The 271,607-nt window shown below is 54.3% G+C and overlaps 16 protein-coding genes and 2 long non-coding RNA genes across 22 annotated transcripts in view; 12 read left to right on the top strand and 6 right to left on the bottom strand.

The window, feature by feature from the left end:
• Window positions 1-4,620: 4,620 nt before the first annotated feature.
• Window positions 4,621-6,826, bottom strand: LOC119099696 (uncharacterized). The gene is made up of 2 exons (XR_005094404.1): window positions 6,688-6,826; window positions 4,621-4,699 (listed from the first exon to the last, which is right to left on the bottom strand). It is a non-coding gene; the product is annotated as an uncharacterized LOC119099696 (long non-coding RNA).
• A 24,253-nt stretch (window positions 6,827-31,079) lies between these two features.
• Window positions 31,080-36,601, top strand: LOC119099695 (very-long-chain (3R)-3-hydroxyacyl-CoA dehydratase 2). 2 transcript variants are annotated; one of them, XM_037222760.1, is made up of 6 exons: window positions 31,080-31,150; window positions 34,223-34,340; window positions 34,741-34,864; window positions 35,255-35,360; window positions 35,766-35,944; window positions 36,340-36,601. In XM_037222760.1, exons 2-6 carry the CDS (start codon window positions 34,329-34,331, stop codon window positions 36,417-36,419), a joined length of 501 nt encoding a protein of 166 aa, XP_037078655.1. In that variant the 5' UTR covers window positions 31,080-31,150; window positions 34,223-34,328; the 3' UTR covers window positions 36,420-36,601. The 2 variants fall into 2 exon arrangements, with proteins under 2 accessions (XP_037078655.1, XP_037078654.1); XM_037222759.1 differs by lacking the exon at window positions 31,080-31,150 and adding an exon at window positions 32,012-32,265 and having other exon boundaries at window positions 36,340-36,597.
• A 67-nt stretch (window positions 36,602-36,668) lies between these two features.
• On the bottom strand, window positions 36,669-69,338 carry Khc-73 (Kinesin heavy chain 73). The gene is made up of 38 exons (XM_037223501.1): window positions 68,957-69,338; window positions 65,940-66,027; window positions 61,544-61,716; window positions 59,890-60,044; window positions 58,629-58,742; window positions 58,223-58,333; window positions 57,815-57,951; window positions 57,226-57,343; window positions 56,729-56,817; window positions 56,315-56,429; window positions 55,788-55,920; window positions 55,089-55,237; window positions 54,121-54,367; window positions 53,638-53,787; window positions 53,061-53,229; window positions 52,167-52,329; window positions 51,596-51,739; window positions 51,131-51,283; window positions 50,653-50,772; window positions 50,056-50,145; window positions 49,615-49,738; window positions 48,843-49,022; window positions 48,409-48,589; window positions 47,736-47,869; window positions 46,562-46,750; window positions 45,895-46,089; window positions 45,263-45,468; window positions 44,833-44,923; window positions 44,060-44,217; window positions 43,427-43,568; window positions 42,868-42,927; window positions 41,273-41,391; window positions 40,546-40,664; window positions 40,030-40,198; window positions 39,486-39,933; window positions 38,913-39,050; window positions 38,349-38,522; window positions 36,669-37,577 (listed from the first exon to the last, which is right to left on the bottom strand). Exons 1-38 carry the CDS (start codon window positions 69,009-69,011, stop codon window positions 37,504-37,506), a joined length of 5,574 nt encoding a protein of 1,857 aa, XP_037079396.1. The 5' UTR covers window positions 69,012-69,338; the 3' UTR covers window positions 36,669-37,503.
• A 248-nt stretch (window positions 69,339-69,586) lies between these two features.
• adp (WD and tetratricopeptide repeats 1) lies at window positions 69,587-80,126 on the top strand. The gene is made up of 11 exons (XM_037223500.1): window positions 69,587-69,674; window positions 70,696-70,762; window positions 72,590-72,720; window positions 73,296-73,407; window positions 74,935-75,122; window positions 75,683-75,869; window positions 76,700-76,850; window positions 77,575-77,761; window positions 78,000-78,232; window positions 79,207-79,375; window positions 79,769-80,126. The coding sequence occupies exons 2-11, from the start codon at window positions 70,709-70,711 to the stop codon at window positions 80,124-80,126; spliced, it is 1,770 nt and encodes a 589-aa protein (XP_037079395.1). The 5' UTR covers window positions 69,587-69,674; window positions 70,696-70,708.
• An 874-nt stretch (window positions 80,127-81,000) lies between these two features.
• On the bottom strand, window positions 81,001-90,126 carry LOC119100989 (transmembrane protein 18). Its single transcript, XM_037224222.1, has 5 exons — window positions 89,936-90,126; window positions 85,214-85,331; window positions 84,817-84,871; window positions 83,963-84,056; window positions 81,001-82,141 (listed from the first exon to the last, which is right to left on the bottom strand). The coding sequence occupies exons 1-5, from the start codon at window positions 90,008-90,010 to the stop codon at window positions 82,043-82,045; spliced, it is 441 nt and encodes a 146-aa protein (XP_037080117.1). The 5' UTR covers window positions 90,011-90,126; the 3' UTR covers window positions 81,001-82,042.
• A 494-nt stretch (window positions 90,127-90,620) lies between these two features.
• Window positions 90,621-95,785, top strand: LOC119101385 (coiled-coil domain-containing protein 124-A). Of its 2 annotated transcripts, none has more exons than XM_037224719.1 (4): window positions 90,621-90,694; window positions 93,158-93,333; window positions 93,536-93,837; window positions 95,254-95,785. In XM_037224719.1, exons 2-4 carry the CDS (start codon window positions 93,175-93,177, stop codon window positions 95,468-95,470), a joined length of 678 nt encoding a protein of 225 aa, XP_037080614.1. In that variant the 5' UTR covers window positions 90,621-90,694; window positions 93,158-93,174; the 3' UTR covers window positions 95,471-95,785. The 2 variants fall into 2 exon arrangements, with proteins under 2 accessions (XP_037080614.1, XP_037080613.1); XM_037224718.1 differs by having other exon boundaries at window positions 90,653-90,699.
• Window positions 95,786-96,214: 429 nt separating this feature from the next.
• LOC119101384 (uncharacterized) lies at window positions 96,215-98,189 on the bottom strand. Its single transcript, XR_005094546.1, has 3 exons — window positions 97,975-98,189; window positions 97,064-97,163; window positions 96,215-96,600 (listed from the first exon to the last, which is right to left on the bottom strand). It is a non-coding gene; the product is annotated as an uncharacterized LOC119101384 (long non-coding RNA).
• Window positions 98,190-99,145: 956 nt separating this feature from the next.
• On the top strand, window positions 99,146-105,408 carry LOC119100400 (glutathione S-transferase C-terminal domain-containing protein homolog). Its single transcript, XM_037223499.1, has 7 exons — window positions 99,146-99,352; window positions 100,634-100,812; window positions 101,159-101,252; window positions 102,122-102,283; window positions 102,682-102,696; window positions 102,974-103,096; window positions 103,373-105,408. Exons 1-7 carry the CDS (start codon window positions 99,297-99,299, stop codon window positions 105,246-105,248), a joined length of 2,505 nt encoding a protein of 834 aa, XP_037079394.1. The 5' UTR covers window positions 99,146-99,296; the 3' UTR covers window positions 105,249-105,408.
• A 1,612-nt stretch (window positions 105,409-107,020) lies between these two features.
• LOC119101272 (F-box only protein 9) lies at window positions 107,021-117,401 on the top strand. Its single transcript, XM_037224570.1, has 9 exons — window positions 107,021-107,160; window positions 111,237-111,401; window positions 112,262-112,396; window positions 112,672-112,822; window positions 113,287-113,480; window positions 114,119-114,282; window positions 114,786-115,101; window positions 115,932-116,048; window positions 116,755-117,401. Exons 1-9 carry the CDS (start codon window positions 107,149-107,151, stop codon window positions 116,923-116,925), a joined length of 1,425 nt encoding a protein of 474 aa, XP_037080465.1. The 5' UTR covers window positions 107,021-107,148; the 3' UTR covers window positions 116,926-117,401.
• An 8,824-nt stretch (window positions 117,402-126,225) lies between these two features.
• LOC119099861 (solute carrier family 12 member 3-like) lies at window positions 126,226-160,635 on the top strand. The gene is given in 24 exon segments (XM_037222953.1): window positions 126,226-126,898; window positions 135,458-135,538; window positions 136,041-136,116; window positions 138,956-139,051; window positions 139,739-139,878; window positions 140,881-141,000; window positions 145,991-146,105; window positions 146,527-146,666; window positions 147,029-147,140; window positions 147,756-147,901; window positions 148,311-148,418; window positions 149,679-149,802; window positions 150,832-150,953; window positions 151,162-151,297; window positions 152,206-152,417; window positions 153,014-153,255; window positions 154,940-155,097; window positions 155,871-155,989; window positions 156,393-156,469; window positions 156,471-156,511; window positions 157,401-157,515; window positions 158,049-158,197; window positions 158,887-159,001; window positions 159,918-160,635. Coding segments are annotated over 24 exon segments (3,198 nt in total). The 5' UTR covers window positions 126,226-126,580; the 3' UTR covers window positions 160,054-160,635.
• Window positions 160,636-168,738: 8,103 nt separating this feature from the next.
• On the top strand, window positions 168,739-179,904 carry LOC119101231 (uncharacterized). Of its 2 annotated transcripts, none has more exons than XM_037224529.1 (13): window positions 168,739-168,894; window positions 170,370-170,683; window positions 171,704-171,829; window positions 171,974-172,058; window positions 172,386-172,672; window positions 173,146-173,245; window positions 173,509-173,604; window positions 173,920-174,071; window positions 175,260-175,383; window positions 176,026-176,165; window positions 176,537-176,623; window positions 177,261-177,385; window positions 178,371-179,904. In XM_037224529.1, exons 2-13 carry the CDS (start codon window positions 170,381-170,383, stop codon window positions 178,435-178,437), a joined length of 1,692 nt encoding a protein of 563 aa, XP_037080424.1. In that variant the 5' UTR covers window positions 168,739-168,894; window positions 170,370-170,380; the 3' UTR covers window positions 178,438-179,904. The 2 variants fall into 2 exon arrangements, with proteins under 2 accessions (XP_037080424.1, XP_037080423.1); XM_037224528.1 differs by having other exon boundaries at window positions 170,367-170,683.
• Window positions 179,905-184,160: 4,256 nt separating this feature from the next.
• LOC119100399 (carbohydrate sulfotransferase 13) lies at window positions 184,161-185,324 on the top strand. The gene is made up of 3 exons (XM_037223497.1): window positions 184,161-184,604; window positions 184,665-184,817; window positions 184,890-185,324. The coding sequence occupies exons 1-3, from the start codon at window positions 184,161-184,163 to the stop codon at window positions 185,322-185,324; spliced, it is 1,032 nt and encodes a 343-aa protein (XP_037079392.1).
• A 2,551-nt stretch (window positions 185,325-187,875) lies between these two features.
• On the top strand, window positions 187,876-189,009 carry LOC119100398 (coiled-coil domain-containing protein 42 homolog). Its single transcript, XM_037223496.1, has one exon. The coding sequence runs from the start codon at window positions 188,044-188,046 to the stop codon at window positions 189,007-189,009; it is 966 nt and encodes a 321-aa protein (XP_037079391.1). The 5' UTR covers window positions 187,876-188,043.
• Window positions 189,010-191,736: 2,727 nt separating this feature from the next.
• On the top strand, window positions 191,737-214,799 carry obe (activating signal cointegrator 1 complex subunit obelus). Its single transcript, XM_037223495.1, has 37 exons — window positions 191,737-191,905; window positions 192,352-192,498; window positions 192,864-193,011; window positions 193,311-193,488; window positions 193,815-194,085; window positions 194,367-194,567; window positions 194,927-195,119; window positions 195,525-195,637; window positions 195,987-196,108; window positions 196,499-196,625; window positions 197,552-197,772; window positions 198,189-198,294; window positions 198,645-198,869; window positions 199,393-199,512; window positions 200,084-200,198; window positions 201,456-201,592; window positions 201,937-202,113; window positions 202,422-202,650; window positions 203,018-203,159; window positions 203,790-203,901; window positions 204,504-204,672; window positions 205,239-205,459; window positions 205,938-206,190; window positions 206,499-206,633; window positions 206,917-207,048; window positions 207,638-207,799; window positions 208,140-208,258; window positions 208,719-208,839; window positions 209,175-209,307; window positions 209,843-210,010; window positions 210,389-210,458; window positions 210,753-210,943; window positions 211,611-211,851; window positions 212,127-212,327; window positions 212,489-212,684; window positions 213,016-213,434; window positions 214,782-214,799. The coding sequence occupies exons 1-37, from the start codon at window positions 191,870-191,872 to the stop codon at window positions 214,797-214,799; spliced, it is 6,069 nt and encodes a 2,022-aa protein (XP_037079390.1). The 5' UTR covers window positions 191,737-191,869.
• On the bottom strand, window positions 214,274-217,746 carry LOC119100395 (asparagine synthetase domain-containing protein 1). The gene is given in 6 exon segments (XM_037223494.1): window positions 214,274-215,369; window positions 215,884-216,065; window positions 216,438-216,608; window positions 216,870-217,049; window positions 217,051-217,215; window positions 217,297-217,746. Coding segments are annotated over 6 exon segments (1,482 nt in total). The 3' UTR covers window positions 214,274-215,035.
• A 5,872-nt stretch (window positions 217,747-223,618) lies between these two features.
• LOC119100394 (uncharacterized) lies at window positions 223,619-233,891 on the bottom strand (the record flags this gene model as incomplete). Its single annotated transcript, XM_037223493.1, has 9 exons — window positions 223,619-225,357; window positions 225,460-225,716; window positions 227,101-227,235; window positions 228,598-228,700; window positions 230,341-230,557; window positions 232,341-232,499; window positions 232,916-233,087; window positions 233,384-233,474; window positions 233,782-233,891. Coding segments are annotated over 9 exons (2,145 nt in total), but the record flags the coding sequence as incomplete, so codon positions are not given.
• A 14,159-nt stretch (window positions 233,892-248,050) lies between these two features.
• On the top strand, window positions 248,051-251,526 carry key (NF-kappa-B essential modulator kenny). The gene is made up of 3 exons (XM_037223492.1): window positions 248,051-248,301; window positions 248,706-249,727; window positions 249,842-251,526. Exons 2-3 carry the CDS (start codon window positions 248,737-248,739, stop codon window positions 250,513-250,515), a joined length of 1,665 nt encoding a protein of 554 aa, XP_037079387.1. The 5' UTR covers window positions 248,051-248,301; window positions 248,706-248,736; the 3' UTR covers window positions 250,516-251,526.
• Window positions 251,527-270,581: 19,055 nt separating this feature from the next.
• Window positions 270,582-271,607, top strand: part of LOC119099889 (multiple C2 and transmembrane domain-containing protein) — a 37,066-nt gene continuing 36,040 nt past the window's right edge. The window contains exon 1 of one of the 2 annotated variants that reach the window (XM_037222977.1): window positions 270,582-270,884. In XM_037222977.1, the coding sequence (XP_037078872.1) occupies window positions 270,750-270,884 (135 nt within the window). In that variant the 5' untranslated portion in view covers window positions 270,582-270,749. Of the gene's footprint in view, window positions 270,885-270,953; window positions 271,110-271,607 lie in introns of those variants that run through there. The other variant, XM_037222978.1, reaches the window with a different exon arrangement.

The raw sequence follows: 271,607 nt of genomic DNA, 5'->3' as shown, positions 1-271,607 counted from the left end.
GGACGGGTACAGAAAAGGGCTTTCGTCGTCGTTTCTTTCCATTAAACTGCCAATAATTAATCAGGTATGTGAACTAAAAAGCTTGATGGCAGAATGGCATTGCTTGCCTGTTTGTAAGACAATACGCACCAGCAAAATAGTGTGGGGTTCCCAACGGATGAAGTGACCCTGGAAACAAGAACCTTCCGGCCCTAGTTTGCAGCGTGTGGCAAGAGCCAGATGGACTCTGGAGCCAAAATGTCCAAGGATTTTGTGTTGAAAAAATAGTACTTTGGGTTACACACGTGGGAATGTAGGCCAGCAGCGGCCGGTGAACAAAAAATTTACCACGGAGTCCTCAGGGTAAGAAAAAGAAACCTTCAGAACATGAAGCCTGTGAGCTGTGGTGAGAGTCGTTAGCCCGGGGAGAGCCCAAAAGCCACAGAAAGTTCACAGACCATGAAAGGGGATCTCGCAGGCATTTGGAACACGCCGAGAGGACTGCTGTTCTGAAAATCAAGCTTTGTCTGTCTACACCCCAGTTCAAGCCGCCCTCATGTTTGGAGAGTCGACCCCACCAAACAAGCTTTTTTAATTGTATTTTCCATGAGTCAAGCGGAAGGTTCTAGTTAAAAAAAAACATTTTTCCAGCCAAACAAATTCCAAACAATTGAAATATCAATAATTCTGCACATTTTATTCTGTCGTAACACTATGGATTAAAACATTGGTGTGGCCCTAAACAAGGTAGGCAGCATTTGTTTCACAGTGGCTTTGCAAAAAGCTTGCAGGGCTATTACCAGACGAAGAGCAAACTCTTGACAACAAAAGGTCAATCAGCACCTCCGGACTTATGTGTCACATGAGTCCAAAGATGTCACCAACTTCTACAGTTAGTTAAAAGCGATTTCATATACGTCGTTAATGCCATCTAAGATATTTGAAATGTGAAAATGGATGTGACAGTGGTTTCAAAAAAGGCATTCTCAGTACCTGTACTGCGTAGAAATGCGTACTAACATAATTGCAACGACAGGGATCGTGTGCGGACGAAGGCAAAACGCCTCATCGCCTGAGTTGAAGAATGCCACGTGCTTCCCAACAGAGTCTAAATTGAGTCACTGAAGTCAACTCCGTCCGGTCTCGTGAGCCGATCTCCATGCCGATCTGCCAGCCGTGCACCAGTAGTCTCGTGTCCAGCCAGGCCAGGTCGTGACCCGAACACCATCGGCGCCTCGTGCCGCGTGGCCCGGCCTGGACGCCGTGCCGCCGCGCCGCGCCAGCTGCGCCACTGTTCGTCACGCTCGCCGTCGCATTACGCGGAGACAGACCACGCCCGGGCTGGGACCGCCGCGCGACGGCCGGGTAATCTGTCCAGTCCGGGGTCCGCCGTGCGCCGGCCGCGGATCGGCGCCGCCGGCCGACCTTCGCCCGTTCGGCGGCCAGCTTCTGGGGCATCTCATGGACAGGTCGGCGGTATTTTTGCGCTTTGTTTCTTGCCTCGGCGGCGGTGATTGACGACAACTCGCAGTGCTGGCCAGATCTGAAGACCACGATCCAGGAGAGGGCCGGAAAAGCCGGAGCCGATCTGGGCGCTTACGACCACCGCCAGGCACGAAAGCTTAGACGCGTAATAAATACATTCATTAAATCTGTGTTCTTCAAACGGCCCTGAAGGGCATCCTGAATAGGAAAAACTTTCTTGTTCTACCTACTAAAGCTATGATCATTTTTGGTCCTACAATTACGGTGACAGACCTGAAATTAATTCACTAGCTCCACAAACAGGCAGGCTGGGACATCAACTGCATTGAAAGGAACGAATATCCATGCGTCCTAGCAACGGCGAAGGGAACATGTAACAGGATAATTTAGCATGTGCTGGCTCTGCCTCCACTCGTTTCTCACTCTGTCCCACTCCGAATCTGTTCATACGTTTGCTCAGTCCCATCAAGTTGCCAGAGTTTTTTTGTCCTGCCAAGCTGTCACGGCATGCATCCGCGAGGCGCATTCTAAGGATCGCGCCTGCAGTCGGGCTTGCAATCCCTTATTCATCAGCCTCCTGATCAGCAAGGAAAGGCGAACATGTGGCGAAACCCATCACACCGGATACGTCGTGAGACCCACCACCCCGGATCTGTGGCGAGACCCACCACTCCGGACCTGTGGCGAGGCCCACGACCCCGGATTTGTGGCAAGACCCACGACCCCGGATCTGTGAAGAGACCTTCCACCCCCGAACTGTGGCGAGACCCACGACCCAGGATCTGTGGCGAGACCCGCGAAAACAGAACTGTCTTGAGACCCACGACCCTGGACCTGTGGCGAGACCCCCGACCCCGGATCTGTGACGAGACCCACAACTCCGCAGCTGCTCATAGGCCACGGCAGCGGCCTGCGCGCGCGACCAACAGTCCGTCGCGACAGCCAGACAACGGCAGAACGCCGCTCAGAACACGGTACCGCCCGAGCACGGTCCGCGTGACCTCGGCCGAGGTCGGGGCCGGCGTATCGGGGCCCGGCCGGCGGCCTGCCCGTCGCCGCCGCCGGCGTCGCAGTCGGTCAACACCTCCGACCTGTGCTCGGCCTGGCCGGCCACCGCGCGCCTATTGATCACCGGCCGGGAGAGGAGGCGGCCGGCGCGACGGCCGCCTCCTCAGCAGCCAGCGCCCGTGTGGTCCACCGGTCTGTTTTTTTCTGTACAGCCGACTTGGAGAATTTCAATCTTCTGATTAACATACAGATGGAAACGAAAAGTCCTCGCCGAGTGGCCGGCGCCGGCGGCGGCAGTGGTGTTGGAGGCGGCGAGGGCGGCGGCGGCGGCGGCGGCGGCGGCGGCGGCGGCGGCGGCGGCGAGGGTCGGCGGCCCTCCACGCGCGCGGATCAATCGGTCCCCACCTAGGGCGGCGCCGAGCGGCCAGCCCGGCTCGGCCGCTCCGCTCCGCTCGCTCGCCCGCCCGCTGGCAGCTCTCCCAGGGCCGACGTCGATGGCCCGTGCCGGCACGCTCAGCTCCCCGCTAATTTTATGGACCATGCAAAATGATTTTTAATCCGTCGTTCGCTTCCGATTCCGATTACGACCTTCGGGGCGGACAGAAAGACGGGCGGAATAAAGAGAAACGTAAAATCCTTCTAGGCACTTCCCGACGCCGTAAAAGCTCGGAGCGTTTCATTGCTCGTCGACATTTCAACATTTGATCATTGAAAATGCCGCAGTGCCAGGCGGAAAATAAACACGATAAAGAGGCACATAAAACGGGCCATCGGAGCGGAGGGTCAGAATAAAGCCATCAATCGCGGCCACAGTAAGCCTCACCGAGCCGTCTCCCGTCATAAGCGGATACTGTAGCCGGAGAAGTGATGCCAGCCATCGGGAAAGTCGGGAGGCCGCCGTTTTCGGTCACCCAAGGAGAGTGATTGGGGCCCTGATGACGGCGGCAAACTGTGGATGGTCGGGGCAGTCGGGCCATCTCATGTCATCAGACAAGACAGGGGGCGGAACAGCGCTGTTCGCGATGGCAAGGCCGTTAAGCACCACCACCACCGCGATCCTTGGCGCTCGATCGCTTCATGGAGCAGCATCGCTAGCCTAATCAATGAACATTAAAAATGCGCCAGTGGAGAAAGGCCCGATGGTTGAGTGAGCCGGACTTTGCAGCGCCCGGACAGGCATTTTACACTCGACCAGGCCCATCCGTAAGGCATCCCGTCATCGAAGCCGAGCGGGAGGCGCCCCGCGTCTCCGGCGTGCTCTATCTACTACTGACGCAATGGACGCCCACAATCGCGCCTTATCGGAGTAGCGCAGCCCGGCTGGTTCGAGTGTGTGCTCACCAAATTGCCGCAAAATTAAATTTATTGCCTTTCATACGGGGTAGCTGAGAGCAGCCTTCGAACTTCCTCGCGTGACGAACGCAAGCAATCGACGGACGAGTTAATTTGTATGAAACTCAGGCCACGAGTTGATATGCATCAATTGGGCACGGACAACACCGCATGCTTTTGTCACCGTGAGTTTTAAATGACTAAAAAACGTGTCGGCAGCAAACGTGGACCGCAAACTCAGATCCCGAAACCACATCTCATGCAAAAGCACGCAAATAACTAATCATATTGACTCGGCGTGTAACGCCACTGCCGCATCATGTACACCATGCCCAGATTACCAAATCCATTACGGGCCAGGGTTCTTGTCTAAGGAAAATGTGTTAAGAGTACAGGCATCGCAAATATTGGCACCAAGGGCACCATGGTCATATATCCAGATGGTGATGGTTGGAGTTTTACGGCGCCCACTAGCATGGTAATTTTGCGCTCAATATTGTACCAAGCAATGATACAGATGTTATGTTCTCTGTCATACCTGGGTGTTCCTCCCCCCCCCCCCCCCCCGCTTCGTTGCTTCGCATGTGTGCACATGCAGGGTCGTTATCGGTATAATAACATCATATTGCACCTGTCCTAGCAGAAACACCGCGTGTTTTGCACTCGGTTTGTCAAAATTTCGCGTCGTTTGGCCGCTTACAAATGCGCACACATAGGACGTGTGCTGTCTGCGCGTGCAGGAAAAAGGCTCGATGGGTTAATATGCGCTCAACATCACGGCAGAAAGACGCCCTTGACGTACTTACCTGTTTTTTCCTTAATTTCCATAAGTACGGAGAAGAGGGCGTTTTTCATTCGATGACAGTTCAGCGTATGCTTCCTGGAAAATTCGGTACTGAAATTAAAGAAACGTCGTTATTAAAGCGAAAGGTTGTCACATTAATGCAGAAGAAAACTGATTATTGAGGGCTAGTACAATGTTTTGGGTCCAATCGACCCATCTCTCGGGATGTCCAAAAATGCATCACACACTGACAGCCCATTAATGGTCACAGAACTACTAATAGCTAACAAACAGCACAGCGGTAGCACAATTGTATACAGGCCGGAGAACCGCGGCGCATACCAATCCCCGTAATTTCAACAGATAGCGGTAGCACGTGCGAGTCATATTCTGCTCCAATGCAGTTAACTTTGCAGATGAGAGAATGTGGTATGCTCAGTTCAATAACAACTCAGTCCAACTGCCTGGAAAAATCTCATCTCAGTTAGGCGAGAATGTTGGCTTCAGGAGTGCGCACTAAGCAAAACTCGAACTGTGTCATACTTCTACATTATTTGGCTTGAAATATATGGGTGAAACTACCAGAAAGTGGATTTCTCACATCGTGACTTACGGAAACGTGACCCCCTTCTCAAAGTCATGGCGTAGTCAGAAATCAGTGATTCAACGTTGACAATGAAAAATTTGGGATGGATACACAAAACAAATGGATCAGGGGCAAATAATAACTTCACGCCATCGAAGAAATTTCGCTTGCATGCGGCACTTGTCTTCCTGCGGCAATGTGTTATGTGCCCTCGTTGCGAAATCCTGCACACGCCCATGCTACCACACAGAAGATGAAACTATGCGTTATATTCGACAGTGCGCGCGAGATAATGCGTGCATCGCCCTTACTTTGGTGTCCTCGACGCATACTTGTCACAGACGGCAATGATTTTGAAAAGTTCGGAACCACCGCATGGTCTTGCCCATTTATCACAAATAATAAACGAACAAAAGGGCCCAATGATAGCAATAATGCAACGAATTTCGGTCACAACAACTAGGAAAAGAAACAGAAGAGGCAGCAGATGTTTTTCGATACATTTCACGACTTCGCCTTCAGTGTTTGGATGTAGTAGTGGTCACTTGCCCGACAATCAATGTAGATAAATGCATGCCACGCGCAAACACATCCCGTGCTGAGAGCCATAGTTATACCGTTAACATGTTGGAAAAAACAAGGTGTGCTGGATTGCAGGGATGGACAGCCTCTCCCCAAAAAACAACAAACCATGGTAACACCCTTGCGTCGCTCGCGAGATTGGCGCCACCAGCGACACGATGTAGCGGCCAATACCCGTGCCCGGGTGATCACCGCTGGGCAAGTGCCATTACTAAGATGGCCAGTATTTTTCCAGCATACGGGCCACTACAGACTCAGGTAGCAACATGGCGTCCCGCGTCCCGGCTGGCCTGAGCGACACCAGCCGGCGCCCCTGAGCAGGGCCGGGTCGGGCCGGCGGGCCGTCGGCATTCCCGGCCCTGCTCGGCCGACCCGTCCGGCGGCCGGCGGGCCGCCACCAGCCGCCCGGCGCCCGCCGGCCGGCCCCCGCTTACGCCGCAAGTCACGCCGATTTGGCGACACATGGGTAATGTCCCGAGAAGGGCATAATTGCACCTAACTGGCGGCGCACCGGATGGCACGTGGTGCCGCGTGATGGGACCTCTGGCCTAAGCCGGTTACCGGGTACCGCACTTCGCTTCCCTACAGGATTGGGGCGCTGCCTTGGAATCGTTGACTGGAGGTGTTTATGAAAATTGGTTTGTGGGATACCAATTGTTTAAACACGATAGTAAATATGGTATAAATGACCTGTGGATAGGGAAGCTGTAGAACTCCTTCAAGTTTTCACAATGTATCCAGATGGATTCAAAATTTGACGGAAAAAAAATGTCCAAGACCCGATTCGTGGAGGCACAGGTGATTTCGTGTCGCAACAACAGACGACGTACAATGATTATTTTGTGCGTCCGCCGGTGGGGGGAAGGGGGGGTCGGTTGCTGGACTCGACGGAGTTACAAACAATAGTAGGACATTCCTGCAATGTACTGACCTGGCTTGAGCCTCGTCTAAGCTCTGTTCGGTGATAGTCATGATCTGTTGCAGAATCTCCCCAATGTCTTGCTTCCTCGGCTCACCCTCGGTGTTGGCCTGCCCGTTGGGGTCCATCTGGGGCTGCATACCGTAGCCCATGCCGTACTGTTGCCCCTCCATATCTGAGCACACACACTAGATCCCACGGCACAATCGCGATCACAGCAACACCAACACGCACGACTTTGTTTTATGGCGAAACGTAAGTCACAGATGAAAATAATAACTCATTCCGCCACAAGACGTCAATGGTATGACGACCATAAAATCCTGCGTCCAGCACTCGTTTACGGCCGTCTCACCGGGTCCGCCGACCAATGGCCTTCTTTGTTTAGTCGTCATTCTCGGCCAACGGCCCTGAGGAGGGCCTCGCTGGTTGGCGATGCGCGCGCCACCTGGAGGGCGGGCGGGCTACCGAGCCGACGGTGCCAAGTTATTTAATGGAGATAGAAATTGGAGAAAAGCAAAGGATTGAACATAAAGAAATAAATTTGATAAAAATTATTGGGTAATCTGTAAATATAGCCACAAATGTGGAGGTTCAATGAGGACTACATCTGGTTAGTGCTGGGAGAAATCAGCAAATACAGCACTATTGCAAGGAGTTGGAGATAAGAACGTCCTTATGTTTGCTATACGTAAAAATTTCTAGGTTTTTTCTGCTCTAAATATTTACACTCACCAGCATTTTTTTTTTTGCCGGTTACTGTAGTTAAACGCCCGTACTCGAATTAACTTGAAGGCCACTAACTTTTATTCCCCCCTCCCGTTGCTGGAAGACGTATATAAAGAAAAGTGCAAAATTGATTAAGAATAAATATTTATATAGCACTTAAAGACAAGATTGTTCTTTGAAAAATATTAAAAGTGTTTTTAAAATAAAAAAACATAGTAAAATCATCACAAATTATGTGTTTATTTTAACTTCAGTGGATACGGCACCTGCTGGACGTTTTAAGCAACTCCCATTATTGCCGTGGGGCGGAGCAATCGTGCAATAAATCAGCTGCTCCTCCTCCTCGACGAAGCCCAGCCCCCCTGAAAACTCACTGAATGACCTAAGGAAGGATCGTGTTCACGTCTTGCCCCAGTAACAGACAACACTTTTTTGATAGGCGGTGGGCAACATAGCTGAATAGTGAAAAGTAAAAAGGAGCAATCTATAAACAGGAGGCGTTCGGCCGAGAGCACATCACGCAGGTGCGAAACGTACCATGCCTATCAGTCGCGTGAATGCCAATGTCCGACGAGTTGAAACTCTTAAAAGCGATGGGGATGAGGGAGGAGGCAAAAGAACTGATCCTACCTTATCCCGCCCCGTCGTCGAAGCAGTGGCATGCTTGTAAGCTGTCTTTTGGCTGGTGGATTACATTTTTGAGGGGTCAAACACAACGGCACCAACACCTTACCTAGACCGCGTTAGCATCTAAAGCGTCGTTTCTCCCATGCCTTACACAACTTATGCAACATGATAACATTAACCCGTAGCAAAAAACAACGTCGAGCATTCACTCCGTCTCGACGCGTGGAAAGAATTGACGAAAATCGGAGCGCCCCCCATGCGCTCGTCTGCCGTGCTCCCCATTACATTTGCGCTTTCTACGACCCGACGTGGCGGATTATTCGTTACTCCCTGCGCTCAAAACACCTGTTTGGTTTCAGATATCTGATTTCAGCAAATAATGGGCCCGTACTGGGTGTAGCTCTTACGAAGCCCTATCAGCTTGTTAAGAACCTACTTGTTCAGGGAGGCAGTGGAGCAAGAAGCCACAATGCGCCCGCCTGGCAACAAGCGGGTGTTACTGGTTGGATGATGTTTGGTAATGTGATGGCATGGTGCAGGAGACGAATGCACAGAATTGCTTCTGACCAATAAGGGTGTTGGTACAGCCAAGGAGCCAGCTTGACCTGCCAAAAACCAAAACCAAGCAGCCAGGGGTGTCAATTTTTGTAAAATCATTGAGAGGGGTCGAACCCAAGGCCTGGTAAGCGACTCCCTTTCCCCCCTCATTTATTTGTTACCTGGATTTGGCACCACTTTATTTTCATTAACGGAATATATGTTTTTTTAAGCTCTATATCATTGCTACAGTCTTCGAATTAAGCAGTATAGAAGTATGTAGGGTCGAATCCAGGGAACAGGCACAGGACGCACGCACTCCTACTGTTCGGCACGTGAAGCGGCCCTTTAGAAGCCACCTTAGGGCCCCGATGGCGCTCTTCTATGGCAGTCATGGGAGGCGGCACGCATTTTGGTTGTAGGGACGGGAACGGGATTAGCCATGAAGTACTTAGGTCATCCCCCATGTCCCAGATCTTTCACTTAACCTCACAAACCCATTGCGTGTCTATGGCGCTAGGCATGTGAAGTTTATTGCATCGTTTATTCGCTCAGCTGGTACGATTTGTATCTTGTGGTGAGAGCATCGTGACTTTTGTTATGAGAGTGGTACGAGACGCCACTGTGCAGAAAGATCAAAGAAGAAAGTCTTTGTATTATTATAATACTCTACCCACGTGTTTTTGTAGTATCCCAGCCAAAAACATTGAGGGTCAAACTCAACATTGGGGGGGGGGGGGGCAGGGCCCACACAAAAGAATACAAATCGTCACCCTTGCATGCATGGAGCCCTGACCTTGCGGAAGCTAACGCCGGCAAATCAAAAACGGAACTAGTGAACTAGCCGTTTTGTAGAAATTTGCATAATGTATGGGCTGTTGCGCACAGAAGGGCGTCCCATTTATATACCTGTTAACGATATTCTGCTTGAGATACAGCCGTGGCACGCTTAAAATCACTTATCGTATCTGAAAAAAATATGGCCCTGCCCGGCGGCCAACTTCCAAAGCGGCCACCAAATTTGTTTTCTCTCAGTCATAGTTTTAGTCGATCATTGCATGAAGGGTGCGTGCTATCGGTGTAGAGGAGAGCTACTGTCACTCCTATGCCGAAGAAAACATCGCCGAAGGCGCCGGGAAACCTGCGGTCCCTAAGCCTCGCAATAACTTCTAGCAAGGTTTTGGAGAAAACTATTGTTTCGTTAATTCTGGCGGACATAAAACCTGGCATAGACAAGCCCCAATATGGAGATATGAAAGCTGCCTGAGCCTCACACTACTTATTTAAATTGTCGAATAATTTGCTGATAGAGTCAAATGTACCAGAAAAGTTATTCTCTGTCGTTATGTACAGTTTTGAGAAGGGATTCGACCCCATTAGTCGCACAACGGTTATCCAAAACTTTCTTGCAATGGGAATTCACTCCGGGTAGGTAAAGTGGCTGTAGTCGTTCTTGCATGACCGACATCAGTGGGTCAAGGTGCCAGATAAAGTTATGAGTCAGCAGAGAACAACAACGAGTGGCACTCCAAATGACACCCTAGCTGGCCCGGGTGCTTTCCTGGCTATGGTTAATGGTGTCGCTGCTGACATTGAGAACCGACTGAAGTATGCAGATTAATTTGCCATATACCAGGCGTGTCCAACTGACCGAGTAAATCAGCCCTGCCAGGCGCAAGAGCATATTGACAATACATGTGAATGGGCAAAGCAAACAAGATGGCATGAGGCACCGATAAGTTTCAAGTCACGCAGTTTTTCGCAGTCAAGAAACTGTACGCTACGGGACATCATAATTCAAAAGAAATAGCCAACTGCCACAAAACCAACTGCCACAAAAACTAAGGTATTTGGTGAAGAAATATCAAATGGCATGCCATGGCAAGAATATGCGGATGAGATTTGAACCAAAGGATCGAAAACTCTATGCACGCTCTTCATTACGAAGACGCTCCATCCGCCACAAGGGCATCATGTCCGAGTTAAAGTTAATTACATTCGACCATTGCTAGAATATTGTGCAGTGGTTTTTCATACGGGACTCACCGACAAGCAGGCGCAACATATTGAGAAAGTGTAGGAGGGAGCCTTGAAAATTAGCTTCAGCTGTACGGAAAATTTCTCACACATCATGCAACGCTTGGATATGGAACCTCTGGCTGACAGAAGGGAAACTATGCCCAAGGCTAGGAAAACAAATGCAAAAGTCTCTCATGCACAGAGAAAGCAGCGAGCAACGCTCTCTGGCAAAAATACCCGGAGTGCACGTACACTCAAGACGTTTTGCTGTGGTACGCGACTACGTAAATCAGGGATGTCGCACAACTAACCTCATTAACACATACATTATATCAACTAGGTAGCATCCTCCTCCGGAGGAGCTTGCAGGCACAAGAATATCCATTGCGTCGATCGGTACATACTCACGATGAATTTTTGTCGGAAGATATTGTGTACGCGTGCTATATGAATTGATTCTCGAAGCTTTGCTTTTCTTAATCAACCGTCTCCGTCTGTCTCCTTCTCTCTCACCCGTGGCCGCGCTAATGAAAGGACTATCCAAGAACATTGGGTACCTCAGTGCGCTATGGAACATGGACAGGGGAAGCAGTTGCGCAGACGCAACGCTAATGCCCTGGTGCGCTGAATTTAAGCTAGAGTCCTCAACTATCCCTGACGTGTATGATTCGCCACCTTGGAACCATTGCGCAGCGCTGATGAGATCAGCGAGTTATTTCATGATCAAAGTAGGCTAAAAGGGTGATTTGTTTTGTTCGAATATTGATAAACAGTGTTAACATGTGCGCTGTGCAAGGGTCAGATTTGAACCAATGGTACTGGATCTTTTTCCTTTTATAAGTATTATTTTCGTTTGAAATGTATGGTATTATTCTTCGCATGCACATTACCACTGCTTTTGGCTACGTGTTTATGATAAATGAGAGCATATACATTGTCAACATACTGTAACATGCGTATCCTCAGACCCATGCCGTCCGCTTTTACGACCACGATACTAAACAAGGCAAATGATGATGCCGGAAATGCCGCAAGTCTTTAAATGTCTACATTTACTTCATATTGAAGTCGATCACGAGCGGATAGTCATAAAACCCGTTGGCCCATTATCTACCGCACCCCGAGGTAACTGCTGCAGTAACTCCGCGTTATTACTGTAGTAACCTCGCGTTATTTTCGCTTCTGACACTCGGGCTCTCCTCCAGCCCACTGCTGACTGCTGCAGTGGGCTGTTTTGGCACAAATAGCAGAGGACATTGAAACATCACGAGGAGATTAGTTGCCATTATATCGCCATCTTTTACCGTTCCAACAGTTTGCAACTTCCAGCCGTGATGGTCAACCAGCTGAGACTACGCTTCGCTCACTGGCTGGTCCATGAGTTAAGTATTAATGAGTTATGAGTGATGTTTAGTTGAGTTGAGTTATGAGTTAAGTTATTACAAATTATGAGTTAAGTTACATAAGTGTGCAGATTCTGTTCGCATCATCGCGCATTAAATCGTTGTCTTGTTTTACGCTGTCCTGGCATCGAGAAAACAGAGAAAACAGAGAAGACGATCGCTTGACCATAGGACAATATAATTAGGTAATTCAATGGTATCTAGGGTTGAGCAGGGGAGTGGCCGTCATCATTAACATCATCATCATATATTTCCTTGAAATTTGGCAAGAGCATTGAGGCGCAGCGTGCCCATACCTCCCTTGGATCATCCTAGGACTAGAGGGGAAAATGAGGACTTCATAAAACCGTGACTTTTATTTCATTTATGTCAAACACAGCATCAGCTGTATGCATATGCAACCGGAACAATAGCAAAGGTATGGGTATTGGTCAGGTGTAAGTAAAGTAACTATGCCGTTGATGTGTGTACACGTAACCAAATATATAAAAAACGCAGTATGACATGGCCTTTCGCTGAGGTAATCCTGAAAATACGTTCTTTTAATGTCTAGGGAGTGCAATGATTTGTATCCCAATGCCCAACAAAGGAAAATCTAAATAATTAATCAACGTATAGACATAGCTGGACCAGACCATTTTGGCTCCCATTTCTGGATACACAAGGCATCGTAAATGAGAAATACTAGGTGTCCCAAACACGGATATGACACTCAACTTTGAAAATAGCTGCTTTATCTATTGATTTAAAAACGCCAGATTTCCACGTAACATGTTTAATGCTCTGCATGCCTAGCACACTGCTTTTCGTAACGACGCAGCGTCTCGTGTTGAAGTTTGGGGCTGTTTTATTACATGTCCAAACCAGTGTCATAGAAACACCGACTTTGGGTGTAAAGCAGCACCCTATGAATATAAACTTTTTCCTCCATTTTCCTATATTTTTTGTAAGGTTTTCACTCCTAGCTAATACTGACTAACCACGCCTACTAAGCCCACATTTGCTTTTCAGAGGTTTTGAAGCCCAAACTGTTCGCCTCGACGGTTCAGCCACACATGAATGAAATGAAGTAAAGTTATTCACGCCGTGCATGCACTGAGCGACAGGGAACGATCAAAGATTTTGTCAAGGGAGGGATACGCCACGCTGTGGTGCCCCTGGAACTTGGTGTACCCCCGCCCCTTCACGAAAAAGGCCCGGATGTCGGCCACTTGAGCTCCAAGTTCATATTTCCTTTCTGGTAAGCGGTCTTCTGGCGGAATGGCTCGCCGGAATTAGCCCACTTTGCTTCGAGAGGTTAACTTGTCTCTTTTTTGTTGTCATGTTGAGCTACGTTCAATGAAACAGAAAGGTAAAAGTTATTAGAAGATACAATTCGGCATGCATTGAGAAGTGGATGAAAATTTAATCAAGCAGGAATGAATGCCTGCATCAAATAAACCGTGGGCGCTATGCGTATGCTAATAATTTATTTCACTGTTTCTGTAAGGCGATAGCAGCCACGGACGTTGCCGGATTCTCACAAGGTTTAGCAAAGATATTGAGGGGCTCATGGATTGAACGTCAGTGTAGATCGTGTATCGAAACAGGGTCAAAAACTTGCATTGATGTGTTCATTCTTTGTTCGCGTGGGGGAGTCATCCTGTCCTAAGAATCCATCAGTGAAAAGTCACATAAAATGCTTTTAAGCATGCGCGTTCGCCGCCTGGGAAAAAGAGCACCGACGCTCAGCGTTGGAGTCTCCTTGCGCGGCGCGACGTTGGCCTCGCATTTAATACCCAGCGGCGGTCAACGGGTGGGTGAAAACGACCGCGTGTTTGAAAGTGGTGCTGTCGACCGCTTCGTGAAATCAGTTGGTAAACGTGTGGGAGGTATTCACCACTGCAGGATTTCGCCAATGCAGAGGCGCGGGCATTGCGATGTCCCCTGGAATGTGCTGTCTGCTAAACATGAGGATTTTGGGGCCCTTTATGGTGCCCCTGAAACTGGGTTCATTTGGAAACAAGGTTATGATTCCCACAATGAAGGGTTTTTAGTGCCCCCCTGGTGAATGGACGGAGCTAAAATTTCGTCATGGTAAGAGGCACGGAAATTGTAGTGCCATGATTTTAGCCCCATTTTGAAATGATTGTGTCAGGTCTTTTAGATGGTTCTCTTGGCTTTGGTACCCCTTGAAAATACAGATAATTATGCCCCTTCATGAACGTTTTGGTAGCTCTCGCCGAATGAGTCGACCCTGGATTTCATCCGTGTGGGAGACGTGACAGCGTTACGCCCCTGAAGTTTGGTGTCTGAACGAAGGTTTGGGGCCTTTTGTAGTGTTCTCTGGAATTTGGTTCTCTTGAAAGTGAAGGCTTGAAGGCGCCTCGAATTGCAAATTTTAGTACTCCTTTCCCAAGTGGGTCGATCCAGGATTCCTTCGAGGGAGACGACATGAACATTGCGGTGCCTCTGGAATTTTGTGACCCTTGAAAGTGAGGGTATGTGACCCTTTGTGGTGTCCATGGAGTTGGGTGTCCTTTGAAAATAAAGCTTATGTGGTTCAAAAATGACAGTTTTGACATCCTTCGGATAGGGATGTAGTTTTCTATTCAGTAGTTGGGGGGGGGGGGAGGGCTCAAGCGCTCCCCGGTGGAACTCCTTTTTCCCCGAACTTTGGGAGCAAAGTGGGCCAAGTGCGCCAAATATGGAGAGAAACATGTTACTTGGCATATTTTAGGGTAAGGTTGAGTATTTCTTACCGTTCAGCAACTCTCCTAAAATAAACTACACCGAAGGTTCTGGGGCACCAAAACCTCATGAGAGCCCAAGGGAGGCCATGGCCATGGCGCCATGCCTCTCGCTTTGTATCCGCCCCTGTTGAGAAATGTGGGTCACTCAAATCTTATATTCTACCGCAACTTTGACCTCTGCAATTGTCTGCGGCTATCTTCACAGACATGGTCCAAGGTCCCCCACAGAAAGCAGTCAAGGGTGACGGGTAGGGGGGGTGGGCCGCCGCTTCAAGTCGAGTCCGTGTCGCGTCACGTGACCACCGAAGTGATTCCGCAGCCTCTCTCATGATTCGTGGGCACCTTGACATGTAACCCCTTTTCTGTGGGGGCACGACACGCTACGCTTTTCCAAGACTTGAATAAATTGCTGCGCATTCAGTGAAATTGCGCGGCCGTCACCTACCTCGAACCGGATTGGTCCAATAAAACAATGCATGGATATAGTCCCCCGCGGTGCACTTCACTGAGTGCAGGGCTTGTTTTTTTTTTGGGGGGGGGTACCACACCGGTATGGTGTAGGTATAGCTTGAATCGTTGTCTCAGATCCTTTTTAGACCACTTTCAGTATCTAATCAATTTCAATTTTATTCCATTTTATTAAATGCAATGCCATTACTTTTCCCCTTTTAGACAAGAATCTAGACAATCCCTTACTGGACTGCTCAAGCTCTTGGCAGCGGCGACCAAATATTTTTCGGGCTTCGTGTGATTGATGTCGCAACAGCGACGGTTTTTGCTGGAGTTCTTTGAGATTTTGTTGTCCGGAAATGTGAAACCTTGCCCGGGGGGCTGAAGCGTTCCGATTCTGTACGGTTCCATGTACTCTGAATGTGTGCACCTAACGAAAAAGTGGCCGTTTGTTGTGCATTTCCTCCGTTAATACTGAAGCTGTGTGCAAACTGTAAGCTGGGGTTTTAAAAAAACCGGTTGTGACGCACTTTTCAACACACACGTAAAATGTTTCATCTTGAATGTAGGCCCCATCCTGGCCAAGTCTTAAAGGGAATGTTCAACATTTGAAGATATTAAAGGAAGCATCAGATATGATGAAACAAACTAACTTATAACTAGCTCTATACTTTTAGGTGGAGAAGACTGCTCAAGCAATGCAGTTTCTCTGTTAAGTAAATATGATCTTAAATACGTCGTTTTGTGATTACGTCCTCATACCTTGCAAAACATTGATTGGGAGCCAATTGCTGGCCGTTGTATGTGGAAATCGCGCTCAAGAACCCAGGATATAAATGACTTGACAACTATATCGTTCTTGGACTTGATTTTCATATTGCCAACGGAATGGAAGGATTTGAATGCGTTATTATGGCGTCATGGATGCCTGGGTGATCCTGAAATAATCCCCCCGAAAAAGTCTGCGCATTTTCGCGAGCGGTGTAGCTCAGAAACTGGAGCGGTTTAGTTTTTAACAAGGGCATAGCTGTGGACTGCACTGAATGGTCTTTAAGATGGCTATTTTAGTTCAAAACTCAATACAGACGTGGAACACTTTCTTTATATTCCTCACTAACGAACGTTTTAGAAGAAATTATACGATGGTGCGCGCAATACAAGCAAACTTTTATGCCAAAGATAGCTTACTAATCTTCAGACTTCGTTTGCTATTAAAAAAGTGTTACATTTTGGGGAACAATCGGAGACTTTCAGTACAGCAACAGTAAAAATTTCCACACGCTACAACAAAACTGCGCGTGTCGCCCATGACATTGTTTGGTTTGATGCGAGCCTGACTAAATAAATGCAGATACAAAAATGCGAGATTTAAAAAAAGAAAACAATTTCGCAGCGGCTTTGAAACAGGTTGCAGCAGTCACATATTGGCGTTCATATTCGTCGCAAGTTTTGCATCCCAATGTTTCACATAATTTCATGTACCGGCAGCGCGGTACCTATGATTTCCTCACGTCGAGCTGTGGCACTCACATTGCCTCGGGCTGAGCGACTTAAGTCACCTTCGTAACACAGCTGGAACTTAATGCAAATTTTGTACTCCTGCAACATGGCGAAAACACACAGTACAGTACTTGCTTATTCCTGTCATACGGAACCATTGAGAAGAGGCATTAGGGCTTACATCAGAGGGATTTTTCGAATTATGGTCTTCGCTTAGTGTGTTAGTGTGTGCTCAACGTTGTGTGACGCCATACCCGGCTCGCTCAACAGAAACATTCTCGGCTCAGTATTAGAAGACCCCAGTTGGAATCCTTGAAGCTTCCAGGACAACCTGGTTGTGACGCGTAACTGCGGAAAGTCGAACTCCATTCAAACCTTCTAGGAATCATTACCACGCGAAGACGACCGGGGTATTGACTGGCCAAAATGTTGTGTAAATAAAAGACGAAGATGACAGTGCTTAAGTTATCTAATCGGCAATTTCTTATTACCATCATCATAATAACACAAATAAAACATAACTCTGCATTCGAGGAGCTCGTTCCTACTACATACTGCCAGACAATATATAGCATCAAGCCTACAAACTTAACTGCCTTCTCCCATTTCAACTACTCCCAACACGCAAATAGTCGTGTCATTCAATCTCACTTGAGTCGTTACCATTCTAAATTCTTGTAACGGTCATGGCCTTCGTTTTTAATTATTTACTGCAGACAACCCTAGTAACCTAAAGGTCCGCATTATGTGATGGCTTTGCCGCTCATAGGGATAACTTGCTAGTTGGTCATCAGGATCACTTATGGTGCCTCAGGTAGATGGTGTTTAAAAGCTAGCTTTAACTCATTTCGCTACAAATCCTACGAATTACTTCTCAAAATGGTAGAAATCTCCGGTATATGGCCACAAATTATCGCGTTTCATGTACCTATACGTATCATGCTACGCGTATCTTTCGTAACATATGGATACCATACGTACCTTTACTTACCATATATATACCATACGCACCTATGCGTACAGATACCATGCGTATCTGTACTTACCATACGTAACACACGTATCATGTCTAAAGGTAGTAAAGGTAGTATGCAGATCGATATTCACTTGGCAGCGGGCTTTTTGCTGAGCTGCAAATCTGGAAAAGGATGCAGCGTGGCCTTATGTTCTTAAAAAGTACAAAAACTAAGACAGGCATGCGACTTCCCTTAGATTCTACTCTATTACCGATTGACGGAGTCTCAGCAGAAGCGTGCAAGACCAGCATTTGAAACGGACTGACTCGACTTTTGCAAACGCTTGTGCAAAAGAGAGATATTGAGCTCACCATAAGCACAAACGCTGTGCCGCCAAGGCCTATTACGGAGCCTACAGCAGGTGAAAATCGTGAAAATCGAGTTAAAGATGAATCTGAGTAAGTTGCATAAGCATACATCTATAGGAAAAGTGTGATTTTGGCGAGTACCACAAAGCAGTCGGCTTTTACCAAAAGTGAAATTTTGTCTGCATGCCGCCAAAAATGGCACTCGACTAAATGAAAGTGAAGGAATAAATGTCAGAAAGTCATTCTCATTTTCATGAAGAGAGTTTCCTGATAACTTTCATTGTTCCAAGACTTTCTGCGGTAAATCATCTCGAACTTTGTTTTTGAAAGCTTTAAGATACCCCCTAAAACCGGGGCACCTAGTCTAAAAGTGCGGGAGGAGCAAATGGTCTCCTTCCTGCCCTCCCTCTCCTCCCCCATTCGATCTGTTCCCACGCCCACGTTTGCCCCACCAGTTTGTTGCATATAATGCACGTTTTTTTCCGTTCAGTTCATTGCAAGTTCAAATTTAAATGCCATTTTCAAATGGCATTACCAAGCAACTCAGAATACCATTCTCAGGTCAGACTGCCGTCCACCAATCACCCAGATTCCGGCTTGACTCCTCCAATCCTGATTTGTTCCCCAACCATCTCAGAGACGTGGCTGCATGTGTGCAGCTGGCAGCGTTTCCATGCTCGCTGATGTTTTGGTGTCTGCCCGTTTCCGCGCCGAATCCACCCCAGACGTGGCCTGCTAGCGTCGAACTCGGAATGCTGGCGAAAGGGAGTGCTGTTGTAGGAGTAGTGACGGAAAGAAACACCTGCGGGTGTGAAGACCGATAAATTGATATGTATCAACAATTAGAATGTATTTCTGGTTTACAGCAGTCCGCAAATTGCGTTATTTTGTTTTATTACTGAAGTTTAACTTACGTGTTTCTATTCGATCATGTTCACGTCAGATTGTCTTCCAGATTCCAGTATGACCTCTCCAACTCTGATTTCCGCTTAATCCTGCTGCTGCGGATCGGCCTTATTTGCGCCGGGCACCCCCACCCCTCCTGACCGTCCCCCTCGGGTCGACCTGGTGCCGGAAGCCCCTGTCGTCTGCGCCGTTCAGTCAGCGGGACACCAGCGGCCGGGAGCGCAGCGTCGCCCCTGACGGCGCCCTGGCGAACTGCGGCCTCCGTCGCCGTCCGCCGTCATCGCTAGCTGCGGCGGCGGCCGCGCCGGGGGCCGCCGGTCTCGGACGTTTGTCGGCGCGTCTGCTCGGCCGTCTCGGCGTGTTGCCGTCAACGCCTCGCGACGAGTTGCCCCACACTGCGCCGAGCGCCTCGGTGCCCGGGGACGAGCTAAGTGATGTCGGACCGCCGCTGAGATTCGTCAGCTGGCGCAGCGACTCCGGTGCCTGCGTGCGCGAGGGTGCGGACACCGGGGCCCGCTGCAGCGGACACCGGGGCCCGCTGCGGCGGACGCCGGGACCTGCTGCGGTCGATGTCGCCGCAGTAGGTCGCTGATGTCGCTGCGGTTTTAGCGGGCGGCCGCCGCCCAGGCTCGTTCTGCCGTGTGGCGTCCAGGTATGGGAGCTGGTGCCGGTGACACCGGCTGCGCGTGCGACACGGGCGACGCCTCTGACGCCTCACGCGCTGGTGGAGGTGGTGAGCGCTGGTGTCCTAGTGATCTGCGCCCCCGGGGTCTGCTGGAGACCTACCCCGTGCACGTTTTGCTGACTTTGGTTCAGTTAGAGAAAAGTTTGGTGAAATGGGGACTCAGTATCAGGAGCGTATTTAATTAACTCTGGTTGAGAACAATTTAGTCTTATGTTTAGCTGTTGAAAGCCCAAAATATCCACAGGTCGCGAGGTTTACTCTGATAATCGTCTTCACTAGCTAAAAGATACACACAAACAAGGCCGTATGTAGAACGCAGTTAAAACCGTGTCGTCCACATTGAAGTCTCATTTGTGTTGTTGTTTGTTGTTTGGATAAGAACCCTTTCGACCAGGGATGATCAATTCAGGGTTATTGGATGAATGGAAATGGTTAACAGTGGGGCAGACTTGCATGCGCCTGGGGGCCAACCGCCGAGCTTTAACCCACGTATGTGTGCTGAGTGCCCGGTCGGGGTTCCCTTCCCACGGGCCTCTCGGGCCACTGGTGGTCAACGCATGCAGGCTGCCCCGGACAAGTGGCGTGTCGAGAGGATGTAAGATGAAGCAAGAGATAAGAGGGAAAGGTAAGAGGGACGGATGTAAAAGTCTCCTTTATGACGCCTCTGGAACATAGCACGCAGGAAGTTGGTGCTTTGATGGGACAAACACCGTGCAGGACAAGCGCATTCTTAAAATGACTGCTCACGCAGTCACTACTACAACACTGCGTGCAAATGTTTCGAAAACGTCATATATCGGCACTGAATGATCATGGTAAGCAATGTATGGATGACTGACACCACGTTTGACGAAAAGTGCATGCGCATTGACCACTACCACCACCTTGCGGCGCCCAGAAATACCACAAGTAAGTCAAGCCGTCCGCTACTAGACGACACTGGCACGGCCAGTCTGACAGCGACTCTGGCGCCATAAAAATGTGCTATGACGTAACAAAACAATGGCCCAGCCAACATATCCAACTGGGACTCATGTGGGTCCCAGATAGACAGCCGCATGGGGCCTCCTGGGCTACCTTCTTCGGTCCCATGTAGGCATGCCATGGTCAATCACCTGGAGCCCACATGGGCAGCCCACCTGAGCCCTTATGGGGCCAAGCTGAAACCCGCATGGGGCCGCCCGGGCTGCCCAGCTAGGACCTACACGGGAACGTCCAGCTGGGACCCATGTAACCAACTCACATGGGACCCAGATAACTAAGCCAGATGGGACCCATATAACTACCCCAGGTTGGCCCAAGTTGACTTCATCGATGACCTTTTAAATCCTATCTGATTGATGGGTCGCCGTCATTCCAGGTAGACTGTTTCATACCATCAATAATAGGCCAGGTCAATGCTTATTCCCCATGTAATTGCGCAAAATTGTCTCGGAAACGGCATCGCCACACAAAACGTACACATTTCTGCTGTCATGCCTGATGACACAACCGCTAAACCACTTAGCGCATATCATGCGCTGCCGTTGCTGCCGTTGTTAGCGCGGTGTTCCCTGCCGTTGTCGCAGTCCCTGCCGCCGAAACTATTTCCTGGGCACCTCCTCCGTTTCGTCGCGGGGGACACCGTAGCGCGCTGTGCAACAAGGGATGACCCGTAAAAATGGTGATATCCAGTACCTCAGATCACCGCTCCATGTCCTGAGTGTCTATGATAATGCATATACACCGTTTTTGGTACAGATAGGACTGATTTATGTTAAGTTGCTCAACGAATTTGATAATCATGAGAGCAGCTATGTCGGATAACAGCCCAGAAGTGCGAATAGAAAAATATGCCATCAGCTGCTGGACGCGAAATAATTTGGCGTCACGGCCCGTTCGAGAAACATTTCCGTACCAATCGCTCTTAATTTTGCCAGAGCACATGGCAGTGATCCGGCTTGTCGAGCCGTGACAGAGATGAGCTGTGGGCTATGCAATATCTGCGTGCACGTGCACTCTTTGGGAGTACTTACATGGAACTTTACGTCAGGCTCCTTACATGGAGTACTTCCATGAAAGCCGACTTGAGTTATGTCTTTCCGTGGTCACAATAACAACGACATCAGACAGACAGATTGATGGCACCATTTATGAGGTTAATCCAGCAAAACGTTTATATATCATATAAGAAAGAAATGGACTCTTATATCTCATTTTGGAAGGACGATGCCAACGACCTTATCGCTGTCAATATTAGAAAAAATGGAGCATAGAAGCTGCGAGCTGCATATACGGAAATGCGAAATTGTCTCGATAGATCACTTGTTTAGAGCGGATGCTTTCAGATCCACTCACTCGCGGAAGGGTGGATTTCGATCGCTTTAAGCACCCGCTATTTGCCTAGCATTTGGTGGCTTGCCGCTGATCGCAACAAAAACAATCCTCACTAATTACCAGGTGCATTTTTCAAATGCGTAAAATAGAGAACAAAGCATTGAATCCCGGGTAAACCTGCCAGTCCCAGTTTCAAAGGAATTCAGCCAATGCTTTTTTGCGCACGATTCCAAGGTCTGGTTTGCTAGTGTTTGTCCGTGAAAGTGTTGAGAGAAATGAAACCGGTCAAACAGGCTTGTCTTCGCCGTGTGCATCCCGTGAAATTAACAATAGCCGTGACACGGAAGTGCTCGGTGTAAATTTTGACAGAATTTTACGTCAAGTACGAGCTGAACAGTACGAGCCCAAGTGGTACAACACCCGCTTTCCCAAGCATGATTATTCTGGAGCAGCACCAGTTGTCTTTGTCGGAAGCCTCTTGATTGTTGTGCCAGCTTCAAGGCAGACGTGATGCTCCCGGACGGCCAGAAGCGATCCTTCAGCAGTTATCCAGAGTAGAGCAGCCGCAGTTCTCAGCAGCAGCAGCAGCTCAGCAGTTGAACAGAGAACATTTCTCCAGCTACCCAAGAAGTGGAGTTGATGCCCACCCGTCCCGCATCGAAGTCCGCAACAGCGAACCGCATCCTGCCGAAAAGAACACAAAAAACATGACGTGAACTGAAACACCAATAGCACACCACTCGTATGCTACGAGCACATTAGGAGAAACAGGTGGTGAGATGTCGCAGATGTGTTGCCTGTAATGTGGGAAGCGGTCATGCACGTCCAGGGTCTCATTCAATAAATTTTCATTGAGAGGTGAGCTGGGGGGCGGAGAGGTTTCTTCCCCATGCATGAGTAACCTCCTATTGTGCTTTACACAATGGCAGGAACCGACATCACTCAGTTGAGCTTCAGTTCACGAACGGAGAGTGCTTCACTCCACTGAACGCGGGGGGGGGGAGTACGACGCTGGAGGCCGTGACCCAAAGTAACATGGGTGGAAGTCACTGGGGGCCCTTAGAGTGCATTATTCGTATCAAACACATCAATTCAATGCAATTCAATTAAAAGGAATTCTGCCACACGAAAGTACAACGCACGAAACGGAGATGATATCACACAACGCACACTCGGCGATGCGCCTAGCACGCGAATGTGAGCGCTCCCAGGAGCCGGCTCAGGCGAGTTGGAAACCACAACCCTGTCGGCTCCGGCCTCGGTACGTGAGCTGGGCCGTCCTCCCTGCACGCCAATCCGTCTGGGGAATACAGCCACCCGTCGCGAGCCGCGCACTGGAAGGGGCCAAAAGCCATGGCCGCCCGCTGCCAGCAGCAACTAGGACGTCGGGGCGGGACGATGCAAGGCCCCTCATGTAACCAAGCATGGGCGAGAGAACTATCGCGTTATTGGATGGGGGGCTTTGAGGCTCGAGTTCACCTCCTCCCAACAGCTGAGATAAGTTAGCACTAGACTTGCGGAGGTGCATGAAAACAAACGCCACAAACGCCAATGACCTACCCCCCAGCCCCTCCTGCAATCGTGACGACTTTCCTCGCCCCTGCGACCAGGAAGAGGCGCGGGGTGAGTCAGCGCCGGCCGAAGCGAGGGTCAGGTCTGGCGACGCCAGCCACAGCGGGGCGCAGTGGATAGGAAGGCGGGTCTGGGAGGGTAGACTGCCGACGTCGCCGGTGTGGCGTCTGCGAACGGCCCGTCTGCCGCTTCCATGGTTCGGTACAGGGAACATGCCTTGTCTATGAGGGGATTGCCACTCAGCGGTAGGCTAGGGATGCCGGTAGTGTGGTGGTTAACGCGTCTGCGTTAACCGCTGCGCGTTTGGAAAACCAGAGGTACGGGGTTCGATTCCCCGCGGTGCCCGTCCTTCCCGCCCGGGTGAGAGGCAGGCGACGCCGTATAGCCCCAGCAGCTGAGTGCGTCGTAAAGCCCCAATGACACACACACTCAGCGGTAAGTTGATATCACAGCTTAATTGCAGCCATAATGGTATGAACTAGCAGACACCGAGTGTCTGGCCTCGAACTGCCTTTGGAGGCAACACGAGCGTTGGAAACCTACCATTAATCATCACCAAGATAAAGGCTTAAAGACAAAAGTGAGCATGCAAAAGGACTTGCGCTTGAAGTAAAGATATACACAATTCTTAGTTAGCAAATGTGCGTGACACGTATGATGTTAAGTGCGTACAGTAAAAGAACTTGCGCAAAAACTATTACCAAAGGTCTCGTAAGCAACTGCTTGCACGGTGTAAAGTATGCTTGCAAAATATCTGCTATGGCAAATGGTTGAGGGAGGCAAAAGTTCCTAGATGAACCGTTGGCATGCATCAAGTGAACTATAACATTGTTCTTAAACAATCAGTTAAGCATGTCAAGGCTGGTATCACAAAACTTGCTCGGCAAAAATACGTACGTAAAAGCTCACAAGAATTACTGATGCAGCCTTGCTTGTTCGCATGTATTAGCACCCCTCTGCTCTGAAATGTTGTCATATGAAGACGTTTCAGAGCAAATCGATCACCCGGTGATCAAATTATTAACGCCACCACTCGGTCAATTTCACCCGAATTTTGTATTTGAGGGGTCTTTTAGCCATAGAATGAGTATTAGCTATTTCAAACAATATGGTGTTCCGTTCGAACATTATGATTTGGGGAATAGGTCAGTTTCCAACAAAATTATGATAAAACCCCCTTAAAGCGAAAAATATTTGTGAGGGTATCAGCTAGCTACAAGGATGAACTTGGCAACAACAACGAAGTGTGAATTTCTGGACTTGACAGCTCAAAATGAAAGTGTCCTTATGACCTTTCGTTACCATAGTCATGGTATGCAGTGCTACGTAATGTTGCAAAAGAGCATTGTACATCAATCGTCGTTTTTAAGACGAAACATATCGTGAACAATCGTAAAACAGGTCATGAGGTTAGGTTCGGTCCGGTTCGGTTCGGTTCGGTTTGGTTCGGTTCGGTTCGGTTCGGTTCGGTTCGGTTCGGTTCGGCTTGGTTTGGTTTGGTTTGGTTTGGTTTGGTTTGGTTTGGTTTGGTTTGGTTAGGTTAGGTTAGGTTAGGTTAGGTTAGGTTAGGTTAGGTTAGGTTAGGTTAGGTTAGGTTAGGTTAGGTTAGGTTAGGTTAGGTTAGGTTAGGTTAGGTTAGGCTAGGTTGGGTTAGGCTAGGTTAGGTTAGGTTAGGTTAGGTTAGGTTAGGTTAGGTTAGGTTAGTTTAGTTTAGTTTAGCTTAAGTTCTGGTCTGTTCTCGTCTTTCTGGTCTCTCTGTTTCATAAACATACCTACACGCGATATTGGCGTTGGATAGCGCGAAGAAAGTCTGCCCACAGCCGCGTCTTGTGGCGTTCCTTCCACATGAACTCCTTTTTGGTTAGGATAAACTAATGTGACGATTGTATCCCTTTCAGAAACTAATGTGACATTTGTATCCTCGAAAATAAACGAATGTGACATTTTTATCCCGATTTGCCTTTGCGGTATTGGCTGCTGTGACCTTACTAGGGGGGCTATCGAAAATCGGAGGAGTGCGTTTTGATTAGAATTAACGGCTCTATCTTTTTTGTCTTTTTATTTTTTTCGAAAATCCAAAAATTGTAGAAGTTATTAGATGGCAAAGTTGGCCGATTTTCGTGTTCAAGAAACTTCAACGCCCGATTCCTATCGAAGTTCCAATAAACGAATGCGACAATTATATCCTCGTTTGCACAAATTGTACCGAGTGGGGTACAAAAAATTTTCCGTAGGGAATTTGTGATGTAAGTATATTAGTAAAAGATGCGCATTGTAAAATCAAATCGAATGGTTCAAAAAATTTTGATGTAACTCAAAAATTTAACGATATACTTGGTTTTGAAAAAAAGCACAAATTGTACAATTTGGTCCCGATCCGGAAATAAGGCCGTAACCTAGGATTTTTTTTGCTTGCTTATACATCGTTGCGCAGGGCTTCTTTTGGTTTTGGATTTGTTCCAAAATTATATTTAGTTTTCTTTTTATAAGCAAAAAATTTTTTCATTGTCTAAATTTTTTTTTTTTTTTGAACGCTCCTACATCAAACTTGTTTGTATCATGCCCAGACTACGTTTCCACATTGGATGTGATATTGTTGCTTCTGTCTATGGTCTTTTTTTGTCTCTCTTTAAATATTGTACGCTTCCAAAAGTGGTTATATATTCATATGTATAGGGTTTCATGTCTTTTATCTTTACTGGACACCTTATCATGCTAGTCATGTGCATGAATATGGTATTGGCAGAAAGCTTGTGACGCTGGCCATCTACTGAGAAGAAAAATTTTACCAAAATATGACATATAAAATTTGGGAAATTTTTCCCATGTTAAATCACGTAGTAAAGTGTAAATTTCAAACTTCTGTGGTGATGTCATGTTTCGAAAAAAAGTTTTGAAATTTTGATAACCGCTTTATATGGGTTCTGTAAGCACACCACAGAAATTTGGTTGATGTAGGTTTGACGATGGTTGTTCCAGACGCCATCAAACACATCTATTTATTACCGTCATCTTGACCGGAATTTTTCTAAGTGCCACGCGTAACGCTATGGGGAAAACTACCTCGTTACAATCGTTGATGCTGTCTTTGAAAACTAAGATATCTTAACGCTGAGAACGGTATGTTGTTGGCAAGGAACGTGCGCATCTTTTATGTTCCCAAAAATTTTCCCAGATTTGGTGCAAAATATGTCAAAAATATATTTTTTTTGTTTAAGTCTATATCATCGACGTTGAGTTTTATCTGAGCAAAACCAGTCTACAGCATATTAATTGGAGTTCAATTGTGTGCAGTAAAACATACCTGAATGTTTTTGAATTTTGGCATACATATGCGAAAAATTGTTCCAAAAATTTGTATATATATTTTTTGATTTTTTCACTGAAATATTTTAATTTCTTCTGCCATGATAGAAAAATGAACGGGCTATTACATGGTGCTAAGAATTAGTCTATGGGTTGATTGGTTTTTAAGTTAGAGCATGTCAAACTCTTGACGTGCACCACCAAAAACCGCCTGTTTTCATCGGATTTTTTCTAAGTGCCACGCGTAACGCTATGGGGAAAACTACCTAGTTACAATCATTGATGCTGTCTTTGAAAATCAAGATATCTTAACGCTGAGAACGGTATCTTGTAGACAATGAACTAGCGCATCTTTTATGTTCTCCAAAAATTTTCCAGATTTGGTGCAAAATATGTCAAAAATGTGTTTTTTGAGTTTAAGTCTATATCATTAGAGGTAGGTTGTATCTGAGCAAACTCTGTCTACATCATGACAATTTCAGTTCTATTGTGTGCAGAAAAACATGCCTGAGTTGTTTTTAATTTTTGTATACATATGTCAAAATTTGACCGAAAAATTTCTAAAAAATTTTTCTTAAAATTTTTATTTTTTTGTTTTGATTTCTTCTCACCTCATAGAGTAAGGAACAGGCTATTACATGGTACCAAGGATTAGTCCATGGCTTGATCGGTTTTGAAGTTAGAGCATGTCAAACTCTTGACATGCACCAGGAAAAACCATCTGTTTTCACCGGATTTTTTCTAAGTGCCACGCGTAACGCTATGGGGAAAACTACCTAGACACAATCGTTGATGCTGTCTTTGAAAACCAAGATATCTTAACGCTGTAAACTGCATCTTGTAGACAATGAATTAGCGCATCTTTTATGTTCTCAAAAAATTTTCCAGATTTGGTGCAAAATATGTCAAAAATATATTTTTTGAGTTTAAGTCTATATCATTGGACGTAAATTTCATCTAAGCAAAATCTGTCTACATCATGACAATTTCACTTCTATTGTGTGCAGAGAAACATGGCTGAATTGCTTTTAATTTTTGTATACATATGTCAAATATTGACCCAAAAATTTTCATATAATTTTTTTAAAAAATTTCATTTTATTGTTTTGATTTCTTCTGATCTGATAGAGCAAGAAACGGGCTATTACACGGTGCCAAAGATTTGTCTATGGCTTTGTTGGTTTTGAAGTTAGAGCATGTCAAACACCACCTGTTTTGCGCCGTCGTCGTCCAACGCGTAACGCTATGGGGAAAACTACCTCTATAAAAAACTACCTCCATATAATCGTTGATGGTGTCTTTGAAAATCAAGATATCTTAATACCGAAAACATCATCTTGTAGACAATGAATTAGCGCATCTTTAACGCTTGCAAACTTTTATGTTTGCAAAGTTTTTTCATCGCTATTTAGGGTAACATGTCAAACAATTCAGAATCAGGCTGAATAGGGAGTTTAACACTGGGGATGAATGGGGTAAAACGGTCTTTACTTAATGAGCTGTATCTCCATGATCACGTAACCAAAAGATGTTCTGAAAACGGCGCTAGAAATGGAATGACTGATTCTAGCCTCTGTCAAAGTATTAGCTTCCTGAACACTAAATAAAGTTGACAAAACAGATAAGGAATCTTGCCTATATTTTTGCTGCATTTTACGAATAGTTTAAACGTGTTTTCTCAGAAAACTAAGCGTCGGACGAAAAATAGTCAAGAGACCATTCTGATTTAGAATCACAAGTTGCATCTAGTGCATTGGTCAAATTTTTAAAATTCATGAAATCCAAAAAAAATTGTCGATATGTTTTTTATAGGTTTTTATTGTTTTTCAATAAAAGTTATCAAGTTACATCAAATCTGATTGCAGATTCAAACTCAGCGTGTTACGATGCACTAGAAACAATGTTTTAAAAGTTCCCGCACATTCTAAAAAAATTTCAAATTTTTGGCAATTTTTCGAGTTTTTTCAAAATAACTCAAAAACTTTTTATTTTATCATGTTAAAAGATACATCACCAGATGCGCCATCACATTCCGCGTAAAATGACGTGCGTTACAACAAAATCCAATATTTTTGAAAATCGGCCAATTTTGGTCTATATCAAATTGCAACACGTATATCTCTCTAACCAAATGAGATAAAATTTTGATTTTGATTGCAATCGACGCAGAATTAAATTTGAAAGTTTTTGATGTCATATGTCCTATACCTGGTAATGGAAAATTTTTGAACTACAACTAACTTTTTTCAAAAAATGTCAAAATTTTTCAAAATTTTTTTTGGGTGGGAAATGAAAGCTGTTGGTCCCCCTAGTGCGTGCACCAAGAGGGAGGTTTTTCTGTTACGATTTAGTAGGTTTTATTAGCTGTAGAAGACCCCCTTAAACGAGGATAAAATTGTCACATTAGTTTATTCGGGAACCATGAAAATCCAAATATTTGCCAAAGTTACCAACCGATATTCGATTTGTTTTTTGCAACGTGTTGCTGAGCACAAGAGCTATCTTTTTGCTGTTGAATGTTTTCGCATCAGATGTACAAAAAGTTGAGAAATTTGGAAAAACTTTTTCCCATAGCGTTACATGTGTTTTGGTTTTTTGAGTTTATCTCGGCCAAATGATGACCGATTTCAAAATTTCAAAAAAGAAAAGATGCGTCTTGACGTGGGACATCGTTCTTTTTTTGAATCAAGTAAATCTGTTGAGTAGTATTTTCTATACACTAACATAACCTAACGTCTCGGAAGGTGTTCAAAACATCAGCTCATATGCGGTCAACGGGGAAATGGGGTCGTATAGGCTTGCCGATTTCGGCATTTAAAAAAAACTTTTTTTCTACCTAGGTTACGAAGGTTACGAATTGACATAAGGCCTAACCTAGGACGTTCTTAAACGTGTCAAAAAATCAAAACTCTAGCATATATGGAAAGTTGAAAAAAACTTAAAAAACGATTTTTCGAAAAATGCCTTTGCGCGAACAGGTCCCCCCGAAAAAGTTTTTGAGTTAGGGGTCTGAGTCTAGGGTACATGGTAGAGAATGACCGGGGCTACATTTTACTAATTGGGTTCATGACCCTAGGTCAACCGGAAGTGACCTAAAAAGACCATGTAAGAGAGGGATATAATTGTCACAATTGCCCTCGGCGAGGAGGATACAATCCGCACAAAAAGGGATACAATTGTCACATTCGTTTAAGTCTGCCTGTTTCATAAACTTACCTACACGCGATATTGGCGTTGGACAGCGCGAAGAAAGTCTGCCTGCCGCCGCGTCTTGTGGCGTTCCCTTCGCATGAACTCATCGAGATAACCTGGGATGAAGTCCAGGCTTGCGACATGTCGGAAATGTGTGACTTGCGAAGGAAGCGCTTTACTCCGCCGAAGTAGTCCTCCACGCGGTTGGTGTGTGCGCCGTCCTCCGCTACAAATGTTTGGGAATGATTCACTGTGCGGTGGACATAGCCAAGCCTTTCTAGCGAGCCGTAGCTACGGTGCTCATCACTGTTTACTGTGCTACCTTGCTCTACATGTTTTTTTTTTAATTTTCGGTACCACGTCTGCCATTCGCCTGATTTGAATGAACTCCAGAACTCCGACTTTATTTTCTGGGTCGTAAATGGGCATGATCCAACATGTTTTCCCACAGACCCGTCGGCCACTATTGTATTTTCGCCTTGATGGGGCTGCCTCGTCGACAATTATGGCTTTTCCCGGTCCTCCCAACTTTGACACGTTTGGGCCGCGCATTAGATCCTTTGACATGACGTCGCAGTGGAACTGAAGCCAGTCCACTACAACCTTTTTACTGGGAGTGGTGTCGACCAACTTCGTCATGGCACTTTCATTTACTTCGACCACAACGTACGCGTAGGTCATTTCTAGTACGACCAACGGTCTGAGGTGCTAACCAGCGAAAAACCCGCCTTCTAAAACACGCTTGATTTTTCGGCACCTGGTACAGCGCCAAGCCTTGCAAAACACCATGTGTTTGCCATACGCTCCTTCCACCATACGCCTTCTTGCACAGCAAATTTTTCCTACTTTCCTTATGAGACCGTTTTCGCCGAGGAGTTTTAAAAGGTCACCTGGGCCTTCGGTCTTGAAATCCAGTTTTAATAAGTCCCTAAACGATCCCACTTCGCGCAACTCCACCCTCAGCTCTCGTTCAATATCGCTCGACTGCTTGGATACGGAATAAATATAGTTCATTGCATTATTATTGTTACCTTGGCACCCGTATATTTTTATGGTTCTTGATAAGCAGTTATGTTGTCACCACGCGCCAATAGCGTGACAATCACGCTGAGGGCCGAGGTTGCCGCGTGTATGCGGCGCTCGGGAGCTTGCCGTCGTAATTGTAGAGAAATCGAAGGTAAGAGCATGAATCTACCTGTTTTGTGATTATTTACGATATGTTCTGCCTTAAACACGACGAATGATGTACAATGTTCTTTTCTAACATTAGGGACCAATGTATACCTACACTCTTACCGTGACACAATAACTTTCACGTTACCGGCAGATTCTATTTTTGCGAAATGTGAAGAAGACGTGCGTGTGCTTTAACACGTTATTAAGGCCGCTTTGTGGTTTTTGAGCTGTAGCGCCGCCTTTCACCCTCTATTGTGGCCATGTCAGGGGTTGCATGAAAGCTCCAATAGCGTATATCTTTTGGCGTTAGGATACGCAGCATGTCATATGCAACATTGTCATGCACGCGTGAAGGGATCTGAATTCCAACTTACTCTGCGAACTAGTGTGGAGCTAACTTTGCCCATGACAAACATTTGAGGACAAGCATTCGTCGTCGTCAATACGTCGACGCGTCGAGAAGTACATGTTTTAAGTAGTAAAATTATGTTATCAGAAGATTCTTTTACCCTTGAAAGCTTGACAATAGTGACGAGCGAGTTTTTTCCATCGCGTCTGATGGTTATCCCAATGTCTTCATAAGGGGAGCAGTTTACTTGTTCCAATGTTTTAATGTGTTAAAGACTTAAGCATGTTTTGTGAAGACACCTGAGAAGAACTTAACCCTTTCAGAAATCTCCCCATTCCTCCATTGCTACGTGGTTATTACGATCGCTGAAACACCGTTTGCGCATTATTCTTCATCCGCAACGAATTTTCTAAACGGCTGCATGGTTACGCGGGTTGTTGAGCTCATGACGTCATCATCAGCTGTCATACCTAAGGGATTTCGACATGTGCGCTGTGTAGGCTATTGGCCGCATTCACGATCACCACCGGGCCGTTCCGGTTTGGTTCTTGGGTGTCGGGGCTAGTTGAGGTGAAAGTGCGGGCCATCTGACTGTCGGAATACTGGTTTTTAATTTACAACACGGCTGAGGGGAGTGAAATTCCTTGACTGACTTCGCGTGGTGCCGTTGCACAGCGTGTCTCGCGCGGATTTTCTGTCACTTTGCATTGAAAAGGTATGATTGGTGCCTTATATCTCAGTGTTTACAATACCTTCCAGCTTACTGGGTAAGTACATTCCTAGCGACTTGCTTCGGTTTAAATGTCTGATAGGTCCTTGGGCAGGTGCGCCAGCCTGGAGATGAGTTCAGCTGGTTCTTCTAAATGTCATTTGTACCATTTCGCAGTATGGAATCCCTGCACATCACTTCACTGTTATGTTACAGCAGCCATTAACTTGATGATCCCCAGTCTGCAGACTATTTGCCAGACATCCAAAAGCTGTCACTACACTTTCCCAGACATCTATGGTTTATCAGTATATCAAACATCGTGCTTGTGTGCACCAGACTCAGCCCAGGCTATGGGTGTGACCAGGGCAGCAAGCATGCTCTAAAGCCTGTGTCATCATCATCAGCCCAGGTCAAATTGAATCAAATTTTCATGTGATCTGTGTATGAAAAATATTTTTTCAGATTGTTTGCTTAAGCTTAAATTTGCACAATCATGTTAATTTGAAACAGTGGCTGGTCATGGGCCAATTTGTAGTACCAGCATGTAAAGCCCTAGAGCCTTCATTTTCAGCATTAATGCTTTTAAACTGTTGATACATTGTTGCTACATTACCAGACATATTGGCATAGCATGCATTTTGGTGTGGGTGTACATTGCTACCAAACATTAGAAAAAATTGTACATCATTTGTTGTGTTTGAGGCGGAATGTATTGTAAATAATTTTAAAACAGGTAGATTTATGCTCCTACCTTCAAATTTTAATATTTACAATGGTGAGCGCCGCACGCACAGCACCGCCTAGACTCCCCAGCGCCGTTTTTGCATTGCCGTTGCGTAATTACAATATTTCTGATTATCAAGAACCATAAAAAATGTATGGGACCAAGGTAACAATAATAATGCAATGAAAAACGTTTCTTATCACGTCTAGGTATGTTTATGAAACGGACAGGGCAGAATAGTCCAGAACATAGCCTAAACTAAACTAGCCTAGCCTAGCCTAGCCTAGCCTAGCCTAGCCTAACCTAACCCAGCATAACCTAACCTAACCTAGCCTGGCCTAACAACCTAACCTAACCTAACCTAACCTAACCCCCACCTTATCCCCTTCAACCCAGATTCCCATTGGCATCCATGTTCCACGCCATATATATGTACCGTATTAAGAAGTTTTGTTTAGCCGCCATATTCTCATTTTGCTTTTCATTCCCACGCAAAAACGTCATATTTCCCCACCATGTTGACCAATCTGCAAACAATATGGAAGACTGCTTGGATATGCAAGAAATACATTTTATTGAATTCTTGTTACCTTGGCCTCGTACATTTTTATGGTTCGTGATACGCAGTAGTGTTGTGATCACGCAGTAATGTTGCGATCACGCTTAGAAATGGCGCCGGGATCGTGGTTGCTGCGTGTTTGCGCCCGGATGTTCGCTATCGTAGTTATTTAAGTTTCAAGGTAAGAGCTTAGATGACCTGTTTTACGATTAATTACGATACGTTCTGCCTTAAAAATGACGATTGATGTACAATGCTCTTTCTTAACATGAGGTAGCAATGTATGCCCTGACCTGCATTTTTGCAGTGTGAAATGAAGCTCTTGTATTTCTGTAGCTCCAAATGATGCCCAGGCTGCATATCCCTACATCCATGCCATCTATCTGCCACACCTGGCCTGTTTATCAGCACAGCCATCTATGTGGTGGCAATGTGAAAAATAATCACTTTCTGTAACTTTGTTTCCAGATGATTATTACTGCTGATGATAGCTTCTCACTTTCTTGTGCCATGCTAATACAAAATCAACATATTGAAAATGTGTGTGCCCTCTACACAGCATCCTTGCAGCATGCATCATGCCCATGCCTTGTTTTCATATGTAGCTATATGGCTTTTCCTTCTGGCTGTTTAGTTTCATAGTTTTGAGCCTTTTATTCTGTCAGCAAAGTGGCCACCATCACAGGCAATCTGATGAAACAAATTGTGTCTTTTCTCCTCTCTATCTAGGTGGGCTTACTTATTTTTCCTGACATGGTCCCACATACTAGAAGAACGCTCTCTTGAAGGACTGTGGGAGAGGACTGAATTGCCCCTTAAGCTGTTTCAGACTGCAATGATGATAGAGGTAAGTGATGTTATCAACCAAATTATTGGAGAAGAGGAACAGTAGTAAGATAGCTTCTTTGCTGTTTGGTCAAGAGGATGTTTATAACAATATGCTTTGCCTATTGTTACCAATATAACAGTTGCCTCTTTATCTTATAACCAATTAGTTACTACCTGTTGTAAGTTATGGACAGCATTTTATGTAGACTATGGCAGTCAGAACATGCCCAAGGCTCACACCACATGTAGTGGTCAGGTTCCTCTCTAGGACCTTAAAATGCATAGCTGGGCACCTTTCCATTGAGCCCCTCCACCAGCCTGCCACAGTCACCGCGGCTGCGTTGGTGCAGCAGCGGCGGCACCGCCGCGCGCGCGCAAGGCCACGGCCCGTTGACTGAGGGCGGCACCACCGCCGACAGGTGTGCCACTGCCTGGTGGGCCTGGTCCGCTCCAGCCCCGTGACCACGGCCATGCAGATCGTCTCGCGCGTGTTCATCGTCTGGCTGATGCTGGACCAGGTGCCGGACACGCGCACCGGGCCAGGTCAGTCGGGCCGCGCCGGTCGCCAGCCGGTGCCGCCGCCGGGCCGCTCTCCGCGCCCGGCCGGCCGGCCGAGCGTCACGTGTCCACTTCGATCCGGCTCTCGTCGGGCTCATTGTCGTGATAAAGGGCCCTGTTAGATCTTTCTTTAGGTCTTTTGGCACAAGGCGCTCGTGGTGTGTGAGATCGACTTGAATTCCCGGGTTCGCTGGGTAATAATGGGTCCCCCTCGGTGCCGAAAACAGCGTCAGCGTTACGCTCAGTAAACAACATACCTTGCCCGCCCACCTTTTGCGCCTGTCGTGCGGCGCAAGACTCGCCACATCATTTGACGCTCGTGTCTCCGACCGCTGCTGAGCGGCGACGTCATCTGCGATATCCCGTGCACGCCAGGTATCCTGTTCTGCCTGGCCGCCTGGCCCCTGGCCGAAATGGTTCGCTACCTGTACTACCTGGCCAACGCTGTCGGCTGGGTGCCGTACGTGCTGACGTGGGCGAGGTAAGCGTGCCGGCGCTGTTCAGGCCGCGCACCGGTCAAGGCACCGAAGTCTGCGTGCGACCCACGGCCAGTTGTGTTCCGTAGAAGACGAAGGTGGGGTACCGAGTGCCGACCATCGGGGCATGCCATGAATTCGTATGGTACTGCGCAATTCTCGACATTCCCATCACAGATGCAGATCCGGTACTGATTTTGCTCTCCACCGATGCCACTATGCGTAAATCTTGCGTCCCTTGTAGTGTGTATCACCATCAGCACATGTGATCGCTTCTGGCGGGGCTCCAGCCCACGGTGAGCAGCGCCGCCACCCGACGGCCGAGCGCTCCGTCCGCACCGCGGCCGGGGCGTGGCGGCAGCCGTGCCGTCGGCAGCGGGCCTGATGGCGACCGGCACTCGTGGCGGCAGGTACAGCTTCTTCCTGGTGCTGTACCCGGTCGGCGTCCTGGGCGAGACCCTGAGCTGTTACTACGCGCTGCCCTACTGCCGGGAGAAGCGGCCACTGGACGTGACGCTGCCCAACGTGGTGAACTTCACCTTCAACACGTACTATGTGCTAATCGGCATAATGCTGCTTTATGTTCCAGGTGGGTGTAATGAGCTATGAGCCGGTCGGCAAAAATTGGTCGAACATTGTTTAAAATGCGATTTAAAGATAGTAACAGGTTCTTAAATGAAAACAAAATGCAACCATTATTTGCGTATCGCCTAGAACATGTGCCGCACTATACCACATCAGCAGGCGAGCTCTCGTACGTCGTTTCATGGTTTCCATCCATTGCCTTCGTCTTGTGCACACCACGATTGATGAGCAGTCCGTGGTTTCACGTCCTGCACTCCAAAGTTAGCGGGAACACGGACCCTGATGGACGCATGGAGGGCATGCGAGCGTGCCACCATGCCATGCCCCCCCCCCCCCCGTGGTGCTGCGGCGCGGGCAGGCCGCGCGCTGAGCCTCGCCGACTCTGCTCTCCCTCGCCAGGCCTGCCCGTCATGTACCGCTACATGCTCAGCCAGCGGCGCAAGGTGCTCGGCGCCGCCGCCAAGGCCAAGAGCGAGTAGAGGGCGTGGCCGGCGCCGGCCGGGCTCGGAGAGGCGCCGCCTTCAGCCAGCGGACGCGGAGCTTACTGACGCGTGGTTGTGGGCCGTGCCGCGTGGTGTCTGGTGCTGTAGCGGAATGGTAGGCGGCACGGGGGTGTTCGGGCGGTACGCTGTTGTTTGCGGGAGGCGCTAGCGAAATATACATATCATCGATGGTTGGTAGATAGTTGACGCGTGTCCTTCGGTGGCGTTGGGAAACGTGACGCAGACCATTATCAGACCCCGTCGGAGTTTATAATGCAGAGAAGCTCAACTGAACAAACCGCACGCGCCACTACGGCACTGCAGGCCCGCTGCGCGTCCGTGGGTTTCGCGAAGCTCCTTGCTAGTTTAAAACAATTCAGAATTCTAGTTTCCGTGCAGGGCATCTGTGGCCTGACCACAATTCATCACTCAAATGGTGTTCAGCACGTCACGCTGCTGCCAATAGTAGCTGCTCATCGGACGTAAGACAATAAAACACCGGCGGCACCCGCGCGGCTCGAAGCTCTCGTACTGCGCCGCAGCGCCTCTGGTGGGTGGACATCGCACCAGCGCCTTGCCGCCATCCCGCCAGTCAGCGCGCGCGCGCGCGGAAACTCCGCCCGCCCGCGCTGCCCCCGCGAACCGCACACCAACACACGCGCGACTGGAATGTCGAATGGACGAAATCGTACTGGGCGGAACGAAGGCTGGTGTCGGCACCAGGTGGACGCGCGCGCGCAACACATGGTCACTAGACGGCGGGCGGCACAACGGGCGGCCCGAGCGGCCTCGCACGCGCGCTACCAAGCAGCGAATATAAATTATTAGCTCTAAAGAACGGTCAGACGCGCCGACAGTCTAGAATATCACGGTGGGGGCGCAGGCCGGCGAGGCGATGCCGACGTCCGGCGAGCTGACGGGTCGCGCTGCCCGGGCGCCTACTGCCCCTCCTACACGGGTTCACGGCCACCCTAGTCTAGTCGCCACGTGTCTATCTAGTTGCCAACGGAGCGGTGTTTGGCACACAAATCTAACAAGCTCAATCGGTTACCGCTAGGAGGGAGACAACGCCGGCCGGGCCCTATTTCCTATTGCTAAGGCCTTCGCTTTTGCTCTTCGAGCTGGACAGCCCTGCCGAAAGCGGAGAGGACTCGCCTGAAACGAAGGCCGTCGACTTACAATGACGCCGACCCATTTGCGCATCATAAAACGTGCTGATCGCTGGTCACAAGGGTGCTCATTGATTTCGTCTGTGTTGTATTGTTATTCCAGCACCACCAGTTCCAGGAGCATCTCAGGTGTCCCTCCACAAGTAGCGAGGGCCCCGCCCCGTTCCCCATCCTCAGTAACTTTCAGGATGCACATTGGTGAGTTTGTGTCCAACAGCATTCTGCACACAGATACGCGGCTGCGAACAACGTGTGCTATGTTCCAACGACAGTTTCGTCAACGACATTGCGTTGCCCGCTTAAGCAAAGCATTTGAGGTGTTCTGTACAGGATGATGTTTCCGGACACCCCTGGGAGGTTTTCAGGAACCATGATGCATTTTCTGACACCGTCGGCGTGGCCCGGACGAGGAAGCAAAACTGCCACCTAAATGACACATTCACTCATGCGTGGGCGCGGGAACACGGGACGGGACCTGGAGACCACGCCCCCACACTTTTTGAATTATTTACATCAACCCTAAGATCTACTACGGAACCATCATCCCCCCCCCCCTCCAGAACACACTTTTTGAAACGTTCCTATGCCAATTCAAGCATGCCGTCCGACAACCCGGCGGCACACAGCTTATACACGTCAGCGTCCAGACCCTGCGCTCGCCAACGCTCCGAGATCATCCACAGCCGTGAACACTGCCAACCAGCCCCGCTGTCCGCACTGCGAGGCGAGCGCCCCGGCGCGACCGGCCGGGCCTCACCTCTGGTCGACGCCCGCCGGGAGGAGCCGGCCGCGGCGGCCGCCGGGCTCGGGCGCGCCCGCTGCGCCCGACTGCGCCGATGGTCCCAGATCAGCTTGTCGACGCGCACGAAGATGCCGTGCCTCGGCTGGCAGTGGAAGTACTGCACGTCCTTCACGCTGCCGTCGTTCTTCCCTGCGACCGCGGGCGGGTTACATACCGTCCGGCGGCCTGGGCTCAGGTGAACGTGTTCAACTGTGCTAGCAAACAGGGCTACTACGGCCGTTGGCGCACCATGAAGGTCAGGTGGTTCATTAAAAACCGCAGCACCTTGCAGCTTATGCACCATAAAAGGCTTCGCGGTCCCTTAAAAAATGTGACACCACGTGGGCGCCAAATACAAGCTCCGGGCAAGCCACCAAGCTCGTGTCACTAAATAAATAACAATATTTCATGCTTAACTAAAAAATTATATGCCATGACGAGGTTAAGTGACGGCTGACAGCCAGTCTGTGCGCGGGTGCCGGCTCTACTGGACCACCGGCGCGGCTGCAGCTCCGCGGCTAGGACCCGGGCGGCACGCACCTTGGGGCAGGTCGAGGTCGACGCCCACCCAGCAGCCGGGCGCGAACCGGACGGGGCCGACAAAGCGGATGTGGCCGGAGAGCGACTGGGGCCGCACCAGCACCGCCTCGCCGGGCGTCACCCACTCGGCCAGGCCGGCTGTCGGCGGGCGGCCGGCCGTCAGGCATCGTATCACCTAGGCTCAGTGGGGCGGCCGGCGCGGGGGACACAGCAGCTGGCGGCTCGGCACGGATGTACCGGCGAGTCGCGGACGCACGCATCACTGCCACGACGCCGATGGAACACGAGGTGATGTGGCGGGGTGGAATGTGAAGCTCACCTTCACTAACAAGACGCGCCAGCCCACATGGCCAGCACCGGAATCCCTCACCCCAAGTGGAGGAGACAGACGCACACTAGCGGGTCTTCCCAGCCTCGATCTGGCTGGTCTGAGCTAGGACAGCGCAGTAGGTGGCGTGTAGCTATTAAAATGACGTACGTTATGCAGCACGGACCGGGGAGGAATAGCACGACACGGCCGCGGACACTGCACTCGACGCTTTTCAAGGGGCCAGTGTAGACTGCCTAACTCACCGATACAGTTGTCAGTCTGCGGCTTGCCCGCCTCATGGTCCTCCCAGTCCTGGCCGTTGGAATCCAGCTGCGTGTCATGGTTAGGCTCCTGCTGCAGAGGCTCCCCTTGCTCCTCACTAGGCTCCTGCTGGTGTTCAAGCTGCGGGGGGTTCTGTTCCGGCTCCTGCTGGATTTGCTGCGGCGGATCCTGGAGCCCTTCTAACGATGATCCCTGCTCCGCCTCGAACTCCTGACGCATTTGCCGCTGAATCTCCTGCTCTCGCTCTGGTTGAGTTTTCTCCTGAGGTTGCGGCTGGGACTCCCGTCGAATCTCCTGAGGTTGGAGCTCCAGCTCCTGGTGATTCTCGGGAGCCTGTCCCGCAGGCTCCTGCTGACTCTCCCCGGGCCGCGGCTCCCCCTTATTCTCCTGAGTCTGCCCCTCCTCCCGCTGCCCCTCCGCCGGCTCCGGCTGCGGCTCCGGCTGCGGCTCCGGCTGCGGCTCCGGCTGCGCGCCGGGCGGCGCCGGCTCGGGCCGGCCGGCGCGGCGGCCGTAGGGCTGCGGCTCGGCGGCGGCCGACGCCGGCGGCCGTTCCGACTCCCGCCGGCTGGTGTCGGCCGGCCGGCGCGCCGCCACCACGCTCGCCTCCGAGTCGGGCGTCTCGTCGATGCTCTGCAGCGACACCGAGTCCTCGCTGGACAGGTTCGACGAGCTGACCGCCTGCGAGCCGTAGCCGCTGCAACAGGGGACGTGCGCGCGCGCGCGAGCTCACTCGCCCGTCCGACCGCAGCCAGCGCCAGCGATCGTCGTCACTGCACGCGCAGCCCGCACGCGGGCATGACGTCACGCACTGCGCATTCGCCGCCTTTTCAGCGACCACAAGTCGATCAGAACGAGTATAAAATGGCATGTGTCTGGCTCTTGCAATTTCACATGCGGCTTTTTGATATGGATTTGCTATAAGACCAGATCTTAGCCCCGACACATCGGATTTGAACTATCGGTAGACACACCGCTTTCCTCTCAATAACGTTTTCGCTGGCGCGACATTGCCTGCAACGGAAGAGGTTGGAGATGACTGACCTGGAGGTAACGCTGGGCGAGTTGGTCTTGGCCGGGGCCGGGATCTCCACTAGGGAGTCAAACGTTCGCGAGCTGCGCATGCGCCCGGAGAGCCGCGTCCGAGCAGCCGCGCCGCGTCCCTGAAACATCACACGGACGGCGCGTCACGACATGACCGCTGTTCCCCGCCGCTGACGGCAGCGCGCAGAGGCTGTAAAGGCGGCGTGTAGAGGCATCCGGCGTCATGGTGGCGCCGCTGACAGGACGGGCGGCAGATTCACCGGGACCGGCTGGGCAGGGCCAGCGGCATAACTCACCGGGGCCGGCTGGGCGGAGCCAGCGGCAGCACTCACCGGAGCCGGCTGGGCGGGGCCGGCGGCAGCACTCACCGGGGCCGGTTGGGCGGAGCCGGCGGCAGCACTCACCGGGGCCGGCTGGGTGGAGCCGGCGGCAGCACTCACCGGGGCCGGCTGGGCGGAGCCGGCGGCAGCACTCACCGGAGCCGGTTGGGCGGAGCCGGCGGCAGCACCCACCGGGGCCGGCTGGGCGGAGCCGACGGCAGCACACACCGGGGCCGGCTGGGCGGAGCCGGCGGCAGCACTCACCGGGGCCAGCTGGGCGGAGCCGGCGGCAGCACTCACTGGAGCCGGCTGGGCGGAGCCGGCGGCAGCACCCACCGGCGCCGGCTGAGCGAGCCGGCGGCAGCACTCACCGGAGCCGGCCGGGCGGAGCCGGCAGCAGCACTCACCGGGGCCGGCTGGGCGGAGCCGGCGGCGTCTGCGCGCTCCGGCGATCCCTCGCGGTCGTGGTCCTCGTGCAGCGTGCTCATCCTCGAGGCCAGCTTCAGCGAGCCCGGGCTGGGAGTGGCTGCGAACGGGCGTCGCGTCAGCACGCGGACTGGCCCGGCGTCCAGAGCACGCCAAAGGGGGCAGGAAAGCCTCACCGTCAGCTAACATGTTAGATCAGAATACTAACGAGCGTGATTTATCTGTCAACAGCCACAGAGTTATTTAACACCTTGAGATCATGGCCAATATCAGGTGACGGCATGTGGGGTAGTCTGCCCACGTGACAGCATACACACGTAATCGAAATTTCAATAATAACAACCCACAAATGCAGCTGCAAGGCCAACAAATTAAAAAGAAGTCTGAACGCATTCGCCAAATGAAAACAGCAAGCCAACCTCATCGCGTTCTACTTGCCATGCAAAAACCCCGCCAAACAAGGTGCCAGTGAGGCAACACACTGACCGGAACACACACACACACACAGAACCGAACGGGGCTACGGGATCGCAAGCCCTGCTCCGGGTCACGTGACACCCTGCGGGCATTGGAGAAGGCAGCCCGCCGTGATATGCGGCACCCAGGCGGTCGAGAGGAGCTCTATACCATGCTCACACGGCCCCGTCCTGACCGGAGGCAGGACATTGTCATACCGGACACCTGGCAGCGCTTAGAACGGACTCACCGCGGCGGAGCTGTACAGGCTCTGCCCTGCTGCCAAGGCCTGCTGGTTACTCGCGTAATAATGGATGGAGATGAGATGAGATTGTGAATAGCCATGTCGCTTCATCATTTTAGCCCTTGCAGGAATAATTTGACCGGTTTTGATCATACCTGTCGAGTCAGAGTATGGACTCAACAGTCTTTTTTATGATCGGAGAATTTGCAGCACAATACCGGCGTCGCTCTTAAACCCTTTAGACCCTTCTGGCCACTTGCCAATCAACCGCCAGCACCTAACGATAGAAGCACGGTTTTGAGGTCTCGAACAAACGCGACCGAACACAGCGGTCGCTTCTCTGGAGTTCCACGAGCCGAGAACCATGGCGAAGACCAACATTGCCATGGCCCTGGAAACCATTGGCCAGGGCAATTCACTAGGCTTGCTTCGCGAAAAGCCATTATGAACACTACCTAACAGTTCACTCACGTCATGTCTATCCATGTCTGATCGACAAAGCCATGGGTGATGCTTTGCCTCGTTTTCGTTCCAGCGAACCAACGGAACCGCACATGTTTCTCCACGCTGGATGATTCCACGCACTGTGGCTCATAACGCCCGCTTTCATGCTGAAACCGACACGCCTGCGCTGAGGCATTAGCCTGGTGTTGGCCAGGCCCGCAGTGTGGACGTGGCCCCAGCTCGGCACCCCGCCCCTGACGTCATCACGGACGGGGGTGGCTGAGGCCCGAGCGGCAGCTAGCGTACGTGCAGCATGCGGCGGCAGCAGCGGCGGCAGCGACAGCGGCGGCGGCGGCGGCGGCGGCGGCTCGGCGCCCGCCTCCTCATGCAGCGCCATCAGTGAGCCGCTGAGGCCAGACAGCATCGACCTACACTTGGACATGGCGCCCTGCAGGCGGCCGCCGGCCGTCAGGTTCAGGAACGTGGGCCGATCTGCGGAGCACGCGCACCGGCACGCGGTCAGACAGAGCCGGCGCGCACGCGTGGCGAACGGCACAGGTCGCGCTCATGGAGCGGCCGGTGAGACCAGAGCGGAGGCGGGCCCTCTGGTCGCGCACGAGTTTCGGTCCGCGCGCAAAGGGGAGTGATGGAGAGGGCCGGACTATAGCGAGGTCATGAAACACAGCAACACGGGCCGCAGGTCTCCGCCATCCGCTGCGGTGACCACAAACAGGGCTGTGGCGAACACGCCGCCGACTGAAGCTCGACCACCAGCGGCAGAAGCCGCGCTGAGGACCTCCGGCCATAGCACGGGGAGACGACCGCGGGCCCGCAGCCGGCCATCTGTCGCATTGGGATCAGCATACCTGCTCGCCTAGCCGTTACAGCTACCTCCCCCCCCCCCCCCCCTCTCTCCCGTCAAACCAGTCCCCTCGGCGTCAGCCGGCGCGTGGCCGGGTGGCGAGCGCCGGCCGGCCGACGGCCCACTCACTGGCGGTGCGGCCGGAGCTGTCTGCCTTATGGCCGCCGAGTGAGAGCCGGTGGTGCGGAGGGTCGGCGGAGTCGCCGGCCGCCGGCAGCCCGCTCAACTCCAGGAAACTCTCGGACCGGTTCACGCCGTCCGGCCGGTGGAACTGGCGCACCGGGCGTCAAGTCAGGTCAGGTCAGCAGGGCTAAACGGCCGGCGACGGGTACCGCACGGGCCGAGACACGTCGGCGGGCTGGCAACGCGTGCTACTTCCCGAAGCGGCAGGCGACAGGCTGAACGACACCAGAACACTACACACTGTGGGACTGCCTCATCTAATCTGACGTTTGTTTCAGCTGGGCACTTGCGAAACAACAAGATATTCAGGTAATCACTTTCGGGTAGGCGACCCATTAACATCCCGCAACAGCAGCCAACACCATCGCGCAAATAACTAAGGCTGGCCCGCGGTCACGGGCGCACCGACAACGAAAAACTAGCGGCTCGCATTAACGTGGATGACGCCCGTGCGTTGAGAATGCCGGTGATCCCGTCCAACGTTGACCCGCAGTCCGCCCGAGCCATCAGTGACGCAGGGTGGCCCGCAGCCGCGCGGCCACACGCCCGACTCGTCGTCACGCCCGTCACGGTACTGACGTAGCTGATGTTGGGCACGCTGGCCGTCTTGCGCATGCTGCCGGTGCCGGAGAGGGGGCCGGCGCCGTCCTGGATCAGCTCCTTGACGGCCACGCTCTGGCGCAGCCGGTCCAGTCGCAGGATGCTGTCCACGGCGCTCACGCCCTGCAGGTACTTCTCTGCGGAGCGGGGCCGATAGGCTGCGTCACACGACCGGAAGGAGGCAGCGGCACCGCCCGACTGCAGACGACGCACCGGTCGACACCGGACCGGGTCCCGCCATGCTCCGCAACGCCGGAGTAGGTCCCGCCAGACTCCATAACACACAACACTGGTCCGAGTCGGACTGTGAGCCGGCCTGTGTCGGGCCATACAGACTTACTGGAGCACAAACCGAGCTCAGCCCAACTGCCGACCCAGCACAGCTCTCCCATCATGCCTCAGGCCTAGCCCAGTCCTTGCTTGCAACACTGGCCCCGTCTTAGCTCGCGAGAATAGCCCCGTCCTAGCTCGCGACACTAGCCACGTCCCAGCTCGCGACACTAGCCGTCCTAGCTCGCGACACTAGCCACGTCCTAGCTTGCGACACTAACCACGTCCTAGCTCGCGAAACTAGCCGTCCTAGCTCGCGACACTAGCCGTCCTAGCTCGCGACACTAACCACGTCCAAGCTCGCGACACTAGCCCCGCCACAGCTCAGACGCCCACTACGCCTGCACTCGTCCGGCTGCTGACCGCGCCCCGCCACGCGTCTCAGCAGTCCGCCCGCGCGCCGACACGCGCCGCGCCCTCACCGATGTACGTCTCGCCGTCCGGGTCGCTGGCCTCCTGTCCGGAGGCGGCGATCTGCGCTAGCGACTCGCGGTCCTCCAGCTCCTCGCTCGCCTGGGGGGACGGCGGGGCTGAGCACCACCACTGGGGGGGGGGGGGGGGGGGGGGGGGCTGGTCGACTCAATCCTACCCCGCCCCCTCTCCAAAGCGTACAGGTTCAAAATGGGGGACACTCACTGGAACGGCCGCATCCTGGGTTTGCTTCGGTGGACAGAGTGGTTATATACGGCGTACATCCGCCTCGCATATCTCCATATTCGACCACATTTCAACGTAAAAGATTCTAGAATGCCAAAAGATCATTCGGCAAACTTTGTCACTGACCAAGTATCCACGGAGTTGCGTTTCAAACCACTGCCAAAAGGCGGGATCCCGGGCTCGCCAGCCCCTCACCTTCGGGATGTTGGAGACGACCTCGTAGACGACGCCGGTGGCCTCCACCTGGTCCGTGCGACGAAGCGAGATGCTGCGCATCAGCTTGTTGGTGAAGGTCGGCTTGTAGATGTTGACGGCGAGTCGCTTGCGCAGTACGATGTCCATGGGCAGCGGCTGGCAGAGCCGCACGCGCACCAGCAGCACCAGGTACACCCGCTCGTTGGCTGCAGACCGGGGGAGAGCGGCCGCATGAGGCGGGGCCGGGGGGAGAGCGGCCGTCTGAGGTGGAGCCGGGGGGAGAGCGACCATGCGAGGTGGGGCCGGGGGGAGAGCGAGCATGTGAGGCGGAGCCGAGGGGAGAGCAGCTCCGGAAACGATCTGTTTCTAAAAACAACTTCGCCACGCATGGACATCAGCCGTCCTCCACCGGCCAGTGACGCGACAGTGTCGGAGACTCCAGCCCACCGGCGCTGTCTGCCGGCCAAGACCGCGTCTATGCGCTCGCACTGGGCGCCACAACCGAGTGTGATTCTGTTGAGGTTCACCGGGTGTGATTCTGTTGACGTAAACCGCGACTCACCAGGTGTGATTCTGTTGACGTAGGCCGCGACTCACCAAGTATGAGCCTGTTGAGGTAAACCGAGACTCACCGGGTGTGATTCTGTTGAGGTAGACCGAGTCGTGCACGCTCGAGTCCCACTGGGCCACGGCGGCCACGCACGGCCCGTCGGCGGCGCGCACCGGGTGCAGCGCCACCATGTGCTCGCCGTGCTCCTTGGGCAGGTGGGAGCTGACCCCGGCGCACGCCAGCTCGCCCGCCAGAGAGCCCGAGCTCAGGTCATCCGCTGCAGGACAAAACACCGCCTGGTCGGGGGTCCAGTCGGGGGGTACAGGGGCAGGCTGGTCTCGTCAGAGGGGGGGGGGGGGGGGGGTCGGCCGATGCGGGCGCCGGCCGGCCTCCCCACGGCGCTGGCGAAGCATCGAGGCGCAGCTGATGTTTGGGCGTGCTAGCGGCCTGCGTCAACAGCACGGCGGGAAACACCCCCGCTGATCGGGCACAGCTAAGTCATCGGAGAACCGCTGGGTAGCGAACACACACACACACACACACACACGCACCGTCACAGCACCGCTGACGTCACCCGTCAGCGGTGCTGTGACGAGTGACGGAGCGGTCACAATCAGCGCGTGCCCGCCCCAGGCGCGCGATCTGAGGTCAGGACTAATCCGTGTGCGACGAGGACAGGCCAGGCCGACACGCCCCGTCTCGAGGCGGAGAGGTCGGACCGGGCCGCTTCCGCCCGGCGGGTGCCGTACCGTTCAGGTTGAGGAAGAGCACGGGCACGTGCCGCTCGAGGCCGGCGCGCTGCTGCACGTGCGCCGAGAGCGGCGAGCCAGGGATGCCGCTGCCGGCCGCCGGCACCAGCACGGCGTTACGCTCCTCGTTCAGCTGGATCCACTGGTCCAGCAGCGACTTCTCGCGCTCGTTGTCCGCCTCGGTTTTGTCTGCAGCAGAGCGGCGCCGCGCCCGGCCGTTAGCGGGGAGCGGGACGGCGCGGCAGCGGGGAGCGGGACGGTGCAACAGCAGACGGCAGCCGTCAGCGGGGAGCGAGACGGCGTGGCAGCGGGGAGTGGGACGGCGTGGCAGCGAAGAGCGGGACGGAGTGGTAGTGGAGAGCGGAACAGCCGGGAACAGGACGGCGTGACAGCGGGGAGCGGGATGACTTGGCAGCGGAGAACGGGACAGCGAGGAGCGGGACGGCGAGGAAGCGGGGAGCGGGACGGCGTGGCAGCGGAAAGCGGGACAGCGGGGAGCGGGACGGAGTGGCCGCGGAGAGCGGGACAGCGGGGAGCAGGACGGCGTGGCAGCGGAGAGCGGGACAGCGGGGAGCGGGACGGCGCGACAGCAGAGGGCAGCCGGCAATCGCTGACGCTATGGCGGCCGGCGCCGGAGAGCCTTTTCCCGCGGTAGGCTTGAGACAGACTCTAGCAAAATGCACTGCGATATCTTGTGACGCGTCAGCCAGTAACATATATTTCAGAAAATTGGGCCTACCACCAGAAGCGTTTGAATTTCATCCTGCCAGAACAAGAATAAGACCGCGATCCGAAAACATTAGTTCCCAACAAACACCGATCGGCAAAAAATTGCCGCTTCTGCGTTTTATCTCTGGCCGTAACGCTACATACCAAACAATGCAATGGAAGTAGCACTATCGAAGCATAATAAGAATACGTATTACACTCGTCTCTCATAGCGCCCACACTTAGCCAAATCTTTACCCAACCATTTCGACGTAAAGACAACATCCCTGTCAGAAAACTAACGCCGCGTAAATCGGGCAAGCATGAAGCAACCATGTCTTACCCCGCCAATGCGATGAGCCCGATCCCTGTACCAGAAACCATGCGATTGCTGTTACAGGCGAAGGTTACAATCGCAGCCCTCCAACCCCGACACGTGAACGCCCTCCTCAGGGCCGGACCTGACCTTGTTTCTTGATGATCTTCTGCAGGTGCGAGTCGAGGTACTGGCGGCGGCGGACCAGCGCGCTGGACCAGCGCTCGCGCAGCTGGTTCAGGTCCGCCTCCTGGTACGAGTCGAGCGGCTTCTGCATGCGGTACCTGCGCGCGGAGGGGGCGCCCGCTCAGCCGACAACGGCGCCGCGTTCACCGCGGCTCGGCCGACGCCCGCTCAGAGCCGGGCTTTCAGAAACCGTCCAGAAAACGTAACTTATACCGATCTCATCTACATTGACATTGATCCGGAGGATGGCAATAGACGTCTATTTTCACTCACGGCGGTTAATTGCGCCACGCTAACAATACGGTTTATTTTGTGGCTGAGCGCGTGCCTGTGCGCCGCTTGCTGGAACCGAGCGACTGCACTGCGCACTCAGCACGCTTCGCAACAATGCAAGGAGGCCACCTGATTTGACAGCCATTTAGAACAATATGCATTCGCGCCAAGACAGAAACAATCAAGACAAAGACAAACTGCAAAGGATAACAACCCCCGCGACCGACATGCGCTGCATTCGCTGAAGTGCGCTCGCAGTGACTTAACAGCTCCACTGCTCGGGCACACGAAGACGGTCTGTGTCGGCACCGCGCCAGGTCTGCGAGCCCCGGCCGGCTCGGCGACTCGACCGGCCGCCACTCACCGGCACGTCACGCTGCCGATGCTGATGGCCGAGATGGCGTCACAGACCAGCGGCAGCGTGCCGGAGTTGAGCACGGGCAGCACGCGCACGGCCAGCCGGCGCTGTTGGCCCTGACGCAGTTGATACACGCCGCCCGAGGCCACGTCCGTGCGCGCGCACACCTCCACCGGCTGGTACTCGCCTGCGGGGGAACGCGAGTGGCGGCGCCGGTCAGCGGCACCGCCCGGTGGCGCCACAGGGAGCGGCGACACGCGACGGTGCGCCAACGCCGGGCGCGCCATAAAACACGACGCCGAACATAGGGCTCGAGAACAAAAGAACGTCAGTCGACTCCACGTACTCCGGCAAAGAAACGGCAGCTATCTAGTCAAGCACACCTTGACAAAAGACAGACCGGAGGTCGTTACGACGAATGTCCCAGGGCATCCTCTCACCGTGGTCGTTGAGCTCCTGCAGCTCCACCCAGAGCTCGAGCTTGCGCGTGAGCTCGGCCCAGCGGTCGGCCAGGGAGCGCGCCTTGGCCAGCTGGCTGTCAACCACGTCCAGCGTGGTGGGGACGGACGAACTGAAGCCGGCTGAGCGATGACCCCATACCTCCACCGACAGCGCGCCCTCTGCCGCACGGACGATGGTCAAGCAAGGCGAGAGCCGCACAAGGCGGGCCCCACACCTCCACCGACAGCGCGCCCTCTGCCGCACGGACGATGGTCACGCAAGGCGAGAGCCGCACAAGGCGGGCCCCACACCTCCACCGACAGCGCGCCCTCTGCCGCACGGACGGTGGTCACGCAAGGTGAGGGCCGCACAAGGCGAGGGCCGCACGAGGCGAGGGCGACACAAGAAAGCCTGTCCTTGATGCCAGGGTCACATGAGGGGTGTGTCGCACGAGCCGTGGGTTACACCCGGACATCAAGGACGAAGTGTCACAGGACGCTACACAGTCACAAGAGGTGCGGGTCGCAGGTGAGCGTCACGCGGCCGGCAGGCTCGAGAGGCCACACGGTCGGTGGGCCCCGCCGTCGGTGACAGCGCCCCCACGTGGCACACATCGCTCTAGGGCAGACCCGCAGCCGGGGATCGCGCCCGGTCGCCGGCTTAGGTAGCTAGTTGGTGACGAGTTCGGGCTCAGGGGCGAGTCGACGGCGGCGGTGATGGTGCGCCCCTGTCTCGCATAGTGACGGTATATAGGGGTGTCGTCGGACGTACCGGCGCAGTTCTCGATGAACTCCTCGCAGACGGGGATGACGAAGTCGCGGCAGTGGTCGAACTGCACCACCACCCGGTCGTTGGCGCACGAGGACGCGCTGTTGCTGATGATGGGTGGACAGACCTGCGGAGCCGGTGGACGGCTTCACACGAGCCCAAGATGGCCACGGCCAGCGCGTCGGTGGTTACAGGGCGTGGCAACAGCAGCGAGTCACACGCATCGCCCCGCCCCCTCCCCTCCCCCCCCCCCCCACCATCGATGCGTGCAGAAAAGGCAAACGGAGAGTAGAGGTATGAGACGGCTTGGCCTCATGTCTCTCGCAGAGACATAACTATCGCACTGACGGGCGAGATACAGCGCCTCGTTGTTTGGGCCAGCAGCGACAGAGCGCATGACTCGGAGGTCGGAGGTCGGAGGTCGGAGGACTCCCAGCCACTCACCTGAGTCTGAGAGCAGCCCCAGAAGTTGTATTGGCAGAAGACGAAGTGCGACAGGGACAGCGGCAGTCCGGTGGCTTGCTTGATCGTCACCTGGACCCGACAACAGATGGCGTTACAAGTCGGTCAGATCTCACCCCGCCGGTCGCCGTGCCATATCAGGCCATCATAACGGTCCGGCTCTGCGGTCGCTTTCTAAGGTCATCCTTCTCGCTTCCCGAGTAAAATGCCCTGGCCACGGTATTAGCTAAAGTTTCAGCAGGGTGCGGGCAATATCGCGCGACGGATCAACTTCCGCATTGATCAGATTTTTAAAGGCAATATGATTCAATCTGAGCTTTTGAGAACAAAACCTTCCAGGTCTTCAGCGCTTGAAAGCACCCTAAAGTTTGACCTAGCCGTCCGTTTTTACCGTCGATAACCATGACAAGACAAGAGGCGCCTGGCATGACGACAGAAGGCCAGCACTACCGTGGCGGCTCACATAGGCGGCCACGCTACCCGCACCCGCGCGCGCCTGTCCAGAGCGGCCGGCCGAGCCCGGCCGGGCCGCGGCTCTCGCTACCCCGCTCACGCCCTCCGAGAGAGGTGGGAACTGACCCGGCAGGTGACGGTGTTGGTCAGCAGGTCCTCGTCGCTGCGGCTGCTGTCGCCCGAGTGGTTCGAGGTGGAGTCGGCCATGCGGTCCTGGAAGCAGCCCGCCACGCGCTCCAGCTCCATCTGGCGGCAGCGCGGCTCGGTCAGGTCAGGTCAGGTCAGGTCAAGTCCGGGCTCGGGTCACCACCAGCATACACAACGGGGCGGCGGAAAGCTGCGGAGCACAGGAAACAGCACCATCCGCGCGACGAGTCCGGCGAGTCTACCCCGCCCACGCACCGAACATCACAGCGTGCGCCAATTCGTGAAGCCTCTGCGCTCGTCAATGATATGACGTTTGCACCGATGAACACAGCACAAGCACAAGCGCTCCACAGCGCACATTGAGCCCCGCTATGCTTTCGTCCCGTGCCGCCGGACCAGGGCCCGGGGGCCGCTCCGGAGCCGCGTCCGGACGGCGCCGGGTGGCCCGCCCACTCACGTGCAGCCGGCCGGCCACGTCGCCCTGCTGGCTGATGATGGGGACCTGGTAGGAGAGACACACGTCGTGCAGCACCGCCTCCAGGAAGAGGCTAGCCACGCCGATCAGGTGGTGATTCTCCTGCGTCTCGAAGAACGGGTCTCCGAGCGTGTCCTGCGCGGCGCGGCGCCGGAGAGGTCAGGTCAGGTCAGGTCAGGTCAGGTCAGGTCCGGTCAGGTGAACTGGAGTGTGACTGCTCGTCCTAACCAGCCTGTAGCTGGTACCGATACACGTAACACGGGGGCAATACCCAGTCAGCGGTACTCGTAAGGCGAGACATCGTTCTACGCAGGAATTACGGCGACTGTGATTACGGTGATTTATTGCAAGTGCTCAAAAGTCAGACCGATAACCTGGGCCGAGGCCAACGCACCAGTATCGTGGTGAAACAGAGCAGTCTGGTGTGGGCAGTCTGGAAGCACCAACCTGCGTGAGCGATCCACTCTGGATTTCATTGAAGAGCTCCCTCATGTCCACCAGCTTGTTGTCCAGCTTCTCCAGACTCCAGATCTGGTTGGGATGGCCGCGGCGCTTCACGCAAATCGCCGGCTCGCACACGAACAGGCCCCGCTGCCGAACCGTGAAGCAGAGCTCACTTGGCAGAAGGGTCAGCCAAACAGGCGCCCTCATGAACCACGTGAGCGTCTTTCCAAGGTCAGCACGTTGTTGAAGGTTTCACGCAAGATTGTAGTACTTCGCAACAACGCAAGATTTAATTACTTTCCGACAACGCAAGATTCAATTACTTTCCGACAACGCAAGATTCAATTATTTCCAATAACGCAGGATTCAATTCCTTTCTAGCGATTCCCCGTATCTAAGTACGTATCGTACCTAAGCACATTACGAAGACATGCGTCAAGGCACGAGCGTGCACCAAACCACTGCACTGTTTCCCCACGGACTTATGCCCGGCTTTGAGCCCCTCTGCCACAGCCGCGAGGGCGGCTCTGCCCAGAGCGGCGCCCAGTGCCCGGCGCACCGCCGGCGGTCGTACCCGCCGGTTGGGGCCCAGGTTCTCCGGCGGGATCTGCAGCGTCACCGAGTAGCTGGTGCTGCGGCGCAGCTCGGCTGCCATCGAGCTCGCCTCGCGCGCCAGCGAGTTGGCGCGCACGATCTCTTGACGCAGGGTGGCCACGCTGCGGCGGAACTGCTCCTCCCTGGCGGCGGCGGCGCCCGTCAGAGGCCGTCCGCGCGCGCCGCGGCACGCGGTCCGCTGGCCAGAGGTCGTCAGCGGTATTCTCACGGGGAGTGACGTGAATTTAACATGGGGTGCCACTACGAGCGCAAAGCGACGGCTCGAAATGTCCGTTCTATGACAAGATTGGAGAATGATTGGAGGGCTGTATGCCATTCGCTGGGGAGATTTCAGAGCGATATTCGATATCCCAGAAGTCAAAATGGAAATAACAATATCACCCTCCAATTGTTTTTCCGTCAGCATTATCTTCTTTCACGCGGGTTGAAGTTTTTGAAGACAAGCGCACAAGGCACAAACGAAAGGTCTAGCGTCGAAGACCTGATCCACCACATTTGTGTTTCATACCGCTTCCACGCCAGCACAGATCACGCTTTGAGAAAATTCAAGACGTCTGCGGCTTAGCAGCTGCGGCTATCTGCCGTAAGTACACCAAAATGTCAACGAATCCTCGCCTCCCCTCTCCTCCCTGTCTACCAGACAATGAACTTAACACCCCAGCGTTTCCAACAAACACCCGTTGGCCTCCAATCATCACGAGCGAGCTTAGTTAATTTACATCAGCACCAGTTAATTTACTCCCGGCCAAAGTAAACAAAGTATGCTTATGGGAAGCTAACTTACAGTCCACACGTCGGCCAGGCAAGGCCGGCCTGCGCGCCGCCACCGCCGCCGCCGCCGGGTGCCGCTCACCTGTCGCGCGCCCACTGCTCGAGCCGGGACTGCGCCAGTGGGCTGCAGAGCGTCGCGCCGCGCCGCAGCCCGTCCAGCGGGCCGAACTGGCCCGGCGCCGAGGGCGACATGGCGCTCCGCAGCCGCTCAAACTGGCGCTCGTACTCCAGCCGCTGCTGCTCCAGCGCCACTGGCGGCACGAGCGGACGCGTTCGCGTGACGGGCGGCCGCCAACGCGGGGGAGCACACCGCGGCAGCGCATCCGGAGGACGCTCTCAGGACGTGTGAGATATACCGACCACACAGCGCACAAATATGCCCTGGCGTTAGCAACGGCACCAACATCTCACAAGGATGCCTTGGTACAAGTAACGGCATTAAGCACGCTTAAGGCTTTTGCAGCGACCGTGTGAGTGCTCTGCTAGCCCGGCACGCCAGCCCGGTGGTGTGCGCGCGGCCCCACGCCCTCCACCAGTGTGGCCCACACCCTGCAACGGTGGGGCCCACGCCCTGCACCAGCCGGGCTCACGCCCTACACCAGTCGGGCCCACGCCCCGCACCAGCCGGCCCCATGCCCTGCAGCAGTCGGGCCGCTTACTCTGCTTGTCCTGCTGGTGGTGGTGCTCCAGGCGCTCGATGGCCGCCTGGATGGGGTTGTCGCCCAGTTCCTTCATCACCAGCTCCTCCCGGGCGAAGTTGTAGTCGAAGTTCTGCGCCGGCGTCTGAGCCTCCTGGCCGCCGGCGCCCCCTGACCATCGCAACATGCAGGATTTGCATCAGACACAGCATGCATACATGCACCGAAGGGGCACGTACTGAACTGGTTACAAGGTAACAACCATATCAACCAGCAACCATCGGAAAACAACAAGGTGGTTAGAGACACGTAATTAACTCATCTGAGTGTGAGCTGGTATTCAGCAGGGTCAACTTATGCGAGTGGGACGCGCAAATCGAAGAAAGCCATTTGCCAGTGGAAGCAGCATACGGAATCCGAGCAGGCCACTGCCCAGCCGTGCGGCACGTCGATCTGCCGTTAACAGCACGCTGCACCGACCGCCGCCAGCCCGGCGCCACTGACCGCTGCTCCTGGGGCAGTTGACGCGGAAGAAGTGGTTGTTGCCCCAGAGGAGGCGGTCGCCGTGGCGCAGCTGGGTGCGCTCGGTGACCTGGGAGCCGTTGACGCAGCAGCGCGCGCCCTCGATGGGCAGCATGTGCAGCGCGCCGCCCTCCACCACCAGCCGGCAGTGCTCCGGCTGAATGCCGAGGCCCGACAGCTGGATGTCGGTGCCGCCAGGCGCGTCCGGCAGGCCGACCACCGTGTGCTCCTGGCGCAGGTGGCGGAGGCCGTCAGACCGCGCCCCGGCCCTGCTCCCGCAAGCCGCCGGCGTGGGGGGGGGGGGCGACGCTGGCCCAGAGCCCCCCCCCCCCCCCACACACACACACCACAGAACTACAGCAGGTATGGGGTGCAGAAATAAGACTGACCGACTGATTAACGGAAGCAAAAGAGGTGGGAGAGGAATACTGTGGATGGCAGTCTGCATGAATGACTGACATCATGTCAGTTAGTGTCAGTGTCAGTAAACCATACCCTGATCCTTCACCATCACAGAAGTTGCAACCTGCATCCACCATTTCACCCTAGACTCCATCTCGGCCACCAACGCTATTTGGAGAAGCAGCCGCAAGGTAACGAGTTTCATACCATCGTCGGTAATTGCAAAAAATAAGCAGATAGATAATTACATAAAACATAATTTATCACACGAACGACCCGCCCATTACACGTTGAGAGGTTCCGTGGCCCGCCGGGTACAAGACAGCTACATGGGACTACCCGGTTAATAAAACCTACTTGTGACTGATTACAAACGTGATTTCCTTTTGGCGGCGTTCTAGCGTCACAACGGACGCCAGACGCCTGGTCAACATTTAGACTGAGGTAGGGCAGGGCATCATGGTAACTGCCTTCCTTGCCCCGGCACGTTAGTGCTTCAGTGCCTGATCTCTCCACGCCTTCGGCTCGATGGACAAGACAGCACTTACCTTGAGATAATACACCAGCATCTCATTCAGAGACGGATCGGCATTCAAATTCACTAGGTAAAACTTGTTCTTCTGCACCGATATCCCGACCGATTGCACACTGATGCCCATCTTCTCAAGCGCCTGCTGCCTCTCCTGCTGCACACGACCTGCAACAGCGTCAGCCACGTCAGCGCCAGCCTCTCCTCGCCTGCTGCCTCTCCTGCTGCACACGGCCTGCAGCAGCGTCAGCTACGTCAGCGTCAGCCTCTCCAAGCCTGCTGCCTCTCCTGCTGCACACGGCCTGCAACAGCGTCAGCCATGTCAGCGTCAGCCTCTCCTCGGCTGCTGCCTCTCCTGCTGCACACGGCCTGCAGCAGCGTCAGCTACGTCAGCGTCAGCCACGTCAACGTCAGCCTCTCCTCGGCTGCTGCCTCTCCTGCTGCACACGGCCTGCAGCAGCGTCAGCGACGTCATCGTACGGCCGTCACCGTCGGGAACGCCGTCAGTCACTGACCAGGCCCGGCTCTCCCGGACCACTAACGATCACCTCTCCCCCACAACAGCCAACGCCCCGGCGTTTGTCGCCGGAGAGCTGTATATAATCAGGCGGCTAGGTTGCCGCGGAGCCGTGAGAGTCACCACCGGCCACGGCCGCTACTGGCCGTCAGTGGTGCGGTCGGGATGGCTGGGTGCGGTGCGAGCGGCGCGAGGACGCACCTGTCTTTTGCAGCTTCTCCTCCCAGGTCTCGGACATTTGGCGCATGATCTTCTCGTTTTCACTGAGCTTTTCTCGCAGGTCGAGGTCGCCCGACGCCTCCAAGTCCTCGATGGTTTCTCCAGACTTCAGACGCTGCAAACCACACACGCTCATGTGGCAGATCAATGCTGCTTAGGATTTCACGGATTACATACTGATGCAACATGTCCACAGAGTCTATGTTTCGGTCGCACACGTTTCGGTTCATGTATAACTACCTGGTTTCCTTGAGGTAAGTTCTAGCAAGCTTCCTCTAGCCCATGGCCTCTAAGATCACGTGATCTCGTGGTGTCATCTCGCGGCGGCCGCCAAACTTTCAGCACACGAACCCAACGCAGATCGCTTTACTCGGCTTCCACAAACGCGTTGTTTCACATGAAATCTGACACTCATTGCACCCACTAGCCTGTGATCAGTGCAGCGCCTGCCCGTCTGCACGCGCGCCGGGACCGCCAGGGAGTGGGGGACGCGGGGCCGGCCCACTCACCGTCAGCTGGTCCCGCAGCCGCTCCACCTCGTCGCGCAGCTCGCGGATGATGCGCGCGTTCGGGTCCTCGTTGACGACGGCGTGGTTGACGATGCGCTTGGCCCGGTCGGCGTACCTGTCGGGCGCGGCGCGGTCCGTCACCACACCAGCGCGGCGGCCTCGCGGCGTCAGCGTCCATCAGCCAACGACAGCAGCGCGTCACAGCAGAGCCACCGCGTCGCGGCGTCACGCCGGAGCAACAGCGTCGCACCAGCGGCGGGCCGACGACCGCCGGCAGGGGAACCGCCGCCGCTCGTGCCCCGCCGCGTGACGCGATCGCTGAGGGCCCACGCTTCCGAGCGGGCTCGCACCGCTGTCGGGTGTGTCCACGCTTCGGGCGGTTGGAGGGACGCGCGCGGCGGTGCGGCAGCCTACCTCAGCGTGGACAGCGTCTCCTCGTAGTTGTCGCTGGCCGGAGAAATGGTGGCTACCATGACCGTTTTGCTGTTTCCACCCAGGTTGTCCTGTGAGGCGCGCAGGCGAACACAGGCCGGTTAGAAAGGCGCCGCTCTCCGCTGCCGCTCTGCGCCGGCCAACGGCACGCCGAAGGTGTGAGCTAGATGCGCGAGCATTCAATGGCAAAACGGCCAGTGATGCACGCTTATGCAGGCAACAGAACTCATTGAGTCAACTCTAGACAGGCCAAATATGTTCACGTACAAACACCGTGTGAGCCAATGATTATTTGCCATCGGCACGTGCACCCCAAAATGGGCCAATGTCTGGCGCGTCGAAAACAGCAAATGCATGCGGAAAGCGAGTGGAAGCGAAACATGAAATTCAAATTACTCACACTAGCGGGGCACGAAATAGATAGTTATCACATCACGTAGGCCACAATGTACATGGTGAACGCCGAGGACGGCCCGTACTTTGAGAAGCCAGGTGAGAACCGAGTCCCTGTACGGGACAAAGTTGTCTTTGGTGCGCGTCTTGCCGGCGGAGGCGTCCGCCAGTTTGGAGATGACTAGTCCCAGCGTGGTGAGCGACCTGCGCGGGCGCCACAGGTCAGAGCGGGCACGGTCGCCAGGCCAACGAACGCCCTCAGGTTAGCAACAGGCCCGCAGCCACTGACGATGTGAGGCTGAAATCACTGGGTGGCGAGCCGTCGCTTAACAAAAACAACTGGCAACGTAACCCAGAGCCAATTTTGCAGGTGGTGGTAGTCGCAGTGTCGCAGAAACTGGCGGATTGGTCGCTCCGCGCAATTACGTCATCATGTATCGATCTTCCCTAAGTTACATAAGCACATACTCGCAAAGCGCCTGTGCATTTCGGGTAAGCATATGTGGAAAAGCAACTGACCACATTTTGACACGTAATCCATTCACATCAGGTTTGAGTTAGCAAAACACCATGACTGCCACGCCAGTGCTTGCGTCCTTCCGATTCCGCCCGCAACGACAGCCGACGAGGCGCCACCGGACCGCGGCTGCCTCCTCGGCGTGGGGCTCCACCCACTTGTTGATGTTGCTGCCCTCCTTGAGCCGGTCGCCGGCGGCCCCAGTCTTGACGGCACGCTCCGAGCCGGCCAGGTCCACCAGCGAGATGCGGCTGACCTTCTCCCCGGTCACGCCCGACTGTACGTCCGTCAGGGTCTGCCGAGAGGGGCCAGCCGTCACACAACAGAGACCTTCTCCCCGGTCACCCCCGCCTGTACGTCCGTCAGGGTCTGTCGAGAGGCGCCAGCCGTCACACCACAGGGACCTTCTCCCCGGTCAGATCCAGCTGCACGTCCGTCGGGGTCCGTCGAGAAGCGCCAGCCGTCATACAGAGGGCGACAGGCACGACTGATCGCCCACCGGCCGTCACATACAGCGAAACGCACCACAGCCGGCCGCAAACTAGTCTCGGGGCCCGGAGCCTCACCTGGGTCAGGATGACCGTGAACACGGCGTGCGAACGCGACGACTCGGAGTTCATGTTGGTGGCCGCCACCGTCCGTGACTTATTCCCCTCGACGATCAGCCTCTCGATGTCCTGCCAGCAGTCGGCATGACGATCAGTCGGCATGACGGCGCTGCTCTTCACCTCTCCACCCTCGCACGCGCCGACAGCGCGCAGCGCGAGAGAGAACGGCAGAGCGAGAACGAGAGGAACGGCAGAGCAGCGCCCCGCAGTAGGCGCCCGAATGATACCTGTCACGTGAGAAATAAAGCGGGAGACAGCGGAGCGAGGCCAGCTCGCGATCATCGCGTCCGCTTGAGGATTGATGAGTGACGGGCGGGTGCGCCCCTTCCCCCTCCCCCCCCCATCCCCGTCCACCACAACTGACCTGGCCTCCGGAGACGGCCAGCACAGACAGGCCGTCCACGTACGGCCCCAGCAGGTTGTGCTCGCGGACCTTCAGCGACTGCTTGCCGCCACGCGGGTCCAGCAGGTCGTGCACCTGTCCCCATACAGAAGGTCAGGTCGCCGCCGCACAGTCAGCCATGGTAATCAGCAGACTGAACAGACCCGTAAGCTCGTCCGGAGCACCACACCGGACACAGACAGCATCACGGCCGGAGGCATCACGTCAACCGCGTCATCACGTCAGTGACGTCATCACCAGGCCGGAGGCATCACGTCAGCCGCGTCGGCAGCGTCCGCCCGGCACCGGTGCAGTCGCCATCGGCGGCTGCATACACAACACACGCCCGGCTCATCCCACATTGGCCATGACAGCGGCCCAGCCTCGACTGTCGACCTGATCACGCCGCGATTTGCATGCATGACGCCGCCGAGCATCTGCGGCGCGGCGATCGATGGCCGCGGGAGTGTCGCCGCCGCCGCCGCCGCTGCTCGCGACCCGACGACCCGGCAGCGCGGCCGCCGCCGGGCCCCGCTTGAGCGGCGTCGCCGGCGCCGCGGCCAGCGCTGGTGACGCGGCTCAGCACGAGCCGCGGCCCGCGAGCAGCCGCAGGATGGATGCGCGCGCGTGGTGTGTGGCACACCTCGGGGCTTTGTTATGGGTCATCTGATCCCGCGCCAAACGAAGGATCCGTTTGCACTGTCCTGGACGTTGAGAGGGCTTTGGAGGTGTTGATACAGACACGCGACGGCCTTCCCACGACTGATCATTAGCGCGATCGATCTTCCGCGCCAGAAGGCCTCGGGCGGTAATGAGCTCCCTCGCCCTCCCCTCCCGTCCGGGCGAACAGGGACCCGGAACCTAGCAGCCTTTCCGCCAGTATAATGTCCGCTGAATATGGCTACTCCGATGACTCCCCCCGCCTTCATTCCCCCCATACACACAGGAAGCGCCTTACATCCGAAGACCGACCAAAGCCACGTTAGTGGCAATAAGGCTGTGCTTTTGTAGAGACGTATGTCATGGCGACTGTCGCGCTCTATTCGCCAGGGCATAAGCAGGATCGTCCGCCACGTAAGACAACGGCGTCCAGCGATGGGGAACGGGTCCGGCACTCTCCCTCCATCCGGGTCACCAAGCGAGCGTCACTTGCCACAGCACGCGGTGAAAAACGCATTGATCACATGCGGTTTGACCTTGCCACACAAAGCGCCTGTTTACAACAGGGCGCGGCACCACGCACCTTCTCGTTGTAGATCTCCATGTAGCTGACCTCGACCTTGCAGCTGAGGCCGGGGTCGGTGCAGCCGGCCACGCGGTCGAACAGGGTGTCGCAGAGGCGCGGGATGAGGCCACGCGAGTCGTGACTGCCCATCATGGTGTAGGACTTGCCCGAGCCTGCCGACGCCGGCGGCTGCGGTCACGACGGAGCCGGGGGGGGGGGGGGGGGGGGGGCGACGTCGCCGCGGGCGGCCGCGGAACGCCACAGCGCGAGCTGACGGCTCGCGGTGATCCCACCAGGTGAACGGAAAAGACGCCCAGGAGCGGCAGTGATCGACCGGCCCGGTGGGAGGCGCGCGATCCCCCGCCGGACGCTGAGAAATGCTTTTAATCGACCCAACCGACGCGTGTGACGGCACGCTTGTCTGACGGTGTCAGACAGGTCCGACTTGAAGCAGCTGGACAGCAGGCAAGCAGTCAACCGAGAGGCGGTAACAAAGTCTCGATCAATACAGCTCTGTGGGACGCGGCCGTGCCGCTGGACAGTGAACGCGGGGTCCCAGCGACTGTGACCTGACCTCGGCCGGCCCGGGCACAAATGGTCGCGACGCCGGAAATGTGTTTGACGTGGACCCCAAAAGCGTCAGGTTACGCGTGAAAGCCAAGAGAATACTGTAATCAAGATTTTGTCCGGTGGCAGCCGAGACCCATGATAGGGGTCTGGTACCCGAATGGCCCGTTAAAACACTTTCTGGGAGACGTCGCGGAAGCAACAGCCGCCTGTTCGCACCCAGGTGTGTTCCCAGCCACGGCACGCTCAGCAACGAACTACACAAACCATATGCGTTCAAAACAACTAAACATCACGATCTTAGCTATCCTAGTGTGTTACTGAACGCCGGCCCGGGCACGATAGCTTAGCCCCCGAGACGGCGATGCTGGCCGCTCTTCACGCGCGTGCGAGTCCGCCGGCGTCGAGCGCGGGCGGCGCGCGCGCCCGATCACGGCCGCGATAGCCAACTGGGCCGCGCGCGTCTCGGGTGTAACCGGACCGGACCGCGCCGACCGCAGAGGGAGCGGCGGCCCGGCCGGCGGCGGGACGGGCGGGCCCGCCTGAGACCGCCGCCGCCGGCCACCGGGTGGACGGCGGCGGCGGCGGCGGCCCGCCCAGCCGCCCGCGGCCACAGACGGGCGGGTCCAACCGGTCCACTTCCCGGGGGGCAAGCCTCGGCTAAGCGTTTAAATGAGCCCTGCCCGTGGCGTGCACTGTATTTACGGCTGTTGCTTGCCGCGGATGTGGGGCTGTTTTCGCCCACGCTGACGGGCTGACGAATGTGCTTTCGCTGTGCGCTGCGTCGCCTTACAGCGTATCAACGTTACCCTAATGTGAGCTGCGAAGGATGCATACCCGTTCTAAACTTCACGACAAATGCAAGGAAACTTCCCTGGAAAAATGACGGCGAAGAAGGACACCCTGCACTGCCCACGCTACGGTACAAACATGGAGCAAAGCACGCCATGACGATTATACCGAAAACCTCGCCTTGAAACATTCTGGCGAAGGAGGCGTTTCACAGAACCTTTGGCTCACTGGAGATTGCCGGAACGTCGCAGCATACCCGCCAGGCAGGTCATCACCTGGTAGCCCGCCTGCCACGAGCTATCTCCACACAAACCTGTTTGGCCGTACGCGAAGATGCAGGCGTTGTAGCCGGTGAAGGCGTTGTCCAGAATGTCCTTGCCCAGCGAGCTGAAGACGGTCTCCTGGCTAGCGAAGCGGGCGCTGCCGGGCTCGGACGAGTCAAAGCAGTGATCGAACGCGAACGTCTTCTGGCCGCGCCGGCCCGGGCTGAAACGCGGCCGCCGGTGGTCACGCCACGTGCAACAAGGTAGTAGTGACGGCCACCACTCGACGGTCAGGACGTCTGTGACCAGACGACGATCACGTGATTAGGCACCGGAAGATTGTCCATGGCACTCGCCCCACAAACGTCGGGGGGGGGGGGGGCATCGATCCGACCCAGGACGGTCATACCGCCGCTCGCTCGCCACCTCCCACGCTCACTTTGGCGGGACACGCCCCAGACATCCATCGAGGCAGGTGCGAGAGCACGGTGCGGCGTCACTGCTTGGTCATGGTCATCGCTATTGGGGCTTTACAACCCACTCAGCTGCTGAGGTTATGTGGCGACGCCTGCCTCTCACCCTCGCAGGAAGGATGGGCGCCGCAGAGAATTAAACCCTTGGCCTCTGGTTTCCCAGAATCGCGGACGCGTTAACCACACTATCGACACCCTGCGTCACCGCCTCAGCCCAACATCGAAGGTGAGGGCGGTCGTGGCAGCACGCGCTGAGTATCCATCGTCAGGAGGAAGCCGGCATCGTCCATGTGTGAGCGCTTCAGCCGGAGAGAGTGTGCCCGTGCGACAGCAGCTGCTGCAGGCGTCATGGTCCGATGGTGTTGCCTCCGACAGCTGCGCCAGACCGCCTTCAACTCATCGGAGCCTCACTCCTGCGTGTCATCAGCACGAGGCATGCGAGCCGAGTGCTCCCGACGAAGCAGGAAACTGACCAGCGTCGTGTCTCCTCAGCTCTGGTGACTGAGGTGATAGACGGAAATACAGGCCCACATGACCCCTATCTAATCCGTCTAAAACCACCGAGAAAGTAGTGCCTGGATTTCTTTGAGGTGATAGCAGGAAATACAGGCCGATATGACCCCTATCTAATCCGTCTAAAACCACCGAGAAAATAGTGCCGGGATTTCTGACATAACTCCGTACGTCTTCTGTTTGTCCAAATTTAAACACCAGCACGACAAGCTCGTCCGACCCAAACGCACAGCTGAACGCAGCTCGACGGATTACACAAATACCGACATCCTTGATAGTCTATTCTTCTCAACAATCCCTGTTGCCAGCGCCGATACCGACGCTGAGCCGGAGCAATGTTCGACGGTGTCCAGTGCATCACCCTGGTCCTCGTCACGAAACTACAACGGCCTAGTACAGCACTCGGCCGGGGCAGCAGCTATTTGAAGAGTGGGTCACACGACGTCGTGGGTACGGAGCACTTGATTCTCCCAGTGACGCAAGGACCGTCACAGGGACTGATTGCTGAGCCACGCTAATCGCGGCCAGCCTCAACATCACCGATAGTGTGTCACAGCTGCAACGAACCCCTGCTAACCAAGACCAAATGCTTATAACATGATACGATATGCTACGATATATATATATATATATATATATATATATATATATATATATATATATATAATGGCGCCGGCGACGATGACCTGTCTTCGCTAACGCCTCAGCACGACAACATGCTGCTCGGGTGCTCTAATTCTGGTTCCGTGCCAAATGCGCCAGCCGACGAGCGAACCGTGATGCCGCAAAAACAGCCTTTATCGTGCCGGAATCAAGCCGCTCAGCTCGCCCCCTCAGAGCCCGACCGTTAAGATCTCTGGAGAGCGGGTGCGGCCTTCGAAAACCGACTAATTTGGGGGGTGATTCTTGATGGAGCGTCATCGCCAGCGCGCCGCGCGTCCGCGATGGTGACGAGATGTGACGCCGGTCCCCTGGTCCTCCGTCACTGACACTGACAGTCACAGCAGAAACCCTTCAGCTCCTCCGTTTCGCCACGTTTCTCTCCGCGGCATATCATCGTCGGTGGGGCGGACTTCCCAACACTTCTCTGAAGACCTTCGTCCAACCACGGACATCTTCAGTCATCGCCGGCTTAAACTAGTGGCTCCTAATGATGTTCTAGCTGGCCGAGTACGTGTCGTGGGCAAGCCATGATGAATCTGCTGCTTTCATTCATAGATGTCTGAATCAACCGACGTCCTTAGGACAAAACTACGTACACCGACACCGACACCCAAGACACACAAACACCAACCAGACACACGACACACCATGCCTCGTCAAGATCTATTCCTTCACGGTGTTGCATGAGAACCACAACACACAAGACCTATTCCAGCACAACACACGGAATGACAAACACATGGACATTCAACAATGTGCATGGAATTGAAATGTCAATATGAATAACACGCAATCATAATACACAAAAACACCAAAACGAATAGCACGCCGAGCCGTCCGTGGCAGTGACCCCTAGAGCGCCGTCTGGCGCACTGGCCGCCACCCACCGCGGCCGCCTCTCCGACCGCCCCACATCGCAGACCGGACATCATCGCCGCCCGGCCAGATCGAGCCCGCCGGCGCGCGGCCGCGCCGGAACCGACGCCCGGAAGCGGGTCGACCGGGGGCGGCGCGCTGCGCGCGTGGAGGTCGGCCGTCGGCGGAGGACGCCGCCACGCGCTCCCCTATCTAATCAGAGGCGGCCGGCCGTTTGGCACGCCCGCCTATCGGGCCGCGCGGCGTAAGCGCCGCGCCCTGACGTCCGCCGGCCGACGGTGGACGCCAGCTGCAGGCCTGCTCTATTCGCCAGCTCCCGTGCGACCGCACGACCGTCGAACGGCTAGCGAAACCACAGCGGCAGCGGTGGGCGGCGTCGCAGCAGGTCGGACGGTATTCCGCGGTGCACGGGGTTACATGGGAAACACGGTACACGACGGCGGGCACGATTTCGTGGTCGCACACGTTTGAAATCGAGCTGGTGCTTGAAAGACGGAGGTACGGTAGAAGCAGCGCGCGCTTCGGGAGTATGCGATGCTTTCCCTTTTATCCAGCCTTAACAAAGTTTTCGGGCCTCTGCCACTAATGAAGGCCGTGTGGGTAATCCAATTCCGCCATTCCAGCTTCCCATTATAGGTATAAATTGCGCGGGAGAGCTGGCTAAGCATTACAGCATGCTCTCTAGTGCCCCATTAGTGCCACAACACGAACGTCTGGTGGGAAAGGTCTGCCTCCTTGAAGCACGAACGCTGCTGGTGGAACACGAGCCATGTGCGCCACCAGATCCCGCACGCGACCAGAGCTCTACAACGCCGCCGCCGCCGGGGCTTGTTACAAGACACGCAGGCGCGTGTCCCATCGATTCTCGGAACAAGATCGGTGGCACACGCCTGAGAGCCATCACCGCTCATTATAAAAACGCACGCAAAAGCGGGCGTGGCAAAAAACAACGACCGAGGGCAGTACACAACAAGCAGAGAAGCCGGGCACTGGGAGCAGCACGACTGCGGCTGAGTCATCGCACCTGAAAACACTAATAGCTAGGAGCCGCGCGCCGAGACGCTTTCCAGAGTAAACTCGACCGAGTCCTCGTCGCCAGACGCCCAACTGGGTGGTACCCAGTCACCTTTAGCGGTCCACGCCAGCCACGACACGACCATTCCGTCAACCGGTTCGCCTTTTTCCGTGTGCGCCCATCTGCGCGGAGAAAGCCTATCGCGATACATGAGTCCCACCATATCGCGGCGGTGCGATCCGGCGCAGCCGACACCAAACCGCTTCCACACACGGCGCTGCAGTGGCCTTGGGCGCCCGTTTGAGGTCGCACGGCAGTACAACACCTGCACAGCTGATACGCACAGCTTACGAACGCTTTCGGACGGTACGACGGCCTGCAAATCAATGGTAGCTGCGTGCTTGGCTAGACGGTGGCACTGATGACTGGGGTACGTTGTTGAGGTGGTTTCTACATATTTTGTTTACGCGCGCATAGTGTCACAGCCCCCCCCCCCCCCTCTCACGAGAATATACGGGCGAAACAGCCCGTCAAGAACACATGGGTCCCAGCGTACACATGAAACCAAGCGCTTAAGAGGCTGGTTTTACGCCCCCCCCCCCCCCCCCCCCCCGGAATATACGGGTGAAACAGACCGTCAAGAACACACGGACCCCAGACCACACATGAAACCAAGCGCTCACGAGGCTATGAAACTGACGACTTGCAACCTCTAAGGAAACGTCGTGGAACACACTGCAGGCAGCTGCTCACATATATTAGCATCCAAATCACCCGTACAGAGCAAAGAGCACGGTCACCTTAAGAGCGGAGCGACGAAATTCACCCTCAAGCATGCAGCACGAGACAACGCTGCCCATGATCTGGCAGTGCACAAAGGCCAGCTGAAACCGGAGCCCTACTTACTGTTGGGTTTTATCCAAGCTGGACGGACTCTGCAGGATTGTCTGGTTGTCTGCCATTTCAATGACACTTTGTGTGTCCAGGTCAATCTCTGCAAAACAAAGCACATATCGTTAAGGGTCGTGCCTCAGATCGTAAGCACAATGGCTACCGGTTGCTCTAAGCTGCATAACACATAAAGCGTCGACCCAATATATGGCAGCCAGCTCCTCACATTTGATGAGGAAAACCTGACCGAGTCTTCTAGGACTGGCTTTGAGATACGGGTTTCTACTAAGCATTATTTATCGCAGACATCTTGATCTCACGACTCCAATACAGACATCATTGATCAACGGAAGACTTTTGCGGATGAACTTAAACGCGCCACGAAGTCTGACACTTTCGCGCCGCCGTCGATTTTTGACCTGTCTGGGGTGCAAACCAACACAACTTTTCAGCCCCCCTGTGGTGCGCACCCATACACCTCTTCAGCTCGTGTGGGGCGCAAGCCCACACAGTTGTCACACATGTATGAAATAACGGACGCTCTGCCAGCAGAGGTACAGGAACGGCAGAATCGCAACATAAAAAGCACCGTCTCTCGATTAAGGCATTGCTGGTTCAGAATCAGCTCCCCACACACCAGCAATACTTCTGCGAACCGGTCATCAGATCCCACTGAGACTCCCGAGTCTCCGTTATTCGACGGAACCTGGTGGGCCTTTCCAAGTAGTCCGGGAGCACCACCAAGCATTTCGCTGAACCACCCGTTCACGCGGTTTCGCCGTCGCGTGACGGATCAGGCCCGCTGAGCGCCGAGGTGATCTCCCTTCATACCTACGATGTATGCCATCCAGGCTGACACCCTGCGTGATTCTACTGCCTCCATGTTTGATGTAAGCATATGACACAAACAAATCATGTCTATGGTACATTGTATTACATGCGTAAAAGCATATGAAAAGTCGACGGATGCTGTTTGGACTTTTGGACTCCAAGGCATCTGTGATTGTGACAATGTGTACTTTCTGTTCAAAATATTAAAGAATGAATCAATGACTAGGTAGTTTGAAATTCATTTCTCCAGATTAAATCATTGAATTATGCATTCCAAGCTGGTGGTTAACAATCAAACATGTTTCATGTCACAAATAACAATTTTTTATACCTGGACCTAGTTCCATAAGTGAAACAACAGACCTATACACTTTGAATTCAGTAGCTTCAATGCCCAAATCTGAAAAGGCTTCATCTAATGGACATCCTCCATCCCATTTATCAAAGCCATTTACCTAATAAGATAAAGTGTAATTGGCTAGTTCCTGACTTAAGTGCTGCCTGCCATTCCTCACAGCTCATTTTGTTTTCCAACACTGTAAGAAGCCCTCTGTAACCAGACAGCAAAACTAAACTTCAATTCCATGGAATTACCTGCCACACAGTTTAAGGGTCTGATCTGATGTGCACCATGTTTGTTATGGTCTAGGTGATATAGCAGATAAAGCATTACAATCACAGCACTCAATGCCACTCTGGAAAATTTTAAAAAACTAAGGGTGTGTCTGGAACCTGGGAACCAAGGTACCTCCCACTTTGGTTTGGCTTCATGAGACCAAAGCTTTTCCTTAATTATTTTGGAATCAGCATTGGCCTTGGGCCATTTTTCATGGCCGGCTTCAGCTTCCAACTGGCTTTGAAATATGACACAGGCTTGGGATTCATAGATCTTGAGCTGCTGTGCTTGGCCTTGTCATGTTGATTCTTCAATGATATTGTGGCTAAGCTTTGCAAGAACAGTCTTACCTGTACTGTCACCCTAATATGCCACACAAATTTTCTATATATACATCCATCAAGCCCAGACTAACACAGCTATTCTCATTCTCAGGACCAACTAACACCTAACTATGGACAGAGAACTCCTCACATTTAGGCAGGCCTGTGCAGTTTAAGCAGAACCAAAATGGCTTGTTTTTCTACATCAACATGTTGTTGTGCAGTGTTGTGTTTACCACAACTCATGATTTTGAACTTATGGGTTTGACTTTGGCCTCACGTCTAATAACTTTGAAGCCACTGGCAATGGCTTTGGCACTGAATTAAACGGTTGGCTTCAGAATCAAATTCTGCTTTCAAAGCCATTGGCTTCAGATTTGACTGCATTCTGGACTACAAAGCCACTAGCATTGACTTCAGCTTTGCAGCATATAACTTTGAAATCAAAGGCTTTGGCTTCAGCATTACATCACTCCCTAGCTTCAGAATCAGTAAGTGAAGCCCACTGCATTACTTTGCCCCCATGGCTATCTGCAACATACCTTGGAAGTTGGTACTTATGCTTATAGCCTTTAATATATAGCTCATTTGCCTCTTTTAGTTAAGTTTTTACAGACATTGTAGAGACCACTGAGCAAAAACTGCAAACACTGACTGCTTAGGGGTATGGACAGGGAGGTGATAATAAATACAACATAATCTGATGATTAATGTGGAGCCTTGAATATGCTGATTTGCAGGGTTGCTGTGTGCCAAGTCATGAACTAGAACTACTCTTAGAGAATTATCACAATACAATCAATATTTGACTACTGCCACAAGCCATCAGATTATTTATTGAAACCAACTCTTCAACTCTGGCATACAGGAAAAGCACATTCATATTTGTATAGATAATCAGAGTTGGCTTTCATTCAGCATCCCATATTGGAAATTATGTTGCAGTTCCAAATATATGAATGTTAAAAAGCACGCAAACAAGTTAAAAGACAACTGAAAGGCATTCAACTTACAGCAACATTCATAACTGTCAGATATCACAATTACTAGGCATCTGGCACAACACAGCAGTTTGCAACTTAGCATCATGTAACAGGTCACACCAGTATAAATGTGCAATCCTGGGGAAGGAAGTGGGTACAGTCATGTTTTTCTGAATAAGCTCTGGGTAGAAGTCATGATCCAATTACCATGATGGCTGCTGGTCCACAAAGAATGTTTTTGGATTAGTAAACAGATACACTGGTGAAATGCTGACTCACCTCTTTTGCTGAAAGGTCGCACCCGGACAGCAACCCTAACTTTGTGTGCAGACATTTTACAGTATTTGACTTGATCAAAGTTGAAAAATCGAATTCTTTTCTATCACAGGCTATTGGGCCGATATATGGGGAGCTTGGCTTGCACACCATTTTTATGGTAATCCAACACGAGTGTCCACATATCCGTTTGCATCTGTCAGAAGTTGTCAGCCTAAAACTTGAGCGTATACTATCCTCCCGCAGTCAGGACACACACAGGAGCTGATGGAGCACCTCACACACTTGTAAATCTTTCGCACACTCCTCGCCTTCTCATTAAAAAAAGAATGCGGCTCACATCGATAGATAAAGAGCAGAAAACACACGGTCCAATACGCGCACAAGGGTGCGACTGGCGAACTAATCCGGAGACATTGCGCGGATGAGTCATTTCATGCGCAGACCAGAAACATTACCTTTGTCCGAACACGACTCCTGTACAGTGAACGCCGAGTTTGGGCAGAAAAACATGACGTCATTTTCATATCATTCGTGTAGACATGCATTTTTGGCATCCAAGTTCGAACCAGAATAAAAGGGAAACAGAGACTTGCAAAGCCTTGCATTATGGCGTGCTACAGACATGAGTGACGCAAGGTTAACACTACCACAGTTAGTACTACCAAACAAAGCTTCATCAAAAACTTTCCATCCGCCATTCGTCCAATGTGACCCAAGGGTATAAGTTAACGATTCGTTTAGCTCTCATATAACTTTGTTTAACAGAGCCATTTAGAACTTGTCTTATCCTGGGTAGCTAAAAGTATTATGCTATCAAATGAACCCCAAAAGGTCTCATATAAAGTTTTGACAAATTATGGGACCTTAATGGCTCAAGCCCTTAATATTTGTGCCTGATAGGTTGAGAATGTGAACCATTTTCACCTGCATGCCTTAATGCACAGTTAAAACCTTTGTTACAGTAATTTTGGTGATTTTAAATGTGACTAAGTGAATGGAATATAGGACAGTAGCAAGTTTGTAATTGTGAGTGGTGGGTTGTGGTTCAGCTCATCATTACAACTCACAAATGCACCAATTTTTGCTTGCAGCTTATCAACTGGCATAGACAGCAAAAGGTGGTAGTCAGGGTACTCATATATGCAACCAATAGGATGATGATAAACAACTTTCCATGGCTCTTTGCAGCCTGAACAATCAAGATTGTATAATTGAACAATTCTGCATCAAATCAGTAAATTTTAAGCTCTCTTTTACTAGATGATGTCAGTGAGGATAGTGTCATTTATAAGGATATATTTTATTCACAGCATATTTATTTCTTTGGACCTAAGTGCCAGTTTAATATGCAAAATTTCATGCAATATGCCAGATTTGTATGCTCCTTAAATTGGTATGAGATTTGACTGCAAATTTGTCACTAGTGGCATTCTATGCTGTCAGCATTACCTCATTGATGGCATGGGAAAGATAACAGGTGATAGCATCCATAGTCCACAGGTGGTAGGTGATAAGCATTCACAGCTTCCATTATGAATGTCTAAATATTTGAATATCACAGCTTCCCTTGGCTTATGTATAATGAACAGCCAACAAACCTAAGTGGTTTTATTTCTCTCCACTATTATTATTTACACATTTGGCTCTGGTCTATATGTTTTATCCACTATTTATATACATCTTATCTGAGATGTTGTGTCACACATGTTGTCTGTGATGCATGTTTTCATTATTTGCAGGATTGTGTTGAGCATGAATACCAGGAGCACCAGCATCATTGACATCATCGGCAGGAGAGAATGGGATGTAAGTAGCATGTGAAGGTGGATTGTTCTTGACTTACCATTGGCTGTGTGTGATAATTACATATGAAATCTGTACCAAACATTGCCATTTTGTTTCTTTGTATGCTGCACCATGCAATGTTATATAAACCAGCATAGTTACAAGGAAATAGGGTATCATTGCAATGCTAAAGAAATACAACTTAAGTTCCAAAATGGTTCAAAAAGCCTTTTATGGATTGCAAGGTTATCTCAAATTGGTTTGATGTATAATCCAGCATGTCCATTCATTTCTGCATATTTACAAACCATTTCCATATTTTCATGCTCAATGATGTATGATGTGTTGCATTACTCTTACTCTTTGCTGTTCCCTCTCCAAGTTTATGATGCCCATGTCTGCTTTTTCCTTGCCCCCCTTTTCCTCCCCTCCATGTCCTTCTTTATTGTCTTGTCTGTTTTTTTCTCTTACTCCCATGTCCTTAACTTTTTGGCAATCTATTATCCCCTGGCCCACATGCTCTCTCTCTCTCTCTCTCTCTCTCTCTCTCTCTCTTGTCTGTCGTTTTTTTCGCTATCCAAGGTCCTTAGACTTCCCTCTATAGATCTCGGGGCCAATGCTCTTATTCCCCTGGCCCCTACAGGCTCCTCTTCTCTCCTTTTCTCTCCTTCTCTCTCTCATCTCTCTCCTCTCTCTCTCTCCTCTCTCTCTCTCTCTCTATCTCTCCGCTCTCTCTCCTCTCTCTCTCCTCTCCTCTCTCGATCTCTCCTCTCCTCTCTCTCTCTCTCGCCTCTCTCTCGTCTCTCCTCTCTCTCTCTCTCTCTCTCTATCTCTCTCTCTCTCTCTCTCTCTCTCTCTCTCTCCTCTCTCTTCTTCTTCCTCTCTCTCTCTCTCTCTCTCTCTCTCTCTCTCTCTCTCTCTTCTCTCTCTCTCTCTACTCTCTCTCTCTCTCTCTCTCTTCTCTATCTTATCTCCTTCTCTCTAGCCTCTCTCTCTCTCTCTCTCTCTCTCTCTCTCTCGTCTCTCCTCTCTCTCTCTCTCTCCTCTCTCTCTCTCTCTCCTCTCTTCTCTCTCTCTCTCTTCTCTCTCTCTCTCTCTCTCTCTCTCTATCTCTCTTCTGTCTCTCTCTCTCTCTCTCTCTCTCTCTCTCTCTCTCTCTCTCTCTCTCTCTCTCTCTCTCTCTCTTCTCTCTCTCTCGTCTCTCTTCTCTCTCTCTCTCTACTCTCTCTCTCTCTCTCTCTCTCTCTCTCTCTCTCTCTCTCTCTCTCTCGCTCCCTGCTCTCCTGCTCTCTCGCAGTACTCTCTCTCGCTCCCTTGCTCTCCTGCTCTCTCTCGCTCCCTTGCTCTCCTGCTCTCTCGCAGTACTATTGGAGTTTACCATCTTGCTCCCCTTCCCTCCTGTGGCCTTAAGGGAGTTTTCAACCTAGTTGCATCTACCACATGATAGCAAGCTATCTCCCTAAGTCTTGAGTACTCTTCAAAAGTTCGACCTCAAAATCCAAAGCAGTTGAAAAAAAGAAGCAAGAAAGTCGTGCTCGTATTCACGTGGAAACAAGCGTGATCAATTAGTTAGGATTTCATCCGCGCGGCTATCTGAGTGTTAGCTCAGTCGGCTACGGCGGCTCCGATCGGCCTGAGTCACGGCTCCTGGTCAGTCTGAGTCGCGGCTCCCGGTCAGTCTGAGTCGCGGCACTCGGTCAGTCTGAGTCGCGGCACCCGGTCAGTCTGGGTCGCGGCTCCCGGTCAGTCTGAGTTGCGGCTCCCGGCTGGCCTAAGTCGCGGGCCCCGGCCGACCTGAGTCACGGCTCCCGGCCGGCCAGCTGGCTGATCCGTCCGCTTCGCCGCCAGCTGGGCCACGGCGCCGTGTCGGAGCGGGCTCTGCACGTTACCGAGTCGCTGATCCAGCGGCTCGGCCTGCTGAAGGAGCTGGACGGACACACGGGCTGTGTCAACTGCCTCGAGTGGAACCGCGACGGCTCGTGAGTGCTCCCTCGCGTGGTGGCCGGGCTGAACCAGGCCGAGGTGCGGCCCTGACCTTGGGCAGGTGCACATGATGTGCGACAAGCCCCACAAAATGTCGGCAGTTTTGCGTAGCCCGCATGTGTGATGTAAAAATCAGCACTGTATTGTCCTCGATGTGTCATCACACTTGCCCAATCGTGTCCGCAAGGTGGGTATCTTGGCCGTAGTTGTGAATCTGAATGGAAGCTCTCCACGTAAGACGGAGGATCCGTGGTGATTAATCGATGATGGGCTGGTACTATGCTTGTTTATCATCGACCGTAACCACGGCTTAAAATATAGAATATTGACATTGCAATCATTCTTGACAATTTAATATGCTTATTTTCTTGGGCGGCATTTGGATCACAGTACTCGATGAGCAGAGCCTGTAGGCGGCAGTCAAGCCCAGGTGATAATTGGCCTCGAATCCATTGGGTCTGCCTCTCTTTTCACACGAGTCCGGCACGTCTGTAGCGCTGGGGCACCGAGACAGCCAACTGCGTTGTATGACGTCGTATATGACGCTGATAGCCACTGTATTTGTCGTCAGGCTGCTGGTTTCCGGCTCTGATGACTCCCAGGTGATCCTGTGGGAACCTTATCACCAGAAACTGTTGCAGACAATACCAACTGGTCACAATGGCAACATATTTTCAGTCAAGGTATGGTTATTTGTGTTGTTATGTGTATGCTATTCAAACTATATGCCATGGGTGAATTATTATCATGGTAATCCGAGATGGCGGTATTAGCAAGCTTATTTCAGTTTACGTATAAATGAGATGTCCCACATTTGGAGATATTGAAGCAAGCATCAGATATGATAAAACGAGCTCACTTATAACTATCGGTATACTTTTGAAGTGGAAAAGACTGCTTTAGACATCACGATTCCCTTTTTAGCAAATATGCTCCTCATGGAGTCATGGTTTGATTATGTCATCGTACCTTACACAACATTCATTGAGAGCCAATTGATGGTCGTTATATATGGAAATCGCGCTCACGAACGCCAGATATGAACGCCTCGACAATTATATTCTTCTTGGCCCTGATCACTGCATGACCATTGGATTGACAGGATATGAATGACGTTATTTTGACGTCATGAATGTCAAGGTAACTCTGAAATACTCCCCGTTATGCCTTTTCCCATTTTCGCGGCCGTGGAGCTAGAAAACCGGAGGGGCTTAGGTCTTAAGAAGGGCAGGATTGTGAACAGTACCGGAAGGTCTTCCGATATCGCCGTTTCAGTTCCAGACCTCATATAAATGTGGAACACTCCCTTTAACTGCCGCGAGCAGTTACACGAATGAAAGGAAATACATGATATGGAGCCGAAAAGACGTGGGGGTAAATTAAGGAAGTTGCCATTCTATTTGTGGTGAGAAAAGTTGCACTGTCAACGAAATAAATAGAAAAGGTTGTTCCACGAAAATATTTTTCGTTAAAAAGATTGACATCAGAGGCTTTCTCTCACATTACATGTTTGGGATAAAAAAGCAAACGGAATATGCCGCTTGTGATTGGATCTTACCTGTGAGCGGAACAGAGTCAGAACAAAGGGAACAGAACTGAGATGCCAATTGGAGCAGATGAGCTTGTTAGGGGATGTTCTACTGAACGCTAATTGGGCAAACCTTGAATCGGTCCGGCGTACAAACAGCGGACTGGTGAAATGCTGGCCAAGGTAACACTGCACTTCGCGATAACCCATACAATCGGTGCTAGAAAGGAAATAGGATGAGTGAACAGCCAAGGCGTTTCAGCAGGCGCTGGGGCTAAAAACCAACGATATCAGAAGCAGGAGTGAGACGCTTGACTTGAGTATCGCATGTCTGCTTGTATGAAGTTTGAAGTGCGATACCTTGTGGCAGTCGAGTATTCCAGCTTTGCAGTACACCAGGGGCTGTAACAGCAGCGTCGTGGCAGTCGCGGTACGCTGGTGTTGGCTGTGATGAACAGCCGTGAGTTCGTAGTTTTGACACCGTGCCGGGAGAGCGGGTTCCGCGGCTGCGGCCATAGTGCTGCAGTGACGGCTGTGGTGCTGTGCTGCTAGTCTTCATGTGGTGGAGGCCGTGCTGTCCGGCGGCTTTGTACCCACACCTGTTTCCACGGGTTTGAACCCACGCCCGGTGACGCCGCCCCGCCGGCACGCGCGCGTGACGTGCCGCCGCCCCGTCCGCCAGCTGCTGCCGGCCTCCGAGGATCGCGTGCTGGCCACGTGCGCCGCCGACTGTCAGATCAAGGTGCTGGACGTGCCGTTCGGCGAGGTGACGCACCAGTGCAGCTGCCACCAGGGCCGCGTCAAGCGGCTGGCCGTCTCATCCCACCTGCCCTACCTCGTCTGGTCGGCCGGCGAGGACGGACTAGTCATGTGAGAGCCGCGCCGCGCGCGCGCGCGCCACCGGCCGCCCGGCGCGACGCCAGCCCCGCAACCCGATGGTCCCACCGTGTAGTGTAGCCGTCGTTTGTGGGGTCTCACGGCGCGTCCGTCCGTCCTGAGCATGTGGTGTGTCCTGGATGTTGACGACATTCCAGCTCTCATTCTGGTTTCCTTGAACGACATGATGGCTGAATAACCTGCATTCTCAGGCTCAAAAGTGTAGGCTATGATGTGCTGTGCGAATTAAGTATGGCATGTCTGCATGTCATACTCATAATGTGAGTTCATAGTTCACCGAGTTCACTGTGACTTCACTCATAATGTGAGTATGGCACGCTTGATCACTTTTCGGTGTAATGTGGACATGCCAATCGATCTTTGTCCGCCGCGTTCACGATATTGCATTTCCAGTGTGCACTGTCCTTCGTACTCGGCCGGCGCGCGGCCAATATGCACATAAACTGCTTTCATCCGGGGATGTTTCAGCCCCTCTTGACACCTCCCCCCCCCCCCCCCCCGCGAGCGTCTAACGCCGCGCTGCTGGGCCACAGGCAGCTGGACCTGCGCGTGAAGCACCAGTGCCGGCCGGCCGGCGGCGGCGGCAGCGTGCTGGTGAACCTGCAGGCGACGGCCGGGCCGGCCAGCGAGGCCAAGTGTGTGGCCGTCAGCCCGGCGCGGCCCGACCTGCTGGCCGTCGGCGCCAACGACCCGTTCGTGCGCGTCTACGACCGGCGCATGGTGCGCCTGAGCGGCGTGCCCGGGCAGCGGCCGGCCGGCGGCGCCGACCAGAGCCCGCCGGCCGGCGCCGTCCAGTACTTCTGCCCCGGTCAGTCAGGGTCAGGAGCTCGGTCGCGGTCAGTCAGGGTCCGTTACTAGTTCCCGATTAGTCTGGGTACGACACTTGACACTAGTTAGTGCACATTCAGCGTTCATTCTTCAGTGAAACTTCAAAACGCATGACCGGTACATTTCGTTCGGGACATAGATGATAAACAAGCGAATTCTTTCTTTTTTGTTCGATCAAGAGCGACATGCTTTTCAGCCTCCCTTGTAATTCTGTTTCCCACGAACAGTAATAATTTTGTCGGCTTGCTCCCTGGAATCAGGTACCCTTGGGACGACGTGCTGATCAAGCCAACTTACCGATTTCCTGTGGAGGCCATTTCTATGAACCCCACACAAGACCCAGATGTGCGAACTGTGATTCCCAATTCAGTCATTTCGATAGAATAAAGGCGGCGCTACGACGTGCCTTGGCCATGTGCACCTGATGAAATCCATAAAATGAAACCCGATCGATCTCTGTCTGGAAAAAAGGTGACTTATCCATCGATTACGCTGCCCACAAAAATGGTCTGCAGCAGCTTGACTGCATGGGGCGCTGTCTCCTTATGTGAAGGCGGAAGGGCACGCCCCGCCGGACCGTACCTCCGCAAGGGGCGCCGCCGTCTGACCCCCTCCTTGCCGGGTCTCCCCATGGGCGCAGCCGTCTGACCCCCGCCTCGCTGCCGGCAGGGCACCTGGCGCGGCCGGGCTCGGAGGGCGCCGCCCGCCGCCGCCGCCACCGCTCACTGGCCGTCACGTATGTGGCGTACAGCGCCGACGGCTCGCAGCTGCTGGCCAACCTGGGCGGCGAGCAGGTCTACCTGTTCGACGCCAGCCACCCGCGCGCCGAGAACGTGCTGGACCCGGCCGTGCTCAGCAGGCCGGCCGCGACAGGTGCGTACCGCCCCCCACCCTCCCCACGTGGGGCCGCTCCCTCCCCGGCGGGACCGCCCCCTCTCCGGCAGTGGGACCGCTCCCTCCCGCCGGGGCCGCTCCCTCTCCGGCGGTGGGACCGCTCCCCCCGCCGGGACCGCCCGCTCTCCGGCGGGACCGCTCCCTCCCGCCGGGACCGTTCTCTCTCCGGCGGTGGGACCGCTCCCCCCGCCGGGACCGCCCGCTCTCCGGCAGGACCGCTCCCAGGCTCAGCCGACCGCGCGCCGCTCAGCTGTGACCCGATCTCTGGCGGATAGTATGGTGCCCGTTTGGTTTCCGCTGTAGCCTTTGCGACTTGTAACTTGTATGTGGCGTATTTGGCGCTAATCCTCGTAACTTTTGTAATTTGCTCGCGAAAAACTAAACGGCATGGATTAGTGGTTACACTGCATCGCGTTATATTACAGTGTCTTAAAGGGAATGTGTTTTAACAATGGCCTACCTTGGTCTGCACTCATTCATGTCTATCGGTGACTTTAAATCCTAAGATCACCTGGACGTATGCGACGGGCTGGACCGTCTGGGCTGTACCCCTACACCAGACTGTCCGGGCTGTCTCCCAACATTAGACCCCGATTCAGGACATCCCCTGTGCCACCGGAGCTCCATCCGTGTGATGCCGGCGGCTGGCGGAGCGCGCGCGCGCGGGCGCCACTCCCGCCGTGTGACGCGCCTGCCCCCACAGAGGAGCCGCGGCCGGCCACGCCCGCGCTGCCGGCGCGGCTGGACGAGCTGCGCCAGGAGGCGAACCGATGTCACCAGCAGCAGCACTTCTCCCAGGCCATCCAGCTCAACAGTCGCGCCATCCGCCTACGCGACAACGTGCCCAACTTCTACTCCAACCGGGCGGCGGCCTTCATGAAGCGCGCCTGGTGAGCCAGGCAAAGCCAGCGCGACGTCGCGGGCCAGCCAGGCATTGAGCAAAGCATTTATGCTTAGCAAGGTGTCGTGCGATGCGAACTGTATAGTGCTAGGCTATGAATAAGGAGTCTGTATGCTATGTGCGCCCCCACCCAGTCGTGGCCAGTGTCGGCATCTGAGAGCCGGATTGGAGAGACGGAGGCGGAAGCCGCCGACCGCCCCTCAGCCCTTACGTCCGCGTGCCGACAGGAACGGCGACATCTACGCGGCGCTGCGCGACTGCCAGCGCACGCTGGCGCTGCAGCCGGGCCACATGAAGGCCGGCTTCCGACTCTGCTGGTGCCTGCTGGAGCTGGGCCACCTGCGCGAGGCGGCGCAGGCGGTGACCGCCTTCCGGCGCCGCCACCCGCAGCAGGCGGCCAGCCACGCCGTGCGCATACTGGAGCGCGACCTCAAGGAGGCGCAGTTTCACCACGCCATCGGTGGGTGCGGCTGCCAGCCCGGGGGCAGCCCCAGCGGGCTGTGCCCCCCCCCCCCCCCCGCAGAATGGCCCGGCGGGGCAGCGGCGGAGACGAGTATGCTGGCGGAGACGAGTCGCGGCGCGCGGCGCGTGGATGATAGTACCAGTCTGTCTGCCTGAGACTGGCCTGACGATAAGTGCCTTTGCCGAAACCAGCGCACCTGTTGCTACAGTTTACTGTTGTGCATCCCCGGGAACTAATCGATATGTGTAAACGCGCGTCACAACGGTGCCGCAAACTACATTAGCAGCGGCGTGGTTTCGCAAAATGAGTTGCGGGAGGTTGGGGTTTGGAGACCCCTGAACAGTGTAGGAAACGACAGCCTGGCATTGAGGTACATTCACGCCAACCCGGTGGTTTATGGGTTAACACGCAGGTGCTACTTTGGTCGGAAATCAAAACGGCGGCTCGAATTCCACTTGGGTTGTCCTATTCCCCGACAATGGGAATATTGCAGGGACGTCTGTCGCATGATGTTGCATGGAAGTCAACACCTCGTCACCATTTGGCTTAAAAGCTGGAGCAGAATTATCCAATAGTTTGCGCCGCTTGCGCGACTGCGTCCACGCGGCCATCAAAGCGGACGAGGATTGATTGCAACGCCGCACAAGCAGAGTAAATGTGAATGCATGCTTCTTTAAAGGAAGGGTCTCAATGCAAGCGGCATCGTTTGCGTTATCAATTACACAGCTGCGTTCGGATAAGTTTGCCATCTGATCATCGTCCGAGTGGTGCCCCTGTTGCGTCAGCGTGGGGGGGGGGGGGGGGCGGTCGCTGGAGCGTCGCAGTCCGGCTGACGCGGTCCTGGCTGACGCGGTCCCGGCTGACGCGGTCCCGGCTGACGTGGTCCTGGCTGACGCGGTCCCGGCTGACGCGGTCCCGGCTGACGTGGTCCTGGCTGACGCGGTCCCGGCTGACGCGGTCCCGTCCGCCAGACGTCGGCCCGACGGCCGAGCCGCTGCTGAAGCTGGAGTCGGCGCTGGACTCGCCGGCGCTGTCCGAGCAGGAGCGCTGCTGGCGCCGGCTGTCGGCCGACTACCAGTCCCGCTACTGCGGCCACTGCAACACCACCACCGACATCAAGGAGGCCAACTTCTTCGGCAGGTGGGGCGGCCGGCGGCCGGCTCGCCGCCAGGCGGGGCCCCGGCGGACACCTTGTCGCTGGACGCCGCGCGGGCCCCCATCCTGCGGATCACGCGTTGTTGGGTGTCGGTGCATTGGGTGGCCGCACCCTTTCATCTGGGATTTCCGATGTATCCGTGGGTGTTTCGTTGCGATTTGAAGCTGTTCTTATTGGCGTCACCCCGATGGCTCTTGTCGGGGTGTGATGATGTGATGCATTTTAACCACCAAATTATAGTCATCGTTGAACTATCGAGGAAGTTCTGGAAGCGTTGATGCGAGAGGGGTTTTCGTAAGCTTCGTGGTTACTTTTACGTCACATCAGAACGGACCACACAGAACACATGGCAGACAGGTGTGCTCGCCGCCGCGCAGGGACGGCCAGTTCATCCTGGCCGGCTCCGACGACGGCACCTTCTTCATCTGGGAGCGGCAGACGGCGGCCATCGTGCGCGTGCTGCGCGGCGACGCCACTATCGTCAACTGCGTGCAGCCGCACCCGCGCCTCTGCCTACTCGCCTCCAGCGGCATCGACAGCTGCGTGCGGCTCTGGGGCCCGCTGCCGGAGGGCGCGCCGCAGGAGCGGTGCGTGGCCGACGCCGAGCACGCGGCGCAGGCCAACCAGCAGCGCATGAACGCCGACCCGATGGACATGATGCTGCTCAACTTCGGCAGCCGCGTGGCCGGGGGGGACGAGGCGCCCGGCCAGGGCATCCCGTGCCGGACCAGCTAGGCGCGGCTGGCGGCCGGCGTCCGCGCGCCGCGGTCTTTCAGCGCCGGCGCCGCCGCAGCCCGGGCCGACGCTGAGCGCCGCGGGACCGCCGCGGGCGGAGGCGCCGCCGGGCTGCGGCCGCCAGTCGCGCGCGGCGTGGGGCGGACGGCCGGGCGGGTCAGGCGTCCCCCGCGCGGTAGACGGCCGAGGTGCGGGCCGACGCCTCGCGGGATGAACACTGGATGCGCGAGTCCGCGCGTCGCCGCCGGCCATGAGGCTGCATGCTGTGATGAGCCGTTGTGCTGCATAGATCTATAATCAACTTATTGTTTTGTTCCGGAATTGTTAGATGGCATAGTTTGACTGAAACCACGAGGGAGCAGTTCGTTGCGGGCAGCACATTATGCGTTCACTTGCCATATATGCTTCCACCAGTCAGTCGTGCATAGAAGTGATGGATTTGTAGTCATGCATGACTACCTACCTACACGACAAAATGCGGAATCTGAGAACGATTTGGTAAAACTGGCGTCAAGCAGGCTGGAGGGCCGACCCTCAGCAACAAGGCGTTACTCCAAATACAGCTTCCTTTGTCATATGCATGCGTGTTGGTTATTTTGTCCCACCAGACGCCGTCTGGTCTAGGAAATCCCCCGACACAACGGACCACTGGCGCTGGCACGTGCAGTACCAAACATTGCAGAACATCGCAAACATTGCCTGTCCTCCCAAAACAAGGAACGATGTATCAGCACGCATCAGAGATTCACTCGGTCTCCAACGGTCTCAGCTACCCGCGTGACCTGCTGTCTCAGCCGGATACACACCCATGAAGCTGGGTCGGACCGTGACCCGCGTGTGCTGGGCTTGTGAGACCGCCACGGGCACGCTGTGCTGTGCCTCGCCGTTGTGCACGCTGTGCTGTGGTGACCAGGACGGCTCAGCCGAGCGGCGGCCGACCGTGTCACGGAATAGCACGTCACTCCAAAATGTTTTGAAAATCGTCCGTTTAGCAGAAATTTCTCTACTGGGTTGGTAAATCCGGGTCGATTCGGAATGGGTTTTTCTCACGGAGATTCTGAACGATGATATAAAAAACGAAAAGAGCCGACGGATTTCTGAAGAAGTAGCAACAAGTCGATCTGCTGGGGTCTGTTGTGTGTGTCGCAAACCACCGAGTGACCATTTTAGAATGCATCGTGCTATCTCAACAACATTGGCTTCTAAACGGTCCGGCCGGGGACGTCCTGACCGATTATAATAAAAGAATATTCCTGCAAGTCAGGCATAAACTCCCATGGTTCATTACAACGGCAGGATATAACATGCTGTATCAACAACGCTAATGCGCGCGCACTCGCTCCGTCTGAGCGTAAAAGTTTTCAGCCGTCACCTCGCAAAACAATGTTTGTAAATAGCCCCGTTACAGCATAAAATCATCTTCACGTTTGTGTTAACCTTTCTGCAGCATACGTTTATCCCCCGAACTGCACTCAAAAACACGCAAACCCGTTACAGCACAAATGGTCAACATGGCACTGGGCCTGTTTTCAGCACACAGTTATGTACATATCGGCGGAAATATTGTCGATGTTCGGAGCGCCATAGCACTATTCGTTATGCCGGGGAAATATCACAACATCCCGTGCACGACGTCTAGATGAAGGCGGCAAACGGATACCGATGAGTAACATTTACACGGCCAGCTTCAGTCATCAACACAACACACATCGTCACAAGCTGGGGATGGCCAGCTTACAATTTCTACCTGAACCTCACAGCAATCCAGCTGATTTAGCCACGAGCACGTCCCATCCAGGATGCCGGCACAGTGCCAGCAGCTTGGCGCCCACCCTTCCCGTCCCCGCCCCGCGTCGGCAGTGTGATCCTTGCAAAGGCCGCGGGCGTCGGCAAGCCGCGACGCGACCCTCCCCGGCTCACTCGTCCTTCTTGGCGCTGCCCTCCCGCCGCTTGTTGGTGAGATCCTGGCGCATCACCTGGCTGAGCGCGCCGTTCGTGCGCCACAGCCAGTTACACTGCGGACAGGGCGGCCCGGGTCAGGCCGGGCGGGTCCAGGGTGCTTGCTGCACCAGGAGTACACAGCGAACTAGCCGTGGGGGCGAACACACATTCTGCTACGACTTTTCGGCGCAAGTTCCGTCGCTCGCTGCAATCAGCATGATTTCAAGGCGACATTCCAAGCGGAAGAAAACGTGTAATTAATTGTGTTATGTTTATTACGTTTATAGTTGTTATAATGTTCATTATGCTTATGTGATCATGCTTCTGCTATTTTGTGTGTGTCATGGGGACTTTCCGACACACCCAGCTGCTGAGGCTTTATGGCGTCGCCCGCCTCACACCCTGGCAGGAGGGGCGGGCGCCGCGGGGAATCGAACCCCGTACTTCTGGTTTCCCAGGCGCGCAATGATTAACGCAGATGCGCTAACCACCACACTACCGGCACCGCTACTTTTGTTATGTTCATGTTAGGTATGTTCACGTGCGTCCACCTCACCACAGCCATGCAGAGTACACGAGTCATCAATTTGGACGCTTGTCATGGTGTGAAGATGTAAGCTGCTGTGATGACTGTTTCCCCACGCACCAGTCTGCCTGGTGTTTGATGTGCGCTTGTGTAGTGCAATATCACTACGATGTTTCTCGTACAGCCTCCGTCATCACAGCAAAATGTGCAATGTATCTCAGTTATTCAACGTGGAAACGGGCCACATCCTCACGTTTCCAAACATCGCCCATGTACAAAGTTGGGTCGGAAAACCTGGGCAGTGGTGACAAGGAAACACAACTTCACTGACGATAGACCCGATCATGACATTTCTGCAGGTCCCATTGTTGGCGTGCGATAGGCCGCCCACGCTACAATGCAAACCGTAGATTTACAGATGTGAGGCCTTGCTAATAATTGGTGTCAGATTTCGGTAGCTAGATCAGGCACGGCTATGAAGTCAGCTGCGTACTGAAGCAGTCTGATTCGAAAATGAATCATGTGGGAAAATGAATTAAAAATGACAAGGTGGGGAGAACTCTGTCCTACAGCAGGACGAGGAGGTTGCTTATTGTCAAGCACAAAACGGTCCTAATGTGCCCACTTTTCCAATGACGCCGAACGCGGAGCGACGGACGGCCGATAACAAAGTGATTCGAGTGGCCTGCCCATCGCCCGGACACAAAAAAAATGCCGCCAGCATGTTGATAACATCTTCGGTCTGAACAACACGCGCAGCGCAGAAATTTACTGCACAGTGTGGAATGAGTGCTTCCAGGGTATGACACCCGGCATTAATTTTCAGGCGCAATAATAAATCATTGGCTCCGTTGCATGCGTGCCCAGATGAACTGGATAACAACGTCCGGTCATCCACAGTATATGAGCTGGTACCCAATGCACTTTCGCCCGGTTTTCGTTATCGCTGCCATCCTGGCCAAAGAAGGAAACGATATTCGATAATGGAAACCCTTTCAAATGCGGCAAGCAGTGGCATGTGTCGAAACGAAATCGCTTTCATTTCTGTAAACAGAGCAGGCGAGCAACCGCATCGTAGAGAAACCAGTAGCGGCGCTATTAGGCGTCGGCGTGAGGCAAATTTGGTCCAAAACGACAACCAAGTAGAAGACTGAGTTTGACTGGAGTGGGAAACAGCCACTTTTGCACACAACGCACGTAAGTACTGAGCAAAATATCATCAGCAACAAAACAATTTTCGCGTCGCGCAAATATCGCTTTTAATATTCTTTAAAAGGTGTCAGTTAAAAAACGGAAGCCACCGCGCAGTAAGCGGCCGAAGCTTTGTAAAGCCGACCACGATTTGAAACGTCTGAAATCTCAAACTTACCACGATAAGCAGGCAGTTGAGAAGTATGGGCATAGAAAATACGATAGATACAAACATTCCCTGGCTGTCAAAATACTGCTGATTTGAGAACGCCCTGGAACGAAACGAGAACAACAGTCACCACGAATCCTTGTTAGGCTGGTAGCGCAAATATGCACAGATCGAATGACATAAACCACTTGACTTTAGTAGTCAGACGGCCACTGACATGGTGCGCAGACACTCAATAACACCCGCGCCGTAGCGGACAGCTGTCGGCACCGTCGCCTTGTCATTCCGCCGGCAACATAGAGCATACAGCTGGCATGAACAGCATCACTGGACACGCTGAATTGCCGTCAAATGAAGCCTGGCCCCAGAGAGCGAAATCCCATCGTATTTTGCGCATTGCACGCTGTGGAGCTGTCGACTCAGACATTTCTGAGAAAGCGGTCACAAACTATGCTGTCAGAAGATATGTTGCCAACCGCTTTTTGGAATGCTAAAACCAAGGTACGCACAGGGGCTCGGGACACACAACAGAACGTTCCACACAACGCAAATTAAGATGGCTTTGCTACATGGTTGGACAGTGAGCCGCATGCGGTGCCGAACGTTAGCCTAGTCAGACTTGTGCCTGGTCAGCACTTACAACATTCAATCCTTTCCTATTTTAATCTGGTGTGCTGAACATTTGTCAAACATCAACAAACTTTGTGTCACGTACTTTTATGTACGTCCCAACACGACATTGTTTAGAATAAAACTGAAACTAAATTTGAGGTATATATCAGTTACGCAAATGCCTATTCAAGACTTCATAAGAATTCGCCCTCATTGTGCCGCTCAACAACCCCTCGTTCCTCATTTCTCACCTCCAATTTTGGGCAGCAAAAGTGTTGATATCTTCTGAGAAGTACACCAAGGACACTGGAAACAAAATTTTAAAGTGACGACAAATGTAAAGAGATCTAAGGACAATACACTATCTAACCAACAATACACTCCCGAGCTTCCATCAACGATATGTGCCATAGAACACAATAGATCCAAGTCAAACTGCCATGGTGCCATACCATCCTGATCACGAGCCAACTTAATGACAATAAATGACCAGTTTGAGGACAAGGAGCATATTAATGACTGAAGCGCCCCATAATGCATGACTAGCTTGCATACATGAACAGAAGAAATAATGCAGAGCCACCTGAATGTGAGCACGCGGTAATGAACGGGATACAGTTCTCCCTAGCTCAGAAGTCCACCACTCACATAGGATTACGAAGATGGCAAACTGCATGTTCAGCCTCCGCCTTGCCAGTACTGCGACCGCGAACATGGTCACATGGAATACTAACAGGGCCACGATCCACCGCTCCGTCCAGTCGACCTGCAGACAAACCGAGGCACCTCTTCACCGAGCTCCAGGGTCATGCGATGTAGCCCCTGTCAGACCCATGGCGGTGGTCTGCTGTCAGCAGCCTGCCAGACCGCCAAACCAAACCCATTGTCAGCCGCTGCTTCGGAAACTTCAGCAATGTGTTCCACGCCAAAGGCTCTCTCAGGGGCAACCAGAAAATAAGCTAACACACCAGTGGCGAATCAATGACATTGTCACTGTGGTCAGAAGGCTAAAGTGTCCAATTGATCACTGGTGAATATGGCACAGATATCCTGAGTTCAACCATGCATGATCCTATCTCCCCCACAAGCAGATTGGTCTTTGAAATCCTAGCCCCAGTGGACGGCGTATTTAACGACACGTCACGTCATATCAAGAGGGCTGCCAAGTCCACCTGGTCCAGTAGATTGCAGACTCACAAAGGAATCAGTTTCTTTGAACACCTGCTGTGCTGCAATCAAAGCTGCTGCGCATCCAAATCCCCAATAAGGGATTTCAGATGGAATTACAGAAAACATAATATATTCATTGAGTGTCTCGGTGATGCCCGGAGATGCCAGCGACCCGCCATCCCGGATCACGGCGGGCCGCTGCGCACCCCGGCCAGTCACGTGGACACCGCCGCCAGTTGAGATGGCCCATGGCTGGCTGGCCGAGACTGGTGCTTAACACGCTGCTGTGCGCGCGCGCCCACACCCACTGACAAGGCTTTGTAGTTTTTAGTTTTGACCAATGCTCATGTTAAATATATATCTCAGATATGCATAGAATGTTGTAAGACCAGGCAGTCACAGGCTGCAGCACAACAACAAATGAGCACCAAATGACAACACCAATATGCATTAATCCTGTTTTGTTTCTAACCATGCATCCTATGTGCACTTGGGTAAAACCATGCAGGATCTGGCAAAATATTTGATTCCAGCCATGCATTACCAATAATATTCACCTCAGTGCCTTCTTACCCCTTGAGCACAGAACTGAGATGGTGCTGCTCCTGGGTGCATGTCCCAACCAGAAGTAGGACCAAGAACTCACTCCAGGTCAAACTCTGCCTCCAGGGAAACATTGTTCAGCAGTGCATATCCATGAAAGTATAGCTTGAAACCAATGGTGAAACAATTTTGGGATTCACAAAGCAGCTGTTGGTGTGATGCATGCTTGCAGTCCCAGTGAGTCTGCTGGGCTGGAGGGAGTGTCTGTCACCAGTGTTAATGTTGAGCATGTATGGACAAAATTCTGGACTGAAGATGGCACTACATCTTCAGTGAAGTCAGGCAGACTTAAAAAAAGCTCTATCAGCAAGGGTTAAACCAAGAAGAATACAAGATGACAAAATCAGTTGACATACCAGGATTGGACCATTCTCAGGATGGTTGGACTACTCAGCCCCAAACCAGCCAGATTGATATAAAGTTTAAATTTGGCAAGCAGATAGTGTTGCTGGCAACTAATCCAGTTCAGGTCACAGGGGTGTCTGGCAACCAGACCACAAAAAAACACATGTCACACTGGCGAAGACCACCCAGTGTAGCACCCATATCACAACAAAAATTATCCTATTTACACTGTAAATACAAGTACTCAGGGTTTGGCATACTCGACATCAAATCCAGTGCACAAAAGAACAATATTTCAGGGAATTGTTGTGCTGTTGAGTTAGTCTGAGGCAAAAAGACTAAGCACATTTTAGTTCACATAAAATAATTTGAAAATTGACCTATGCTGCCAGTAGAAACTGTTTGTCAGACACTCAAATAAATGACAGCGAAAGAGGTAGCATGACAAACAAGAGGTCCAAATAGGTTTGGGACCAAATAGGACCAACTGACTTTCAAAGTTTCAGCAAATGCTACTTTGATGCCACGTGAATCTGAATTCTGACTGAGAGTGCTTTGAAAACCCTTGAGGACCCTGTAAAAGCAAGCAAGCATTGCAATCCAGTGGGGTTTACCTAGCAATGTCAATGAAATGATCCTCATGTTGTAATTATAATCAAAACATGTACCCAACAAAAATATTATAAGCTAGTTTTCCATCACCTGCATTATAACCAAAGCTGAAAATGTTGGAAATGAATAAATTGGTAGAGCAGCAACTTATACTACACATAAAATACTTTTGTATAGATGTGCATATATGGTCAGGGTGTACTTTCCTACCTAACGTTAGAAAAAATCATTGTACACCATTCGTCGTGTTTAAGGCAGGACATATCGTAAATAATCTCAAAACAGGTAGAATCATGCTCCTACCTTCGAATTTCAATAACTTCGATGGCGGGCTCCCGAGCGCCGCGCGCACCGCACCGCCTGGGCTCCCTAGCGCCGTTTCTGCGTTGCCGTTGCGTAAATACAATATTTCTGCTTACCAAGGACTCTACAAAATGTACGGGACCAAGGTAAACCATTCGTCGTGTTTAAGGCAGGACATATCGTAAATAATCACAAAACAGGTAGATTCATGATCTTACCTTCAATTTTTTATAATTACGATGGCGAGCTCCCGAGCGCCGCACACACACAGCACCCGCGACACCGGCGCCATTACTGTGCGGGTCACAACATTACTGCGCATCAAGCAGCATCAAGAACCATAAAAATGTACCGGGCCAAGGCAACAAGAATCCATGAAATTTGATCCTCGACGCCAACGAGACCATGGGTTGCAGGGGGATTGGGTGGGGAATATAAAGCAAAATGAGAACATGGCAGCTAAATAAAAGCTCACTACATGACACCTATATATGGCATGGAACATGGACGCCAATGGGATGCTGGGTTGAAGGGGATATAGGGTGGGGAGGTTAGGTTAGGTTAGGTTAGGTTAGGTTAGGTTAGGTTAGGTTAGGTTAGGTCAGGTTAGCTTAGCTTAGCTTAGGTTCTGGTCTATTCTCTATTAGGTTAGGTTAGGTTAGGTTAGGTTAGGTTAGGTTAGGTTAGGTTAGGTTAGGTTAGGTTAGGTTAGTTAGGTTAGGTTAGGGTAGGTTAGCTTAGCTAAGCTTAGGTTCTGGTCTATTCTCAGGTTAGGTTAGGTTAGGTTAGCTAAGCTTAGGTTCTGGTCTATTCTCAGGTTAGGTTAGGTTAGGTTAGGTTAGGTTAGGTTAGGTTAGTTTAGGTTAGGTTAGCTTAGGTTAGGTTAGGCTAGCTCAGGATATGTTCTGGACTATTCTGGCCTGTGTGTTTCATAAATGTACCTGAACTCAATAAGAAACGATTTAAAAGCTCACTACATGGCACCTATATATGACATGGAACATGGACGCCAATGGGATGCTGGGTTGAAGGGGATATAGGGTGGGGAGGTTAGGTTAGGTTAGGTTAGGTTAGGTTAGGTTAGGTTAGGTTAGGTTAGGTTAGGTTAGGTTAGGTTAGGTCAGGTCAGGTTAGCTTAGCTTAGCTTAGGTTCTGGTCTGTTCTCTATTAGGTTAGGTTAGGTTAGGTTAGGTTAGGTTAGGTTAGGTTAGTTAAGTTAGGTTAGGTTAGGGTAGGTTAGCTTAGCTAAGCTTAGGTTCTGGTCTATTCTCAGGTTAGGTTAGGTTAGGTTAGCTAACCTTAGGTTCTGGTCTATTCTCAGGTTAGGTTGTTAGGTTAGCTTAGCTTAGGTTAGGTTAGGCTAGCTTAGGATATGTTCTGCACTATTCTGGCCTGCGTGTTTCATAAATGTACCTAAACTCGATAAGAAACGATGTTGGTTGCTTTATTATTGTTACCTTGGTCCCATACATGTTTTATGGTTCTTGATAAGCAGAAATATTGTGCTTTCGCAACAGTGCAGAAACGGCGCTTGGGAGTCGAGTCAAGGCGGTGCGGTGCGGTGCGGTGCGTGCGGCGCTCGGGAGCTCGCTATCGTATTTATTAAAATTCGAGGGTAGGAGCATGATTCTATCTGTTTTGAAATTATTTACGATATGTTCCGCCTTAAACACGACAAACGGTTTACCTTGGTCCCGTACATTTTGTAGAGTTCTTGGTAAGCAGAAATATTGTATTTACGCAACGGCAATGCAGAAACGGCGCTGGGGAGTCCAGGCGGTGCGGTGCGCGGCGCTCGGGGGCCCACCATCGAAGTTATTGAAATTCGAAGGTAGGAGCATGATTCTACCTGTATTGAGATTATTTACGATATGTCCTGCCTTAAACATGACGAATGGTGTGCAATGATTTTTTCTAATGTTAGGTAGGAAAGTACACCTACACCACATATATTATATCATACCACATATATTATAACTAGAGATAATTGTTTCTGATTTTTTCATGACAAGAGTCAAAAACCTCCTTGATGAAAGAGGGAAGAATACAAAGCAAGCAGTGAGGGTCATGGAATCTCAATTGGAACCTAGATGGGGCTGGCAGCACCAGAGGGGCAAAAATGTTGCAGAGCCCTGATCAAATCAATCAATTTCCAAAATGTAGCAAGTTGCTGACAGCCTTGGCAGGTATCCTAGGCTAGTACACTCATGCATCATGCAAAGGTGCAACAAAATGTACATGTCACAACTGATAACAGCTTTCTATCAAGACAAAATCTGATATAGACCCATGCCATGTTAATCGCGTACGCTGACACTGTATTACGGCCCTTCCTACCTCCGAAACGAAGCTCCATAGTCGTAGAGCTTCTCTCTCATTGTACACACGTTTAGATGCATCATCTGAAGTCATCCTGACAAACCGCTAGTGTGCTTGGACACTATTTTATACCACAACCATACTAGGACATGGTCTGCTGATACCGCGCCACATCCGCGGAAAGCTTACGCTGCAATGCCCGTGAGACGGCCAATGGAGCCCGCGAAGAGCCTTGTGCTTCGAAACAAAATAGCACGGTTCTTCTTGCTGCACAGATTGCGACAATGCTCACGCACGTGTTACAAAAGAAGTACCTAAAGTAGTGCCATTCCATATGCAAGTTTTGCTCTCAACCCTTTTGTGATGCTACTTTTCTGGTGCTTTTTCACATGAAAAATTCAATGTATGAAAAATGGTCATAAATTTAATGTGTCTTTGATAATGGTTGATGGCGCCCACGTATTTTTACGATTAAGTCGAAGTACACGAAAGTCCATCAGCAAACTCTACCGCCAGTTGTGGTAAAACAAAGATGCAAAAATCCCCAAATACCACGAATAAATCGGTGGCATAAAGCATGCTGAACTATCATCCTAATAGGCATTTCAGTATATTTGTCTTACTGAGCTCCAAATGCACTAAAAATGCTGTTAATGATCTATCGCAACTTAAAGACAGAGTTTTAGTGCCGTCATAACCTCCGACCTCGAACGTTCCGTGCAAAAAGCAATCCCCAGCAAAAGCATAACATCCGGGCAGTCAGCGTGACTGTCGGAGGTGTGGTGGGTTACATTTCTGCCTGGTGGAACCCAGCGTGCGAATTGTGGCGGGGCTGTTGACAGGTTGCTTGGGAAAGCCAGAATCTTCCCTTCAATGAGGCGACAAGCTACCCATTGAGGCCAACCACTGCCAACATATCATACCCCACGATATGCTTTCGCACCAGATTTAGGGGTTTTAGGATGTATCCATAGTTGCCCAAGGGTGTGCCCATAGGTAACATGAGGTGTCCCGCTGTAGGGGTGTTTGCCTAATGTTCCTAACAGCCGCTCCAAATGTCATGTCTTGCACCAACCTGGCTCCATGAAAGTATGTGGATCTGGTGTTGTGCATTCTGGGACAAGGGTTGAGATTGATTGATGCTTATTTGTTGGTTTTTTTCTGAGTGACACTAATCATAGGCTTAAGTTCACACAAATGCAAGATTTTGTTCCACTGCACAAGCTGTTAACAAACAGTCAATAGTAAGCGAGCTGTTGAAAACACTACATAGTGTGATATGTTGCCCTCTCCTTAATCGTCATCCTCCCAGTGGTATAATTTCTTTTGTTACCAAAGCTTGCACAAATGCAAGCCTTTCAATTTTTAATTGTTGCAACTACTGGAATGGAGAGGTGGAGAGCATGTCAACTGTAGTTGTACAGGAACAATTTGTATCCATAATTTTGGGTGTAAATTACATTCTGTATTTTCCCTAAAGACATGATCATAGTTTTCCATCTATATTCTGATTGGATCCTACAATCTGTGAAGCAAAGTTATGTCATCGCTTATACCCATAATCAACATTGACTTCACTTGTTATGGAGGAAATTGGTGGTGTAACTTCCAAGGAAGTAGTTAATTTCAGCACATTTTCTCAAATGGTGGCAAACAATTGTTTTTAGTCAAAGCTGACAGGAGTATAGGCAGGGGCACAGGGTTCACCAGTCACCAGTAAACATGCAAGGTGGCACCAGTTAGCTAGTATCCCCTCCTGTATTTCCTGATGGGACTATAACCAATGATTGGGGTCTGATCAGAGGACCAAATGGCTGGTCAGGGGTTACATAAAAGGGCTCCAGACCCTAGCAGCAGGCCTTGAAGTGTCAGATAGAAGGTCTCTTGCACAAATCAGGGGCTCCCCAGAAAAAGGTGGGTCTCTATGTTGGCCAGAGACCACCAACAATACAGTGCTGGCTTGATGCCAATCCTGACTCTGGAGGCCTTGTTGGTCAGGGACAAGGCTCAGGCCAGCAATTTACAGTGGTTAGGGCCCCTGAAACATTGAGGGGCCCCAGCATCAGCCAGGGGCTTGCACTCAACAGGTGTCTCTGCTCTGTGCCAGTTATTGGACCTCTTGCGTCAATAAGATATATTTTTGTGTCAATGAGGGTTCCTGTATCCATCTGGGGCAAACTGCTGTGGTCAGAGGGCCTGCCACATCAGGCTAAGTAGCCCCAGCTTCTGTGTGGTCAGAATGACAGCCAGTATTTATGTGGGCTGGTCTGAAAGTGGAATTAATGAGCTAAAGACTATATAAAATAGATCCTAGCATGTGCTCTTCCAGTCCTGAAAAGCAAGAACACCAACATCTGGCATTCCAGTTTGCATCAAATTTACTATTTGAATCATGAGAAGCGATACATAAAGCATTCAGAGGTACTTTGTTCTCATGCCCAATTGTGTCCGCTCATTGGATATCACTATGTTAGCGGTGGGGCCGATGCCTTATGGTCCATGGAGACTGCAACGCCATGCGTCGGTGCTTTTGCTTCTACCCTGAACAGTTACAGGGGCATGCTGAAAGTGACTTTTGGCTAATTTTCTGCTAATGAATTCTGAAGATATGTGGAACATCCTGAAGTAGATATGGTTTGACAATATCAATGAAAATGTAGGCGGATTTTGATGTGATCTATGTTCAATCCAGCGGGCCCCTCAATATCTGCAGGGATGTGGAAAATGGATGACTCTCCTGGCTTTTATCAGTTTTAAAAGAGTTTACTGGAATGTTATAAAATGAGTCACACTGGCAGTTATGTGATGCAGTCATTTTTCTGATTTCTAGACTCAGCCAAAGCACATGTTATGGTAGTTCTGGATACTGGTTCAGTAAAGTGAGAAAACGAAAAGAAAGCAAAGTGAATAGACTTTCTAAAATCAAGTGTGCCAAATCCAGCATCAGCCTTCCTCAAATCAAATGAGCCAAAATGTCTTCCATCAGCAGGGGGTGTTTGTGATCATGGTGCCCCCCCCCCCCCCCCCCACCCCAGCTCTGCTTACCAAGGTTCTGGCTGTGCTCCTGAAAGCTCACCAGGAAATTAATGGACTTCAAGGAAGGGAATAATGTGCATAGGTGTCAATGGCATTTGTTGTGAAATCTAGCATTTGCATGTTTGATTATACAGACTGATTGAATGGTGATTGTTAGTACACAGGTTAGTGACCATCTGCTCACAAACATGTGTTGGTTCCCAGATTTACAGGCCCAAAAAATGCCCAAAAAATTTGTGGGAGAGAATGCTAAATCTGCTGCTGCACGTGCCAAAAAAGCATCAGCCAAAGCAGAAGCTGAGGAGAGGAAGCAGAAGGCTGCAGATGATGAGTACTGGAAGGATGATGCTAAACATGTTGTAAAAAAGCAAACTAAAAAGGTGAGTATGAATGCATTGATCTTTTAATATTACTTGGTCATGGATTGTTAATATCCTGATGTGTTGCAAAATTTAAGAGAACTAATTTTAATCATTCAGTACTTCCCAATCTCTACCTCTCATTGCGTGACGCATCATCACACAAGTCAGCTCAATGGTGTCATCAGCACCGCAATCTGTCAACCCCACGTGTCCGCCCCAGGAGGACGCAGAGCGCAAGAAGGCAGAGCAGCAGCAGAAGAAGCAGGAGGCGGCGCTGCTGCTGCAGCAGGAGGAGGCAGCGCTGCAGCAGCAGGTGGCGGCGAAGCGGCCGGCCGTCAAGGTGACGCGTAGCCAGGTGCAGGCGGAGCAGGAGCGGCGTGCGGCCGCCTCGCGCCCCGCCGCCCAGAAGGACGCAGCCACGCCCGTCCTCCAGACGCCCGCCGCGCTCGAGGAGAACGTCAACCGGCTGGTGACCGAGGGCGTGGAGGCCCGCACAGTCGAGGAGGCGATCGCCGCTCTCAGGTGGGTGGTGCCCCGGCCGTCGGCTCTCCCACCCAGCACGCACGCCGTCTGCAGGCGAACGTGCTCGCCGGAGCCGGTGCGGTTGAGCTGCTTTCTCCCGAACTTTGTGTCAAATATCTCGTGAATGGCGAGATGCGGACGTGCTAAATGTCATATAATCAATAATGTAAGATGCCAAGTAGAATCAAATCCTGAAAGCCGGGGCGTAGTTTTGCAAAGGGGTTGAGGGGGACGACTGAGCCCAAAAAATGACGGAATCTGCCCTTAAAAGGCGCCAACAAGCGGGTTTCTCCCCAGATTTTGCCCATATTTTTCTCAAAGTTGTGGGTTAGGACGAGGGGCTTGACCCCTCGCCTTCCCAACTGAATAGAAATCGATGTCTTAATTTGATAAATGTTCTCTTTCATGGTTTTGCCGTCTCCTGCTGAGCACCCGATTTTCGAAAGATCACGCTTAGGCCTTTGTGCCTCTGGACGACAGAATTACGTCCCGTCTAAGTTCAGCCCATCATTTCACACTACGTGGCTTCACATTAACGCCCATGGTGTTCAAGCGCGCAGACGGCTTCGCCAGTACACGTGGCACCTATCATTGAGTTAGTTATTTCTCGCCCCTGTTATCGTTGCTGATGAAACTCCGAACGAACTGTGCCACAAAATGTCTTAAGAGTTCGGGACTGAGATGTCTAATCAGTTCTTGGGACGCGGCCTAGAATGTATCATAATTAGACTTTGAAACTTTGTAAGGTAAAATGATTTGAAGTGTACATATAATGTCTCTACTCAATATAATAATCCACAAATGCAAGGATAGCATCTTATCGATCAACAGTACACCAATCCCGGTCTAAGATTACGAGTTCCACCATAAAGGCCGAATTTTCCCTCCAACACTCGGTGTACGGACGTGCTATCTCCGTTGGTAGCGGGAAAGGGCTGCCACTAGGCTTTGACGCCGGAGAGGTCAGTAATAAAACTTAGTAAACAATGCACTTTAGCCCCTTAGAATGTATATTCTTCAAAGCGGGCGTGATCTAGCGACTGTACGCATATCCCGACTAATAAAATGTCGACAAAAAGACGAGACTCCTCGTTCGCCAAATCGCATTGCCCTGCAGTTTGTGCGCAAAATGTATTAAAAAGCTATTGTTACTACTTAATTGCGGCATAATGCCTAAGACGTTTGGGCGTGCCCCACATGCCCTCAGGCCCCGCTCCTCCGGCGAGTCATAAATGCGGCCGCATGGGTGTCGTGCAAAATATAAAAATATAAAAACGTAAAATCATCATGTCTCATATTGATTACTCGCCACTTTGTGTAAATTATGGTTAATCGGAGATTGACATACCCCGATTGAAATGTGTCGTTGGGGTCTAATGATTGATCCCACCATCCCCACTGTGTCCGTGTGTTCAGTGTTGGCGGTGGGGACGACGCCGACCGACACCCGGAGCGGCGAATGAAGGCGGCGTTCAAGGCGTACGAGGAGGAGGCGCTGCCTCGACTCAAGCAAGAAAACCCGGGCATGCGGCTATCGCAGCTGAAGCACCTCCTGTCCAAGGAATGGAATAAGTCTCCCCAAAACCCGCTGAACCAAGCGCACCAGGCATACAACACCCGATCGGGCAGCTGATGCACGTACGGCCCGACACGTGACTCCGTTCTAGGTGTTTGTTTCACGGCAAACGAAATACATGAGATGGCTTGGCATTATGGTTAAGATACTAATACTTGTGTGAGCTACGCGCTGCAGCTGCGCTCACTGACGTCTTCAAACGACGCAGGGTGATATGCTCTTGATCTGCGAGGCTGGCATCGGGAGTCGCCGCAGCCTGTTTTATCCCCTTCGTCCGTTTCGTTGCTGAGCAAGTGAGTTGTCATTTGGGGTGTCGCACGATCGTTTGGTTAAGCTCTTTGGTAAGCAATACATTATCTTTTGAGCGTGGGATATTTGTGGTGTTGAATGGGCCACGCCGTCTCGCTGCATCCATCTGTCAGTTGAGGCGGGATGGGAAGAAAACCCGGATGGATCATTCGGCAATCGACATGAATGCAAAGCGAGTTCAGATCCCGGACCCTTGAGCTTAATTCTGAAAGGCATCTTGCATCCCAAGATTGAATCAATCTTGGGTACAGAAAACCGTATGTTGGATATAAGATTGGGATTTTGACATTTAGTGCGGATTCCGCGTAAGTCTGAAACGAAGTGTGCTATCGATGGGTGCTATTTGTCTTTGAGATGACCGTAAGATGTTCTGTGCTGTCGTTCGAGGTTTCCCGCATTGGTTTGCTTGTAATGAATTCTATGGCAGCAGTCATGAGGTGCTTTATCGCACGTAGCTCGTAGATGTTTGAATTCCAGATGTTTGCACGCGAGTTAAAAATGCAAGAGCTCGTATTCTTGCAAACTGCAATTCACATTTTAATACATACAGACACAAGTGCACTGGTCTTCACAATGGCTTAGCCATAACCTGGATCAGAAGAATCTCCTCATCTGATCTTCTGATCATTCTGCTCGTACTTATCCTGCGCCTGGGTCCTAACACACATCAATCGTCCGGTTTTCATTACTGATGGTACAGTTGTCTAAGCTCGTAATGAAGCCTTCCATGACTCCAGCGCTTTGGAGAGAGTACGCAGGTCACCCCGGTGTTTCATAAGAAAAGCGCCATTGAAATGAAACACCGGTATATCGTAGCGGTAAAGCTTGTGCCATTGTTTGTTCTCTGGGAGTGTGATGTCCACCTTGCGAAGAGATACCTAGCAGGAGGAGAGAACGACATGAGTTGGTAATCAGCACCGTCAACCAGTGATGCTTTCAATGGTGATCACGATCGCTAAAACTCAGTCGCTAGTGGGAAGAGTTCGAGGGGATCGGATAGTCGTGATCGGTGATGAGTTACACTCCACGCAAACAAGACAAAACATTTCCCAGTGAATATCCTGTTCCGATGCCGGAGCAGTTACACAGACAGTATAACTCTGGCTTCTCGCAGGGCCACGAGCGACGCATTTCAGCACATACCTTGGTTTATGGAGGTTGCAGTGCAAACCACGTCATTTCTGCACTCGTCTAACCCATGTGGCAGCATCAAAGGCATTGCCTCTCAAAGCTTAGACTCATGACCACTAAACATATGGAGCAGTTGAGCCCAATATATCTGCACACACTGGCAAGGAGCCACCATTGCACCTGACAAGAACAATGTCATTACAAACAAACCTCATTGAGGGCTGGAGCCAGAGCCTGCAGGGCCTCATCACAAAGAGGACATGGCGTCTTAGTGAACAAGGTCAGCTCGGGCAGAGCTGCGAAACTTGATCTGGGAAAACATGAGCACATGTAACCAGTTGCAGGTAATGGGTGCCTTGAACCTTGTGCAACCAAATTGTAATATACATTGTTTTAAAGTTGTGCTGTGTAAGAAGGGTGACTGTGAATGATGTGAATGAAAGACCAAGTTTCTGATGGTATCTAGGTTATGGTCCTCTTATATCCAGACATGACATACCTAATGCTACAGTCACCATACTCACCATTCAACTACATTGTCAATATGAGGGTCAAAGTGAAAGATATTGATTACTGCCAGAGCCACTGAAAATTATGAGCACCTCCCAATTTTCAACTAAAAGCAACTTGTTTTTGTTTAAATACACATATTATGCATGATTTATCAGCTACAAGCTTGATGTGTGGTCAAAACTGAGTAAAGATCAGGCAGCATGGTTGTATGTGTGTGATTGCAATTACGGTTTGAGGGTACACTCAGCTAATGACCTACTGAGGCTGCATGGCATTGCCCACACCTTACTCTGGCAGGGAGGTGGACATTATAGGCAATTAAGGTGTTGGATACATGTGCCTGAATCTATCAGGAGTACATGCAAATTTAACATTTGCATTTTGACTGCAAGAGGTTTCTTGTCATGGTCTTATTACCATTTCAGGTGATTTATTTCTATTAAAATGCCTTCAACAGCTAACATACTGACTATATTCATGCTGAAGTAAATCATGTTGAAATTGTCCTGCCTTAAGCATACAGCACAGTTTCTTTGAGGGCAAAACAGCAAGAAACAAAGACTTAAGAGACCTACAGCCACACAGACAATTCACATAAGATAACATACTTAGTTTTCAATTGTCCACCGAAGCCACCATCTCTACAAATGGACTCCATACCCCACGGCCTCCTCCATGGATGCAAGAAGATAAGTTTTCCTGTCCTGCTGATCATTTCCTTAACCCACACACTGAAAACAAGGGGAATCGTTTGCCATGAATCCCTAAAACCACAGTGCAGGCCAAAAGTGAAGCATATATCTAGTTAATCATTGTAACAACTCGAAAGCTAGACACCTCTTACGCGAAGCTAACCATCCATTATGAGTTTTAAAGTGAATGCCCAGAGCCAAAACATGTCTCTACTGCGCCGTTAACGTATGCATAGATATCGTAAAATACAGCCTCCAGTACTTGGCTAAAGAAGCTTAACCCTAAGGTTTGCCAAAAATCGTAATTTTGGGTATAGCGCCCACTTTGTGTCAACAAGGTATCTTGATGCCGTTTTGTTAGAAGGGAGCATCATTCTTGTAAATTTCATCACAGTCTATCGTTGTCATGAGCCGTGACCCGCGTCTTTCTCAGCTTGGGCAGGAAGGGTAAGAGGTCAACTGTCATGCCCTGTAGGCTTCCGAGCAATTGCAGTTTGACACCTGAGCATTATTTAAGAGAAAAATGGTTTGAAATGTTTGGGAAAAGGTGGGTTTTGCGCCCCATGGTTTTGGAGAGAATTCACTTCATATCAAAGCTTTCCTCAGAGGTTGTCAGCCACGCCTCAGAGGAAGTGCCTAGCAAAGTCGACTCAAATACAGGCAGGGGTGCATGATCGGCCGGACACTTAGGTACACACACATTACATAAGGGCTGTTTCCATACACGCAACCGAAAGAGTAATTGTGGATTGCTTTATATATATATATATATATATATATAATTTTTATATATATTAAATAATATATATATATATATATATATATACATATCTGTATTTGCTTCGTTTTAGGGATGCCTCGCGCAAGCTGTCAAGCAAGCAGGCAAGCAAGGAGAAATTATGCATGCAGGGTGGCTGGCTTGCGCGATGTGCCGTATTTTTGGCCAATAATAAGCCAGGCTTTTAAGTTTTGACCAATCATATCCTAACAGCCAAGACGTTGCCTTGAAATTATCAGTGAGTTCGAACACTACGTTAATCAAGGTCGTGGCTAATCATTTTGGTGACGATGCGGCAATGATGCGGAAGCTTCGGAGCGGAGTGTGCTCTGTTTCGGGTTCTATACTTCCCTTGTTCATGAAATAAATTGGGGGACGCAGCGTATGGTGTGGCTTGAGAGATAGTTTTGACCGTTTGAATATGAAGATCCTGTTCGCCTGACTTTTGTGAATTTGAGACATGATTGAATTGTGCTCTAGAAGGCGCATGCTTGCTGTGGTCGTTCTGCTCGTGTGGTGAGTGCCCTCTCGCCTACCTTGCATGGAGATTTGGTCACAATGCATGCGTCAGCAGTGGATTCCTTGAAGGGTTATATGTTCCCTTTATTCAACTCCATGTACCTGGAATACTTTCGTGGTTAAGATTTTCCGTTCTGTTTTCACCAGCATCAAATGCAGGCCAGTCTGCAAAACAAATCCATTAAGTGTGATGGATGCCTACTCCTCACTGATATGGTGAACCCCAGACTTGTGGTCTGAACTCAGACCAGACCAAAGGTGTTAAATTGAACCTTTGCACCATGCTGTGAGCATTTTGCATAGCATTATGCTGGCCACTGTAATTCCCAGACAAATTAGTTCTTTGGGCACAGCACTTGAGTGTGGTTATGTGCCAGAATTTGAGCAAAGCAAAATTATACTTAGTGCACACACACTTAAGTGTTATCAGTTGTGTTATTTTGTTGTTAGACAGATAAGAGCAATGTGTGAACAAGTCTGGTAATAGGACTGCAGGTGACACTGAATGAGTTTTTAATTAGTTGTCCTATAAACATCCTCAGGGTATGGATATGTCATGCCATGGCTTCCACACACCACATGAGCTTTCTCACCATTATTTCTTTTGGTTGGTTGTAAGCAAACCAGAACATAACTTTACCCACTTTGGCATGTGGTCAGAAAACATGTCATAAAAGCACTCCTCATTAAACATTTTGTCAATGCTCACTGGTGAAAAACTCAGGCTGAAAATCTGTTTTACCACACAGAAATGCTTTTGGGATTATTCAAGCTCACTAGCCATAGAATTACCATGAATGAAACTGGCAGGGAAATGAACTCTGCATGTGGGAAGGCCTTCTCATGTCTGAATATTGAGTTTGTACTGGTTTTGTAATTTGGTGCTTTGATTAGTGGTAAGATATAATAATCCTCATTTTTATATTGGATCTTCTGGGCATTGGGTTATATTTTGTTGCTATCTGTCCCTAGGCTCACACATGTGCCCTGGTAAGAAGGGCCAATGAGGATGCCTAGAGACTTCTACCTTATATGTTGTTTCAATGTCTGGCACAGTTAGATGGAGGGTTTTTATTATAGAAAACAATGAAACCAACTAATTGGAATTGTTTTGTGATCAGGAGATGCCCTCCTGGTTGCCTGCTCATGGTTGACAGAAAGACAAAGACAGAAAATACATAGCTGTTCTGCCCATGTGACACAAATTTGTAATTACTGTGGCCTCTTTAAGCCTGAAATAAGAAGTTTAACACCATGTTTTCTCCCCCATATCCACAGTGTGAGTATCGTCATTGTGCTACTGGAGAACATCTTGACACCAAGCATTGGGAGGAGCAGAAGGTTGCCAGCTGTTTCTGCTGCACCCCTCTTGACAAGCAACAGTTCATCGCCACCTCCAGCACCCTGCTGGCAGCGGGAGACATTCTCTATCACTGAACAGTGTCGCCTTTGCTCAGGTTCGACCCTCATCTCAATGTGGACCTATTCTCATGTTTGCCTGTCACTTAGTGTTTCTGACAGGGATGAATGTGCACTGCTGCTGCTGGGGGCATGGTAGCTGGGACAAGGGTACCAAACAGTGTGGTCAAAACTGACATCCCTCTGCATGACTGACTGACTGACTGACTCCCACGGACATCTCTGTTGTGAAACCAGCTTGACATTGCCTTGGTTATCCAAAGCATAACAGGGTTGCAACTTGATCATAAATGCATTAGTGGATAATGGTGGCCGCAACCATGATAATTAATGAAGCGCATCATATGACCAGCCCATGGTTTCTATCTCAACCTCTTTTCACAGATTTTGAAAAAGCCAGTGCAATCATACCAGAGTGTGCAAATAACTTGCACATAGAAGTTCTCAAGTGTGAGAGGTCTGGGAAAGCTGTCCGCGGGTAAGTGCGAAACCTGCAGACTTGTTTCATCAGTCATTGTTAGAACACAGTCATTCCATTGTTTGATGTGGTGAGCAGTGTGGGTTGCTGGCACCCAGACACCGAAGACATCGCTCCTGTGCGTCAGTACTGTTCTGGCTGTGCATTCCTGGTTCTAGCCATTCGTCACCCTGTCTGCTCACTGGGACCCATCAGTTGCCTGTGGAGCGGCGTCTGTCGTCACCCTGTCCGCTCACAGGCTCACAGGGACCCGTCAGTCGCCTGTGGAGCGGCATCTGTTGCCACGCTGTCCACTCACACGGACCCGTCAGTCGCCTGTGGAGTGGTGTCCGTCGTCATCCTGTCCGCTCACATGGACCCGTCAATCGCCTGTGGAGCGGCGTCCGTCGTCACCCTGTCCGCTCACATGGACCCGTCAGTTGCCTGTGGAGCGGCGTCCCGTCGTCACCCTGTCCACTCATATGGACCCGTCAGTTGCCTGTGGAGCGGCGTCCGTCGTCATCCTGTCCGCTCACATGGACCCGTCAGTCGCCTGTGGAGCGGCGTCCGTCGTCACCCTGTCCGCTCACATGCACCCGTCAGTTGCCTGTGGAGCGGCGTCCGTCGTCACCCTGTCCGCTCACATGGACCCGTCAGTCGCCTGTGGAGCGGCGTCCGTCGTCACCCGGTCCTCTCACAGGGACCCGTCAGTCGCCTGTGTAGCGGCGTCCGTCGTCACCCGGTCCTCTCACAGGGACCCGTCAGTCGCCTGTGTAGCGGCGTCCGTCGTCACCCTGTTCGTGCTCAGGCCGGCATCGCCCGGGCGTCACGTCGGTCCGTCCCTCACCCGCTCCGTGCCCCGGGCCTGTAACGTGCGGTCCTGCCGCCAGGTGTGCTGAGATCGGGCGGCTCGGGGAACGCCAGTTCTGGCTGCTGGAGGCGGCCGCGCTCGGCTCGGCGCTGCTCTCTGGCGCGGTGGTGATCGTGCGCCAGCACCAGCTGGAGCGCGGCGCGCTCAGCAAGATACAGCGCCAGCTCGCCTCACAAGTATAGCGCGACATGACGACCAGGTAGGCTAAACTTTGCTGATAGTAAACAGCTGGCCTGTTGACCTAACAGTGTGTGAAATGGTGCTTTCGTTACTTGCGGATCCTGAATCAGGCTTTCCACCTTGCACCCTCGGAGCATGGCAGTATTGAGAGCAAAAAGGTCGCAATTGTACCGGAATTTGTATGTTATAGTAATGAACAGGCGTGATATAAGTATGCGAGAGAAGAATAAAGACTCATTTCAGATATTGTGCATATTCTGGCACCATTTTCTCCATGTGACGCGCAAGTATTTTATATTGAATAGACGTTTAATTGATGCACCAGGGAAGGATGCATGGCTCGATGAAATCGGTGCCACGGAATCGTTGGACGCAGATATGCTGCGAGTGGCTCGACAGTGGCTATGTTGACGGGTCTCCAATCTCGCGTGTAGGAGGGTGTGTCACTAAGGTTTTAGTATTTTCACACATTCTAGATGTTCTGGTGTGGAAATATGCTTAAGGTTTTGAAAGATAGTGTCTGACATTGGATGCAGCCATTTGTCTAGAAAGCCGCGTCGTAACTTTGATCAGACTTTTTCTGGCGACGGCCCGACAACTTCCATCTGTTCCCACGACGGCGAATCGGGTTTCTGCCCCGCCTACCTGCGGTCTGCGCTCCTGACCCGCACGCCTGTGACGCCGCTGACAGGCTGGGGCCGCTGGAGGAGGACGGCGAGGTGCTGTCGGCGTACGACGGGCTACAGATCTACCTGCCGTGTCTGGACGATAGCGGCCTGGTGCCGGTGGAGACGGCCGCCGGACTCTTCACACTGCTGGCCGCTGGTGTACCGGCCGGCTGGCTACGGCCGGTGGTGTGGCGCCAGCCGCCGGACGGCGCCGGCCCGGCCGTGCGCGTGCGCCTGCCGGGCCCGGCTGTGACCGAGGCTCGGCTGCCGGCCGCCGTGGCCGCCTGCCGCCTGCCGGCCGCCCATGTGCCGGCCGAGCGGCTGTGCGTGGCCGGCCTGTGCGCCGTGGTGCGGCGCGCCGTGCGCACCGTCGACCGGCTGCGACGGCCCGGCGACACGCACTACTGCCGCCGCGACGACAGCCTGCTTGGCTTCCGGCGCGGCACGCTGGCGCCGCCCGCCGACGCCTCGCTGTGGACGAGGTTCTGCGAGCGCGACGTGCCGGCCGCCGTGCGCCGCGTGCTGGTGGCCGTCGCTCCGGAGGCGGGCGTCGCAGGTCCGGTCGGAGACGGTCCTGAGAGCGACGCCGACCGTGTTGACTCGGAAGAAGTCGTTCCTCCGGCTGCCATCGGTCCCCAGACGGCCCTCGTCCATGCTGACCCGATCTCAGCCAATGCTGAGCCGGCCTCAGCCAAAAGTGAATTGGTATTAGCCAATGCTGACCCAGCCTCAGTCAGTACTGCCCCAGCACCAGCTAATACTGACTCGGCCTTACCCAGTATCAAATCAGCTTCAGCCAGTACTGACACAGCCTCAGCCAATACTGCCCCAGCGTCAGCCAATACTCACTCGGCCTTAGCCAATACCGACCCAGCTTCAGCCAATACTGGCCCCGCTTCAGCCAATACTGACCCAACCTCAGTCATTGCTGACCTGGCCTCACTCGGCACCGATCCGAGCGGCGCCCAGCCGTTTACGGTGCCGCCCGAGCTGCTGCAGTTCGAGCACCACATGCAGCAGCCGCTGCGCGTGCACAACGTCTGGAAGCAGGAGCAGGCGTTCGGAGGCCGGGCACGGAATTGGAAGAGCGGCGACCACCGCACGTCGTTACAGTGCGTGCGGCACACGTACGCGGAGGGCCACGTGCTGACCATCAGCGACCTGCTGCTGTACCCGTGCGTGCGCGTCGTGCAGGAGGCGCTGGAGCCGCACGGTCTGCGTCTGGAGGAGGCGGCGCCGGCCACGCTCGGCTGGCTGCGGGCGGTGGCGGCCGTGGCCGGCCTGCCGGACGTCTGGGACGCGACGTTCCCGGCGGGGAGCGCGCGGCCGCCCGGCCCGCCACTCCGGCTGCTGCTGCCGCGCGTGCCGCCGCAGAGCCTGTACAAGAAGGATCCGGCGCGCTACAAGCCCAAGAGCCGCCTGTTCACCGTGCAGTCTGACGTGTCGGCGGCGCTGGACCGGCTGGAAGCGGCGCAGTTCGGCAGCCGCGTGGCGGCGCACCCGGGCCACGGCCGGCTCCGGCTCGACTGGGACGCGCTGCCGGCGGCCGCCAGCCCGGCCGAGGGCGGCCTTCCTGCCACCCGCCTCCACCGCAAGCAGCACCAGCTGGAGAACCTGGCCTGGCTGGCAGTGCGCGCCGCGCGGCCCGGCGACACGCTCGTGGACTTCTGCTGCGGCGGCGGCCATCTGGGCCTGCTGCTGGCCGTCCTGCTGCCCGCCTGCAGCGTTGTGCTGGTCGAAAACAAGGAGGAGTCGCTGCAGCGGGCCCAGCACCGCATCGCCGCGCTCGGTCTCACCAATGTCAGCCTGTACCAGTGCAACATGGAGTTCTACCGCGGCGCCTTCCAGCTGGGCGTGGCGCTGCACGCGTGCGGGGTGGCCACCGACCTGGTGGTGGAGCACTGCCTGGCGGCCGGCGCGGCGCTGCTCTGCTGCCCCTGCTGCTACGGCGCCGTGCACGACTTCGGCCCGGTGCGCTACCCGCGCAGCGCGGCCGGCCGGCGCACGGGCGCCGCGCCACGCGACTGGCTCGTGCTAGGCCACGCCGCCGACCAGACGCACGCCGACGACTCGGCCAAGTCGCAGCAGGGCCGCGTCTGCATGGCGCTGGTCGACTCGGACCGCGCCGCGCACCTGGCCGAGGCCGGCTACCGCGTGCTGCTCACCGTCGCCGAGCCGGCCGACTGCAGCAACAAGAACCATCTGCTGGTGGCCGTGCCGCCCGGCTGGGACGGCGACGCCAGCTTCCTGGCCGGCGCGGCGCCGCCCGTTGGCTGCCAATTAGGCGGCGACAACTGAGACGCGCCGCGACGGGCGGCGCTGGTGACGATGGCGACGCTGGCGCGTGTTGTTTTTGTGTTCAGCGGATGTGTAGGATGAAGAGGCCGTGGGATAAGCGGGCGTTGATTTATCATGAACGTGTAACTATTGGTTTTAAAATATACATGCCAAAAGCTTGTGTTCTTAAGTAATCTTCGTTTCAAACACGGTCTCAACTGACAGCACTTATAAATTGTCGGCTGCTGGCACTTCGATGTACTATTTTGCGTTAGCGAATGGTAACCCGCCGCCTTTATCCGTGCATCCTCAGCTCAGATTGTATCAAATGCATACGGACTTAGGATCACTATGCGTGTTCCGCTTTTTTTTTTACTGTTTCACGCTCTGGTAGGGGCTTCATTGCTGCACCGAAGTTCAAAAGCTGGGGGGGGGAGGGGTCATTGGACATTCCAGACGTTTCTTTCCACGCAACGCCTATCTGCCGATACAGCTGGCGACGGACGATGCAGGCTGCTGGATGTCTAGCTTGCAGTCGACAATAATTTCCGAATGCAAAAAAGTGTGTGAATCCTGCGCACGCGGTTAAAGTTTGCTTTGAGGGCCGTCAAGACAGCTGATGACGTCACTTTCAGACCACATGAATAATAATGCGAGCCTTGCTTCAGATCATGTCGTTGGAAACACCATACAGCAGAATTTAGGCCGGAGTACGTTTTGCCCACTGCTTATGATGACCCCCCCCCCCCCCGCCCCCTCCATGAGGCACCACTTTCCGTGGTGGGAGATTGAGCGCTCCATTGATCCGACAATTTATTGGGAAGGCTTCACAAGCATTCCCAATCGCGCCTTCCGGGCAAAGGCAGGGGGCCACGCTAAGCGTGTTTCTCGTAAGATACCTGACTGTGACCATGGTAGGGATAAATAACCCCTCAGACACAGTTTAGAGTTATATCACGGCTGTCGTGCCCCGCTACACCTCACAGGAGTGATGAAAGGATCTGGGTGTTGAAGTGGCTGCGGTGTCCGCCTGGTGTTTCAGCTGAGGGGCCGCACCTAGACTCACATCAAGGAAATACTTCTCAGTTTTGCGTGCGTTTCGGGCCCAGGCTCCCGCCGACTCGTATCCGGCGTCTCTTCAGCGGCACTTTTTGGCCGCTGCAGAGGCGTGGCCAAAACCTTCCGGCTTGCGTAGAGCGCGTCTGTAGCCCTGGCAGCACGGCAGCCGCCTATTGTGCCGTCCCCTTGTTGGGCTCGTTGGGTGGGGAGCGAGCGCACTGAAGCCTCTATACCCCGCCGAACCCTGATTTGACCACCACGGGTCCCACCTGGGGGGATAGGGGGGGCATATCTCCGCACGATGGGCATGGAAACAGCTAGGACACATTTGCGAACGACGATGAGCAGAGCACAGACATGTCACTGCCTGAGTACTGATGGTGCAGTGCAAGAAGTAGACTCTTGACATATACGCAATATGACACTAATGGGATGGGCTTAGGTACCCACTGCCTAGCATGCCCGCAAACGTATAATAATTGTCCTGTCAAATTTAATTTGGCCAGTACGCCCGCTTTGCTCATATCCATTCGGGGGGGGGGGACTCAATGGGGCCGGGGAGCTCAGGCCGTCATTGGGAGGGGCCCCGAACCGTCACTGAGATAGGGCTCAGGTCTCCCGACAGCCTCCCCCGAGCTTCCTGAGATCAGACTAATAGGAAATCCAGTGATGACGTGCCTCTGGTGCCAACGTTGTGAAACAGGCACCAAAACAGCCTTGACGATTGACCTTGAGAGTCAGCAGTCTCCACTACTATCATGGGGAAGAGGGCTAGCGCCACTAACTGGCAAAGCTGCCCAGTGGTTTACGCTGATCGTGAACTAGTGCATTCTTCTGACACCAAGGCGGGATAGGAGCATCCATGGATCGTATGGTAATTTCATTTTTATTAACCGCGTATGGAGGAAGAATGGTATTCTAACTGCGCCATAATCGTCTTGTGCGCAGTATGTCTGATAAGTGTAGGGTTATCAGTTGTGCGTGTCATTTTATTTGGACGCATTGGCCTGGTTTTGGATTATTTCAATGCATTTCTGCTAGAATAATATAATTTGTTCTTGTTGAAGTAATACATTGGGAATATTATTTGGTATTCATGAGATGGTGCACTTTCAGCTTAGCCTGAAGTAGATGTGTGGCCAATGTTATGGCATTGCCGTCATGGGGTTTACTTCCTGAAACTGACTAAGTGAACAAACTTAACTTTGGCTTCATTCAGTTCCAACTTGTCATCCTGTCCTATCCTGTTCCATATGGTTCCATGTGGAACCATAACAGTATTCTTCAAGTGCTTCACCTTTTTTAGAAGAAGAAAAATATCCACCACGAGCATTTTATGCGCAGTACGACAAGGGCACAGCCAGCTCACGTTAGCAGAATTGGCCAACTTGGAAATCATACAACCCAAACAACATCTTTAGCACCAAAATGATGAGCAGGCAATTAGCATTATTCATTCTGTTGTTTCGACCATTGCTACCCACAGTGCTCGCATGAGCGCCTATCATCTTCAAGAAATTGCCATCTGACAATATTATAATTTTGGCAACAAACCAGTAATGTGATTTTTAACACGCAGACAGCAGAGCAGGCAGCAGACGATTTATAACACATACTAAAAGATCAACCTAAGCACAAATCACGCACATACAAGAAACCAAGAATAGTGCTGAGCCTTCATACATAACATAATTCTGATCATTATTTTCAAATATTTGATAACTTACGGCACATCGCGTGCAGACCAGAAAGGCGCCTACACTCTTACCTTATCATTGCACTTCTTTCGACTTCTTACTTTATTATTGCACTCCCAATTTATTTCCAGTTGTGAAGCTTAAATTGATATTTCCAAACAGACAATACAGAGCAAGACCCAACAATATCGGCTGAACTGAAGCATTTCCAGCAACCTTAAAAAACAACCAAGCCACGGGAACCCAACACCGAAGCCAAGCCAACGTTTTCGGTGCGCACATTAACGTCTATTAGTGCACCTCATACACGAGTCTGGATAATGCGATTCGCACTTATTGGAACCAAACGCATCGTGACGACAATGTCGCTTAAGCTACAACACTTGGGTTCAATTAATATGAATACTTCATTGCCATGAGATCCTGCCATCATGTCGTGCGGAGGGACTGTCGTAGCACCCTCTTAAAGAAGTGCACCTCTTGTACAATTCCTACGAGCGAGGCTTGAAATCGCTCTGACATCCAGAGACATACTCTGCCGAGATAATTGCCAACAGCAATCCAAAGGAAACGGACCAAGCCCCGGAAAATAAGACTGAAGCAAGACCAGCGTTTTCGGTACGGTACATATACGTCTATCAGCGTAGTGCACCTCACACACGAGTCCGGTTAATGCGATTCACACTTATTAGAACTTAACACATCGTGCTGACAATGTCGGTGGAACTGCAAGACTTCGGTCCGATAAATAAGACTCATGCATTGCGTGAGATGTTGCCATCATGTGCGGGCGGACTGCAGTAGCACCCTCTTCAAGTAGTACACCTCTTGTATAATTCCAATGGGCGAGACCTAAAAACCGCTCTGACATCCAAAGACATCCTCTACCACCGAGATAATATGCAAATATCAATCCTAAGGAAACGGACCAAGCCCCGGAAATCGGAAGATAGAAGTGAATCTGACGTTTGCAGTACGGTACATATGCTTTAACTGGCGCAGAACACCTCATACATGGGCCGGATAATGCAATTCACACTTGCTAAAATAAATACTTCGTTCGGACGATGTCCGTTCAGTTACAACACTTCGGTTCAATGAATAAGACCCATGCATTGTCGTGAGATGTTGCCATCATGTGCGGACGGACGGCAGTAGCACCCTCTTAAAGTAGTGCACCTCTTGTATAATTCCGATTGGCGAGACCTAAAAACCACTCTGATGTGCAAAGACATACCCTGCGGAGATAATATGCCGACATGAACCCCAAGGAAAGAAGCCAAGCCTCGGAAACCGAGGACCGAAGCAAAGGCAACGCTTTCGGTACGGTACATATACGTTTATTTGTACGGGGCACCTGAAACTAGAGTCCTTATAATGCGATTCACACCAAGTAGAAATAAACGCATTGTGCCGACAACGTCAGTTGAGCTTTAATACTTTGGTTCAAGGAATAAGACTCGTGCGCTGTCGTGAAATGTGACCAGTATGTGCGGATGGACTGTGGTAGCGTGTTCTTAAAGTAGTGCACCTCTTGTATAATTCCAATGGGAGACCTAAAAACCGCTTTGACATCCAAAGGCATCCTCTACCGAGATAATGTGCCAACAGCAACTCTAAGGGGGCCGACCAAGCCCCGGAAACCGAAGACCGAAGCGAGGCCAACGCTTTCGGTACGGTGCATACATGTTTATAAGCGCAGCGCACCTTATACACGACAGTACTATCTCGGTAGAGAATGTTCTTGGATGCCAGAGGCGTTTTCAGGTCTCGCTAACTGGAATAATGCAAGAGGTGCACTACTTTAAAGGGGTTGCTTGTACGGTCAGTCCCGCAACATGATGGTGATATCTCACGGCAATGCACGAGTCTTGTTCATTGAACCGAAGTACGACATTGTCGTTACGACGTGTTTACCTCTAGTAAGTGTGAATCGAACTATAAGGACTGGTGTTTCAAGTGCCCCGCGCCAATAAACCTATATGTGCCGTGCCGAAAACGTTGGCTTTGCTTCGGTCTTCGGTTTGCGGGGCTTGGCCTATTTCCTTGGGGCTGCTGTCGGCATATTATCTCGGTAGAGCATGTATCTGGATGTCAGAGCGGTTTTTAGGTCTCGCCAATCGGAATTATACAAGAGGTGCACTACTTTAAGAGGGTGCTACTGCAGTCCGTCCGCACATGATGGCAACATCTCACGACAATGCATGGGTCTTATTCATTGAACCGAAGTGTTGTAACTGAACCGACAATGTCCGCACGACATATTCATTTCTAGCAAGTGTGAATTGCGTTATCCGGACCCGTGTATGAGGTGCAACGCGCCAATTAAAGCATATGTACCGTACTGAAAACGTGGGATTTACTTCGGTCTTCGGTTTCCGGGGCTTGGCTTATTACGTTGGCATTGTTGTTAGCATATTCTCTCGGTAGAGCATGTCTTTGAATGTCAGTTTGGTACGGTTTGGATGTTCCGGTACGGCATATATACGGTAATAGACGTATATGTACCGTACCCGGCTTTGCTTCATTTCTTCGATTTCCGGGGCTAGGTCCGTTTCCTTCGAGTTGCTGTTGGCACATTATCTCGTTAGAGGATGTCTTTGGATGTCAGAGCGATTTCAGGCCTCGCTCGTTGGAATTGTACAAGAGGTGCACTACTTTAAGAGGGTACTACGACAGTCCCTCCGCACGACATGATGGCAGGATCTCACGGCAACGGAGTAGCCATATTAATTGAACCCAAGTGTTGTAGCTTGAGCGACATTGTCGTCACGATGTGCTTCGTTCTAATAAGTGTGAGTTTGTTGGCTCAGCGCACCAACAGATAATTCGAGACACGAATGTGCAGAACTGTGTGAGTAGTTTGGCTGTAATGTCTGCTACTCGAATCACCTGAAAGCGGCAGCCCTGACTCACTTCTGTAGCTGTGGCATTTCTAAAACGCTCGCGGTGGAGATTTTTCTTCTAAAAAAGGTGAAGTACTTGAAGAATCCCACCATAACCAGGTTGGGTGTGAGTTTTTGGCTTTGTGGTATCAATATGATCACCTGAAAGATTGTGAGCAGGTACCTGAGCATAAACTTTTGTTAGTGTCATTTCTTCACCAGTTGGCATCAGCGTGTGTGGCACATAATAAATTAATGGTGTTTAGAAACAGGGTGTTATGTGAAATAAACCAATTAAAACAATTGTGTAAATGTATTGTATTGTATTGTATATACAGTATTGACCAGCCATGCCATTGATCCACCAGGGAAGCAGTGGCAACTGCCGAGCCGCAAGCTCAGGTGGAGCTGGCTCTGGCCAAGGACTTGCCTCAGACCGGTCTGGGGGTGCTGGTGATGACAGCGGTGGCGAGGAGCCGGACTCCTCCTCCTTGAGCCCCCTGTCACCTGAGCAACCACAGTCACAACAGCAGGTAGCTACAGTCGGTAGCAAGGTCTGGGTGGAGTCAATAGCAGGCTGGCCAATCTGCATGAATTGCTATGTATGTAGGATAGAGCACAGTTTTTGTTGCTTAACCAGCACACAATGTGTGGCATATTTTGTCATACTGCAACTTGTTAAATGTCATATTTGCATTCCTTCACCAGTGTAAAGAAGGGCCGGGTGATTGTGTTGCTCAAGGGTGGACAACAAAATTTATCTATCTAGTAAACATGCTCCATAATATGTCATAGTTTGGCTGTGTCATGGAACATTCATAGGATATCAGATTGTGTGCCAAACTGTTTGTGCCATTTTTTGCTATGTCTTGTGGTGTTCTTGCTTATTTGTTTGCGATTTTATACTATTGGCTTATGTTCACATTCTGGGTTATGGTACTATTCTTAGGTCATTTGATCCCCAGTGTACATCCTTCATAATTGGCGCCATTGGCTGACTTTCTATATCATGTAACACAAAAGAAGGTTCTTATTTTCACCTTGCACTGAAAGCAGAATGTTTATTGGACACCAGTTGGAGTCTGTTGATGCCAGAAATTGTATTGACAAATGCTAGAGATGAATAACTCAGTGACAATATTTTGCATGGCCTTGGGCACCACCCAGCCAAGGAGGTGACAGCATTAGTGTGACATTTCTATGGTGTCATGGAGCAGCCTGCATGAAGGATGTTAGGCTCACAAACAAGGGGATTGTAAGTCTCGAAGCAATAGCTATGAACTGCAATGAATGATCTTAAAAACAGCTATGTCAGTTCAAACCCTATGCAAATGTGCAGTGCTCCTTTACAACCAACCAGTCCATTGATAATGCCATGCTTGTCCATGTGCAGGCTCTCGAGGGCGACCTGGAGCAGTTCCGCCAGGAATGGCGGCAAGACCTGTGCCGGTCTTCTACCAACCCAGCACAGACCACCCCTGGGGAACAGAAGACAACCACCACTGAGGTCACTTCCAAAACAGACAAGGTATAGTGGCGCATTCGTCAGCGTGACATGTCTTGCCCTTCTGTGGATCCAGCTCACTGGTGGTGCGGTAATACCAAGTATGAAACGCGATCTCTGCTCACATGATAAACGCAAAATAGTGCATGGCCGGGCCTTCACCGGAGTACCTGGTAGTCGGCGGCCGCTCCCTCGCTCCCTCCCCGTCGCTCGGCTGGCCGCACGGCAGCCGCCGCCGCTGCTGACCCGGCTGCCGCCGCCGCTGCTGACGTGGCCGCCGGCGCCGGCCGCGCCCGCAGGCGGTGGAGCTGTACGTAGCCGCCATGAAGCTGGAACAGCGGGGCCAGCTGTACGAGGCGACCCAGAAGTACCGGCGCGCCGTGCAGCTGGAGCCGACCGTCGACGAGGCCGTTCGGCGGCTGCTGGTCAGCCGACAGCGCCAGTTGGCCGGTGAGTGCGCCGCGCCGCCGGTAGGGCCGCCGGCGTGGCGTGGCCCTAAGGCCACCGATTAGCCTGTGACGGTGACCCGCTGCCGTTGGCGTTCACACAGGGCGCGGGGACGTTGCCTGTGGTGGCGGCCCGCTGCCGTTGGCGCTCACACAGGGCGCGGGGACGTCGTCTGATGGTGGCCTGCTACCGCTGGCGTTACACAGGTCGTGGGGTTTGTGATGGTGGCCTGCTACTGCTGGCGTTACACAGGTCGTGGGGTCTGTGATGGTGACCCGCTGCCGCTGGCGTTCACACAGGGCTCGGGGGACGTGGTCTGTGATGGTGACCCGCTGCCGCTGGCGTTACACAGGTAGTGGGGTCGGTGGTGGTGGCCCGCTGCCGCTGGCGTTCACGCAGAGCGTGGGGTCGGTGGTGGTGGCCGCTGGTGACCGGCGCCGCTGACCCTAGCCCCTCGACTCCCACAGTGCAACCGGACGGGAACGGTAACCTGGACCAGGCGCCGCCACAGGAGGGGGAGAAGGAAGAGCCGGACGCGGCGGACGGGGCGGACGTGGCGGCCGACGAGGGGGAAGATGAGGAGCCGGAAGCCGTGCTGGCCCGGCTTCAGCAGATGACGCTGGAGGACGGCCGCTGTTGTCAGCCGGCGGTGCCGCAGACGGTCAGTGATCCGGCGGACCAGCGCCAGGGCGGCGGCGCCGGTGTCGTGTGTCGTGAGCTGTTCTGTGGCTCTGGACCGGCCTGCTGGTCACACGGCAGGTGTTCAGACATTTTGGCGCCTGGTCTGGCGCCGAACTGACGAGCCTGCTGCCGATGCACAGCGGCATTTACGCGGGAGAAAGTTCTGCAATATTCGGCCACGTCGGTGGTGGGGATGCCCCAGCTCGTCCCGAGCTTGAAATTCGTTGTCTGCTGCTCCTCCCCGCTTAAGATGGGCCGATGAGTAGCGAGCCGAACGGAGATTAGCCCAGCATTTAGGCTCTTCCAGCATGACAAATGGGTTGGTTAGGTGTCAGCGTCGAGAGTGAAAGGGCAACGGATTAGCAGCCACCGAAACATGCGTGCGGAGGCCGCCGGGAAGCCGTAAGTTTGATAGCTTGCATTAAGTTGTTTTTTTTTTCATTCAGGCACGTCCCCTAGCCGAAGAATGGTGGAAGGCTCCCAACGAACGTAACATGCCAACGGAGTGCGAAGTGACTGTGTACTTCCTTCTCACGCACACGCCGTGTGCAACGGCATGTGGTGTCAGCGCCGACGGCACGCGCCGTGTAACCTGAGCTGTCGGCCGATTGTTGGCAGGACGTCCACATCTCGTGCCTGCCCACCGAGGTCATCCAGCTGATCCTGCGCTGGGTGGTGTCGGCCGACCTGGACATGCGATCGCTGGACAGGCTGTCACTCGTGTGCCGCGGCCTCTATCGGCTCTGCCGGGACCCAGCCCTCTGGAAGCGCATCTGCCGCAGGTACAGACGGACGACTCGCCCCTTCCCGCCCCCCTTTACGGGGTAGTGACCGCCCGGGTGCTGGTGGTCGACCATCAGGAGTGTGTACGCTGTGATGCTCTGTCTTCGCTCACGTGCGGTTCACGTCCATGCTCTGCTTGTCGTGCAGCAACCGGCCCGCGGCCTCCGCTCTCTCCAATCCGCGCTTGTTTGGAGCACCTTCTCGCGTTGAAAGTTCGGTGGCTTACGTCATTGCACGAGCGACGTGGATGCTGGTATTGCTTCTCTCATCACACGATCGTGTCGCGGCTGGTGTCCCGCCAGAAGCGACGAGCGCCAGTCCTGCCGTCCCCCGCAGCCTATCCCATTGGCTGCTCGTTCCGCCTCTCAGTTCCTCCCAAAGCAGTCTGGGTGTGCCTGACCAGCCTTTCCGCCGGAAGGTTCAGCATGCGGGCCAGGTGTTCCGTGTCCCTCGGCGGCCGGTGCAACCGGGCACTGACAACCTCCCGGCGCGCCGCCGGCAGGGTGCTGGGCGCCGGCTGCGCCGAGGCCGGCCTGCAGACACCGTGGCGCGAGCTGTACTTGTCGCGGCCGCACCTGCACTTCCCCGGCTGCTACGTCGGGCGCGCCTCCTACATCCGCAGCGGCGAGAACAACGGCTACCAGGACTCGAGCTACCGGCCCTGGCACATCGTGCACTACCAGCGCTACCTGCGCTTCTTCCCGGACGGCGTGGTGCTGATGCTGACGTCTGCTGACGAGCCGGTGCTGTCCATGCCGCAGCTGATCAGGCGGCCGCCGCGCTCCGGGCCGACCATCAGCGGAAACTTCTGGATCAAGGTGGGCGCTCGGCCGGCGCGGCAGCGGGCGCGCTGTCTGGTCGCGCGCGGGCGCTGTCTGCTCCACAACGGCGCCCCGCGGGAACATGGGCTCGGAGGGGCCGAACGGTTTGGAGCGGCAACTACGCTCCCGGTCCGTGTCCGAATTGTGCCGTCAGTGTCCGCACCATCCGTCATGAGCGGACACTATCGGCTTGCTATGTCCGTACTGTCCCCCACCCACTTCGGGTCATCATCATTACTGGCGGCCGTTCATATCGGTCAGAGGCTTTTTCTTTGCTGCGCCGTATTGTGAACGTACACTGCTGGCTCAAAGTCGGTTCGGACATTTCCGGTTCGGGGAAGGGAGGGGCACTAGGACACGTGCCCCCCCCCCCCCCTCCAGTTGTCTCCAAGTTTAGCGTTGCGCTTATGTCACTGCATGGAATAAACGAACGTGAACCGTCATTTGCTCATCCTTTATGGGTGTCATCATTGCCAGTGACCATATGTTGTGCTGTCACGCCTGTGGATAGCATGACTGGTCAAAGGTCCCTGACGTTGTGAATGTGTCATTAGCAGCGAACTTCTGTAAGGGTTAGCGACCTTACTGCCCCACTTTTGGTATTCAGTGTAGTGTCAAAGCAGCAGACATGAGCCAAGATGTGAGAAAGTTGATTACTGCTGAACGCAGGGGGCCCAAATCACTGGTGTAAAGCGTTCTGCATGTTAAGACAAAGTACAGAGGACCCGCTCGTTCTTGACGGTACCATGCGTGTGGGTACAAGCAGCCAGTACGCGGCTGCTGCCCAGTCGCCGCGAGCAGACGGTAACGGCGCGGGCGTTCGGCAGGGCGACCTGCTGGTGGCGGTGCTGATGTTGCCGCGCGACAACGGCCGGCGCAAGGCGACGCGCGCCAGGCGACGCGAGAACCTGCAGTACGACCCCGGCGAGTCGATGATGCACATGGTGGGTGGCCGGCGGCGCTTGGCGACGCGCGACCGACGCACGCGCCTCGGCCGGTCACGCGGACCCGGCCAGCACGTGGCGGCCGCGCCGCGTGCTGCCCGCGTGACGCCGGCGTGCGGTGCGTCACACCGCGACCGGATGTTAGACCCTCCGCATGGGCAGGATGTCGAACCGGATGTTAGACCCTCCGCATGCGGGATCGAGCAGAGCAGAGCAGAGCTTGTAAAACTGGAACAGCATTGGTGAATCTGTGGAGCGGTTTTGGAGGGAGGTGTCATCGCTGTTGTTGAACGCGTTTGCAGATGTTTGCTGGGATTAAGACCCATGTTTCCAGTGTTTTTTTTTTGGCCAAAGCATGTGCTTTGGCATCATGCACTCGGCATTTTGCCACAAACGGCTCACATTTTCAACGACGCTATTACTGCAGAATGCATGTGTGAGCCTTTGACAGCTGTCTTGCATTTGGGCTGGGTTCAGTCGGTTCTGTGAAATGGCAGGCACGACGACGAACAGAGACGCTGGCAGGCAGTCGCGCTATGCGAGGACAAACGCCTTGCATACATAGTGACCATTGGTGGTGATACGTGACACGGAACGGAATGTGCCGTCGCTAGTGGCCCGTCCGCCCCCCCCCCCCCCTTCCCTCGCTTCGGCGAGAGCCTGGCATGAGGTGCGCCGCGTCTGACCTGGCCTTCACCTCCGGCAGGAGCTGAAGATGCTACCCTTCCGGCTGAAGTGGCAGTCGTACCGGATCATCACGCGCTACACCAACGGCCGGGAGACGATCAACACCATGGACCTGGGTGACCAGTTCCCGCCGCTGGTGTTCTGTCCGGTGCGCAGTTACGCGGCCGTCAGCGAGGCGCCGCTCTGCTAGAGCAGCGCGCCGGCCAGCGAGGCGGGACCGACCCGCGGCAGCGAGGCGACGGGGACAGCCCCGCCAGGGGACCTGGTGGTGGGCGAGCGCTCGGCGGCGCGTTCCCCGGCGTGGAGCTCGCGGAGCGCGGCGCGCTGCTCCGTCTCTGAAGCGCTACGTCGGTGGTTGTCAGCTGTGGACATGGCCCGACTCCGGCCGGGTAATAAGCCGGTTCAGATTCAGGATTAAGGTCGGATGATCTGTGGCAGTGCGCAGCGAACCGACGGAGGGGCGGAAGGCTGTGGTTTTCGAAATTTGATTTACTAGGTTGATCTTGGTTCAGGGAATGCATCTGACGTCTTAGTGCGGTTGTTGGAGTGCGTAGTTACTTGGGTGTTAGTAGCTTTATTTCTGTTAAGTCGATATGAATGCAATGAATGTTTGCCACGACTTTCGCGTGCTGTAGCGAGCGGACACAAATACAACCTCTAACTGTTTCTTGGTGTTCGGTTGGCAGTTTCGTGCGTGGACTTCACCTCGTATGCACAAGCAATAGATATTATCAGGCCACATCGTGTTCAAACGTACATTTGCTGGTACTTTCTGTGTGGCTCTTGTGTGCGTGCCTTTCCAAACATAGGCAGAGCAGCCCGCGGGTGTGCGTCCTCACGGCGCGGTTGTGGCGTTGGATGGCGCCGAAACGGCATCGAGGACCACAGCATCTACTTGGCTTCCACTAAAAATCTGAGAAAAAAGAAGAATTGGTTGCCCAACTGCTGCAATTTCCCTGCGTTTTACAGTGAAGGCGCTTTGGTTTCCGCGAACTATCGTGATGGGTCAGCACGCGCCCGGGTGGCCGGGTGAATACCCTTTGCTTGGGTGGGGGTCAGTTTGACTCCCCCGTGATCTCTAAAACTAAGATAACTAGACGCCGAGTTCACGCGATGGGTTGGCCTGTACACAAACTTGTCTAAATTTGAGGTTGCTAGGTCATTATCCTGGTGTCAAAGGCGACACACAAGGACAAACTTGGGAGTTGTGTTTTAAATGCTCCCAAACCTCATGCAACCGCTGTAGAGATATGCACCTGTTCTAGGCAAAATTTGAATGAGGTCAGTGACCTTTCTTGGTCTGTACAAGGTCGGGGTGACCAAATAACTAGGAGATTGCTTCTATTTTGCAATTCGAATAAGCGGCAGGGGTTAGGCTTGGCGGTGTGTCTATAAACAGGATGTTGACATGGGTGATTTTTGGTCGGTGACGTACTCTGACCTTACTTAGGCCCATGGAATATATATATATATATATATATATATATATATATATATATATATATATATATATATATGTGTGTGTGTGTGTGTGTGTGTGTGTGTGTGTGTGTGTGTTACGGTCCCTATAATTAATAAAATCGACATAAGAACCAGAAACTACCATACAAAACCAAGCTCTGGTACGAAAAAAGGTTGGTTTTGACCTCGGTCTGACCTTGATAGTTCATACATGACCTTAGGTCAATGGAACTCATTGAAGTTTTAATTGAATCGGTTGATTGCTTAAGGAACTATCTCCGATAGGTATAGCTTCGTCTAACACTTCGTTGATCAGGTACCGATATCACAATCTTCTTATGGGTGCCGGTAGGGTAGTGGTTAACGCGTTTGCGTTAGCCGCTGCGCGTCTGGGAAATCAGAGGTACGGGGTTCGATTCCCCGCGGTGCCCGCCCTTCCTGCCATGGTAAGAAGCAGTCGACGCCATTTAGCCTCAGCAGCTGAGTATGTCGTAAAGCCCCAATGACACCACACGCAATCTGCTTATGGTTATGGTGGATGATCGAATGTGCTCCTGGGTCTTATAATTATCATACGATGGAAAAAGCAGAGGTAAAGGGCATGCATACTAGACCCATTTACATGTCACGAACGCTACACCATGTCACAAGCCACAGGTCAGACCTTTCACGCACGCACACACGTGCGTATATATATATATATATATATATATATATATATATATATATATATATATTAGAATTGGGATTCGAACTATTTCAGAACCGAAACGAATTGTTCACCTCCATTCGGCGAATCTTTGATCGTTTTCAATGAAATAATCTTTTACGCCCTCATACGCATTGAAGAATGGCACATTATTGAAACGCACCATCCTCAGCTCCAATGTAGAAGACAGCCGTATGCAGGAAAAATTCAGCGCCATGACTGAACAGCTCGCGGGACGAGCTTTCTGCTTGATTCAGAGGCGAGTACCGCATTGTCACGCCCACACATTAAGACAATAATGTATAGTATCAGGGCTATTAGAGCTGACACATTTACGGACATGGCGAGACTTGCTGCCCGTTATTGCTGTCTCTGTACCACCCATTGGCCGCGGGACCCGCGGGTTCGCAGAATCGACCACCAGCATTATGTCACTACGTATCTTCAAAGTAATTCCTGCGGCAGGCCACTTGGATTTTACCTGGGGGCTGATACATAATTCCCCAACCTGTGTATTCAAAATTCAGTTAAGAGGTGCTGAACCTATTTCCAGCGATGCCAGAGTCCACCAGCCACATCCCGCAGTATGTTCGTAGTCTAGGTGCTGGACAAGTCCGAGAGGAAGCCTGTTGGTGAGAACGTTGGCTTGCCGTTGGCTTCGGATGAGACGGGTTTGATTGATCAGGCGTTGAGCAGCGCCTCAGCTCTGCAGAACACCGTCGAGAACGCAGAACGCTGATCTGCGCTCCTTCCATATCACTAGGCGCACGATTCTCAGCGCTGCATCATGCGCCCCCTACCACGCCCGGGGCACTTCGGGTCTGATTAGAGTCGGAGCTTTATCGATCGTGTCCCAAATGATACCACCGGAACGCGTTGAGCTCGTCGGCGAGGTCAACGTGCACCAATGTTCTCTTCGGTTCCCTTTTGGCACGCTTCATCATTGCTCCACGTGGACCGTTGGAGTGGGATGGGGGGGGGGGGGGGGTCTCCTTGTGGAGTAAAGCACCACTTGATGTAACGTTCTGTCGACTTCTTTCTGATCATGCTTGCGTTGTAGTCTCCTGGCAAGCTTCTTGATTTCCTGGGCTCTGATGACGTTGAGACCGTTATCTGACCGGATCTCAGACGGTCTCCCTTTTCGGAACATAAATCTCATAACGATCCGAACGGAGCTGTTTGCCTCACAGCCATGGGCAGACCCGAAATGAAAAGCTCTCGTCTGCAGACAGCTGAACAGACACACAGATGTTCATCTTATGCATTTACCCGCCCCTGTCGCGTTTCAAACGGTCCTACATAAATAACAGCCCGTTTGTCAACTACGCGAACCAATGAGAATGCCTTACCGCTAATCTAAGCGGTCATAACACGTGTCTCTGGTTTCTTATTGCTTTTTGACAAACCACGCAGTTTCGTATGCGTGAATTGATGATTTCGCAGGCACCAGTTATTCAGAATCGCCTTCTGATCTCTGCCAGAGTGTGCCCGGTTCGAATTTCATGGTCGGTGCTCTGTGATGCTGCCGAATGAGCAGTGCTTTTACACAATTTAGGCTTTTAATATGCTTTAATTATGGCTCTTTACGTAAGTGATGACAATTTTCGACCATCGACATGTAGCATGCTGACGCATTTGTGAGGTTGCACCTACATTCACTCTCTTTAAGGCTCGTCACTAGGCTAGTTACCTTGTCAGAGAACTTCTCCAAATGTCCGGACTCATCCGGTTGAATTGACCACGCGCATCGTATCGAATCCAGCTCGTTTCGGATTTTTCGTACACCGCCACCAGCCATCCTCTCAGATTCTTCCCTTTCCTTCGTATGCCCTATTTTGGTCAGATGTAACCCTCAGCGACTCACAGTGGTTCTCTGGCCAGGTAGTACGTTGTCCTAGACTTCCACCCCCATCCCTTGTTATGCTTCTGTTGCGCTCCATCGCATCCCTCTCCTATCAACCTCCATGCATAACGTATTGTAGGAATATGGACGGCCCTCACGCTCCCGTCCTTGCTTGTTGAGAGCGACGCTAACCATGTGGTGGTGCATGGAAAGAATTGTTTCGAATTTGGCGTTAATCCACCGGCCCTCATGCCCCCTAGGCACCCCACACTTCCCAATGCGTTTCTACGCCTATATACGATCATCAAAGGCATCGGGTTGAATGGCACGGGCATTATAACACATCTGCTATCCAACTCAGTGCTTCTGGCTAGGGGTTTGAATAAACTGAGACATTGAGCTTAGATAAGCTTAACTTGAGAAATGCACACGTGAGATCACTTGTGTCAACCTCTTATTGACCTGGTGACAGTTAGAGCTATGACACTTCAAGAGCCGTTGTTGCTTAGTTGTAATACCCCAGCGGCGCCTGTAATCATTGACCACCGGGTCTCCTGCTAAGAGATCTGCCGTGGACCTTACTCTGGGCTGGGCTTCTCACATGCCTCGGTCGATTACCTTTCGACAACGGACATTCGTGGCAGATACCCCAGCAGCGCCTGTATTCATTGACCACCGGGTCTCCTGCTAAGAGATCTGCCGTGGACCTTACTCTGGGCTGGGCTTCTCACATGCCTCGGTTGATTACCTTTCGTCAACGGACTCTCGTGGCAGATCACGTATCTCAGTCAGCGTATCGCTCGACTGTTGATATTAGCCCGGATCGAGGCACCTGTGTGTGGCCTGGTAAGCCGCCAGGCAGGTGAAGGAGGTGTACTAGGGGTCAAGAAGCGCTATCGGCCACTACGCTTGTGGTTGTCATCTGCGATGTAGTAGATGGAACTTTACAAAGTACTTTGGCGGACTGGACTCTAACTCAGCTGATTTTGTGGGTCCAGGTTTCCGTGCCCGCAGACTTTTGACGTGAGGCCTATGATGAGGCATGACAAGAACGGTCTTTACCGCGGTCCAGAATTAATGTTGGAGCACCCACCCCAAATATTTTTAGATGGTTTCACCCCACGTTGAGCTTATTTCAACGAGGGTCCATCTTTGCAACAGCCATTCGAAATATCTCGTCCCAAAGAAGAGCCCGCCAGAAGTAAGCATGTTGCGAAGGGCGCCGTCAGCAGACAAGCGTCACTGACCGACGTCATTCAGAGCAGCTCTCTACAGTCTTCGCATCTTTCACAGTTTGCCTGAACCCTTTAAATAAACACAGCTGTGATTAGGCATCTGCGCAAAGTCGTCGTTGCGGCCCTAAGACGCACTCAGCTGTGCTGAAGTGAACATATTTCGCCTGCCTCCTCTCCTGACAGGAAGGGGGGGGGGAGGCATCGAGGGGAATCGGGCCCCGCACCTCAGGCTTAACCACAAGCCTGTGTAAGCAGCCGTACACCGCAGAGGAGGGGAGGACCTTACAATGACTTCTGTGTTCCCGATTCTCGCAAGATGTCACATAGTCGACAGTCGTCGGTAACTGACCCTAGGTCACGGTCACGGAGAACATGTGACATCGTCGAGGTTTGACCGGGGAAGGGATGGGTGGGGTGGGTGGGGGCAATGCGCGCGCAGAGCTAGCGGTTAGAAATGGAAAGAACCAATCCCCGCCAGTTCCGGGAATTCGCTACCGCATGTTTGGTTGCATGCTCCAGTGAAGCTTGTTTCTATTTGGATGGATTTATCCACCGCATCCACACCTCCAATGGTATTCATCGAGCTCCGGGTACTACTATATTATTACAATGGTATTATATATACGCCAGGTACTAATAAAGAGCTCGGTAGGCAGGTACCGTCTGGTACAGCAGTGTACGTATTCTCCATTTGTTTTTTTCGAGAATGATGCACAAAATGTCGGCTAGATAGGTGTCGCAAAGGAGGCCCGGGCGAAACACCACACAGCGTCGAGGTAGGATCTATCGGTGTTGTCAGTGTTACATGTACTGTTTGTTAGCGTGTCCTATTTCCTCAAAATCGCTCGAACAAAAACCTCAACTGCAGGATCAACTAGCCACTGGATCCGGAAACGCGACAGACTCCTCAGACGGGGCGGTTAGACCTCGGGTTCCTCGATTAGGCGTGAGAGAACGCATTCGCTGTGAGAAATTCGCAACACTGAGAAAATCGCCTTGAGCCAGTACGTCAGTCCCAGGTTCCTTTCAAAGCGTCAAGGTCCCTTCATGCATTCCTCCCTGGGTACTCAGCGGCGTGAGGATGCCCTCCATCCACGGCGACGCCCGGCCCCCCCCCCCCCCCCCTCCGTGCTGCGTGGCCCCTGACGGTCTGCATGGAATTACCACGAATTGCTGCACCGGCTGCGGGAGAGGCAATCTCAGCGGTCCGGCGCCGCCGACGTCTGATAAGCCACCTCCAATCACGGCGAACTAGCACGGTGCTATCTCGTCAGAACCAATCGTCGGTCAATATTTGCCAATCGATCGATGACGGCTGGTGCTGTCCTCTCAGACGGACCGACTGACACACTTCACCGTCTCACGCTCCCACTGCAGCCGCCGCCACATCAGTGACGGCTGGCGCTGCCCTCTCAGACGGACCAGCTGACACACTTAACCGTCTCACGCTCCCACCGCAGCCGCCACCGCATCAGTGACGGCTGGTGCTGTCCTCTCAGACGGACCAGCTGACACACTTAACCGTCTCACGCTCCCACCGCAGCCGCCGCCACATCGGTGACGGCTGGTGCTGTCCTCTCAGACAGACTGACTGCCACACTTAACCGTCTCACGCTCCCACCGCAGCCGCCACCACATCAGTGACGGCTGGTGCTGTCCTCCCAGACAGACCAGCTGACACACTTAACCGTCTCACGCTCCCACCGCAGCCGCCGCCACATCGGTGACGGCTGGTGCTGTCCTCTCAGACGGACTGACTGCCACACTTAACCGTCTCACGCTCCCACCGCAGCCGCCACCACATCAGTGACGGCTGGTGCTGTCCTCCCAGACAGACCAGCTGACACCCTTCGCTGCCACACGCTCCCACCGCGGCTGCCGCCACATACAAGTCATCGTAACCGGAGGTGAGGAGCAGGGCACGGGTGCACCGTGTCACTCCTCCTCCAACGTTTACGTGGTTATGGTAACCCCCGTTGCGTCGAACGAAAAGGGAGGCATACAACTCGATACTTTCCCAGTTCCTGGTCTGCGACGGAGCCACTAGATGCGTCCATCACGCTGTCCGAGATTGATACCACACACAGATTATACAAGGTATACATATTCCACAAATGGCTACAGAGCGGAGCTGCAACAATAATTGTGGATTGCCTTGTGCATAGCACCAAGTTCAGAGGATGCTGGAGGATCAGACCGGCACAAGTGTAAAGCCCCTGTCTGTCCGTCCGTCTCACGTACATCCGGAAGAGAGGACGAATTCTTCCCAAAGGTATGTGATGCTATGAACTCATACCGTTTGGGATTGGAGAGGTTTACGCTAGCGATATGGTAATACGCGCAGATAATCGGATAAAGCACGAATTCGGCAAGGGGCGGCCCTGTACTTCGGTTTGAGGGGGAGAGTCAAACCGTTCTTGCAGAATGAAATTTAAGACACCTAGTTGCCCTCATACCCACACCTAGCCATATATATATATATATATATATATATATATATATATATATATATATATATATATATATATATACAGGACAGGTCCACAGGGTGGTAGGTTGGACGCACGTCCCAATGTCGCTCGTGGAACGACTGTGTGCGGGGAGCAGGACAACCTGTGACCGATAGGCTGGATATGATGATCAAGTCAACGGGTCACTGGGTTACCCAGTCAACAGAACACCGGTTTAAGTCATTTCTCGAGCGAGTCTACCTTTCTGGAGGTGTAGCGGCTTGCCACGGAATATCGCGGGCGTGAAATGGCAAGCGAGACACATTGACCACGCTGCCATAGCAACCTGCGCCTCCGCAAGGCAGACTGCGCCCTCACGGCACGGTGGATTGAACTCTTTTTAGCGAATCATCTACAACGGTAAAGAGAAGTGACGAAACCCGCCTCCGCAAATAGCCGACAAACGTTGGGGGGCTGGAGCCCGACTTGAGCGGTCTGGAGCTCCTCCGACATCAGCTGAAAAGGAAACTACATCCCTGTTTCCAACTATCAACGGAAAACCAATTTGGCATGCCTGCAAAAGGGCGTGTAGGCAAATTGCCGTTCAACTCCTAACATCTTACTGTATTGACATGGCGGTAAAAGCAGACATGATGAAATTCAGCAAAAAGGCATTCGCCTACATGCTTTTCGGTTATTTTCCCAAACGCCTTAGCCCACAATCCCTCGGTTTCCCCGTCGGTTCCCATAAGCACACCAACGTTTTTGAAAATCGCTGTTTATCACGTTTTAAGAGAAGACCTCACAGTTTTCCCGGCAAACGGACAAATTCATGTTTGACGGATGCTCGCAGGCAAGTACACGTACGCAGATGTTCGTTGACGCAAATGTCCGTAAGTGCAAATGTTCGCGTCGCTATCGTTCGTCCATGCTAATGTACGTTTAACGATAACTCGAACCACAAATGTTAATATGGCAAATGTTCGTAGACGCAATGTGTTCACACGTACAGACAGTCAGGTATATGCACGCTCTTCATTTGGCGGTTAAAATTCGCCTTTGCCAACGCTGTTGACATACCGAGTGCAGCACATGCGAACGATTGCGATTTGGTCGAACATGTGCACTTACCAAACATCTGTTATTTTACGAACATTCGCGATCGTGAACATCTGTGATACGGACATTTGTAATGCAAACATTTGCAATACGCGCAGCAGCGCTTGCGAGCACATGCGTTAGAAATACTTGCAATGAGAAATATTCACAAATGCGAACATCGCTTGCCAATATTTGTGCATGAACATCTTCGTACGTATGTATGCGATGCGTTCATTTTCCTTACATACATTGTCATGTAACTGTTTTACTCACAAGTGCCGCCCCTCCCCCTGCCTGGGCCCGTCCGCCTTGTACGTCCCTGTACGCCAACAGACTGCCTGCAATAAAACGAAATAAATACTTGGCCCACCATGGCCATGACCCACGCCCACTGATCTTGTTTACGAAATTTTGTTTTTGAAAAGGATATTGCCATCAAGATGGGCCTTAGCCGACCCAATCTAAGCGGGTCTCATCGTCCTTGCCTTTGCCCATCAATATTTTCATTGGGCAATCGATCTTAGTCAGGTGAGCCACATGAATAAATCGGTGTGAATGCTGCAGCTAAAACGATAATACACTCCGAGAAGGACTCATACGCGTCATAACTGTCTCCAGTTCTCACGCAAGCCGGCGCCTGGGGCGCCGCGCGCTGCAGATGTTTACTGAGCGCATTCGAGTGCGCGTGCAGTCTCGTGCTGGACGGGGAGGTGGAGGGGCGTGCTGAGCGCGATCGTGGCCCGTAAGAGCTGTGTAAGTGGAAAGACTGCAGGCGAAGAGCTGCTGTGGGCCGTGGTATATTGGACGGAGATAACTGAGGTTTTCGACGGGAGAGATATACGCAGTATCGGTGCTGAGTGCTTTGACAAGCTATCGTTGTGCTGTGATTCCGCAATCTCAGCCTATGAACTTACATCTTCATATCTTATCGTTTCAAGCGTTTTTTCACGCTGACCTGGCTTAAAATCGTGGCAAAGCTGAGAAACACTTCAGTGGCTGGTAGTTGTCAGTGGAAGGCTCTTGAGTAGGGTCCCCAAGCATCGAAGATGCCCAAAGGTGTGGAAATGAATCAGTTAGATCCAGATGTTGGAGCGAGCAGATTTCAAGTTGCCAGAGCAAGTGTTGATTTCCGGGAGCCTCCCACGGAAGGCGGCCTCTCACCAGACTACCAGCCAGGCAGCAACTCCAACTCTCAGGGACGTCCCTCAGTAGCAAATTATGAAACCAAGTATTTGCGAAGTTTGCGACACTACTTGACCCGAGATGCCCTACCTCGGGAGACCCATTACAGGAACCTTGGGTCAATAGCTGAAGGTCAACTGAGACCTACCATCGATGAACTACGGGACCAGAACTATGTCAAGGTAAGCATCCAGACCTAGCATGAAAATGCATTAGTGTCTAGTGTGATGTCTGTGTGGCTCATGCTGTTCCACTTTGAAATTTATGTAGTTTTGTGTGGTGTTATCCCCATATTCAATTTAAACCATGGTTATTAAGGCTGAGGAAATGTAATTATTTATCTGCTTGCACTGATTTCATGAAATGCAGAAAAAAGAGTTCAGTTCAAAGGTTGATGTTGCAGCCTTGCAGGGACCAACAGGGACAACAGAAAGCCATCCTAAGTTTGAGTTGATGGTTATTTTTTCATTATTTTTCCATACAACATCCATAGGACAAGATTAAATTGATGCAGCCCCCCTGGTCCTTGCTAGTTCCTGCGGCCTGGTCATCAACATGTTGTTTTTGCATGTAATTAGAACAGATACATTATAAGTTACTTAGCTTTTTAAATGGACATTTACTGGTATATTCATCTTATGTTTAAATGAAACTGGATTAGGTATGTTGGTACACATGCATACTAAGTGTGTTTCTATGCTTTGTTTATCTAGAAAACATGTTATTTTAGCATATTTTGATGCCATTATTATCAGCCATGATGGTCTGCTCCTGATTTCATTGGCACTCATATGTTGTAACAGGTAGAGATGCATTCCATGCAGAAGCAGCAACCATGCTTCATCCTCACTCTACCACCATTTTTCATTGTTGCCCTTGCCGTGACAGGCCAGATCAGTTTATGGATGTCAAATTAACACTTTATGGGTCTTACTCATTGTCTCAAGAACTAAGCATGTTACCACAAAGAGTAAAATGTTGTCTTCAACCCTGGGCAAACTACGAGATGGCACTTGTAGAGACTGCAGGTCACAGGAGGTTAAAGGAGTAGTGACTGCTGCATTGGACCATCCAGCTATATCAAGAACTTCAGAAAGCCATGTGAATGAGGAAAACAGCATGGCAAGTGTCATAGAACAGTTAGGTATGTGCCAATCAGGTTTAAATTGCATGACTTTCAAAAGGTCAGTTGTGCTCGTACATGTTGGAGCTTGACCTCGCCTGACCTGGGATAGCCTGGCCTTCCAAAATACCACCAGCAAGATAGCAATGCACTTCAAAGTGATGACACTAAGAGCATCTGTCCAGAAAACTTGGTTGAGCTGCTTTCCCTGCGGAGAATGAATGGTAAACGTCCCTTTTCGGAAAAATGTCAGTGGCACGATGTGAAGAAAAAGGTTGTAGATCATCAATTGTCTAGTTCGGAAAGTTCAAATCTGGGTTGTTTTGTAAGTTTTTTTTTGTAAAACTTTGAACTTCCACGCCATAAAGTTAACTCAGGTAGCCAAAATTGCAGCACCGTGCTCTAAACTGGCCGAAAGATTTTCCCGGAAAATAACCCGAACAAGGGTCACTAAGTCGCGCTTTCTTTTACGGCGGTGATTAACATGTATTCTTTGTGTATTCATAGCACTATGTTAGGTGTAAAGATGAAATACAGCCATTTTCTTTATGCAAACCCCACGAGCTCTGTGGTCTGATTGATGTAAGCAGTTCTTAAGCTGCCCCCATATCGTAACGTCTGGTGTGCAGAAAGCAAGCTGTGCATTTCATTGGCGTCACCTCAAATGACCCGTAGGTTTGGTTTAATGAGTACAAACCCAAGACACATGGAGCTGTTGAAGACCGTCCATCAGCAACGTTGCACATTTTTGCTTTCCCCTATTATGTACTGGCTACGCTGGACGAGACCCCTCCTTTGCTTACACACTGGCCATGCTCGGTGAGGCTGCCCTCCCCTGGTTATGATGTTGAGACATTGAAAAACACGTTATCATCTGCACCTGCGCGTGACGTTGCGTTGTACCAGGCCCCTCCTCTTGTTATGGTTTGGTTCAGTTAGTATGGCCTGTGCACTCTATCGGTGCACAGAGCTTGGCTCCATCAAAGATCCACCTACGTGCGTCCCGTGGGCTGTGGACGGCACCGTACCAGGTGGGTACCGCCCAAACTGCCCAGCATCAACGTGAAACGCATGCAGCTTGTCATCAGGTCACATCATTTCGACGTGACCTGGGAACCTGTGTTCTGGCACGTGATGAGCTCGTAGCTAAGTATCCTTTATCATCAGCTAATTTGTTTGTGTCACCAGCTCGCTATTCATTAACTCACTCATAAGCCAGGTACGATCAAACATAGCCTCCACAACAAAAAATAGAACTAATTTTTGTGAGAGGTCATTGTGGGATGCGATGCCATTCGGACGTGACCTTCGCTGACCTGGTCATTGCAATACACCATCGTGACTCATTGGCACGTGCGAGCATTAGTCAGCTCCGGTTCCAGCCCTGAAGCCATACCCGCAGGTCGGCATATATATATATATATATATATATATATATATATATATATATATATCAAACGCTGGTCAAGTATATGACGTCATTTAAACATGATCATCATTAACCAAACACGTATTTTTCAAGCTGAAGGGGTGGGGGTGGGGGGTGGGGATATTAACGGCCGTTAACCCGTCAGTGGTGGATGAAGGACCCTAGCGAGACATTAATTCCAATGCTATAATCGCATTGCGCCGACACGACAACCTGGGATAATTCTTCAAGAATGTGACCATTATATGCCGCAACCACATAACCTAGCTAATCAGGAGGCTCTAAATGTGATTGGTAAACCGAATCATTGTTCATTGTTTACCGTGTCATCATCCCAGCCCCGTCGCTCGCGATAAAAAGGCTGTTATTCGTCAGATATTGGTGTTGGCTAATTGGTGATGGCGTTGCTTCAGTTGCACCATCGAAACGATTGGTAGCGTCGTTGGCTGGGCGGTATTCCTCCGTTAGCTCGCCGTGGGCAATATTCCTTCGTCATCGCGCACCGTAAAGGACATCTCCACCATTACGGGTGGCGCCGTGCTCCGAGACACTCGAGGCGTGTAGGTTTGCCGTGATTCGTGCGGCCCGCACCGCCCGGCGGGGGTGCCGCGAGCGTACCGTCTGCCGGCGGTGCTGCCAACGACACTAACGAACGGGGGTCGCTGCCAACATCGTCGGCGGCCAGTAACCGGGTCAGATGACGGGAGCCAACACAGGGTCCAGCCGGCTCCGGCTGGGCCGGCTGACTCTTGATCCAGCCGGCACTGGCGAATGTGGTGCCGGCTGGGCTGGCTGGTGTTGGGGACTGCTGCATTCAGCCATCCCCTGCCTAAGCCCCACTGGTCCCTGACGATTCGGATCAGGACCGGATCCAGCTGGATTCAGTCAACTGTGGTTAAAGATGATTCTCCACATTTGTAGATCGTGAGGCAAGCAGCACAAATCATAGGAAAGGCCCACTTGTAACTATTGGTGTGCTCTTCAGCTGGGAAACTTCCCGAAATAACCGAATTTCACTAATCAGTGAATATGCTCCACCTTACGTCATTGTCTGATTACGTCATCCTATCTTGCACGACATTGATTGAGAGCCAGTTGGCGGCCGTTATATCTGGAAACCGTGCTCACGAAGGCTAGCTATGAACGACTCAACAGTTTTGTTTTTCTTGGCCTTAATCGCCGCATGGCCGATGGAATGACGGGATTTGAATGACGTTATAGTGGCGTCATGGTCGCTTGGGTTACCTTGAAATATCTCCCGGGGAATAATCACATCTTCGCGGGCGTGTAGCTTAGAAATTCGAGGGACTTTGATCTTAAGAAGGGCACAACGGTGAACTGCACGGAATGATCTTCAAGTGACCATTTCAGTTCAAAACCCCATGAAGATGTGGAGTGCTCCCTTGTCAGTGACCGACGCTGGGTACAGCCGGCTCTAGATGAACTGAGCGCGAGAGATCTGGCCGGCTGTAGACTGAATCACGTGGGAACCAGGCTACTCTCATCATACCGGCGCACGATGCAGCCATTGGCGGCTGCTTGGTTGGTTTCCTTTTGATGCAGTATATCTGGTTAGACGTGATCAGCCGGTTTGGGTCAGTGCAGAATCCAGCCAGTTTGGTCGGCGGCGCATTCAGCCATCTTTTCGCAGCATTAGCGTGGGTCGACATTAATCAGCACTAGATCCTGCACAGTCCGGTCTCACCGGATTGAACCGGATCTGGCGAACACTAGATCCAGTCAGATCCCACATTGCTCAACGCGGGATGCAGGCCACGCCGGCCATCCTCGCCAACATTAGCTCGACCCGGCTGGTGAAATTGCTGGTACTGTGTCTAGCTTAAGGTTCCATAACTGTTGAAAAGCAATGTACTTCCACACTGAGTAATACCGGATCCACATGGCTATGAGCGTCACGAAATAAAATGGCCCACGTGACTCATCGTCTTAACATTCGCCGAATCGGGTGTCAGTAACAGCATTAAATAACCGGTCCCCGTGACGTCACAGGCGCCACTAAATCAATCCCGTCCTTTATGTCGTCGCTCTGACGTCCGAGTTTCTCCGAAGTGAATTGTCTGCCTGATGCCGCTTATCTGGTTTGCGTGGGTGATTTGACGCGTTGATGTGAAGTGGGCCGTTCACGGCACTCCCAACAACGCCAGGAATGCCGCCCGTCAAGAGAACTTGTCGGCGGCCGTCACCAGTGCTTCGGGGTACGTGGAGCAGGTCCTGTTGGATCAAAGAATTCGACGGGCTAGACCTATTTGAAATTCTGAGAGGGTTGCGTCGGGCGCCCACGCTCAGACGTCGTTTTGCGTCATAGTTGTAACGGTTTGTGCCGCTCCGGCTCAACACAACGAAAATCCCAAAACGCATCCCGACTGATGTTGACTTACTGATATTGACCGACGGATATGGACCGACTGGTACTGACCGACTTATTGACTATTGGCCATACCGGCCAAGATGTCATCGAATAGTGGTCCTGCCTGCGTTCACAAACACCCCGAAATAATCCTTTGTCTGAAACCTGGGCGAGGTTATTTCTTGTTGTTTGGCTCCCTGGCTAAACGTACCTGATCCGTGACGTATATGAGAAAGAACATGTTTCCACCTAGCATCCGGTGCTCCATCCGCGTCACATCGTCATTGAGAACCTGGTGTTTGTTTCCCATTTTTAGAACATCATTGACGTCACGCAATCTGGCAGTAGCGTGTGCGGGTGCCTGCCGTGCGCGGCGGCGGGCGGCGACCGCACGCGCCGCGCGCGCGCGCCGGCCATCACCAGGTCAATAGCTTCGGCGTATTAAGTACCGGCTCACCTTCCCCGACGGGGCTGAGCTCGCCTTGGCGGCGCCATCCGGCGCGGCCCTTCCGCAATTACCCGGGCGCCGGGGCCGGGCGGCGGCGGCGGCGGCGGCGGCGGCGGCGCCGGCGGGCTGGCGCGCCAGACGTGAGGCTGCCGCCGGACGGAGCGGCGCTGGCCGGCCGCGCCGCCGCGTCCGCCAGACGGGCGGGGGTCGCTCCAGTGAAGGAGGAGGGGGTTGCCAAGGCTGGTTATAAGCGGTCTCAATTTTGTTTCTGTGCTGCTCAATGGCGTAATTATACGATACCGTGGGATCGAGATACCGGAGTAGCGTGCAGCGGAAAACGGTGCGAGATATTTGCAGAAAGGCTAAGCCTTACATGATTTTGGCGCATTTTATAAAAAAAATGCGCGTAATCGCAGAGTCGCAAAGAAGCGAGAGCAATCAACTTGCATAGTCCAGGCCAGCTCAGAAAACCTCGTGGATCAAGGAAAGCTTCAGAATATGGTAGCATTAGGCGCCTCCAGCTTGCTTTTTCCGCTTGCGCTGCCTCTTCAGCTGCTTTCTGTTAACGATTTGCAACCGTCTAGCTATAAGAAACGAAAATTGTCAGTTTTGTGCACGTGCGTATGAAATGTTCAGTGCAGTAGTTCGTTTGTAAAACAAATGGGTGCTTCCTAATTTGCGAGATATTTTAACAAATTAAATTGCATTACCTGGTAATATACTTGGTGACTCGTCAGCCTGACTCGTCGCGTGTTGAGTCGAGTAGCCAAGGAAGCGGCCTGACGTGCGTCACGAGGATGACAAAATTGCAGGCTGGCGGAGAGTTCAAGGCCCGGCGTCGTCGTTTTTGCGAATTTTTGGCAACATTTCTACACCGGCGCTCGTACAGATGGCTTTCAAGCCAGCCAAGACCAACTCGAGCCGCCTGGGGGGGGGGGGGGGGGGAGGAAGGGGGAGCTCGTGCCAAGCCCTTTATTAGAAAATGGCGTGATTTTGCCTGCTCTGTTTCCTTGCGTGTTTTGCTGTGAGTTGTCTCGAAAGACAAGTGGAAAGGAACTGACGAGTGAAGTGACGTAGCGCGGAGATCAACATATCACGTCATGTTTTCACCAGGATGCAGTCAAGGGGCGTGCCCTTGTGATCATAGCGTGACATTATCCCGTGTTGATGTGAAGCGTCTGGGCGTCCTGGGTGGTTGCCGCATTCTGTGGGCACCAGGCTTTCTTCCGTTCGAAAAACACATGGTGTATGAAGCGAGTTGACGGACTTACTCGGTAATTTTGACAGTCAATCGACAGCCATCCGTCATTCGTCATTCGTCATTCGTCATTCGTCATTCGTCATTCGTCGTGACTAATCGGAGGTGTTAGGATGTTTCGTGGAACAGCTGAAATCTAATATGTGAAGCACCATCTATTAGCATGCTGATTGAACAGCCTTCAGCGTCGCTTATTGCACTGCTGCAAACACGCTTAACACTTATTTCTGGTTAGGTAATGGTTGGCGAACGCTGTTGATGTAATGTTTTCGTGCGATAGCGCACTAACTCATTCTCTGGCGTGTGCGATAGCCTGCTAAGGAAGACCGGTTGCCCAATGGCCTATTCGAAGGGGAGGACACGACTGGCACTTGTCCTCCACTTCTTCATCAGGTTAACGCATGGATTGGTATGCGCATGCATGTGGGCACTAAGGAAGCGAGACAGGTGCGTAAAACAAGTAGTTTAGAACATACGCCATGTAAGTCGTTTTGCACACCGACGGCGCGCTAAAAAATCAGCGAAAAGTTAAGAGTTGCCTGGCCCGTAACTGCGAAATCCCGCATACGCCTTGAGAAGGGCAACCTACGTCTGGAGACCCCAGTTCGAGCCACCGGCGCCAGAATCCACCGTTCGGTGCCTGATAGCCTGTGGCTCCGTCATCGCTTATCTTCCGCGCGTGACGAGGGTTGCAGCGTCCTCGTCACGGCGGAGCGCGCCGTGACGGCGTCGCGTGACGCCCCGGTCCGCCGGCGCCCGCGATCTCGGACCGGACGGCGGGCTACCGTCCGCATTCCGTGCCTGGCGGCTCCGTCCGGCCCTGGAAACGAGCCGGCCCTGCATACCAGCCGGCTCGCGCGCACGCTCCCGGCACGCCGTCGCCGGTTTTTACGCGGTGTCTGACCGGCCTCTAGCGCGGACCTTTCGACGAACGGCCCGGCTTTTCTCTAAATTAGGGCCGGGGCGAACGGAGATTCCGAGGGCGCTTGGGAAGGCGGCGGGCGTGGCTTCGAGGCCGCGCGCTGAGTTACTGGATCTGCATGACTTCCAGCTCTCCTTGGATGGATTGTCTGTCATGCGCGAGGGTCGATTTTGGTTATGAGAACCTGCGATTCCGTATGAAGCGCTGTCGGCTGTCAGTACCGTAACGCTCTCATAGCATCGTAATGCCAGACACCGAGACCCTGGGAGTACACGGAAAGTAACGTTCCTGATGTGCTAGGCACGCAGCGGGTAATGCGCAAAACGCCTTGACGTAGCAGCGACTTGAATGCATTCCCTTCCACGTCATGAAAAATGGTTTCACGTGCTAGTTGCCGCGCCCGCCGAAATCACATGGCGTAATCAGGCGGCGTTATAAGTTGTATGAGCGGCCACAAAAATGTCGTTTGTTTACTGCGTCAGAAGCAAGGTACCGCGAGCGTGATGGTGGTCGTATCATGTAACGCTTTGCCACCAGCTGGAACGTTCAGCTATTTTCTTTAGTAGCTAATCTGCAGTTGCAGAAATGACGGTCACCATCCGTTTGCTTGCGGCCTCATTGTGCTGCAAAGTTATTTGCGACCTTTTCATTCGACAAAGCAGTTGTGACAAACAGTAGGCGAAGTCATTTGTTACGGTTTTTGGAGCCACAAAGTGACTGTCCTCAAGATGGATCACACATGTGACCCTTACCTTGCTGATAAAAGACCATGCGTCATATTCTCTCTTTTGGCCGACGCAACACACTGCATTCGTCGATTTGATACGGGTGTGGAGAAAGGGCGACAGGGCAAGGATATATGATAGGATGTGAGGCTGCAAACCTGCTAACAGAGTTGAAAATGAGATGCACGTCGCAGTGAACATCTTCCCAACATCCGATGAAATATCTTCCTCGGGAGGAATGTTTGTGTACCAAGTAGCGACGTCTGCCTCAGGAGGTCGCCTGCCAATCCGGGACAAAACACTTTAAACACATCTCCCTCCGACCCGCCGCTGACTGGAAGCTGCAACTGCATGTTACACTACTCGTTGTCCTCGTTACGTGGTAGCGACTTGCACACAATCTTTGGTTCAGACGGGCGCAACAGATGTGAAATGTTGTATGGCGTGCTCACTTTGCCTCGTTTGCAGGACATCGGCGATGTGGAAGCCAAGCCGGAGTCGGCTCAAAAGGGAAAAGCCATCAAATTCGGCTGGATCGAGGGCGTATATGTAAGTACTAACGGGCGGTAGCAGTTGCGTTTTCATTACGGCGCAATTACGTTAAAACCGTGCATAACTGTTACTAAACCAAAGTGATTCAGTGTCAGTTCCATAAGACTTTATTGCGTTTGTTCTTTTCTTCATAAGGCCTCCTGATGTTTGTTATCATCGAAGCCCTTCAACTGTTCATATTTGACCATCCGCTTACGGAATAATCTGATCGCTGTGAGGGGAGATCGCTTATTCGCGTCCGCCACCGCCGACTGCTGGCAGTGAAGGGCTTCCAGCCGGTCAGCCGGCTTGCGGCAACAGCTACTCCTGCCCCTGATGCCGAGCGTCAGCTCCCCACGTCCCATTTGTGGCAGGGCAAACCATCGTCGTGGTCACATTTCCAGATAGTTAACACAACGCGGATCTCGTGCTCAACCGTTGATTTTTCTGCCTGACTCATGTTATCTACAGCGCATTCCGTTTTGCTGTCTGGCTGACCGGCGGCGGCTCCCGTCCCCAGATGCGATGTCTGCTGAATATTTGGGGCGTGATGCTGTTCCTGCGCCTGACCTGGGTGGTGGGTCAGGCCGGCCTGGGTGAGTACCGCCGGTCGGACCGGACCGCGGCCGGCTCCCGGCCACCGGACTGTGTCCCAGGATTTCGTCGAAATGAAACCGGCTGGGGCTGCCTGCCGGGAACTCTCCTGAATCACATTGAGTCATGCCAACATGACGGGCTGCAACGCCGACGGGCTTGGCTGAGGTCATTTCTCGCCCTCCCCTGCTGGATCTTTCTCGTACATGTGCTCTGCAAGCGATCAAACAAAAAGGGCCCTGCGCGACCTATTTCGTACATGTGTTCTGAAGGCGATAAAAAACGATCTCGGCAGTCTGAAAGCAGTTCTGGGCCCGAGCATCTCGTTATATAGCGTCACATGACTCATGCACACAACACTGCGGCGTCGCGCCCTCCGTAGCAGCGCGACACGCCAAGTAAGGTGGTGATCCCGCTGGGCAGACCCATTCCTTGCGTGGCCTGCGTGGTGACGCATCGCCGCAGGCCGTGACACACGACCTCAGTACACCCGCCGGACGTGCCGCTCTCCCCTGTCCGGCTCCCGCCCGCCACTCCCGCCCGGCCCCTCTGCCCGTTCCCCGCCTCCCCCTGTCTGACTGCGGTGCTGCTGGCGGGAGGCGAGCCGCTCAGTCGCGCCCAGATGCGGCCCAGGTGGTCGGGAGGCGGGGCCCAGGAGCGGCAGGGCTCGGCGGCGTCCCTCACCCAGGGTGCTGACAGGGCGCAGGCGGACATCCGCCACGTGCCGCGGGCTCGCACGGCGGCTGTGTTGACCGCGAGACCCAACTGGAACGGACAGGGCATCATTCAGCGATAGGGTAGCGCCGAGTTAATACCTCACTTAGCCTCCTCCGCGCCCGTCCGTTTAGCGATTCCGAACTTGGCCACACCGTTGCGGTATGGCTATGCATGCAATGGCCGTGTGCGGGGTTGATAGCCGAGTTGATACCCCCTGGGAGTTTTAGCATTTCGCCCCGCCGGCTCGGTATGTAATCACTTCGTTGCACTTTGACCGTCTCCCGTCCGAGGCCTCGAATGCTACGGCTCCCGCCCCGCCCTCCTCCCCCTCAGCACTTGTCGGATTAATTCGAGCTTAAGTGGTGCATCCTCTTCCTCGCGCCGCGTGAGCGATTATGAGGAGCCAGGGCGTAAGGGGTCGTGGGGATGCCAACTTCCTCACATCGATGGACGGGTGTGAACTTGGAGCTAACCATTGCGTCGCACGGCTTCTGATGGCCGGCTTTGGTTCGCGTGAATTCTGAAATTGAAGGCATTATCAACTGGATTGGCTGAGGCACCCAGACACACCGTTCCTGGGCGTGGAGGAAGGTGGTGAGGAATTTGATCACTTTTGCTCGCTCTGGGACCAATTTGTATTTCACGTCAGAAAAACGCCCTTGCTGATGACGTCAGGGCCACTGATGACGTCGCAGGTCAAGTCAAGCTGCACGCGTCCTCAACGGTCTTACAGAAAAGCCAAACCTGGAGGGGGAGGGGGTGTTGTAGGCTGCCTCCCCTCCGGCCAGCTTTTCTCCCTGTAGTACTAGAACCAGACCATTTTCTGATAATAATGTCCGAGTGACGATCCTGGAACGCCAGGTCATGATAGACATGGGTTAAGTACTTAAAGGTCAAACGAGGTCACCTATGGAGTATGTATATCGGTGGGTAATTGCGGTCGAAACTGTTTTAGACATGGGTTAAGTGCTTAAGGGTCAAACGAGGTCACCTATGGAGGATGTGTATCGGTGGGTAATTGCGGTCGAAACTGTTTTAGACATGAGTTAAGTACTTAAGGGTCAAACGAGGTCACCTATGGAGTATGTATATCGGTGGGTAATTGCGGTCGAAGCTGTTTTAGACATGGGTTAAGTACTTAATGGTCAAACGAGGTCACCTTTGGAGTACGTATATCGGTGGGCAATTACGGTCGAAATTGTGTTACATCAAAAACATCGGTCTATTTGCGCGGGCGAACAAGTCATGGTGATCTAAGCGGCGCATGCAATATGGGAACAGAAGTCCTTGCATCCAAATCAGCATTTTTAGTGATCAACAGCGAATAATTCTTCAATAGTTTTCTCCCTTGCCCACTGTTATTGACATTTGGATTTTCCGATGGGATGGATTTTCCGGCCTGCTCTTGTTGACAGCCGTTGGACCAATTACTTAAAAGGTTCGGTGCGTCTACGGAGTATCATTAAATGGGCCGCCGTTAAATTCCAGCTGACCGGGTTAGCCGCTCGGCCGCTGTGGTGTCGAACGCTTGGAACAGAGGAACGCGACGACTGTGTTACGGTGTTCCTTGACGCGCTGAAATCGTTTGGCAGATGCCCTCCGTTGCGCTCGAATTCCTCACTGGGCTGGTGCAGTCAGGCATTTCGCAACAAGCTGTGCTTGGCAACGACCGTGATCCCTAATTTATCCCTTCAAAACATCCTAGCATGTATCTGTAAAATATCGGAAACAGTTGACTGCTGCGTGACCGTGTTACGTTGTTTCGGTCGCGGGGTCGGCTGTGAATGGGTTCGTTCATTCCCGGGCGGCTGGTTGACACCACCTGGCTGACGGCCACGGCAGCCGGGCCGCTCAGCACTGCTGACGGCCACTGCAGCTGACCCGCTCAGCGCTGCTGGCGGCCACTGCAGCTGACCCGCTCAGCGCTGCTGGCGGCCACGGCAGCTGACCCGCTCAGCGCTGCTGGCGGCCACGTGAGCCGGGCCACTCAGCGCTGGTGGGGGTTGGCACCGCTGTCCAACACCGCCGGAGCATAGCGAGGCTATGTGCTGCCTCCAGCACCGCCCAGTCCCCTGCACGCCTGTGTGGGCTGACTCGCGTTTGAAGTGTTTCATTTTCTTTCAGTGGAAGCCCTGCTGCTGATCACAGCTGCCAATTTGGTCACCGTCATCACAACGATATCCATGTCGGCTGTGGCCACGAATGGGCAGATCAAAGGAGGTAAGGCACGCTCGTTGCAACCCACGCCCCGGTAAGCTCGCTGCAACGGAGATGACATCTGCTGCGTAACGAAGTGGGGTCCAGCTGTCCTGACGACGCGAGACGTCATGTTTTTTTAGCACCTGGGGCGTGGCGAAATGGCTTCCGTGGAAAGAGTCTCACATTTCAGTGTGCTTATTTGATCATCTCGTTGTCAACCTTCGGCGAAAAGATGACAGACCGGTGCGGTTGGCGGCACTTCGTTCGGCCGCTCTGAACTATGTCCAGGGTGTCCACCATATTTCCCGATGTTGTTGCCTCCGATCTGTGTCGAGACCAGGTCGCGTAGAGCCGAAATTAGCTCTTATATTCTTGGTTATTTCTTAATACTTTTGACATGCTTAGTCACTGCTTCGTCGAGCCACATATTACATTCCAGGTTAAGCCTTGCGTTCATGTTCAAACTGCGCGTGCTGTTGAGGACGCGATGTCCGTTGTCACCGTGTACGGGTGTTCTGGTCATTGACGCCCGTCATCGCTATGATGGCGATCTCTACCGTCACTGCTGGTGGGGACGGAGAAACACCAGTCCGGTATGGAGGGGCGGACCCGCCACAGCCAGGCACGCGGCCATGGTCGCCCGCACCGCCCGCTAAGAGGTGGTCACGCCGCTCATGAGCGTCGACTAACCCTGCCCGCCGCCGGCAGGTGGCATTTACTACATGATATCACGGTCGCTGGGCCCCGAGTTCGGCGCCTCCATCGGCCTCCTGTTCACCGTCTCCAACTCGGTGGCCGTGGCCATGTACGTGGTCGGCTTCTGCTCCTCCTTCAGTGACATGCTCAAGGTCAGTCGCGGAACCGTCCGAGGTCAGTCGCGGGACCGCCCGAGGTCAGGCGCGGAACCCTCTAATGAAAGAGTTTTCAGGTGGCATCTTTCCTGGTTCGAGAAGAAATTTATTATTTTAGTACCCGCTTCGTGGTCGGAGTAGTGCCCGTTTGCATCGGAAGTTATTGTTCCGAGATGGCGTGCGCCGTTTCGTAATTACCACGTCATCGCCTCCAGCATCTCAAGTTGCAGGTGTTAGGCCAGAACTAGTTGCGAACTGCCGATTCATTGAGTAATTAAAGAGAAACGCTGCAGGCTTTCGGTTATGGGGCAGCTACTTTGCATCTGGCTCAGTTGCTGCCCTCGTGATGTGGGTAACAACTAGGCCCTCATTGTATAATGCGCGCCTTGTATAGGCCGTTAACTGCGCTCGGGTGTGAGTGCCGCGCCGCCAACGGTAGCCGCGTATGGGAGCCGCGTTTCGGGAGTGCCACTGAACGCCGCGCGACCCTGGCGGATATGCGGCCACCGGAGCCGGGCGTCGGGCGGGACCAGTGGCACGCGCCGGCCGGCCGCGACCCCCACCACCCGTCGGTTGGGCACGGTCGGGTTCTGAGCCGCCGCCGTCTGCCGGCGCGGCGCCCGGACATCTGTCGGAGATCGGATACACGGCGCAGGGGGCCGCCCCCGTAACGGCACGCTGGCTCCGGCGGTGGGCAGCGCTCCAGCACCGCCGCCGAGCGCAAACAATGCGCCACCGGAGACGAGCTGTGTACTCGCGCAGTTGTTCGGCCCGCGGTGTGTGGTGGCAACTCTTCGCAGAACGGCGACAGTAGGGTAAGGTCGATATTGTTATGGACGCCGTGCTCGAAGCAGCGCAGTCAGCATGCTCACAGCGCCGTTAAAACGCGCGTCGGTGACGTCATGACTGGTTTGGTTTCGACGATAACCATGGCCGCCACCGGCGTGGCGGCGGCTCCGTGACACCCGTGACACTGACACCGGGCGCTCTTGCCTGCAGGAGTACGCGGACGGGTACGTGATCGTCGACGGCGGCGTGAACGACGCTCGCATCATCGGCTCCGCCGCCATGGTCCTGATCCTGCTGTTGGCCATCGTCGGCATGGACTGGGTCACGCGGGTAAGGAAGGCCGACAGCGGGTCACACGGGTCACCCGGCTAAGGAGAGCCCACAGCGGGTCACACGGGTCACCCGGGTAAGGAGAGGTGACAACGGGTCACACAGGGTCACCTGAGTAAGGAGAGCTGACAACGGGTCACCCAGGTCACCCGGGTAAGGAGAGCCGACATTGGGTCACTACGGGTCACCCGGGTAAGGAGAACCGACAGCGGGTCACACGGGCTCAGGCAATCGTGTATTCTTGTAGCCTCCACTATGAGGCTATTCTGTCCATGCACCAAGCTTTACAGGCGTAATCACACGGACGCACACTCGCAAATGCTCATACGGCTCATGGCAATAAAAAGCCATGATGTACTGTCACATGTCAATATGTTGGAGCGATCACCGAACTCGCCGAGTAAAGGCACGCGAGCCCGCCTGTTCCCGGGCCGCCGTAGAAAACCTGTCCCATGTGGAAGCAGCCCAGAAGGGCAAAGCGCCGGCGGGCTTTCTCCGTGCGCACCCTCAGCAGCTCTGAAAGGTGATCGGTTACCCGGGTGAGGAGAACCACCAGCGGGCCACACGTGTCCGGCCGGGGTCGGGCCGCCCGCCGCGTCTACGCCAGGCCGGCCGCCGCCCGCAGCCGCACCTGTGCCGGTTTTAGCCGGCTCTGAACGGCCGTGAGCCACGGCCGCTGTCGTAAGCTACCTGCCCCCGGACCGGCATTAAAGCGAGCGTGGGGCCTGGTGGGGCCGCCCCGGGCCGTGTTTCCTCGAACGAGCGGCACAGTCTGACCACGCCCAATCGGGACCCACTCGCGGGACTCGCGCTGAGGGTCACGACCAGCGGCGTGCGGAAGTCTTCTGGCCGTTTGAAGTCCTCTGACCACCGGAACGCGGTGCGGTGTTGCCGAAATCGGCGCGCGAGACCGCCCTCGCCGCGTGCCTCGCAGGGGCTCGGGGCCCGGGTGGCAACCGTCGTCACCGTGCCCGGCACGCCGCTGCGGCCGGCCCGCGGCCGACGACAGCCCGTGCGGGGCGGCATGTGTTGTTCGATCGCGCCCGGCAGCGGCGGCGGCGGCGGCGGCGGCGGCCCCACGCCTCGCCCCGTTCGTCAGGCCGAGCCTGCGTGACGCGGCGGCGACAGGCGCGGCGCGTGACGCCGCCGCGTGCCTATCACCGTCATTAGGCGCTTCCTGGGAGGCGGCGGGTAGGGTGCGGACGCCTATCTAATCAGCAGCGGGACACTTCCCAGCGGCGGCCAGCGCTGGGTGTCCACCGAGTAAACACCCCCCGCCGCTGTGTGGCCGCCCTCCGCGTGGCGCGGGCGAGATAGGAGCGCGGACGCGGCCGCCTCACCGGGCGCCCTATCACCGGCGGCGCCGGCACCGCGCCCGACGCCTGCCAGCTGGCTCAAACCGGCCGGGACCGGCGACTGGCGGACGCGCAGTGCCGTCGGCGGCGGCGGCGGCGGGCTTCCCCGGAGGCGGCGACCGGGCCGGCCGGCGGAGCGGGGTTCGCTGACCGTGAAATGATCCGGGTCAGACATGGACTGTCGCGAGGCTTGCGGGCGCGAGTGTGCGCGTGTGACTGGTTGTAAATGACTATGGTCACGTGTTTAACGCGGCTTAGTTATGAGCCGACGCAAGGCGGAGGCGTGCAACAGTTGAAAAGGGCGTGCACGGAAATTCGGCTTGCCGCATAGCGACTTACATGCTTGGAGGCGCTCAAGCCAGTAGCTTTGTCACCTGTCGCCTTGCGTATGTGGAAAACAAGGAGACGGATGCTGCTTTTGGTTTGTTTCCGTCACCCGATGAGCTTGAAAATTCCAAGTCAGACCCTGACATCCACATCAAGGGTGGTCCTTTTATGGTCATGCAGTCCTCCCCAGGACAGACAAAACACTCATGCATTTTCGGTGCAACATATCCAGCAGATACAGAAACGGGCGCCGGGGTCCCGTCGTCGGGCGAAATCCTCGCGGAGCCAGGTGTCAAAACATTACGTCGACCGTCTGTCGGCGTCGCTCTGTTGCCTCGGTCAATATCGGCAGTTTCAATCGCTTGCGACGAATCGATACACGAAGCTGGCCGTGAACGGGCCGGGCCGAGTGCAACCGGCGGTTCGGCGCGAATGGACTCGGCCCGACGCACGGTATGCAAGACGAGGAGTTGGAGACGCCGATAATCGATACCGCGTCGTCGGCATCAGGTGCAGCCGAGGCGACTGCTGTCAAGCGGAAGGGGAAGGGGGGAGGGGGAAGGACCGGGTTAACGGGCGCCACACGACTGCCGACGTCAGCACGGACGTGGAATTATCGCTGTACTAGGTGCGCAGTATGATGTACGACGCGGAACGCGGCTGGTCAAATGCAGGCACTGAATGGGTAACAGGCTTTAGCGTAAGGATCAGGTGAAGTCAGCCATCCTGTGCGGCATCGGGAACAGAGCTGTATCCTACCAGCCCGTAACAGGCTTTAGCGTGACGACCAGGTGAAGTCGGCCATCCTGTGCGGCATCGGCAATAGGGCTGTGTCCTACCAGCCCGTATCCTGCTGGCCAGAGCTAAATCGAGTTGTCCGCTTTTGTGTATCGATTCGCCGCAGTCGATCAGTAGATTTCGTAATGCCGGTCACGGAAGCGGGCGGACGCTGGCAGACGCCAGAAGCAGCTACTCTAGCGCACAGTCGTCCGTTTGTCTTGAGATAATATAGAGTAATCACGTGATGCAGCGTCCGTCTTTTTGGAAACAATGCACGTGGTAAATGCCGATAACAAGCATGCCATTTCGCCTAGCTGCTCATGTCTGCTAGCATCACTATGCAGCGTCACAGTGATGACCGGATCATGACGAGCGTCCGTGGGGCGGGCGGGAGGTACGCTCGTACCACCGCGGTGGCGTGTTGATCGAGACGAGCACGTGGGCTCCGAGTGGACCGTGCCCCGTCTGGCGCGAGCTGGTGGTCCGGGCTCGACCGGCGTGAGGTCGCCCCGGGCGAGCGCTGTGCTAAGCTCGCGGGTCGGTCAAGAGACCACTTGACGGCGCGGCGGCGTGCTTGACCGATATTGGGCAGCCTGGCGGACCGGTGTTGGAGGACGGCCGGCCGGCGGCTCAGCACGGGCGTGCGGCGTGTCGCCGGGCCCGTAACGTAGGTGTTGCCACCTACAGCCGTGTGAAAACAAAGCGTGCAGCTTGCGTTCCTGACGCGAAAACTGTAGGCGATTTTTCCCTTTGCTGCATTTTATCGTTCATTTTGTCAGTACAGTTTGTTTCTCGGTACGCAAATCTGAGTTGTTTTTAGGTCGAGTGGATAGAAGCAAGCGGGACTCAGGGAAAAATGCGCGCAAACACTCGAAATGCGTACTTACGCAGAAATGCGATTTCCAGGGCACGTGGTTTGAATCATCGGCACCACACTAAATGACGTCAAGGTAGGGACGTATCAAAGGGGTGGCCACGGGCGATGCGCTCCCCCTCCCTGAGCCGAGAGCTTTGCACGATAAACTGGTCAATGACGCAGGAATTCGGAGAAAATTGATTTTCATTGAACAACATTCGGGCTACGCTTCTGCACCGAGCTGCTGTTGAATCGCCGTTTAAAAGCCGATCAGCAGACGCTGTCTCTGGTGGTCTAAAGTCCGCCGCTGCTGCCGTGAAACGGGCGTCAATTTATCCTTATCCGCGCTTGAGGAGTACTACCCTTTGGGTAGGTGAACATGCCGCTGGTTTGCGTTAACATGCTGTGACGTGGTTTTAGAACTGCGTTAACTACAAGGACAGCCTTTCCTTTTTTATGAATGGACATGTCCGCATGCCGCGTAACCATGGTGATGCCCCGCGACGGCTGAAGAGCGAACGCTTTTCAACCGCGCCCTGTATGCACCACTGTGTGCGCACCTCAAGGGATGTACACATCACTGAGACACGTGCACGGCTGAGTCAGAGGCGGCCCGCTACGTGACCGATGGCCCGCGGCCGGGTGACGAGCAGAGTCCCGCACGTGTTGGCTCGCGCGCTCGAGCGGGCTGCCGGCCGGCCGGCGGGGTCACGGGCGCGGCGGCGAGAGTGGGGTGAGCGCCCGGCACCTGGTAGGCGTGCAGCTGCTAATCAGGTCAGCCGATAGGGCGCCGCGATCGTCTGATCTGTGCGGAGTGTGCCCCCCCCCCCCCCCCCTCCCACTGATCGTCAGATAGCCGGCTCGAGCACGGCAGCGTCCCTCAAGTGTGCACACAGAAGAGCCGTCCGGGGTGTGCCGCTGCACCTGAAAGAAAGGTGCCCTGTGTGGCTATCGGTGTTTGGTGTCTTGATACGCGCGCCGATGATCGTGTTTGCCGTTTAATTCGTTGCGTAAATGGATGGTGCACTCGGGCTGTTGCATGAAGAGCTCTCATGATGAGTGCGTTCACATAGGTACGACGCAATTTCTTTATCAAATATTGATGGAGCCATTGTCAGTCACGCACTGTTTGCTTAGTCAAGACTACAGATCATGCCTGAAGTGTTCCCTCAGGGATTTCGTTCCAACGGTTTATTTACGGTGCCGGTGCCATATCATCACGTCATACACTGCACTGGTCGCCCAACCTGGCCAGGTCCCTTGACACCGGCACGTTCGTCATGCCGTCATGCTGGGTACTGGGGAGGGGGCCAAGTCCCGCCGTGCCCGTCCGTCTGACACAGAGTCTCGCCGCGCCTGACACGGTCTCGCCGCACCTGATACAGAGTCTCGCCGCGCCTGACACGCAATCTCTCTGAGCTTGACACGGAGTCTCGCCGCGCCTGACACGCAATCTCTCTGAGCTTGACACGGAGTCTCGCCGCGCCTGACACGCAATCTCTCTGAGCTTGATACAGATTCTCGCCGCGCCTGACGCGGAATCTCTCTGAGTCTGACACAGAGTTTCGCCGGACCTGATACGGAGTCTCTCTGAGCTCTCTGTCTCTCTGAGCCTGTCACATAATCCGGCCGCGCCTTGCACCGCTGCTGACGCCGTGCCCGATTGGTGCAGGTCCAGCTGCTGCTGCTGTTCCTGCTGATCGCCTCGCAGGTGGACTTCGTGGTGGGCTGCTTCATGGGGCCGCAGTCGGACACGGAGCGCGCGCAGGGCTTCGTCGGACTGAGCAGTGAGTGCCGGCGGTGTCGGCCGCTGACGGGCGCGGCGACGGCAATGCCGCACCTCGAGCCCACGCCTCGTGTCGGCGTCGGTGACGGGTTAGCGTCGTGCCGACCCCGCCCAGATCGTGGAGGCACGCGCGGCTGTGGAGGCCGAGGTTAACGCAGCTGAGGTTCGGGTTGTAGAGGGAATCAGAAGCGGGAGTATCACCAAGTCGTGTGGACTTCCTCTTGGAAGCCCGTTGGGTTAGCTGTGCGATCATTCGCGGCTTTGCCGGAACCTTGTCTGGTTACGGCAGCAGGTACTCGGCATTGGCACAGCATTGCGTTGCCTCGGCGCGTGCCACGCTTTGCCCTCTCGCCCCTGCGTCGGCTGCACTCTCCGTCCTTCGCTTACGCACGGTCTCCAGCAGCTACGTGGTTGCGTTGCAGTGGATCTCCTGAAGGAGAATTCTTGGAACGACTACCGGCCGTTCGGCGGCCAAGACTACGACTTCTTCGGCGTGTTCGGCGTGTTCTTCCCGGCCGTGACCGGCATTGTGGCCGGTGCCAACCTCTCCGGAGATCTCAAGGTGAATGCAAGGATACCCTCGATGCGCGGCCCGTTCCGTAAGCTTCGGATATCCTTTGTGTATGAATCTATATCAAACCACTCAAAGCGTAAATCAAGTTATTGCTTACATGAAATCAATTTTTTCGTTACCGCTATCCAAGGACAGATAACCAGGAGTGCCTCTCCCTCTTCTCCAAAAATGAAGTTATTTTTTAAGAAACGTATCGTCATGAATGGTTTGCTCGAATGGCCTCGGGATTAACATCCTAGCTGACCATGGATTGCCACGCGAGCTCCGTGAACCAAGCGACTCGACCTCCTACCGACCGGCGGCGGCGCCGCCAGCCGGGTCGGCGCCTGTGACGCTGTCTCTGGCCGCAGGACCCGGCCGACGCCATACCCAAGGGTACGCTGCTGGCCATCTTCACCACCTTCATCACGTACGTGGCTTACCCGATCATGATCGCAGCCAGCGCTCACCGCTACGCGTCAGGTGAGTGGGGGCCGACGTCGGCCGGTGGGCGGAGGCGCCGCCGATCGCACCGCACGCGCGCCGCCGGGGCCCACTTGTAGGTGAGCCGCCCCGGAAAGCTACCGTGATAGGGCGTCGCGTGTTGCGATCGTCCTTATCTAAACAAATGTTGACGGAGCGCGGAAAAGAATCGGGTCAGCCGCATCTGGAGAGGCACGTCTGAGAGTGGGGGTCGGGCTGGGCGTGGCGAGCGTGGGCGGTGTATCAGCTGGGCACTGGTGCCCATCGGAAGGGGACGGGGCCGTCGTCGGGAGGGGAGAGGCTTCCTGCAGTGATATTGACGGCCGTCATCCTGACTCTGTGAGACTCGAGATGTTGTCGACTGTTGCCTGGGTCCCGTGGCGGGTGTTGTTCTCCGGCCCGGGTCACTTCGGCGGACCTATTGCGCCGAGGCGGTGGCCCATCACGAGCCCCCGGAGTGAGAGATAAGCCCGCCGGAAATCCTGCCGCCGTGCTGCGGCCGGCAGCGGAGCGCCCCCTGACTTCCGTCACGGACCGGCGGAGGAGCTGACGGTGCATCACCACGCGTGCCGTGCGCTCGACCGTCATGTGACGCGCCCCCTCCCCCATCGGCAGGCAACGTGCTCGAGCTGAACATCACCAACCCGAACGGCACCGTTGACCCCAACACCAACGCCACGCTCTACCCGGTGTTCGACTGCAGCATGCGGATGGGCGATGGCGCCGACGACTGCAAATACGGCACGCAGATTAGCAGCCAGGTGGGGGCCGGGGCGCGGCGCGCGTCGCAGCGCCGGGTTTGTCGGCCGTGCCGCCGCCGGCGTCGGCCGACGGCCGGGGAAAACCAGCCGGCGGTCCGGATCCGCGTACTGTTTTTAGATGTGACCGGCTAGCTTGCCTCAGGTTCCGTTTTTATAGCAAATGGCTAAGAATGCACGCGTGTTTTGCTGGCGCGTTCGAAGCCGGCACATTTATGACGGCTCCGTTGTGCAATATAAGTTGCTGTAATCCTGTTGTATCTTTTGTTTATGCACCGAGGGAGATAATTGACGTTAGTTATGGTCTGTGATCGCCCATCGTAATAGCCGTGCGTGCCGGTGGAATGTGTGTTGCTGCCAAGATGGCGGCGGCCGAGGGGTGCTCACGTGAGTGCGTGCGTGCGGCCGCCAGGTGATGGCGCTGGTGTCGGCCTGGGCGCCGCTCATCTACGCCGGATGTTTCGCCGCCACCCTGTCGTCGGCCATCGCGTCGCTGGTCGGAGCACCGCGCGTGCTGCAGGTACGGTTGGCGGCGCGTGCGGCCCGGTCTGGGAGGCGGTCGTGATCGCGGCGGATGTCGGCCGGCGGACTGACGAGGCGAGGCACGGCGGCGAGGTATCCCCGCTCGTCAGCAGACGGCGGCGGTGCACGGAGTTGGCTGCGGTGGGGGATAGACGGGGGAGTCTGGCACGTTCCGACGATCGGCCGGAGAAAAAGTATTCCGGTAGCTGGAACAACTTAATGACATTGGTTCATCCTTGCAAAATCGCGGGACGATTTTTGTGTGGTTTACGGCGGTGGTCCGTGACTGAAATGGCGAAATGTCATCTGTCAGCCCTCTCGTTTTCGCAATGGCTTATGTGAACGCCGTGCGTTAATCCCTCAATTCCCGGGGAAGGTTTTATAGACAGGATTTAGGTCCTGCTCCTGTCATTCTTTTGCGGTCAATTAACATCAGTACTAAGTTGGAGTTTATTGGTACCGAAGCATTCCGAACAGCAGAGGCGTGTGACCACTCCCTTGCATTCACTTCTGCGAAGTGGTCGGCGACGTGGGGACCGCACCCCCGCTGACAGTAAGCCCCGGGACGGTGTCCTGCGGGGTAACAGGAGCCGAGGGTGCGGCACGTCTGGCCCGCCTGACACCGGTGCACTGCGGCACAGCCTACTGAGTACTCTGGCCGTGAGGCCGGCCGCGCGGCGGAATACCGGAGCTCACGCGCTATAGCCCGCCTGCGCCGATCTAGCATGGGAACTGGCTCTTGATCTTTTACTTTCTTTGTTCTATTTCATTTTTTTTCGTTTTCGTTGCGAGAAATGTTTTGCCTTGATAATTTTTACGATGTCACTAGCATGATGCCATTGTTTTGGCCGGCATTTGAAACGATTTCGAACGCTACAATCAATGCACTGGAAAGGCAGCAACCTTTCCAGGCTGGCCAAAGTATAATCTGCGCTGCCATTGCAACCCAGGTATAGTGTAGAGGTCACAGTTCAGTTTTTGTGATTGGTTCCGTGGTCATGATCCAATTTGACCTTCTGACTGTCACAGGCGGTGTTTGATTTACTGTAGATTTTTGAACGGTTCAATGTCAAGACCGGTTTCTGTGGAAAGTTGGAGGCTATCGACCTTGGTTGGCTCATTACTGGGGACATAGATTATCTGCAAAACAAGTTTCGCTGCCCCCCCCCCCCCCCCCGACACTGGGCAGCCTCGCTGTGTAATGCTCGCTACCTCTAACGGTTCTCCGATGTCCGCGCTAATGGCCTGCGTGTTTCAGGCTCTGGCCAAGGACAAGCTGTACCCGTACATCTACTACTTCGCCAAGGGCTACGGCGGCAACAATGACCCGTTCCGGGGCTATGTGATTGTGTTCATCGTGGCGGAGGCTTGCGTGCTTATTGGTGAGTGCCGCTTCAGCAGCATCTGATGCCTCTTCTGTGATGTCTCGTGCTCCTTCATTGGCGTTTGATGACACTGGCCTGGCGCGGGATGCTGCCAAGAAATGTTTGATGCCGGTTCAGCGCGTTCTGTACCATTACAGTAATATTTTGTAAAATGTGAGTGGCATTTGACGTCTACTTCAAAAGTTCCCACACTGCCGTCGTGATTGGTACCTCTTTTTTGTGTCCGATGCAAAATGCGTAGCATCGGACTCCAGTAAAGTAACGTATGGCGTATGTTAATAGTAGCTGAAGCTACTTCACCAGAATCAGATGCTCTGTGTAGGGGTACGACGCGTTCTCTGTGTGCTGTCACTGACATCATCACCTTTCATTAAGGTGGTGTCACGTCTCACTGCACATTTTTCCTCGGCCAATCTGCTAATTACTCCCATTTCCTCTTGTTGATTTGTTTTTGTCATCACATCCTCTTGGAAATTTCACCGTGACGTCATTCCTGGAGTGTTGCCTTATTGCTGGTGGACGCTGTCGTCAGCGGCTGTGCTGACGGACATGGCTGTCGGGGGCTGTGCTAACAGACGTGGCTGTCGGCGGCTGTGCTAACAGACGTGGCTGTCGGCGGCTGTGCTAACGGACGTGGTTGTCGGGGGCTGTGCTAATGGACGTGGCTGTCGGCGGCTGTGCTAACAGACGTGGCTGTCGGCGGCTGTGCTAACAGACGTGGCTGTCGGCGGCTGTGCTTACAGACGTGGCTGTCGGCGGCTGTGCTAACGGACGTGGTTGTCGGGGGCTGTGCTGACGGACATGGCTGTCGGACGCTGCCGTCGACAGCTGTGCTGGCGGACCCTGATGTCAGTTGCTGTGCCCACGGGCGCTGTTGTCGACAGCTGTGCTGACGGATGCTGTTGCCGGCTGCTGTGCCAATAGACGCTGTTGTCGGAGTCTGTGCTGACAGACGCTGTTGTCAGCTGCTGCGCTGACGGGCACTGTTGTTGGCTGCTGTGCTGACGGACGCTCTCTGACCGGCAGGCGAGCTGAACCCCATCGCCAACCTCAGCTCGGAGGTGTTCCTGGCCGCCTACGCGCTCATCAACCTCTCCTGCTTCCACGCGTCGCTGCTCAAAAGTCCCGGCTGGCGGCCGGTGTTCAAGGTGACACAAATGGCGTCGTTATCGGCCAGATTGGCTCTAATGATCAAGCTCAGTATCACACGGCAGGGTCCGTGACACTCGATGCATGTCTCATCGGTGTATGTCGGGTGTATGTGTCGAGTTGGTAACGCGCTCCGCCGGCGGCTGCCGGTGAGGTGCTGCACGGCCGGCCTCCCCTCCGGCTGTTGATGCCAGCGTCTCTCCACAGTTCTACAACGCCTGGGTCAGCCTGCTTGGCGCCATCACCTGCATGGTGGTGATGTTCCTCTGCGACACCGTCGTCGGCACCATCGTGCTCGTCATCACCCTGCTGCTGTATATCTTCGTGTCGTACCGCAAACTCGGCAAGTCACATCCGCCCCTCTGATCTGTCGCACAGGACTGTTGCCGCTTTACTCTGCGGTGCATTTGTCCCGAGTAGTCGATTTTCGTGCGGTTTTTGTGTTGACTCTCTCTCTCTCTCTCTCTCTCTCTCTCTCTCTCTCTCTCTCTCTCTCTCTCTCTCTCTCTCTCTCTCTCTCTCTCTCTCTCTCTCTCTCTCTCTCTCTCTCTCTCTCTCTCTCTCTCTCTCTCCTCTCTCTCTCCTCTCTCTCTCTCTCTCTCTCTCTCTCTCTCTCTCTCTTCTCTCTTCTCTCTCTTCTCTCTCTTCTCTCTCGTCTCTCTCTCTCTCTCTCTTCTCCTCTCTCTCCTCTCTCTCTCTCTTCTCTCTTCTCTCTCTCTCTCTCTCTCTCTCTCTCTCTCTCTCTCTCTCTCTCTCTCTCTCTCTCTCTCTCTCTCTCTCTCTCTCTCTCTCTCTCTCTCTCTCTCTCTCGCTCTCGCCATCCGGTGCCCTGGTCATGATTTTGTTTGAGCCGGCATTGGGCTGGGCTTGATGCATTTTGCGATGTGCATGCGTGGAGATTGCCCTGTCCCTGTTTGTACCCGTTTTAGATGCCCTGCAGCACGCGAACGGCCCTCGGCCCTGTAAACCCTTACTGGCGGTAACTCACACCACCCTCGCTGGTGGTGGTCCTAAGCCATGGCTCTAAGCTCCCACAAGCCCCCTTACCATGGCTTGTATTTCCCTTCTATAACGATTTGAAATATGCTACGCCCAGTCCCGGCATGCTGAACCCATCCCGCAAAAGCTAGTGGTTGGCATGCAAGGAGTCAGGCGAGGGGCGCCGCCAACACGCAGGTGACGCGCCAGTTTCGGGTCGACGGAGGCCCTCCCATGAGGGCGGCCCGCTGACGGCGTACGCCCCCGCCGCAGACGTCAACTGGGGCTCGACCACGCAGGCGCAGACGTACGTGACGGCGCTCGGCTTCATGCAGCGGCTCAACCAGGTGCGCGACCACGTGAAGAACTACCGGCCGCAGGTGCTGGTGCTGACGGGCATGCCCAGCAGCCGGCCGCCGCTGGTCGACTTCGCCAACGCGCTCACCAAGAACCTGTCGCTGCTCATCTGCGGTCACGTCATCAAGGTAAGCGGCCGGCGCGGCGCCGCCGCACGTGCCGGCCAGGGGAGCTCACGGGCTGGGGAAACTCAGGGGTATCCGTGCAGGGTGGGGACGGGTTGGAGTGGTGCAGGTCTAGGGGAAATTTGCGGGCATGGGCAAAATGTTTAAATATGCCGAGGAGATACTTCAAGAAGACCATATAATGTTGTCATAATGGTCTTCATTCAAACTGCTTCTGCAAGAGTCAACACAAGAGGAAGTTTGGGTATAAACGTTCCGTAAGACTTCCCCGTAGTTTTTAAATAAAATGTTGGAAAAACGCAAAGGGGTGGGTAGCGGGTGGATATGGCCAGAACCTCGTGCCTAGCGGGCGGCGGGCTGAGTTTCTGAACTCTGACCGGTGCGGGGCCTCTGGCGCCGGCCGCCCGCGGCGCGGGATGGCGACAGACCCGCTCGTCCCATCCGGGTCCGCCAGCGGCACGGCTGCGGTCGTGCGGAGATCCGCCGGTGACCACCGGTGGCCGGGCTGCGGTGGCGGCGGCGGCCGGACGCCACCCGTCCCCGGGCCGGCGCGGAGGCCGGCTGCACGAGCGCTACAGCGGGGGCGGTCCGTGCCGTAGGGTCCGACGTCGCCGCGCACCAAGAGCGCCATTCAGATGCAGGCGAACGCGTGGCTGATGCGGCACAAGGTGCGCGCCTTCTACAGCCTGGTGGAGGACGGCACGTTCGAGCACGGCGCCGTGGCGCTGATGCAGCTGGCCGGCCTGGGCAACCTCAAGCCCAACATGACCCTCATGGGCTACAAGAACGACTGGCGCAAGTGCGACCGCGAGGAACTGCATCAGTACTTCCTCTGCATCAAGTGAGTATCGCGCCCAGCCCTGGTGGATGAGCACCTGCTGCTGCCCGTGTTTGGGCGGGCTGGGCTCTCCCTCACGTGCTCGGCACCGGTGTGCTGCCCGCTGTGTTTGCGGGGGCCGTGACGTATGCACGTCTCCGGGTCTAATCGTGGGAGCGTCTCTCGTGGCCGGGGAGCCGCGCCATTCCCTGCAACATCATGGCTTTGAAATGCGGCAATTCTCGGGCGGCGGTCTAAATGCGGGACTGTTGGTGTGACGTAAAGGAGCCATTCCAGCTCGGAATCGGCCGCTGCCATATCCGTGTTGGGACGACGGCGTCGTGAATCTATCTAGCCTTTAGCTTGCGTCTCAGAATGTGCGCCACGTTTAGGCTTAGGGACGGGAGGGAGGGCCGTGGGTGCCATTCCACACCCACTTTCTGGGAATCCTGAGTATTAAGCGTACGACAGCGCATGGAGAGAATCGATTCATTGATCCGAGCACTCTGACTTTCCGAGACGCTTCCTTCGTTTATAGACGAATAAATGGGCCACACATGTACAGATGTGCATATAATCCTGCGGAACTATGTAAATATCCGCTGGAATCCGCTGAAGAGGGCTCACTGGACGCTGCATTGCCGCTACGGCTTTTCCGCATTAGCTTCACAGTTTACAACATGCAACAGACACCGTGCGTGATCCGTGAGACGATGCGGGCAGGATTAGGAGCATTAACTGCAAAACCGGAATTATGTGGGGTGGCTCTTGGGTTCAGGTAGCACGCCCGAGGGCTTCGTGTTTGATCTGGGCCACACCATCCGGGGATCATGCGGATCATGTTAATTTTACTAAGTGCCGCAGGTTTTTCATGTCGGTTTAGATGTATATGGCTGTTTGCTGATATAATGCGCAGGACCGTGCAGTTACGTTTTCAACAGCGCTGGAGTTTTGTCCTGAAATGCCCGACTGCGCTTCGCTAAACAGTTAGCAGCATATCTCACATGATGTTCGCTTTTTCATTTCATCTTTAAAGATGTAGTTGCCAAATACGGTCACTCATGACTTCCCTGTTCCGTTCCGAGGGATGCAGCGACCGTAAAATGATTTCTTTCCCCCGAATAGAGGTGCTCATCTTCTTTAACGCAACTGATTTGCAAAGGAGCCTGCCACGCCCACCATGGTCACAGTGTCCGGTAGAAAAGAACCCACTTCACTTTTATATACTTAGAAACATGAGTACGGAGAGGAGTCAGTGCGCTGCACATTCTATATAGCTTCTTTATCGCTGATATTTTAGATTCATATTATTTTCGATTTACATTATTGGGAGGCAGGAGAACAAGCTGCCACGACGCCGCGAAGCTTGGGACTCTGACGTGGCATGCGTATCAGAGATACGGTGCGCACGAATAGCGGTTATGTCAACGACAGACGCGTGTTTTCCTGGGCTATCCGATAGGTCGCTGGGATCAATGACCGCGTCTGTGGTCCACGCGTTTTCACCGGATAAAAACCACGTGGCTCGCCGCCAGTCATGCTTTCGCGAAATGCACCGCATGCCGGCTGCGGTTGGGTATTAAGTCGACGGTGGTGGCGAGATTTCGGCCCGGCTTTCGTGCGCCGCCGCTGGTGTTGACAGCACAGTTGGCTGGTTCCTTCCGCTGCCCGCTGCAGAACGCTGGGTCACACCTGCCGTGTCCCACAGCGAGGCGCTCGATAACTACCTGTCGGTGGCGATACTGCGTGTGAAGAACGGCATGGACTACAGCGCCCTGACTGACGAGGACTCGTTCTCGACGATGCACAAATCGGCCACGAGCGAGTCGCTGAAGAGGAACCAGTCGGCGGGGCAACTGAGCCAAGGTACCGCCGCCGCCGCCGCCGCCGCCGCCGCCGCCGCCGTCGCAGCCGTGCTGCAGCGGCCAACACTCGCGAGCGCACCCAGTCCCTCGTTCGAACGTGCGGTTGCTGGTGTTCAATGATGCATACGTGTGGCGATTGCACGTCAGATAAGAGACGGGAGCTTGTCACGCATGGCTTCCAAGTGGGGTTTTAAGCACTCGGGGCCGTTTTAACGCGTGTGACACCTTGGTGTGCTGTGGTATATATTATTATATTTATGTTCTCGGACTTTTCTGGTAACCGGGCCTCGTTGCTGGGTGTCTACTTTGATGAATGAAGGGAAGGGCATGAGTCGTGCGCGGTAGCTGTTCATCACGCAGTCAGTGCGTGATATCGCTGACGTCGACGGTCGACGCTGTGCGTTGGTGAACTAGGACATTGTGGTCATTTTTGCCTACTGGGTCTGTTTTTATTACTCCAAACTCCAAAGTAGGTGAAATGGATCAGTTCGAACAGTGCGATCCGAGGCACGGGTCTATGATGGTGTTACCGCGCAAAGTCTATCTACTAAATGCGTTGCGAAAAACCGTCGCGGCATCTCGTAAACCGCGGCCATTGATAATGGATGAAGAATTTTTGCTTAAGATAGATAGACGGATAGATCCTTGCTAGGTAGGTTTTTCCAAGGATCTTTGCTAGGAAGATTCCAGTTTGCATGGCATTGAACGCTTGCGTCGCACGTTCATGGAGTGTCAGTAGCTGTCCATAACCCGCTGGCGGTCGGTGTCGGGCAGACGGCAACGGCAGCGAGGAGAGCTCGCCCAACACGCCGCAGCTGGGCCGCTCGGCCGTCTCCGACGAGCCGCGGCCCGACGCGGCCGTCACCGGTAACGGCAAGAAGAAGAACAAGGAGGTGAGCCTCGCCCAGCAGGCACCCGCCGACCGAGCCGGGGTCGCCGCCAGCGCCATCGGCGGGGGTCCGCTGGACGGTCGGAGCCCGACCATCAGGCGGCGTCGTTAGATCTGAAATGGCCGTGCAGTCGGGTGATTGGGGGCTTCCTATTTTCGGATGATGATAAATAGGCCGACAGCTGACGCCCAGGGAATGGCTCCCGAAGCAGCGGTGTCGTCCAGCGACTACAAATCACATTCACGAGTTGGCCTGTCTGTAGCTTCGCGCGGCAGACCGCTCGCCGCGTGTCTGCCGCGCCTCCGTGACGCCGCGTGGCTGGGTGGTGGCGCTCCTCCCCTCCCCCCCCCCCCCTCCGCCGCCGGCGGGCGGGCGTGCGACCTCTGACGGCTGGACACGGCCGCAGGAGCCCTACCTGAGCCCGTCCGGCGAGCCGCTGCCGCCCCACGTGGTCGACGGCCTCACCCAGTTCCGGCGCAAGCAGAAAGGCTTTCATCGACGTCTGGTGGCTGTACGACGACGGCGGTACGTGCACCGGTGGCGCAGCTGCGGCTGCCGTGCGACGGCTGCTACTTAACGATGGTGGTCGTGGACTACTTTCGTTCTCAGCGATTGCACGCGATAGGTCGTCTGCATTGGAATACTTAACGCGGCGTCATCAATATTCATGAGCATGAATCATGTGTATGAGTTTCCCTAGGGCAGACGGCACATTTGAGAATTGGCTAGTGTGGCGTATGTACTTTAATCGTAGCTGCACGCGCCGGTATATTCTTGCGATCGTATTCATTCACAGTTGGGTGCGAATAACACGAAGTCATTGACGCCTCTGATAAGCTGCGGACATCGCGTCCGAGTTCGCAACGACTGTTACGTAACCGAGAGTGCATGCGGACGACTTCTGTGGAGTGCACCTCGATGCGGTCGGATGCCATGACCTAAACACGGGCGTATTGGGGCCGGTCTGGCCGTTGCTCCCTGCCGTGCCGTGCTGTGCCGTGCCGTGCCGCGCCATGCCGTGGTGATGACGTGCCGTGTCGTGCCGTGCCATGCCGTGCCGTCCCGTGCCGTGTCGTGTCGTGATGTGACGATGTGCCGTGCCGTGCCGTGCCGTGCCGTGCCGTGCCGTGCCATGTCGTGGTCATGACGTGCCATGCCGTGCCGTGCCATGCCGTGATGTGACGTGACATGCCGTGCCATGTCGTGATGTGACGTGCCGCGCCGTGCCGTGCGGCGCCATGACGTGCCGTGCCGTGTCGTGCCGTGCCGTGTCGTGCCGTGCGTGTCGTGCCGTGCCGTGTCGTGTCGTGATGTGACGACGTGCCGTGCCGTGCCGTGTCGTGCCGTGTCGTGTCGTGTCGTGTCGTGTCGGTCGTGTCGTGATGTGACGTGACGTGCCGTGACGTGGCGGCAGGCCTGACGCTGCTGCTGCCGTACATCCTGACGTCGCGCTCGCAGTGGTCCGAGTGCAAGCTGCGCGTATTCGCGCTGGCCAACAAGCGCGAGGAGCTGGATATGGAGAAGAGGAGGTAAGAGGGCGCCGTCTGGCCGGGTCCGCTCGCTATCGGCCGCGCCGGTATCGGCCCCGCTGACCGAGACGCCGTTTTTCTGATGGTAGTTTGATACGCTCACGGAGTATCGGCCATCGGGAGGTTCCCGTGTGATAATGTGGGCGTGTACGTCCGTTTGGAACTGCTGACGCTGAGAAGTGCGGACTTCCCAGTCACGTTTCCTTCCAATTTCTACCGTCAGTCTCGGAAAGCCCCCGGCAAACGCTAGGGCTGTCTGCACTCGTAGTGGCGCTGCAGGCTACCAGCTCGCTTGCGGAGTGCGGCTCACATGTTGTCATCATGCATGGCAAACTAACATTGATTATATGTTAATGCAGGTTCATGCAGTTGGACAGCGTTTACGAATTCCTTTATGACCTCAACCGCCTTCAGTTTATGAGAATGGGCGTTGCACGCAAAAAGCGTTCGCGCTCAGTTTTGCCCCGCGGTTGAGCTCGAAGTGTCATTGTAATAGTGGCCGGGCGTCCTGTCTTCACCGCGTCTTTTCACAGCATGGCCGCGCTCCTGTCCAAGTTCCGAATCGACTACAGCGACGTCATCGTCATAGACGACGTGACCAAGAAGGCGCAGGATAGCACGAGGACCGCCTTCGATGAAATGTTGGCCGATTTCAAGAAGGATGACGAAGACGGCATTCCAGGTATGCTGTCAAGACAGGTGGTTGGCACTTGTACTAGATTTGGTCTCTGCTTTCCTATGAGTGACATTTGTAATTTTCTCGCAAGTTTTATCTCCACGTATGATTGGCACGTAGTCTGCTTAGAGTAACCTCGCAATAGATGGTTTTTCCTCTTGCACTTTTCAATACCCAATGCAAAGTGTTTAAGGCCTTCGATGTACTTTTCCCTCATGATTGTGGAGGGGGCTGAAGCCCCCTCACTTCACAACTGAATAGGAGACTATCCTCCTGGGCTGAAAAAAGGTTGTTCAGAAATGTCATTGTACTGGTGCCTGCCTGACATATCGCGTGAGCGCGGACGAGCTCATCCGCAGTGTAAGGTGACCTTAATGTCGCATTCGCCGTCGGTGGTGTTGGCTCTGATGAGATGTGACATGTACGCCATTGGCGTGAACTGGAAGCAGGCAGTCATTTGCCTTCAGTCTGACCAGCAGCAGTGGTGAACAATGCTGCCCGACCCGCTTATTTCGGTGACTCCTGATAAGTAAAACTGTAGCAATTATGTTTAATGTTGCTAGTCTCGGTACACCGAATGACCGTCGGAAATTGGTGCCGCCTCTTGACGGGCCCGACAACGATTCCGTGCGGCTGCTGGGCGCCTCGCTGAAGGCGATAACGCCTGCGTAACATGGTTGTTGCCGACCCCGCAGAGGAGTACAGCGTCACGTCCAGCGAGCTGCTGGCCAACAAAGACAAGACGAACCGGCACTTGCGCCTGCACGAGCTGGTGCAGGAGCACAGCAAGGAGTCGTCCCTGGTCGTCATGTGAGTGACGCGGCGCCGCGCCGCCTGATCCGGGTGTCACCCGTGTGAGCGATTGGCGGGGGGGGGGGGGGGGGGGGGGGCTGCTGTGGACATTGCTGCGCTGGCCGTGGTGCCTGTCTCGCTTTCCGATTTTCGCTGCTCCTCTGGTTTGCCCCTGCGATGATGAATATGTTTGTACACCTTTTGCCCAGAACGAGTTGGAGGTGTTATAAACAAAGGCATGTCGGCCCGGGATGGAGGCAATATGGTGGAAATATTATAGCCTTTGCGTTGCTTTTTATCGCTGTAACGGTTTAAGGTTGCATCGCAACTTTTAAATTTTCGTCGCATGTGGGCCAACGTCGCAGTCGCCAGCGACCAGCGGTACGCCTCCCTAAGTGTAGTCGTTTCTCATTGAGCATTTTTGGCGATATCATTGTGTATGCGTCTCTCCTCATCTTGTTGTTCCCTGAAGCTGTTGACAGCCTTAGGATGCGTCAAAGTTTTTTCTTAAACACGTGTTTGCTTGTGCACACAGAATGTGAGCATGCATGGATCAATGGCCTTTGGTTATCCCTGCGCATTGTCACGCGGTATGAGGCAGTAACGCCTTGCCGAGAACTTGGTTTTTGGCACACTATCATATATGTGATGCACTTATGAGGACGGCATGCGGTGTCTAAATTTGCTGCCTGCTTTAAGACATCTAAGAAAATAGGCATGATACGACTGAGAGATTTGTGAGAGGCTGAGAATAAGACATCGGAAGGTTAATCAGACTGACCATTTGCCTTTGTCACGTATCGATTACGACACGGTCATATAGCGTCCGTCGTAACTGGTGCACCCCTCGGCCAAGTGAAGATGCTGGTCTGGCTGGCGGCCTGTGCTGATCGGACGCCTGGTATACGGCTGACGCCTCGCCACCGTGCCGCAGGACCCTGCCAATGACCAGGAAAGGCACCGTCCACGCCCCGCTCTACATGGCGTGGTTGGAGATGATGACGAAAGACATGCCGCCCTTCCTGATGATCCGGGGGAACCAGACGTCGGTGCTGACCTTCTACTCGTAGGCGCGACGCCGGCCGCGCGGCGCGCCCGGTGGCGGGCCCGCGGCGTCCAGGGACCAGCGGACTGCGTGTGGAGCGTGTGCGGCCCGGCGGTGGCTGGGTGGGTGAAGGCGCGGCGACGCGGCGGCGGCGGCGCTCCGTGGCGGCCGACGGTGGCCGCGCCGAGGACCTCAGGAGCACACCCGGCCCCGGAGCGGCCGTGGGGGTCATTTCTTTGCTCAAATTGGACACCGTGTGCCTTCGGAGTGCGCGAGTATTTCACCATGACATCGAACTGCCCGGTACTTGTGAGCTGTATCATGATTTATGCGAGGTTTCCTATGATCTATTTAGAAGTATTGTCAAGAATATCTTGTAAATGGTTTTCACTCGTGTGTGTGCCAGTGATGGAATCTTGTCATATTTGCGTGAACTCTAAGTTTATTTTTCGTGTGTCGCATTTTGTGCCATATTTTAACAAGTATTGGGTTAAATTATTTGGAAGTGATCATGGGTTGATTGCTGGTGTCCGTTGTCTTCCAATCGCCCCCCAAAATGAGTACCTGTAGCAGCGAAATGCCGGACACAATACAAAAGTTTTACCAAGGCTGCGTTCGCTTAAGTGACATTTCGAACAATCACGGACGAAGTCGTCTGAATGCATTTCTTATGGGAAGGAAATGGCATCAACGACGTTGTCGTCGGTCGTCATTACGTGAACGATCATATGGGTACTGCTAAGCGCTGACCCGATGGCACGCACCCATTCATTCAAATCTACATCAAACCGAACCCAGTTAGACCCAACCGAGCCCGACCCCCCCCCCCCCCTTCAGAAAAAGGATTCAGATAAACCCATCGGTCGCACCCTGACCTCAGCACTTGGAAAGTAAAATTATTCAGGTATGTCTTTTGGGTTTCCTACAGGATCACTAACTAGTGTGCGGTATTAGTGCAGGATTCCTGTAGGGCTGTTCTACAGACTCGAGGATTTATGTAAGATCCTTGTAGGACTCAAAGCAATTTTTAGGCCTCCTGTAGAAAATTAATGTCTCTATTCCTTTTCCTATAGGACTGAACTAAATAAATGCCTGTAGGATTCTTATAGGGCTCAAAGAAATCCTTAATACTAAAGGGAACTTGTGGGAAAGGACACCTTACCCATGAACGCCCGGACCATAGAAATACCCATTTCTCACCAGTGATTTTTTGTATCCTGCGTTCTAGGTACATGAATAAGTGATCCTGAAAAACTAGGTCAAAATACCAGTAACTTTTTGAGATACGACACCGTCCAAAAATGACCCACCGTGCGCACACTCAGAGGTGCCTCGCCGTCTCTGCCGCCTGCTGCGCCGGCCGGCCCGCCGCTCCGCCGCGCTGGTCGGTTTCACCTCTCTCTCCCCTGCCCCTCCCCCTCTATCCCGTCTAGCCGGCGCAGTAAAACAATAATTATGACATCGATTTTAGGGTTATATTGTTTCAAATGTGCTGAACCATGCTATCACCATTATAGACAAAGTACAGAACATGTAAAAGCATACAAGATATCTGCAAGGTCATTCAAGACAAAGTAGGTGCGTAACAACACGTTACGCTAAAATAGAAACAGAAACACGGTAATAACGTCTAGGGATCAACTCTGTTGGTATAGGTATGTGCCAAACCAGTCACGTCCTAACACTGTGCATCAGTATTTTACATTCAGCCAAAGCAATACGCTGTATGAAGTACTGTAATGTTTCGCCAGTCAAAACATCTGGGTAAGCAACGGTTGGATCGAAACCACCCGCCATTCCTAGCCTCCTCGCATCTTGTACATGGTACATTTACTTACACTGACCGCTGGTGGTACTTAGCGAAGCACTTGAAGCAGATAGCGACGTCACACTTGGCGCAGCGTTTGGTGGAGCGCAGCGTGCAGCTCTCCAGCTGGCAGCGGCGGCGGGAGTTCAGCGGTGCCATCATGTGGCCGACTTCGCCATACCGCAGGCTGACGGGTATGTGAGGTGGCAGCGGCCGGGCTGTGTCTCAGCCACAGGCTGCCAGTCTCAGGTGCGTCGTGGCGATGTCACGGCGGAAGTTGATGAGTGACAGATGTTCGCCACCGGCTGCCGTCTTGTGCAAGAAATGACTGTTCACGACGACCATTCCTAGCATCCTTGTGATGAGTCACCAGTGCCATTTTTTGCTCCTAATCGCCACTTCATACGCTCCCAGTAGCTGGTCATGCAGGTCGACTCCGCCCATGCCCATGTTGTAGCTTTTCAGAACCTTGGGCTGCGGTATTGGGAGACGTTTTCTGGCCGAACGATCGTAGCGGGTCGTTGAAGTGGGCGGGTCGGCTGAGTCGTAGTTTGTCATGGCGTTGACCACCTTGTTGTCATGCCATCTGACCAGCAGCACTTCCCATGCCCGATCGAACTTTTGTTCGTAGCTGCCACGCGTTGACTTAGCCATGTCCTTCTTCGGGGTCACGGGGCTTTTATCGAGCCTATTGTCTCGAACGGTGCCTGTCACACGGATGCCGCGGTCTTTGGGCTGCGCGAGGAGACTTCTTGAGGTGAAAAAATTATCGAAAAACACCTCATGACCGCTGAGGTCCGACAACGCGCTCAACATGTCCATCACCACCCTTGTGCCCAGCGACTGGTCGCGTAGTTCAGGACGCTCCTCTTTGCCACAGTAGAGGTCAAATGTGTGACAGTATCCGCCACTGCCACAAATCGCCCAGAGCTTGTAGCCGAACGTATCGGCTTTTCACGAATGAATTGTTTTAAGCTGTTGTGACCGTAGTACCTTACGATCATCTCGTCTATGGCTAGTTTGGACTGAAAGATGCCGAACTGCTGAAAGGACTCGATAATTTCCATGAGTGAACGGACCTTAAAGCCGCGATCTTTGGTATGGTTCTGCTTGTTGTTGTCTTTGACGTGCAGGCATGCCTTTATTTTCAGATATTCAGGTCTCGTCATCGCTTGACGGACGATGGGACGTGGGAGGTCATCATCCTTCGACCAGTACATCCGTTCAGATGGTAGGGGATTGTACCCAGGGTAGAGTAGTATACCGATGAACGCTTTCAGTTCGAGGCCAGACAGAGAGAATAGCTGGCCGTTATTCACATCTCTCTCTGCAGTGTTTCCAGCTGAATTAGGTGAAACACTTCAGGTATGAACACTTTCTCAAAAATATCCACAGCTGTACTACCACCCAGCTCATTGGCTATTATTTACCGCGCCTCTTGTGGTGTGTCTGATGTTCCTTGCCAACCAGTGTACTGCGGTTGCGTGTCACGCCACGTCGGTGCGGTTTTTTCCGAGCGTCGTTTTTTGGCCGGCTGCGACAGGGTGTCCTCAGTTACCGGCTCCTGGTAATGTACCTCCACCACGCCTGGACATGTGCTGTACCCAGGTGTTCATCGTCACCTTCATCCTCGTCGCTGCCGTCGGGCGGAATATTTACGATATCGTTATCACCATCAACCGAATCGAGATCGTTCATCACCGTGACCACTGCTTCCTCCACTGTTAAATATCGCACCCGCGGCACAGCGATTGAGCTAAGTCTATGCAGTTGGACGTATAAATTACCGGCTCACTTATCACACAATCGCACTCTGAGACCTGCCAAGAAACTAACCGGCACCAATCCGTCTGGAGTCGCCGCCGGGCGCCGGGTCTCCCCCTCGGCCGGCCGCCCGCAGCTGGCGGGGGCGCGTAGGAGCTGACCACACTTCCGGCGAGTCAAAATTGGTCGATCAAAATTTCACGCCGGCTGCACGCTACCGATGTCGAATAAGAGTAATTTTTCAACGGGGTTAGTGAAAATGTACATTTGACTACTCTGAATTGTGATTCCTATCTCGGTATGTTGACACATAGCAAAAATAATGTTCCTTCATTGTACGCAAGACATGCCATCAAAAACTCGCCAAATTTAAAGCCCAGACGACTAATGAGACGACACCGTTAGCCGCCCACACCCATCTGCTTATATTTACCCAACCCTTCTCATCCATCGGGAGGGGTAACAGACCCTCTCGGGTGAAACTAGCCAACCGTGGAGCCCTCCAAAGCCATCGTCCATTGTTGACTCGCCGGGCGGTAATGGGTTAATCCCATGTCAGTATTATGGGATGGGCTTACGGAGCTTCCATGCAAAGATCCTATGGGTTTTATACGATTTCTAAATTTTGCACAATAGGATTTGCCGACGCCACCCCCTGCTGTTTCCAAACTAAGAAAGATGTTTCCAGCAGAAAAACAACCACTGGATTGGTCCCAACGAGATCTCGAGATTGGTAATAGGTTTGTGGTTGTGCGTCAATACGTGACCCCAATCTGCCGGGACAATGGTAAAATTTTCCCCAAAATCGGGCTTTTTCAGTTTTACATGCTCACGTGTACGATACCATGCCTTGTAGCCAATGCAACCTAACCAGGCGTGTTCCTTGTTAAGAAGTTCCGGGTACAATGGTGTAAAATAGTTAATATATTTTAAGCATATATCTATAATGCATGGTTCTGCCCGCCGAGCCATACATCCATGTTGGCCCACCGCGAGCGTTCCGGGGCATCGTCGGTTGCCGTCCGCCGCCCCGCACAGGCCATAAATCGCCGTGCGGTGTTCCTCGAAAGCTCCCGCTCCTCCGAAACCAGAAATGCTGACGGTTTTTTGTGTGAAACATATTCGATGGCTGCCCCACAGGCTACTAAAAATTTGGGCGCGATTACATGACGTGCCAGAGAGGTGTCAGAGTGGGTCTAGGCGTAGGAACGTTTCAAAAAGTGGGGGGGGGGGCATGCTCAGGGTGTATTCAGGAACTTTTTCCGGGAAGCGAGTCCGATGACCGGGGGGGGGGAGGGGGGAGGTAGAGATGGAGGTTGTTATCGCTCTTTATTCATCTGGATTAGGCTGGTGTAATTTTGAAAGTGGATCCATGGCACACTGCGACAATCTGTCATGCGTCTTCATTTCGTTGGCTGCTTTTCAAGAGATACAACTTTTCGCAGCATTTCAGGCGGAAACAAATTCGGACTAGTGCTACAAGTGCTACAAACAACATGACAAAAGCCACGAAACTGGAAATTCTCTTTTAAGAATCAAGCCACATAATAAGGCCAATCTGTCATATGTTCCTTATCTGGGCCCTGCTCCTGTCCGCCGTCGATGGCCACTGCCTTTGCCCGGATATACCCCGCATAACTGACTGCGAACTGATCGTATGGATGCTTTGTTGAATATTTTTGGACCAGCGTTGCTACTACATGGTGTATGAAACACGTCTTGGACACCTGCAACAGTATCTTTTTCCGAATTATCTTCCCTCACACCACACTATCGCAAGAAAATAGCCTCCGGGAAGCCGTCTGCCTTAGGTAGGAATTGGCCCAACGTACGCTTCGTTGCCCATCATGCAACGCATACGATTTGATCTGCTTTTGTGTGTAGGCAGGGGTGCAGTCAGAGCCTTGCCAGGGGGGAACGCAGGGTTGACAAAAGCCCATCTTATGATGATCCCCCCCCAAAAAATATTCCCGGATGTGGCTTAGCTGTTAACAGGTGACACGGTTTTCTTCGTTTTATTGTTATTTTTACTTTGTAACCAGGACAGAAGCCAGGAGCTACCGTGAGTTCAGTTCTGTCCTGTATTTTGAGGTCAGTCCAGTGCAGAAATCAAGCGTTCAACGACTGCATGGAAGAAATCACCGGCACTGTTTCTAAACTGATAAAATTCAGAAAGCTTTGTCAATTTTTTAAACTGGGTTCTACAGACATTGAGGACATCGCAAAGGTAGATTGCAGATCGATATGTGTGATCCAAACTTGAAAATGGAAATTTCATTACAGAATCGAGTGGTCAACAAAATGTCTTAACATGGCCAAGCCACGTTTGTCCGAATATTTTCACCAGCCAGAATCGATTAGTAGATACAATTTATGTCACGTGTTACGCCGGCTCCCATAGTCCGCGGTACGTCAGCCCAGTAGCCAATATCTAGGTCGTGGTCCACCAGGTGAACGAAAATAATGACGCTTCTGAAATGATTATTTTTAAACGCGTAAGTCGACTAGCAACGCAGTTACGTGATGCAATTTTTAGCATGCGCACTCGAAATTTTAGGAAACACAAGCCTCGACCCCACGCATTGCAGTCTTCGTGGGTCGCACAGCGTCGGCCTAGCAGCTAGTATTAAGTTGCGGTCAACGGGTGTACGAATTGACGACGTTTCTGAAAATATCCTCGGACGCAGCATGACATCAGATGTTACATTTATAAGGCAGTCTGAGCGCATATTTCACGTGCGCAATTCTTAGACCGATGAACAGAACGGATTGGCCCTTAATACGCGCTCGGGTGGCCGGCTAGATACCCTTCGCTCGGGTGGGCGTCAATTTGACCTCCCCTGAGGTCTCGGGAACTAAGAAGGCTAGAGACACTAAGTTTACAGGGTGTGTTGAGCTGTACGCGAACTATCTTGGGTCAAAGTTTCAGGTTCCTAGGTCAAAGGTTCCTAGGTCAGGTTCCTAGGTCACCTTCGAGTCAAAAAAGGTCAACAAGGTTCAAGTCCCAGGTTGGTCTCTAAAGTGCCCCCAGAACCTAGGAAACCGTTTCTAAGCAAAAGGTCACTTGCTCATTCAAGGCCAGTAACGTTTGACCTTTTGAAGATCAAGGTGACTTAGAGCATGCGAGATTGCTTTGAGTTTTGCACTTTGACTGAGCGATAAAAATTACGCTAGGCAGTATGTTCCTTAAAACAAAATGTTGACCGGCGTCATTTAAGGTCAATGACCTATTATGACCTCTAAGAAGTCCATGGAAGATGTGTAATGCTGTTCCTGCTATCAATGAATTCGAAATGTGCACCAGAAACTATCCCATACAGCAAGCCCTAGAGTAACAAAATAGGTTGGCTTTCACCTTGGTGTCCCCTTTATACCTGACCTTAGGTCAATGTTATTTGCTCATTTAACTGTTGTGTTGCCTAAGAAAGCATCTTAGAGATGTATGGCTTCGTCTAACACCCCGTTGTTAGATTAGGTTGAAGAATCCCTTAGAAATTGCCTTCGCTGAAACCATCGCCTGACTTTAACCTGCCGTAGGTCAGTGGCCTTTCAAACCTAAATTTTTGGTGCCAAACGATCTACTATTCAATTGTCTACAGCTATGCAAAATTTGGCGCGGCTACGCCGCGCCGTTCGGAAACCATTCTGGAAAAACTTTGGGGGGGGGGGTCAATTTGACCCCACCCGAGCGCGTGTTAAAGCACCGCAAAGTGGGGCTGGGATCTGTCGGTTGAACTGGAAGAATGGACGTAAAATCTCTATTTTTCGCGTTTTCGCAGCTAGCTATCTGTCCAGAAGATAGATAAACACGGCGCCCGCCGTCTGGTGGCAGTTACAGTGGCCGAAACTTTTCGGTTTTACGGAGGTTGCAACCCAGACCATCCTTGTCCCTGCTCTCGCAGTTGCGGGCGGGCATGTTCAAGCCTTTTGATGTAATTTGTTTCAACAATACATTCTGAAAAAAATGAACGTTCTTAGGCAAACATGATGAGAGCTCCACTCTACTCAACAATAATGAGATTCCTCATTTCCCTCCGGGCAAGGGCTCTTGAATAGAACACCAGGGGTACATTACCGTCTCCAGTCAAGGGCTGAAGGACCATTCCGTCCCATCGCGAAGCGTCTCCTGGTCGATCCGGAGGCCATTAGAAGGATATATCATCACATTGCTCTCACCCCTGACACCGGAGGCCTTCTGACCCGCGCGGTTAGCCCCGAATCAGCACAGGAACCCTCACTGACACAATAACATCCCTGATCACCGCAGGTAGTCCGGTAGTGGTCACATAGACTCCAGTTCCGTGTTTTTCTGTGTTCTTCAGAGATATTGGGTTCTCCCTGAATGTAGATTGTAGATGAAATGGTGTTTATAATTTGTATAAACATGGCTAACCCATGTTCGTCTTAAAATGCTCAAGATCCTGTCAGAGCTGATTACTGATAAGAAACTGTGTAATATCGTGTTGAACATGCATGCTCGCAAATGACCGCAACAACAGTCTCGACGCCCGGCGTTGCAGTCTCCAGGCCGTGCGGCATCTGCCTTGCGGCTGTGACACTAAGCTATAGCCAATGAGCAAGCGAAAAAGATGACGAATCTTAAGGGAGATGGGTGGTGAGCTAGGTAAATCGGCATGCATATCTAATGTAGTGCAAAAGTAAGCCAATTGCAACCTCCATCTGAAAAGTGGGGAGCCAGTTAACGTTACTGGTCACCACCTTGAAAGGTGTGTGTGTGTGTGGGGGGGGGGGCGGGTATGGCCCCTTCCCCCCTGTTCCTACGCCCGTGACAGTGGGTAGCATCGAGACTCCCCGGCCTATCAGAGCAAGGGTTTGGTTGCGCCCCTGACTAAAATCCCTCCTAATTTTCTAAAAATGCGCGGCGGCTTGAAAGAGATCAGCGAAAAAGACTATCGGTCTTCCGCTTTGCTAGACATCCATTGCTTGCGGCCGACAGCCATGCTCTTGCACTCTTTCAGGGGAATGAAATGTTCGCGACGATTTAAGGTACAAAGTACGTGACGTCATGAGTGCGATGGAGCTTCCAAATTGCTACCATTTAAGGGATTGGAAAATGTACAGCCTTGGTTGCGACGAATGTGGCGCAGAAAATAGGAAGGCGTTTGTTTGGCTCTGCATTGTCGTTACCGGGCATATTCCTGTGGAATTTGTTGCGATTGAGTCGGATGACCCCTTGCCGATTCCGATTCAAGTTCCATTGAATCGTGCTGTATTGCCTTGCGCCATTTGTGTGTACGTCTTATTGAATCGGTGGTGACTTACAAACTGCCTGGGGTGAGAATAGCGTTGTATCTTGCACGTAAATGATCTTCCCCGTGCGCTTTGCTCACATCTCATCATTCAGCGTGTGTATTACCTGTTTAGTGCTGACAAGTTTCAAGGTGTGAATATACTTCTTATGTAGAATATTTCATAACACTGGCTGCGATCACATAGTTGCCTTTATACATTCAATTGTTATATACTTTCCATGTCAGTGTTATGTTGACTAAATATTGCAGTGTTCACATGATCATTCTACATGTTTATAAACTTATTCCAAAAATTTAGATGGATGTGATTAGTATTAGCACTGAGCAATGTTTGCTGTGTGAATCCTGACCGACCAAGGCAAGGCCAAGGCATTTTTAAATGCCGGCTTGTGGGAACAATTTGCAGCAAAAGTCAAACCTGCTGTGATGCTCTGCATCCAGACCACAAGAAATGCATGTTGCATTAAACATTACTGTGTAACAGCAGTGTGGTACCAGTAATTTTACTGCATGAATGTTGGATGTCTAAGTGCTGGGGAGCTTGGTGTATGGCTGGCATCAGTTGTTATGAGTGGAGTCAATGGTTCAGGAACTTGCGATGTTACAAGCATTATTTTGTACAAAAATATTCTGATAGTATTTTGTGTTCATTGTTATAATTCATTTGTGGAAGACATTGTCAGTACAGCATGTAAGCTAGCACCAAAGACAGTGTATTGACATAGAAGTGTTCACATCAATGTGTAACATGATATTGTCACAGCACTCCAAAATTTGTCTGGTAGGTTGTGACGTGATGTAAATATAAATCATGCTAGCTAGAACTCTGGCTCTCCAGCAGTCCCAGGACACACATTAGCCATAATCTGTTAGCCCTGATAAATTATGAACTGCATACATTTAAATAGGCTTAGTTGGCATGAAGCTATCCCACTTCTGATAAATTATATGCAGTGTTCATGTTCCTGAATATAATTTTATGAACTGGCCTTTCAATTTCTGTCAGGGGCTCTGAGCTGTTCCATGTACAAATCGTGGTACTGCTAAGCAATGCATTTGATTTCTGAGTTGTGGGATGTGGAATTGAGGTGTATCCCATCATGCAAAATACATCCACATCACACTGCCAGTCAGTCAGTGCCAGTCTGTGGGCATGTAAAATTTTGTCAGTGGCCAGAGCTCCACATAAATGGCTTAGGTAGTTGCAGTGAATCAGGTGATAAGACACTCAGCAGGAACCCAGCCCCCTCCTTATTTTAATGGCAGGTATCATGCATGAAGACAGCAGGAACCCAGCCCACTCCTTGTTTTAATGGCACGTATCATGCATGAAGACAGCAGGAACCCAGCCCACTCCTTGTTTTAATGGCAGGTATCATGCATGAAGGGACCAGCCTGTGTAGTGATTGGACACAGGATGTCAGGCATGAAGTGTTGTTGTTGATGTGGATTGCCCTCATAGATAATTGAGGTACTTGTGTTGCCTTTGTTCAGCAGGTTTTTGTGAAATGTCTGTCGTCGAGGGGGAACTCAACAATTCAGAGGGTGCGTCTGAACAAAACATGGTCACCTCTGAAGAAAACATGGTCACCACTGAAGAAAACATGATCGCCTCTGAACAAAACATGGTTGCGTCTGAAGAGAACCTGCTCACCTCGGAACAAATTCTGGTCACTTATGAAGAAGCAGTGGAGGAAAAGGAAGCACCCCGATCAGTGAAGCAGGGATCGACTGAGGAAAAGAAGAAGCAATATCCGCAGAGATACAGACCTTTGTGGGAGCAACTGGACTTCTGTAAAGGCTGGTTAAAGGTGGGGATTTTTAATGACAAGAATTTCATGGAGCTTTCTCGCCTTATATTGTGTCGATTTGATTGAGGCATTGCTTTGTCCTTCTCATTGCTTTCAACAAAAAATGATGATTGTCATCAGCAGCTAAATGTCATTTGTTGTTGAATGGCTTGAACCCTCATTGAAGCTTATACATTGTTTTCTTCCACATGCTGTATATCGACAAAACTCCAGCAATGTCCCAGCAGAGCATATAGCATGCTCAACCAAATGCCAACCTACCACTGCCTCACGCAGGGAAATTGCTTGGGAGCACAAAGGCAAACAAATGCTAAGACTAATGCTCTAAATGCTCAGTGCACAAGTCTTGGACACAGATACATGACAGGGATGTGTGAACAGGGCAGTCACTGCCTCAGATGTGGTGGCTACAGCCACGCGTCGCGATGCCGTATACAAGATAATGCGTCGTAGAAATGACGAGTATTTATGCTACTTCCCCATGGCTTATTCACTGGGGCTGAAGCCACAGCCTCAGCTTCCCTCATGATGGGGATTGACTTGTTTTGCGTGTGATAATTGGGGCCAGTCGTCACATTAGCAGGCACAACATTGCTGGTGTAGGCAATGCCAACATGTCTGAAGTTACAAGTTCACTATGTGTCAAACAATAATTTTATAAAGAAATGCTTAAGAATGTTTGTTAGTACATTGCTGACTTCTTGGAAATTGTGAGGTACACAAAAGTGACCCACATAATCACACTCAGATGTGGTCAAAGAGGTTGCTTGTGATGCAGGATGCAGATTGGGATACAGATGTGATGCAAATGTGATGCAGATGCAAATCAGGAGTAGGTTGCTCGTGACGTAATGTTCGCTAGCCGGTGCTACCACAATATCAGGCGAGCGAGCATTTCGCCATAAACAGCCAATGACGCCTTACTTTAAGTCACATGCTGCTGTACATGCCTACGGACTTTCGGTGTGCCGCGCCTTCTTCTCTCCGTTTCCATGTCGTTAGTTTATATTTGCATTTCAGCCCTATCCAAAGAACCGACTCATGGCCTACTGCAAAGCCTGTGATCGAAGGCTGCACGCGAGGAAAAACGATCTGAAGAAACATTCACAATGTGAACGGCACAAAATGAACATGGGTTACCTGCAGGTATGTCTTGCAATACGCTGTCCAATATAAAGCCGTTGCACGTGTGTGATGAACTGGCTGTGCTTCTGCGCTGGCGCCGATTTCACCGTGCATTGTGGCCAGCGGTGCCGAAAGACCTTGACCCGGCGGTCTGGGGTGCTGCAGCAGGGCACGCCGGTCCGTCGCGCGAGCAACAAAGGGAGCCGCTCTTCGTTCCATCCCAGCCTGCTCGAGCACAAGGAGACCGCCGGTGGGTGCGGGGGCGGTCAGGTGGCGGCTGGGCCGGGGCGGGTGGCGGGGAAAGCTCGCGCGCGATGCAACACGCCGTGTGTGCCGGAGCTACAACTCCGGAAACAGAGGCTCCGTGTTGTCCAGTTCACGTTGCGTGGTCATGTTTACATCTGTTGCCAAGTGCCCACTCGGAGACGTGCCCTCGAAGGTATCTTTGTCTGTGTGTCTGCGGCGCTTGCGCACGCTGCCCAGTACCGTCCGTGTGGCCGACATCGGCGCACGCGGTGCACGCGGGCCCGCCGCCGGCCGTGTGCGGTGTGGTGACGCTGGCGCGCGCGGGGCGCAGGCTGGCTGAGCGGCGTGCCGGGAGAGCCGCACCGCGCCTGGTGCCGCCAGTGCGCCTGCCGCCTGACGCCGCAGCTGAAGGCGCTGCGCCTGCACGGCGAGAGTCGCAAGCACCGCTCCAACTCCGAGCGGCGTCCCACCTCGCCGCCGAGCGCCGAGGCCGACGAGCGGGGCGAGCGCAGCATGGACGAGACGGACGGTCGGGTCGACGAGCCGGTCAGCATGGGCCTGGCCACGCCCTCCGTCGGCGATCGCTCTGCCTCGCCGCTGCTCGAAAGCGACTTCTCGGTGGGTGCTGGGTGCGGCAGGCGGGGGAGCGCCGGCCCGGCGGTGGTGGAAAGACGGGTTGGGCGGGGCTGGGGACGGATGTGTACCCTTGGAGCGCGATATTCGTGAAAGGCCGTTGCGGGGGGATTTTCAAGCGGGTTTAAGCTTTCTTGCAGCTGCTCAAGTCTTGATAACAAACATGACGCTAATTGTAGGGCTTACGTTATATATTCCCATGCCCATTGGGTCCTGGCCGTGATAGGTGTGTTTGCCAGCAGCTCGTCCGTGGTCTTCGTAGCTCAGTTCTCCCATCCTCACTGGTGCGGCCGGGTCTGCGGCTGGCTGGCAGCGGCCGGGCCTGCCGTATGTTGTCCGTGGAGCAGCTGGCGGGGCCTGCGACGTCTCACCGGGCGTGCGGCTCTGATCGGCTCACCGAACGCCGCCGGCTCGGTCGGACCCGGGCTCTGCTGACCCCCTCCTCCCCGTCCGTGCAGGGCCGGGTGACGTACTCCATCGGCCTAGGGAACCGCAAGGTCGGCTTTCTGGGAGCGGGACAGATCGCTCAGGCCATCGCGCAGGGCATGCTGGAACAGGGTGAGGCCGCCGGGGCGATTTGGTATCGTCGCGGTAATCAGAACTCAGCGAGCGTAGTCTTGTCACCTCCTCGTCGCGCCTCTGGGCCAATTGCGAACCGCAGCAGAAGGCTGGAATATTATGTTAAGTGAGTCGTGCCAAATGGCGTGCGACATCATGTGGTGTTTTGTGATGGGCACATTTGTACGCTTCCTGCAATTGGGCAGCCCAGGCGCCCCGTTACGACGGTAATGTCCCGCTCCTCAGCCGCCTGTCATCCGCAGGGCTGCTGCTGCCGCATGACGTGATGGTGAGCGCGCCGAGCAACAGGAACCTGGCCCAGTGGCGGCGCTGGAAGTGTCACACCACTCACAGCAACGGTAAGAGCGCGCGGGCCCGCGTCGCGTCGCGCCGCGCCTCCAGCCGTCCGTTGCCGTCACTGGGTGCGACGGCCGCCGCCTCCTCGCGCCGCGTCGCCCTTAACGGGCCGCGCGGTCGCGTCTCAGACGTCTTGTCGTGCTCCCCAGCGGCGTTTGAAGTGGCGGTGGGTGGGCGTCCCGCGCGCGCGGCACCGTCGGCCTACGGTCGGGCCGCGGGTGTCCCTCCGGTCGATCCCCCCCATGTTCGAGCCGCGAGCGGCGTCGACGGGCGACGGTGGGCGGTCGTCCAGCTGACGCTGCGCGCGGGGTCCGCAGATGAGATCCTAGAGCATGCTGACGTCGTGTTCCTGGCGGTGAAGGCGCCGCTGCTGGTCGGCATGGTGGAGGCCCTGACGCCCGTGTCGGACGACAAGGCGCGCCTCATCATCTCGGTGATCCCGGGCGTGACGCGCGCTCGGGTAGCAGAGGTCAGTCGGCGGGGTGCAGGCTCTTGTCGCCTATGCCTGGCGTATAATGAGAACTTTTCAGGGCGTGGAGCGGGGATAGGAGCAGTCTTCATGTCCCGTATCAGTTCACGTCTCTGGACATAATAATGGCAGCATCACGTCGTGCAGTTACATGCAGTATGGCACAGAAAGGGTGTCCGCCCTGGCACGCGGGGCCATACCGCCGACCAGTCGGTTCGTCATGACATTGAGAATGATGTCGGGGGCTGGACTAAATGCTTGATGCGCATCAAGGACTCCCACACTGGTCTCCGGACGATCCCTCAAAATGGCGCCATGCGTATCGAGAAACCTTCCACCGTCGGGTCCTTTGGGTCGCTCAACGATGTTCCGTGCGACGTTAACGATTCTGATGCAGAACAAGCCGCCAGGTCGGAACGAACCCGCGCCTCGCCAGCTTCCTAGATAACCGGCTCTGGGAGGTGACAGGGTGCCACCCCCAGACCCATGTGTCACATGTGTCATCAGAGACACCCTCAGAGTCATCACAGACACCCTCACATCACGTAAAGACAAGGCTTCCGTGGGGAGGGTGGTGATGTGTTATAATGGTTGGAGATTTCATTCGGGTTGCAAGCAAAGGTGTAGTGTGAGAGAACTCGTATCAGCTATGTACGAACGCGCACTATGCGAACCGCAAACCTTGATTATCGTCCCACCCCGTGCCTTGAAAATATCATCGGCTTAGACACCAAGAACTAGAAAACCAGAAAAAATCCCACTGGTTCTGAACCAGATGCCCTTACAGAGAACATGCACCAGGCGGGGTTGTGAACCAGTCTTACTCTTAGCAGAGTTTATCATGACAGTGTTTCTATACGGACGCTTGCGAGACGTGTCCAAATAGCAGGCTGGTGAGGGATTACTGCATCGAGAGCCGAAAAAAATGCGAATATCTTAAGACATGCATTGTGGGCTATGAATTGTCACGTTTTCTGTCCAGATCGTTCACGCCGCACCTTTCAATGCATGAAGCAATTGGCCCAGTGTCACGTACAGTTTGATAAGCAGTTGTTATGAGTGTGGCGCCTCGGTACACGGGACGTGCTACAGCGAAGGCCTGGTCCGCTCCGACTGGTGTGGTGCCGTGGCCGATGGCGCCGCCTGCCGCCTGCCGCCTGACGAACCGCCCTGCACTGGCCTCCGCAGCTGCTGGCCAGCCGGGTCGTGCCGACCGAACAGAGCATCCCCAACCCGGAAGAACCGGCGCCGTCGCTGCACGTGGTGCGCTGCTCGCCCAACAAGATGATGTCCATCAGTGCCGGCTTCTGCGGTCAGTTAAGGGATAGTCATCTGTACACCAGGCTGTGCTGAGAATGCGCTGGTAGTGGGCCGGATAATGGGGAGTGGGAAAAGTGCCAGCGGCCAACATGGGTGTGATTTTGTGTGTGTGTGGGGGCGGGGGGGGGGGGGAAGAGTAAGGGACTGTTGGGGAAAGTGAGGGCCTGTGAAGGAAGAGTAAGGCATTGTGAGGGGAGAGCGGTGGCGAGAGTAAGGGACTATGTGACACTGTGTTGCTTGTGAAGAACTTCTGGCCTGACAGGATCTAGCCCACGCCGTTATCCTGACGATGGCATAGATGAGCTGCCCGGCCGCGTCTCTCACCCGCTATCTTGGCTGGTCATATGTCTAGCTCAGTCCCCGACGCGGCCGCGCTCCGCTGCTCACAACCTCGCCCACGTCCCCAGCCAACCTGCGTACTTATCGGTACGACACACGGGCATAGACGGACTCCCCGCGGACCGGGCCTAAACGGCCACGCACCCGATTCCCATTTTTTGTCATCCCATTTTGCATTTGGGAAGCATCACGGCAGGGTTTTTTGGCGTGATAACCCAGTATCGTGCCTTGGCCGTGATTGCCGCGGTGGGAGCCGGTCCAACGCCAAACTCAGCGCCCCTCCTCCGTCCCGCAGCGTACTGTATGGGTGACGACGTGCCGCACGCGCTCTACCTGGTGGTGGAGACCATGTTCTCGGCGCTGGGCACCTGCGTCCAGGTGGAAGAGAGCCTGATGGACGCGTACAGCACCATGGTCGGCAGCGGTGCCGCCTTCGTGAGTAGCCGCGCCCTCCGCTGGCGCTCTTACGGACAGGACCGCCACCGGCTGTGCTGCTGCTTTATAAAGACGCATTCTGGTACATCTGTACACGAACGACACCACATGCATGCGCTCGCGCTATGCCATGCCGCTGGCACGTGCTTGGCGAGACACCGAGCTGCTCAGGAGACTGTTGTGAGCTGCAGAACGACTGGCCATCATGAACTGTGCCTGAAGTGTATTCAGATGACTTCAGGCGGAGTTGGCACGGTGGTGTCAGCTGTCCGAGCGGGCGCGCAGCGTCCCCGGGGGCTCCGTCTGTGGACGTGTTGGCCAGCGCCCGCCCTCCCGCTCTGCCAGTGACGCGCTGCCCTCTCCCCGCGCAGACGTGCGCCTACATCGAGGCGATGGTGCAGGGTGGTGTGAACCTCAACATCGCCTGGGACGACGCGTTGAAGGTGGCCGCCGCCGTGGTACGTCACGCGCCCACCCGGCCGCGCCTCACGTGACGTCCCACTGCTGTGGCACGTCACGGGTCGGGAGGCCGCCGCAAAGAGCGCTGCTCGTGCGCATAGGCTTGTGTTTGATGTGGGGAGAATGCGTAGTGCACAGGAATGACGTCTTCTTTGTGCTATGGTGTAAGCTTTGTGGCGACTCTCATGATATCGGCTACAGTGACCATATTTAGCGTAAGTTTAAGAGAAAACACGTTGACTTGCGACTCATTTAAAGACGAGGAACACAAAATGTAACAAACGAGCGTCAGTATGTACGTGATAACAATCGACGTGTTTTATGTACGATGGACTGTGCACCGACCCTTACGAGGGTCAAAGTTCACCAGCGTAGAAGGGTTGGGCGAGACTGAAAGGCCTTAATAAGACTATTTCATGCCAGGCATGTCCTGAATGTCTTGACGTAACTGTCTTGCTATCACGACATGCCAGCGGAGATGCACCTCGTGGGCACCTGAGACTGCCTCGCTCCCACGGAGCCTGGCCTCTCAGAGTTGATGTCAGTTGAGACTGACATCACCCCTGACCTGGTGCTGGGAATACCAGCGTGTTCCGCTCCGCTGCTGACCCAGTGACGCCGGCCGCCGCCTGACAGGTGTCCGGGACGTCCAAGCTGCTGATGAGGACCTCAATCGACCCGTCCGCGCTGCGGAAGGCCATTTCCACACCAGGCGGCAGCACCATCGCGGGCCTGGCGGCACTGCAGCGCGGCGGCTTGGAGTAAGTTGTATATATGTGCTTCGCATCCATATCTTTCTTTTTCCCGTGCTCTTTGTCCCTGTGCCTACCCTCCGTCCTCCGTCCTTGCCTCTTTTTTGCTGTACCTTGTCACTCCCTCCCTCTCTTCCCTTTATATATTCTCTTCCTGTTTTCAATCATTGCAGTCATTGCAATGCAAACAGATCAGACCGGTTTTTTTCATGTTTCGAAATTGCCGGCCAGTATCGGGACTGATCATTGCCAGAAACCATGAGAGCAGGCTGGGCATGGCTCGCCCTGTACTGTGTTGAAGACCATGTGGTGGTGCTAGATAGAGCGGTATGGAAAAGAGACTGTGCATTTCTTTTTGATGGTACTGTATGTCGAGCTGCAGATGCGGCGCGCATCGCACGTTCATATGCCCGCTAGACCTTCCTAGCATGTAACAGTGAGCAACCAGTTGGTAACATTTGTTATTATTTTAGACGCCGTGTTTGTGTGCGCCACCCGGGGCGAGTACGTGGGATCTGACGGATTCCGTTGTGTGGGAACGCCGTAAGATCGTCACCGGTCGTGGTCTGCTTGTGTCGGGACGCTGCGCGATCTTCATCGGTCGTGGTCTGCTTGTGTCGGGACGCTGTGCGATCGTCACCAGTCGTGGTCTGCTTGTGTCGGGACGCTGTGCGATCTTCATCGGTCGTGGCCCGTTTGTGTCGGAACGCTGTGCGATCGTCACCGGTCGTGGCCCGCTTGTGTCGGACGCTGTGCGATCGTCACCAGTCGTGGTCTGCTTGTGTCGGGACGCTGTGCGATCTTCATCGGTCGTGGCCCGCTTGTGTCGGACGCTGTGCGATCGTCACCGGTCGTGGTCTACTTGTGTCGGGACGCTGCGCGATCTTCATCGGTCGTGGTCTGCTTGTGTCGGGACGCTGTGCGATCGTCACCAGCCGTGGTCCGCTTGTGTCGGAACGCTGTGCGATCGTTAACTGTCGTGGTCTGTTCGCAGCGAGGCGGTGGTGCGTGCGATGGACGTCGCCTGTCGGAAGACCACCGACGTCGGCAGCCACGTCTGAGTCCAGTCCGGGCTGCATCCAGACGTCTGGGTCCAATCCAGTCCAGAGCCCAGACGGCGCGCGCCCGCGCCGGTCCGGTGGACGGGGCTACGCCGGCGCGCGGGCCGTAGCGGTGCGCGACGGGGCGGAGCGGCCGCCACCGGCGCAACATGTCAGGCGCCATCTTTGCGGCATTACCGGGCACGGGATGTGCGCGGTGACTTCGAACTAGGGTGGTGGAACCCAGTTTCGAAGTAGAATTAATGTTCAATGGGTAATATCAGCGCCTTGTGCACGCTTATTACCATACCATTCAAGGTTGGAATAATAGCGTCCGTTGCGTCGCAGAACGCATCGAAAGTTGAACGATTTTTTATCCTTGAATGTTCGTCAGGTCACGTGATGCCATTATGACTTTCATATCCATCACTGTACATTGTCATGACATGCATTTGCCACTGTGCAAATGTACCTTTCTGTTTTGCAAATATTGGCGTTTAACGCGCTTAGCGAGCCGTGGAGGGCTCATTTTAGGGGGTTCTGGAAGTAGCAGCAAGACTCGACTCTGAACCGCTCGTGTGTGCCGATGTACTGATGGAGGCCCAGCCATGGGCGGCTGCTGCCCAACAACTGACTGGATCTTAGGAATAGACGGGCAACGGGCCTGCGGCAGTTTCAGTCGTTCGACATTATGGGCGTTATTTCCGTCGGTGTGTGGCAAGGTCGAGCCGGCGGGTCGTGGCGGCGGCTAGGGAGCAGGGCAGGCGTTCCGGTTTGCCCGCTCCTGCCCCGAAAGGTCCGACTTTCCGCGGTGAAGGTCGTCGGTTGATTCTGGGGCGGTATGGTCAGTGTCAGCTCTCGGTTATGGCCAGTGCCCACTCTCGGCCAGCAATAATAGTGTGACGCCTACAACATGCTCTGTATGTGGGAATTAAAAACCCTCAGGACTTGCTCGTTGGGAGCATAATATGTTCTGCGATGACCGAAGACATCAGCTGGCTGGGCTGGTAGTCCTAAATGACTATGAGATGTTTGGGTTAACAGCGCAACATGTAGAAGACAAATGAGAACGTATGCCCCTGCTCCGCGACAACGGAAGCCGACCGCATGCTTTGTGCACCGCCCAAGGGTGATAAAATGTAATAAGTCAAAGCTGCCGGAATGAGCTGACAGCTGGAAACAAACATGTGCGTAGATCCCGCCGGTGGATACGGCATCCCATGGGGTTCTTTGTCTATGGAATCCGTGGGTCTTTTTGAGCGGCAGACACAGAACAGCCACATTTTGGAAAATGTCGCTGTGGCCTCGGCACCATCAGCCATACTATGCCAATGTCTTCCGCCTTCATCCGTGACTGTCGGGGCCGCGCGTGCACCAACTACCACAAGCATTGCTATTGCACAACGCTGTACAACTTCACTTGAAATGGCGAAGATCAGTCATTATAATCCAGCTTGTGCTCCGAGAAATGATGTTGAATAAACAGATCACGAGTATGGGATTTGCTGGTAGTTCCAGTTTCCTCGTTGGCTGCCGTAATATTCTCAAAAAGGACGAATGTAAGGCTAAGATTTGTTTATTTTGCAGTTCGCCCATTGTCTGATATCTCTTGACCATCTCTAGGGCCGGTTTCGCTTTCAGCGCAACCGTGGCGAAATCAGGCCGGCGATCAGTCTAGTGTAGCTCCCCTTGGAGGGGGTGGTGGTTGTGGCGGTGGCTGGATATTTTTAGTGCTGTAAGACTTCGTGTTGTGTTAATTAAGTGGGAGTCAGGGTGATATTCTGCAACCTAGCAATACCATACTTTTGGCCACAACTGGCAGCAGGAAGGTGAGAGATTGATGTGGCTAGATAGATATTTTTGAATGTAATTAAATCCACAAAGTTGCATTCTATCTTTGTCTTTGGTATGCCAAAAAATGGCTCGAGTTGCATCAGTTTAAGTGGTTTACTATTTCACTGATAGTTTAATGAGTCCTCATGGTTATATCACATAATGTGCCATTATGTACGTGGATACTATTACATAGAGCAAACAAAAATTGGTAAAACAAAAAATTGGCGATATTAAGTCTTCACAGTCTAAATGTCACTCTGTGATGCATCATCATTGGCATGACCTTGTGAAATAAATAACATACTGAAATCTGTGCATGTGGGTGTGCAGAGGTGTAAAATAAGTTGATGAAAACAAAAATGAGGCAGTCTCTGTGGAGGCTGGTTTTGCTGTTTTGCTACTAATTTTCTGCAGTGTTTTGTTTTATGTAGGACCTATGGGAGGCAAGTGAGCTGTGGGAGGCCACACTGCCATTATCACTTTGACAGATACTAGTCCAGAGCAATGTGGTGGAGTGGATAAACAGGGCAACTCAACTTAAATCATTTGTTTGATATAGAACATTCCTGTTCTTTATATGTTTGAGCTTAGGAAACACCCCTAAATTTCTTTTTTGTTAAAAAATAAGCACACCAACTGCCTTAGCAGCAGGAAAAGTCAAATATTGCATTTGATGTCATGTTTCATCACCACAGCTGTCATGTAACAGCTGTTTGTCCCTCATACTGTTCAAAGGGCATGTGAAAGACCCTGCCTTAGGTTTCAAGCAAAACAGCTAGATATAAGATAAATTTGATACAAAATCTGGTATTTAACTGTCTTAGACAGATAGCCTTCAAGTTTGGAATGAAAATCACCTTTGGGGCATGATGCGAGTGCATTTAAGCATACCATTCAATCTCAAGAATTGTCCATGCCACCATAGACACAATGACAAACTCTCTGAAACCTCATAGATGCTGCTAGATACCCAGGTAGCAGGAATCAAATTGAGTAGTTAATGCAGAAAGAGTGATCTACTATGTCAGATGCCATTACAGTCATGGATAAGGAATGCGGGCACTTCATTTTTTTCTTCAAGCGATCTAAGCCAAGCATCTATCACTTGTGGGAGATGTGTTTTTACCTGCTGTCTAGCACCACCCATCAGCACACATAAGCTGTGATGTCACTGCCCCTGTCTTTGTCCTTGACCACATTGTGCCTCTGCCATGTTCACCCTGTAGCTGCCTGCCCCACTCCTGTGTGTTGCTCCCATTACCCAAACTGTCAGCCTTCCATAGCCCTCCTTGCATCATGCTGCTACTACCTTTCTTTACAAATTGTTTTTCATTTGCATTGTGCAGTTTCTTCACCACCTCAGCTTGTGACCAAGATATTTGGTTACATGATCATTTCATTCATTTTTAGAGGTATGATTTATACAGACATTTATGCAGATATGACTTACTTCATTAACCTAACTCTTTTTTGTTTTCATCCTTTTTTCCATTTTTGTTTGTCAGCACATCTGTGATAATTTAGGTCATAATTATGTTTAGGATTGTTGAGTCAGAATTGTTTTATGCATGATCATTTTTCAAAAAAAATTCTGCTATGCCATTACTATTTCAGTAAGCCATGATGTTTATGATGGCTCTGCACAGAGTAGCCTTGGAAAATCCTCTGTGCTGTGCTGTGTGAAACATTGTCCATGTTGTGCACTTCTTTGTGATCTTGTTGCCTGCAAGGTATCATGGAATATGATCTTAAACATCTTAAGATATGTAGTCTTGATAAATGCTTTTCAAGGTCATGCTCAAGTATTGCCATGTTTTGAAGTAAAAATCCATTTAATGCTCACAACAAATCATCACAAACAGGGAGATTAGCATATGCTAATGGTAACAATTTATGTTTGGTAACAACTGATATCCAAATATCTTTATAACATTGGTAGCAGATATTTGTATCTCCTTGCGATCTTGGTGCAGACGACCAGTTTCAAATTTGTCTGACTTCCATCAGCCCTTTCCTTGCCATCGCCCTAGGCCGCGATCTGTGCAGTGACGCGTCCGCGGGCCGCCAGCCGTCGCCGTCGCAGCTGACCCTGCCGACCGCGCGCATCGCTCGTGCGCCTGACGCCGCCGTCTCTGTGCGCCGCTTCAGATGGCGCCGGCGCAGGAGCTGCCGCGCTTCTCGGCGGCGCTACGCCAGTTCGCCGGCGTCAGCGCGCGCCTGCAGCCACCGACGCCCCCGGAGCCGCCCGACGCCGTGCTGGCCCGTCGCCTGCGCGCCGAGGCCGACGACCAGAAACGGTACGCCGCTCCGGGGCTCACTCGCTCTGTCTGGGTCACGCACGGGCAGAGGAGCGGGGTAGAGGTCTCAGCGCGCTGGGGAGATGGCGCGGGTCGGGGACGAGACGGGGCAGTGGGCGCTGGGCGTGCGGGCGGACACGGATCCGGGGGTCGTCCACACAGGAACGCACGTCTGACGAGTGCGGATCATCTCAGAATGCATTTCACAGCTCCATCATATGCTGTGGTATTTCCCGACTGTGGATGTATGTAATCACGTTTTAGGGCTCGTCAACTAAGGTGGTTATTTGCGCGACACAAAGTATCGCAACGTTCGTTGAGAAATATTGAAATGTCCGCTTAAGCACTGCGGAAGTACTGGTGTCTGTCTGTTCCTTCAACTCATTTGTAGTCGTTCGTGTCTACTGATAAAGATGATGCACTGCATCATATACTGTGTAGAAGCCTGGTTTATTCATGCATGTTTGTTTCTTCCTTGCATTTCAAAATATTATTGGCAACGTTGGAGAGGTAATGCTTCTCCTGTGATACCATTTGCACTCCCGCCAATGCGATTATGCGTTATAACCAGAGTAAACTATGATGTTCGCCTCATCGAGCCATGGGCCCAGTTAGCCCCCTTAGTCGTCCAGCGCACCGGTACGTACCCTGCGAGGCGCGGGCATCACGGCGCTGTATGGTCTGCCGTGCACGCCGGATGAATGCCGGTTACGCAGTGTGGACGCCTGAGCGTATTTTGTACATCATAGACGCCAGAGCGATCGGACAAGTGGTGGATCGAGACCTCTGCCTCTGAGTACAGTTGATGCGTGCTACGAACATGACCAGCGTTATAGGCTGGTTCGCTGCGGAATACGTTGGCACTTATTACGTTGTACCGAGCCCGTTCTTGAAAACAACGGCGTTAGTTTAATTTTTATCAAGCACAAAGTGAGAACGTGATGGGAAAATATGTTGCACATTGTCCAATGGACAACCGGTGGGATGGCTGGAGCTGCTGGGTTGAGAATTTATGGACAGATATCTGTAACATATGCTCATGTTAACTTCCGCACATGAACCAAAGGAGCCTCATTGCTTAGAGACCGAAAGCCTAAAGGCCCAGTGGGCATACCATCCACATTGCTCGAGCTGTACTTACACACGTGATCCATCATATTTTAACGATATTTTAACATTTTTTCGCCATCTTAGAATTCAGTCGAAAGTCTATCTCGCACTTTAGCACGAGACTGTCCTAATTCGTATTTGGAGTGCAGAGATAAATTAGCCAACCTCTGATCAGGAGTTTGAGATGTTTCAGCTGAGGCCATGTAGATAAGAGTCTAATAACGGTTTTCTTTTGGCTGCTCCATGCACAACATGTTATTGCAGTGACGTATTTTGCGCGGGCCACACTTCTATGTTTGTTTTGCTTTGCGCGAGATGAAACTGACATCGTTTCGATGCAGATCTCGCAGCAATCGAGCCTTCGGCCTTCTGGGCGGTGTAGCAATGTTGGTCGCGTTTTACCAATTGGTGTTAAATAAATATTTTTCGTCTGGCCTGGGGCGTCGAACGGGAGCCACCAGACGCCGGACCCCCGTGTTCGTGCGGGAGTCCGACTTCTTCATGCGCGACAACGCCACCGGCGACCTGGCGTGGAACTTCACGGAAGTGAAGCGGGTGAGCGGCCTGCAGAGGGAGTGGGACGCGCAGCGAAGCCGCACAGCACGCCTGGACCGCGAGCTGGAGCTGGCCCGGCCGCACATGCCGGCGCTGTCGGACTCGTGGCTGGAGGCACGGCGCGCCGTGTACGCCGCGCGCACGCGACGGCTGCTGGACACCTGCCGCCGTCACCAGGTGGGCATCCGGGTGGGGAACGTCACCAGTCGGCCGGCGCCCGCGCCGCTGGAGAGCATCAACCCGGCGCACTTCGTGGAGGCGCCGGCGCTGAACGCCACCATCTGCCTGGTGCCCAAGGTGGCCTCCACGTCGCTGCTCTCTACGATCCTGCGCGTGACGGGTGTGGGCGTGCCGGTGTTCGGCGACAACACGACCAGCCTGCACGCCATGGCCGCCGCCAAGCTGCGGCCGCCGGCGGCGACGCTGGCGCACCGGCTGCGCCACTCGGTGACGCTGCTGCTGGTGCGCCACCCGCTGCGCCGGCTCGTGTCCGCCTACCGCGACAAGGTGGAGCGCGCCTCCCCGCGGCCCAGTCTGCGCGTGCAGCGCGCCGGCATCCTGCGCCGTTACGAGCAGCTGCGTTTCGGCGGCGGCGGCGGCGGCGCCCGGGCGGCTCGTCCGCGGACCGGCGCTGCGGCGGCCGCGGCGCGGCGCCGGCGCGCCCGCCTGATGCAGCGGTACAGGCGGGACGTGGTGCGCCGGCGTGGCGTGCCCAGCTTTGCCGAGTTCCTCACGGCCGTGCTGCTGGGCGCGCAGCCTCTGCGCGACCCGCACTGGGAGCCGGTCTGGCGCCGCTGCGCGCCCTGCCACGTGGGGTACCAGATCATCGCGCAGTTGGAGACGGCCGCCGACGATCTGCCGTTCGTGTGGAACGCGCTCAAGCTGTACCCGTGGGCACGCATCCCGTGGCTGCACCGGACGCGGCCGGCCGGCGAGCCGCCCTTGCGCGAGCTGGCGGACCGGTACTTGCGGCCGCTGGAGCGCGAGCTGGTGGCCGCGCTGCGCGCCGAGTACAGGCTCGACTTCGACCTGTTCGGATACGATTGGCCGGGCCTGATGAGGATGTCGGGTCACTGTCCGCCGGCGGCGGCTGACTGTGACCTGCTGTGACCCGCTGCAGACCCGGGCTTCGGCACTCGGCAGGCGAGAGGCGTGACACAGCCGCTGGGACGGAGCAGACCCGGGGGTGGGCACTCGGCAGGCGAGAGGCGTGACACAGCCGCTGGGACGGAGCAGACCCGGGGGTCGGCACTCGGCAGGCGAGAGGCGTGACGCAGCCGCTGGGACGGAGCAGACCCGGGCGTCGGCACCCGGCAGGCGACAGGCGTGACGTAGCCGCTGAGACGGAGCAGACCCGGGCGCCGGCACTCGGCAGGCGAGAGGCGTGACGCAGCCGCTGGGACGGAGCAGACCCGGGCATCGGCACTCGGCAGGCGAGAGGCGTGACGCAGCCGCTGGGACGGAGCAGACCCGGGCGTCGGCACTCGGCAGGCGAGAGGCGTGACACAGCCGCTGGGACGGAGCAGACCCGGGCGTCGGCACTCGGCAGGCGAGAGACGTGACACAGCCGCTGGGACGGAGCAGACTCGGCGCCGTGGCCGTTATTCATTTGATAAGGGAGCGTAATGGTGCAATGGCAGATGTAAGGAACCGGTTGATGGCGGCGAAGAAAGGACGATGAACGATGGTATTTTCTCTTCGGTTCCAGAACTTAATCCGCCACTGAACAGGCAAGAACCCTCTAAGTGATATTTTGAGCAGGCAATAAAGCATTGACGACCGTGCGCCTCCGCTCATTTTCTCAGAGTGGAATGCTGGCACCGTGCCTCTGCTGCATGGTTTCGCGCGCGCGGAAACCGGCAAGGCTCCAAATAAATGGGCTTCGGTGAAGTAATTGACGCTCACATTGCTCACTCAGTGTGCAAGGTCTGTTACGGTGTACGACACGAATGTTACGATGTGTTATCGTGTCACCACATTGTCAACGCATCGTATTGGTGACATTATTTTACCGAATAAGTACCCTCGGCACCTGACACATCGTGAGGCGGATGTTTTCAACTACAGGTGAAGACATGTAGACAGATCAAGACATTAACATTACGCTAGTTTTGCTCAACGAAGACCTGGTCAGATGAATGTAAGGTGAATGTGAAACATGTTACTTACATATAGTGAATGTAAAATTTAGTCTGCAAAGAACTTTACTAGATACAAAATAGTAATAGCCGTATTCCTCGGGGAAAAACCAGGAGAATGGGGATATAGATGCGCGATATTTCGGCAGCATGCCTTACGAAAGAAGTAGCAGAAGTCTTGTGAACACGCAAGAACCCTTCAAGCAGCACTTTGAGAATTCCGTAAAGCTTTGACGGCCTTGCGCCCCCGCCTCCGCTGAAATGACTTGCTATTATTTTTGATAAAGGCGTGTTGCCGAAATGCCAACACATCTACGTCCTCATTCTTCTGTTGTTTCTCCAAGAAATAAGGTATTTTTACTTTCTCATGCGTGTGAGTAATAATGTTTGCAAATGCACTTAACAACTTCGTAAGTTTACGACCATACTAATTATCTGTGTTCAGACCATGCGTATTTACCTCATCACCTGTTTTAAAATTCGGAGGCGTACTGCGAAGCGTGTCCCTGTCCTCAAGAAAATCCAGATTCAGATATATAGCATCAGGACTCGGAGACAAGACCTCAAAGCCGTTGGTATATGCACGAGCGTGTGCATGCGCAAAATAATTGCACAACTTGTATTGAGTGGTCCCAAAGAAAATTGATGAGAAACGACCGAAATGGAAAGAATGGTCTCGTCAGTGACGACCGACAGTGTCCAGTAAGCACGAGATCGTGCTACCACCGGACCGGGTGCTACTTCTCAGGCGAAACAGATGACAAGTGGTGACGTGGCAGAGCTTATCATAGATATGCGTTGAACGTCTTCGGTGGCAATTTTCCCATTTGTGCTCAATCTGAAACTGGTCGCTCTTTGAAACAAGGTAGAGTATCAAATAATCTGCCTTAGCTTTATTATTGCATCGCTGGTTCTTCACGGGAGTGTTGTAACAGTCATGTGTGGACTCACCTGTTACACGATGTCTGTTGCGTTATTATTGAATACTGTGCAATTAAACTTAAATTAAGGTGTAACGTAATACTGAGGGCAGCATTATATGAAATATTACATTACCTTAATATTTTGATAATGATAATAAACGACAATATGAAAGAATCTTAATGATCAACATTATATGAAAAGTGATAGCAAATTATGAATATTTTAACGGTAATGATAGCAAAAATGACATTAACTAAACCATATTGCATTGAATGCAGTTGCATTCGTATAAGCTTAGTGCGTTGCACCTGGTAATACAACCGCGAGACTCTGGTGTCTTCGTGCGCAGCCTGGGGTGCGCGCGCGCCGCCAGCAGGTTTGGTCGATAACGGTGTTCTGGTAGCTTGTCCAAGCAATCGCCCGTAGGCTGCAGTTGCGGAAAGTTGCCTAACGCCAGGTGGATGATTTATCGATCCCTTTGTCGGACAGTGCGTTGATGGTAAGAGTCACGTGATATCCTTGAATAAACGCGTAAATTTCATAGATGTGCCGTATCTAGCGCGCCCGGTGTCTGCGTCACTTCACAAGGTTTGATCAGGTGAAGGGCGGCAATGTCGCACTCGGCATCTGAACCGAACTCGAGGACAATGTCCGAATCCGACTGACACTGCGGGGTCTGCTGTCAACCTGTGGCCAAAAGCGGGACCGAACAGAGAGGAGTGGCGTCGCACCGCTGAACAGGAAAACCCAGTCATTACGCTACAAGCATGAAGAAATCGGAGAACATGATGCGCGACCTGGAAGACTACTTCCGGATCCGCTTCGAGAACAAGATCGCAATCCGGCCACGGCGCGAGGACTGCCACCTGGCGGCCGCCACGCGGCTGCTGGCGCGCAAGCAGGAGCTGTCCGAGGTGGAGGGCGCGCTGGGGCGGCGCAAGACCTGGTACCAGCTGCGCATGCAGGAGATCTCCGACGAGCGCGCCATACTGGAGGAGCGCGAGAAGGGCCTCAAGACGTCACTGCTCAAGTTCGACAAGTTTCTCAAGGAGAACGACTCGAAGCGGCACCGGGCGCTGAAGAAGGTGGAGGAGGAGCAGGGCCTGCAGCTGTCCAAGGACCGTGAGATCGCCAAGCTCACCGAAGACCTGCAGGAGCTCAACGAATTCAAGGGGTTGACCCAGGAGACGGTGGACCGCAACAAGCTGTTTCAAGACTTCATGGAGAAGGCTGTAGAGGCGACGGAAGAGTACGAGGAGGTACATGACGTCATGAACCGGTACGACATCCTCTCCGTCACCAAGGAGTACCTTATGCGACGCGAGCAGGGGAACCAGGACCTGGTGGAGGATGCTAAGCTGGAACTCATTCAGTACTCGGAGGATCGTAACACGGAGATCCTGGGCCTGAACAACCGGCTGTCGGAGCTGCAGTCGCGGTATGACAAGGCGCAGCAGGCCGTCATCACGTGGGAGAACACGTGGACGCGCATCAAGAACACGGCCGCCAAGAAGACCCTGCTGCTCGGCCAGGTGAAGATGGCCATCCACAACCTGTACCAGCTGTGCAACCGGTACCGCCTGAGCGCCGAGGAGGTGACCGCCTGCTACGACCCCAACGCCCAGCTGGACCGCATACGCGAGGTGCTCGAGGACCTGGTCTTCGTCAGCGGCGAGTGCCGGCGCAACGAGCAGCAGCTGCAGCAGGAGACGGCCGCGCAGGCCAGCTACTAGCGCCGGCCACGGCGGCGCGTCGCGGCGGCCTCGCTCGCGCCCCGGGGCCGCCGGGGTAACCGACCGTGTCGCTGGAGGTCGGTCGGTGCGGTGGGGGGGGGGGGGGGGGGGGGCGGCCTGCCTGCGGCTCGACCCCCGCGGGGCAGCGTCGCTGGACGCAGCCAGGCAGCGACAGGTCCGGTCAGCGCCAGTGGAGCCGGCGGCTGCAGCGCTACGATAACGGATGCGCACTCATGGTTCTCGTCGCTAGTAATGATATCGTTGCTGCTTGTCTGTCCATGGACGGCAATTATCTTTGCAATATCATGTGCTAAGCAAGATTCCCTAAACACATTGCACACATATGGGTGGTGATAATGCAGCAGCAAGAACGTGACAAACCGTGCAATGTCTCGCTTGTTATAACACTGGTCAGATCCAGGCATGCCGCTGGTAGTCTTCGTATGCTCTCGTGAGCTTTCTTCTTGGATGCAGATCACTTGCTTTCCCTGATAGTGACACGTATGTAATTTATGAGGATAGTGTCTGCCTTGCACGGGATAACAATAAAACTGGCTGAATCTTGTTGTGCTAGTTGGGCGTTAGTAATTGCCTGGCAACAAGGAACAATGTTGTGCCTGAAATAAGCAAGAACGAACACGAATGCTATGGTGCAACAAATAATTCATAGCAGCGGTCGCCGGATGCAGAGGCAATAAGATGATGCGCTTACATGCCGGGCAGGCGTTGCATACTCAATACCTGTTGTGCTCTGCATTGGTGTAGGTGAAAGGGAGGTCGGTGGGGTGGGGGGAGGGGAGATAGAGATCTAGATGGATATTGGGATGGAGGTGGATATGGAAGTGGAGATAGAAATGGAGATCAAGATGGAGATGGGGATGGGAATAGAGATGGAGATGGGGGGAGATGAAAACTGAGATGGAGGCGGAGATGGAGATGGATATGGAGATGGAGATGGAGATGGAGATGGAGATGGAGATGGAGATGGAGATGGAGACGGAGATGGAGATGGATGGAGGGAGGGAGATGAAGATGGAAATGGAGATGTAGGTGGATATAGAGATAGAGATAGAGATGGAGATGGACAGAGATGGACTAAAAGAGGAGAAGGGGAGGGGAGGGGGAGGACCGGCCGTGTCGTTGCTCACGTGGCCAGCTCCCAGATGCCGGCGCGTACCCGGTCCGAGTTGTGACGGGCGGCCGATGTTGCAGTGCGACCGAGGCGCTATGGCACCAGCTGCAGCAAGTGGCCGGCGCCGGCTGCCGGCGACAGCTGAAGCAGCTGCAGCTGGCTGTGCTGGCGCTGCTGGGCGGCGAGGCGCCGCCGCGCGCCGTCGAGGAGGGCGCCGTCATGGCCGTCTCGCAGCTGGCCGGCGTCACGCAGCTGACGGAGCCGCTGCGGCAACAGCTGCGCGCCAGCTTCCCCGCCGTCAGCGCCGCCGGCGCCGAGCAGCTGCTGCAGGTACGGCCGGTGCGCCGCGGCGCCGCGTTTGCGATGTCCCTTTTGGGTGCTCCATACTTTGTAGGTCTTGGCCAGTGTGATGAGTCATTTCTGTGGGCCGCGTTACTGGAGTCTGTGTACGTGGACGACAGGACATAGCTGTGATCTGTCCGACTAGATGTACACCTCTGGGGCGACTCAACGGCTGCCGAGAGGAGATCGAGACGTCCCGCGGAGCTGGGCTCGCCCTCTCGTGAGCAAAGCATCTGACTGGGCTTGACTGTGTGTTTGTGTGACAGGCGGTGCGTGACGTGACGGCCGAGGTGGACCCCGCCGCGCTGGGCTTGACTGTGTGTCTGTGTGACAGGCGGTGCGTGATGTGACGGCCGAGGCGGACCCAGTCGCGCTGGGCTTGACTGTCTGTGTGACAGGCGGTGCGTGATGTGACGGCCGAGGCGGACCCCGCCGCGCTGGGCTTGACTGTGTGTCTGTGTGACAGGCGGTACGTGGTGTGACGGCCGAAGCAGATCTGGCCGCGCTGGGCTTGACTGTATGTCTGCGTGACAGGCAGTGCGTGATATGACTGTGTCTGCGTGACAGGCAGTGTGTGATATGACTGTGTGTCTGCGTGACAGGCAGTGTGTGATATGACTGCGTGTCTGCGTGACAGGCGGTGCGTGACGTGACGGCGGAGGCAGACCCCGCCGCGCTGGGCTTGACTGTGCGTCTGCGTGACAGGCGGTGCGTGATGTGACGGCCGAGGCGGACCTGGCCGAGCTGGGCTTGACTGTATGTCTGCGTGACAGGCGGTGCGTGATGTGACGGCCGAGGCGGACCTGGCCGAGCTGGGCTTGACTGTGTGTCTGCGTGACAGGCGGTGCGTGATGTGATTGCGCGTCTGTGTGACAGGCGGTGCGTGATGTGGCTGTGCGTCTGCGTGACAGGCGGTGCGTGATGTAACGGTCGAGGCGGACCCCGCCGCGCTGGGCTTGACTGTGTCTGTGTGACAGGCGGTGCGTGATGTGACGGCCAAGGCGAACCCAGTCGCGCTGGGCTTGACTGTGTCTGTGTGACAGGCGGCGCGTGACGTGACGGCGGAGGCAGACCTGGCCGAGCTGGGCTGGACTGTATGTCTGCGTGACAGGCGATGCGTGACGTGACGGCGGAGGCGGACCCGGCCGCGCTGGGCTTGACCGTGCGTCTGCATGACAGGCGGTGCGTGACGTGACGGCGGAGGCGGACCCGGCCGCGCTGGGCGCCCTGCTGGACTCGGCCGCCGCGCCCGGCCCCGCCGAGCCGTCCGACTCAGACGAGCCCGAGTTTGGCGCCTCGCTGAAGCTGGGCGCGCTCGAGCCGAGCCCGTGGCCCGCGGCGCCGCTCACCGACCTCAGCCGCCGCCAGGACACCGGCTCCTTCAGCATGCTCTACAACGGCGACAAGCCCGACACGAAGAAGGTGCGGCCCGGCCCGACTCGCCGGGGAGCGATGGTGAAGCGGATGCCGTGATGGCGCTATCGCTGTGGTAGCGTATAGAGAGGGGTGACAGGTGGATTGTGTGAAGTGGCAACTCTGCACATGAAATTTGCGGCAAACCGTAGTTCAATTGCTGCAACTGCGGATAACGGATGTTAGGGTGCGTTCTGACAGAACTGTTTTTAAGTCACTTTAGGCATGCTATGCGATTGTTGACATTTCCGGGGCATGTGGGGGGCACAAGAGGCGTGACATCTTCATGTGTCGCCCCGGGCGATGCACCTGAGGTCACGCACCGCCAGATCAACCCCAGCCACTCAGCTATCCTGCCGACCCCGTCTCCGAGCAAACGAGATGGAGGCACGGCTGTCGGACAACGGCGCGTGGCGGCGCCGGGGTACTGACCGCCGCGTGGCGCCTGTCGCCAGCCGTCGCCGCACGGCCCCGAGTGGCTGGCGGCCGAGCTGGCGCGCGCCGGCGGCTCCGACGGCTCCGACGACGCCCTGCCCGAGATCTGCGCCGGCGTCTACAGCCTGCTTGAATCCGACAAGGGCAACGACGACCTGCAGAACGAGGTGCGGGCGCCGGCGAGCGGCGGAACCGCGGCGGGCCGGCCGGGGCGCGCGCTCTCACGCGGCACCTGAACTGGCCTAGTATGGACACGTGTGGGGAAGGACGGGGAGCTAGTGGGCAGCGCAGCCCCCACCCCACCCCACCCCAAACGCCGGGCCATGCGGCTGTGACGATGACATGGGTTTGCACGGTAACATTAAGCCTCGTTTTGTCCCTATGTGATGGTGCCGCAGTACGCGGTGTGGACACACGCGCATTGCTTGTCCTGCGCCCGCCACTGACGCCGAACGCTGTCCGTCGTCGGGCGTCGGCCGGCGGCGTGTCTCAGCCGACGCCCACTCTGACCGGTCGCCGCCCTCTTGTGCAGCTGTTCGACCTGCTGGGCTTCGACCGGATCGAGCTGATCACGACCCTGCTGGAGCGGCGCGCCGAGGTGCTGGCGGCGCGGGTGGCGGCACCGCCGCGCAGCCTCTCGCCGCGCACCTTCCAGCAGCTCTCGGCGCTCGTCAACGGCGGTACGGTGGCAGCGCGCGCGACTGCAGCGCTCGCGCGGGCACGTCTGTATCGCTGCCAGGGCGGGGCGGTGCGATGAGTGCTGTATCGAAGCGGAGCTATGTTGAGCGCCGCCAGCTTAAGCCACATTGCCGACGCAACTGCGTCTTTGATCAAGGCTGCTGGCGTAACCAAAGCGTGACGTTGCCCACGTACCTGGACGTGGGCCGTGCGCTGGTCCATCCGCCAGCGTGTCGTCGCGTCGGCGTGCCTGACCGGGCCTCGCGCCGGGCCGCTGGTGACCGGCGCCGCTCCCCGCCAGGCCGCTCCGTCCAGCTGCCCGGCCAGACTGTGACCGTGCAGTCGCGCCAGGAGGTCGAGGCCCGCAAGGCGCTGCGCCGCGAGGAGAAGAAGATGCTGCGCGCTCGCGACCGTCAGACGGGCCAGCCGGCCGACCAAGAGGCGCCGGCCGTGCAGCCGGAGCTGGCGCGCGCGCACAGGTGCGTCACGCCCGGCTCCACGCCGCCGAGTGGACGCTTCTTGAGCGTCCCTCGGAGCGTCCCTCGGCCTGGAGTATGTAGAGGTCAAACTCCCTCGAAGTGTCGTGGCGGCTCCGCCAGACCGGCGTCCGAGCGTCGCGGGAGGTCGGGTGGCGTTTGTGCGTGCGTGAGTGCTCGTTTTCGCGGGGTGTGTGGTGTGTGCGGAGCGTGTTGGTTGGTCAGGAGAGCGGGTTTCAGTCTGCTGCGGTGCACGCCGGGGCCGGCGGTTGCCTCTGCGGCGTGCGTCACCCGTCTGTCGGCTGACCGGCCGCCGCCTCCGCCGCCAGGGAGCTGCAGCTGCTGCAGGCGATGAACGCGCCGCTGTTCTCTGAGCGGCCGCGCGCCGCGCCGGCGGCCGCCGAGCGCCTGCCGTTCGTGTTCGACGCCTTCAGTCAGGCGCGCCAGGCGTCGTCGTTCGTCGCCGGCAACAAGATCAGCCTGCCGCTGGGCTGCGAGTGGAGCGAGCACAAGCTGTACCAGGCCGTCGAGATCCCGGTGGCCGAGGCGGCGCCCACGAACGTCGGCGAGCAGCGCATCAGCGTGGCCAGCCTGGACGAGGTGCGGCGCGGCGAGGACGGCGTGGGGCCCACCGCTGGAGGCGCCAGGACCGTGTTGAATAGGCGGTGACGCTTGTGGTGTGGGAAAACGTTTTCTTGCGACGCGTGGTGTGCCGGTGTGCGTGCCGTGCTGCCGTGCTCGTGACTGGTGGGGCGTGGCGCGCCGACGAGCAGCCATCGCACCTCAGTCGGGCCTGTGCGGACCGCAGCTGCTGCGCCTCTCTGGCCTTGGGCCTCGTGCTGGTGAGAGCGACCTAACCGCCAGCCGGCGCGCGCCCTCAGATTGGACGGAAGGCGTTCGGTGGGATTTCGCAGCTGAACCGGATCCAGTCGGTGGTGTACGACACGGCCTACCACACCAACGAGAACCTGCTGATCTGCGCGCCCACCGGCGCCGGCAAGACCAACATCGCGATGCTGACGGTGGTGCATCAGATCCGCCAGCACATCGAGAAGGGCGTCATCATGCGGGACTCGTTCAAGGTCAGACCGGCGGCGGCGGCGGCGGCGAGGGCAGGGCGGGGGAGAGGGTGAGAACTGCCCAGTCGGCGACGGTGAAGTGGGGTAGCAAGCTGTCCGGTCAGCGACTTACAGTCGTTTCGTCCGTTTTCCTGTATGAAGTCTGGACACATCGGCGCGCTCAGTCGTGACGTAAGCTACCCTACTCGAAAACGTGCCGCGAGTGCACCGCCCTTCCGTCACCGGCCCGCCCTCAGGCAAAGCCCACCGTGTCCCATCCGGTCGTGCGTCCGCCCGGTCGGACGTCAGCTAGGTCCCGCTGTGTCCCGTCCGGTCGTGCCTCCGCCGGCCGGGCATCAGCGCCGCTCGCCGCTCGCCGGCAGATCGTGTACGTGGCACCGATGAAGGCGCTGGCGGCCGAGATGACGGCCAGCTTCGGTCGTCGGCTGGCGCCGCTCGGCGTCACCGTCCGCGAGTGCACCGGCGACATGCAGCTGACCAAGCAGGAGATCATGTCCACGCAGATGCTGGTCACCACGCCCGAGAAGTGGGACGTGCTCACCAGGAAGAGCACCGGTGAGCTGAGGCGCCGCCGCGAGAACGGGGCAGCGGTGGCGGTCTGGCGCCGGGCGGGGATGCGGGACGTCAGAGCTGAGAGTGGCGTGCTGGTCGCAGTCGTGCTCCTAATCCAGTCGATGATAAGGTGACGGGGAGATGCGCGTGGTGTTCAAGATCGTGCGGATCTCCCGTTCGGGTGGACAAAGCCGCCCTTTTCTTCCCCAGCTCTCTTTTTGGTTAGACGGCTCGCGTCGGGGAACTCTCAGGAAAGCCGCCTGTGAAGAGATCCCGGTGAAGCTGGATGCAGTGATAGGTCCAAAGTGGTCCCTCCCTGTCCCGGCTCTGTCTGCCGGCCGCGCTGGCCCGCGGCCGAGTTCTGTCGGTCGGCCGTGCTGACCCGCAACCCGGCTCTGACGATCTCAGGTGACGTGTCGCTGACACAGCTGGTGAAGCTACTCATCATCGACGAGGTGCACCTGCTGCACGGCGACCGCGGGCCAGTGGTCGAGGCCTTGGTGGCGCGCACTCTGCGCCAGGTGAGCGCGCATGCGTCACTGGCGCGCCCGGTCCCCATTGGTGGGAAAGGCGTCCTCGCGCAATGCTGCCGAACCTATGTTACTTAGGTGCGTTTGATTATTCGTACAGGCTTAATATTTTGTGTCACTCGCTGCTCAGTTTGCCAACAAGTGAGATTTAAAGAAAGTACGCCGGGGAAAAATGGGCGTAGAATGTGACCGGCTCGCAGCGACCGGAAAAGAGGGAGCTGAGAATGATACTCACCCTTCGCAGATGAGACCTGTAGGCAATGTGACCCGTGCTACTGCAGGAGGTATCGCTGACATGCCATTTCATGTTATGACATCATCATGACACGTTACATTTCAGGTGGAGACCTCGCAGAGCATGATCCGCATTGTGGGTCTGTCGGCAACTCTGCCCAACTACCTGGACGTGGCTCATTTTCTGCGGGTGAACCCAATGAAGGGACTGTTCTTCTTCGACGGCCGGTAAGTGTCCGCTCTGGTGTGCGGAAGAGGTCCCGGCTGGGCGTGTGCGGCTGACGTGTGGTGCCCACCCATACTGCGTCTGTTGCCCTCGCCTGGTCCTTATGTGGAAGCAGATTTCCCACCGAATCGCCCACCCCAACGATTCTCAAATTCTGTAGTTTGTACACACTTGCTGGCGCTTATGCCGTCGGTCTGGGTGACCCGGTGAGCACGTGAACACTAGTTGCCGGCTGACGACGTCGGTGCCGATTTGACTGCCGGGTTGTGATGGTGTTCCGTCGCAGCCGCGTCAGCCCGGCCCGGTCCAGTTCGCTCGGCCGCGCTGTCCCTGCCTGCGGCCTTGGCGGCGCCGGTGAGACGGACGGCGCTGACAGGCCCCGCCGCCGCCAGGTTCCGCCCCGTGCCGCTGGGCCAGTGTTTCATCGGCGTCAAGGCGCTCAACTCGATGCAGCAGATGAACGACATGGACACGGTGTGCTACGAGAAAGCGTTCGAGATGGTCAGCAAGGGACACCAGGTGCGTCGGCGTCGACCTCGTGCCCAAACTCCCACTCATCGTCGTCTCCTCGCTGGATGGCGCTTCGCTTCTGTGCGAGCTCTCCTTTGTGGTCTGTTGATGCGTTGCAGGCGATGTGTCGAAGTGTAGTCACCTGTTGTGTCTGTGTCCGTGCTAAGCGTTTGTCGTTTGACCGTGCATTTGGCAGGTGTCGTACACTTGCGCGGTTGTATGCTCGTTGAATGATAGCCGTCGCGGTTGGGGCAATGGTGCGAGCGGTATGTACGTGGTGCTGACAAGATTGCGCAAGTCACGGCGAGAAGGAATGAATCTTTACGGGATACAAATCGGCCACACGCGCGCGACACGCGTCTACCTGTTGTGTGGTGAAGACCGGTCATGCTGCCCTCGATGCAGTGAACTCCTCGTCATTGGTTTCACATGTGCAAAATTTATCGAGAAGGCCTTTTTCTGTTTCGGTCGAAATGCTCCATATCTTACTTGTTTTGATACACTTGACAATGGCTCTCCCGTGATGACTGTGGGTCCGCTGTTTTCATAGGCTGGCAGGGGTTTCAGCAGTTCACACGCCGCGTTGGTCGTTTAGCAGTTCTAGGCGCGAAATGACCATCGCAGTCAGCACACCCTGAAACCCCAATAGCGATCATCACAAGATCTGTGCATGGCGGCGGTTGATGATTTCCCTTGAATTTCTTTCCGCTGGTGGTAAGGTTTGTCCCCTGTAGATGAAGCCGTTTGTTCCCGACAGGCAGAGGTGCTCTTGCTCCATGGCTGCCGCTGTCCGTGGCTGTGAGCTGACCGGTTTCCTTGTGCTCTAGATGACGCTGTGCTCTCTGGCTGACACCGCCTCCTGCCGCCAGATAATGGTGTTTCTGTGTTGTGGATGATGCTGTGTTCTCTGGCTGACGCCGTGCTCGTGCCGCCAGGTGATGGTGTTCGTGCACGCCCGCAACGCCACGGTGCGCGTGGCGACGCGGCTGCGCGAGCTGGCTAAGCAGCGCGGCCAGCTGGGCTCGTTCCGCGCCGAGCAGTCCCCGCAGCTGGGCGCCGAGCAGAAGCACGTGCAGAAGAGCCGCAACCGGCAGCTGCGCGAGCTGTTCGACGACGGCTTCGCCATGCACCACGCCGGCATGCTGCGCCAGGACAGGTGAGGAGGCTGAGATGGGGCGCCGGTGGCGCGGTGGGAGAGGTGGACAGACAGACAGGCAGAGAGGCAGGCGCCAATGTGCGGATGGTGCACGGTGCCAAGATGATCTGCACTCAAAGGTGCCGGCGAACGCAGCGCATGTGCGCAGTCTTCATCGCATGTGTGTGTGAGTCGGTCGGTCGGTTGGTTGTTGAAGAGCCTGCGGTCAGCATTCATAATGAGCGTATGTCTCGCAGCTATTTCCTCATATTTGTGCAATTTACAACGCCGCGGAGCTCTTGCCAACGTGGCGTTTCATGCCAGGGACGAAGCCACGCTGTCCGGTGCGAGACGCTCGCGAAAGCGCGCACGCACGTGGCCCGTGATGGTAGGGGAGCGTTGCGTCGGTGTGACGCCCGGTCTGTGGTGGGCGGCAGGACGCTGGTGGAGCGGCTCTTCTCGCAGGGCATGATCCGAGTGCTCTGCTGCACGGCCACGCTGGCCTGGGGCGTCAACCTGCCGGCGCACGCCGTCATCATCAGGGTAGGTGGGGGACGCTCGGCGCCGGGTCACCCGGCGTCGGCCGCTGGCAGCGCTGTGGCGCGCGTGTTCCATTGGGAACGGGTGTGGCTAGGACTGAGTTGGTGCGCACGGGATGAAACGGGCACAGAGGACTGGACGGTGGGTTTGGGTCGAGAGAACTAGTGCAAGTCCACGCAACGGGAGTCGGGTTCATCTTCGGTCGGGTCGGACACTTTGTACTGAAATCAGTTACTATGCAACAGTGGCCAGACTGGGGATTGACGTTGCTGCCCGACCGTCGTGCGGCGCGGCGCTGGCCGCTCCCCCCCCCCCCCTCCCCCTCGGCTGACCGGCCGGTCCACGGCTGCCAGGGCACCGACATCTACGACGCCAAGCACGGCTCGTTCGTGGACCTGGGCGTGCTGGACGTGATGCAGATCTTCGGCCGCGCCGGCCGGCCGCAGTTCGACAAGTCGGGCCACGGCACCATCATCACCACGCAGGACAAGCTGCCCCACTACCTGTCGCTGCTCACCAACCAGTACCCGATCGAGAGCAGCTTCGTGGCGCTGCTCGCCGACAATCTGAACGCCGAGGTGGGTTCCGCGCGCCCGACGCCAGGGGCGGCGTGGCGCTGTGGCGGCGCGGTCGCCGGGGCCGGAGCCGTGCCGCTCGGACGTGACCGGGCTCTGGCCAGCGTCGTGGCCAGCTCAGATGGGCGTGACAGCGAGGCAGGGTCGTAGTCGTACGCCCTAGCTTGTAGTTGCTATGCCCTGGACCTGCACGCATTGCGTTTCTAGCGAGCTGGCGCCGACGGAGATTGGGTGTGATCGCTACTTTCCATGAGTTGGAGTCTTTGGGCACGACGACCGGGAATGACAGTGCAGGTGGACACAATATGAAAGCGGGTACATCAATTCCTCACTTCCACGGACGCGTCGTATTAGCACGATTAACCTATAACCGTCCTATAACCTATAACCTATAACCGTTAACCTATATAACCTATATAACCTATAACCTATAACCGTCCGCACCTATAACCGTCCCGCTAGTCGCTTCGAGCACAAGGCCGCGGTTGTCGGCCGCCGTCTGACCATCGTCTGACCGTGCGTGCAGGTGGCGCTGGGAACGGTGACCAACGTGGAGGAGGCCGTCAGCTGGCTACGCTACACCTATCTGTACGTGCGCATGAGCAGGAACCCGCTGGTGTACGGCATCAAGCCCGAGGAGGTGCAGGTGAGTCGGCTCCGGTGGGGTGTGGTGCGCGGCAGCCGCGCCGGCCGCCGCGTCGCCCGCTCCTGGCCGGAGCTGGAGGAGGCGTGGCCAGAACTGGGGCGGGGCGGGTGCTGTCATCGTGGGCAGGTTGGCGTGGTTGGGCGGAGCGAAGTGCTAGGCAGCCATGAATCGCGCTTACCGTGTCAGTGGCTTGCTTTCACGCCGCCTGTGTTGAGTTTTTGAAGAGATGTGTGGCATTAGTTTGATGTATCGTCTTTCTTAATTGGCTGTTACAGATTAATGGAGTTTTTGCGTTTACACGGCCCGCAAATTCTCCGATATCATGTCCCATGTATTGCCATGCACCACCATGTGATAAGCTGAAACTGCGAGAAAGTGGCGCAGATGTGAAAAGGTGATTTAGAGAACATAAAGAGAAGCATACAAACCGAGGGAACTACGATTGAGTTTGTGGCGCCATGTGTTTGGGGCCAGGGGGGGGGGGGGGGGGGGGCTGCACACGTGTTGATATGCGTACGTTTGATCGTGTGCGTGCGCGCGCGTGTTGTGACGCATTGCCGGCTGCCGGCAGGACGACCCTACGCTGGCCAGGAAGCGCCAGGAGCTGATCATGAGCCAGGCGACCAAGCTCGACAAGGCGCTGATGCTGCGCTACGACACGCGAAACACCTACCTCAACATCACGGGTAGGGCGGCCCGTCCCGTTGGCCCCTGCCGTGTGCGGGCGCTGGAGCGGCCCGTCCCCTGCCACCGCCTGTCCCACGTGCCCCTGCTGTGGCAGGCGCTGGAGCGGCCCGTCCCCTGCCACCGCCTGTCCCACGTGCCCCTGCCGTGGCTGGCGCTGGGGCGGCCCGTCCCCTGCCACCGCCTGTCCCACGTGCCCCCGCCGTGTGCGGGCGTTGGAGCGGCCCGTCCCCTGCCACCGCCTGTCCCACGTGCCCCTGCCGTGTGCGGGCGCTGGAGCGGCCCGTCCCCTGCCACCGCCTGTCCCACGTGCCCCTGCTGTGGCATGCGCTGGAGCGGCCCGTCCCCTGCCACCGCCTGTCCCACGTGCCCCTGCCGTGTGCGGGCGCTGGAGCGGCCCGTCCCCTGCCACCGCCTGTCCCACGTGCCCCTGCCGTGGCTGGCGCTGGGGCGGCCCGTCCCCTGCCACCGCCTGTCCCACGTGCCCCTGTCGTGGCAGGCGCTGGAGCGGCCCGTCCCCTGCCACCGCCTGTCCCACGTGCCCCTGCCGTGGCTGGCGCTGGGGCGGCCCGTCCCCTGCCACCGCCTGTCCCACGTGCCCCTGCCGTGGCAGGCGCTGGAGCGGCCCGTCCCCTGCCACCGCCTGTCCCACGTGCCCCTGCCGTGGCAGGCGCTGGGGCGGCCCGTCCCCTGCCACCGCCTGTCCCACGTGCCCCTGCCGTGGCAGGCGCTGGAGCGGCCCGTCCCCTGCCGCCACCTGTCCCGTGGGTACCTGCTGTGCCCGGTCGCTGGGGCGGCCCGTCCCCTGTTCCGGCTCGTACCGCGCCACCTGGCCGATCATGCGCGTGATCCAGAGCTGTGGCGCGGATGCCGTGGGAATGACGCGGCAGCTTTGTCGCTGTTGTGCTGAGAACTTTTCGGTGGGGAAGAGGTGGCGCGATTTTTGTATCGACCTCTGTGAATAATTTTCAGCTTAACAGTAAGCGTACAAATTGACCAACCTTCTCACTCAGACTCTAAGCCTCTGACTGCAGCCACTTGATAATGCAGCGCTAGTAGCGATATTCTCACAACCAGAAGGATCTGGGTACAAGGAAGCCAGGGACTAAAGCATCACAGTGCCGCCGGCATGCGTGAAGTCGTGCGCGGCTCGGGCAACATTGTTTGCTCTTGCCTCCTGTACCTGAGGACTGTCGCTTCCGCTGTCGGCCGCGTATTCGTCCGGATGGCACCGGACCGACCGAGCCGTCTGCCCACAGACCTGGGCAGGATCGCCAGCCACTACTACATCAAGTACGACACGGTGGAGGTCATCAACGAGCTTATCCAGCCGGCCATGGACGAGCGCGACATCCTGGCCATGATCTCGCGCTCGTCCGAGTTCGAGCAGATCAAGGTGGGCGTCGCCGGCGCGTGAGCAGGTCATGGTGGGCGCTGCCGGAGCCTGGACGGGCGGATGCTCAGTCGTGAGCTGGCGCCGGCCCGTGTCGGAGGAGGGAGGGGGGGGGGAGGGATCCGGTGCCAGTCCCGTTCACAGTCGGCCTGTGGGGGCCGGTCGCACGCCGGACCGTTCGGCGAAGGCGCGCACCGACCCGCGCTCTGTGCGGTCGCCTCTTACGACGCCAGCGATCGCACCCACCGCGGTGGTGCGTGACGGATCGGCCAGGGGCTGCCGCTGCTGCGCTCTGCGGCGGCCCGTCGGCCTAAGCAGGCCTCAGCAGCGGGCCGTCTGTCGTCCAGGTGCGCGACGATGAGCTGGACGAGCTGGACCGGCACATCCACGAGGACTGCGAGCAGCCGGTGCTGGGCGGCTCGGAGAACGTGCACGGCAAGGTCAACATCCTCATCCAGACGTTCATCTCGCGGGGGCGGCTCGACTCGTTCTCGCTCGTCTCCGACATGAACTACATCGTGCAGGTGCGTGCGGCGGCGTTCCTGACGCCCGGCGTTTTGAAGAGGCGCCGAGGTGGGGTGCACTCTGTTGGTTACGTGATTCGTGTGATTATGTGATTATCGCACCGGCCTTGCGCGCCACATCGCGGACATTTTACGCCAGTATTTGAAGCATGGGAATGAGGGCTTTTTGGAAAAGGTCACCGCGACACTTGCCCAGCTTCTGGACCTTAGGCCACGGGGCGGTGCCGTAAACTGCACCAGCACCTGCCAGAGCTGGCCTCTCTGGACGCGTCAGCACCGACCGACTGACCCCGCCGTCCTGCCGCCAGAACGCCAAGCGCATCACCCGCGCCATCTTCGAGATCTGCCTGCACCGTCACTGGCCGCTGATGTCAGGCCGCGTACTGACGCTGAGCCTGCAGCTGGAGCGGCAGCAGTGGGCCTCGGAGACGCCGCTGCGCCAGGGCGGCGGCGTGCTGGACGCGCTCATACTGGACAAGCTCGACTCGCGCCACCTCACGCCGGAGCTGGTCCGCGAGATGGACGTGCACGAGCTCGGTACGGCCCGGGGAAGACCGCCGCGGGACGGTGGGGGACGGGGGAGGGGAGAAACTGCCGCGGGGTGGAAGTGCGGATGGCGGTGGCGAGGCGCGCTGGATCGGGAGGGTCAGACAGCCTGAGGCGGGGACCGGTCGCCGGCCGCTGGAGCTCACCACGCCTGGTCAGGGAACTTCGCCGTCTACTGAGGCGGAGCTCGCACGCCCGTGACGTCACTGATCTGCCGAAAGAGTCGACATCATCCCTGTCAGTAATCGGCATGTACCCACTATGGCACACGGGGGGGGGGGGGGGCAGTCAGCTGCCCCTGCCTCGTTTGTGTACTGCTACGGCCGTCGTGCGCTAACGCCGCGGCCGCCGCCACCAGGCATGCTGATCCGCGACAAGAGGAAGGCGCCGCTGGTGCAGCGGGCGGCCGCCGAGGTGCCGGCCGTCACGCTGGACGCCAGCGTGCAGCCCATCACGCGGCGGGTGCTGCGCGTCCGGCTCACCATCACACCGGACTTCAGGTGAGGCCTCGCGACGGTGCGCTCAGCCATCGCGCTCGGTACGCGCTGTAGGGCCGGCCGCCGGCTGCTGCCTGTGCGCCGACCGTGTGCAGTGTGCGGTCATGCCGTGTGCAGTGTGCGGCTATGCCGTGTACAGTGTCCGGACAGGCCGTGTATAATGTGCGGTCAGGCCGTGTGCAGTGTGCTGTATAGTGTAAGGTCAGGCTGTGTACAGTGTCCGAACAGGCCGTGTACAGTATGCGGCCAGGCCGTGTACAGTGCGCGGCCAGGCCGTGTACAGTGTGCGGTCAGACCGTGTACAGTGTGCAGCCAGGTCGTGTACAGTGTGCAGTCAGGCCGCATACAGTGCACGGTCAGACCACTGGAGATGGTCAAACCGCATCTGTGTCCGTCCGAATGTTTGTGATTTGATCACTGATTGTCTAGAAAGGCCACGAACTGTCCGTCGCTGGCCCGTGAAGCACCGAGAAACCAGGCCGCGTGCCGTGTCCTCCCGTGCTGTCTTCTGTGCCACAAAGGCAGTGATGAGTTATATGCGGCGACGAGGTGGATGAAGCACTGGCGTCAGCTGACGTGATGACCAGGCCCCAGCGCGGCTGGTGACCGGCTACTGGGCCCTGTAACCCACAGGTGGAACGACCGCCTGCACGGGAAAACGTCCGAGAGCTTCCTGGTGTGGGTGGAAGACCCCGAGAGCAACTTCATGTACCACCACGAGTTCTTCATCCTGCTGAAGAAACAGGTGGGACTCGTCGCCTTTGTGCAGCCGTCATTTCCGGGGCTTTACCTCCCATATCGAAACAGTGAACCCCGGTCATGTTTGAATTGTGTTGCTATCAGACTGTTATCCTTTCCGAGACGGGTCTACGCCAACATTGGTGCCACTCGCCGCTGGAAGCGATATCGGGTATAGTGTTTGAATAGACTGCTTAGTGTGACGATTGTACTGGCTGAGCTGGTGTGTTTCTTCTGGTCTGAACACGACAGCCAGTGGTGCCCTGACCCGACCTGTTGTGTCTCTGCCGGTCTGAGCACAACAGTCGGTGGTGCCCTGACCCGAGCTGTTGTGTTTCTTCTGGTCTGAACACGACAGCCGGTGGCACGCTCTCCCGAGCTGTTATGTCTTCTAGTCTGAACACGACAGCCAGTGGTGCCCTGACCCGACCTGTTGTGTCTCTGCTGGTCTGAGCACAACAGCCGGTGGTGCCCTGACCCGAGCTGTTGTGTCTCTGCTAGTCTGATCACGACAGTCGATGATCCCCTGGCCCGAGCTGGTGTGTCTCCGCTGGTCTGAACACAACGGCCAGTCGTGAACCTCACCCGAGCTGCTCGCCTGGCCGGCAGGTGCTGCGCAGCGAGCCGCAGTCGCTGGTGTTCACCATCCCCATCTCCGAGCCGCTGCCGCCGCAGTACTACATCCGCGTGCTCAGCGAGCGCTGGCTGGGCTCGGAGGCGGTGCACGCGCTCTCCTTCCAGCACCTGATGCTGCCCGATCGGCACCCGCCGCACACAGGTGCGACACGGGCTCGCCCGTCCGCCGCCCTCCCGCTCTCCCTTCCCCGCCCGGCGTCACGGCTCGTGGAGGCGCGCTACGGCGCCACACGCGGGCGGTGAGGGCTGACTGCGCTCCGAAGTGGCTCTTACGCACTTGGAAGTGGCGATGCCGTGTTGCCTTTTGCTCAGTGAAAACGATCTGCGGTGTCGTCCGACGAAAACGTAGCGATAAAATGACCCGTTGAACTGACGGCGCGCTGGATTAGGTAACTCGCAGCGTACGTGCACACGCAACAACAGCTGTACAGTGTGTGGCTCTGAGCTGTGTGCACCCCCCGTCGAGTTATCGGCAGGCAGTCCGCTCTCCGTCCGCTCTCCGTCCGCTTGTCTGTGAGCGCAGTGTGACTTCGCCCTGTCGACCCCGCTGATATCTGCTGACCCCTGCCGACCCCGCTGACCTCAACTGACCCCTGCCGACCCCGCTGACCTCTGCTGACCCCGCTGACCTCTGCTGACCCTGCCGACCCCGCTGACCTCTGCTGACCCCGCTGACCTCTGCTGACCGCTGCCGACCGGCTCCGACAGATCTGCTGGACCTGCGGCCGCTGCCCGTGTCGGCGCTGCAGAACGTGCGCTTCCAGGCGCTGTACCCGTTCACGCACTTCAACCCGATCCAGACGCAGCTGTTCCACGCGCTCTACCACTCCGACTGCAACCTGCTGCTGGGCGCGCCCACCGGCTCCGGCAAGACGATCGTGGCCGAGATCGCCATGCTGCGCGTGTTTGGCAAGACACCGCGGCAGAAGGTGCGCCGCGGGCCGGGCGGCGCCGGCGGACCGGGCGGCCGGAGAGCCTCTGTTGAGGGGTGTAGCCGCCCGTCAGGCTTGCTTTTCGAATTAACGTGGTCGGTGTTTGGTTATGTTGAGTATTTTACGTTGTCGTGCGTGATGCAGGGGTTTTGACAAGCTTTCGGCGCTGTGTTTATTGTGGCGTTTGTCCTTTTATCGCCATCACCGTTTGGCAGGCAAGTGTTTCCTTCGTGGGGTATATACTACTGTAGGCGGACAAGTGGTATTTGCTTCGTACTCTCCAACCATTGGCTTTGCCCAGGAATCGCTTGTTTTTCTTACTTGAACCATGCCCTTGAGTCACAAAGGCGATGGCGACCGCCGGGAGCATCCCCGGCTGCGTCGCGGTGCAGCACCATCACTCAGCGCGCCCGCGCCGGCGCGCGCGGCGGTGGGTCGGGTCAGCGCTTGACTCAGCCGGACGGCGCGCCGCCAGGTGGTGTACATCGCGCCGATGAAGGCGCTGGTGCGCGAGCGGATGGCGGACTGGCGCGGCCGGCTGCAGGGCTCGCTGGGCCTGCGGCTGGTGGAGCTGACCGGCGACGTGACGCCGGACGCGCGCGCCATCCAGCAGGCCGACGTTATCGTCACCACGCCCGAGAAGTGGGACGGCATCAGCCGCAGCTGGCAGACGCGCGACTACGTGCGCGACGTGGCGCTCATCATCATCGATGAGATCCACATGCTCGGTGAGCGCGCTGGGTGGGCGTCTCGGGCGCGGCGAGGGGCGGCGGGGGGTCGGCGCGCTCGATGAGGGTCTGAGGTGGGACTGGTGAGTTTTGCATGATCAGCGAGGGCTGCGGTGGGAACTGGAGTGAGTCTGCGGCGAGAGGATGGCACTCCAGTGACCTTCGCACTCTCGATGAGGGGTTGTGGTGAGATCCACCCATCGTAACGGCTTACTGCTTCCTAAACACCAGCGCCACATGAAGCCACATGTGACCGTGGTCGAGTGCACGGCGTCCCTCCATGTGTGACGCCCCGCCCGGTGTTGCAGGCGAGGACCGAGGTCCCGTGCTGGAGGTAATCGTGTCCCGCACCAACTTCATCTCGTCGCACACCCAGCGCCAGCTGCGCATCGTCGGCCTCAGCACAGCCATGGCCAACGCCTCCGACCTGGCCTCGTGGCTCAGTAAGTGTGCCACGCACGGCCGCTGGCCCGATCAGCTGATGGTGGCGCAGCCCCGCGCAGCTCGCCGGTTTGCCACCAGGTGGCACTGGTGTCGGATGGACTCGTGCGGACGTGCCAAGGCTCACGATTTATCAGAGAAACAGTAGAGGTTCGGTGGAGGATCGCCGCCGTCACTGTGCCGATCCCTGGCCCGTCGGGCCCGAGCCGTGCTTCTCGGCGGCAGGGGCGCCTGCCGGCTACCGAGATGGACGCCGGCAACTGAACGGACCCGCCTGCGTTTCAGACATCACGGACGTCGGGCTGTACAACTTCCGACCGACCGTGCGACCGGTGCCGCTCGAGATCCACATCCAGGGCTTCCCTGGCAAGCACTACTGCCCGCGCATGGCCACCATGAACAGGCCCACCTTCAAGGGTAGGAGGCCCCCTCGTCGCGGCTTGTTCTCCTTTCGGCGGAGAAGTGCATTGTTTGTGCTGTTGACTCCGTACTGTAGTCTGCTAAGGATGGTATCATGCCGCCACGTGGCAGCTGGATGAAGGCCGTCTAGTGTGCCCAGAGAATAGGGAAGACTGTACATTGTCTTCCGTGCCTATGGTATGACCGATGTTGCCTAGCTGTCATTCGCCTGAACGGCGCATCGACTGTCTACTGAGCACTGAGAAAACTATCGCACAGCCTCCTTCATAGTGGGCCTGCGACGGACTCGCTGCTGTCGTTGGAGGCCGGCCCCAGCCGCTAGACCGTTATTCGTGCCGGAATGCGAGGGCTGCTCTCCACGTGCGAACGCGGCACTGCCGTGCTGTCGGTGCTTCCCGTGCGAAACAAGGGCCTCGCAGAACCCGAACGCACGTGTGCAGCCCGTCCCCGTCGTCCGGCGTCAGCGCTCGCCGTGTCAAGCTTACCCAGCCGTTGCCGCGCCCGCGCCTACCGTGGTGAAGTGTTCACTGCCCTGTGTCCACTGTCGGGCCCCTGTGAAGCATTGGGCTGTGTGTGCGTGCGGCAGCGATCCGGACGCACGCGCCGGACAAGCCGAGCCTGGTGTTCGTGTCGTCGCGGCGCCAGACCCGCCTGACAGCGCTCGACCTGATCGCCTTCCTGGCCGCCGAGGACGACCCCAAACAGTGGCTGCGGCTGGATGAGGCCACGCTGCAGGCGCTGCTCGAAGGTACGGGCTCGAGCGGCGCCGGCCAGGCCGGACCGGGTGCTGGGACCGCGGGGCTGCCGAGCGAGGTATGGTGGGGGGAAGGGGGGAGGGGACAGCCGGACGAGTGGACGCCGCGGCGTTGTCGCGTGGAGCATTGGTCTCGACACGGGTTGACCATGCTCTCTAATGTCGTGTCCTTGAAGTACGTGGCGACGGTTAGGTGTGCAAGCCAGTGACTGTTGCATTCCTGAAGGGCAAGCCATTTGTGCACTGAAGTATTGGCCTGGCACGCGTCTTGGTGCGACCGTCTCTGCCGTCGCCACGTGCGAGGGCGCTCCACAAACTAGCCGACGTATGGCAGGTGTGCGTGACAGCAACCTGCGGCTGACGCTGGCGTTCGGCATCGGCATCCACCACGCCGGCCTGGTGGAGCACGACCGCAAGCTGGTGGAGGAGCTGTTCGTCAACCAGAAGATACAGGTCAGAGGCGGCGGACTGCGCCTGAGGGCCGTTCGCAGGAGATGGCAGGGGGGCTGCGGGGGCTGCAGCGGTACGGCAGCGGGGGCTGTTCCACCGCGAGGGGGGCGTCGCACGAAGCGGTTGGGACGTGCTGGGAGCGGACGCGTTTTGAGTCCGGCTTTTGACACCGTTAGCTGTCGGTGTGGCTTGCGGTGCTAGAAGCGGGGGCCATTGCTGTGTCACCGATTGCTGGAAGCGGGGACCGTCACCGTGGTCCGGTTCTGCGTCAGTTTTGTGATCTCTCAGCCGTGCCAGTTGTCGGGAGTGTTCTCGGTGGTCCCCCGGGAGGTCTTCAGACGGCGGATCCCTCACCTGACCCCACGCTCTGCCCGCTGCTCTGCGTCGCCGCGGCTCCGGGTCGTGAGGTGGCGGCCGTCCCCGTGGCCCGGCACTGAGCCCCGCCGCCGCTCTCGCCCGCCAGGTGCTGATCGCCACAGCCACGCTGGCCTGGGGCGTCAACTTCCCCGCCCACCTGGTGGTGGTCAAGGGCACCGAGTACTTCGACGGCAAGCAGAAGCGCTACGTCGACTTCCCTATCACCGGTGAGTGGTGTGGCGGGCGAGCAAGACCGGTCGCGCGGCGCTGGGGGCGGCCCGGCCGCGCCACACGCACGCCGGGGCGACGCCGCGGCGGTAACACGCTAAGACGCCGACGGCCGCTGGACGGCTGTCCGCAGCCGCCAGAGCAAGACAGAGACAGTGCGAGGTTCGCGGGTCGCGTCACTTCTAGCGTACCCAGTCCCGCGAAAAGACTTCGCGGGTGTGTTGTCCCTGTGATTGCGAGTGTCCACGCTGTCGCCGGCTCGCCAGCCGGCCTGCGGGTGCGTCGGCTGTCTCCGATCGTCAACTGACGGCTCCGCTCTCTGCCGCCGCCTCAGACGTGCTGCAGATGATGGGCCGCGCCGGCCGGCCGCAGTACGACGACCACGGCGTTGCCGTCGTCCTCGTGCACGACGCCAAGAAGCACTTCTACAAGAGCTTCCTGTACGAGCCGTTCCCGGTCGAGAGCAGGTGAGAGGACGCTGAGGGGACGGGAGACGAGAGAGCGACGGCGATGGACGCAAGAGCGGCGTGGTCAGGAATGGTGGGCTGGGACGCCACTGTGGGCATGCGTGGTTGTTTGTGGTAAAGTGTGTGCAGTCTGTCCGTCACTGGTCAGGTCGTGGCCGTACTCGCCACGGCGCCTAGCCGGCCGAGATCAGTCATGTTCACTCATTTGCCGTTCTCTAACGGTTGATCAGTATTTGTACATGATGAATGCGTGAAAGAGGTTTTGTTTAGCTTGAAGGGAAATGCTATAATTTCCCTCACCAGTAATCGCCGCTTGTCCTCCTTTGTTTCGACGCCGCGCTGGTGGTCCTTGCGTATGGGCTCTCCCAGCCTGCGCCTGCGACGTACCCTGTCACGTGTGAGTGTCATTTGCGGCGTTTTGATCTCTCCGTCCTGTCGTATTCGCTGTCTCGACGTGCATTTCTTCTCCCTCCGCCGCGCCGTGTTGGCGCCGCTTGTTGGTGGCGCGGTGTGTTGAGCCGACCTTGCCGCCCAGCCTGCTGGAGGTGCTGCCGGACCACCTGAACGCCGAGATCGTGGCCGGCACCTTGCAGAGCAAGCAGGACGCCATCGACTACCTCACGTGGACCTTCTTCTTCCGCCGCGTGCTGCGCAACCCCACCTACTACGACCTGGAGTCGCTGGAAGGTGACGCCGTCAACAGGTGAGGGCCGGGATGACCGGCCCCCGGGGCGCGGCGCAATGGGGGGTCGAATGTGGGGCGTGCGGAGGCCGTGTCATCTGGGGACCGCCTTATCGCAAATTTTTTCCTGTATCGTATGACGTATTGCGACTAGTGTAAGTTTTTCAACCCTGCTTTGATAGCCGTTTGGTTCCGACAACGTGTCAAATTCATGCGGTAGTTGTTTGCTCTCTTACCAATGTGAGGTCGCTCGGGTCAGCTCGCGTAAGGCGGTGTTCTTCATGACATCTGGCAAACTAACGGTCGGCGTGGAGCGGCCAGTCGTGGCCGTGTGTCTCGCAGCTGTGAAGTGCCCGTGTGCAGCCGCCGCTGCCAGGCGTGCCCGTCCCGTGCCCTCAGGTACCTGTCGGAGGTGGTGGACAGGGCCGTCTCGACACTGGAGCTGAGCCACTGCGTCGAGGTGGACATGGTGAGTGAACCTAGCGCGGTGTGTGCCCAGGAGAGGGGGGGAGGGGAGAGGGCAGGTGGTGTCTGCCCGTCACGGTCGGGGATACCGCCGCCTCGGGGTCACGATCGGGCCGGTGCCGGCTCACACCAGCCGCGTACCCGGCAGCGTATCGTCCCCTGACTGAGAGGCCGCGGGCTCGGCGCTGCGGGACGACTTCGCCCGACCCGTGGCGGCAGCCAGTGCAGGGCCCTGGCCGACCTCAGTGCTGCCCGGCGCGCGCACTGTGTCTGAGCCGGCGGCCGTGTCTGCGCGCAGGACAACCGCGACCTGTACCCGACGGTGCTGGGCCGGATCGCCTCCTTCTACTACCTCTCGCACCGGACGATGGAGCTGTTCCACGCGCGCCTCAGCGCCGACACCTCGGACGCCGAGCTGCTGACCGTGCTGACCGACGCGCACGAGTACGACGAGATCCCGGTGCGGCACAACGAGGACAACACCAACAGGTGAGGGCGCCGGGGTGGGGATGGCCCATACTGCGGGTGGCGGCGTCGGACGCACGCGGGAGGTGGGCCGACGGGAACGCCGCGAATAGGGCCGTCCGTGGTGGGAGGGCGCGCCAAGAACGGGTCGGGTGGGTGGAGATGATGTGCTGCAAAGGTCACGTTGATTTTGTCTGGCTTATCTTTCGTTATGCCGTGAGGGCGAAGGCGCACCGGGTAGCCGCCAGACGTCACGTGTACGTCTTTTCTCAGAATATCGCGTCATGTATTATTTATATGTCATTTTCTAACCGACGCCACGCGTGGCGGCGGGTGCTGCCAAAGCCACGGGAATGTGTGGCTTTGTAAATGCAAATGGGCCGTCAGGTGCAGTCACATTACAGCAAAGACATGCACCGACGGGATTACACACACACACACACACCCGTTGACCACGATCGGGACCGCGCTCAGCTCAGAGAGGCTAGCGCGTGGAAAGGCGAGTGAGAGGGCCGGGCGTTCGGTCTTTATTTCTGCATCGCCGTGGTTCGTCACGCACATTGAAAACATCACTAGCGTGCGAGGGCAGTCGCAAACGCGTCTACCACATAATCTACAACGAATAGGAGACGTGCGCCGCGACAAGAAGACGCGGTCTTCCTCTGACTGCGGTCCCCCCCCCACGTCGCAGCGAGCTGGCCAAGACGTGCCCGCTGCCGGTGGACGCGCTCATGTACGACTCGCCGCACGTCAAGACGCACCTGCTCTTCCAAACGCACTTCGGCCGGCTGCCGCTGCCCGTGGCTGACTACGTGACCGACCAGAAGTCCGTGTTGGACCAGGCGATCCGGATCGGACAGGCGCTGCTGGATCTGGTGGCCGAGTCCGGCTGGCTGGCCACCGCGCTACGCGCCGTCCACCTCCAGCAGCAGGTCAGCAGGCGCCCTGCCCGCCGCCCGCCGCCGGCAGTGCGCCCCCGCCGGACGGGCGCGGGTTTGGTTGTTGGGCGGGGAGTGAGGATTGATTGATAGTTCGGCCCATGCTAAAACCACGATTCGTCGTCGGTCGTGAGGTTCTTGCGCCACGTCGCGTGGCTCTGGCGCCAGTCGCTCGCCTGTCGTGACACGTGCCTGGCGGTGCCCGCCGACGCGCGGGGTGTGGGCGGCCTGGCGCCGGGCCCGGCTGACAGTATCGGCGGCGGCTGCAGATGGTGCAGGCGCGCTGGCTGAGCGACTCGCCGCTGCTGACTCTGCCGCACGTGGAGAGCTCGTTGCTGGCTCAGTTCGGCACGCTGGATCAGCTGCCGCGGCTGGTAGAGGCGGCCGCCGGCGCCGGCGACGGCCAGCGTCGATTCAAAGCTGTCATCGACCGTCTGGCACGCCACCTGGACGGCTGGCAACTGCAGGAGGTGAGCGCGCTGCGCGGTGAGCCATTGCAACCCTGGAAGACAGGGGGCCGAGTTTTTTCCCAGAGCTGTTTCTCTGCCGCTATTGTCGATCCGTTTGGCGCCGTGACCCTGTCCGACCTGGGATGGTCGCTAGTCGGCCTGACGGCGGCACGTGTCGCCAGCTGACGGAGGCGGTGGGCCGCCTGCCCCGCCTGCGCGTCGGCCTGTCGGTGGAGGGCTGGTGGGAGGCGGAGGCGGCCGCCCGGAGGAGGCCGGTGCCCGTGCAGCAGCAGCCGGCCCAGCCCGCCTGGCTTCCGCTGCATGCCGATCAGGACTACACCCTGCAGGTGGAGCTGCGCCGGCTCAACGGCAGTCAAGGTCAGCAGCCGTGACCTTGACCGGGCTGCAGTCCGCGTCCACGCCGGGGCCGCGCTTTATAGCGCCCTTAGGTCATGGTGTTGTGGTGTGCTCAGGCGTCGCGTGGGGGCTCAACCGCATACCAGTGCTACTTGAAACAACAGGAAACTTGCCCTGATTTCGGACTCCCGAAAACGCTCTGTTGTTGGGATCTGTTGGTGAACGATTGCGCTAAGCTCTGTGTAATCGCGTTAAGGTTAGTTTGATGTGATATGCCTCGTTGGTGGTCGTGACGTCATCTCGCGCCGACGCGACCGTGACGTTACCTGACGCTGGCGACGGCGTCGCGCAGGGCGGCCGCTCCATGGCGTATGCACCGCGCTTCCCCAAGCCCAAGGACGAGGGCTGGGTGCTGGTGCTGGGCGAGCCGGACTCTGGCGAGCTGCTGGCGCTGAAGCGGGCGGCGGCCGGCCGCGGCCGCTGCTCGGCGCCGCTCGCCTTTCGCACGCCGGCGGCGCCCGGCCGCCACGTCTACACGCTGTACCTGCTGTCGGACAGCTACCTGGGCCTGGACCAGCAGTACGACCTGTACGTCGATGTCACGACCGCCTCCATCGCGGCTCAGGTGAACGCGGAGATGGCAGACGCATAGAGGGAAGGGGGAAGGGAGGGGGCGTGCACTGGCGGGAGAGGATTGCCGGTGGGCTGACCCGCTGGCGCGCGTCTTGCGGGGTGGTCGTCGGTGGCCGGCGGCGCTGTGGGGCAGGCAGGGTAGGGGGGGGGGGGGAAGGGGCTGACCCCGCCGGCGCGCGTCTTGCGGGGGTGGTCGTCGGTGGCCAGCGGCGCTGTGAGGCAGGCAGGCGGGGTAGGGGGGGGGGGGCTGACCCCGCTGGCGCGCGTCTTGCGGGGGGTGGTCGTCGGTGGCCAGCGGCGCTGTGAGACAGGCAGGCTGAGTAGGGGGGGGGGGGGCTGACCCCGCCGGCGCGCGTCTTGCGGGGTGGTCGTCGGTGGCCAGCGGCGCTGTGAGACAGGCAGGCGGGGTAGGGGGGGGGGGGGGCTGACCCCGCCGGCGCGCGTCTTGCGGGGGTGGTCGTCGGTGGCCGGCGGCGCTGTGAGGCAGGCAGACGGGGTAGGGGGGGGGGCTGACCCCGCCGGCGCGCGTCTTGCGGGGTGGTCGTCGGTGGCCGGCGGCGCCGTGAGGCAGGCGGGTGGGAATGGAGAGGGTGCTGGCGGCGGGCAGGCAGCCCACGCCATTGTTCGTCCAGGTTAGGGCGAGCGTCCCGCGAAGGAATCAGAGTTGTGATCGGAGGGGATCCGTGTACACCTCTGAGGGGTGTTGATCAGGGAGTCGTCCGGTCTCTCCGGTGTTACCATTGAAGCCTTAGTGATGCACCGTTGGAACGTCTAGATGAGATCACGGATGTTTGTTATGTGCATTTGAGTAATGCGATGCTTTTGCTTGCCCTGCGTTGGAGGCGATACGGTGATCTGTGCTGGGATCATTCTCCTTTGTTTTACATCACTTCAATCTGTAATGCTGTGGTCAACAGCAGCTGCTCAGTGAGAGATATTTGGTTCGATCACTTGACGAGATTGTTATGTCCACGTTGTCCCAGATGATGCATTTCTATTTTCAAATGTGTGTAAATACAACACGTATATACACCGTTCGTGGATTTCAATCCCGCTTCTTCACCTGACGCTGACAGAAAAAAACTCCTTGCATATTGGACGCGGATTGGGAGCATCCCAATTTAGCCACGCCGGGAAGTGTGTCGGCATCAGTGCATTTGACCCGTGCGTCACCCAGGGCGGAAATCACCGTTGGGCCGACCAAGTCGGCACGAGCCCTCAGAGCGGCGAAGTGAAGGAAGCGGAGGAAAGCCGCTCGCCACCGCCAGGGCCGGTGAGCCGTCCTTATACCACACAAAGACGCGTCCGCAGCCGTGCGCGTAATGGCCGCTTACAGACGCGCCTACCATAACTCCGAAAACACGAGCGCGCGCTGCGGCAAACGAGTGGAGACCAGGCTGCGTGTGCTGTCAGTTCACAGCCGGTTCACGGGGAGCGCACAGGACCAGCAGGACGCCGCGAGCTGACGCTTCGCATCCTCCCCAGTGGCTGTGGGCGGAGTGATTGCGTCGCCGAGCACAGGCGTGAACGCGCCTGGTGTTCTTCAGCCTGCTGGATTGTTCGCCCCACCGGTCAATGGTGTCCCGTCACGTCACGATGCGAGGACCATCCCGTCACGGACCGACACGTCACCGACCTGCGCCGTGACGGCGCCCAGCACTGTCTCCAGCCTGTCACACCCGCCACCGGTCCGATCCGAGCCCGCCGCGGAGGGCGTGGCCTCCAGCCTGTCACACCCGTCACCGGTCCCGATCCGAGCTCGCCGCGGGGGTAGCGGCCCCCAGCCTGTCACACCCGTCACCGGTCTGATCCGAGCCCGCCGCGGAGGGCGCGGCCTCTAGCCGCATGCAGACGTCAGCGGCCTTCTCGGCGCGGTTCTCCAGCTTGGCGATGCGGCTGCCGAACTGTATGGCGCGCTTCGGGAGGCGCGCGGCGGCGGCGGCGCCGCAGCGGGCCGCCAGCAGCCGCACGGGCAGTTTGTCGGCGCCGCGCCACCCGGGCGCCAGCTGGGCCTTCAGCCACACCGGCAGCGACGACAGCAGACTGACCACAGCCTCGTCCAGGAACGGCAGCCTGCCGGCCGGGCACGCCGAGTCAGCGGCGCCCGAAGACGGACACGGCAGGCGTACGATCCCGGGAAGCGCGCGAGGCCAAACGGCATCACTCCCGGCGTCAGATTAGACATAGATCAGGCGTCATTCGACGTTGGACACGCCTCCGGAATGCTTTGCAGAGGTTGGCAGGAGATCAGAACGGTGACAGTCGGTATCAGCAGTCAACCTTATACAAGGCCGGAGCGCTGCGAGCATCGGTGTCGTCAGCGGCGGGCTCGCCATCCCTCACCTGTCACCGTTCCCCATTCGTCCCCTAGCCGTTCTCCCCGCTCCCCGGCGTCCCCCACCCGCTCTCCTCAGCTGTGACCCATCCTCACCCGTCCTCACCGCTCCTCGGCGTCCCCCACGCGCCCTCCTCACCTCCCACCGCCCCACACGTCCTCCATCCGTTCTCCCCGCTCCGCGTCCCGTACCTGACCTCCTCGCCTCCCAGCGTCTCCCACCCGGTCTCGCCGCCGGCTGGCGTCCCCCACCTGGCCTCCCTGCCGTGGTCGCTGACGATGCGGTCGTCGCGGCCCAGATTACGCCGGCTGATGCCGTCCAGCTGCGTCTGCATCTCCGCCACCAGCCCCGGCCAGCCGCGCCGCTCGAACGCCGACCGGTGCCGGCCGTAGCCCGCCAGCTGTTCGTCCGCCCCCATGCCCAGCAGCACCACCTGTCGGCGCGGGCCCGAAGAAGTCGGCCAACACCGTCTGGCAGCGCGGCATCGGCAACTCCACGCCGCATGACATTGGCCATCTATTTAGATCAGAAGCATGCTAATTTTACGGATTGCCGGCGACAGCAATGGCGGCGAATCAAAGCATGAAAAAGACGCAAAGCTTCGAAGCAAGGAACATTTTCTGACTGGTTAAAACACACACCAGCACAGCCCAGAGCCCTTCGCGACATGACGTCGTCTCACAGTTGTGCAGCAAGCCAGAGCACATCACGTGTCAACACTGCGTGTCAGACAGCTGGCGTCACCATCGGCCAGCTGACGAGAGACGGCAGCGGCGCCCCGCTTTGGCGGCGGCGGCCGACTCACCCTGGCCTCCGACTGGTACCGCCGGCCGTCCTCGGGCAGCGTGCCGGCGCCGCGGGCCGCGAACCACACGGCGCAGCCAATGCTGTCGTCCAGCACGGTCTGCAGCGGACTCAGCAGGTGGCGCACCCTGGCGGCGCGCCACTGCGCCAGCTCGGCCGCCGTCACGTCCGCCTGCGGCACCGGTGCCGACGCTCGTAACCAACCGGCCGGTCCACTCGGCGGCGGCGCCGGCCCGGGTCATGCCGCCTGCACGGAGAGCGTGGCGATCGGGGACACTGTTCCGGGGCGTGACCGAGTCGCACGGGAGGCGAACGCGACAGTCGCGTGCTAACTGGACGATGGGAATAGAACTCGAGGTCTGTGGGACCGGTGGTGTGGGGAAAATGTTGAACAGTTGCCGAGCACTTCATAGTTTCCACGCAACGCACGTACCTCGACAAAGTTCCACTGTCTGCGCGGGTTGATGTTCCGCAGCTCGCGCCAGCCCTGGCGGCCGGTGAGGCGGTCGGGCACCTCGAAGTCGCGGCTCCCCGGGCCGCGGTCCGTGCGCACCGTGCGCTCGAACGCCACGTTCAGCAGGTCGATCGGCTCCGAGGCCGGCAGGCACCGGTCAGGCCAGCGCCGCCACCAGCATCGAGTCGACGCCGCCCGAGAAGAGCACCGCCAGCTTGGCATGCGGGCAGGGCGCGGTCACCCGGCGACCGGCCAGACAGGTGGCGCACGCGGGCGGCAGATTGGTCACCCGTCGCCGCACGGCCGCCAACATGGCCGCCTCGAACTGGTTGACGGCGGCGGCCATGCCGGGCAGCCGGCCGGCCGCGTCCAGGTCGCCGCCGGCGGCGGTCAGGGCCGCCTGCTCGGGCTCCGGCAGCGCGGCGTTCACGTCCAGTCGGAGCGGGCACGCGAGCGGCGCGTCCACCGCGTCCGCCAGCGGCGCCGGTATGCAGTCCACGTGGCGCCACGGGTGCAGACGCAGCTGCAGCGCGTCGCACGAGCGGCAGTCAGGCGGTACGTGCACGTGGAACACGCCGAGGCAGGGCACCTCCGTCAGGTCGGGCCGCTGGCGGGTGCCCACGGAAGTGAGCGTGAGCGCGCGGGGGAGCCGGTGCCCGTCTCCGATGTTCCAGAGCAGGCTGCGCCGACCCAGCGGGTCACGACCGAACCAGAGCCGGCGGCTGGACGGCTGCCACAGCACGAACGCGAAAGGACCGCGCACCAAGCCCAGGGTGGAGAGTACGGCCTCTGGGCCTGCCGACAGCAGCGATGCCAGGTGGCTGGTGTCAGAAACACCTTCTGGGATCTGTGGCATGGTGAGAGCATGTCTTAGTGATTACTCAATAACCACCAATGGTCCACAATGTTAAAACAAAAATGTGAGAACTAGTATGACACTTATATGAGCAGATCATCATGATATGGTATACTGTAATTATGGTATATACATAGTGAGCCACTGGCATAGTGACTAATAGTTTTAAATAACAGCTTCAAATGAAATATGAAGAGCACAGTAGGTCAGCACGAGTCCCGCATACCAGTCAGCCCATCAAAGACATTTCCATTCCATAGCAGCAGATCTCCTTGGTCAGTGACAGCTGGCTGCTGGGTGGGAGCAGCTCCCTGCATCCAGAGCACAGTGCCATGGGCCCAGTAGCAGAGGTCTGGGGTCAGCTGGGCAGAATGGTGGCCAGCTGTATCAGGACCTCGATGGCTGAGGAGCTCCAACACCAGCGGCTGAAAATGGAGCTGAGTGTCAGCTGCCATTCTTAAGCACATTGATGCCAGCAGCTGCGGCAACATTATGGAAGAGGACTGGAGTACAGCTAGTGTCAGTAAGATGTTAATGATACCAGTTGCACCAAATGGGTGCAGATTTCTTGAATAATGCAAGAACATAACATATGGTATCATTAGAATATTAGCAGCATAGGTATAAAACACAGGTAACTGCCAGGCATAAGATGAAGAGAATAAACATCAAACATCTATTAAAAGAATAGCAGTTTTGAAATATTCATTCTTTCCATGCATAGCTTATCAAATGCAACCTTTTATGGCCACTTGATGTTTACTTTTAAACTATACAGGGAATATTGAGTCCTGTGTAAAAATAACTGATATCATATTGACATAGTATGCTTTCCAATGCAAATTCAAGAAGTGTGTAAACAGGAAACTACTGTTCTATCTGAACAGACATGTAAACATTGCACATATTGGGAGGGCAAAAAGTTCAGCTAATTCTTTCAAATGCAAAAAATATTTCTGTCAAGCTTAAATATCCAGCTGTTTGTCAAACCAATATATGGGAAAGCTGTGGTTCTGACCCGACTCAAGCCTTCCCCCTGCTTACTACAATGTCATCCAGAGAACCTGACCGACGCCTGGTTTTACAGGTTGCAAACCTAACCAGCATTACCCACTTACATCTATTAATGATTTGGTAGATGTATCAATGACAAAACAAATGCCACACATTCTGGTTGACGTGGAGACAAGCGTCAAACACCTTTCCCACAATTATAATATACGCTTCGTACACTTCCAGGGTGTGATGCTTCCAGGGCGCCACAAATGCGCCTGCAGCGCCAAATTACACTTTTGCTTCAAGCTAGATACACGGACCCCAAAAGTACAGCCACGCACGATTCCGGAGTGCTTTGGCCGTCTGCTCTACAATTCCATCGGCATTAGCAAGTTAAAAAAGTTATGTGGCTGTAAAACCCCCTGAACATTCAGAGGGGTAAACAGACTTTTAACCATGCCTTTTTTCCGTGCAGCCCACGGATTTCGCTGGTATGTACGACTTGCTTCATGAACTGGTTTCCTGCAGTCGCAAGCCCTGCATCTCGTAGCCTCATTCGTACCATCTGTCTCATTTCCGCACCTCGCGAAGGCACGGCAACAGCCATTTGGACGGATGCGTCGGCCTGTGCAGTGCAATGTAAGATATGGTTTAGTTTACAAGAGAGGCCGGAAGCTCGTCCCTTAATGAAGCCCCCCTCCCTGCCGCACCAAGCCTCATGTAGGGAAAGCCATCGGAATCCAGAGGCCCGATAGTTTTTCCAGTGTCTTATTTCCGTAGAACAGCACGATTTTAACACGTTTCTATCCGGCCAAGTAGAACACCATCCATAACTCAAGGCTACAAGACCAGCAAGCTGACTGCGAAATTCTACAATGAAATCCGTATGCGGCTGCATCAAATGCCCATGAAGTTGGCGATTTATTCATCGAATCGTTCAGCGACGACTTCCGATTTCTCTGTAAAAGGTCTCAAAGTGAATCATGGCAAGAGAACATTGAAAACAACCTTTATTATGCAATATTATGTGACCGTCGAGGTCAAAGGCTGGGTCAAAAGGTAGGAACTCGATATCACCAAAAATTACCGGCCGATTTGCAAACTACAAGCATCAAAACACTCACAAGCAAGAGAACTACCGTCGGCCAAAAAACACTGATATTTCGAGGCGACCCTTCAAGGTCAAATGGGGGCCCAAAGGACTCAATAGCACCCAACAATTACCAGCTGATTTTAAACTTGCGAACATCAGAATACGTACTACACAAAGAACTAGCGTCCGTCAAAAGGTCCTGGCCTTTAAAGGTGACCGTTCAAGGTCAAACGCAGGCTCAAAGGATGAAAAACTTAATATCACCCAAATACAACCGGCCGATTTAAGACTAGAAAACACAAGAATAACCACAAGTACAAAGGCCAGCGTCCTTCAAATGTCCTGCCTTTTCAAGGACATCCTTTAACGTCAAACGCGGGCTCAAAGGACGGGAATTCCACTATCATCCAAAATTGCCGGCCGATTTTAAGCTTGCAAACATTAGAATATTCACTACACAACGAACTAGCGCCCGTCAAAAGCTCCTGACCTCTCAAAGCCATACTTAAAGGTGAAACGCAGGCTCTAAGAACGGAGAACTCAATATCGCCCAAAAACTGCTGGCCGATTTTAAACTTGCACACATAAGAATATTAAAGACAGAAAGATCTAGCGTTCGTCAAAAAGTCCTAACCTCTCAGGATCACCATTCAAGGTCAAACGCGGAGTCAAATGACGGGGAACTCAATAGCATCACAAACTATCGGTCGATTTTAAACTTGGAAACATCACAATATTCACAATTTAAAGATCTAGCGCCCGTCAAACCGTCCTGACCTCTTAAGCCCACTCTTTAAGTTCAAACGCAGACTCAAAGACGGGGAACTCAATATCACCCAAAAATTACCAGCCGATTTCAGCTTCCAAATATCCAGAATATTCGCCACAAAAAAGTCGATCCTAAGGTTCTGACCATTAAAGGCTACCTTTCAATGTCAAACACGGGCACAAAGAACGGGGAACTCAATGCAACCCAAAAATTACCGGACGTTTTTTTAACTTACAAACATAAGAATACTCATTACAGAAAGAGCTAGCGCACGTCAAAAAATTCTGACCTCTGAAGGTCACCCTTGAGGGCCAAACGTGGGCTCGAAGGACGGGGAACTCCATATCACCCAAAAATTAGAAGCCGATTTTAAACTTGCAAACATCAGGATATTCACAACAGAAAGAACTAGCGTCCGTGAAAAAGTCCTGACCTCTCAAGGTCAAACGCAGGCTCAAAGGACGGGGAGCCCCGTATCACCAAAAAATTACCGGCCGCTTTTTAACTTACAAACATAAGACTATTCACTATCAAACTATTTACAAGCGCACGAGCCAACGTCCGTCAAAATGTCCTGACCTTTCAAGGTCACCCTTGAAGATAAAACGCGCACTCAAAGGACGGAGAACTCAAGATTACTTACAAACTGTCATCTTATTTCGACTCGTTAAGCGTTAGAAGATTAGCATTGGTCAGATCGAACGTTTATCAAAATCATCCTTTTTAAGATCAACCTGCGTGGTGATATTCAGGTTGTCCTTTTGATGACTTTCCACTCAATATTTTGTGCTGATGTTTAAGGTTGATCGGCTGAGTTTAACGTTTGTCGTTGTAGAATTCTTTGAAATAGTTGTCTCTGACCGTGGGTAATTGTATGACATTTGAGAAGCATACCTTAAGAAAAGTGTGAATGTGTTGGTGACTGCCCACCATAGTTGCCCACCATAGGTGATATGGAGTTCCTCGTCATTTGAGCCCGCATTTGACCTAGAAGTGTGACCTTGAGAAGTCCGGACTTTTTACGGACCCTAGTTCTTTCTGTGTTAAATATTTAAATGTTTGAAAGTTAAAAACCGGCCGGTAATTTTTGGGTGATATAGAGTTTCACGTCCTTTGGGCCGCGTTTGACCTTGAAGGATGGCCTTCAGAGGTCAGGAGTTTTTGATGGACGCTAGCTCTTTCTGTGATCAATATTCCGATGTTGGTAAGTTAAAAATATGCCGGTAATTTTTGGGCGATATGGAGTTTCCCATCCCTTGAGCCCGTGTATGTCCTTGAATGGTGTAGTTTGAGAGGTCAGAACTTTAAGACGGACGGTAATTTTTTCGTTGGTGAATATTCTGATGTTGTAAGCTGAAAATCGGCCGGTAATTTTTGGGTGCTTTGAAGTTCCCCGTCATTTGGGCCGGCGTTTGACCTTGAAGGATCACTTTGATAGGTCAGAGCCTTTTGATGGACGCTGGTTCTTTCTGTGGGGAATATTCTGACATTTGCAAGTTGAAAATCAGCCGGTAATTTTCGGGTGATATCGAGTTCCCCGTCCCTTGACACAGCTTTTGACCTTGAAGGTCACATAATTTTGCAAAATAATGGTCATTTTTGGTGTTCTCATGGCACAATTGACCCTGTAACCGTTTCTCAGGGAAATCGGAACTCGTCTCTGAAAAAAATCGATGAATAAATTGCTAAATTCACGGACATTTCCGCAATAAACGTTGCTCTGACCTGCCCGGCTCCACTTCCTCTATTCTCTGCTAATTTCAATCAGAAACGCAATAGTGTCCATTTCCCCGTGATGATAGGTAATAATATCTGATCGGTGCAATTGCCGTGAGCTTAACGCACAGTCATAGACCTCTACAGTGCTCAATCAGCCAATCTCAATCTACGGCGGTTTGACCTGTGGAGCGCAACCCGACGGCCGGCGGTGCTGCGCAGTCTCCGTGCTGGATAGTGGTCCGGTCCCGCCCCACAAGATCGCCACACGCATCAGCATCGGACTGTAACGCCTGCTATCTGGTGGCGCGAAGACTAGGCGCGGCTGCTCTGCTGCTGCTGCCCTGGCGAGTAACCCACCAGTCTTTCTCCTGGCCGACTCGGCCCAGCAGCTTCGCAGCAGAGACCCTGACGTCCCTACCGCTAGCTGTGATCTTGGCGGTTTTCAGACATGCTAACACGTTGAGGTGTTGCATCGCTTGAGTCGCCCGGGCCTCGCCGCGCGCTTTCAAGCCTCACGGGACGTAATCAGTGTCGTACATCTCGTAGTTAGGGTCCGGATAAATCGCCAGACTCTGCTTGGTGACGAGGAACCCAAAACACCACCCGGCTCGTCCAGCCTGATGGCGATGACGCAAGCAAGTTCTCGAGGAGTCGCCCTGCCCTGGATCGTGCCACCCTGCCCTGGATCGTGCCGCCCTGCCCTGGATCGTGCCACCCTGCCCTGGATCGTGCCGCCCGGCCCTGGATCGTGCCGCTCTCCTCCGCCTGACATGCCGTGGCCCTGCTGCTGCAGGCCCCTGGTCTGACGCCTGGCTGGTGCCGCTCTCCTCCGCCCCAGACATGCCGTGGCCCTGCTGCTGCAGGCCCCTGGCCTGACGCCTGGCTGGTGCCGTGGCCATCGTCGGCCGCTCCTCGGCGGTCCGCTGAGACTTAGCAGCGCTGAAAAAATTAAACGTCAGGAAATACAAAAAAAAAAAAATAGTCAAGTCATCCAAAGAGCAAACAGATCATCGCTCGACACGGATTAAATAGTGTATGATAGTGAGAAGAGTGAATGTAACAAGGCCGACACTGCCTTCCAGGAAAAATGAGACCGGGAAACGCACACGGCGAGTGGACTTCTCTGACTGCCCGGCAAAACCACGTGGCCCAAAAGAAGGCCAGTGTTTCTTGAAGAGATCAAAACGCCGCATTTTGCCAGAACCCCTGGAAATTTCGACTGCGATCCAGCAAAACCGCCCAGGATCCAGTGCAAGCCTCTTGGCTCATCGGGCGGGACTGCGCCCGTGCTCCGCACCGGTATCGACAACACGCCCGATATCTACCCTTGTATTTTGGGAAGTGGTTGTGCGATCACGCCGTACATGGCACAAAGTTGCTTACGCCAGGCGAGCGTCGTAGATGAATGACAACTCATGTGAACGTTGTGTGTGTTTGCCGCAGGCATACGCATTGCCTGCGTGTTCCTCAGCCTACGGGGTCTTTCGGAGAGCATAAACGCCCGGTGCCTTGCCATCCCCAGCCTTTTTGAAGGGCTTCTGTGCTTTCGTACATGCGCTAGCATTTATCCGGGGAACATTTTGCTTATTTCAGGTGGCAGTGGAAAGCAGAGGGGACAACGGTTCACTTCTGAGCCTCGCGCCAGCTTTCTAAAGGCGCTCCTCTGGTCGTAGAAGTCCTCCAGCCGAAAATGAAGCTCGCACACTCCGAGGTCGTCAGGGTTCCGGTGGGTGTCACTGCGCCTCAAGACTACAATCCATCTGTCTCTCACACCCTGCCCATCGGCCTTGGGGAGGGCAGACATCGAGCGGTTGAAGGGGACGGAACCACCGGCTTTGGAGAGGACTGAAATCGCAGTCCGCTGCGCAGCTGTCATTATTCTTAAAATACTTGTCCGTGGGTACCAAGTCCAGGCATAGAGCGGTCTTTGACGCAGTCCACAAGTGGCGCATCTGTCAAAACCAGTACAACACCGTAAAAAACACCTCCAGAGCACATACAGTCACAACGAAACGCCGCATGCCACGACATGGTAACAATGCAGGGAACAGGCCAACAAGCCAAACAAGACCATCCGCAGTAAGGCCACAGCTCGAGTGACTTCACTGACACAGAGGATTGCGCGCGCCCTGATCAGCTATTGCGGCCCGACAGCGTGACGTCACTGAAACAGTACTGTTTGACGCCGCCCGAGGGATCGAGCTGCGCCACCACCTCCGCCTCGGTCAGCAGCAGCAGCAGACACGTGCAGCGCGACATCATGGTGTACAGCTTGCGCTGGTCCAGCACGTCCGTCATGTCCACATCATCCGCCGGCAGGACGAGCACCACCACAGGACACTCGAGCCCCTTCATGCGCAGCAGCCAGGTGATGCAGAAGAGCGAGCGCAATCGAGACTCCAGCAGCGCCTCCACGCCACGCACCGCCTGCGGCACCAGGCTGCCGGGCTGGTAGCACGCGCGCAGCTGCTCGTTCAGCGCGTCCACGTCCACGCTGTTGTCGTCGAAGAAGGGCATGACGCAGATGTCGCCCGGCAGGAAGCCCTTGGCGCCGGTGAGGTCGACCACGAGCGCGGCCACGGCGGTGGTGCAGTCCCCGAAGGCGGCCAGGTCCACCCAGAACACGGGCGGCCCGTCGACGGCATGCGCCACGCTCAGGTCCGCTGCGCAGTCACACAGCCGGCGGAACAAGTTGAACACGTTGCGCGTGCTGCGGTAGACGCTGGTGAGCCGCAGGTGCGGCTCGGGCGGGATGTGCACGCTCCGGAACACGGCCGGCACCGTGCGCTGGTTCTCGTCCACCGACACCCAGAAGTGGCCGACGGCGGCGGCGGTTGGCACCGGCCCGGGCGCCGCCTCGAGCGCCGGCTCGCAGAAGCCGCCGCCGCTCGCCACGCGCCGGATTGTGTCGCAGGAGCTGCAGCAACGGTCCACCTCCATCGGCTCGGCGTCGTCCGGTGACTCGGCGACGGGCGGCGCATGCTCGCCCCCATCACCGGACACACGGCCAGCGATGTCCACATCGCCACTGCCGCTGCCGTCGCCGCCCGCCGCGGCCGCAGCCGCCGCGGCGGCCGCCGCAGCTGCTGCTGCCGCCGCCGCCGCTGCCGCCGCCCGGCCGGCCGCGTTGCCGCGCACGTAGAGCGCCGCGATCTCGTCGACGATCTGCGCGCACAGCGGCGATATGAGCACGCTCTCCAGCTCGTCGACGAACACGTGCCGGAAGCCGGTGCGCTGCTGCCGGCACCAGCGGATAAACCAGTCGTTGCTGATGCTGATGCGCTGCGTCACCACGTGCTTGATGCCGAGCCTCTGCAGCCGCTGGATGACCTCAGTGCGAATGCCCGGCCAGTAGCAGAGAAACAGCGCCCGGCTCTCGGCACTCAGCTCGCCCTGCGGACACGGCAGCACGCCGCCGTCAGCCCCGCAGCCGGCCACGCTCGGGGCCGCGCGGCGTCCGGTCCGGGTGCTTCCCTAAGCCGGCACGCTTCTGAGTCCCACGGAGCGGCCCGCTTCGACAGGAAGTCATCACATCACCAGTAAGGCGTCTGACCCCATCAGGCTCTCACTCACGCCAGTCACCGTGAAAGGAAGCATGTGAAACACAAACTGAAGCTTCGGTGTCGCCGGATCATCAAACGAACACAGCCCTAGGCAACCGAGGTCACACCCTAAGTCACATATACCTCGAGCACGGTTCATTTACGTTTTTTTTTCGGAAATTGATTCAAGTCACAGAATCAGTTTGCTTTCGGCACGAATATCATTGTGGCCTGGGTGCCGCACGTCGTGAATATCGATCAACAGGCATGTCAACCAGAAAATAACTGCGGTAAATTTACTTCCCATCTCTGGGGAAGAATGCAGATATTTGCTCTGCCGCGCGTAGTTTCAGAGGAGCGAAACTCATCTGTCAGACCACAGCCAAGCCAATGGACATCTCCCGTCAAATTTAATTTTGCTCAAAAACATGTTCCGCTAGTTTTGACAGAGGATGCACTGAATGCCATCCATTTTTCCAAAAAAGCCGCAATTTTCTCCAGATCTGCAGAGCACGCCCGATTGCTTAGACAATTCCCTAGCGTTCCCTGGTTGACTTAGTGTCACGGACCGCTACCTCTGCCTCTTCCCGCCCAGCGTTAGGGATTGTATAAGTTTTGATTAATATCTCAAGTCTTCTAGTTCATGGTCCGTAAATGTAATGCATTGTGATCTGCATCTCTAAACACAGAACCAGAAACGAACCTCACGTCAGCAATGCTTTCGACACGCCTGAACCGGATTTATCCACAGAGTAGAGGCAATGTTTCACTGCTACAGGTACTGGTGTCAGCTTTTAATGCATGCACCCCGGCCGGCACTATCCGACGATGGCAGGTGCTTTATAATGTCAGCGTAGCATCGCCTCGCCCCGTTGATCAGTAAAAACGCAAGGGGGAGGGGGTACCCTCTAACCATCTCCTCCCTCCACCCATCCCTGAAGATCCACTTCCACGCGATGACCTTACATGGCACGCCACGCGTAAAAACGCATTTGCTCTCGCCCCCATCCATTTGCAGGACTTTCGCTCTGCGATGACCGCATATTTTGCAATGAATGTGCTATGCGACTCCTTGTTCGCACGCGCGTCAACGAGACACGGCCCAGCCCATGCACGGCAAAAGATCATTCCCTGGCAGCCCGGGGCACACAGCCCACACACAGCTCTGCCTGACCAAGATGCAGCGGCACAGCGGAAGCCGTGCACACGCCGCATTCGCCAGCAGCGCGACCGACCGTGTTGTACAGCATCTCGATCTTCTTGATCATGATGAGCGTCTTGCCGGTGCCGGCGGCGCCCTGTATGACCAGCGGGTGGACCGTGTCCACATGCAGCGGCTGCGGACGCGTGTGCAGCAGCCGGTGCTGCGTCTGTCGGCAGCAGCGCGCGGCTCAGCAACCAGCCCGACCAGCCCCAGAGCGGCCCGCAGCGGCATCTGGACACGCACCGGACAGCGGCTGCCGGCCCCAGCGGGCAGCGGCGCGGCGTGTCCACGTTACGCGGCGGGCATGGCTTCGTAGCGTTACTGCTCGCCGACCTGAATTAGTTCGTCTGGTTTACAGATACTTGCGGGTCAGTGACATCGGCATAATTGGGACGATTAGGAGAACGTTTCGCACCGTGGACTGCAGACGGCGTACCTCATCACTATACGTTCCCATGGACGTGGAGGGGGAGGGGGGGAGGGGCACGGCACGGCTAGGGGCGCGATGATGAAGGTGCGGTCATCAGTAATACGGTGGGTGCGGGTGCGCTTAGTACGGTGAAGTAAGTGCCGGTATGGGTGGTACCGCAAAGAAGCATGGGATATAGTAGTGCGGGTATGATAATGATATGGTACTGGTACAAGCCACACTGTGATGGCAGAGGGGGATGGGGTACGGATAGTGCGGCAATTGGTTTGCGAGTAAGAGTGTCATGGTGATGGGGGTGCGGGTACGAGTGGTGCCTCAAAGAAGTACGGGTGCAAGCAGCATGATAATGACTTAGTACGAGAACAGGCCCGCCAATGATGGGGGGGGGGGGGGGGGGGCAGGGTGCGAAGAGTACAGCAATAGGGAGTGTGGGTACTGGTAGTACGGTGATGGGGTGCAAGTGCATGTAGCGCGGTGATGACGGCAGGTAACTCACCGCGGAGAACAGTGAATTGCGGATAACTCACCACGGATAGGAGTGAATTGCGGGTTAATTCACCACGGATAGGAGTGAACTGCGGGTTAACTCACCACGGAGAGAGGTGAAATACAGGTTAACTTACCACGAAGAGGAGTGATTTAAGCGTTAACTCACCACGGAGAGAATTGAATTGCGGGTTAACTCGCCACGAAGAGCAATGAATGGCGGGCTACCTCACCGCGGAGAACAGTGAATTGCGGATAACTCACCACGGATAGGAGTGAATTGCGGGTTAACTCACCACGGATAGGAGTGAATTGCAGGTTAACTCACCACGGAGAGAGGTGAAATACAGTTTAACTTACCACGAAGAGGAGTGCTTTAAGCGTTAACTCACCACGGAGAGCTGTGAATTGCGGGTTAACTCGCCACGAAGAGTAATGAATTGCAGGGTTAACTCACCACGGATAGGAGTGAATCGCGGTTAACTCACCACGGATAGGAGTGAATTGCAGGTTAACTCACCACGGAGGTGAAATACAGGTTAACTTACCACGAAGAGGAGTGATTTAAGCGTTAACTCACCACGAAGAGCAGTGAATTGCGGGTTAACTCACCACGGAGAGCATGGCCACCGTGCGGTCCATGTCACGGCTCATGGCCACGTCCAGCTCACCGCCCAGCTCGCGCACCGAGGCGCCGCACGAAAGCAGCAGAAACCTGGCCACAGACGGCGGCGGGCGTCAGACAAGCAGGCGCGCACGCGCTGGGGCCGACAAGCCGACGTTATACCAAACCAGTGCAATACGATGATGTCAAACCACGCATCAGATGTCCTCCAAAGCGCCGTCTTAAAAAAAAACTAGGTTTATTTATCGAATTTTAAAGGCAGTAGCACGCGCGCGCATTGACGGTTTCAATCATGTCCTTATCTTTAATTTTTTAGAGCCCTAGCTTTGTAGTGAGGTACGTTGGCGAAGACAGTCATTCGTACGATACCCCAAGATGGCTTCTATGTGCTTTTGACTGACTGCTGCATTGAGTTGATAAAGCCTAAATAAGTAAATGCCTTGTGTGAAATAAGGTATATAATAATATAATAACAATGATAGCATGTAATATAACACAACTAATATAACATCATAAAAATAAAAATAAAATAAATAATACATCTCTTGATATATTCCTTGAAAACCTGCCACACAAACTAAGCACGTTAAAAGACTGTCCATTCCCCGGACCGTGCTGCCCAAACAAAAACAAACGAGTCAAAAGGTGGAATGTTGCCTGCATGCATGACACGACATACTACTGGGGAGTAGAATTACCGTCGAGAAATATATTCCTTGCCAAAATGCACCACTACGCACAGCGGGTTTCGGGAACAACAAGTATGGCTTTCGAATATCAACGCACTTTTTACGTTGGAGCAAAGCTACGCATCTATGCCCCAGGTCAAGGCATTCCGATTTTAGTATAGCTCCAGCGGCCCTGTCGCCACCTCAGTCAGCTGTTAGCTGGCAGCACGCTAGGAGACAAGCCGGCTTTGCCACTCCTTTTGACGGAAAGCTACATAGAGACCGTGGGTACCATACGGTCTGACCCCATGTTGTACTTACGGGCGTTTTTCTCTACGTAAGTATTCGTTTTTACGTTTTTAGAGTAAGTACAATGTTCGGCCACATTTGACCAAACTTGGGCGCAAGCACCACAAGACTAAAACTTGGAATAACCTTAGCACGGGATTTAATGAAAAATCGAGCCGACTCACCGTTTCCGAATGTTTCACAAACCGGCGCCCAAAACAATTTGGTAAAGCCTAAATATTAATGTTACTTGACTATTAATGTTACTAAAAAAATTAAGAGCAATCCATAACGCATAGGTTGCGGAATCGACATCTTCCTTCGAGCCATCTGGATGATCTCTTGGGTTTTGGTTACATATACATTGATGGAAGCCTTGAAGTATGTCCCAGGCATGACGCAAACTCTGAAGCTGGGCGCTGTACTTCGCTACAGAGGCGTTCCCCTGTGCCAACGGCCGTTCTCAACCCAAATCGACAGTCTATACCGCGAACCGAGACCGCGGTCATCGGGACAAAACAGTCCGATTCGTTACTTTCCGGCACGCTCCACCCAGAACACTGTGGGCAATATAAGCCTGCAAATCAGATCCAACTGGGGATTAACTGCCGTGCTTAACTTACACTGCTGCACGCCTCGGGAGAGAGCTGCATCCACATCGCGTGTAACGGTTTTGTTGAGTGATTCCCCAGGCGCCGCAGCCCTCGGAGCACACGCCGGCTGCGGCGGGGGCCTGGCCCGCTCCGAGAGCCGGGCGCGGCGGCCGGGGCGTACCTGTGCAGGAGTTTATTCCAGTCGGCCAGCGCCAGGTCCGGCGTGAAGGCCAGCCGCTGCACGAACCAGCGCTGGAACAGCTCGGCCGAGGCGAGCGTGTCGCAGAACAGGTGGAAGTCCTCCGCCTGCCAGCGCATGTTCGACTGGTTCGTCCGCACGTCCACCGAACGGCCGCACAGGAACGGCCACATAATGAAGCCCGGGATGAAGTCCTCGTCTGGCGGCGACAGAGCGGCGGCCTCAGTGGCGGGCAGGGGGCGCGCCGCGCGCGAGCGAACGGATCGCCAGCCGGCGGGGCTGGCAAAACGCCGTCCGATGTCGGCTTGTGCACCACCAGTGGTGTTGAAGGAAGCATGCATGTCACCTTTTTCGGTCCTTCTCACTCATGGTTAGAGCATAGGCGTCCAATCTGATTGGCAATACCAGTTTTCTCGAAATAATTTTAAAAGAGCTAGGAACCTCGATTCAAGTGACCGCTCCGGCTGGAGAAATCTCATTGGACTTCCTCCTCATGACTATGAAAGTAATGCGCTTCATTTGCCTTGCTTTTTCCAACGTGTGGGTTCCGTAATATTTGCAACATATTAATTGATCAAAAGGCCTGCGTACAACATGCTAATGAAGCTTTTTAAAGAGAAAACGACATGCAAAGCATAAGGCTGTTATCCCGAAGTACAACGAAACGTGATGCTATGGCATGATTTCTCCCTCTGGCGTTCATCGCGGTGGCTCTTTTCGAGGCGCACTTTGGTGTTGGCAAAACGGAGTATCGCATGGTCCATTATCACGCGGTCTGAACGGAATATCACATGGTTTTGGTCATAGTTTGACATTATAGGCAACGGAGAATCTGCGCTCGTATTTCCAATCAGCGTGCCGGCGTGGTTGCACAGGTTATTATTTCCCTCACGCGGGTACGGCCCGGACTACGACACTGGCCGCGGTTCGCCTCGTGCTGATTTTCTCTCGAATGTGACCAGGTTAATAAATAAGTAATAACAGGAGAATTGGCCACTCTTGCCAGCGTGCGTATTATACGACCGAATCCACGAACTTGACCCGGGACCTGCACCTCTCACATCCCGAAGTCACCGGTCCAAACAAAATGGCGCTCAAGATTCTTCATCATTGCAGCGCGATTTCACAAAAAATAGTACTGAACCTCGCTCCAGACTTCAAGTCTAGTAACGTTTTGGCGGCGATATAGCATGCCTGAAAAAAAACTATTTGAGCCGCTTAAATGCTCTTTCTTCACTTGTGCATAATTGCCGGATGTTTACCAAACCATGGGAACGGGAAAATGCGTTCCTGCAATAGTTCAGCGCTCCCTCAGTGTATACCATCTCCCCAAACAAGAAAAAAATGAGATGCTAGAATAAAAGCCAGTGCGTACCTTCCAACTAAAACAGACCCGCGATACAAACCGGTTAGAAACAAGCCCTGGCTTTCAACTCATCGACCCTGCCAGGCAGCACAGGGATAAGCCCAGCTGAAAGTCCACCGGACACAACCAGTTGAGTTTGGGCTCGTTCGTGTTGGTGCACCGGCTACAAAGGTCAACGAACCAGTCCTGCAAAGGCCATCACGACGACCAAAAGACAGGCTATCGACGCAACGACCTGCTGACGAGCCCCAGCCGGCGACACCAAGGGTGAGCTGTCCCGCACGGTCAGACGGCACGGACTGGTCGGCCGCGCTGCCGGCGACACCCAGGGTGAGCTGTCCCGCACGGTCAGACGGCACGGACTGGTCGGCCGCGCTGCCGGCGACGTCAGGGCCGCGCTCACCGATGACGTCACGGCCGCGCTCACCGGTGACGTCACGGCCGCGCTCACCGATGTTGAGTTGCTGAGCCAGCACCTCCCGGCGTCGCCACGAGGTCGCGCTCACCGATGTTGAGTTGCTGAGCCAGCACCTCCCGGCGTCGCCACGAGGCCGTGCTCACCGATGTTGAGCTGCTGGGCCAGCACCTCCCGGTGTCGCCACGAGGCCGTGCTCACCAATGTTGAGCTGCTGAGCCAGCACCTCCCGGTGTCGCCGCAGCTGGTTCAGAGCCGACCGTTTCTGGTCCTTCACTTCGCGGGCGTTGGAGGTCTTCAGCATCTCTGACTGGCTGTCCGACGTCGACTTCACCTCGACCAGGAGGACGTAGAACTTGCCTGCCATCACAGACAAGGCTGGGGGGTCGGGCGCGGTGCTGGCCATCAGCACATGAGCGTGCAAGCGACGCAAACGCCACAGCTATGAATGTCGGCCTACGCCTACGCCCTCTCCCACTCTGCAAGTGGTGTCTCTGGGCGTCCAATTAATTCACCACGAGCTGATGCCAGTGAAACGGGCGTCGTGGAAATTCACAGAATGCAGAATGCATGAAGACAAGTCGTTCAAGACCACGGCCCAAACGTCCGCGTATTCACAGCGGGACGGAGCTCTGCTAAGAACCATTCGTAACGAACACAGTACATCTGTCCTACACTGAGCAAAACGCCGGCCCGGCTGTGCCCGCTCCCTCTCAGCCGACCGCGTCGGCGCCCGGCCCGGAGCGGCGGGGGAGGGGGGGGGGGGGGGGCCTCACCGCCGTAGCGGGCCAGCAGCACGTAGTCGTGCTCGCGCGTGATGAGGCTGCTTCCCGACGCGTGCTTGGCCGACCTGCCCGCGTAGTGGCGGCCGTGGAAAAAGAGCAGCCCGAGGCTGGGCGCGCGCAGACCTCGCAGCAGCTCGAACACGACCCGCTCCGCCTCGGACGCCTGAGGGGGGCAGGGGGGGGGGGGGAGGTGAGCGCCGGCAGCGCGGACAGGGAGGGGGCGGCTCATGGTAGACCACAGCGCTGATAAACTTCTGAGGCCCAGCGGCTCGGCATCGTGACGTCTGTATCGCACCCGCGAAGAGCACCTCCCATAAGCAGATGTAGCGCCACCTGGGTGGGAGGCATGCGAGATCTCATTTGCGGAATGTGTTAGCCACAGTTTGACGGTAAGATCTAGCATTTGATCCGCATGTTGCGGATCATCGGTGCACGGCCCCGCGTCACGAGACCACCAACCTGTTGCTTTTCAGATGGGATGTACACACTGGGTAAGCTGTAGACAGCTGATTCGTTGGTGAGCAGAAGTGGAAACTCTCGCGCAACATAGCTGTAACGCAGGCACAGATGATCTAATGTTTTACGAATGCATCACACAGTGATGTCATTGGATAGAGAAAATCGGGCGACAGCGATATCGCAGACTTCTGCAATACTCTCCGGTGCAAACGCTTGCGAACTGAGACTGACTGATGGCACCACAGCACAAATCTCCCCCAGCACACGGTCCAGAGCGCCGAAGAGATCGCGGCTCTCTCGCTGCGACGCGGCGGCCAGAGCCGACGTCACTCACCGCATCGGCGAGGGGGAAGGTCAAGGGGCGAGGGGCGTCGGTGTCGACGGTGGGGCCGGCTCACCTATTGAGTATGGGCTCCAGCTGCTGCAGATGGCGGCCCACGTCGTCCACGGCCGGGAGATAGACGCCCACCTCGCGCACGGGCAGGTGCCAGCCGCGCCGGCCGGCCGGCCCGGGGGGCGGCGGCGCCGGCGCCGCCGCCGCCGTCGCCGCCCCGGCCGCCGCTGCCGTCGTCGCCGTTGCCGCCGCCTCCGCCATCAGCCGACCGGCCGGCCGCCACTGTCCGCATCTGCGGCGCGGCGATGCAGTTGCCGTCACCGGTCGCGCCCACTGGCGGCGCGGCTGGGTGCAAACACTGAGGATATCCACTGCACAGTGCGCGCCAACAGGAGTCATGCGCAGCGCTGCCGCCACCTAGGACGGACTCTGAAAACTACGCGTCTTTTGAACTATTCGACTTCGATGGGGTCCATGGCAAAAAAGGGTGACATAATGATAAAAGAGTGATATATAAAAGGGTTGTCAAGTGAAAAACGCACCCTGCGAGGCACCACAATAGCAGCCTGGGCACGAACTGCTTATATACCCCACCTTTGCATGGCATACAACACATGGGGGGCTCCAATCACAAGGGATAAAAAGAATCATAAATCACAAACAAGCTTGGAGCACAACAATCGCACCTCTAGACAATGTCTGTTTTCATCGCCATGCCCGGTGAATGCAAGGGAATTTCACCATTCAAAGTGAGTACAACCATTCCTTTTTCACTACAGTACAAGACGCTGATGCGGTTTTAAGTACATTAAGGGCAAATGTAGCATAACCAAACTGTCCATGTTGCAACGACAGCCACCTCAGAGCAAGTTTTTTTTTGGCACAACGTTTACCAATGCAGGGTAAGTCTACATTTTTTTGAGCAAAACTGCCGGAAAAAATTGAGCCCTCATAGATCATACTTGCTCCATCTCATCGGTGATTTTGTACGGGCCTGATTGAATTAGCTCTTGCAGCATAACTCCACCCATCCTTATGAATAAGCCATAAATAACCCGTGCATGATGAGTCCCTTTTATTACTTAGAATACTCCCATTGAGTTTATTGCCTATTAAGGAATGCCGTACTGTCGGAAGGCTCACCGTCCTGTTTTTTACGTAATGGAATGAGGTACGTACCGTCGCACACTCTCTTATGGAGCGCCAGCGCGACCGCTGCGGCTGCCAACTCAGCGCGAAAAAGCCATGACGCAACAGGGATTCGAACCCAACTCGATTCGGAAAAACGACTCCCACGCGTGGAGCTGACATAGGAGTCGAACACACTTTCATGAATATTTGGCTTTGGCTATCAAATTACCGCGACGGAGCCATGGCTAAACAGGAACTGGAACGCCAGCCCGGCACGTGGGAGCCAAAGGCGCCAACCGCTCAGCCGCCTGCGAGGTCCGACTCATAAACCACCAACAGCGAAACCCAAACATCGAAGGGTCTTTAACTGCGTCCAGTACACTCATGAGATTTATCAACAGAGCAGCAGGCACCTGAAATAGCTGACCTTGGGCGCTGGATGGACATGCGATAGCAGAATAGCGTGACAGCAGTATGCACAGCCAACTAGCGCTGCAGGCGCATGCAAGGAGGAACGATCGACACTAACAATTAGTATGTATAAATAACCTACCCGGCAGGACGACACCAGACCTCGCACCCAAGCCAAGTGGTCACAAAACCAAACAAACGTTTCCAAGTAGCCATGCACAGTGTTGCTGAGTCGCACGTTTTGAGCATTGCGCGCTGCGCCTGGCAGGAGCACAGGCAGGTGGGGAGAGGGAGGGGGGAGGAGGGAGGGCACAAAGGCACGTGGCCACTAAGGTCCCGAGGGGTCCAATGGGTTGGCCGGAGGTCGTGTTGAGGGCCAACGGCATACACGGCCAGGTCCTTGAATGACAGTCAGGGGTCTTTTGCGCCGGTAGCCCCCCCCCCCCCCTCCCCCTGTGGCCACGACGGCCGCGCTGTCAGTGAGAGACCACAAATATCTTACAATCCGCTCTGTGTCAGCATGGGGCCCATTTCCCAAGAACAGACAAAAACGCAGGGGTCTGCGAATGTCACTCAAAGGCACTTCGTATTACTGGGTTCCTCTAAAGCCAGTGGTCCCTGAAGTATCGATCAGGGGCCCAGAGGGCCCGACAAGAAACCATGGAACGACAAGGGACCCCCGAATCGGTCAGGGGTACATTTGCTGAACACGGACGAGGACATGATCCCAAACGTCGACGACAGGGACGATCCCCGAGATCCCGAATGAGCCTCTTGCGTTTGTCGGGGCCCTCTAACAATGAAAGAAAATATGAGAAGCAGAAAAAAACAGTGCAATGGTTCGCCACGAAACAGTGGAGGGCTCCTGTGTCACTCAGTGGTCCCAGCGCCGGGTGGAGGACGTTCGCCCCCCCCCCCCGTTCAGAGATGGGCGCGATGAGTTAAACTGTGCGGGGTATTAGATCCCCTGCAGCGGCACGGATCTTGATGCGTCAGTGAGTGTCACGCGTCGGTCCGGGGCCCACTGCTCCCACAGCCATCAGGCCGCCAGCCTGGCCAGCCGCGCGGATCTCACTGGGTACGCGGACCATGGGTGTCCGCGGCGCGCTCTCCGGCGCAGGCAGTAATGTTCCAGAGTCTTTGGGGTGCAGCCCCAGAGTTCACCCCTAACCCCAGGAGGTATCAGTGATTCAATGGTTTCCCACCAGGGAGTACGTCCAGCCCAACAGCGTCTCCGTCCGCCGCCCCGTCACACCTCGTCGGCTCGACGTCCAGGGCCTAACGCCCTTTCCTGTCGGAGTGCACATCCTCCAGTTCTGCGACTCTGCTCCAGAGCCGCCACCCTCTCCAGCGACGGTGCCGCGTCCTTCCTCCAGTCTTCATCGCCAAAACGCGGCATCAGAAAGCAAACTCAGTTGCTAACAAACACTTCAACGTACCAAAGACTTCATTCCCCGCCTGGTCTGTTGCCGAAGCTTACGGATGCGTTTGAGTTTGAGTTCCCGCGATGGCTGAAGCTCGGCCTGCTCTGTCGCGCGCAGGAAAGTGCTCGCTCGCCGTAGGGTTCGTCGAGGTCAAGGTCATCAGACCGTCCCTTTTCCGCGCCAGAATTGATCTTGATGGGCTTATTATCATGGGGGGGGGGGGGGGGCAGCGGTATCATCGAGCTGTATGCCATTTCATACGTTAGCATATACGTATTGTCATACGTTAAATACATATGGCACTGCATAATTTCCTTGCCCGCATCAGTCATTGTTGGAAGGATGCGTACCACGCAACCATATCCTTCAAAGTCCACGAGAACCTTTCAGCCACTTCGCCACTTTGCGAATGGCGAGGAGTCATCCTGGCCTTCTGCATGCCGAAAGGTGTCGGATTAAAGCTGTGGTCTCTTGTCAGAACGGAGTCGCTCTAGGGCACCTGCTCGTACAGCCAACCCATCAAGCAGATAACGCGATCGTCGCTTTCTCGTTGACGACGGTGACCAGAAGCGACCAACCCATGTTGTCTTGGTGGGTGCTGGAAGCTTGTCTGCAACAAGACGCCAACGCCCGGAGCTTTTCCAGCCTGTCTCCGAATATCAGCGCCAGCCAGGTGCCATCCAAACAACATGTTGCAGTTGCTCCATGGGATCACCGAGGTCATTTTCGCACAATTGGCAATCGCAGCTGTCGCCACAAGTACGGGTCTGGAATGTTCCAATATTCGCTGCCCGGCAAAACTTAACCTCTCCTGTGGTAGCACTGGCTATCCTGGTAGGAATTACACTGTCTTTACCACGGGTACCCAGATCCAGGGAACGACAGGGCCTTTACGGCCCAAGTTGGCGCCTGGCTTAATGACACATCGGTTGTTGCTTTGCAGCAATTTTCTGTCGTGAGCTGAACTGGAGTCCATACTGTCGCAACCGGCCTCGGTGGGATCTGCACAGAAGCCGCATACTTGATCCTTGATCAATTTGGATATATTTGGTCATAGCTGGCTGCAACAATCGTCAGGATTTGTGTCTGCACGGTTCCGTACTGATCCTCGAGGTCAGTGCCGAACTCGCAGTATAAGTCACCTGCCAACACGACGCCGTGTATGACCCCACCCAGCCTGCGAGGGTAAGGCATGCTATCCGCCTGGATTGCACTTGCACCCCGGCTGCTCACTTCTCCAAGCATGCGCACTTGCGCGCCCCGCGCTGCCTACCTTTGGTCCCGTGGGCTGCATCACGCTGCTGATGCTGACCCGGCCATCCCTATTCAGTGTGCCACCAATAGGGTGTCGAGAGCCACGAGCCGAGCAGCCTGTCACCGCTATCCACCTCAAGCACTATCACGATTTCATAGGATTTCCATGGAACAGATGTTAGATCCCGTCACGTACACCCAGCACTTACCCGTTCTCCGGCAGCTGTGTGTGGGATGAGATTGAAGCGTGATGCCCTCGCGCGGTCGCCGCGTCTGGCGCTTCTGGGAAGTGGTCAGTCGGACAACGGTGGCGGGAACATTTTGCCATCCCGTGCCCGTCTTTCCCGCAGCGGGCGCTCCGTCGTCCCAGCAGCAGGCGCTCCGTCTCCCTTGCACCAGGCGCTCCGTTTTCCCAGCAGCAGGCGCTCCGTCTCCCTTGCACCAGGCGCTCCGTTTTCCCCGCAGCAGGCCGTACGTCTTCCCCGCAGCAGGCACGCTGTCTTCCCGCAGTAGGCGCTCCGTCTTCCTTGCAGCTTCTTTGCAGCAGGCGCTCCGTCCTCCCCGCAGCGGGCGCCACGGTGGCCGCCGCTCTGCGCTGCGGAGGCCGCGCGTTGTGACAGCGAAGAGGCCAATATGGCCGACCTCACCGCAGCCAAGCAGCCCCGGACCGTCCCTGTAGCCCTGTTTGTTTCTGCAGGGCATATCTCAGAAAGTGCAGTTGAACCGGTTTCCAGTGTCATTGATGCAATAACTTCCTGCCGCTGGTGCAGCTGGCTCACAGCCCGTACAGCTGCATCGAGTTTTTTTGGCCAAGCTAAAAATAGGCACAGTAATAGTTTACCTCGAAGCAAAGACACTGCAGTCCGCGGGTGGGTCGGTTCACGACTGTCTGCATGAATTGGTCGCTATTTCTGCTTGATCTTGGCATGTCTAACTTGCCAGCCTGCTGACCCTTTTTTCCGAACACTTCAACGTCCTTCCCTGACTGTCGGGCCACATGTGAGCAGGCTGCGGACGCTTGTAGTTGGTGTATGTGCGTACGGTATCAGGCTTCTTCCGAAGACATATCCTACTTTGCCTAAAGCGACATACCGTAATACCGCTGGTCCTCGGTTGACAGTGTTGTAAGGACGTCTAGGGCCTTCCCTTCAGTACGGTCAGCTCCACTTACAGTTTGTCTGCGGCGACTATCAGGAACCCTCTTGCCTCTATCAGCTAATCCAGCCGTCCCAGTTATCTCCCCGTCTCGGTAAAGGGCGTGACATGCATGGAAGTGGCAGGTTCGGATCCATAATTCAGGGTGAACAGCGCAAGGCGAATGCCGTAAATGTTTAGAGTGGTAAACATGCACTTCGGTATGCATGGTGGTTCTCTTTTGGATGTAATCACATCAGAGTTATGCCAGTGGTCGACTATAAAGGGTGTCATAAACAGCCGAACTCATTTGCCTACGTCACGTGTTTACAGCAAAGCCCAACAAACAGAGATGCCTGCTGCAACACATCACGCTGGCAGCAGAACAAACAACTATCGAAACGTTAACGAAAGCGACATGCCTGCTGACACGCCGCACACTGGCAGCAGTACCTGACGATCATCAGAACCACATCGCGTCAAATATTCCTACACTGACAACATCACCGGAACCAGTGTTGGAAAACTTGACGTTTCCTGGTATAATGTGTACCAGATTTTGTAGTCCAGGATTGTGACTAGGTTACATGAAATATTTTGTACTCCATCATGATGCAACAAGAACAGCTTTTGAGAAAAAAAACAACTCATTTTACCTCTTTGTGTCAGGACAAAATAAAACCAGAAGGTGCAACAGCTTGAGGCTTGCTGCTCCCATCAGGAACCATGTATTGATATCTGCGAGAGCACAAATCTTGCACCCACTAAACTAAGATGACCAATAGCAAGCAGCCTGTGTTGCCACCTAGATATTTGATAAACCAAGTATGGAAATGTGAAAAATAAAGTGTGTGAATGTTGAATGGAATTGCCTTTCAACAATACCGGGAAATGATAAACAAGAACCAGAATCGCACCGGTATGTAGAGTAGCAAAGCTCTCACTTCCTATGTCCTACGCAGACCAGCTCAAACTTGAATATCCCTTAACCTACCATTGACGACGAACCGCATTAATTGCCAAGGATGCAACGAGCATTCATAGAAAACCGCGCGCCCAATTACCTACCGCAGACGGCCGCCTGCCCACGCGCTTCCACTGTATGATGGGAATGCAAATAAGAAAATTACTCGTAATTCGGCGTCGGAAAAGTCTCAACTATTCAGCGGCTTATGCCTGCCTCCCAGCTCAGGTTGGAGGTTGAACATAGCAAAACTCTCCAATTGGTTTTAATGATTCGCTTCCTCGTGACTGATTTGTCAAGAGCATAAATATTCTGCTCGCGCTCATCCCCTTGAACAGATTTGTAAACATTTGGAGGGAAGCTATATATATAAGCTATAGCTATATATCATGATTATGAAGGACTTATTTGCACTCATCCAGAACCGCCATGTGGTTGGATTTTTGGCCACTTCCTGGTATCCAAAGAATAAAAATGTTACGGCAGCTGTGAATTTAAACCAAGTTAGATTTGTCACTTACGGATGTGAAATTAAAGCTGGTAATTCAGGCTTTACAAAAATACCCTTTTAAGTCGAAAAACTTTGCTATAAATAGCCAAAAAACTGTTCGAAGACGGCCATCTCACTCCGGCAAAAACACCAGGGCACCAGAGTAACATGAACCCAATACTTTGGGACAGTAAATTAAGGAGAAGGGTTTATTAAGACAAAAACATCAATTAATTGCAACCTAAATTATCATATTTCGTAATGATATCGGTTAAAACGCATCAAAAACCATTAATGCATTGCATTATCCGCCGGAGTCAGCGGAGTGACTGACTCCGATCCCTTTTGGCCGATCTGCACGGGTCTGTCAGGCATTGTACTTGCGCTGGCTCGGTAAATCGGTTAAGGAGTGCTGCCTGTCTCGTTATTTCGGGCGGGACGTGCAGGGCCTCGTGCGTTGACGGGGAGTGGGAAGGTGGAGGGCATGAATATTTAGCTGTTTTTAAAACCAGTTAGCTGGTGGAGCGTGAGTAGAGTGACCGTGGTGGAGCGTGAGTAGCGTGATCGTGGTGGAGCATGAGTAGGTGGCCGTCTGCGGCATATTCATTTGCATTTTTTTGTGTACCATTTGTGTCTGGCTGTGCGTATCGTACCCACCCTCCATTTTGGAAGGTGTATAAGCCCAGTGTGTAGCCACCGTCCATTTTGGAGTGTATGAGCCCGATGCGTAATTACCCTCCATTCTGGAAAGTGTACACACAGAGCCTTTCATAAATTGGAAACCAATGTATATGCACATGTGTTTCATAGTACAGAGTATGAGACTGTGTTGTTTCAGCGTGCCACGTTTAACGCTGGTGTTTCCTTTCATTAAAGTGTTTTTACTTGAATTGCTACATACCAAATGTAGCGCTTTTGTTAAGTGCCGCCCATTGCACTATTATCTCTCAAAGATAACCCAACTAAAGCTGTAATGACCCGCAGCACTTGGATAATTTTGTACTCCACTATAGAAAATTTGTACTCCGCTACCAGGAAAATTTTGGGATTTCCAACACTGACCAGAACACATCCATTAACCAGGGAGAAATCTAGTTATTTCATGTTTCACAATGCGATTCGCGATCGCACTGGGGGTAAATGCCACGACATAACTTATTTGTAAGAAAACCGAGCTCAAAATCCGACGGGATGGCGATAGCTCACCTTTGTCAGCGTCAAGTATGCGTAGATCGTTTAAATGAGATGACATAGTTGTAAGTCCTCTTCACTTGATTATACCCATATACGCCCTTGTACGTGGCCACTTGTCCAAGTCTACTCAACACTGTCACCGCCCTTCGACCGGCTGCCGTCTCCGTCAAACCCCAGATCGTGCACAAGCTTATCCTTCAAACCCCCAGATCGCGCTCAAGCTTACCCGTCAAACCCCCAGATCGTGCTCAAGCTCAGCCGGACCCTTAACCAGCTGGTCAAGGCCACCCACGGGTGCATTTCATCACCGCAGAGGAGGTGCCAGCCAAGCCGAGAGCGTCAGACGGCAAACACGTGCATCACTGTGTTCTCCCCTGTCCCAGGGCGGAACAAGACGGATTATTTGCTGGAAAAAACCAACCGCTATTTGCCCACAGCACCTCCCTGCCAAGGTGGAGACCGCACGTGCCCAAAACTGTTGCCACCTCGAGGCCACCCTGGGAGGCCGCAGGAAAGCGGCGATTTTGAGTAGCTGCTGGGTTCCTCCCGGGAGTACCAGCAACTGAGGATAAGGAAGATACTTACTTTATTGAGTGGAGCGATGGCAATGTTCCAGGACTGCTAAAATTTGATTGTTACATCTTGTACTTGTGATCGAACAATACAGTGCAAACAGGGGTGGATGCAGAGGGGGGGGGGAGGGGAATGAGAACATACCTCCCACCCCTTGGACCACTCATGAGGCCTGGGCGCCCGTTCAAGGTACCAAAATCGCACGATGAAGTGATATCAAAACCTTCATTTGGCACCGCATAGTCCTTGTTTTCAACATGCACCGCAGAGGATCCCAAGTCCTATTTTCGAGAAGCGACGAGCTCCATGAGTAACACAGCGTCCGTGCCGTATCCATACCACGAAATTCTGGATGTTTTTTTCGGCACAGGATCACCAAAACCATACGATAGGGCGCCATAACCCTTATTTTCAAGGCGCAGCAAATTCCAGAGGGCACCACAAAACACCCCAAAACTTCATTCTCAAAGGGTACCAAATTCTAGGGACACAACACTGTCGCACCACCCACTTCCAACGAAAAACCTTATCGGTCTCTTGGGCAAAGAACACCAAAACTTCCTTCTGACGCACCACGGCCTTTATTTTCGATGGGTATCTCTGAGACTTTCACACTAAAGAAATTCTTGATTGGGTCGATCTTCGCCTTTCGGCGGAATACTACCACTAACCCACATTTACGGGATTCAAAACCTTTATTTTCTAGAGGCTACCAAATGCCCGGGGGCGCCAGGATCACAAAATCTGTGCTTTTAAAAGGTAACTAATTTCAGGAAAATTGAAATGCCCTGCCACTTCACTGAATAAATCCTGGATCGAGCAATTCGGTGCCGAAGCACCAAAAAAAACCTCCACTGTGAAGCACCGTAACCTTTAATTTAGAACATACCCAACTCCAGGGGGCACCACAAAGAGCCCGACAGCGTTCATTTTAAGAGACAAAGATTTCAGGGGGCACCACAATATTCATATCTAAATGGTCGAAATTCGAGCTTAGCCTTTTCGACAATGAGTCACTTTTTCCATTTTGACGCACAATTACTACATTTTCAAAAGACACCAAATCCAAAGGGGTCATTTAACACGCGCTCGTTTGGGGGTCAGTTTGATCTCCCGAAGGGTTTTCCCGAATGGCTTCCGAACGGTGCCGCGTAGCCGCACCATATTTTGCATAGCTGTAGACAACTGCATTGCAGATCGTTTCATAGACGACATTTTAGATGTACCCTGTAAAGTCGCTGACCTACGGCAGGTCAACGTCAGGCCATGCATTCAGCGAAGTCGATTTCTAGGGAATCGTTTAATCGGATGCAAAAACAGAGTGTTAGACGACGCCATACCTCTCTGAGATGCTTTTTTAGGAAACACAACAATTGAATGAACAAATTCCATTGACCTTGGGTCAGGTATGAACGTCGAAACAAGGTCAAAACCAACCTTTTTTGTTACTCTAGAGCTTGCTGTATGGGGTAGTTTCTGGTGCTCACTTCGAATCTTTTGATAGCAAGGAACTACATTACACGTCTGCTATGGAATTCTTAATGGTAAGAATAGGTCACCGACCTCAAATGACCCAGGTCAACATTTTAGTTTTGGACCTCATTTGACTCCAATTTCATGACCTAAGAATTTCAAATTTTGACGCAAGTGAGTTCATGTACAGGTCACTACACCCTGCGAATTTGGTGTATCTAGCTCTTTTAGTTTCTGAGATCTCAGGGAATAAAATTCCCCCCCCCCCACCCGAGCGAAGGGTATCCAACCGGCCACCCGAGTGCGTGTTAAGGGACCCTTACATGTCCCCCTCTAAGGGACACCACAATCAGTGTCAGCACAACTTCTGTGTCTTCCACCCTGACGAAATCCTGATCAACCCCTTCAGCGCAGGGATATCCAAAGCTTTCACTCCGGGCATCATATAAGATAAGTTGGCCAATTCAATAAAATAAAACATTTAGTTTAGATCTATGCTGATGTTCGATTCACGCGATACACTCAGTGCGTCCAGAACGAGTCTAAAGCAACAAGACAATGCTGAAATCTCGCAGCGCTCCATACCAGGGCTGCCACGTCCCCTCTCTAAGGCGCCAAACATCCGATTTCGTACCGCTCCATGCCAACATCCGGCTGATACTGTGGTTTGTTTACCCTGCAAACCAAACACTCTGAGGATGCTGCATGAAGTCATAGAAACAAAAATAGCTTGTTTCAGGCTCTGCAGGGTGCTTTCCACATTAAGCTACACCACTGGATGCGGCGTGTCAACAAACCGTCGAATAGCTGCCATACCACGACTCGATCTTCATTGACCAACGTTCCTTTCCCACGCTCATTCCCGCAGAAGTGTCGGCACCGAACGACGTCTACCATCATTCGCAATCAACAGTGACGAGGCAAAACTATTCTAGTGTGTGTGTCCAAGCGGCGGGTATCTGGTTCATGACCGCTTCAGGCCTGTAGATGTCCCTTTCCATATGTTTATCATCATCGGTGACAGCCCTGTTTACTGGCTGGCTGGTCCCGTTTAAGCAGTCCGCCGTCGTGTTCTCATCTCTTCTGTGGTGGTGACTTCGTGTTTTAGGGCGTCTGTGCACAACCTCGTAGTGACACGACTTCAGCCCAATTGATCACCTTGCAAAGCTTGTGTCGACACGTTCACTGGCTGGTTAATCCTGTCCAGGCGGTCTGCCATCGAGTTCTCACCTCTTCTGTGCGCAATCTTGTAGTGATATGACTCCAGATCCACTACCTTACAAACGCATGCAGGGGGCGGTCTGATTTGAGAGCCACATGAGCGCGTAGCGGCGTGTATGGAGCGCAGTTTCGTTGCCGCACACAGGCATACCTTCCACCTCCTCACTGCAGCGACAAGGGCCCAACACACCAGGCCGCAAGAAGAACAACGGTGCTTCGCCGCCATCAGAACTGACGAGAAGCATGCCAGTGGTTTCGTTTCCGGCGTCTGTCCCCGGCTCGCTGTGACGAGAAACCGCCGACAATACTCACACTACCGGCAGCGACTCAACACAGAACTCCCCGTCCCTGTGCGAAATATTGGCTGCGGCCGCTCCGAAGTGTGGTGCGAAGCGCCAAAACCTTGCTTTTCACTCTTCTGTCCGTCGTGAGGCGGTAACCTGACGAGTCAGCTGGTACAGCGATGCCATCGGATCCGTGCCATCGGTCGTCTGCCATGGGAGGGACGTGCCGGTAGACACTTACAAATCCCACAACTTCTGCAGGTCCATGTCGTGCCAGCTTTAGGATGCTCCCTGATCGCTGTTACTGGATTCTCCCGAGTCTACATACGGCGCCAATGACCCCATGCCCGACAAGCCCACCCTCGAAGCATCAGAAGCGGCACCTGTCCAGGCGCAGCTGTGTGTTCGGCGTCCATCCGCAGGTCATCGCGTACCCCCTCCCCCCACCCCCCCGGACATCCGACGGGTATACATGACCTGACCGTAGGTACGTGGGGGCCGTAGGTACGACACTGGACCGTAGGTACGACGCGAACGGCGACACCATGCCCCCTTCCTCACGCTGTCACAGCTATCCACCTATCATGTTTATTCCTGATGGCATGACCTCTGGTGTCTCCCATTTCTTTCAAAAGCAAATTCAGCCTTGCCACCAGTCACTCCAATGGTAGGAAACTGAGAGAGAAAGGCTTGGGCAAGGACTACAATACTTTCCACCTCACCCAGAGCCTTCAAAAAATGGATGCAGCCCATGGCCATCCTCAGAGCCTGTCACAATAAAGATCAAACCTAGTGCTATAGATCTCCCACCTACTTCTGCTCCACTGTCTGGGTCATTGGCATGCTCTTCCCAACTTTCCATCACATGCTGGTTGTCTGCCTGGCATGGGCTCATATGTGCTAGGAGCATGCAGGGTGGATGTGTATAGATCATTGAGACAGACTCCTGATATCCTGACATCACAGCACAATCATCAGATCTCTGGGGCATACCCAGAAATACAGAACACTTCACATTAGGACCTGCAATCTCCAGCACTACAACCTGTGTTGCCACAGTTGGCAGAGTGGTGAGATGATCAGCACTACACAAGGGCATCAAGTGGGATAAGTGGTAACATTGCAGCAGCAATAATGTTGGTAACAAATTGGAGGGTAAGTGGAACATTGGTAACACTGGGTTTCCTTGTATTTTTTTTCAGTTCTGTGCAAGCATGCCAGTTGAGTGACCTTGACTATCCAGCAGCAGGCATCACATTCAAGCAGCATATCTGCACATTCTATAACTTATCCATTGTGGATCTGAAAAATGCATCAATGGTGGCATTTAGACCATGGCAGTTATACAGGATGTCATGCATGACTTATAGCCATCCACCTGTTAAATAATTCAGATAAGCTGGGATTACACTACTGGCCATGGGCACAAAATTATCAGCCAGTTATTATACCCCAGCACCCTAATGATCATCATTCCACTAATAGCCGGTATCTCTCCTCTTCACTTCTACCTAAGAGCACTAAGCATTCTGTCTTTCAGGCAAAAAAAAGAATAGCCAGAAAAAATAGAAACTTTGTGCAATCTTATCCCAAACAATAGATATTGCTATAATACATTGCTGGTGGTGAGGAAATGTGTACAAGACACTGTGTAGTTATTGGCTGTCAATTATGTTCAAAATTAGCTAACACAAATATTGGCTATAGACAAAACTCAAGCCCTTAAGTAACCTATACAGAGTACCACTTATCAGATCCAAGTGCCTGAGGACCAGTCTGCAAGCCATGGCAGAACTGCCAACAAGATGTTTGATGCTGACAATCCTGCACCAGAAAGGCTGGGAAACTACCCCATTTAAAACAGGTTTTGCTGACTACACTTACCTCCCAAAAACATCAGTTACCATCCTATTTGGTCATTGTCTGCAATCTTTCAAATTTTGAAAAACATGTCATGATTCCCTGAACAATAGAACTCCATAATTTCTGCCCCATATTTTGATAAACTGTCCCAAATTGGAAGTTTTTGATCACCTACACCCCAACAAAATCTTGGAATAGTCTGTCATGGCTTGCAGCCTGGATTGGGAATCACAATATTCTTCAAAAATGATCATTGTCAGATATTTATTCACCTCTAGCCATTTGAGGATGTCATTAAGCAAACCTATGTCAGAGCTCAACTATGCCACAGCCGCGTGCATGGGTGAAGATCACGAGTCAAGTTTGAGTTAAGTCACTTCGTTCTAAACGACTTAAACATGCATTAGCTCGAGAAGTCGTTCTAAGCAAATATCACGATCTGCGACAAAACGCAGTCATTTGGTTGTCTCACACAAAAGTGAGTGTGCAACTCACCTGGGTGTGCTCTAGGGGCAACCATCCACAATTTCGTAAGTGTAGCAGAATCGGATCCTGCGTTTATCGGACACCCCAACAATCCCCCAAGCTTGGCAAAATCAACCGATCTACTGTTCTGCATGGCAGAATGACTCAAGTGTTGGCTACTTATTTAATGCAGCAAAGGGCGTCGTCTTCGCCTCTCTTAGTCCAAAATGTTCGACTGCTGATGACAGCAGCTAATGCTATACTCATGTTCAGAAATCAGCCGAATCCTTAGGGTCCTAAGTCCTGTTACGTCATTTGTTTTCGCTAATACAACATTCGAGCGCACTGAACGGACAGCTGCGGCTGCAAGTGCGCAGGACGCTGGGCCCTTTGTAATGGTGCGGGTGGAGGCCTTGTTGGGGTTTGTTTGGTTTCATTTCAGGTATTTATTGATACTCTGGTACTGAACTGATGCTACACTATTGAAAGTGTGTTGTATCACCTCGCTTCGAAAGCTTTGTTTCTCCTGCTGTCGGGGAGAGCTTTTGGTCGACGGGGCTTACGAGTCATGCGTGGTCTCGCGGTGCACACCTGGTGTCTTTACTTGCATTTACCTCTTTGTCTTCAAGAAGCTTTGGAGGACCAATATCAATGGCAGTACATCAGTCACATCAACATTAGAAAACCTGTGCGAATTATGCAGGTTAGCAGTGCATTCCAGTGTTGATTGACCAAAGTAATGAATTTTCCATCTTACTTTTGAGTTGACTGAAAACTACAAACCTCAAGCATGATTACCTATTGTACCATCAGGCTTTGTGATGTCTGATAAAAAAGAATGCATTGCTAGAGTATTAACCTTTATGTGTTTTTATACATGAAACCACATGTCTCTTGCACCTCCTTTGCTGCATCCTTAAAACCTTTGGTACTCAAATATTTTCATGATATGCAGGAGCTCTGGCATGGTGGGGACCACCTAGATGCACTAAAATCATGTGTATACAAGGTATGCATTCTGTTGTGGCATGCTATCTGCATGTCTGAAAAGCAGAGGCCCACTCATTTGTGTCATGCGATATTATTAACAAACTATTTTTCTTCAAGGGGATAGAAGAAGATATCAGCTGTCACTGAAATGGACATGATGCAGCCAGCTGCTGGGCCTGTGGAGAATGCATCAAACTCATTTGACTGGGAAGAGTCAGGCTTTGAGCTGCTCTCCCGGCCCAGCTCGCAGGCTCCATCTCACCACAGCCTGTATGACCCAGGCACAACAGTGGCAGATGACTGTGTACCATTCGAGGATGGCCCTGCCTGTGACCAGCCAGCCCAGCCTGACATCAATGCCCAGATGATGTCCTCCTTCCTCTCTGGTAGCTCAGTCACCATCGATCTAGACATGGAAGCACTGCAGACCAAGATTCGCAATGTACTGGCTGAGAACCTGAAGCTGCGTGACTCGATCCGGGGGAGCTCGGCAGCGCTCCGCCAACAGTGTGAAATTCTGCTCAGCTGGCGCCAAGACAACCAGCGTCTGCGCCAGGAGAGGCGCCAGGTGGCCGAGCACTGCCAGCGTGCTCGCGACATCATCCTGGAGCTGCGGCAGGAGAATGCTGCTCTGAAGCAGGAGAAGCGCTGCTCGGCTGGGCCCGAGCAGAGCCTGGAGGCGGCTGGATTAGGACAGGATGCGGCCGGCTCACAGCTGAGCGAGGGGACGGTTGAGGCGGAGCGGAGCCGTGCCTCGGCTGAAGAGGAGCAGAGCCAGGAGCCGGTCGGGTCGGAGCAGAGCCAGCAGCGGGCCGGCCAGGTGCAGCCGGAGGTGATCGCGCTGCGCTCGCAGCTGTCACGCGTCGAGGGTGAGCTGCGCGACGCGCGGCTCGAGGTGGAGCGGCTGGGCTCGAAGCTGGCTCGCCAGCAGGCGGAGCTGAGCGCCTGCCGGCAGCTGCCCGACTGGCGGCCGGACGCTGGCGAGCGCGAGGCGCAGCGTCTGCGCGAGGAGGGCGACCGCCTGCGCCGCGCTCTGGACAGCGAGCGTCGCCAGCGGCTCGAGCTCCGCGCCTGGCTCAACGGCGACGCCAGCTTCACGCCCGTGGAGGAGACTCTGCGCCAGTCGGCCGAGCAGCTGGGCGCGGCGCACGGCGCGCTGTCGGCGCACACAGCGCGGCTGGCAGCGGCCGACCGGGCGCTGGACGGCCTGACCGCGCGGCTGGCAGAGCCTGCCGCCGGCCGCCTGGCGGAAGAGATGGCGACACTGCGCGCCGAGTTGGCGCGCGGCCGCCAGGAGGCCGAGCGCGGCGGCGAGGAGGGCGGCGGCGCCACGGCGGCGCTGGGCCGGCTGCGGCGCCTGTACGAGAGCCTGGCCTCGCACTGGGAGGAGGACCAGGCGCCACCGACACCTGGCGACCGGCAGCGCCTGCAGGTGCACACGGACGGCCTGCAGGCGCGCATCCTCTCGATGGAGGAGCTGCTGGCGGCGCGCGGCGCCGAGTGCGAGCGTCTGCAGCGTGTGGTGATGCAGCTGCGCCGCGACCTGCAAGCCGTCGATATCCTGAAGGCGCAGGTGGACGTGTACCAGCAGGACTTCCACCAGGAGCGGCGCCAGCGCGAGCAGCTGGTGTCGGAGCGCGAGCAGCTGCGCCTGGAGCTGGGCCAGCTACAAGTGCGCCTGCGCCAGGTGAGCGGCGAGCTGCAGGCGCAGCGGCGCAGCCCGGAGGCCGTCGCGCAGGCTCATCCGGACGGCCTGGCGCAGGTGGAGACGCCGCAGCCGCAGCCGCAGCCGCAATTCAACATCCGGCTGCCGCCGCTGGAGAGCGAGCAACAGCCCACCGTGTATACCTGTCCCAAGTGCGACATGGCTTTCCTGGACGTCGTGCCGTTGCAGAACCACGCCAACCGTTGTCTGGACGAGGAATAGGCGGGCCTGGCGGTGGGCAGAGTCTGTTCTTTTGGACTGTTCAGAGGTAGTCGATGTTTTGATCAGCCGAAGGCCTCTTCGGACCCAGGCAGATGCATTTGCATGGGCATGACGTTGCTTTATGACGTGCACTTGAGATTGTATCTACTTAGCATGCTTTAAAATCTCTGTTACTGTGGCCGCTCATCTTGTAACTAACAGCAAAGCTGGACGTTTAACGCTGGCTCCTTGAGACGAACTAATGTGATGAACTAACGCATTATTATATCGACCAATGTTGTGCTGGCCAGCGGCTCACTGTGATCACATCATTGTCAAGCATTTGGGCTCGACTTTGCATTGTTTGCAACCCATTTGGCTTATTCTTTACCGATATAAACATTAGATCGATACGTGCATTAGTGAAACGCTAGTGGTGATATCAGCCGCGGGTCGCGGTGATACCATTTTAAATGTGTGTGCCTGTTACCATGTGCACGCGTGCTGTCGTTAATCAGAACTGTGAAACAAACACACAACAGGTTCTAGCGTGCCATAAAATACGCAAAGTGGTTGGTTTTGTGGACGTGTCGATGTGAGTGAATGTTGTTCAGTGCATGCCAATGTGGTGAAGTAACGCAGCTTAACGTACGCTGGCTGTGTCTAACCGAGTCGAGATGCGCACCGTTGTGGTTCATGAGCGCGCGTAGTTTTGCCGTGCAGTGAGGGTGGTCTGCATAATTTACTTCATTGCACCATCGCGTGAGTACTTGTCACGCGTGGGCATCAGTCGCAGGGCACTGCTTCACTGCAACAAATGTGACGCTGCCTTTTACGGTTGTGTCACCGGACACACCGATTCGGCCTCGTGACGGGGGTAATTACAACTGCGTTCTGTCGGCTGCAAAGCCCATCCAGGCCGCCGCGTTTAATGGCTTCCTACTAATATAGGACACCATCACGATAGGCACGACAGTGTACGATTGCTTGTTGGAGCGCAAGGCGAACGATGAATACATATTTTGAGGCAGTGAGGTGTAAAAATAGTCTGTATCGTTAGCCTGCTGGCCTGGCTGAAACCGGAGTAGTTTGACGTTGAAATTCTGCCAGCGACCGACGATATGAAATGCTCGCTTTCCGGAGGCTCACAAGAACTCAATGGCGTACATGGTCAGGATGTGGAGATAAGTTTCGCCGGGCGACGATCTGGATAGCGCTCGCAGGATGCGGACGCCGCAGTTGACACGTTGGGAACGTCGGCGTCATTAGACCTAACGATACACTCAGCTGCTGCGGCTGTTTGGCGTCGTTTAGCATTTCACCCTGGCAGAAAGGACGAGCACCGTGGGTAGTGGAACCACGAACCTCTGGTTTCCCGAATACATTATCGGTACGGTAATTGAGGGATGCACGTGCTTTGCCGTGTCAATATTTCGCGATCGAACTCTCATGACGTTACCCCTCCCCCCTTTGGGTCCACCCTTTCAGGGAACCAAACCCCTAGTTACCTGTGCAGAAGCTTTGCCGTGTCCTGGGTGTGAATTTCACCGATGCCGCAACACGACACGGCACATCATGCTGACTGTCAACCTCGTGAGGGAAAGCGCTAGCGGCTTTCATGGGGTTTGAACCCGGGTCATGTGGCCCTAAAATCCTTCGACAGGATCACACGTGGTCATGCGTTTCTGCACCACGGTCATGCCGTTGTCATGGCTGTCCCACGTCTCGGACAGAGAAGTGAGAGAGAGAGAGAGAGAGAGAGAGAGAGAGAGAGAGAGAGAGAGAGAGAGAAGAGAGAAGAGAGAGAGAGAGAGAGAGAGAGGAGAGAGAGAGAGAGAGAGAGAGAGAGAGATAGAGAGAGAGATAGAGAGAGAGAGAGAAGGAGAGGTAGAGAGAGAGAGAGAGAGAGAGAGAGGAGAGATAGAGAGAGAGAGAGAGATAGAGAGAGAGAGGAGAGAGAGAGAGAGCAGGAGAGAGAGAGAGAGAGGAGAGAGAGAGAAGAGAGAGAGAGAGAGAGAGAGAGAGAGAGAAGAGAGAGAGAGAGAGAGAGAGAGAGAGAGGAGAGAAGAGAGAGAGAGAGAGAGAGAGAGCGAGAGAGAGAGAGAGAGAGAGAGAGAGAGAGAGAGAGAGAGAGAGAGAGAGAGAGAGAGAGAAGAGAGAAGAGAGAGAGAGAGAGAGAGAGAGAGAGAGAAGGAGAGAGAGAGAGGAGAGAGAGAGAGAGAGAGAGAGAGAGAGAGAGAGAAGAGAGAGAGGAGAGAAGAGAGAAGAGAGAGAGAGAGAAGAGAGAGAGAGAAGAGAGAGGAGAGGAGGAAGAGAGAGAGAGAGAGAGAGAGAGAGAGAGAGAGAGAGAGAGAGAGAGAGAGAGAGAGAGAGACCGGGACGAGGCCAATATGCCGACTAAATGGGGACCGGCAGCCGGTACTGGATCGGTATGGACGGTACCAGAACGGCGTCCTGGCTGCCAGTGTTGAGACATTGCTGGCACCGAGATATCTTGAGTACCAAGAGATATCTGGCTGAATCGCTTGGGTGCCAAGATATTCCGCCCCTACATTTTGTTATATTAGAAATGGGGTACTATTTGGAGGTCCGTTCTATCAGAGGTCGATGGCTGTCAGCATAAGAAATCTGAACTCATTATGTCGAAAAAACCGGGATGTCAAGGAGGTCTGTTGATGTGAAGTACGCGGGATAATCTCTCGTACGCTGTTGCTACCAGGAGGGCTGTGGCTGGTTTCACTTGTCGCACACCATTCCAGCACGACCGCTCGAGCCAGGTTTGTCCGGTTTAGCCAGATGTCAACAGACCTTTCTTTGTCAGTCGGTAAAAAGTAGACCGGGTGATCACGTTTGGCCAGTTCCAAGCTGAGTTGCTGTCAACAGTCGAAGAAAATGACGCGCCCGCTCCGGACATTATGACCGGCACCACTATATACGGTAAGTCATATATCATTCTTCTCTGACACTGAACTCGCACGCACCTCGACAAGCGGTGCCCGCTTGTTCCGCTGCACGAAGAAGCGACTCCGTTGACGCCGCCTCCAACTATGTAACGTTGATTCTCGTCTGAATAATGTGAAGAGGATGTCAGCATTTGCAAGCCCTCGGATTACCCAGACACGAGCTCGTGCACTCAGGACAGCAAATAAACGGCATGCATGGCTGGGTTCCGCTTGCTTTGCTGCACGAAGATGCGTGCAGTTGGCGGGGTTATAGCACCACCTTCACCAGCTTCAGATATTTCACATTATTTTGCATCTTAAGCATGCCCAGCACGTCTTAACTCGTGCATATAAGCTTCCAGTGCCTGCGTCAGTTGACACACCGGCATCTTGGAAGGCCATAGTCATTGTGTCAGAGCCTGACGGCACGTTTTCAAAATCCTGGGCTTTGGACAGCTTGCTCGTCTTAGTTCCTACATATGCGGATATTTTCCCACCGCCAAGTGCTACAACGTGACCCCTACCCTCTTGCACCCGCTGTAACCAATACCGGATAAGACGCACGTTAATTTATGTCGTGAACCGGCACTAAGATAAACCAGACGTATGCACAACTTTCACGGCAATCTATGACGCAGTTTGTACTGTGCGTCTGGCTTTACCAAATGTGGGCAGAGCAGACAGACATACGTGCTCTCAGAAATTAATGAATGAGACAGCTGGCTCCGGCTCGATTGGCTGCGCGGTGGCGACACTATTGATGCCGCTAGTTGCGCAACTCGTGACGTAACACTGAGTGCCTCAACAATGCGAAGTGGATCTCGGTTAGCATCTGCAAACTGCTGAACTCTTATTGATCACTCGGCTCACTTCGGAGGTACCCCAAAATAACATTGTCCCTTTAGCAATGAAGAGGATCCCTTGACTGTACCATATGATCTCCACTCCCACTCTACCGAACCGAACCATTGCGAACCATTCTCTCGCACGCCCTGTGGCTGACACCGGTGTCGTTCACCGCTGGTTTCCGCTGAATTTGCTGCGCAAAGAGCCAGCACCGTGAGCGTCATCATAGCGAAGTCTTCAGCCACACGGCGTTGATTCGCACCTCAAAGGTGCACTGCGCACCCTGACTAGTCTTTCGAGGATTTTGATGATCGCATCAATGGTGAGCGAGCGTGAGTCGCCATTTCCATCTTTGTTCGAGTTCCGTTGTGAGCTTTCGACGGCTCTGGCCTTGTGCTTTTTGTTTCTCGTATATGTAAGAAAAGTCTCCCACCTAAATGGCAAAATAGCCCCCCCCCCTCTCGCACGCGCTGTGGCTGACACTGGCATCGGAAGTGCATGAGATGAAGCCGTGATCGTCTCGGGTGCTAAACCCGTCGTGCGTGCAAATTTGATGGAAGTCTATTTGCAGATGACATGACATAAAGCTGATGAGACTCGTTGAAACTCTGAAGATTGTTAACATGTACAGCATGACGTAAACGCTATGGCGAAATGATCAAAGATAAGCCAACATTTCTTCGATCATGACAACTCCAAAATTTCTCATTTTAGGAGAAGAAATCCTCATTTTCGGTACCAAATGGAGAACCATAGCCTACATCTAACCGACCATTAAAATGATCCTGAAAGTCCGAAAAGCAATGGTCCAAGAAATGCAAACCACTGCGAAAAGCATTTAAGGCGCTTGGGTGATGGACATAACTGTACAATATAAGAGCATATAAGTTATATGCGCCTATTTTGTTCACTGGTAAGACCTTACGTGAAATTTTGCTCTCATGGCTCAAATCCCAATTCCGCTCGAAATTCTAATAATAAAAGAGAGGGTCTCAAGACAAGCTATTGAAACTGTGAAGGGACGGATAAATTGTGATAACCGAACCAAATTGAGATCCCTTAATTTGCACTCCCGTCGGTATCGCCGGCTGACGAGGGTCGTGACTCGTGCATACGGTATGACTCACTGCTTGGATACGGCCAAGGCGAACACGTTTTCCAGCATTGTTTGGGGCCAGACAAGAGGACTTGAATTTAACAAGAAAGCGGAAGGTGTGGCACAAAACTAAGACAAAAATCAGTCAGCGTCAGGATTGATAAGCTTTGGAACAAGCTCTCTTTCGAAGTTATGATAAGTCCTCTTCATTCATTTACTTCACGCCTTGATCGCTTGCTTAGGAAAGGGATCTTTTTTCAAGCACAGCGTAACCGCTCCAAATTCAAATCCAACATTGCCTCAGGGAAAGTTGGAGGCGCCTGTTATTTCAGTTCCGTCCCAGTACGCCAGCGGTGATGTGCTCCGTGCGCTTACCATGCCTATTGATGCAATCTTCTTTTTGAATTGCATTACCGTGTGGGGTTATGCGTTTCTACCCAACTGTCCACTACTTATTAATGTTTTTTTTTTTGCTTTAAGTGTGCCTGCGCGCAAGCGTCATGTGGTGTTTATGTCACCAGTTGTTCTTGTTGTTTGTATGTGCCTTGTTCCAGGACGGGCCCATGTAGCTCTTTGTCCAGGAAAACACATACTCAAGCATACTATATTTTCGAAGCCGTCTTTATTGTGCGTCTGGCAAAAGAATTGCAGACAGATGAACAGGCAGATGGACTTACGCTTGGAAATAAGTGAATTAGACTAGCGGTTCCCTCTCATTTCTCTGCGCAAAGAGCCGACGTCGTCGGCACCGGCAGCGCTGCCGCCAACGACGGCACATTCACTTGGTGTCCGTATCTTCCGTTCCAGAAGACAACATGAAGTACATCTTAGTAAACATTCGTAAGCTGTTCAACGCTCAAGGATTGCTCGGACATATTACCTCTGCATCGGTGTTCCACGCACTCAGGGCATCGCATAAATATCATTTAGTCGTGGCTCCCGCTTGCTTTGCTGCTAGATGAACCTCCGCCAATAGTGTCGGTATAGTACAGCCTCAGCCTTATGACATTGCCTTATATCCTAATGCCACTGTGTGATTTATAGTTTGTCTGAGTTTTGGATTATATGCCCCCACCCGGGTAATATTTCCTTGACTCAATCAACCTACTACCCACTGGGTGGTACCCATACCCAACCGCTGCCCAATCACTCAGGCCTGAGTTGTGTCCACCCGGGTGGCGCGCGTTGGCTCTTTCAGACCTTTGACTCTATATTATGGAAACACTTTCGGAAACTCGACTCCCAAGGCTTTCTTTTTGCGTGACATTCGCAAAATAGTTGATTGAGCTAACTGTTACTAAAAAAGACGACGACAGTGAAATTGCAACAAGGTTAAAATATCTACCCGCCATTTTATTTTATATATATATATATATAAAATATATACCTATATATATATATATATATATATATATATATATATATATATATATAGGTACGTGCATATGCATGTATGTATTTACTAATGCATTTATTTCATAAATACGGAAACCCATCTTACTGTGCACGGCCTCATAAAACTAGGCGTGCTACGCATGCATGCACATAGAACTGACTCACTTCCTACAGATCATGTCAAATGCTGTAATTTTGAGGCAAAGTGTTTCGGAACAACAGGCAAAATAAACTTGAGTTAACTGGTAACAACCATCAACACCAAGCACGGACTTTATTCCTCGCTTATGCTTTCACGGCTAGCCGGCTGGGCGATGTAATCAGTTGATTGCCGATGACTAATGCATAATTTTTCCTCTGTTATAAACGAGTACAACATGTCCTAGCATTCTCCCCCCCCCACCGTGAGACACTACCTTTCCGTGGTGGGGGGATTGCGTGCCCCAATGATCCTGCGGGCGGTTGGGGAGGCTTGTAAAGCGCCCCTTCCGGCCAAAGAGGAGGGGCCAGACGAAACGTGCCTCCCGCAAGGGCTCTGACTCGTTCAGAGTAGGGATTAGCAACCCCTCGGCCCCAGCTTTTCAGTCTTATCTGGGTCTCGCCGTACCCCGTTGGATCCGCAGGTAGCGATGAAGGGATCCTGGTCACTGAGGGAGTTGCCCTGCGGGTCAGTCGGGGCAGCTTACCAACACGTGGCTTTGGCCCGAATTTGTGATCCTGCGGATGCCTCGTGAAATTTCCACACGAGGAAATCGGCTGGTCAGGCGTCGTGTTTTCGTGACACTGGCTTGGAGGCAAGCAGGTCATGCGACGGGTGTTGAGGGGGGAGCTGCCGGGTGCAGTGTCTGCCTCCTGACATCATTAAGGGGCCGTACCTCGGTTTGTCACCAGGGTGCCTGGTTAACACCTGCGAACCGAGGCACTGGCGCCCGCAGACACGTGCCCGATGGCTCTCGCAGCAACTCTTTTGGCACACTGGCCTGCGTATAGCGTGCTGGTAGCCCTGGCGGCTCCTCTCTTAGAAGTGGGCCGTCCCCGTGTTGGGCTCCGTGGTGGGCGGGGAATCAGCGCGCCGAATATAAACACATACTTATGGACACTTTATCATCAACCAACCCCCCAAACCCCGACCGTCGTCCACTACCCCAGTTTCTGGTCGTAAGATCCGCCAAAGTAGATGACCAAGGAAGGACAGTACCGCTCCGACTAAACCCATTTCAGTGCCAACAAACATTTTTCAAGATCGGGACGCCCAAGGATGTCTTTTCGTATGCGGACGGAGGCATAGAAGTGCATCTAACAGACGACCGCGAAATCCAGCGCATGCTTGAAACGACCACACTTATGTACAAAGTACGAGGACAGGGAGAGGTTAGGGTGCCCGTATCGGTGCACCCTCACCCCTCTAAGAACTACTCCAAGGGTGTGATTACTTGCCGGGACCTTCGCGGTATGAGTGATGAGGATGTTGCTGAGGGCTTGTGTGAGGAAGGGGTGACGGCAGTGAGACGCATCAAGAGGAGAGAGAGAGGAGAGCTGACCGATCCTGATTCAATTATTCTGACGTTTTGCTCTGCGAGAGTGCCAGATAGGGTCCGCGTGGGATATCAGTCGGTTCCTGTTAGGGTCTATGTACCCGATCCAGTCCGATGCTACCGATGCCAGACGTACGGTCACTTCACGGACAGGTGCTGGAAAGAAGTTAGATGCGGAAGGTGCGCGGAAACAGGTCACCAGCACTCTGAGTGTAAATCAGAAACCGTGAAATGCGTGAACTGTGGTCAAGGTCACGTGGCGTCATATCGCAGCTGTCAGTCTTTCTTGTCAGCGAAAGCTGTCCTGAACATAAAAGTGAAGGAAGGAGTCTCGTTTCGGGAGGCCCAACGCCGACACAACGATGCGACCACCACAAGGACACACAAAGGCGCCCTTACCAATCCGGCAAGAAATTTAGCCCAAATAACACCGGCAGCCAACGAGGTACTGAAACTGAGTGGACTTGATGATTTCAAAGGCATGACTGTAGGCAAGTTTGTACAGCTGATACTAAGCACACTTGTATCAACTGGCTCTGCTGTTCCGTCGTACCGGAAGTCGGATCCTCCGGAAAAGGATCCACCTGCGGCATTGGCCGCCGCTAGAGAAGCTCAGCCTATGGGGCTGGAACTCCCTGGTGGAACTGCCAGAGAGCCCGGGGCTGGGTCGCGACCCGGGAACGAGGGATGGACCACGGTTCAGCGAGGTCGTAGACTTTGCCCCCCCCCATCATCGCACCCCGGCCCAGCCCGTGCTGAAGACACGCCCTCCCGGGCTCCATCTCTCCCTCCATCCATACCAGCTACGACGGGATCTGTCGTCGCTGGCACAGGGGCGCTACGAGAGCTGCCCCCCGCTGGCTCCCCAGCCAGTGGCCCTGCCGGGAGCGCCGGTCCCCCCGGCTCACGGGAGCCGGACAAGGTTCGGCATCCCCCAGTCGTCGCTCCCTCCCGGAGTCGCCCCTCTGAAACTGTTGTTCGTCCGGGTTCTCTGGACCTTGGCCCTGCAGGGCGCGCCGTCAGGCCGGCGTCTGCACAGCGGACGGGGGCCGGCTCCCGCTGTCGACTCCGCCCCACTCACCGGGAGGGTCAATGGGTCCGCCTCCCATTTCTCCACCTGGGGACGGGGTTGCGGGTCGTCCTACCCTGCAGTCCCCGGTGGCGGGTCGTGCAACAAAGCGTGCCCCTCCTTGGCCGTCGTCGCCTACGGAGGGTGGAAGTCCCAAAGCTCGGCCAAGGCTCTGGCTTACCTCCACTGAAGTAGAGCGTCGCCAGGGAGACTTGTTTAGTGCAAAACCCCAGGTGAACGCTGAAAGCAGATGTAAGCTGTGCCGATGGATCTTAACCGTACACCCCACATACAAGCATACCTAGCATGCCAGTGACGTTTTTACAATGGAACATGCGTGGCTTGAGGGCCAACATGTCGGACGTACAAACACTCTTATCTTATCGTAACCCGGTTGTGACATGCTTACAAGAAACAAAGGTATCTGATGACACCCACATTAACGTCAAATGTTACAGCATCTTTCGGAAAGACGTGAGAACTGACACGATCACCCATGGTGGGGTGGCGGTTTTAGTTCATCACAGTATACCGTGCTCTCCTGTAAGTCTTAACACTGACCTTCAAGCTGTTGCTGTCGTCGTCGACCTTGGGTCGCTGAGGCTGACTGTCTGTTCTATCTAACTCCCTCCTGCTGAGGAAGTACCGGATTCGACACTACAGTCCATCTTCGATCAGTTTCCATCGCCGTTCTTGTTGCTAGGTGACTTCAACTCCCGTAGCCCTTTGTGGGGCTGCAGTCACACAAGCCGCCGAGGCCGACATCTTGAGCGTTTGCTGAATGCAAGTGATCTTTGTGTCGTTAACACCGGCCGGCATACCCATATATCTCTGCCGTCCAGTGCTACTTAAGCGATAGATCTTTCTATCTGCTCCTCCTCCCTTTTCTGTCGGTTGTCTTGGTTCGTTGAGAGCACTACATGTGGGGGCGACCATTTCCCAATATGGCTTGGGATGAATGCTGGGCACCCAGGCAGGAGGCCTTCCTGCTGGAACCTTCGACGTGCTAACTGGCAAAAGTTTACTGACGAGTATCATATTAGAGTGCAGCCGACCGAGGACGACAATGCAACGTCTCTTGCACAACAAGTGACATCCACAATTGTCGACACTGCAAGGTCTTGCATTCCCTTGCCATCACCTGAGCCGCGCAGGACCCCTGTTCCTTGGTGGTCAGAGGACTGCAAGGCGGCAATTCTTAAGCGGAAGCGGGCGTTCAGGGTTTTTAAGCGCTCTGCAACGACCAACAGCCTCATCGCTTTTAAAAAAGGCCAGAGCATTTGCGAAATGCACAATGCGTGAGGCAAAGCGTACATCATGGAGGGAACATGTAAATGGTTTAAACCGTCACACCCCACTGAGTGCAGTGTGGCAGCGAGTTAGTCGCATTTCCGGTAGGGGCGTCTCCACTGCAGTTCCGGTGTTGAAAGTGGCGGGAATCATGATATTGAACACACAGGAAGTTTCCAACAAAATAGGTCTCGCATTTGCAGAAAGGTGCCGACATGGAACAGACGACCCACGCTTTATTCGTTACAAGGAACAAAGTGAGAAGACGGCAATCAATTTTAGAATTCCTGACTCAGAGATTTATGAGTACAACCAACCGTTCACTGTCATGGAGCTCTGCACTGCTCTTAAGAGAGCTAAGAGTGTGTCGCCTGGATTGGATAAAGTCCACAATGATATGTTGAATCACCTAAAGAAGGAGTCCCTCCATGCCTTACTTGAACTTTTCAACTACATATGGTTGCAAGATGACTTCCCAGAGTCGTGGCGGGAGGCCATTATAGTCCCGATACAGAAGCCCGGAAAGGATGGTTCCGACCCACTGCACTACCGCCCAATTTCGCTGACTTCATCCCTATGCAAAGTGCTAGAGAGAATGGTGAATGATCGTCTCATGTGGTACCTTGAAACCCACAGTTGTCTTCCCAAAGTGCAATGCGGGTTTCGGAAGAACCGATGCACTGTTGACCACTTAACGATCTTAGACACAGCTATACGACATTCTTTTAAACAAAGACGTCACACGATAGCAGTCTTCTTTGACATTGAGCGGGCTTATGACCTGGCGCTATGGCATTCTTAGCAAAGTACACAAGTGTGGACTCCGAGGTCACATGGCACTCTTCATTGAAAACTTTTTACGTCGTCGATTCTTCCGCGTCCGAGTGGGTGGCATGCTGTCTGATCGCTATGAACAAGAGAACGGTGTTCCTCAAGGGAGCGTCCTTAGCGTAACCCTGTTTGCGCTGATGAGCGATGATATCGCCGACTGTCTGCCACCTACCATCAGTCGGTCACTGTTTGTGGACGACTTTGTCATCTGGTGTGCGGCATCCACAACGACGCCTGCTGAGAGGCAGCTTCAGTTATGCCTGATTCGACTAACTGAGTGGAGCCTTAAGAATGGCTTCAAATTTTCGACCACCAAGACTAAGTGCATGCACTTCTGCTCACGGCTTAGAGGATGTAGAGACCCAGAGTTGCGACTGTATAATGGCACTACCCCAGTTTGTAACGACATTTGTTTCCTGGGCCTCACGTTTGACCGTCGGCTCACGTTTAAGCAACACTTTAAGATGGTTAAGACTAAGTGTCTCAAGCGCATAAACCTCATGAAAGTATTGTGTCGTATGACCTTTGGAGCCGATAGAAGCACCCTGTTGAACCTGTATAGGGCCCTAATTCGATCAGTCATCGATTATGCTAGTCCTGTCTACGATAGTGCTCCTACATCTTCAAAGCAGGTTTTGGACACAATCCACCATACATGTGTTCGTATAGCCACTGGGGCGTTTTGTACGACCCGAACAAGAAACTTGCTGGTGGAAGCGAATGAACCGCCCTTGCCTCTTAGGAGACAACGACTTACTTTGAATTACGCTACAAAGGTTTCACAATTTCCGGATCACCAAGCCTTTAAGTTCATCTTCTCTCAGACGTTGATTCGTTCTTTCCTGAGGGGGCGGCCCACGTTAGCGCGGCCGATGTGCCTGGGCGTCCGGGACTGCCTGGACGAGGCGGATATTACGCTGGATGACATTGCCTGGCGCACTCTTCGAGACCCAGCTCCGTGGAGACGTCTGAGTAATAAGTATGATTTGGAACTCTGCCAGCATCTTAAAAATGGCACTTCACCACGAGAGTTCCTCACGTATTCGTTGGAACATATCTCACAATACGCGAACTCATTACAAATATTTACCGATGGGTCCAAGGGCTCAACAGGAACGGGTTGCGCATTTGTTTGCGGTGACCATACCGTAGGTCTATGCCTCCCGCAGCACCTTTCAGTTTTTTCCTCAGAACTGTTTGCCATTTTAGCAGCGCTTCAGTACGTTGCTTGTCGTCCTGAAAGGGATATAGTCATTTTGACCGACTCGCGTAGTGCACTTTTATCATTAGACCCGACGGCGATGTCGCGTAACCACTCAGTTTTGACTCGCTCAATTTGGGAGGAATTGGAATGGCTGGACAACACTTCCTGTCGTATCACATTTATGTGGATCCCCAGCCACATAGGAATAATGGGGAATGAAAAAGCCGACGCCGCAGCGAAAGCTGCGACGTGTGAGAGAAACCCAATACCAATTTATGTACCCGCTCGAGATCTGAAGTCAGTCATTTCCAAATACGTCCGCAATACGTGGCAGCACATGTTCGACCAACACCTCCACGCTTTCAGGGAAATCAAGCCCCAACTGGGTGATTGGGAATCCTCCCATCGCCGAAGCCGCTTCCAGGAAGTCGCCCTTTGTAGGCTTCGATTGGATCATACATACGCCACACACTCGTTTTACTTGACGCGTAGGGATGTGCCACGGTGTGATAGATGCGGGGACCGGTTGTCTGTTGAACATGTGCTCGTCTCATGTCGGCGCCTTGAGACGGAGAGGCGACGATTTTTTCCTCCAGCGCCCCTTCATCGGTTACTCGGTCGAGACCCATGTGGTGAACTTGGAGATATACTCGCATTTTTAGCACACATTGACTTTGACGTTATTTTCACTCACCCCTCAGTGGAAGTGCGCCAGTGATGCTACCTGTTATCAGTTGACAACATACTTATCACGTCGTCGCAGAGGTAGATAACCGTCATCGAATGGGCGCAAAATGGCCCCGATGCCGACGCGCCCTTAAAACCCAAATCACCACCACATGTCCTAGCATTCGTAATATATCAAGCACGTGATGTTCTAGCATAATAAGTGTCACACGCTAAATAGCTATGAAAATAACACATGCGACGACGGCGGCATGTCAAATCACGTTCGGCAATTGCGCGTAAAAATTCATCAGCGCATATTCGACCGCTGCTCTGAGGCGAAGGCACCAATGCCAATAGAGATGAAACCTGAGCGATCACGGGTGCCGCAGGAGGCCAACAAAGTGGCTCCCGTCAACAAGTATAGGGTCCGCAGAGCAAGCAAAAAGAACCCAGGACCAACGTGGTGGGCCCATGAGCGACCGGGAGTGCCTCGGCAGGCTGACATATAAAGCCCCGGCCAGAGCACAGAGCCCCGAGCGAAGGGGAATTATCCAAGACCATGAATTAGTAACCCCTGTGCGATCAAGAGTGTGCGAGCGGATTAACAACATGAGCCTCGATAGGAGTGAAGAGTCCTCCGCAAGAGACCAAAGGGAGAGAGCCCTCGATCAAAGTAGATGGCCCCTGAGCATCGAGTGTCTCCGTGCCTTACCTTGTAAAAGCCCTAGCAACAGTACAAGGCCGTTCAAGCTAGTAGAAAGAGCCTGAGACTTAAATGAAGGGCCCCTGAACAACTGAGTGTACCCTGGTATATGGGGCCTGGAAAAGCGCAAAGATCCTTTCGGGCAAATTTGGAAGATCCGCGGAGGAAAACCTGATCGATCAACAGCGCTCGGGCATGGAGGCAGATAGGGTCCCAACAGCACATAGGGCCCTACGAGAAAATGCAAAGAGATCAAGGCTAATGTGGAAAGCTCCTTAGCGATCAGATTGGCCCGGCAAGTGGACATATAAGTCCAGAAAAATAACAGCGTAATGAGCCCCAAAATTTCCTCCAAGGAACACTTTCCCAATCAGCAAAAAATGAACTTGGTCTGCTTATGAACTCTTTACTTTTGCTAACAAATGTTCTTGGTCGTCTATAGGCGCAAATACTTCCAATTTTGTTGCGTTTTTGTTGTAAAAAACTGTGTCCGTTCGGCTGGTCATGGGTCCCTTCAGAGCCTTTAAGTTCCCTCGGCATGGTCCGTGGGGCATGGTCCCGTGCCTCCCCCCCCGTCCTCTGTATCTGCCACCGGCCCGAGCAACTTAACAAATGGGGCCCGCCAAGAACATAGGGCCATCCATTCAAAAATAAATACTCACGACACAACGTGTAGGGCTCTGAACGATCGACTGTGCCTGAGCAGGTTAACAGATAAGGTTCCCAAAATGAGCGTAGGACCCTCCATTCAAATAGGAAACACCCAGAACCCGATGAAGAGCGCCCCGAATGATCGAGTGTGCCTTAACAGGTTAACAAATAGGGACCCCCAAAAGAGCATAGGGCTCTCCATTCGAATGGGAAGCACCGAAAAAACTTATATGAATGGCCCCAGAACGATAGAATGTGCCCGAGCAGCTTACCAGAAGGGGCCCAAGAAGAGCGTAGGTCCCTTCATTCAAATAAAAAGTACCCAAAACCCAGTGTGGAGGGCCCCCGAAAGATGGAGTATACCCGAGCAGATTATCAGGTGGCCCAGCCAGGATTGTAGGGCCCTAAACTCAAACACCAAGACCCAATGTGCAGGGCCCCCGGACAATTCACTGTGGCCAAAGCGGCGAACAGATGGGGTCCCCGACAAGCACGTAGCTCCCTTCATTCAGATAAGAAATGCCCAAGACACAATGTGCATTGTGCAGGGCCCCCGGATATTCGAGTGTGCCCGAGCAGGTTACCAGATGGGGGCCCGGCAAAAGCGTACGGCCTTCCGTTCAAATATGAAGTACCCACGACACGATGTAAAGGGCTCCGAATAATCGAGTACGCCAGAGCAGGTTAACAGATAGGGTCCCGAAAAGCGCGGAGGATCCTCCATTCAAAAAGGAAGTACCCAAAACCACATGAAGAGGTCCCCCACGATCGAATGGGCCCGAGCATCTTATCAGAAGGGGCCCCGACAGGAGCGTAAGGACCTCCATTCAAATAAGATGTACCCAAAACCCGGTCCGGAGGGCCCCCGAAAGATGGAGTGTACCCGAAAAGGTTATCAGAAGACCCCGATAAGACCAGAGGACCCTAAATTTTAACACCAAAAACCAATGTGCAAGACCCCCGAGCAATCCAGTGTGGCCGAAGAGGCGAACAGAGGGAGCCCCCGACAAGGGCGTAGGGCCCCATTCAAATAACATGTGCCAAAGACCCAATGTAGAGGGCCCCCGAGTGATTAAATGTGCCCGAGCAGGTTGTCAGATAGACCCCCTCCGAAGGGTAGGCCCCCCATTAAGAAAAGAAGTACCCAAAACCCAGTGTGAAGGGTCCCCGAACGACTGGTGTGTCCAAGCAGGCCATCAGATGGGCCCCGGACAAGAGTACAGGGCCCTAAGCAAGTGATAGAGAGTTGGAAGTCCCCTAGACCAATGAAGAGGGCTTACGAGCATACCGCAAGTGTGTCAGTAGGTTAAGTGAGACCCACGTAAAGGCCCCTGAGTGACCGAGAATACCTCGGCAAGTTAAGATATAGGACCCCGGCTATAGCCCACAGACCCTCTCTGGCGAATGGAAAGAACACGTGGAAGGGCCCCTGATTGGCAAGAGTGCCCCGGCACACTAGTAGGAAGGGTCACAACAACAGCGCAGCCCCCCCCCCCCCCGAGCAAATGCAAAGAAATAAAGGATAACATGGAATGCTCCTTAACTATCGAAATGATCCTGCAAGTGGGCATATAGGTCTCCCAGAAACAGCATGGGCCCCTTGCCAGTGTAATGTGGCTTAAAATTTCCAGTTCACAACTTTTCCAATCATTGATTTTTTACTTCTCATAGGTCCTTCACTTTCCTTTACAACTGCTCTTGGTCGTCTGGAAGACCTAAGATATCCAGTTTTGTTGTGTTTTGTGTTAAAAAAACTGCACCTATTTGGCCGGCGATGGGCCCCCTCGGAGCCAATGAGCCTTTTCGGGGCCCAAGGGAGGGGCATGGCCCCGCGGCCCTCCTCTGGATCCGCCCCTGGACAGTGTCGTCTGACTAGTTTATGTAAGCTTGCAATGTTTGCACTTATTGGTAGTCCCCGAGCGTAGTGACATGGCAAATTATCGGTGCTCGCAGTTTGCGGCATTTTTCAACGGATGCGCGTTCGCAGGTTTGCTCTCGTATATGTATACATATATATGTATATAAATACGATGGAGGAATATACGTAAAAGGGGACATCCATTTTCCTAAGAATCTCCCTGTTTAAGGTCAGAATATGCCGGTTCTCGCACGCGCTCTGGTCGACAATGGCATCGAACGGGCGTGAATTCATGTCGTGGATTGTCATGAACCATCTGTGCTGGGCATCCGGGTAAAAAGTATGCGCACACAGAGAGTCGTACGGTACTGCATATTACACCAGAGGTTCTCGCTTGCTTTGCTGCGCGAACAGGCGCCATCATCGTCGTCGGTGGCGCCGCCACCAAGCGCACCGCTGTCGCGCGCAGATTTTATTTGGTCCGTCCAGCAATCCGGGCAGTCGTCTGTACTATGTGTCCGACTAAGGAAGTGGGGGAACGACAGACAGATATATTCGCAGAAATATTTGAATAAGACTAGGCAAGAGGTTACCACTTGGTTCGCGGCGCAAAGAGACGATGCTGCTGGGGTCAGCAGCTCCCCACAGCGGCAAAACATTGACTCGTGTTTCAACGATGTGAACTGAATCTCAGTCAACGCAGAATCTCCAAACCACGCAAGGTTTTTTGGTCTTCAATTGAGACTTCCGGTTCCATTCGTGTCTGCCTAATGCCGATGAATCTGTCGCTTCGTGTCTGACAAGCTTGCGCAAGCTGGCTAAGCCTCGCAAGTTTGATTCGGCTGTGCTGGATGAGATGCTCCGTCACCGCTGGTGTGCGGGATTCGGCACCAACGGCTGCAGTCGCGGCTGCTGAGCAAAGCGCGACTGACTCGGGTGACTGCCGTGGAGATCACCCAGGCCCAGGAGTCAGCAGCTGGCAGCGCCGCTAAGCTCAGGGGCCGGGCGGAGCCTGCTGACGTCATCAAGCGGGTGGGGGAGCCGGACGGGGAGGACAGCAAGCACTGGAGAACTGCAGTCAACAAGCACTGATGGATTATAACCGACGGAATCTGCGGCTGGACCGGACCGCCGAGTATCGGCGGACCTGTGCACGCGAGGATGCCCTGCGGGGGCCGCCGCCGCGGGACGCCCGCGGCCGCTGTCTGAGCCGGCGGCACGTCTCGAGGGGCTGTCCGTACCGCCCGCGGCGCTGTTTCTCGTGCGGTGCCATCGGCCGTGTGAGAGTGGCCTGCCACGATCGGGCCCTCAGCGTATCATACAGGCGATGGAGGAAGAGGCGCTGCTGCAGGCGGCTGCTGCTGCGGCTGCTGAGGGGCGCCCTGCCGGCGGTGCGGGCGATGATGGCGGTGAGGGCGAGCCGTGCTTTCTGCTTCGAGTCCCGTCAGTCCAAGTGGGCGGCGATCGTGAACTACCTTTGGTGGTTTGCGTGGTCCCCACGGTCAACCTGTGCAACTGGCGCCGGACACAGTGGCAGCGCTGTCTGTTTGCCCTAAGCAGGAGTTTAAGCGCGTATGGACAGTGAATAGGTCCGACATTTAGCCATGTAATAAAACTCTTAAAACGTACAGCGGGGAGGCGTTGTTGTGCGGCCAAGTGACGGTGAATGTCTGCTATGAAGAGCAGCGCACACAGCTGCCGTTGATTGCGGTCAAGGATGAGGGGTCCGTTCCTGTTTGGACGTAACTGGCTGTCACAGTTGATAATGGATTGGCCGTCCGTAAGCCGTGTGACAAGTGAGTGTCAGACCGAGAGTGTCTTGAACGAGCTTAGGCAAGACATTAGATAAGACAGTAGTCCAATACAGCAGTACAAGCTTTACTCGTCGGAAAACCAGGATAATGGAGATATAGTTAGGTTGATGTTTCGGCAACATGCCTTTCTCGAAACAAAAGCAGAAGTGATGTGCACTAATAGCACTTCTGCTATTGTTCCGAGAAAGGCATGTTGCCGAAATATTGACCTAACTATATCTCCATTCTCCTGCTTTTTTCCAAGGAATAAGGATAATACTACTGCCTTATCTGTGTGACTAATGTTTCTCGCTAATGCACTGAACAACTTACGTGAGTTTCCATTAGTTTTGAGCGAGGGTTTATGCCGTTACCAGCGAGCGGAAGTAAACATCTCTGTAAGTGGACCCGGACGTAAAACCAGCGTTCTTCTAGGCTCAGTTGTGGTCCAGTTGATGTAATCTGCGTTAGGCGTGATGAAAAACGTCCAAACAAGCGGCTCGACATTTATCCGTTCTCTTCATGCACATCAGAAGTCACGGTCGAACATTTGCGCACTCGATTTACTTGCTGAGGATTGCCCAGAGCATGTTTGACATGCACAGCGTTTCAGGTCTGAAGCTTTCAGACATTTCATCGATCGAGCGGAGTAGCATATCTGGCATCGCCGACGCTGTCACCAAACCCAAACGGTTTGACAGAGCGCAGAGTCCAAACGTTTAGAATGAGTTTGTTTAAATGGACCGCTGGCGGCGTTCACACCAAAATATCACGTTTCCTGTTTCGCTACCGTGCTACACCGCGCAGCACAACGCACGTTTTCCAGCTGGGCTGTTTCTGTGTACATCTATACGTACCCCGCTGGACCCGTTGAAACGTGGTCTGAAGAGACAGAGTGAGGAGAAATCAGGAGAAACAGAAACCATACGCAGATCGGGGTTTTAGGGAGCGATGTGTGCGGGTAGGAGGTGTGGTGTATGTGTCGGCAGTGGATCGTGGTGGAGGTGCGGAAGGGAGAAGGTGGCTTGCGGGTGTTGTAATGAAGCAAATAGGAGTAAAACGGGCTGTTCAGTTACAGTCTGGAAGCATTTGGACCATGCGCGCCCTGATTTAGACGTAACTGAAGTTAAGTTACCATCACGCACTGCCAGTCAGGCGGACCGAGAAGCGACCGATGCTCCGGTGAACGCGCGCCCAGTCTCACGTGATCCCCCGCGTGTCCCGCGTTATGACCGATGGCTGAAGGAAACGTGTCAGTCGGACGGGCTGCAGCGTTCTCAGGTGTTCAATATTGCATTGTACCGGTTGGCATGTCGCGTGTGTTTGTGGAAGCTGGGTGCGCTGTTTATTTTCATTTTGTTGTGTTTTGCTCAGGTGCTTTATGAGCTCTTCGAAAGAGTGCGAGGTGGAGGGATGCAACAGTGCGTGTCTGGCACCGCCTCTGCCCGGCCGACCTTGGCCGGCCGTCCCCGCCCCAGGCTACGAGAGGCGAGGCCGGACCGGTCGCCGGACCAAGTAGACAGTTCAGAACGGGACGCTTGTGTGTTCAATTCAGCATGGATGAGTCGAGTAGGCGAAATTGTGCACCAGCCAAAAGTAACTACAGGTGTATGTGTAACATGACAATAGTACATCTTGAGTTGTGGTGGGTTAGAGCAGATTAAGTCCTCTATCTCCTCTTTCCCCCAGTCACCCGAGCTCGCCTCTCAGGAGACGTTCCGAAGTATGCCTTTAGTCTGACCTCTCTTCTTTTTGGAACGTTGCTATGCCTACGCATTGTTACGCTTTGGTTACACTGCATCAAAACGTCTCCCTCCCTTCATGTAAAACGTACTTTATCGGCGGCCGCTACCCTGTGCCGGTTTACCTACTCGTGCCAACAGGTTTGGCGCCACCCTTTCCCTCTCTCCGCCCCCCCCCCCCCCGCCCCTCTCCGGTAGTCCACTAGCCTTGGTATCCATGGGCTTGGCAATCACTTGCGTCACGAGCCCGCTTCCATGGCGCACGACGCAGTGCCCACAGAGCCTCCCGTGCGGTGCGCGGACGCCCTGTTGGCGTCCGTGCAGTGAGCCCGCTTGCAGGACTGTGTCAGGCACTGTACTGCACGGCGGCGTATAGCCCGTCCCCCGTAGCGCAGCGGAGCTGTGCCAGCCACTGTACCAGTCCGCACTGCCGGCCGCGCGCCGCCGTCCAGAACAACAGAGGCCTTGATTACCACGTGACCGCGCCGCGATACTTCCGTGCGCGTGGCGGCACCTCCACCGTGCCGCACTACGCTGGGCTGTGACGGGCGGCGCGCGTGAAGGTGTGACTCGTGTGACAACGGCGGCGGGCTGGCGCGTCTGAGTCGCTGGCCGGGCTCCAGGGTCAGCGATGATGGAGCTCGGCGACAGGGTGCGCGCCCGGCTGGTGGCGGGCCTGGAGCGGGCCGCGCCGCCCGCGCCCCTGCGCCGCCTCGTCTCCCACCACCGCCGCCGGCAAGGTCATCACGCCTCCGGACACCCGCCGGTGCGTGCTGCGGTAGGCCGGCCGATTATACAGCCGCGGTGTCGCAGACGGCGATGAGCTTGCATGCTGTCGATAAGAACAGTCTTTGTTTCCCTTGAACATTCACGTCAGCAGTGTTGGTTTATTCCTTACAGATAACCTTTTAGCTGGGATCGGTGTTCTTTTGTTTTGTATTCGCTTGATTTTTAGCGGTTTCTGTGTTTTGTATTACGAATGGACTTTTCGGTAAGTAGCCTGTAAAAGAACCGCAGCTGCGTCATGGAATGACGCAGCTGCGGTACGTCTCCCTGCTTCGTCGGGGAAAACGACGCGCTGGGTGGGGATCGGACCCACGCGTGCATGTCTCCCCGTCGTGTGACGCGTCAGAACGAGACCAATGGTCTAGCCATTGTACGATCTGGATGACATACTTTATCGAGGTATACCGATTGCAAACCCTTTCGATCGTACTTTGCCCACCAGCGATTTCCTACGTATTTGGCATTTATTCAGGAAAGCTGCCATACGTTTTACCCATGGCGTGTTAGCGCCCAGCGACCTTTGCTGATGACGTGAAGGGAGGCTATACTCAGCTTGAAAACGTCGTGAGATCATGATGCATTTTGAGATCCACTCCTAGCACAGAGTCGTCTCTTGGTTGTCTATCAGTCCACATTTCCTGTTCTGGTGTCATGAAGTAAACTTAGTCGCGTTATGGAAGATCGGGGAGAACTAGGACAGAGG

The sequence above is a fragment of the Pollicipes pollicipes genome, unplaced genomic scaffold (assembly GCF_011947565.3).
Source record: "Pollicipes pollicipes isolate AB1234 unplaced genomic scaffold, Ppol_2.1 Scaffold_4881;HRSCAF=5763_pilon_pilon_pilon, whole genome shotgun sequence".
Taxonomy (NCBI): Eukaryota; Metazoa; Arthropoda; class Thecostraca; order Pollicipedomorpha; family Pollicipedidae; genus Pollicipes; species Pollicipes pollicipes.
Note: the sequence above shows the minus strand (reverse complement) of the source record. Positions and strands in the feature narration are given on the sequence as shown.

Coding starts and splice junctions, on each gene's coding strand:
- LOC119099695 (XM_037222759.1), top strand. CDS start 32,216: ATGATTGGTGCCTTATATCTCAGTGTTTACAATACCTTCCAGCTTACT. Junction 35,361..35,765: donor TACGTGCTGACGTGGGCGAG/GTAAGCGTGCCG, acceptor TCGTGGCGGCAG/GTACAGCTTCTTCCTGGTGC. Junction 35,945..36,339: donor AATGCTGCTTTATGTTCCAG/GTGGGTGTAATG, acceptor CTCCCTCGCCAG/GCCTGCCCGTCATGTACCGC.
- Khc-73 (XM_037223501.1), bottom strand. CDS start 69,011: ATGTCTGCACACAAAGTTAGGGTTGCTGTCCGGGTGCGACCTTTCAGC. Junction 51,284..51,595: donor AGAGTGGATCGCTCACGCAG/GTTGGTGCTTCC, acceptor CGCGCCGCGCAG/GACACGCTCGGAGACCCGTT. Junction 46,751..47,735: donor GAAGATCATCAAGAAACAAG/GTCAGGTCCGGC, acceptor GCTCTGCTGCAG/ACAAAACCGAGGCGGACAAC.
- adp (XM_037223500.1), top strand. CDS start 70,709: ATGAATACCAGGAGCACCAGCATCATTGACATCATCGGCAGGAGAGAA. Junction 72,721..73,295: donor GAGTGGAACCGCGACGGCTC/GTGAGTGCTCCC, acceptor ATTTGTCGTCAG/GCTGCTGGTTTCCGGCTCTG. Junction 75,123..75,682: donor GGCGAGGACGGACTAGTCAT/GTGAGAGCCGCG, acceptor GCTGGGCCACAG/GCAGCTGGACCTGCGCGTGA.
- LOC119100989 (XM_037224222.1), bottom strand. CDS start 90,010: ATGACTTCAGATGATGCATCTAAACGTGTGTACAATGAGAGAGAAGCT. Junction 85,332..89,935: donor TATGGAGCTTCGTTTCGGAG/GTAGGAAGGGCC, acceptor GTTTGTCTGCAG/GTCGACTGGACGGAGCGGTG. Junction 84,872..85,213: donor TGCCATCTTCGTAATCCTAT/GTGAGTGGTGGA, acceptor TTTTGTTTCCAG/TGTCCTTGGTGTACTTCTCA.
- LOC119101385 (XM_037224719.1), top strand. CDS start 93,175: ATGCCCAAAAAATTTGTGGGAGAGAATGCTAAATCTGCTGCTGCACGT. Junction 93,334..93,535: donor TAAAAAAGCAAACTAAAAAG/GTGAGTATGAAT, acceptor TGTCCGCCCCAG/GAGGACGCAGAGCGCAAGAA. Junction 93,838..95,253: donor GAGGCGATCGCCGCTCTCAG/GTGGGTGGTGCC, acceptor CCGTGTGTTCAG/TGTTGGCGGTGGGGACGACG.
- LOC119100400 (XM_037223499.1), top strand. CDS start 99,297: ATGATTGAATTGTGCTCTAGAAGGCGCATGCTTGCTGTGGTCGTTCTG. Junction 99,353..100,633: donor GTGGTCGTTCTGCTCGTGTG/GTGAGTGCCCTC, acceptor CCATATCCACAG/TGTGAGTATCGTCATTGTGC. Junction 103,097..103,372: donor GCCGCCGGACTCTTCACACT/GCTGGCCGCTGG, acceptor CCGCGACGACAG/CCTGCTTGGCTTCCGGCGCG.
- LOC119101272 (XM_037224570.1), top strand. Junction 114,283..114,785: donor TGGAAGCGCATCTGCCGCAG/GTACAGACGGAC, acceptor CGCCGCCGGCAG/GGTGCTGGGCGCCGGCTGCG. Junction 115,102..115,931: donor GCGGAAACTTCTGGATCAAG/GTGGGCGCTCGG, acceptor GGCGTTCGGCAG/GGCGACCTGCTGGTGGCGGT.
- LOC119101231 (XM_037224529.1), top strand. CDS start 170,381: ATGTCTGTCGTCGAGGGGGAACTCAACAATTCAGAGGGTGCGTCTGAA. Junction 173,246..173,508: donor GCAGGGCATGCTGGAACAGG/GTGAGGCCGCCG, acceptor TGTCATCCGCAG/GGCTGCTGCTGCCGCATGAC. Junction 176,624..177,260: donor TGAAGGTGGCCGCCGCCGTG/GTACGTCACGCG, acceptor GCCGCCTGACAG/GTGTCCGGGACGTCCAAGCT.
- LOC119100399 (XM_037223497.1), top strand. CDS start 184,161: ATGCGCGACAACGCCACCGGCGACCTGGCGTGGAACTTCACGGAAGTG. Junction 184,605..184,664: donor CGACCAGCCTGCACGCCATG/GCCGCCGCCAAG, acceptor CGCCACTCGGTG/ACGCTGCTGCTGGTGCGCCA. Junction 184,818..184,889: donor TCGGCGGCGGCGGCGGCGGC/GCCCGGGCGGCT, acceptor CGCCTGATGCAG/CGGTACAGGCGGGACGTGGT.
- LOC119100398 (XM_037223496.1), top strand. CDS start 188,044: ATGAAGAAATCGGAGAACATGATGCGCGACCTGGAAGACTACTTCCGG.
- obe (XM_037223495.1), top strand. CDS start 191,870: ATGCTCTACAACGGCGACAAGCCCGACACGAAGAAG. Junction 202,651..203,017: donor GATGGACGTGCACGAGCTCG/GTACGGCCCGGG, acceptor CGCCGCCACCAG/GCATGCTGATCCGCGACAAG. Junction 206,191..206,498: donor CGATGAGATCCACATGCTCG/GTGAGCGCGCTG, acceptor CCGGTGTTGCAG/GCGAGGACCGAGGTCCCGTG.
- key (XM_037223492.1), top strand. CDS start 248,737: ATGGACATGATGCAGCCAGCTGCTGGGCCTGTGGAGAATGCATCAAAC. Junction 249,728..249,841: donor CCAGTCGGCCGAGCAGCTGG/GCGCGGCGCACG, acceptor GCCTGGCGGAAG/AGATGGCGACACTGCGCGCC.